This window comes from Chelonia mydas, chromosome 13 (assembly GCF_015237465.2).
Source record: "Chelonia mydas isolate rCheMyd1 chromosome 13, rCheMyd1.pri.v2, whole genome shotgun sequence".
NCBI lineage: Eukaryota > Metazoa > Chordata > Testudines > Cheloniidae > Chelonia > Chelonia mydas.
In genome coordinates this window covers 2,240,766-2,520,762 of record NC_051253.2, presented here as the reverse complement: position 1 = coordinate 2,520,762, position 279,997 = coordinate 2,240,766, and the positions used below count along the sequence as shown (strand labels likewise).

Here is a 279,997-nt window from a genome sequence, read left to right as displayed (position 1 = left end):
GACACAGTGATCTCTAACTAAGGCCAAAGACCAGACAGTCCCTGATCATTTTGCTTTCTGAGCGTATCTTTGGGACTCTTAGATTTGGGGGCTATAGTCACAGGAAGGCTGAAGGAGCAACCCAGTTCCTTTGAGACTGCTGAAGGGTGGGTAGCTATCACTGTGGCTTTTCTTCTTGAGGGAGAAGGAGGATGTTAGGGGCAAGTGGATGAGTAGAAGGCAGAGGGGTGACGTTAGGGATTTAGAAACCTACCTGCAGTAGTGGCTGGGGAGATTCATGGATTGAAATAATGTGGGTGATCTTATTCCTGCTCAGTTGCTCCAAATCTTTGGCATCTGAAAGAAGGAAAAACACAATGAGATTGCAGTATGTACTTAGTTCTTACACGTCCCACGAGCATGCCTGCCGCACCCCTGCAGACAAATAAGCATGCACACACCTTGCTGCATAGAAACACATAGCTGCATTACACACACACACACACAGAGGTGCCAATACACACTGCAGGTGAGCAAATGCTGCCACAGCTGAAAACAACCTATAAATCCCTATATGCATGCACACACATTACACCAAAAGACACCTCCCTAAATGAACACACAGCCTGCCTGCTCACACCTAACTGAATTCAAACGCACCCCAACATGCCACAGTATTATGAACACATGCTTGGAAAAATGTGTGCAAACACACATGCAAATACATTTGCATACCTGCTTGCAGCATGCACACATCCAAATGCTCCCACCTGAAGGAACACACTCTTCCCCAACATGCAAACGTAGCATAAATACTAGCAGCTTGTATTGCTGCATGCACAATTTACCCCATCCATTAACAGCAGCAAAGGAGCTGAACCCACTTACAACATGTCTGAGAGTGGCCCCGTCGGCCTGAACTCTTTAATGTTTGAACTTATCTCAACGAACGATTGTTCCCCAATTCTCCTGACATACGCTCAGCTAGCTTTGTTGCATTTGTCATCTTTCGAATTGTACCTACCTGAATGAGGATTCCTAGATGTCCTCCCCTTTCCTACAGAACAGTGACCTAGCTTCTCTAACAGGTCTCAGTATTTTGTGGTTCTGGTCATTCGTTCAGGACCTAGGGTCAATCTTCTGGAAGGTGAGCGTGCTGTTCTGGCCAACGAAGCATCTTTGCAGCAGGTTTTTCTCTTATGATTTTAGCAACTGTTAGTTTGCAAGCTGCTAGTTAGACACTGCTTTTGCCCATCTCAAAGCTCTGGGATTCTAAATGTTCAAGTGGTATAAAGCATTGGCTTGTAGTTTAAAGCACCGTGTGCTAATGGCACTGTATAAATATTTAATACAATAGAGAATCTAAGAGAGTCGTTCCATGTCAGAATTCAAGGGGGGTGGAGGGGAGAGCAAGAACTACCCATCCCTTTATCTGTTTGTATTACCTTAGTATGGGGGTCTGGCATGATGGTACTTAGACTGACATGATTTTAATGTCCAGTGTTTTGTGACCTACCAGGACAGAGGATGCTTTCAGTTGGAAAACATGTCTCTAGCTCTGGCAGTTCACAAGATATTGAACTTTCAATCTATACCATGACTCCCAGTTTCTTGGTTGAGCAGTGCTCTTGTGGCACCAGTCCAAGACTGAATGTAGCAGGCCTTGGACTTGCTTTAACCCTTCTGGTTAACCTGGAGTCTGAGTATTCTGGATGCTGTCTACTGTAGATATTGGGCTCAGTACAGGATAAATGCGTGAAATACTCTAGTCTGTGATATACAGGGAGTCTCACTGCCTTTCGGGGTCTTCGTCCAAACTACTTTCGAATCCCCTGTGCATTGGACAAAGGCTTCTGAGAAGGCTTTTCAGTCAATGAACTGCCTGTCTTAATGCACAGAAACAAAGTCAATGGCCTTCTTGAGACAACTGAGTGTCCTATCAGATGCATCCTCTATTGAGGAGACTGTATCGTAGAAGATTAGGGTTGGAAGAGACCTCAGGAGGTCATCTAGTCCAACCCCCTGCTCAAAGCAGGACCAACCCCAGCTAAATCATCCCAGCCAGGGCTTTGTCCAGCCAGGGCTTAAAAACCTCTATGGATGGAGATTCCACTGTATCCTCTCCTAGCAAGGGCATGGCCTCGCTCATTGACGAGGCCTCTTCCACCTGTAAATCCAGAGATCCTATGAGTTACTGAGGCCCCTAAGGGGGAACAAGAGGAAGAATTGTCTTGTTTTCCCTTCCCAGATCTCCCGCTCTGAGCCTGTGGAAATAAATGGTTACACTCTGCTGCTCATGTGCCATTGTCATCGTAGAGAATCACAACACCTGCAAACACCACACAGTGAGATTTTGCAGCAGGCGGCCAGCTGGGTTTCTGACACCCTTCACCAGAGGGGAAACAGGTGACCACTGGTACACTGCATGAGCTAACAGGTTTCCCTGTCTACTGCTAGGTGTCTGTAGGGCAGAAGAATTGCCACCCCCAGTGCTGTGATATTTATAGCTGGTATCAAGATGTTGTGTCAGAGTGGGAGAGGCAGAGTCATGGTGTTGGAACGCAAGACACTCGGAGTCACACGTGGGTGGTACGACTTCATGATGCCCAGAGTCAGTATGGCGCTCTTTAACCCTTTGTGTGCTTGTCCTGACTGTCACCTTGCTCCCCGACATCCTCACAGCTGTGGTTCACGTCCCTGAATTGAACAAGAGCCCCTCCTACCTGTCTAGCTTTTTACCCCTCTCTCTGGGCACCACAGTTTCATGTTCCACCCCTGCACCGGGCTGAGAACACTGATCACACTGGGGAATAAAGCAGGTGAGAGGAGAGAGCCTTGAGTGGACAAGGGGGAGAGCGCCTCTCCCAAGCACCGGGGGAAGAGTGACAGATGGAGAAAAGGGAAGAGGGGATAGGAGAGCAGAGGTAGGTAGGAGAGTAGGCAGGGCCTTGCAGGTGAGGAAGTGGCACTTGAGTTAAATGCAAGAATCAGGAAGTGAGAGGAAGGGATTCTTGCAGGGGTGCTGACACCTCTCTGCCTGCCATGATGGAGACAATGCCTATGACAGAGTGACCCAGGAGCACAGGAAGCTTAATGAGATATGATGGTGCTTCTTAATCATGACCAAGCCAGGGAGAAATCTCTCTCCCACATCCATACAGTACAGAACAATCCCTGTCTTCTGTAGGACAAGTTGTGTGGTTGAGCATCTCTAGCTCCTATGGATGTCACCTCTCAGGATATTAATCACTTTGATACCAGTGCTTCTGGTCTAAATAAGCACACACAGTGTTGTCAGGGCCTGGAGAGAACAAGGCTCCCTCGTAATGGGGGACAGTGGGGCAGAGGACTACATACATGTCATGCAACACAGACTATCGGTAACTTTCCAGCTCAGACAGTTCTCTGGGTGCTCTCAGCAGTGCTGCTCACCTATGAAGTTCCCAAGGTAAAGTCCAGGGAGAACCTGCAGGACACAAAAGAGAAGATTCAGCCTGAAAGAGGGCGACTCCTGGTGTGTTGCATCCCTTCCCCACCCCCCCATCCAGCATTCAGACAGAGAGGAAGCATGTAGCATGCTTGCCTCTCAAAACAAGCCAAGAAGAACCAAAACAAACAAAGGAAACCACCACTCTGCACCACCAACCCTCCCCGTTCCTGGACCCCTGCCAGTGAAGTCACTAACAAGCTGCATGGATACTTTTCAAAGACACCATAATAGAAGCTCAACTTAAATGTATACCCCAAATTAAAAAAACACAGTTAAAGAACTAAAAAAGAACCACCGTGGCTTAACAACCATGTAAAAGAAGCAATGAGAGATAAAAAGCCATCTTTTAAAAAGTGGAAGTCAAATCCTAGTGAGGTAAATAGAAAGGAGCATAAACACTGCCAAATTAAGTGTAAAAATGTAATAAGAAAAGCCAAAAAGGAGTTTGAAGAACAGCTAGCCAAAAACTCAAAAGGTAATAACAAAATGTTTTTTAAGTACATCAGAAGCAGGAAGCCTGCTAAACAACCAGTGGGGCCCCTGGACGATCGAGATACAAAAGGAGCACTTAAAGATGATAAAATCATTGTGGAGAAACTAGATGAATTCTTTGCTTCAGTTTTCACGGCTGAGGATGTTAGGGAGATTTCCAAACCTGAGCCGTCTTTTGTAGGTGACAAATCTGAGGAATTGTCACAGATTGAAGTGTCACTAGAGGAGGTTTTGGAATTAATTGAGAAACTTAACAGTAACAAGTCACCAGGACCAGATGGCATTCACCCAAGAGTTCTGAAAGAACTCAAATGTGAAATTGTGGAACTGTTAACTATTGTTTGTAACCTGTCCTTTAAATCAGCTTCTGTACCCAATGACTGGAAGATAGCTAATGTAATGCCAAAATTTAAAAAGGGCTCTAGAGGTGATCCCAGCAATTACAGGCAGGTAAGTCTAACGTCAGTACCGGGCAAATTAGTTGAAACAATACGAAAGAATAAAATTGTCAGACACATAGAAGAACATAAATTGTTGGGCAAAAGTCAACATGGGTTCTGTAAAGGGAGATTGTGTCTTACTGATCTATTAGAGTTCTTTGAGGGGGTCAACAAACATGTGGACAAGGGGGATCCAGTGGCCATAGTGTACTTAGATTTCCAGAAAGCCTTTGAGAAGGTCGCTCACCAAAGGCTCTTACATAAATTAAGTAGTCATGGGATAAGTGGGAAGATCCTTTCATGGATTGAGAACTGGTTAAAAGACAGGGAACAAAGGGTAGGAATAAATGGTAAATTTTCAGAATGGAGAGGGGTAACTAGTGTTGTTCCCCAAGGGTCAGTCCTAGGACCAATCCTATTCCACCTATTCATAAATGATCTGGAGAAAGGGGTAAACAGGGAGGTGGCAGTTTGCAGATGATACTAAACTGCTCAAGATAGTTAAGACCAAATCAGACTGTGAAGAACTTCAGAAAGATCTCAGAAAACTAAGTGACTGGGTAACAAAATGGCAAATGAAATTTAATGTGGATAAATGTAAAGTAATGCACATTGGAAAAAATAACCCCAACTATCCATACAATATGAGGGGGGCTAATTTAGCTACAACCAATCAGGAGAGAGATCTTGGAGTCATCGTGGATAGTTCTCTGATGACATCCACGCAGTGTGCAGCGGCAGTCAAAAAAGCAAACAGGATGTTAGCAATCATTAAAAAAGGGATAGAGAATAAGAAGGAGAATATCTTATTGCCCTTATATAAATCCATGGTACGCCCACATCTTGAATACTGCATACAGATGTGGTCCCTTCATCTCAAAAAAGATATACTGGCATTAGAAAAGGTTCAGAAAATGGCAACTAAAATGATTAGGGGTTTGGAACGGGTCCCATATGAGGAGAGATTAAAGAGGCTAGGACTTTTCAGCTTGGAAAAGAGGAGACTAAGAGGGGATATGCTAGAGGTCTATAAAATCATGAGTGGTGTGGAGAAAGTGAATAAGGAAAAGTTATTTACTTGTTCTCATAATATAAGAACTAGGGGCCACCAAATGAAATTAATGGGCAGCAGGTTTAAAACAAATAAAAGGAAGTTCTTCTTTACACAGGACACAGTCAATCTGTGGAACGCCTTGCCTGAGGAGGTTGTGAAGGCTAGGACTATAACAGGGTTTAAAAGAGAACTGGATAAATTCATGGAGGTTAAGTCCATTAATGGCTATTAGCCAGGATGGGTAAGGAATGGTGTCCCTAGCCTCTGTTTGTCAGAGGGTGGAGATGGATGGCAGGAAAGAGATCACTTGATGACTACCTGTTCTGTTCACTCCCTCTGGGGTACCTGGCATTGGCCACTGTCAGTAGACAGGCTACTGGGCTGGATGGACCTTTGGTCTGACCCAGTATGGCCGTTCTTATGTTCTTTAGGATGTGACTCTGGGAAACTGCTGTTGCTTTTTAAAATAATCATTAATAATTAACAACAATTTGCATGTTGCTAGTGCTTTTCATCCGAGAACCTCAAAAGTCATTTATCAATTAAGTCTCAGACCCCGGGGAATTAGTACATAGTTTCCCCATCTCTAAAACAGGGATATAATAAGGCACAGAAGTTACAGGACTTGCCCGAGGCCAACTATGAAGTCAGTGGCACAATCAGGTACAGAACTCAGTAGTCCCCTGCTCGGACCACTAGATCACACTCCCTCCTCCATTTAGCCAAACAGTGCCAGTCCTGTAAGAAGTCCTTCCTTTTCTTTCTTTTTCTTCTGAAGAAAACTTGTTCCCAACACAAGAATAGCAGGCCAGTTTGTCACAGAATTTAGGACTGCATGTCAGACAATTGCATGTCTGATCTGTGCATGCAATCATGGTAATTGTGCATTCAAATGAGGTGCACATTTTGCACATGTAATTGTGCACCTAAACTGTCTGAAAATCTAAAAAGAAAAGGAGTACTTGTGGCACCTTAGAGACTAACCAATTTATTTGAGCATAAGCTTTCATGAGCTACAGCTCACTTCATCGGATGCATACTGTATTTCCCATAGTGAGAAGACATCTGTTGCAGACTTAATTTTGTTAGGGACAGAATGAACTTCCAAACCGTAGGTTGGAAACAAACACTTCTTTACCTCCCTTACTAATAGCACCTTAGGCTATTAGAAGTGAGACGTTTAAAAATTCAGTGTACTCATAACTTCTTTGTTTACATTTTTACATTTCTCTCAGCCTGGACAATGAAAACTAAAGGAGTCGTTTTCACTTTTCATAGAAATGTAAGGTTGGATAAGACCTTGAAGTCATTGAGTCCAGCCCCCTGTGCTGTGGAAGGACCAAATAAAGCTAGACCATCCCTGACAGGTGTTTGTCCAACTTGTTTTTAAAAGCTTCCAATGATCTTCCATGACCTCCCTTAGAAGCCTGTTCCAGAGCTTAACTACCCTTACAGTTAGAAAGTTTTTCCTAATGTCTAACCTAAAATGTCCCTTTCTGCAGATTAAGCCCATTACTTCTTGTCCTACCTTCAGTGGACGTGGAGAACAGCTGATCCCCGTCCTCTTTAAAATGCCTCTTAACATATGGAAGACTGTGATCAGATTTCAGAGTAACAGCCGTGTTAGTCTGTATTCGCAAAAAGAAAAGGAGTACTTGTGGCACCTTAGAGACATCCAATGAAGTGAGCTGTAGCTCACGAAAGCTTATGCTCAAATAAATTGGTGTCTCTAAGGTGCCACAAGTACTCCTTTTTTTTTTGTGATCAGATTGTCCTTCAGTCGTCTTTTCTCAAGACTAAAGATTCCCAGGTTTTTTAACCTTTTCTCATAGGTCAGGTTTTCTAAACCTTTGATCCTTTTTCATGCTCTCCTCTGGACTCTTTCCAATTTGTCCACATCCTTCCTAAATTGTGGTGCCCCAGAATTGGACACAGTACTCCAGCTGGGGCCTCATCAGTGCCGAGTACAGTGAGACAATTACCTCCTGTGTCTTGCATACAATGCTCCCGTTAACACACCCCAGAATCATATTAGCCTTTTTTTGCAGCTGCATCACATTGACAACATCCGATGAAGTGAGCTGTAGCTCACAAAAGCTTATGCTCAAAAAAATTGGTGAGTCTCTAAGGTGGTGAGTCCTCCTTTTCATTTTGCGAATACAGACTAACACGGCTGGTACTCTGAAACTCCTATTCAGTTTGTGGTCCGCTGTAACCTCCAGATCCTTTTCAGCAGTATGACCACCTAGCCAGTTATTCCCCATTTCGTAGTTGAGCATTTGACTTTTTTTTATCGTCAGTTTAAAGTTCTTGATGCTTCAGTGGTTGGTTTGCAAACACTGCAGGGGAAAGCTTAAAACTACAGTTTCACTTTTAAAAAAAAAAGTAAATTTGGAAATGTTTCTATTGACCTCATTGTTCAGAAGAGTTTTTTTTTTTAATATTTAAAATTTGGATGAAATTTATATAGACAATGTGCCTTTTACAAACTAACTTTCAGCTATCATAGAAATTAGATGCTAAGAGATTGCTGTAGTGAAAGGACACGTCTAAAGGGGAAACTGCAGTAGCTATGTATCCAAGAATGTCCTTATTACACAATAACGTGTCTCATTCAGTCCTACTCCTCCGTGAAATGCAATAGTTTGATATATTGCATCCTTCATCCAAATTATCACAAAACTCTTCGCTGTGCAGTGATAGCGCAGAGAGGGAGACTGCTTTAAAAAAAGAGTTAAGAATGGAGGTTCTTATACAGGCAAATAAAGTCACTTCCTTGCAACTTGGGAAAACTTCACTGAAGGGGAAGCAGTGGCTGCCCTCTCCGATAAGCTATGCCCTAGATATTGTATACAGCAAAGCCCGTGGTGTTAGAGCAGCTGCTACTGGGAATGCTGAGAAGCCGAGTGGCGCAGTACAAAGGTCACACCTTACAGATCTCTTGTCATGTGCTTATCTCATCTAGTTCTCTAAGGTGGTGTAGAACTTTTCTTTCAGCTTCACAGGGTAATGTCCTGGGCCGTGCACTGACCTCCTGGCCTCTCTGGTGGCATTGCTGTAATCTCCTGGGGAGGAATCCCAGGATCACCATTGATCAGCTCTGATGTCTGTCTACTTATTGCTGTCTTCCTAGGGTAATAGCACAGCTGCTTAGAAACCTTACTGACACTCCAGACCTGTACTAAGGACCTTGCCTACTGACTTACATGACTGCTAAAGAATCCCCATGTGGTTTCTTGTCCACCTTTGCTCAACCTGTAGTTAAGACCCATTTCTACTAGAGAAGCTGGTTTTTGCTGGTCCCTTAAAGTAGATTTCACTGTAAAATTAAGCATACACGAGGGTGCCCTGAAATCTAACATGAAGTGGCGCGTGGCTCTTGCTTTCCAAGAAACGGAGTCCAATAAAGAGACCTCGCACCCTAAAAGCTCTGAAAAGCCTGTCTCAGAGGGAACAGAGATCCACAAAACTAGTGTCTCAGAGTGTTTATCTTTACCTTGTTCATGCCATTTCCCATGGTGCAAAGCAATTACTGTGGAAGGCAAGGGGGGCGCAGGTGTTGTCTCTTGATGCTGTGGCACCGGCGTTTCCCCAGTTGAAATCTTAGCTGCCTCTGAAATGTTCAATGACAGGATGTCAGTGCTGGTCATGAAGAGATTTACACCTCCACAGTCACTGGTTTTTGTGGGAGTTTGTTTGTTTGTTTGTTGTAATAGTGGCGGCTTGCTTGTTTTTTCTCTTCACAGGCACCAGAACGGATCTCCTGGCAGCAGCTGTACATCTCAGGGGACAGAATAAATCTTCCCTGAATCCCACAGCCAGCCCCTTCAGAAGCTCTTCTCCCTGGATCTGCCTCCCTCCCAGATGGTGAAGCTACTCTTAAAGTGCCTTGTACCAGTTGTTCTCTTGCCCAGGGCAGAGACAATAGAGGAGAAACCCCACCCCTCAGCACTCATGTGGGAGTGCTAAGGCCATGCTGTCTGCTGACTTAGCGCTGCTGCTTTCCAAGCAGATCTGAACAAAGCCTCAGTGTTGGAGAAATAACAAAACCCTTTGTCCCCCTTGCTCTCCAGAAGGAAGGTCTGTTACGCCATGCAGCTGAATGCTCAAAGGGATGCCCACTCCTGCCTGTACCCCCCGGGGCAGTCAGTACTATGAGACCAGAACTCCTACCTCTCAAGAGAAACTTGCAGCTTGGCAGCAATTCCAGCTCTTGCTACTCACTCACACACAGGCAAAACTTCCCTTCCTCTTGGGTAACTTCTTGCTTTGTACTGCCAGGCGTGATAATGCAGCCACCGTAGAGTGGAATGCAAGGTCAAGGGATCACAGAGAGAAAGTGGCGATCAGGTACTGTCCATCAATGTCAGGGTGTCTGGGAACATACTGCGTTCATGAGTAGACTCCTTATTTACAGGCATACCTCAGACATACCTCCATCAACCCACTCCCCAAGGCATGCCAGCTGACAGCAGTAACCACCTGCCCTGTTTGCTATATGCTCATGCCCAGCAGCCAGAGGCATTCAGGCAAAACTCCTGAGCCAAACATTTCTGAACTTCGGAGGACTTTGGATCTGGTTGGGTGCTAGCCTGGGACTGAGACAATGGCGGTTTGATTTTCGCCACAGGTACTCCCTGTGTGACCTTGGGCAAATCCCTTAGTCTCCCTGTGCCTCCGTTCCCCATCGGGGGGGGGGGCAAATCCCTTAGTCTCCCTGTGCCTCCGTTCCCCATCTGGGGGGGGGGGGGCAAATCCCTTAGTCTCCCTGTGCCTCCGTTCCCCATCTGGGGGGGGGGCAAATCCCTTAGTCTCCCTGTGCCTCCGTTCCCCATCTGGGGGGGGGGGCAAATCCCTTAGTCTCCCTGTGCCTCCGTTCCCCATCTGGGGGGGGCATCCCTTAGTCTCCCTGTGCCTCCGTTCCCCATCTGGGGGGGCAAATCCCTTAGTCTCCCTGTGCCTCCGTTCCCCATCGGGGGGGGGGCAAATCCCTTAGTCTCCCTGTGCCTCCGTTCCCCATCTGGGGGGGGGGCAAATCCCTTAGTCTCCCTGTGCCTCCGTTCCCCATCTGGGGGGGGGGCAAATCCCTTAGTCTCCCTGTGCCTCCGTTCCCCATCTGGGGGGGGCATCCCTTAGTCTCCCTGTGCCTCCGTTCCCCATCTGGGGGGGCAAATCCCTTAGTCTCCCTGTACCTCCGTTCCCCATCTGGGGGGGGGCAAATCCCTTAGTCTCCCTGTGCCTCCGTTCCCCATCTGGGGGGGGCATCCCTTAGTCTCCCTGTGCCTCCGTTCCCCATCTGGGGGGGCAAATCCCTTAGTCTCCCTGTACCTCCGTTCCCCATCTGGGGGGGCAAATCCCTTAGTCTCCCTGTGCCTCCGTTCCCCATCTGGGGGGGCAAATCCCTTAGTCTCCCTGTGCCTCCGTTCCCCATCTGGGGGGGGCATCCCTTAGTCTCCCTGTGCCTCCGTTCCCCATCTGGGGGGGCAAATCCCTTAGTCTCCCTGTGCCTCCGTTCCCCATTGGGGGGGCAAATCCCTTAGTCTCCCTGTACCTCCGTTCCCCATCTGGGGGGGGCAAATCCCTTAGTCTCCCTGTGCCTCCGTTCCCCATCTGGGGGGGGCATCCCTTAGTCTCCCTGTGCCTCCGTTCCCCATCTGGGGGGGCAAATCCCTTAGTCTCCCTGTACCTCCGTTCCCCATCTGGGGGGGGGGGCAAATCCCTTAGTCTCCCTGTGCCTCCGTTCCCCATCTGGGGGGGGGGGCAAATCCCTTAGTCTCCCTGTGCCTCCGTTCCCCATCTGGGGGGGCAAATCCCTTAGTCTCCCTGTACCTCCGTTCCCCATCTGGGGGGGGCAAATCCCTTAGTCTCCCTGTGCCTCCGTTCCCCATCTGGGGGGGGCAAATCCCTTAGTCTCCCTGTGCCTCCGTTCCCCATCTGGGGGGGGCAAATCCCTTAGTCTCCCTGTGCCTCCGTTCCCCATCTGGGGGGGGCAAATCCCTTAGTCTCCCTGTGCCTCCGTTCCCCATCTGGGGGGGGGGAAATCCCTTAGTCTCCCTGTGCCTCCGTTCCCCATCTGGGGGGGGCAAATCCCTTAGTCTCCCTGTACCTCCGTTCCCCATCTGGGGGGGGCAAATCCCTTAGTCTCCCTGTGCCTCCGTTCCCCATCTGGGGGGGGCAAATCCCTTAGTCTCCCTGTGCCTCCGTTCCCCATCTGGGGGGGGCAAATCCCTTAGTCTCCCTGTGCCTCCGTTCCCCATCTGGGGGGGGCAAATCCCTTAGTCTCCCTGTGCCTCCGTTCCCCATCTGGGGGGGGCAAATCCCTTAGTCTCCCTGTGCCTCCGTTCCCCATCTGGGGGGGGCAAATCCCTTAGTCTCCCTGTGCCTCCGTTCCCCATCTGGGGGGGGCAAATCCCTTAGTCTCCCTGTGCCTCCGTTCCCCATCTGGGGGGGGCAAATCCCTTAGTCTCCCTGTGCCTCCGTTCCCCATCTGGGGGGGGGGAAATCCCTTAGTCTCCCTGTACCTCCGTTCCCCATCTGGGGGGGGCAAATCCCTTAGTCTCCCTGTGCCTCCGTTCCCCATCTGGGGGGGGCAAATCCCTTAGTCTCCCTGTGCCTCCGTTCCCCATCTGGGGGGGGCAAATCCCTTAGTCTCCCTGTGCCTCCGTTCCCCATCTGGGGGGGGCAAATCCCTTAGTCTCCCTATGCCTCCGTTCCCCATCTGGGGGGGGGAAAATCCCTTAGTCTCCCTGTGCCTCCGTTCCCCATCTGGGGGGGGCAAATCCCTTAGTCTCCCTGTGCCTCCGTTCCCCATCTGGGGGGGGCAAATCCCTTAGTCTCCCTGTGCCTCCGTTCCCCATCTGGGGGGGGGGGCAAATCCCTTAGTCTCCCTGTGCCTCCGTTCCCCATCTGGGGGGGGGGGCAAATCCCTTAGTCTCCCTGTGCCTCCGTTCCCCATCTGGGGGGGCAAATCCCTTAGTCTCCCTGTACCTCCGTTCCCCATCTGGGGGGGGCAAATCCCTTAGTCTCCCTGTGCCTCCGTTCCCCATCTGGGGGGGGCAAATCCCTTAGTCTCCCTGTGCCTCCGTTCCCCATCTGGGGGGGGCAAATCCCTTAGTCTCCCTGTGCCTCCGTTCCCCATCTGGGGGGGGCAAATCCCTTAGTCTCCCTGTGCCTCCGTTCCCCATCTGGGCAACAGAGATAGTGGCCGTAAGTGACGCTGTGAAGCTGAACCCGTCACGTATTGCGAGGTGCTTGGTAGGACGGTAAGGGGGGGACACGCTTCGGTCCTTGTGACTGGGACTTTATACCGCGCCGCACCCACTGTGCCTTTCGGGCGTTCAGCTCTTTGGGGCAGGGATCCCGCTGGCACGCTGCGGGCTGTACAGCTTCGTGCACCCGGCCCAGGCCAGGGCGGAAGGGCGCGGACGGGGGTGAGCCAGGCTGCAGGCAGGTTGGAATAACGTTGGGTCGCTCTCGCACCCAGCAGCTGAGGCTTTCAAAGCCACGTCCTGACACCACTGTGCCGGGGGTGTGTGTGTGGGGGGAGACACGTGATCTGCCGTTGTGAGGTGGGGAAACTGAGGCCGAAAGAGCCATTGACTGGACAAAGGTCTGACCCTCCACGGCAGCGGCAGGAACAGAACCCGTGACCCTGCAGTTCTTCCTCAGGCAAGGCGCCCAGTGGAGTCCATGGGGATTTGTCCGGACTCAAGGGCAGACAGAGGCTGTGGCGCTCCCGTCCCCCCGCCCCCGCTCGGAGCCCCCGGCCGCCCGGGCACGAGCCGCGGCACCTGGCCCCGCCCCCAGCGCGGTGGGCGGGGGAAGAGGTTGGTTGCTATGGGGACGAGACGCGCAAGATGGCGGCGGCTCGGGGGTGACCCCAACCGCGGGGAGGCGGCGCCATGGCGAAGAATAAGGTGAGGGCCGCGCGGCCCCCCCCTCCCCTCGGGGTCACGCGGCCTGGGGGGGGTCCGGCCCCCCCTTCCCCTCGGGGTCACGCGGCCTGGGGGGGCCCGCCCCCCTCGGGGTCACGCGGCCCGGGGGGGCCCGGCCCCCCTGCAGCTGGGCAGGCCGCCCCACGGGCTGGGTACACGCACTGTGCCCCCCCGGAAGCGCTCTCCAGCCTGGCTTGGCCCCGGACACCCTAATAGCAGCCAGGCCTGTACAAATCTAGGGTCCCCCCCGCCCCCCTTGTGACAGTGTTACTGGCGCTTGTCACTGGGGCCCTGCGCGGATACAGAATGTGTGTCCGCATCCAGCCCGCCATCCTCAAACATGGTCCGCGGGTATAAAGCAGATCTCCACCGATTTGCAGGGCTCTGCTTGTAATAGTTGGTGTGTGCCTTAAAGCCCCATCTCCTGGAGGCAAGTGATTACAGGAAAATCACAGCTTTCCTTTTTATTTTAAGGTAAGTCTCTAGCCCTTGTGGTTGCAGGGAAAAGCCTGAGAATGGGAACCCTAATAGGCTGAAATCCAGAGGGCAAATCAAAAGAACACCAAACGCATTTTTAAAAAATCTCATGAAGTGTTGGCATGGTTGTTATTTAAATGCCAACAGTGTGCTTGAAAACAGTCCCTGCTCTAAAAAGTTTGGGTCAGGTTCAGCCCTGATTGGCAAATGCTGTTTATGCAAGCATCCTAGTGAAAACTGTAAAGATGCTGGTGAAATTGCACAGGACAAAGTGCCCTCCAAGGGGCTGCCCACAACTTATTCTGCACCAGCCTTATTCTCCCCATTTAATTGTTATAAGTTATTTTTCTACTTGTCTTGTTGCAGAATGCAGGCCATAAAGGGTCTTATGGCTACCAGAAGCTGAAAGAACGGTGAGTGATTCTTTTTCTGAAGGGTAGATTGAATGACATGTTTGCATGTGGACACGAAGAGGGTGGGTATATGCTGTGTATTACTTCACATTTGTTTCTCATTGCGAGAACTGGTCAGTAGCCTTTGTGCAATCACTGTTCCCTCCACAACTATTCTGATAAACAGGGTTTTGCCTGCCTTTGATGGTCATGCTTCTTTTCAAATAGGAATTGGTATTGTCACTTCAGTCATAGATCCTCGGGCTTGTATATTCCTTACTAATATATGTTTGTGATAATGATTTGAGTTGGTTGGAAAAATTCTGACAAAACATTTTTTTGTCATAACTTAAATATTTTGTGGAGTCAGTGCAATTTTGACAAAGTTCCTCCGGCAACTAGACAGGTCTCAAAATATTTCCATCAGAAACTTGCCTGTTTTTTTGCCAGCTTGCCTGCCCAGCTCCTTGGCGGGCTGCTGGGAAGGATGGGTTTCCAGCGTCCATGAGTCTGGGGTAGCCCTCTAGGGGGATTATCTCAGAGTCTAGGACTTCAGGGCTCCAGGGTCTGCAGTTCCAAGCAGACTACCCCAGCGCCAGGGCTCCAGAATTTCAAAATGTTGGGGTTTTGTTCCAAATTGGAACAAAACTAAAATTTCAGAATCCCCCTGAAATGAGATCTGTTTCTCTGCCCAGCACTAATCATGATCTTGCATCATCCCAAAGAATCCCAAATGTAATAAACTGATGTTCAGACTGTGTAGGGAATCATTTCATGCACAACTAAAATGCAGCTACATCTGGGGTGAAGTACAGCAAATAGTTAACAGTGCTTGGTAACAGTGCATAACAATTTAGCACAAGAAACAGACAGTATCAGTTGAATCAGCAGGGGGAATTCTAGGTAAGCAAAATAATTACTTGAGATGGAACTTGACCAGGACACTGAAATTAACCCAAAGTTTCTTGGTGTTTTTAATGACTACGGGTGGTCAGTACCTTGTTTTTGTATCATATTTGAAAAATAGTACCTCCAGCACCATAGCACTTCATAACACAATTAGGGGCATTGATTATTTACAGACTTAGAGGAAAGAGTCAGTAGGAACATTTCTTGCAGCACACAGGTGTTCCTTGGTAGCTTACATCCAGTAGTGCATTACTGACCAACCTTTTACTTAATTTGCAGGGTTGGATGGGATCATGATACAAGGTGGTATGGCTGAAATGTAATTTTATCTAATATGTAGGCTATCTTATTGATTAGAGAAGCAGGTGTCAACCAGGGGTCTGAGGCCTTCTGGGGGTCCATAAGTCATTTCAGGGGGTTCCCAAACCACGGCGGGCAGAAGATCCCAGCCCCAGCGCCCTGTGGGGATAAAGCCAGGAGCCCCGAACCCTGGAGTCCTGTGGGGATAAAGCCCCAATCCCCCCCTTTCCACTCCGCAGGGCTAAAGATGGGTGCCCCGGTGGGCAGAAGCCCTGAGCCCCCAGCCCCACAGGGCTAAAGTCCAGCATCCTATGGGGCAGAAGCCCTGAGCCCCCCATCTTCTCCCCCCCCGTACCACCGCAGCTGAAGCCTGGAGCCCCACGCCCTTTCTGGAGTCTGCTGGGCCCTGGAAATTTTAGAGCATGTTGGGGGGAGCCTCAGAAAGAAGAAGGTTGAGAACCCCTGGATTAGAGGATAACTAGAAGGTCTGAACTATCAAAGTAAAAAGGGGAGTGAGATGCTCTGCACTTCAGGAGATTACATTATATTTACATATACTGGTTAAGGCATACATGAAAATGATTTTGGTTGTCTCAACATAGTTCATTTTAAAATTAATTTTCTTTATAGGCTTCCCAATGATGCTCGACACTATAGTATATAAACGCCTTGCCTATATTAATGAATTTATCTTCACAACACTTCTGTGAGATAGGGAAGTATTATTATCATTATAGTACAGATGGGGAGCCTGAGGCACAAGAGATTAGTGAGTTTCCTAAAGTCATACAAGGAGCCTGTGGCAGAACAAGGCACAGAATCCAGATCTCCATTTGTGGCAGGCTTGCTCTTGGACTTCATAGAGCGTATGGTGTCTTTTTTTCCCTCCCCACAGAGAACCAAGAGCTTGCATCCGATTCAAATGTGCGCTCACAAACACCATCTTAGATATCCTGCGCCAGAGACCAGGATGGGTTGAAGTAAAAGAGTAAGCTCCAGATTCTTTCCCTTTGCAACTGGTTAGCCTTCCCTATTCTTTTGTGATATTCAACTCTGGCTCCACTAGAATTTTCAACCAAGTTTGCAAATGTGTGTCTAACATAACTCCTTGTCAGTTCATGCTGAACTTTGTTGTATCGCTGCTGTGGACCAGGTCATATGAGTTCAGCATCCTTTCAACAAAGTGTGGTCAACCCTTTTTAGAACGAAGGCTGGTTGATTGGTTTGTTGAAGCTGAGTGACACTGTGCACATCAGCAGAACATTTGATCTCAATGCTGCTTCAATGAGGGAAGACGAAGCTGTGTTTGACCACTATTGTTAAATGTGGCTGAAAATTACAGTGCAGTACAGTCTCTTTTCTCTGCCAGTCTCTCTCATTCCTGCTTAATTTAGTATTGCGGTCATTTATCCTGTCTCTAGCTTTTTCTTTCTTTCACTGATTTGTTGTGTTTGAAGACTAGGAACTGCTGACTATAGTTTTTCAGTTTTAGTTCTGTTGCTATTGATCTGTCATCCCTTAAATAGGATCTTATAAATACAATTAAATAATGTAGTACTGACTTAGGGGGAAGACTGCCGCACATTGAATTTGTGGGAACTGACTTCAGTGGAGTTGCCTGGTTGTAGATGACTCTATTCTAAGTCCTGCTTCTGCTTTTCTAACTAATTGGATGATTTCAGTTGAACTCCTGGTAGTCAAGAATCAATATGATAACTGTTTTTTTTATACCTAATACGTTGGTATGTTCAGACCAAACCAGGCTTGGTTATAATGGGAACTATTAAAATTCAGAGCCTAAACTTTTAAAGAACAAAATAAACAAAATAATTGATTAATCATGTGTACCAAGGCTTTTTATTAGCCTGAAAAACTGCAAGGAGAGAAGGAAGCTGTGGTGGTGATGACAGGTGGTGGCTGTCAAGAAGGGTGGGTGTGGTGATGACCTAGAACTTAGTGCTTGCCTTACCGGCTGTGTCTCTGCCTCTTTCTATAGGGAGGGTGAGTGGGATTTTTACTGGTGTGATGTCAGCTGGCTTCGGGAGAATTTTGACCATACCTACATGGATGAACATGTTCGTATCTGCCACTTTCGGAACCACTACGAGGTAAGAAACCACTATGAGTGAAATATATGGGTCAGGATGGTTTTGAGGAAATAGTTTTGGAGAAATAGTCGTAAACTTCCATGGGAAAAGCTTGTTGATGGAAAATACCTTGGAATATTCCCTGCCATGAAACCTAATACCCTCCTGACTGCTGTGCTAACTCCTCCTCAGAATTTATCAACCTCTGTCACTCCAGGAAACAGAAGAGTGGCTCTGCCCAGGAACATTACACTAGATTTATTGTATTCCACATCTGATAAATCTCATGAAGGCTGAGCTGGACCATCTCAGGAATCCAGGACCAACTCTACACTACAAGGACAACTGTGTTGTAGCACAGTTCTTCCTTGGGACAGTTCTAGCATAGTTCCAGAATGTAGCATGTTCAGGGCTTTAGCAGAAGCAGAAACGCACGTAAAGTCCCATATGCACTACAAAATGGAACTGTGTTTTAAATATATGTGAGAACAATTGTATTGCAACCAGGTCATCTGAGATGATTGTATTTTCAGTATAGACAGGCCCTAAAACTTGGTGTTTACCTTGGAAATCAGCATAGCAGCTACACCTAAAGGCGTTAGACCAGAAATAATGCACTGGGGATTGTTACAGCTTCCCCTTGCTCCTTCTGAGAACTAAAGAACAAAAACAAAAAACCCAAACCAAAACCCATGCACACACCAACCATGCAGGCTCCTCCACAAAGAAGGAAAGAATCCCTAACTTTATCCATTGGTTTTCTCAGTTAGTTAACCTCCTGTGGCATCACTGCTGAGATCTATTACCAGATATCACCAGAAACATCTCATCTCCTGGGCAATTCAAGTGAAAGAAGAGTGATGATTAATTTGTGTTAACATTTGCAGAGTCTGCTCTTGTATTTCTCTTTCCACTCAGCTGACTCGTAAGAATTACATAGTGAAGAACCTGAAGAGGTTTCGGAAGCAGATAGAAAGAGAGGCAGGAAAGCTGGAGGCAACAAAATGTGACTTTTTCCCCAAGACCTTTGAGATGCCATCAGAGTACCACTTGTTTGTGGAAGAATTTCGCAAGAATCCTGGCATAACCTGGATTATGAAACCAGTAAGTATGGTCCTGTCCCAGGGGACAATTCAGAGGAGACATTGCTCACTTGGGTGTTCTGTGGGGAGAGAAGAGTATGCACACAAATCCATAGCAGGCATTGCTTAGCCAGGTGGTCACAGGCGCCGACTTTTATTTTTCCTGGTGGGTGTTCCACCCCAACTCTGCCCCCAAGGCCCGGCCCCGCCCCACTCCACCCCGTCCCTCGAGGCCCCACCCTCACTCTGCCTCTTCCTGTGCCCTCTCCCCCGAGGCCCCATGCCAGCTGTAGAACAGCTGAACAGCTGTGGCTGGTGGGTGTTGACCACCCCAACTATTTTTTTCCAGGGGTGCTTGAGCCCCGGAGCACTCTGGAGTCTGTGCCTGATTCTCTCCTCACTTGCAGCAGTGTAAATCAGGAGCAACCCCAGTGAAATCCGTGGACTTACACTGGTATAAAATTAATGAGCCACAGGTGGTTCACCAGCCCAGGAAGTAGTCTAATGAGTGGCGCTGTGATTCAGCAGCAGATATAAACCCAGTCTGACAAGCCAGAGAAGGCACGTCAGACTGGCAGTGCCAGCAGCAATCTGAAATGCACTTCTTGAATTGAAGAGGGTACTACGAAGGGGTAAGTCTAGCTGGCATAGCTATACTGGCAAAGGCACTATAAACAAGACCTGCATTAACCATGTTTTGGGGCAGTTAATTTCCCTTGTTTCTTGAGGAACAGGAGTTAGTGAGGGGCATGATTGGAGGGCACCTGTGGGAGGGAAATGATCTACCACTTTAGCTACGAGCTCTGCCCTCCTCCTGGCCCCACCATGCCCCCGGTAGGGCTGAAAGGGCCATGGGAAGAAAGGGGGATGGTAACTGATGGGCTGAGGAGCACATTCACCAGCTGGAGGCAGCAAGAGGAATAGCAGGGAACCCCAAACTTTGTATCTACTTCAGGGAGCTAGTGCAACGGAACAGGCTCTGCAGTACAGGAGTACTGTTGATGTGTGGAATGGCCCATTCACCTCAGTAGGGCGTGCTCAGATGAATTAGGATGCTCCAAAGAGATGAATAATCTGACACAATAACAACAAGGAGTCTGGTGGCACCTTAAAGACTAACAAATTTATCTGGGCATAAGCTTTCAGAGTAGCAGCCGTGTTAGTCTGTATCCGCAAAAAGAAAAGGAGGACTTGTGGCACCTTAGAGACTAACAAATTTATTTGAGCATAAGCTTTCGTGAACTACAGCTCACTTCATCGGATGCATGTAGTGAAAAATACACAAAGAACATGAAACAATGGGTATTACCATACACACTGTAACAAGAGTGATCAGGTAAGGTGAGCTATTACCAGCGGGGGGGCGGGAATGGGGGGGACGGACCGTTTGTAGTGAGAATCAAGGTGGGCCATTTCCAGCAGTTGCGGGGAGGGAATAAACGTGGGGAAATAGTTTTACTTTGTGTAATGACCCATCCACTCCCAGTCTTTATTCAAGCCTAAGTTAATTGTATCCAGTTTGTAAATTAATTCCAATTCAGCAGTCTCTCGTTGGAGTCTGTTTTTGAAGTTTTTTTGTTGAAGAATTGCCACTTTTCGGTCTGTAATCGAGCGACCAGAGAGATTGAAGTGTTCTCCGACTGGTTTTTGAATGTTATAATTCTTGACGTCTGATTTGTGTCCATTCATTCTTTTACGTAGAGACTGTCCAGTTTGGCCAATGTACAAGTACAAACTAACAGCAAAATTTTGTTTAAGTACCTCAGAAGCAGGAAGCCTGCCAAAATATCAGTGGAGCCACCAGATAATCGAGGTGCTAAAGGAGCACTCAAGGAAGCCAAGGCATTTGCAGAGAAGCTAAATGAATCCTTTGCATCAGTCTTCACTGCAGCAGATGTGAGGGAGATTCCCACACCCGAGTCATTCTTTTTAGGTGACAGATCTGAGGAACTGTCCTAGGTGGATGTGTCAATAGAGGAGGTTTTGGAACAAACTGATAAATTAAACAGTAATAAGTCACCAGGCCCAGATGGTATTCACCTAAGAGTTCTGAGGGAACTACTAATTGTGTTACTTAACCTATTGCTTAAATCATCCTCTATACCAGATGACTGGTGGATAGCTAATGTAATGCCAATTTTTAAAATAGGCTCCAGCAGCAATCCTGGCAATTACAGGCCAGTAAGCCTTAAGTACCAGGCAACCTGGTTAAAACTGTAGTAAAGAACAGAATTATCAGACACATAGATGAGCACAATATATTGGGGAAGAGTCAATATGGCTTTTGTTAAGGGAAATCTTGCTTCATCAATCTATTAAAATTATTTGAGGATGTCAATAAACATGGATGAGTAATCCCGTAGACAGAGTACACTTGGACTTTCAGAAAGCCTTTGGCAAGGTCCCTCACCAAAGGCTCTTAAGGAAAGTAGGTAGTCATGGGATCAGAGGGAAGGTCCTCTCATGGCTTAGAAACTGGTTAAAAGATAGGGAAAAAAGGGTAGGAATAAATGATCAGTTTTCACAGTGGAGAGAGGTAAATAGCAGGATCTCCCAAGGTTCTGTACTGGGACCAGTGCTGTTCAATGTATTCATAAATGATCTGGAAAAAGGAGTAAACATTGAGGTAGCAAATTTTGCAGACAATACAAAATTACTCAAGATAGTTAATTCCAAAGCTGACTGCGAAGAGTTACAAAGGGATCTCACTAAACTGGACGACGAGAACTGAGGAGGACGGACGAGGTACCTGAGGACTGGAAAAGGGCAAATATAGTACATAGCTTTAAAACAGGGAATAAGGACAACCAAGGGAATTATAGACGAATCATCTTAACTTCAGCAACTGGAAAGATAATGGAGCAAACAGTCAAACAATTTGTAAGCATCTAGAAGAAAATAAGGTGATAAGTAACATTCAACATGGATTTGTCAAGAACAAATTGTGTCAAACTAACTTAATATGCTTCTTTGACAGGGTAACAAGCTTATGAATAGGAGGAAAGAAGTAGATGTGATATATTTTGACTTTAATAAGGCTTTTGATACTGTCTCACATGACTGTCTCATAAACAAACTAGAGAAATATAGCCTAGATGAACCTAAAGGTGGGTGCACAACTGGTTCGAAAACCATACTCAGAGAATAGGTTTCAGAGTGGTAGCCATGTTAGTCTGTATCAGCAAAAATAATGAGGAGTCCTTGTGGCACCTGAGAGACTAACAAATTTATTTGGGCACAAGCTTTCGTGGGTTAGAACCCACTTCATCAAATGCATGGAGTGAAAATACAGGAGCAGGTATAAATACATGAAAGGATGGGGATTGCCTTACCAAGTGTGAGATCAGTCTAATGAGATAAATCAATTAACAGGATACCAAGGGAGGAAAAATAACTTTTGAAGTGGTAAGAGAGTGGCCCATTACAGACAGTTGACAAGAAGGTATGAGTAACAGTAGGGAGAAATTAGTATGGGGGAAATTAAGTTTAGGTTTTGTAATGACCCAACCACTCCCAGTCTCTATTCAGGCCTAATCTGATGGTATCCAGTTTGCAAATTAATTCCAGTTCTGCAGCTTCACGTTGGAGTCTGTTTTTGAAGTTTTTTTGTTGAAGAATTGCCACTTTTAGGTCTGTTATTGAGTGACCGGCGAGACTGAAGTGTTCTCCTACTGGTTTTTGAATGTTATGATTCGTGATGTCAGATTTGTGTCCATTTATTCTTTTGCTTAGAGACTGTCTGGTTTGGCCAATGTACATGGCAGAGGGGCATTGCTTGCACATGATGGCACATATCACATTGGCAGATGTGCAGGTGAATGAGCCCTTGATGGTGTGGCTGATGTGGTTAGGTCCTATGATGGTGTCCCTTGAATAGATATGTGGACAGAGTTGGCACCAGGGTTTGTAGCAGGGTTTGGTTCCTGGGTTGGTGTTTTTGTTGTGTGGTGTGTAGTTGCTGGTGAGTATTTGCTTCAGGTTGGAGGGCTGTCTATAAGCAAGGACTGGCCTGTCTCCCAAGGTCTGTGAGAGTGAGGGATCGTCCTTTAGGATAGGTTGTAGATCCTTGATGATGCGCTGGAGAGGTTTTAGTTGGGGGCTATAGGGGACGGCTAATGGTGTTCTGTTACTTTCTTTGTTGGGTCTGTCTTGTAGTAGGTGACTTCTTGGTACCCTTCTGGCTATGTCAGTCTGTTTCTTCACTTCACCAGGTGGGTATTGCAGTTTTAAGAACGCTTGATAGAGATCTTGTAGGTGTTTGTCTCTGTCTGAGGGTTTGGAGCAAATGCGGTTGTATCTTAGAGTTTGGCTGTAGTCAGTGGATCGTGTGATGTGGTGTGGATGAAAGCTGGAGGCATGTAGGTAAGTATAGTGGTCAGTAGGTTTCCAGTATAGGGTGGTGTTTATGTGACCATCGCTTATTAGCACTGTAGTGTCTAGGAAGTGGACCTCTTGTGTAGACTGGTCCAGGCTGAGGTTGATGGTAGGGTGGAAATCGTTGACATTTTGGTGGAATTCCTCAAGGGCCTCCTTCCCATGGGTCCAGATGATGAAGATGTCATCAATGTAGCGCAAGTAGAGTAGGGGTGTAAGGGGACGAGAGCTGAGGAAGCGTTATTCTAAGTCAGCCATAAAAATGTTGGCATACTGAGGGGCCATGCGGGTACCTGTAGCAGTCCCGCTGACTTGAAGATATAAATTGTCCCCAAATGTGAAATAGTTGTGGGTGAGGACAAAGTCACAAAGTTCAGCCACAAGGTTTGCCTTGATGGTATCGGGGATGCTATTCTAAGAGAATAGTTATCAATAGTTCTCAGTCAAGCTTGAAGGGCATATCGAGTGGGGTCCTGCAGGGATCTGTCCTGAGTCTGGTTCTATTCAATGTCTTCATAAATGATTTGGATAATGGCATAGAGAGTACACTTACGAAGTTTGCATATGATACCAAGCTGGGAGGGGTTGCAAGTGCTTTGGAGGATAGGATTAGAATTCAAAATGATTTTGACAAACTGGAGAAATTATCTGAATTAAATAGGATGAAATTCAATAAGGACAAATAAAGTACTATGTTTAGGAAGGAATAATCAGTTGCACAAATTCAAAAAGGGAAATGACTGCCTAGGAAGGAGTACTGCAGAAAAGAATGCACTAGTTATAGTGGATCACAAACTAAATGAGTCGTGAATGTCATTCTGGGATGTATTAACAGATGTGTTGTAAGCAAGACATAAGTAGTAATTCTTCCTCTCTACTCAGCACTGATAAGGCCTCAACTAGAGTATTTTGTCCAGTTCTGGGCACCACACTTTGGGAAAGATGTAGACAAATTAGAGAAAGTCCAGAGGAGAGCAACAAAAACTATTAAAGGTGTAGAAAACATGACCGATGAGGAACGGTTGAAAAAATTGGCTTTGTTTAGTCTGGAGAGAGAAGACTGAGGGAGCACATGAGAACAGCTTTCAAGTACATAAAAGGTTGTTACAAGGAGGAGGGTGATAAACTGTTCTCCTTAACCACTGAGGACAGGACAAGAAATAATGGGCTTGAATTACAGCAAGAGAGATTTAGGTTCGCATTAGACGTTAGAAAAAACTTCCTAACTGTAAGGATAGTTAAGCACTGGAACAAATGACCTAAAGAGGTTGTGGAATCTCCATCACTGGAGCTTTTAAGAGCAGGTCAGACAAACACCTGTCAGGGATGGTCTAGATAATACTTAGTCCTGCATCAGTGCAGAGGACTAAAGTAGATGACTTATCGAGGTCCCTTCCAATCCTACATTTCTATGATTCTATGATTGAGCAACAAATTGGCAGATGAAATTCAATGTTGATAAATGCAAAGTACGGCACATTGGAAAACATAATCCCAACTATATATACAAAATGATGGCATCTAAATTAGCTGTTACCACTCACAACAGAGATGTTGGAGTCACTGTGGATAGTTCTCTGAAAACATCAGCTCAATGTGCAGTGGCCATCAAAAGAGCTAATAGAATGTTAGGAACCATTAGGAAAGGGATAGAATTAGGTACGTTCATGGAGGTTAAGGAAGCTGGGACTGGATGACAAGGGATGGGGTCACTAGATAAATTGCCCTGTTCTGATCATTCTCTGAAACATCTGGTACTGGCCACTGTTGGAAGACGGGACACTGGGCTAGGTCTGATGCAGTATGGCCAGTCTTAGGTTCTTAACAGGACAGTCACTTTGCTCTGCACAGCAGGTCTGGTAGGAGGGGACAAGATAGTTTGTCTCACTCTGCAGATCAGGCCTATCAATAAGAGAGGGCTTATCAGTAGTGAATGGGAGGCAATTATGCAAACTAACAGTTTAATTACAGCCATGAGGATAACAGCTAGTGATTATCCAAGTCTACAAATGTTAATTTGGGTTAATCAGCAACAAGAAACCTTATATTAAGCCTATATTTTGTGACCACAAACTCAATTATCATTGGAAATAACCTGAATACAATAAATGAGACTATATTAAAAGATTGTGGTCACAAAAATTATACCAACAACTGGAACGAAGTAGTTTGTGGCTGACCTCAAAACACACAAGTAAAGATAAACTTCGTGTTACTCCTCATGTCACTCTGTGCTCTTGAAAGGACTTAGACCTTGCAGTCTCAGACAGACCCTGCGTGTGTTGCAGTTGTGTTTAGAGGGGGTGTGTGCAATTCTGGTCCCAGGCCACTTTACTTCTTTTCCCACGAATGTGCAGCAGGGAAAATGGGAACTTAAACGTGGAGAGATGATACACTGTCTTGGCTCAGTGGCAGTTTGAAGCTAGAAACACTGGTTTTATCACATTGGAGAACTGGGATTCCAGGATTTCCAATGGTGTAAAGCAGCTTGTTTCTATCCTTGGCCTATCTTCCTAAGGTCTTGAAGGATTGGATCTTAAAATCATGTCACCCTGGATTTATAGAAAATAGCTTCATTTTTAGAGGTTTTTAAAATTTAACTTTACTGTCACTCCAAGGCCTGTAGCTAGTAACTAAGGCAACCTGGCTTTACACATAGACAGATGTGAAAAATAGTCCCAATAAAAACTTTTTAAACTACTTACAAAATCTAAGGTAACTGTTGTCTAAAATGTGGGATAACCAAAACCCATGATGGCATGTGGTGATGTAAAGGTTTTATTGCCTCTCCTTTGGAATGGCTTGTATAACTCATGGCATTCCCACTCATGAATACTGTCACCATCCCATTAAAAGCCTTATATCACCACACACCATAAAATATTTGCTTTTTATAGCTTTACATAAAATAGCATCTTCAGCCTTTTTAAACTCAATATGGAAAAGCACTGACTTATTCTTCTGAACTGAAATTGTGTGGGTTTTTGGCTGACTTTTTATATAATTAATATTAATATTATAGCTCCTTTCATCCAAGGAGCTCAAAGTGCTTTACAAAACTTTAAGCCTCACAGTATGCCTGCATAAATATATGGACCAGTTCACCCACCACTCAAATAGCAGCATTTAAGATCATGATTCTAAGATCCTTGACCTCTCAGGATTAGGTCCAAGCAGCACAACACAATAGTTCAGGACAGGAAGTGAAATAGGATACAATTACCTATGTGAAACTGCAGGAAGAACTTAGTTACCTGAGTAGGAATTTGGCCAAGCCTGGGGTTGACGCTCTTATTCTTACAGATGTTAAATGGCCAGAACCCTGGTTTTGTCTTTTACCCAAAAGACAGCCCTTCAAATAGATCCATGACTAGGGCTCTTAGGTGTTAAGGTAACACAAATTAATAATAATAAATGCTGTACCAGTGCCACAGTATGGTGTTACTGACCAATGCCTCCCGCTGAGTCTCCTGTTTTTAACTTTTTGTACAGCACCCACCATGCCAAATGAGTGCTTAATAAATAAATGATGAATCAGGGTATGCAACAGATGCTTCCATAATCACCTTTTAGAGAACAGCAGCTGTTCCGAAAGGGAATGCTAACTGCTGTGTGTGAGAGTTGCCAACAACTATAAAAAGGGCAGCAACCTGGATCTTCTGTTAGCTGCCATGGTGCTATAGAAATAAGATTTCTTTCAGTAACCACTTGTTCCCAGCTGGAGGCGAGTGAGAAAACTTAAGAATAAAGCGACTAACACTTCCCTTCTCCTTTATGCTGCAGGTTGCCAGGTCACAAGGGAGAGGCATTTTTCTGTTCCGAAAACTCAAGGATGTCATTGACTGGAGGAAGGTGAAACGTGTACTTTCTCTTCTCACACCACCAAATTTTTTTTTGGGAAGGTCCACCTAGAGCAGAGGCCACCAAAGTGTGGGGTGTGCCCCTGGAGGACCATCCAGAGGAGCATGGTGGGGCCCGGGCCAGTCCCCACGGGGGCAGGGAGGGAGTGCAACCAGTCCCTCCCCACCCCCAGCTCTGCTACAGTCCAGCCGCATCCCCAGCTCCTGGCCCCATGTGTGTGTGGCCCCAGCCTTGGCCACGGCTCTGTTCCTGGCCCAGGGTCAAGGCCGGGAGCAGAGCACCTGGTCGTGGGTCCGGCTGCTCGCCCCCACTGCAGCCTGGCTGTGGCTCCACTCCTGCCCCAGACCCACCCCCAGCTGCGGCCCTAGCCGCGGCCCCAGCCCCCTTACCCCTGTTTGCGTACCCCAGCCATGGTCCCGCTCCCGGCCCCGGCTCAGAGGGACACAGACAGGGGTAAGGGGGGCATGACCCTCAAAAGTTTGGGGACCGCTGACCTAGAGCTTTGGTCTTCCAACTGTAATTTTATCTAAATACCTTTACTCTAGTCACTTACTGTCCCCATCTACAGCTTTCACATGTAACACTTATCACCATCCACCAGGATTACAACAGATTTTCTCACTGTGCAACAAAACAAAAGGTGGGATGTTTTGTCGTTGATCTGAAATCTAAAACTGGGACGGATTGACTGGAGAATCCTGTGAGTGCTTGTGATTTGATTTTTCTCCTCGTTCAGTCTTGTCCATGGAGAAGAAATAACTTGTTTTATTTTGCAGGATGGGGTCCGTACAGATGATCAGAAAGATGAAACTCAAGTAGAGAATTATGTAGCTCAGTGCTATATTGAAAATCCATATTTAATAGGAGGTAAGATGCTTGTTTCAGTCTGTATCTGCCTGACATGTGGAGAGAGACACTCCCCCTATGATGTTCCTGTCACAGAGGGAGGGAGATCCCCAGATCACCTGTCTGATGAAGGTTAAGACTTTATATGGTCAGTTCTTGCCTGAAATTAGCTACTTATGGATTTAAATGTGAATCTTAGAATGCTGCACAGTCAGTGCTGCTGGTGTGGTAATTTAGTGGTCCTGCCCCAAAAGATTTTGAGAATACAGAGGTGATCCGATGAACAAAAATTAGACCTAATACAAGCCACACATATTAAAGATAAGCCCAGCCCCATATGGTAGCAGGTTCCTCTCTAAGAGCTTCTCTTCATACAACCAGGACCAAAAGGTTTTAGTGCAAATCTTGTTGTTTTGGTACAAGTCTGTATGTGGCCACTTATTTAGATCAAGAGCATCCTACTGACTTAAATTGTCTTAATCCGAAATTCATGTCCACACGCAGATTTGTACCAAAATAACAAAAGGTGTGACTTAAGACCCATCTAGTTATTTTGATGCATGGCTGTGTGTAGATAAGTTCTAATCTGGGTTTTTGTAACATTAGGTATGACTAGCACTAACTTCACTATGTTATATTGCTATATATTTCTCTTTGATTCACAGGTCGAAAGTTTGACTTGAGAGTTTATGTTCTAGTGATGTCTGTAAGTGCAGAAGTCCATTTTATTTTTATTGCAGTGACTGGGTTGGATTTTCTTGCTATTCACCCTCAGTTTCTCGCTCCCCTTTCTCTCAGTACATTCCACTGAAGGCCTGGTTATACCGGGACGGCTTTGCTCGCTTCTCCAACACACGCTTCACTCTGAGTAGCATAGATGATCATTGTATCCTGACCTGTCCTTGTGGGATACAGGGCAGTTGCTAAGGAATGGAATCTACCATTTTAGTATTTTGGGAGGTGGGGAGTGAAGAAGGGATCCAGAAGAACAAGTACCCTTATATCTTGTCTCCTGACTTCTGGATACTTACAGAATACTCATCCTTTGCGATTGTTTCTCACAGGCTGTTCCGCGGTGATCTTGTTTCACTCTCACCCTCTGTCACTGGAATACTGGTGTCAGTGGATCTCCAGAAGTGTCAGTCAGCTAGGACCAGACGTGGGAGATCAGTCCCACTTTAGCAGTACAGGTGCACTTATTGCAGCCTGCTTTTTTCATGGATTCATGGAGTTTAAGGCCAGAAGGGTCATCTAATCTGGCCTCCTGTAAATCATAGCTAGGGCTCCATGTCTGTCACAGAGATCATGGATTCTGTGACTTTCCGCAACCTCTGTGACTTCTGCAGCAGCCAGTATGGCTGACTCCAGGGCCGACCAAGCAGCTGGCTCCGGGGCTAGCTGCTCTGGTGGCCCCGTGGAAAGCCACACCGGCCGCTGCTGGAACGGCTCTGAAGCCAGCTATTCAGCCCAGGGGCCAGCCGCACCAGCCGGTGCTCGGGCAGCCGCAGGCAGCTGGCCCTGAGAACTGCCTGAGCAGCAGTCCTGGGGGTGGTCGGAGCAGCCGCTTGACAGTCGGCCCTGAGAACTGCCTGAGCAGCAGTCCTGGGGGCGGCCGGAGCAGCCGCTTGGCAGTCCCAGGTGCAGCTGGTGCTGCTGCCCCCCCAGTAACAGCTCCCCGGGGCGCCTGCCCCCAGTAGTGACCCCCACCCCCAAGATTTAGTCAGGGATATTTATAGTATAAGTCATGGACAGGTCATGGGCCGTGAATTTTTATTTATTGCCCATGACCTGTCCATGACTTTTATTAAAAATACCCGTGACTAAATCGTAGCCTTAATCACAGCCCATTAAATGTCATCCAGTTACCCCACTACTAAGCCCAATAACTTGTGTTTAACTAAAGCATAATTTGTATTTGGCTAAAATTAAGCGTATTCTTCCAGAAAGGCATCCAGTCTTAACTTGAAGACATCAAGAGAGAGAATCCACCACTTTCCTTAGTAAAATATTTAGTAACTTGCTCATTCTTGCTCAGTGTGATCAAAAGGTAGGTTGCTTTAATGAGGCAACCCAGAGTGGGTCTACATCCAAGGTTCTTGGGCACCGGTGCTCTGCATGGCGGTTAGGTTGCGTTCCCAGGAGAAGAGCTTCCATGTAAGTCCATCACAAGAGCCAATGAGGGCTAAAACTTGCTCTGGGCTTTGTTACTAGTTGTTCCAGATTTCCATTTTTATCTGTGTTTATTTTCTCTTAATTTTTCACTAAGATGTCTCCCTGCAGTGGTGGGTATAAGCTCCACAATTAGGGAAGGGAGGAGAGATTCATTGGCATAAGGAGCACAGGAGGCTGGTTTAGGACCCAAATTCAATTTCTAATTATTTAGAGTGTCGTTTTCTGTCTCCATGATCCTTACCTCCTCCTCATGCCAGATGTGCATCTCACCAATGTAGCAGTGCAGAAGACTGCACCTGACTATGATCCAGAGAAGGTAAGTGAAAACTTACTGGCTACTTCAGCTGACCCAGCCTGTGTCCAAGCGTGCACACACTATGCTGGGTAGTTCAGGGAATGCAAGCAAGTAGCTGTTCTGGCTTCGTTGTTCCAGCTACTGTGCAGTATATATGGCAGGTTGGTAGTCCCTGAGGATGTGCTATATGGATGCTCTGCCTTGGCTGTCCTCTGATACCCCATGAATGTGTTCATTGATGGATGGTTCAGGAGATCCAGGGAGTGAGAGCTCTGCTCTAACTGTTTCATTACAACTGTGCACTACTTTGTGGTGTTGAGCATTCTGACTCCACAAGTAATTCATTTTTGGATAATGCTTGTCAGAGACCCAGACTTGTAGTTGTTTAGGAAAAGTTAGCACATGTGACTCCATTTTGGTTTGGGGCCCACCATTGTCTAAAAGCAAGCACATCATGCACCAGGAGGAGTGTTCCTTAGATACTGCATTCCTGTGAAAATCCTCCTCCTTGTCTCCAGCCTGCCTTGACTCCCGGTATCTGTTCTTTGTCAGTCCCTAAACTCCCTATCTCCTGGCCTTTGATGTGAGGCCTCCCATCCTGATAATAAACTGGTGTTTTTTGGGAACTCGGCAGTTGTGGACTTTGTTTATGTGCCTCAGCCTAGATTCGAACTGTGCGTGTCCTACCAGGTGTAATTCGTAGCATTTTTGTGCGTGTCCTACCAGGTGTAATTCGTAGCATTTGTGTGCGTGTCCTACCAGGTGTAATTCGTAACATAGTGCTTAGCATTCATTGCTATTACCACAGCTATAAGATGAGCTTAGCATCTTCAGAGGTCATCTGTAATTGCTACCCCCCTTTTCTGAGGGACCTGCAGTTGGAACAAAGAAAAAATCTTAAACAAATGAGATCAGCTTTAAATATTCTTTGTGAATCTGAGATAGTTAAAAGTTCACAGAAACAAAGGTTTGCATTGAACTTTCCATTTTATATGCTTTTCCTCTAAATCTCTAGCCTAATATTTCTTGGTCCTTTGGAAAGGGAAGTCCTAGATGTGTGTCTTGTGAAACTCTGATGGAAAGAGAAAGTGGGATGGTGATCACTATTAGGATACCACTCCCAGTTTTGAGATTAAGTATTGGTTTTACTCCACTTTCCAAGCAGAGACTGCTGTTTCTCTCTAGACTAAGGCTAAATTATTCCTTTCCGAGATGCACTGAGGGGAGGAACATCTGATTCTGGGTGTTTGGCTTCTTATTCAGAATTGTCCTTTGACTGTAGAGAATATTGAGTGATTATTTCAGGTAGGCAAGGAAATGCATGGTCACATATGTAGGAACAGCTTGTTATAGTTGTATTTGTATGTGTTAGGGCTGCAAGTGGACGATTCAGCGATTCCGACAGTACATGACTGCCAAGCATGGGGCAGAAGTGGTGGAGACTCTCTTTGCAGAAATGGACAACATTTTCATCAAGAGCCTACAGAGTGTTCAGAAAGTGATCATCAGCGACAAGCATTGTTTTGAACTGTATGGATACGACATCCTGATAGACCAGGATCTCAAGCCGTAAGGATGTTAGTGAGCATACAGGTGGCATACAGTGAATGGAAGGCTGTCTAAACAGCTATTAGACTGAAAAGGCTAGATATTAAGTACACTTGTCATAAGCTCAAAAGTAATTTATGTGAAGTGTTGGCTAAGAGGCAGCCTTCTTTACAGAGTTTTAGACTGTGGTGGGGTACTTCTCCTGTTGAAGACTATGGGAAACAGACTCCGCAGGAATCTAAGAGATTGTAACAAGAAATCATACATTCAAATTTGGTTCAGCTTAGATTTTTATAAAAACAAACTTTCACACAATGTGACTACTAGAAACAATTCAATTGTTTTTTTAAATATACATCAATTAAAATGTGCCTTTAAACATAAAAACCTTCTTCTGCAGTGTTTGCAACCAAAATATTGCAACATTGGGAACCTGAAAATAAAACAGACTTTCATTGCAAAAGTAAACAAAGAGCAGCAAAAGCAATAAAATTAGATTTTTAAGATTTTCAGTTTTAATCACATAAAGAGCTATTAGTAACATTGATAAGGAAATTTGTATAACATATGATTTAAGTTGACAGTGCCACTTTAAGCGTCCTCTCATTTCTTCCTCTTCCTCCCTCTAACAATGTGTGGTAGCCGGTGTTCCAGTTACAACCCTCAATGGCTTGTCAGCATCAGTCTGATGTCTCTGCAGTGCCACTGGGGACAGCTTTATTTGAAGTGAGCTAATAAACGCTGCTCAACTGTGGTCTTGGGTGACAACCCAAATTTGTACAAGCTAGTCTGCTGTAGTCATAGCTTCAAACCAAACTGCTGCTTCTGCAGTGACAATCTGCACAGAAAGAGCTTGTGTAACTTCTACCGATCAAGAAACAAATCAAGTTGAGGTGAACTGGACTGAATCACTGTGATGTAACTATAATACTATAGCTTGCTGCTGTCATCTGAGCAATGTATTGGGTACTTCCGGAACCACGTAGTCATATTGCGCAGTTTGTTAGGAAACTACTTCCAAGATACATTCACATCCCTGCACCGAGGAAAGGGTTAAAACTTACCCTGTGATGTAATGGGGTGCGGGGGAGGGTGTTTCATCTAGCCTTTAGTTCTACTTGTATACTTTTTAGGGTGCTGGAGGGGCTCTCTCTTTATTACAGTTGAGCTCAGAATGTTCTTTGACTGTGTACAGGAATGATGTCTGGGGTTCGATTCCCTGTCACTTCACTCCCTCCTACCTGCTCTGCAGCAGTGCAATGAGGGTTCCATAGACAGGCATTTCTGTTAGGTGGACAGATTGCTTAGCTGTCTGCTTCCCTCTAATTCACTGCTGTTCTCTCTACAGCTGGCTTCTTGAGGTTAATGCTTCTCCCTCACTCACTGCCAGTAGTCAGGAGGACTATGAGCTCAAATGTTGCCTTCTCAAGGACACATTGCATATTGTGGACATGGAGGGCAGGTGGGTGAAAAAACGAGTTTACTGCTCTCGATGAGTCTTACCAAAGCGTGTGAAATGTATCTGAGCTAGTCCTCCAGCTTCTGTAGACAAAAGATCGGACTCAAGGCTGCAGGTTTGTCATGCTGGCATTTGCTTCTCTCACTTGGTGCCACTGCCCTGTGACATATCTAGAACCTTCCAGTGATCCACTGGTGGGTCAGGATCCACCGTTTGGAAAACAGGTTATATAAATTTTACACATCAGGAAACTTAACCACCGAGAACACTGTCCCAGTGGCCTTTTCTCAGGGCCACAGATGAAGGTGGTGTGAGAGCTGGGTCTTGAACTGGAATTCCTGGCTTCCAGTCTAATGCTCAGACCACATGTCTCTCCTTTCACGCCTCATGTATCCAGCCTCCTGTCCCAGGAAGCTTGCCTTGCATCATTTTATGATTGACGGTGCAATTGTGCTAACCCAAGATATTAATAGTAAATAGCTGCCCATTGCAGCTCTCAGCTGTTTGGTTTTCTCCCTGATCTGCACAGGTTTCCAGCCAATGTGCAGACAGTGAATCAGATAGCTACGCAGCCATTGCACATGTACTTTAACACCTTGTATTTGATATTGCAGGCTGACGGGGAAGGAGAAGCGTATTGGGGGCTTTGACCTGATGTGGAATGATGGTCCAGTCAGTAGAGCAGAAGGGAACGTGGATACACCAGTAAATGGAAGCTTCATGGCAAACACACATTTAGGTACTTCACTCTTACGCAGATGGCAAGGCATCCCACTCATGGTCCTTAACTGTTTAGACATCACCAAAAGTGCAAAACATACTTTTCCCTCAAGAGTAAAAGGACCAGGTGTGAATTATCACATCGTGCTAGCAGAGTGTAGTGCCCCTGTGAGGCTAAGTGTGAGGGGGTGAACATTTTCCAATTGTGGGTGTAAATGATCAAACTATAGGAGTGTTAAAAGCTGATGTGGTGGCAGTAGTTAGATTTTTAGAACTCCTTACCGCATGAGCCAGCACAGGTATTCTTCACCTGCCAGTTCCTTTTAAAAACTAATTCCCAAAGGTCCATAATAAAATTGTGACAGCTGTTTATTGTGCACATTTCTAATCTTGGTTGCATATTCTTGTTTTAGTAGCCCATAATAATGTCCAATTCAATCAGGCAGAAAGTGCCTATTGCAGGTTTTCACATAGCACTAAGTAGTTGAATATGCCTTCAGTATTTTCTCTGGTTGTAGCTTCATGCTAACTGATTGGAGCACAGCTTTGTCTGAAAGCAGGCGATTATCTCTACTCTTCGCTCTTTGGAGGGACTAAGTCATATGTCACTTTGTTAATGCTTTCATTTCAGGCTACAATAATGACAGGAAAAAACAACTGAAACAGCTCTTCAAACCTCTTCATACCCAGCAGAAAGTTTAATGCTGATCCAGAGCATCAGGAAAGAGAAGTCACTGAGGACTGAGCTCTTTCACTCCCTCTTCCTCCTATTGTGGAGCTGCAGTTCTCATTTGTCTCTGGACAGTTTTGCTGCCTCAGCATAGCACTGCTGGCTATTTCTTGGTTCCTTAAGATTTTCCCCGCATGGGAACCTTAGTTAACAAATGAATCCTGTTCATAAGCCAGAGCAACAATAGATGTGGGTAGGCTTTTAACTTGGACATGATGCAATCAGGTATTTTGGTTATGTTCCGTTGTGACTGACCAGTTCTTCAGTAAAGAATTAATCTGTTTTGTTCCACAGCGTAGGCTGTAGCAAGGCTGTCAACTGGCTACTACATATGACTATAGATCAGCGGTACACTCCACATTGCAGACAAAAAGCACTCCTATCCATCACTTTGACTCTGTCTGTGTTGCAATGGGTATGAATAAAATATTTAATGCCTCCGTGCTGTTAGAAATCCAGAAGAAGTGCTGCTTCACTGGTCCTCAATTTGAGGTTGTTGACTTCAGTAGTTTTCCTTTGAAGTGTAAGCTATAAAAGGGGCTATACAGAATCTGCTAAGTAAAATGGAAGCTTTTAAGAAAAGTGGGTATTTGAGCCTCATGCTGCTGCTACTATAGAAACGTGTCACATCGTAAGACCTGTTGCCATGATACAGTAACAATAACCTTACCGGTAGATTTTATGAAGGTCCTGAGAGTGGCTCCACGATGCTGGTTACATGAAGAGGGCTGTTATAATGAAGGGGTTTAGTACCTTTGAGATAGGAAAAGTAACTTTACCACCCTCTTACAGAAGAGATGTAATTTTCTGGGAAGCTACAGGTGAGGCTATTCGCTAATGGGAATTATTTTTAACTTCGAAATGTGGAATTTAAGCCGTAAGCCTAGAGTGCATAGATTTGCGTTTAGCAGTTAGAAGCTTGTGGCTGTAGCTCTAAACCCTACACACTCGCTAGTTAAATACAGCCACCTTCTTAAAAGAGCAATCAAGCAAAGCTGACAGATTTATCAAAACAGCCCCTGTCTTAAGGAGAGTGGAACAGGCCTATTCTGGTGCAAACCCACTCCTCCTGAGCTCCATTTAAATGTTATACTTGTGCAAAACTGAACAGGGCAGTGGATAGTAGTGTGTATGTGTCTGCCTAGCTGGCTGGGAGACTGGCTGAGGAGCTAACAATTACAGTTGTTCTGTTTAAAGTGTAAACACCTAGTGCTCAAAGCTGTTCACCCTATACGGCAGGAGGCTGAGTGCTAGACAAAGATGAAGGGTCAGTTACAGTTCTCTGGGCTGAGTGTACAAAATTTCCCCAAACAGATGCAGTTGTTTCACTGGCTTGCTAGCTATGCCTACTCACCAGCCCTAAAATGTAAACCAGTGTTTTAAACTAAAATTCCACACCCAAAACCACTTTCACTAATTTAGGGCACACTTTCAAGCAATGCAAACGTTAACAGTGGAAAAAAGAGTGAAAGTGATTCTGCTAGGCCCCAAACTCCCTTTGCTGTATTCAGAGTGAACCAAGTTTCAACCTTATCTCTGACTTTTTCAAAATTAAATAGCAATAACAAGACATAACACACCTACCACTGTCTGCACTATTGAAGCGATGGAATATGAAGGAGAGCTGCTCATGGTAGAATCACCTTAATTCTTTTCCTTTAGTTTTTGCATTAACTGAAAAGTTGTGTGTTTTGTAGAGGATATTAATATATGATTAATATTTACTAAAGTTTACCTGAGCTAGTGTGGGGAAGAAAACCTTCATTTCTAGAGAGAGGACAGCAGGCTTTTCTTGTCCCTGTATGTTCCTCTTCCCCAGGCCCGTGCACAAACATAAGCAGTCATATTTACCATTTCATTAGAGCAATTAGGAACAAAGGAATTACTAGACATGGGATTTATCTAGTCCACTATCCTGTTGCCAGTAGCAGCTGCTTCCAACTGCTTCACAGAAAGGTTCAAGAAAAGCTGCTGTAGGCAGTTATGGGATAATCTACCCCCAGGGAAGTTTCCTCCTAATTCCCCATCGTACACACTCCTCCATCTCCACTCCAAATAGTTAGAATTTGTCTAAAACCCTGAAACACGAGGGTGTAATTTTTTAAACACTACTATGGCTCTGGCGAGTCTTGTTATCCACTAGCGTTTAATCCTTTTTTGAATCCTGCAGTTAGCCTCAATGATATATGGTAGCAATGGATTCCATGTGCTAATTGTGTGAAGAAAGTATTTCCTCCTTTTTATCAGTTCTGAATTAATCATTTATCAACATCATTGAATAGCCCTTTATTCTTGTATCGAGACAGGATGAGTAGAGACGCCTAATCTCTCCTCCAGACCATTCATTGGTTTGGATACTTATGTCCCCTTCCCTAATGTAAACAATCCTACTTCTTCCAGATCTCTTCTTACAAGTTTAGACACAGGATCCTAGCTCAGAAGTAGACCCTTCAGATTAACAGGCACTCAAGTATCTATTAAAAAGAACAGGAGTACTTGTGGCACTTTAGAGACTAACAGATTTATTAGAGCATAAGCTTTCGTGGGCTACAGCCCACTTCAAAGCTTATGCTCTAATAAATTTGTTAGTCTCTAAAGTGCCACAAGTACTCCTGTTCTTTTTGCGGATACAGACTAACACGGCTGCTACTCTGAAACCTGTCAAGTATCTATTGTACACTTAAGAAAATTCCTGGATTTTTTTTTAAGTGTACACTTTAATTGATTCACAATTCTCCTACCAGCACAAGCTTACACAACTCAAAGTTTCTTTATTTATTCTTTGAAGACACTATGGATTCACAGTTCTTTCCCTCCTACTCCCTTTCCTGCCAATAGAAAGCACTAGCTGTGGAGCTAAGTTACAGAAGTTCATACATAAAAGAGATGCAGTTAGGAATGTCCTGCTCCGATTCTAATAATCCCACTCCCACCCCAGTGATGGCAGGCTGTCAAATAACTAAAAGGGCCAGTGTTCTAGCAAGTCTCTGCAAACTGCAGTATTTAATCCATGATCAACACTGGACCCAAATGATTCCTACCGTGAAAAGATTTCAGAAGCCAAATACTTCTTAGGAAATGTACCACTCAAGAGAGATACCAGGAGTAAATATGTCTTCACAAGAAATCTGGAGATTGTCCACAGATTTTGTACTGTGAGTGACGGTCTGAATGCACCTTATCAGCAACGTTGAAGTCTCCGTGATGAAGGTCTAGTTTCGTCCTTCCAGTATCTGATTGATTACTCTCATTTCCTCATGAGTCATGGAGTTCAAGTTAAATCCTTTCAACTCAGGTTTACCTGAGGAAGAACAACAAGCAGGAAATAAAGATATTGTTAAAAAGCATGCTCACTGGCGCCTGGTGAAAGAGTTCTCTAAACAACTGCCAGAACAAGTAGTCTGGAGAAGACACTGCTGCATTTGGCTGCAGAATTGTTCCCATAGTCATCACTGACTGAGCTACCAGCAACTAGAAACAATTGATAACATGTTAGTGGTGCACAGTGGGGTCTGCAACAGAACAGTCCCAGGCACATGCCCACAAAACTCGGCAAATATGGGGCTTTTGCTGTAAAGAGAATGGAGGGGAGTTATTCTCGGAATATAATTCATGGATTTTTGGACCTCTTCCCTCCACCCCTCACCTGATTTGTGCTCACAACCAAATGCTTCCTGACCCTTTTCAAATACCTTGAGCTTCAAAGAGACGGTTGACCTTCACTCTCAGCTCTTTCCGAAGTTGGTTTATTTCCTCGTCTAAGTGCTCCTGATCTGAGAAGATAGTGATGATGGTGATAATGAAGCATCCTGGAGTACAGTGAGTTAAGGCAACATCAACTCTGAGTGAGGGGGAACTCTTCTCTGCTGCCTATTCCTTGGATTCTCACTCTCATTAAAACTTGCTGCATTTGTTTTGTCATATAGAAAAAACTAGGTATACAGTTTTCTTTCTACAGAATATACTCATGCCAGGTAATCCCTTCCAGCTAAGTATAAATGAATTGAATGGTAAGAGAAACAAGGTTCTGGAGCCCAAAGAGGCTCATCTGTAACTGCATTACAACCTGTCAGAAAAGATATGCCATGAGAGTACTGGGAGCCAAACCGATGGTTTCTTAAAAGTAACCGTAAGCTATCTGGGACAGGTACTGTCTTTTGTTTGGGTGGGGAGGTGTAGGGGAATGTACAGTAACTAATTATCAGGGCCTCTGGGTACTACCACAATACAAACGTTAATATTTCTAAACCCACCCACTTTCATAGATTTTAAGGACAGAAGGGCCCATTATGATTTTCCAGACTGACCTCCTGCATAGTATACTCCTGGGGGGATTCTGTGCCAAAAAAATTAAAATTCTGCAAAATTTTGCATATTTTGTCAAAATAATGCAATATAATCACACCAGTTTCAATTGTTTTCTTAATTTATTTAAACTAAAATACAGAAAAAAAGTCTCAGTAACTATTCAGCGTTTCCTAAACAAATGAAAGTTAAGTTACAAACACTTGGTAACTAATCCCCTGCATTCCAGTTATAATCCTGGAATTTCATTTAAATTACAGAACACCAAACAAAAACAAAAAAAAAGTAGAGTATCATTTTAAATTGCTCAGACTTTCACACATGAAAGTCATACAGTTTTGCTAATCATTGTCCTGGACCTGGCTAGGTACTTTGGAAAGTGCTTGGTTCTTATTGTCCTGACATTTTTATTGACTGTTTGGAAAATGTTTTATTTGCCCTCAAAGTCTTTTTTCTTCAAGAGGTAAGTAAAATAAATCCTGAGCTGTAATCTAACCCCATTGTGCCACTTTGACACAGGAAAAAAGGGAGAAAACACATAGAGCTTCCTAGCTGAGGATTCCCTTCCTGTCATTTATAAGACTCCTTTACATCACTCTGGCAGTGTAGGGGCCTTAAAACTTTCACAGATTTTCATGCTCCTGGGGGAACTGACTGAGAATGGGAACAGTTAACTAATAATAGGAACAATAGGCATGCTGCTACATTTCTGCCTCAGAGAATGAGATCAATTAACTCAGGCAGGCTGCTTCATTTGTGCCTCTAGCCTGCCTCATCCATAATAAAAAGCCCTACCCTTACACACCAGGGAACTGCAGTCACGAGGGACAAAGTCTCTCTCTCTCGGTGGCATGCAGGTACGTCCAGCCCCGCACCCCTCCTCCCGACAGTGATCACCAGGCACGCACCCCAGCCCCCCCACAATCTCTGAGGCTGCTTCAGGCACGCTGGAACAGATGCGCTGCCTGGGAAGAGACACGTGTACCCCGGCAGATTTTTTTGTGTTTTTCTGCACGGGAGGCACAGAAAAATGCAGACCATATGAATTTTGTGCCGCTGCATGCCGCAGAATCCCCCCCAGGAGTACAGGCCAGACCATTTCACCCAGTTACCCCTGTACTGAGTCCAGTTTTAAAATGTGCCATCTTTCAATTTCATTGAATGCCCCTTTGTTCCTCATATTATAGAGGCAAGTTGAATACAAGTTCCCAATCTACCTTTCTCACCCTTCCTTTTTTTGTATACTTTTATCACATCCCTCTCTACCAAGGTGGAGAACTAACTCATCTTCCTTTCATAGCAGAGATTTTCTTGTCACTCATCTCTGAAGCCCCTCTAATTCTGCTGCATCCCCTTTGATATGGGGTGGCCCATACCGCACACAGTATCAAAGGGAAGGTGCCTCATTGATTTATAGAATGGTATTCAGATATTTTCCATATTATTCTCCAGCCCATTCCTTATGCATCCTAAAATTGTTTGTCTTCCTCACAGTTGCTGCCCAGGACTTATAGAACAATACCCAGTGATGCCCAGGTTTTTTTTCCTAAGCAGTGACAAATAACGTACATCCCAGTGAAATGTACGAGGGGTTCAAATTATCCCCTCTAATGTGTATTTGTCACCACTGAATTCCACCTGCCATTTTGCTGCCCATTTACCTAGCTTGGCTGGGTCTCTCTGAAGTTCCTCATCAGCACTACTCCCTCACTTCTTTGACCTAATTTGTTCCTGTACAATTTATACCCAAGTATTAAAATATTAATTTAGCTTTTTACATTTAATCTCCTAATTCCTTAGTAAAAAGTGTAAAGGCTGCACTGTTAAACACTCAGCACAACCTGGACAGAGGCCACCTCATTTCACAGCCAAATTAAGGGCCTCTTCCTCTGAATTGCACTCAAGGAAAGTTGTGGGGCACTTTGGAAAGTATATGCAGGGTACATGGCTCACAAAGCAGGTTGACGAGGTAAAGCACTGAACTGGGTGTCAGGAAACTCCAGTTCTACTCCTTGCTCTGCCACTGACAAGCTACTCCCCTTCTCAGTGCCTCAGTTTCCCCATGTGTAAAACACAGGTACTGGTACTTAACCTTCTCTGGAAAGCACTCTGAGGCCTAGGGATGAGAAGTGCTATCTAGGAGCTAAGCTTCCAGGCAGTGGTGAGAATAAAAGTTCTGGATATAAAAGCTCTAAGTCAATAAAGACAGACTGGCTCAGCAACCACATTAGTGCAAGTACCATACTTGTGACACAAGACACCTGTGTATATGTCCAAGGGTATGAAAAAAAACTTGTTCAATCCTGGCTGAAGCTTGAGAGTTTACAAGCAGGTTTTAGAAATCTGGCATCTGTCTTACCTTTCTGAATCATTTCCTTCGTTTTTGAATTTGGAAGCTGAATAAACATGTTTCCAAAGCAAACCATTGCTTTCTCTGAAACAGAAAGACAGCCTGTTTAGATATTTTTATATAGAAACATGCTCCTCTGCATCCTGCTGGGTACAAAATAAATGCAAAATCCAACCAGCAGGCTAGTTTTTGTAGACCCTTCTGTGCTCCACAACAGTCTGCAGAATTGTTTAGGTGTGTGTCTAAGAGCAATTAAGCAAGATTCAGTCTCATGGAACCTGTGCAAGAGTGAGTTAGTCACAACAAACACTGTAATTGACCTTTCCCCAAATCCACCTCCACTCTGAGGCACAAACTCGCACAATTACATCCGCAGCTGCAACTGTGTGTTTAATCTGCATGTGCCATTTTGGAAATGTGGCCCTCCATCACTTTGCAGGCAGGGTGTGTCAATTAGAAAGATAACACAGCAACTTTGTGTCGGGCGTGTCAGAGAGCTGAAAATTTCACAGATGTGAATAGCAGCGCTAACACTGGATCCCTCACCAGAAGGGTCCGGGTCCTTCTGCAGAGCCCTGAGAGCTTCTCGATTCTGATTCCGCTTTAGATCCAGGTCCACAATCTGGAAAAGAAACACAAACATTCAGATTTCTCCCGCCTAAGGTGAAATCATAACTGTTATGAGCTGGGTGAAGCCTTGTTTTGGGCTGAGTTAAAATCCCACTGAGAGCCATAGGTCTGGACTTACCCTGCAATTAACATAACTGCAAGGGTAGGCCCCTGCCCAGGACAAAAGGTGAGCGTGAGGCCCCTGGGACTTTCTGGCTGAGCATCGTTTCGGGGAGGAGAGCGGGATGAGCAGGTTACACAAACACCTGTCAGGGATGGTCTAGAGAACACTCAGTCCTGCCACGAGTGCAGGGGATGGACTAGGTGACCGCTCCAGCTCCCTTCCAGTCCTACGAGGGAACACGGGGAAAGGGGGAACGGCCCAGGGCAGAGAAGGAGGCAGAAACAAGCTAGAAAGCCGAGCTGCGGCCGGGCGCCCAGCGGAGCCCTGGGAGAGCCGGGGAGCGAGCCAGCCAGCGAGCTTTGGGCTCTGGCGGCTAAAGCGGCCGGGGGCTGCGGCTTGGTTCCCGGTTCCTCCCGCGCTGGGGCGAGCAGGGGCTTCCTACCGGCCTGTAAATCGCCCCCAGCCGGGGCCCCGCCGCGGGGCAGCCCCAGGGCCGCTCGGCGTGGCTGGCCGGGGGGTCCCCCGGGCCCGGGGAGAGGCCGCCCGCGGTACCTGCCGCCGCCCCGCCAGCACCTCCTCCGCCAGCTCCTCCACCTCGGCCAGGTAGCGCAGCACGAACTCGGGCTCCCGCGCCATGGCGCCCGGCCGGTCCGCCCGCAAACCCGCCCGGCCGGGAACCGCGGCCCGCGGGCGCCAGGGGGCCGGGCGGGCCAGAGCCGCCCCTCGGCCCGGGGCCTGGGCCGGGCCCGCCCGCTCCTGCGGCCTCTGGGGCCCCCGGCCGGAGCCCGCGGAGCCCGGCGCCCCTTCGGCCCCGCCGCCCGCCGCCGCGAGCGGGCCTGCCGGGCCCTTCCCCGGCTCCCCCCGGGGCTGCCGCTGAGGGCGCCTCCCCGGGGCACCCCCCCTCTGCGGGGCTCGCCGGCCGGGGGCTCCCCTCCCGGTGCGGGTCTCTCGTGGAAGGCGCCCCTGTGCTCTGCCCGAGGCGGTGCCATTGCCTCCCCTAGGGTGACCAGACCGCAAGTGTGAAAACCCGGGGCAGGCGGTGAGGGGTAACAGGCCCCTGTATTTACCAGAAGAAAGCCCTGGGTAGCGGGACTCCCCCTGTAAAACCCCTACACCTGGTCACCCCAGGGCACTTGCGCCGACCCCTGGTCCCCAGCCATATTGCCAGGCGCGTCCCGCTCCCCGGGGACCATGGCACCCGCCCCCGCGATGCACCTGCCTCTGGGGTGGGAGGTAGCCGTTGCTTAAGGGCAGGCCCTGGCGCAGAATCCTGACCCGGGTTGGAAAGTCCCGGGGCGTAGAATACCGTTACCCGAATTATAATTGACCTTGGGCATTGGGGCGAAGGGCACAACGCTGAAAAGTGCCGTGGAATGGCTCATGAGCACCAAGTCAGCGTTGGTTCCTGATTTCCTGATCCCTAAAACCCCCTCTGAGACCACAGAGGTGCGCCTGGTTAAAACAGATACCAGGGGTCTGTAGGTTTCAGAGTAACAGCCGTGTCAGTCTGTATCCGCAAAAAGAACAGGAGGAATTGTGGCACCTTAGAGACGAACCAATTTATTTGAGCATAAGCTTTCATGAGCTACAGCTCACTTCATCGGAAGTCTGTAGATTATTGATACCCCTAGATGCTATGCAGCTGCATCATTCTTCCTTCTAATTCTGAATACGGCAGTATTCGGGATAACTTCAGCTTTCAGCCTAGATATGTGAACTGACTTCTTTACCTTTGGTCCTTGTTACAAGAACTGAGTGTTTCTCTGTGGAGAAAGGAGACGTGCTGAATGGAATGGAGGCATTCTGAGTACATTTGCAGGGGGCGTTAGTGTATGTGTGTGCGAGAGAGAGAAGCAAAAAATCTTCGGTCAAGATGAAGTCGTGTTTATATGGCAAAAATCACTTGAAATTAAACAAATATGTTTTAGAGACTTTCCAGTCAAAAAAGAGGACGGCTTAAGTAAATAGCCTCTGAGTTTGAAATAATTGAGAAAGGACAAAGGTATTGTTTGCAGTATAAGAGCAAAAAGTGATGTCAAATACTTGGTGAGGGGTAGGGACTTGGTAGCATCCCCCTCCATGCCTTTTGTGCTGGGTCATTGCCTGAACACTCTTTGTTGCCAAAATACTCTATAAGGGTCTTCTTTACTGGAGAAATGACAGCTGAATATTTAGCAACTCAGGACAGGGAGAGGTTTCTGTGGAAATGAGTCAGCACCACTCTTGATGAAGCAGCAACTCTGCTGCGTGAAAGAGTAAATTACATTAATGTAATTAAACAGGGGCACTCAATTCATGAAGAGCATCTGTTTAATGCACAAAAGCAATAAAAGTGAGGGATCAGGGCTTCTCCAAGACTGGTCCCTGCCAAGTCACTGAGCAGTTGTCATTAAGGTATTGAAGGCTCTTCCTGGCGTTAAGAACCACTTCAGCTGCTGCTGAAGTCCTTGGAATAATGCAACTTCATGTAACTTTGGAGTCCAGTTCTGGATTGCATAAGTGAAAAGATTTTGCCAAAGAAATATGGAGGGAAACCTCACAGAATCTGGATATAAACTAATATTAATGATTGATTTGCATTAAAGGTTTTTTTGGGTTTTTTTGCTGTGCTTGGAAATCGCTTACAATATTAAGTGTCTGCAAGGGTGGGAAATATGTCTGGCTGGGAGGGTGGGAAATGTGTCTGCAAGCTGCATGGAAACTTTTTAAAGGCACCGTAATAGAGGTTCAACTTAAATGTACACCCCAAATTAAAAAAAACATAGTAAGAGAACCAAAAAAAAGAGCCACCGTGACTAAACAACAAAGTAAAAGAAGCAGTGAGAGGCAAAAAGGCCTCCTTTAAAAAGTGGAAGTTAAATCCTAGTGAGGAAAATAGAAAGGAGCATAAACACTGGCAAATGAAGTGTAAAAGTACAATTAGGAAAGCCAAAAAAAGAATTTGAGGAACAGTTAGCCAAAGACTCAAAAAGTAATAACAATTTTTCTTTTAAGTACATCAGAAGCGGGAAGCTGCTAAACAGCCAGTGGGGCCATTGGACGATCGAGGTGCTAAAGGAGCACTCAAAGAGGACAAAGCCGTTGCAGAGAAACTAAATGAATTCTTTGCATTGGTTTTCACGGCTGAGGATGTGAGGGAGATTCCCAAACCTGAGCCATTCTTTTTAGGTGACACATCTGAAGAACTGTCCCAGATTGAGGTATCATTAGAGGAGGTTTTGGAACAAATGGATAAATTAAACAGCAATAAGTCACCAGGACCAGATGGTATTCACCTAAGAGTTCTGAAGGAACTCAAATGTGAAATTGCAGAACTACTAGCTGTAGTCTGTAACCTATCATTTAAATCAGCTTATGTACCAAATGACTGGAGGATAGCTAATGTGATGCCGGTTTTTAAAAAGGGTTCCAGAGGTGATCCCGGCAATTACAGCCTGTAGGCCTGACTTCAGTACTGGGCAAACTGGTTGTAATTATAATGAAGAACAATATGTTCATCTATATGTCTGACAATAATTTGTTGAGGGAGAGTCAACATGGTTTTAGTAAAGGAAAATCATGCCTCACCAATCTACTAGAATTCTTTGAGGGGGTCAGCAAGTATGTGGACCCAGGGGGATCCAGTGGATATAGTGTATTTAGATTTTCAGAAAGCCTTTGACAATGTCCCTCACCAAAGGCTCTTACGCAAAGTAAACTGCCACGGGATAAGAGGGAAGGTGCTCTCATGGATTGGTAACTGGTTGAAAGATAGGAAACAAAGGGTAGGTATAAATGGTCAGTTTTCAGAATGGAGAGAGGTAAATAGTGGTGTCCCCCAGGGGTCTGTACTGGGACCAGTCCTAGTCAACATATTCATAAATTATCTGGAAAAAGAGGTAAACAGTGAGGTGGCAAAATTTGCAAATGATACAAAATTACTCAAGATAGTTAAGACCCAGGCAGACTGCAAAAGGATCTCTCAAAACTGAGTGACTGGGCAAAAAATGGCAGATGAAATTTAATGTTGATAAATGCAAAGTAATGCACATTGGAAAGCATAATCCCAACTATACATATAAAATGATGGGGTCTAAATTAGCTGTTACTACTCAAGAAAGAGATCTTGGAGTCATTGTGGATAATTCTCTGAAAACATCCACTCAATGTGCAGCAGCAGTCAAAAAAGCGAACAGAATGTTGGGAATAATTAAGAAAGGGATAGATAATAGGACAGAAAATATCATGTTGTCTTTATATAAATCCATGGTACGCCCACATCTTGAATTCTGTGTGCAGATGTAGTTGCCCCATCTCAGAAAAGATTTATATTGGAATTGGAAAAGGTTCAGAAAAGGGCAACAAAAATTACTGGGGGGATGGAACAGCTTCCGTATCAGGGGAGATTGATAAGACTTGGACTTTTCAGCTTGGAAAAGAGATGGCTAAGGGGAGATCTGATTATGGTCTATAAAATCATGACTGGTATAGAGAAAGTATATAAGGAAGTGTTGTTTACTCCTTCTCATAACACAAGAACTAGGAGTCACCAAATGAAATTAATAGGCAGCAGGTTTAAAACAAATAAAAGGAAGTATGTCTTCATACAATGCACAGTCAACCTGTGGAACTCCTTGCCAGAGGATGTTGTGAAGGCCAAGACCATAACAGGGTTCAAAAAATAACTAGATAAATTCATGGAGGATAGGTCCCTCAATGGCTATTAGCCAGGATGGACAGGGATGGTGTCCCTACCTCTGTTTGCCAGAAGCGGGGAATGAGTGACAGGGGATGGATCACTTGATGACTCCCTGTTCTGTTCCTTCCCTCTGGGGCACCTGGCATTGGCCACTGTCGGAAGATAGGATACTGGGCTAGATGGACCTTTGGTCTAACCCAATATGGCAGTTCTTATTAAATAAACTGAGGTGAAAGGGCACAAAGCAGACAAACAGTGGTACCCCTGTGTCCACAAGCCCTCTATAACATCAAGGAGTTAGTAAGGTAATTAAAGGAGATGAAGCAGTTGGAGAGAAGGTAAATGAATTCCTTGCAGCAGCCTTCCTAAAGCAGATGATGAGGAAATTCCTGTCTCAAGGGCATTCTTTACAGGAAATCATAGTATGGCATGAACAGAGCAAGAAGTCTCTGAGGAAGAGATTATGGAACAGCTCAAGTAACTTGAGTGCAGGGAGTCCCTAGAACCAGATGGCATTCACACAAGAGTTCTTAAGGAACTAAAACGTGAGGCTGCCCTAAGGTTCTGTGACAGATCCCTAACCATGCTCCTGAACCTGAAGAATGGAAATTCACCACTGTGATTATCTTCTTCCAAAGAGGAGCCAGGGTGACAATGAGAATTACAGATTAACAAGCCTCCTGTCAGTGTGGGAAAAACTGACTGAGTGTAATTTCCAAATAATACACCATGTAGAAAAATGTTAAATGAATACAGGTGAACCAGCACAGGTGCTGCAAGGGTAAATATTGCTGCTCTGACCTGCTAGAAATTTTTGGCAGAGCTATTAAAATAATGGAGGAAGGGGGAATCGGGCAGATATAGTTTACTTGGATTTTCCAAAGCATTTGCCAAGGTCGTTCCAAGATGCTGTTAGAGAAAATAAATAGCCATGGAGTAAAGGGGCAAAATCCTGTAGGGATTTGAAAAGTAGCTAAATGATAGGAAATAGTGTCATAATTAACAGCTGCTTTTCATAGAGATAAAATGTTTAATAGTGGGAAACCATGGTGATCAGTGTTGGAATCAGTCTTAAATGTGTATGAAAGAGTTGGTGGAAAGTGGGAAATGTGGAGTGATATTTTCTGATGACTGAAACCTATGTAGATCATTAACAATTATCAAGGATTGTGAGACTCTTCAGAAGGAGTAACATTGGGGTTTGGTCATCACAGTGGCAATGACATTTACTCATCTCCCCTCTCTTTAATTCAGATAAAGGGAGGACTTTTTAATTGAGGTGTATGAAATACCAAAGGGTCTATTGAAATCCTTCTGGTTTCAGACACTCATTTTCCCACTGAACACTGGATGTGAGAACACAATGGCACTCAGAGCTGAAAGGCAGTACATCTAAAATAATGGGGTTTTTCTTCTTAACTCATTGTGCAATCAACCTACAGAACTCCTTGCAGCAAGAAGTGACAGTTGGTTACACCTAGTGACAGTTGTGGAAAGAATAGACTAATTTCCTTGGAGGATTTCAACAAATCCATCCCAAACTGAGTCTGACTAAACAGAATGAATGAATGAATGGAGTTTCATATCTGGGAGCATCTTGCAAGAGAATGGCTTCCATGCAAATTTTTGGAGAGGAGGGAACTCTCTAGGAAGCAATTTTTGACTGGGCTTTCAGTAACAGAGCTGAAATGAGTGGACGTGTACAGGTGTAGTAGCAATCACGGGCCAGATTCTGCTGTTGGTCATGCTGGAGTAAATGTAGAGTAATTCCACAAAAATCAATGGATTTAGGCCACATCAACACCATTGTAACAGAGCGTAATCTGACCCAGGAAGACAAGAATCTAGACAGACTGGTAGTAAGGTCTGAAATGAGTGCCAAAGACAGGAGAATAACTGTTTAATTTCAGTAGGATACATTCTGAGAGACTCCATTAAGATGTGGGCAAAATTGAGAAGAAAAAGCAATGGAGGAAAAGGACACAAAGAGGAATGGAAAGAATTGAAGATAAATTACTGTATCCCCAAGTGTTCTCCATGCACCATACAGCTCAATAACTACCCTCGGAGCAGAAAAAGGCAATGAGAATGATCAAGGAAGTACAGAAAGTAGAGAGAGAAGTGCCCTCAAGGTCTAAAACATCAGGTTTTGGAGGAGGATGGGAGGGGTGTCAGCAAAGATAAGAGTAAATCCATGGTAGGAAAAGAGAGGATGACGGATGAAGGGAAAGCTGCAGTGTTTTAGTGTAAAAGGTAAAGGTGACTATAACAAGGAAATGAATCCTTGGTTATAGATTTCACAAAGCAGGGTGAAGAGGGAGCATTTCTGGCTTGTTCATGTTCCCATCCGGAATGCAGGGTGCAGCTGGGTTGATGCTGAAATTACAAGGGAATCAGATTTCAGAGTAGCAGCCGTATTAGTCTGTATCCGCAAAAAGAAAAGGAGGACTTGTGGCACCTTAGAGACTAACAAATTTATTTGAGCATAATCTTTCGTGAGCTACAGCTCACTTCATGCTCACTTCATTGGGTGCATCCGATGAAGTGAGCTGTAGCTCACAAAAGTTTATGCTCAAATAAATTTGTTAGTCTCTAAGGTGCCACAAGTCTTTTTTTTTTTTAAGGGAATCAGAGACATTGAGGGGGGAATGAGCAGCTTGTATAAGAGACCAGTGCTGCAAGCAACTACTCAAGTAAGTAATCCTATTGAAGGCAATGCCACTGCTCACGTCGGTAAGGTCTGCTCCTATGAAAGTGGATTTGCAGATTGAGATGCTTATCTTGGAGCACAGCTATTTGGCCCTTTGGTGTTGCTTCAGGCTTTCCAAAACCAGAGCTGGGTAAGTGAATTTAACACAACCAGAGTCAATAGGCTTGTGCTTGTTCACATCAAAGCTGAATTTTGCTCTTTATTTTTAGGAATAAGATCCCTCCTCTCCCCCCCCCCCCCCATGGAGGCTATAGATCTGAAATAATTAGACAGGAGGGATGAGGTATGTGAGTAAGAGGGAGGAAGCCGGGGGCAGGTGAATGTAATATAGGAAGGGATACACCAGTGAGGTTAAGCTGAACTTCTGTGACTAGTCATTGTATGGAAATGTTTACCAGGAAGAACCACTTGTGTATTTAGAACAAAAAGAAATTGTAGGGTACAGCTTGCTTCCGTGAGACAAGAGCACACCCGAAAATGGACTTTCTAGCATCTTATGGAAACATAGCGTTGTGTGGCCGAACAATCATCTCACCGAAATCCTCTGTAGTATAGGCAAAAACCTGCCCTCATGTATAACCATGCACCCCCAGTTAGGTCATGGGTGCATGTAAATTTGATCCATGATTTTGAACACCGTGAAGACCCCACTAGGACCTTAGAAGGAGGACCCTGCTCCCACGGCATTCAGATTCACTGTGCAAACATGCACAGCCAAGACTCGGCGCTTACCTTTAAAGGACCCTCTTTCTGTTGAGCAGAGGGACAAGAATACTCTCTCCAGAGCTGAGCCAATCTGTTGCACCATCACCTCTGCCACAGAGCTGTTATCAGTGGCTACACACACCAGTCACTGGTCATTTGCAGCTGATCTGTGAGGACATGAAGAGGAGGGACTGATCCGTGCTCATGATTTGCCCCTGCTTCCCCCCCACATCAGGCCTTAGTTTCTGCTCGTGCTCACACACACACAGAGTAACTTTTTAGATGAAAGCCAATTGCTTTTCCACATGTCTCTGCAGCTGTAAATAATTCATGCTTTGTCATAAATAATCCCCCTTTCTCCCCACCCCAAGCAGTGCTCACTGGGCTTTGCTTATTCTTGCTGCTTTCTAACAATACATCCATGTCAGGCAGATGGGCTCATTAATAGCAGAGGGTTGGCTGTTGTGGTTTTTTTTTAACAATACGTAATAAAGCGAGCATTAGAAGACACAGTCGATGAGATCAAATTTCATTCACTGCAGCTAGGCTGCTCTTTCAGAGCTCAGTCGGTTATCTGCTCCTGACAGTTCCCTGGGGAAGGGGATCTATCTGTGAAACAGGGCAGCGCCTACCAATAATACAGAACCCACATTAATGAAAGATGCAGTGATCTGCACTAGGAACTAGGCTTCATTCACTGTAAAACCTGCCTGATTACAGACATTTAGTGAGTCAGTGGCAACAAATCTAGCAATGAGCAGAGAAGTCCGAGGTGGGTGCCCAACCATTGCACCTATGGACCACACTGGTAGCTTGCCAGGACCTTGAGAACATTATATAGGACATGTATTTAAATCTTCAGACATTTTGAAATGAGAACTACATTCACATGCTCGTACTGTTCCTTTGTACTGGTGTTTGAAACATCACTAGCAATTGCTGCTTGTTTGAGTTCACTGAGATTAAAATTCCACTGATGATCAATTTTGTGTTCATCCTTCTCTTACAAGCGGAGCGCGACTAGGGGCTAGATTCAGGACGCTACAGCCCTTCAAGCTGCTCTTTCTGTGCCGTCATTCTAAGGCATCCCATTTGTGGGAATTGGGAGGGATCTCAGAAAGCAGAAGCATTTTGGTTCCCATTTTTCCTAGTCCACCTGATGTATGACAACGTGGTTATCTCCACTCTGTTGGGCTCCTATGATTGTAATTAGTTGTGCATGGACTGCACTTAGAACTGTACAGAATGTGCAGCATGCAGGGCCTCTGCCACGCAGATCTCTGTAGGCTAATAAAATGAACGAAAAGCAATAAATCCATCGCACAGCATTTCTTCTGTATATGACTGAGAACTATCCATGCTAGGTGTTTGGATAGTGTGATGATGGGCATGGGGTAAATATGACAGATTAGAGGGATGGGTTATCCCAGGTAGGTAGCATGGTAGAAATTTATTTTGAAGGAGAGATTGGGGGCATCATGTAAGAATGCACAAAGAAGAGAAGAATACAGAGGGAGGGAAGTGTTGCTGGAAGAGGGGGAGTGGTATGACAGGAAACCAGAGATGATGGCCAGAATAGAGCCACTTTCATAGAAACATTAAAAATAGAGAGAAATTCCCATAAACATGCATCCCACTTCAGACAGTGCAGGATTGATGTTAAATGCCACAAATGATGGTGCTTTTTATTTTGGAAGACTATTCCACCACTTAATAGTTTGCAAAGTTAACAAATTGTCCTCCATGTTCATCCCAAATATCTTCCTTGTTTTCATACCAATTACTATTTATTGATAACAAAACTTAACGTCTAAATAGTGTTTTTCAAACATGAACTCATTGATCTTTAACCAGTTTAGTGCTTGAACCATCCTTCAGAGTACCTTTCTCCCTAACCCTGATCTGTTCTCCAGGTTAGGATTCATCTTAATCCCTAATAGTTATGGGTTCTTGTCACCCCTGAAGCGTTTCTTCCAAGTTTCCTTAGCATTAACCATAATTGTGAATATTCTCGTTATCCATGTCGGTGTCCACACTTTAATTCCTTTTCCTTTCGGTAGAATACTGTTCAGTCTTGGCTTCTTAGGTACAGTCTTTCCAGTTGAAGGCCAGGGATTCATTACAGCTACCCCACCCCCAGCTCAGTGGAAATAAAATCATTTCAGTTTATTTTAATTTCATTTTTATTCCTTGCAGTGAGTTTGATGCTGGTGCCACATTGACAGCTGTGGAGACTGTGGCCCTCTCTTCAGAGACTAAGGGAGGGAGTAGCAAGACCAGTGCAAGCTTCCCCACACCACCCAGCCAATGACTTGGAAGACAACTCTAGGGATGAGGGGGAAGGTCACCCTCCATGGCCCATTCAGTCCTTGGCCCTTCTGCTGAAACTGCCAGTAAGGAGGCCAATTAATGCCAGTTGTAATGGTAGTTTTAATTATGTAGGTATCTGTCCCGGTCTCAGGACAAGCAACTCCATTCACATACATCATCAGCTAAGTGTCAAGAAATACCAAGTGTAGGCTGGACCATTTCTAGCAATGACAGGCTCCGTCCCCAGTGAGCCACCCAGTCCCCCTTCTATTTGTTTTTAGGAGCTGCTGGCTGCTCTGCAATTCAGCAAGTACATTTTAAAATTCAAAAAGCGCCTTGTGAGTCTTTAAACATTAAAATGCTCCAGAGTGGTCATTATACCCTCCCCTTGCAATTCCGGCTCAGTGTCTCATGATTACAGTCATCCCATTCTGTCACCCACAGATTGCTGAGGGTCAGGGGGAGAGAGTGGGGAGAAGCCAGGAGGATAAACAGGTGCATTCCAAGAATACTCTCTCCAATCATCAGTCCTCTTTGGTATGATAAGTACAGGAAATGGGAAACAAAACAAGGCACGTCCCAGCTGCTGTTGATCTGTGAGGTTTGTTTGGCAGAAAACATTTGAATCCTAAACTCTCAGAAATGGGATCCTTTCCAGAGAGCGTTAGCATTTTATGTCAGGAAACGAAACAGCTCCTCTGGTCTTGGAGCAAAACACCTCTCTCTTCCTCCATGGAGCTAGCAAGCCGTCCGACCCTGAACGTGTCCTAAATGGAGTCAAGAAGGTCCGTTATTTGCATTCTGTCAGTAGAAGCTGCCAGTGTTGTTGCCCTTTGAAGAGCTGGCGTCTGAGATGCTATAGGAAGGCCTAAGAAAAATGGGAGTGATTGTGAATGTGCAAGATTAGCACTTTATATTGGGGGGGAAACTGAGACTCCAGCAGCAGGGATCACACCAAGCCAGAGTTGTCCTCGGGGCCTTGAGGAATGGTTCCAGAAGGGTGTGATAGCTACTCAGAAAGGGATGGGCATATTCACACCTGAATTAATTCCAGGGGTTACAGTGGGGTTAAATGTGTAGGGAACTGTTAGAGAGCTTATTCCTTCACTCTGCCACTTCCCTGGTCCTTCTCACATGAACAGAGAGCAACAATACCTGAAGTCCGAAGGTGCAAACAATTCGATGTTTATTGGGGTGAACTTCCAGCAAGCTTAAATCCAAGTTCCTTTTTCCTTATTTTTGAATCCTAACTTACTTCCTGTTTGCCCCTAATTTATATAGTAATATTCTTAGCTATACCTTAACCAATCATTCTACTGAAATTTAACTAACCAATCCTAACATATTGTAACATGATTAGCTAACCAATTATATCCCACCACCTTAATTAGTTTACACCCAGCAAAATTAATTATACAGCAGACAGAAACAATCACAGAACCAGACAGAGACCATGCCAATAAACAATAGCAAAGTGGGAACTATAATGACAAAACAATACAGAAGTGAGGATTTCACAAGGACATCTATAAAGACATAAGGGTTTCCCAGCTGTGAATATTGATAAGTGAGTTCTTACCAGACAGAAGACTATCAACCTAAATTTCCTTTTACATCTTCTAGGCTCTTCCCTTTCTCTGGAGGTGATAGATCGGATCACCTTCCTAACAGCCCCAGATTGACTAGTTTGGGATGTGAGGATGTGACCAGTCGCTTCCCAGCTTATGGCTGCCTCTGCTGCTTAGCCAAAGGCCTTGGCCTAAGAACAGGGCCCCAGACTGTCACAGTGAGAGAAGGCCCTTACACAGATTCTTTCTTGTATACCTCTATTACTAGCGAAATGATAAACATATACCTACATTCTTAGAGTCTAGGCCTTTACAGACAGGCCTGAATGTCTATACCCTAACAGGAACCTGGCAAGCTCAGAGCCCAGCGGGAGTTGAGGGAAAGTTTCAGAAGTGTGCGATCGGTGGAAGCGATGGGCAGGGGAGTCAAGAGCAGACTGTTCTTCCTGGGTTCAGCAGGCTTCTGACATGGTGCGTTTATATGACTGACCGCTCGCTTTTAACTGAACAAGAATCCCAGGCGCCGAGTTCCCTGAGTGGAAGCCGGGAGAGTTCGCATTTCTCCTCGTGTCTCTTTCTGATTCTTTTATGAAGCTAAAGTTGAGAACTGTGACGCTAACCATTGTAGGTGCTTATCTGGCCTCTGTTGCCTCAGTGCTTCACAGGCTTTACTGTATTTACCCTCACAACGCCCCTATGCGGTAGGGCAGAGCTGTTATCCCCAACCCTCCTTACAGCTGGGGAACAGACCTGAGAGACTATGCATATGTCTACACTGCACACTAAGCCCAGGCTGTGACTCAGGTTTGAACCCAAGCCCCACTTCTGTCCACACACAATCAGTCTGAGCTGGGTCCACAAGCATTAAGGACCCATGAACCTGTTAGGGGGGAGGGTCAGAGCCCGAGTCCTGCTGTGACTTGGGGCCAAGCCCTGTAATTTTGCAGTGTGGACGTAGCTCAAGCTGCAGAGCTAAGTCAGATGTCCTGTGTAGTGCAGCATGGATGCGTTCAGAGGTGCTGACTTTCTAATTTCCCTGGGGGTGCTCAACCTCCACTCTGCCCCAGGCCTCCCCCACTCCACCCCTTCCCCCAAGGCATCATCCTGCCCTGCCTCTTCCTGCCCCATTCCTCCCCCTCCCCACAGCGCACCCCATCCTTGCTCCACCTCTTCCTGCCCCCGCTCCTCCCAGCGTCTCCTGCACGCCTCTGAACAGCTGATCACCGGCGGGAGGGAGGTGCTGGCGGGGCGGGGAAGAGCTGATCAGCAGGGCTACCAGTGGGTGCTAAGCACCCACTTTTTTTTTCCCATGGGTGCTCCAGCCCCAGAGCACCCGCGGAGTTGTCGCCTGTGTATGCATTAGCATGGCAGTGAGACCTGTTCTAGCAATTGTAAAACCCAGTGTTGTATGGACACTTAAGCACAGACCTGGAAACACAGATTCCACAAGCATGGGGTTCCACGGACCTGGGTTTATAGTGCAGTGTAGACATACCTGAAGTGACTCATCCAGGATGGATGCCACACAGCAGAGAAGGGAAATAAACCTGGGTCTCCTGAGTCCCAGGCTATTGTCCTAACCACTGGGCCATCCTTTTCTCAAGCAGTGTCATAAAACCTCCCACTCTATACTCTGTCCTACGAATGTGGATATTAGGCATGAAGTCAGCCCAGTGTAGTGCAAGAAACAAGATGGGAAAAGGCAACAAGAGGACTGGCTTGCTGGTAATCATCATACTTTTGTTTGCAGATAATCTCTTAAAAAAGATTACCTACAGATTGGAAGATTACTGATCTTAATCACATAAGGCCATTTGCTCTAGTTAACTTGAGATGTATTTCTGGCCTGCAGCAGTGTGTGCTAAAGCAAGAATGGTTCAAGTGAACATAATATTAATTAAAATGTGCACTTACCCACAGTGATGTTGGCCAGAATAGGACTGAATCTAACTTCTTAGATTTTTTTTTAATGCTGGCTAAAAAGAACCAGAAGATTGAAATGAAATCTTCTCCTTTTCCCAACGGGGGTCATGCCATTGGACCAATCTTTTCCAGGCTTGCTGGTCCGACACTCACTCTATATCCACTCCGGCCTTCCATACACATTCTAGCCATTGTTTTCTTGGCTCTCCTCTTGTTCTCCTCCTGTGAACGCTAGTCTCAAGTGCTTCCCTGACAGGATTCCCTTCATCCATCCTTCATCCATGCCCACACCGTGTCAGCCTCCTCTCTAGCCACTTCTCTCTGGTACTGCAGACATTGGTCTCACTCCTGATAACATCATTCCACATGTGGTCCAGCAATGGCTCCCCTCTTGCTGCCCTGAAGCGTCTAATTTCAATGGCTGCAAGTCTTCTCAAGTGGCTCTCTTTGGTCGCCCATGTCTCTGATCCACACAGGAGAGTTGGTCTTACCCAGGGCAGTCCTTACCCATACACAAAGTACGCAGCTGCATAGGGCACCAGGGAATTTGGGGCATCAGATTTCCTGGGGCCCTATGCAGCTGCATGCTGCTCCAGTCCATGCTCCGCCTCTTCCCCATGCCCCCACCCCTGCTCTGCCCCAGCCCTGCCTCTGCCCCACCCCAGCCCCGCCCCCACTCCACCCCTTCCCCTGAGGACTGCAGCAGGGGTCGGGCGCCCTGCACTCAGGGGGTGGCGGTAAGTGGAGCAACCTGGCCCCAGCCCACTCTGCACCTCTGGCTCACAGCCGCACCACTGGTAAGTGCTGGGGGGCAGTTCCCCTCCCTGCCCCCCAAGCCCCAAGGCTGGGAGCCAGGGGAGCAGAACGGAGTGGGCTGGGGCCGGGTCACTCCACTTCCCGCTGCCCAGTAAGTGCGGGGTCGAGCCCACCCTGCACTCAGCGAGCAGCAGGAAGTGGAGCAACCCGGCCCCAACCCACTCCGCTCCGCCGGTGAGTGCTGGGGGGTGGTTTCCCCCCTGCCCCCCCAAGCCTCCCCCCCAATGGAGGCCTGGGCCAGCCTCCCCCCCGCAAAGGCCTGGAGCCACACGCACACGCCCCCCGCAGGGGGGCTGCATAGGGCACTAAAATGGCTAGGAACAGTCCTGGTCTTACCATACTTTTGTAGAGTTGTCCCTTAAGTATCCCGGGCATCTGTTTATCATAAATCATTCCACTTATCTTGTGCCATGCAGTTTTCTGTCAACTTCTCCATTTGCCACTAACCACCCCCCAAAGTACTTAAAGCAGGAACCTAATTTAGTTGCTGGCTCTCAGTTTTGATATTAATCTGTTTTGCTTCTGCTTGAGTCACCCACCTGGCTTTAGACTTTTCTTTACTCATTTTGAGAATATAGTTTGTTAATTCCCTGTTCCAGGGATCAGTTGTCTGGCCCAAATTTCCTCTCTAGCTCGGAACAAAATACCGAGGATAAACTTAGTCTGAAAAATACTTCCATTTTTGTCTGAGGAGAGCTGACTAAATCCAAACTCTGAATTGAGCCTGATGCTTCCACTCTGGAACACTGTTTTTGACTTCATTAGAGTTACTCTGGCATAAAAGTGGTACAATAGAGTGAAGAATCAGGACCCAAGGCCTGTCCCACTTGACTGGACATGGTAAATCCTGTCAACAGTTGCACTCTTGATGCCTGAGAGTGCCAGATTTTGACAGACATGACCTGACTTCAGCTTTCATTCTGGCTTTACAGCACTCCTCGATCCTATTGCTTAGAGGCGCTCAGAAGATAGAACCCCTTATTGTAAAAATACACACTAGGATCAGTATCAAACCTGGAAACTATATGGACCTTTGCTTACGAGGACACTAATTGTTCATTTTAGTTTTCAAATCAATGACAAAAAGCCTTAGGGGTAATAAAATCCTTGGATGTCTGGCCTTTTCCAACAGACATGAATGCAGAGCTTGAAATAGCCTTTTAAATAATGGCTCAGCAGTGAAGAGGAGAGAATCCAACAACAGCTTTACCATCGATGGGATAGAATCAGAGAATATAGGGGCCTCCTGGCTCTTCTAGTCCAGCTCTTACCTCTGTTATCCAGGCTCCTTTTGAACACCTCTTATGATGGTGCTTCAGTTAGTTCCCTTCTCAAATGATTCCATTGTCTAAGTGGCCTCATGGTTAGACGTCTTTCCCTGAGGTCTAACTTCATAAGAACATCAGAACGGCCATACTGGGTCAGACCAAAGGTCCATCTAGCCCACTATCCTGTCTACCGACAGTGGCCAATGCCAGGTGCCCCAGAGGGAATGAACAGAACAGGTAACCATCAAGTGATCCATCCCCTGTCGCCCATTCCCAGCCTCTGGCAAACAGAGGCTAGGGACACCACCCCTGCCCATCCTGACTAATAGTCATTGATGGGTCTATCCTCCATGAACTTATCTAGTTCTTTTTGAATACTGTTATACTCTTGGCCTTCACAACGTCCTCTGGCAAGGAGTTCCACAGGTTGACTGTGTGTTGTGTGAAAAAATACTTCCTTTTGTTTGTTTTAAACCTGCTGCCTATTAATTTCATTGGGTGGCCCCTAGTTCTTGTGTTATGAGAAGGAGTAAATAACACTTCCTTATTTACTTTCTCCACACCAGTCATGATTTTATAGACCTCTATCATATCTCCCTTTAGTCATCTCTTTTCGAAGCTGAAAAGTCCCAGTCTTATTCATCACTTCTCATATGGAAGCCGTTCCATCCCCCTAATCTGTTTTTATTGCCCTTTTCTGAACCTTGTCCAATTCCAATATATCTGTTTTGAGATGGGGTGACCACATCTACACACAGTATTCAAGATTCACTGTCCCTTTCTCTGATTTGAAGCCATTACCTGCCCATGATCTACATGTTACCTACTTTGGATAATCCCTTCCTCTTTTATGCTGTTACCTCATAAGTGCTTGTAGACATGCATAGGCTCCCTTTGTCCTTGCTTCTCTGAGCAGCACATATTAAGACCCCCTAACTCTATCATCCTGACTGAAATTGGCACTCTGTTTTAAAAGAAGCTAGATGATAAGAGAGTTTTTTCTAGAGATAGTAATACCGATCATGAGCTTTGCCTTATGTACGGGGATAAATTTATGTTGCCCATTTTAACACCACTTCTACAAGCCAGGCATCTACCATGTCAGCCAGAGTTCTGACAGTTTTGATGGGGTTTGAGAGCTATGCTGCAGTAGCTGTATAAGAGAACATTACAGCAGGAATTTGTGCTGTGCTGTGTCTATTTAAATCCTGATAATCAAACTTGGCAGTGTGTCTGAAACGAAAGGTTCAGAGAATTTTTTTTGCACAGGGTCTCAGTGTGGCCAGAGCTGGCATCATTAGTTTAAGCCCAGGCCTGCCTGCAGCATTAGAAATGCCTAAAAGGAGCAATCATTTCCTCTGCTTGTAAGCAATGCTCAGAGAATAAGGTGCAAATCTCTGCCTCTGCCTTTCCACCATCTCCAAGGGAACGATGAGCCTGGTAGGGCTGGGAGCCCAAATTGCACAGGTGCACCTCCGAGTGCCTCTGACTGGCTGCATCAGAGAGCGCTTCTCTCAGCATGTCAATGAGGTTCTCAAGGAGGGTCAGAGCAAGTGGAGCCATTCCTCTGAAGGAGCCAACGCTCTTGAAAAGACCAGCTGGTGCAAAGGCTCCTTTCTTTTGGCTGAGGAATGATTTTCAGTCCGAGAAGAGTCCCCTCCCCCAGTCAGTAGTTTGTCGAAAGGATCTGTCAGGAGCTTCTCAAGGTTAGGGATTAAAGTCACATTATCCATGCTAATGTATGCAGCACTCAAAGCCTCACACCGGGCCTGATTCCGCCACTCTTACTCACACTGAGTAGCATGTTACTCCACAAATCGTTTCATTGATTTCATGGAGTAGGAGTCTGATCCAGAGACAGTAATGGTTTAAACTGATCTCATTCTGTGCAAGAAAGAGTTTTAAAAGTTAATCAGAATGTCTGGTCCACTCCCATTAAGGGCACTCCCACTCCCCATGTCCCTCAACACCCACTCAGGGCCAGCAGGCGTTTGCACATTCAGCTTCTCAGCAGACAGAGACACCAGGACAAATCTCACAGGTAAGGTGCAGCGAGAACAGTGCATTTTTGCTGTTAAATCCACACAGCAGCTGCTCAGAGTGAGTGATGTCACTCGCAAACAGGGCTGCGGCCTGTGGATCTATGCCCAACATAGATCAGGAGGGCCTAAAACCCATGCCAAGGAGCAGCAGCAGGCCTTATTTACTAGCAGTAGTGCTAGCTATGTGGGTGACTTGACCCTGTTCTGTACCGGGGACGGGAGTGAGGATTCCTTCTCTGTGCACCTCCCTGTGCATGCAACTTCTTCATGAGAGCAAAGCCCTTTTGCTAGAGCTTTGTTCTAATAAACCCGTTGTGGGTATTCACTCACACTGATGATACATACACGGCCAGTGCATTCGTACCTCTGGTGAGCACCCTCTGGAATGCCTGTCCTCCTCCATTTACATCTAACAAACTCCCTGCACACCCCCGGGCACTTCCCATGGATGCATGCGTGTCCGTCCATGGCGTGTTGACTATTAATCTAACAGCGATATCGTATGTATATAGACCCTTTTATTCTACAGGATCCCAAAGCGAGTATTAAACGACATACCTTGGGATCATTCTCACATCCCTAAAACGCAGCCACCTATGCGATGGGGAATGGGGCAACTAGTCTGTGTGAGAATCCCTGTGTAACAGCTTGTGTGGAGGGGAAATGGAGAATGGGCTCTGTCGTAGACTCGTCACACCGAGCGTCATACGCCTGACACGCAGTATGAGCACTTTCACACTGAGGACATTGATAGCCTCCTGACCCTCCCGGGAAATACCCTCCATCTCCTCACCAGCTACTGACACGAACTCCTCGGCTTGGCGCTGCCACTCCTGTTGGAAAGGCACTCCTGTGACACACACATCCCCAGGCTTACCCAGTCAGGTGTGTTACCCCTGTGTCCTGCCATCCTGAAGGGGGTTGTCAGATGGTCTCTGCCGAAAGCTACGAACTAGCTGATGGGGTGGTTATTGCATGATGTTTGTATGGGAAATCATTTTCGAGTTATGTAACATAGTGGATACTGGCTTTCAAAGTTGTTGGTGTGAAACTTGTCACCTTGAGGTCTCAAGGCTAACTCAATCACCACTGAGAACAATGGACATGCATGGAGCCAGTCCTGCATTTGCTCTCTGGACCTGGTGCAGAGTTGTGGATTTACAAAGACAAATGAACCCCAAGAAAAGTCTCTGAATAGGGGACCCCCTGGGTAAGAGACAGAGTCTGTGACTGTATAAAAGAAGAGGAAAAGACCCAACACTTTATCCATTACAGAGAAGAGATTCTACCAGCTGTGTTCTCTCATGACAGGCGGATCTCAGCTTTCTGGACCGGAGAAGAACTGACCATGGTTGAGAAAGACCTTATTAGACAGGAAAGGAAGGATAGGCTATAGGGTGCAGTTTATGTTTTCCTTTACTTGTGACCTTATGTTTCCAAACTTACACTATCTTTTATTTGAAAATCGATCTCAAGCTCTGTTGAATAAACTTCAAATTGGTTTTGCTGTAGACACGTCTCCGTGCCTTGCACTGAGGAGAGTGCTGCACCTCAGTTCCCTGGTTTCACCTCCGTTCACTGCTTCCCTGGAAGCAGCGGATAGGTGTGCATGGCAGGTATCAGGAAGGTAGGGGACTGGGCACTTGAGTGTAACCAAGTGGGGTGTGTAAATTCCTAGCTTGCACTGGGAATGAGCAGGGCCTGCGGAGAGTGCTTGTCTTGCCACCAGCTGGGAGGGCAGGCGGGCTTCCCCAGGTGGGCACAGACAAGGCTCTCTCCTTGTAAGCTGGTGGTCGTGATTCACCCTGGACACCTTGGGGTAACCCTAAAAAGTGCCACAACTACCTCAAAGGCTCCTGCCTGCAGGCGACAGCTAAGTTTTGAGCATGTCCACCTTTGACAGCAATGAGTCAGGCGCTCCTTGAATTGTGGGAGGATTGTAAAACATTGCTGTTGAGTGGCAGACAAGCCATGGAAAATTGTGGAAAAGTAATAATGGACCTTATGGTAATAAAGTCCATTCGTACTTTTCCACGATGTTCTGCTGTCGGCTGCCTGGGGATGACAACCGGAACAGGGGGCTGACAGCGGGGGCTCCCTCTCAGCCCCAGGGTGGCTGGGGCTTCCACCGTCAGCCCTGCACACAGTGGGGCTCTTGTTGTGAAACCTGCGGTGACAGTCTAATATTGCAGAACCTGCAGTTTCTGCAATATGGCCCATTAAGTGGGGCACATTAAGTGCGGCCTTATCAAGGAGGTATTTTCATTTAAAACCCCACCCCCAGGCAGCCCTGCTGCTTCTGCTGTCTCCTCCCCACCTAACTTTCCTCGTGCATGAACCAACAGCTTCGTTCCAACCCAAAATATCAGGTCACCTGAGCCCCTCACCGTTTCCTTTCATCTACTGTCTCCTCCCTCCCCTGCCAAAAGGCCGGTGCCTGGCTCCAGATAAAACCCCTGTGCAGAGGGGAAATGGTCTACAGCGATCCTGTCACATCCCTCCCTGTGGCTTTAAACTGGGGAAGAAATGAGGAGGTGGAGTATAGTCGTGGTGAGCTTTCTGTTCTCAGTCCAGGAAAGCTCCTGGCTGTGGTGCAGGAGGGAAATGAACATAGAAGGTGTGTGTCCAGCTGGATTCTTGTATTTTTAGGGGTGTTAACTAACCATTGTAAATTCCAGTACAGACATGTATACCCCACACTGGTTCTCAGCCAAGGGTTGAACAAAAATTGAAAGGAACATCCATGTTTTGTCTACAGTCATATTTAGCACATTAAAACATGACAAAGAATTTGAGCGTGGACCTCCCCATAGGAGACTTGGGGTAAGGCTGGCCATGGGCCCAGTGTGAGATTCCTGGAAAGGTTTCCCATCTTGACTTGCTGCCTCTGGGAGGGGGCACCTAGCTGGCCAGTGCACTAACCCTCATGAGAGATGGCTCCTCACCAGGCCCCCTCAGTCGACCTTTCCCCCAATGCTGGAGAGGTGCACATGGACCAGCAGAACCTGGTTCATGACTAGCCCCTCTGACTCTAGGGGGAGTAAAGTATTATTTGAGGGGAGTAAAGCTTTCAGAATCCGGACCTTCTTTCTAGAAGGGATCCCACCACCCTCTGCGCTGGAGGGGAGCTTGGAGCTACATCCCAGTTTGGCAGCTTGGGACGTCTCCAAACAGGCCTAATGGCCCCTCTGAGGAGCGGGCCCTTTACAGCAGCGGGGTGAGAGGACAGGGAACGTTGCTGCGTCCCGACGCCCCGTGAAGTGTGAGCTTGTGGCTGAGGAGGGAAGGAGAAGGCAGGCGCGCAGAGCTCCTGGCAGGACCTGGAGCAGAGCCAGCCACGGCCCCGCCAGCAGCCCAGCGGAGGTTCCGCCGGCGGCCGGCCTCGCAGGCCAGAACTCTGCGTCCCGAGAGGAGCCGGCCTCCCACGGGAGGGAAGCAAGAGAAGGAGCGAGCTGGGTGTGGAGCGGAGACCCGTGCGCCCTAGGCGCACACCGCGGGGAGGCGGTGGATTCCTTGGGGAGACGACAGGAAGGCGCAAGGGAGTCTGCCCCCGGAGATGCTCCGCACACCCCTGCCAGGTGGGGCCCATTTCTCTTGGCCCCCTGCTCCCGAAGGGGAAAGCAGATGTGGCCGCCTTCAGCCTCGCTTCCCCGCTGAAGGGCAGAAATGGGGCATGGGGCTGCTCTTCCTTCTTCCCTGGCCTCTGGCGTCGCTTCAGTCCTTCCCTTGGAGAACAGCGGGCCTGGCCCCTTCCCCTGCTCCTCCCAGAGCAGCCTGTACCAGCCCAGCGCCCCTTTCCTGACAGCGCAGGAGGGGCAATGTCCCCCCACCCCGACCCCGGGGTTTCCCAAGCGGTTCTTTCCCTTCAGGACCTGGGAGCAGCCTGGCTCAGACCTGCCCGGCTCCCCAGAGCCAAGGCCGACTCCTCGCAGTCCGCAGCGGGGACGCCCCCAGTAGCTCGCAGACTGAGCCGGGGCTGGCCTGGGGGGAACGCGTAGAGTCTAGCGGGGCGCAGCGCGCCCTGCCCCGGCTGCAGGGGGTCGGGGCGGGACCCGAGCGCCCAAGGAGCTGGAGCTGCGAACGGAGTAATCCGAGGACGCATCAACAAGTATGCGGGAGACGCAGAGAGCCGGGCAGGGGCTTCGAGCCCCGGACTCCTGGCAGCCTGGACCAGAGGGGCCCGCGGCCTCGGAGCGTCGGCTCCCCTTAGCAGCGCCCTGCTCCCTGCGCGCCGGGGAGGGATGGAGACGATCTGCGGTCGATAGGAGCAGGCGGTGGGGAAGCGTTCGTGCAAATGCAGCGTCCGTGGGGTGAGGCTTAAAAGCCATGACAACCGGGCCTGAACACGCGTGTGAGCCTGGGTGGGGTCAGGGCAGGCCTCGGGGCGCTCTGGTCCGCTGATGGGCGAAGCCCCCAAACTGGGAGAGCGCCCCCAGCCTCCAGCCTGCCACAGCGTGTGCCCCTCGGCCCCGGGACCGGTGGGGCGAGGGGAAGCGGGCGGACGAAGGAGCGGGGAAGGGGGGATGCAGGAGGAATGAATGAATAACCGCCCGCCCGAGTGGGGCGGGACCCCAGCTCTTCCCCGCCCGCCTCTGCCTCCTCCTCGCCCGGCGGCCCCATCCGGACAGGCTCCGGCTGCTGCTGCCGTGGGGGCGGGGGGGTAACTCGAAGAGGGGAGGTGGGTTTGCAGAGGGGGCGTCCAGCACGGGGTCCTCCCCTCCTCTAGCCCCCTCCCTTCCACCCCCGCCCCTCCTCTAGCCCCTCTCCAGCCCCCTCCCCTCCCCCCCCCTCCATCGCTCCCCCCTCCCCGCCCCAGCCCGCCCTCCCTCCGGAAGTCTCTCCCTCTCCCTCCTTTCTCCTCCTCTCCCCCAACATGGCCGCGAAGTCGGATGGAGCCGGGGCCGCCGCGGCCGTGCGCATGGAGCCGGGCGCGGAGGGCGGCGGCGGGGGCAGCCTGCCTGGCGGGGCGGGCCGCGGGGGCGCGGGGCCCGGGCCGGCGCCCCGCGCCTACAGCCTGCTGGACTGCTGCTGGGTGCTGGGCGCCCTGCTCGTCTTCTTCTCGGACGGGGCCAGCGACCTGTGGCTGGCGGCCGATTACTACCTGCGGCGCCAGCGCTGGTGGTTCGGCCTCACGCTGCTCTTCGCGCTGCTGCCCTCGCTGGTGGTGCAGCTGCTCAGCTTCCGCTGGTTCGTGTACGACCACACGGCGCCCCGAGCCCCCGGGGCCGCCCCGGCCGCCGCCCCGCCGGCGCCGGCCGCCAGCACCAAGGACAGCGGCGGCCCCAAGGACGGCGGCCGGCCCGGCTCCGCGCGCCTCTCGCCGGCCCCGGCCCCGGCCCCCGGCGCCCCCCGGACCCGGGGCTGCTGCCGCCTCTGCATCTGGATCCTGCAGTCCCTCATCCACCTCCTGCAGCTGGGACAGGTCTGGAGGTAGGGGCGGGCCCGGGGGGGGCGGAGGGGGGGCTGGCTCCGGGCCCGTGGGGGCGTGAGGGGCCTGGCTCCGGGCCTGCGGAGAGCGGTGGGGGCCTGGCTCCGGGGGGCGGAGGGGGGCCTGGCTCCGGGCCTCGGGGGAGCTGGGGGGCGGGGGCTGGCTCCGGGCCCCGCTCCCCTGCAGAGCCAGGGGAATTCCGCTGGGGCAGGGCCGGAGCGGGCTGGGGAGCTGGGGGGTGGAAGGGGAGCCTGGGCTCCCGCCCCCTTCCAGCGGCAGCTCGGCCAGTTCAACCGGGAGCGGGGAGTCCGGGGGAGCATGGATGGATCTGCCCCTTGGCCCGGCGAATTCACCTAGGACAACCCCGGAGCCGTGTCTAGAGCTGCAGCGCAGACGGGGTCTGCCCAGCCCAACCCAGGCCTGGGGCTTTAGCGAGTCTCTTTCTCCACCCTGCCTCTGAAAATGGCAGGGGAAGGGGGTCCAGGACCCAGGGATCTCTCCCAGCCTTGCTCCCCACACGCCTTGCACTGCCCCTGGAACTCAGCAGCCAGGCCTGGGGGTAGGAGCCCTCCAGAGGCTCTGGGGAGCAGTGGAAGGGAGCTGGGTGTAGCCTGAATTTCCCTGAGGATCCCCGGGGGGGATCTGCCCCCACCACCTGCTGTGTCCAGATGGGGAGTTTGCAGCCTGCCTTTGGACTTGTCCTTTGAACAGTTCTGCAGCTGGACATCAGCCAGCAACTGGGGTGAGGGACCCTCCCTGCTCCTCAGGCCCAGGAGCCCATCACCCACCTTCCCCTAGGACCTGCCTACTCCAGGCCCTCACCCCCAGATCTCATGCTTCTAATTTCCAAAGCTTTAGAGGCAGTCCTGTCCTCAGCTACACCCATCTCCCCCCCGGGGTGGGACATGGCCCCAGCTGCGTGTCTGGAACAGATGCGCTCGAGCAGGAAAAAGAAAAGGAGGACTTGTGGCACCTTAGAGACTAACCAATTTATTTCAGCATAAGCATAAGCTTTCGTGATGCATCCGATGAAGTGAGCTGTAGCTCACGAAAGCTTATGCTCAAATAAATTGGTTAGTCTCTAAGGTGCTGCAAGTCCTCCTGTTCTTTTTGCGAATACAGACTAACACGGCTGCTGCTCTGAAACCTGTCCTAGAGCAGGAAAGGGTCTCTTCTGTAATCAGATCCCTGAGATCAACAGTTCATGAGCTGGGCGTAGGGGGCATCTGGTCCCCTGAGGCTGAAGCACTCGACCAGCGTGAAGTGGGGAAGGTGATGGAGGCTGGGGCTGCTTCCCCTTGGGTGTGTGTCTTGGGGTTATTATATAAGCTCCCTCCGGTGAGCCCCATCCATTCAGGAAGAGAGGAGAGTCCTGGGCAAACTGGAGCCGGGAGGAAGGGAAAGCCCTGGGCCGAGACAGGCTTTGAGGGCTAAATATAACTGATGTGCCATGGGGGTGCTTTACCTAAACCCCAGGGATGGGGAAGGCAGCACTGGGCTGGGGGCTGTTTTGAAATATTACATTTATGGAGCCTTTTCATGGCATGAGGAAACAGGTACCAGATAAAAAGGCACCGGACAGCTGACAGCATCACCCCTACCCAGCAACCCCCCCCGGTTTATAATGCATGTGTGTGGACGCCAGCCAAGCTGCTAGCCCCTCGTTAAGGGGTGAACGTGGTGTCCTTCTGGTCCCTGTAACAAGGGACCACAGCGAGCAGTCCGCGGCTAAAGGGCTGCACCATTCTAATCCACTCACCCCTTCAGTTAGAAACTGAACAGCTCAGCCTTGGTTCCCTGCAGGGCCTGATCCTGTGAGGTGCTGAGAGCATCTGGCAGGGTGCTGGATGCCTTTGGCTCAGATCAGGGTCCCATTCTGTGCCCGCACCCATAGAAGTCAGTGGTGTCACATAGAACGTGCAGGAGTGGGGTACCATTGGAGCCATCGCACATCCAGCCTCTCCCCTTCCTTTGTCCCTGTCCTCTGGCATTTCATTCCTCTGCTCCCCACCGAAACAGCTGGGACAGGTCCATGTGAGCAGGATGAGAGACAGCACAGACAGGCACTCACCAGAGGTCAGCTCCACTGCCTGCAGCTCCACGGGCTCTCCAGGGCTCTGAGCTGATCATTTACTGGCATGCCTCTTTCCCAGGGCCAGGCTATTGAGCTTCCCTTTCTCTTCTCCACCCCAGACAGCCTGCAACACTCTTTCAGAGTCACACAGCTACAGGCAGACAGTGCGAAGGAGCTAGGCCTCTGCAACAGAGCGGATTTGTAGAGACGTTAATGCTGGGAGAGAAAGGGGAGACCGTGGCAAATTTCTGAAAAAAATGCAACTAGCAACTGAGGACTTTGGATCGGGTTTTGACGCAATTCCCACCTTGTATTTCTGTGTTCTGTGGCCTTGTTTGTCCCAGCATATCTGTGTGGAGGCATTTGTCTGTTACTCTTCCCATGATCAGGTAGCATAAGGGTTCTCAAACTTTTCCGCAGTATAGAACGCATCTTAATAGTGAGATTGTCTGTCCCTTCTCATTCATGACTGCACAGACCGGCTGCTACTCTGAAACCTGCCTTCCTGCCCATTCTGATCCCAGCCCCGTGGCATCTGCAGCAAGTGCTTACAAGGAAAAGCGATATTAGGGAAATCTGTTGTGTAAAAACTGTCTTTAATGTGCTGTAGCAGCTGGAGATGTGGAGGAGAGCCAGCACCTTGGGACCAGCCAGCTGTCTATAGACTGTTAGCAAGCGGACCATGGCCCACCAGTGCTCCATGGGTCACAGTTTGAGAATGGCTCAGCTACAATTACATTGTAGTCATTGGTTAATTTTTATTTATTTATTTATTTTTGCTCCTGGTTCTATAAATAATCTGACCCCCTGATCTGTTATGGTGTGGTAGGGTTTTAAGCCAATTAAAATGGTAGCTCTCAGAACTGATCTCCTGGATATGTTGGGCTCAAATTGCAGATCAGCCTCTTTCTAAGCTTAGGATTTGTTACTTGCGCCCATTACCAGTTACATGCAGTTTACTAAACTCATTAGTGAGGCTGGATTCGGTGCAGGTGGATGTGACAGTTTCTAGGGGTTGAATTATTGCTGTGTTAACTGTGCATGTGAAGAGAAGACTTTTCCTTGAGCTTCTTTGTCAGTGGGGGCCTGGCCCTGGCCCTGGCCCTGGCCCTATTGGACTGGGGCCTTTTGCGTATCACAACTTACATTCAGTCAATGTATTTACAAGCCTGAGGCCCAGCTTCACTTTTGTGAGAACAATTTGCACCTGCAGAATTTGCCCCTGCATTTTTGGCACCTGCAAAATGAATTTCAGCACAAGCCTAGATCCGCAGTTGGGTACTTTCAGCTGCTAATGCTGCACTTTGTCCTGCAGCTGAACTGTCGGCGTAAAAGTGAAGGCGCAAGTTTTGTGGGTGCAAACTGTATCTGCCCATGTGCCTAATAATGTGTCCTTGCTATAGAGCACTCGTGTTTCTGTTACCTTGATTTAAAGCTACTGTAGCAATCCATTAAAGTCCACTGTAATCAGCCCATTCACAATAAACATGCAAAATCATTCTTGTGGTATCCCCTAGAGACGGTATCAGTTGCATGAGAGTGAACATGTGCAATCTATTCTGACTACCCGCAGGCGAGGGTACAAATGCTGGGAAATGTGCCTTAACATTGGACCAGTTCCGGGCTTCCATAATTATGAATGGTCAGAAGAGGGATAGTTCCTTGCATGCAGATTTCCAGCCCAGTCTTAAATGCTCTTCCTAGCCAGTAAAGCACAGCCATGCTCAGTTTGGGGATAGTCAGATGCAATCAGCACACCATTAGCAGCCTGGATCAGGCTGTGTTTCATCCTGTGTCTCATGCTGATGAGATTTCTCAGTTTACAAATTCCTACCCACTTTGCTTGCAAAAGGTCAAAACTATCTTCTCTAAATGGAGAAATATCAAAGAGAAAGAAAGTCCTTTGGGGACTGTTCTCCCCTTGACACGCTTGCCTGCCTCCCATTAGCGTTAATAGGAGCATGTGCACATGCCAAGGGGACAGCCTTCTCCAGTCTGTGCACATCACGCAATGTATTTGCATTTGGTATTCATTCCTCTCTGTCTTGTAATGTCTTTGCTCAGAAAAGCTCGGCTTGGATGTGGCATCTGTTTGCCCAGTCATGTTCTGCTTCCACCCAGTTTCACATCTGGTTTGGTCGAGGCACAGCGGGGCCACATGATTTCCCAGAGGTCACACAATAGCTCAGAGGTCATTCTCTGGCTCTGCCCGAATGATTAATATTAACTCTACTTGGCATTTCTATATCACCTTCCATCCAAAGATCTCAGTGCGCTTTGGAGACATTTCATTAGGCCTCCATGTGCATCTGATCTTATCATTATCCCCATTTAAATTGGGGGAGAGCAAGGAGAAATGACTTGCTGTGATAATACAGAAAAGCAAGGCCCCTATTCCTGAAACTGGATTCACGTGGCCCCCAGCAGGGCCCCATTGACTTCTACGGACTCCTGTTTGGGTGCAAGAGTCTGCCTGGGTGGATCCAGCTGCATAGTTATGGCCTGGGTTTGTGGCAGAGCTGGATACGGAATGGAGATTGGCTGATTTCTAATCCTGTGTCTTTAGCCACAGGATTCCCCTGGGAACACAGGGCCCTCCTGTTTGCCAGGCCTTTGCTCTAACCACTCAAACAAGCAGGGATTCCTTTGATTCCCTAATTACACCATTTTCTTGGATATAAACTGGGCCTATTAAAGAACAACTTGTATTGAAATCAGCCAATTCCCCTGTTGTCTCTTTTGGGTCCCACCTGTTTCTCCTTGGCAGTGCACTGGGCTTTTCAGGGTATGATCCAGCGTTTTTCAGAGCATGAGCTGGAACACCCAGTGGCTGTGGGTCCTCACCTGGGGTTTGAAGAAGTGTTGGGGGTGGGTGGGAAAGGAAGGCCTTCAAGCCTTTAATCAATGCATTGATGTGACATCATTCAGACTGTGCCACATGGAGATCTTTCTAATTATTTCACTTTGCAAGATGTATAATGGATTAAAATGGCTGCAACTGAAAAGCAATTTCCTCCTTGTTTAAATAAAGGATTAAGGAATAATATCCCAAATTACCTTTTAGGAAAATTGTACTCTGTATCAATTACTTTTAGATCAGTGGGTCTCTCTTGTTTTTTCATCTCAGGATAATGATTAATGAATTTAGTTACAACTGGGGCTAGGCTGGTTTTTTTTTTTTTTTGGTTTCAACACTTGAAAATTGGAGTCAGTAATTGGAACAAGTTAAGGACAGAGGTGGCTGGCAAAGGAGCGGAGGAGATGCTGGTATTGTTTTGGATTATTTATATCACTCTGAACAAGATTAATAATGAGGGTCTTTAGCTGGCTACTTGCTGTGTGGCTTGTCTCTGGGTGATGCTTGCAAATGAGAATGTGCATTTCAACAGGTTTATTCTGGAGGCGCGAAGTTTAACGTGACACACCAACAATTGAAGGGCTAACTGTGCTTGTGACAATAAACCAAGCCTTTCAACACACTCTTCAGAGAAGAGCTGCTGTCCAAACCCTTTCTATTAATTTTTACACTAGTGTTCCTTGGATTTTTTTTAATCTGAAGAAGGCAGTAATTAGCTCTAATAGCCTTCTCTGTAGATTTCTGCTTGATCATCAGTTTTTGAAAATTAAATGATTTTTTGTAATTGATTTCTTATTTCTCAGGAAGCTGCCACTGTGTTTGGTTCATAAAAACCTAGCCATGCCCTGTCAGTGCAAGAGAGAATATTTTTCTGAGTTGAAACATAAACTGTATGATCAAATGCATAACAAATAAGAATCAGCATTTCATTCTCGCAAGTTGATGGGAGATGAAATCTTGTTTTAATGAGATCCATGGAACTGACAGAATGATGGGAGAATAATTGTGCCCTGCAATGAAAACAGAGGGCGGGGGAGGGAGGGAGGCAGGGTCACTTGTTGAATCCTTGAAGAGTTGGAGATTGTATTAGCAGATGTGCATATTTTGTGCTTCCTTATCCCTCCCCTTTCCCTTTGTTCCAGTAATGAACTGTGCACAGCAGCTGCTGGCTGCACGGAGGGGAAGACACTGCCATAGGGTTTGTGTGCATGTCAGGCCATTGTGCATTGCAGACAGCAGTGTCATTGCAATGACAAGCCCAATTAGTGAGTTTGATTACATCAAGAGGATAAGGTCACTGGTGTCTGGGCTCCCTTGCACAGACCTGGGAGGGGGACTCCCTGTGGATCCAGACTGCCTATGCCCTAAGGACAAGGGGAGCAGAGAGCTCTGAAATGCTTCAGCTGAGTGGGCTTCTGGAAGCCTGTGGCTCGCATCACTGCAATTGTGGGCTGTGCTTTCGCTGCCTTGTGTGTAGTCCCTCAGTTGGGGGCTTTGCTTTGTTCACCCCTCCTCCTAGTACTTGACAGCTACCTCTCCTCCCTGCTGGGATCCTCCCACCTGAGGGCTCAGCCCTCCGTAGCCCCACAAAGGCAAGCACCCCAGTGCAAGGGATTATGAATTTACTATGTTTGTACAGCTCCTACCACAGCAGGCCCTGGGCTCTGACTAACAAGGCTGGTGGACACTACGGTAATCCCACACCCCCTGCAGCTGCTCACACCTCTTCCCTATGCCCCTCTCGCCCCAAAGCACAGAGGACAAAGCACACGCTGTTCCAGCACTTGTCCCTTCACACAGGCCAGCTCTGAGGGCAGCCTCGGAGGCTGAGAGTCTGTCTGTGTATCTGTCCATCCCATCCACTCCTCTCGCTCCTTAGTGTGCAGGGACTGATAGCAGGGTGCCCTGCTGCACTGGACAGACAAATGGGCGTGGTCCCTGCCCCGAAGAGATGAGTCTGTCTGGGGAGCGTAGAGAGCATCTGCCCTGGATGGGTTATGACCTGCTAGGTCCTTTTCATCGCTAGCCTCTGTGATGCCGTGAGAGCTGGGGCTAATTAGGCATGGTCTACGCTACGCAGGTCGACATAAGTCTCCTTCCATCAACGTACTTGTGCCCGTGTCTACACCGTGTCACCCGCTGTCCTACGCGCTCCATTAGGGCCACGCAGCAAACCCCGACCAACCTGCTGAGGTCCTCGCAGTGCGCGTGTAGACACTGCTTGACCTGTGTCGACCTAGCAGTCCTCCAACAGCTGACCCACAATGCCCCGTTCCCTGCATCAGTGACCGCTCTGGTCACAATGGTGAACGCCACTGCTCAGCGGTCACAGAGAGTAGCCGCCACCCCCAGAACTCCCCCAAGTATTTTTGAAATGCCGTTTCCTGATTGTCCAGCGTGGTGAGCACACTTAGCAGGTCTCCCTGGCCATGTGCAACTGCCCGTGCCAGCTCCGCGCCCCAGCCGCACTCCTGCCTGGCCTAGACAGGAGGTATTGGATCTCCCGGCCCCGGGGTGCAGGGGAGAAGAGGCTGAGCGACGGACCAGCCGCAGAAACATGGACATCTATGAACAGCTCGCACCAGCGATGCAGGCAAAAGGGGTCCGACAAGGATCAGCAGCAGTGCCACAGGACAGCAAAGGAACTGAGGCAGGCATACCACCGGGCCAGGGCGGCCAACAACCGATCTGATGCTGAGCCTCAGACCTGCCACTCTTACAGCGAGCTGCAGGCCATACTTGGCAGAGACCCCACCAGCACCTGGCAGGCCATTGTGGATACCTCTCGAGACCCTGAGACACAGACCCCTGCCTGGAACAGCGAGGAGCAGGAGGAGGGAGACGTGGCAGGCGGTCCAGCCATGCCACGAGCCAAGACCTGTTCGAGACTCCACCAGTCTCCAGCCATTCCCGCCAGCCGAGGACGGATGAGACTGATGAAGGGGAAGAGACCCGGGTAAATGACTGCATGCATTTTTCCTTACAGTGTTTAAATTTAAAGATGGTGCCTGGCCTGTTCCCAAGCTAACAAGACCCAGGAATCAACTTCTCACGGTTTTACTCATGTGTGAGAAGAGACAGAAGCACAACAAACAGAGGCCGAGCTGCCATGTGCTTTTCATTCACCTGCGGGGTTAGGCTAGGGGGCCACGTGGAGCAGTTCGTTTGTGCACATATGGCCCTTGTATCCTCCCGAGAGATCTCAATGAAACTTTCCTGGAGATATTCTGCAATCATAACGCGAAGGCTTCTAGGGACAGCTGCCTTATTTCTTCCTCTGCGGTAGCCAGTAGGACACTTTCCCATGCCACTCTGCCATGAGTTTGGCTAGCACGATTGCAGTAAATGGCAGTGGCCTCTAGGTCCGGCCGGCTTCGGGACGCAAGTAGCAGCTGAGCTCTCTGGGCTTTTGTTATCCTTCAGAGTGAGATATCAGCTAAAATCCCCACCACCTGTGGAAAATAGCGCCAGTGTTCAGTGCCAGGGCCCTGTACTCCTACCCATGGAATAGGGGCTGAAATTTGATTGTTTCATGCAACTGAAGTTCCTTTCCCCCACCCAAAGCTGAAGTGGCGATAAGTGGCATGTCTTATTGCAAGCTTGTCTGAGAACAAGGGAAGGGAGTTTTAAAACTTCTCTTTCCCTTTCCGTTGTGACTGTAAATCCTGTGAGGCATCTGTCAGTTTTTATCAGCCGCTGCAGGCTTGAGGGGTGCCCCTTCCACACCCGCAGAACGCCTGGCCCTAAAGAGGAGGAGCAAGAAGACGACTAAGGAGGATGTGTTCAGCGAGATCCTGCATCAGACCACAAACAAAGGGCCTGGAGGGCCACCATGGCAGACGTTATGGAGAAGAAAAGAGCAGACAGGAGAAAGGCCCAGGAATCCCAGCAGTGAAAGGAGATGCAGGTGCACCAGGACATCAGAGGTCTTCTCGGGCAGCAAACCCAAATGCTGAAGACCCTGGCTGGCCTACAGGTCCAGCCATCCCCGACTCCCCACCCTTTGCAGTCCTTGGAGAACTCCCTGGTAGCAGGTCCTTACACCCCCCGACATTCCATGTGGCATCACGGGTTGCATCCTTATTCTGACCGCTCCACATGGTGGGACAGCAAAGAAAACCCCGGTGTCACATACGCTGGCCTGTGGGAACCACAGCTGGGATATGCCTGGCCACAATGGGCTACATGTGTGCACTGAAATGGACAGAAATGTTTGTTTGCTGCCTTTCCAAGTGTAAAGTTCCAGTCCCCCAGTTTACATGAGAGGTTTCTAGTGCATCGCCTGTGGGGTTTGGTCTTTTTCTTTCGTTCGTTCGTTTGTTCTTGACGTTTGACCACTCAGTAAAGTTCCATTGTTGAAGAAAGTGATGGAGTCTACAGACGGTGCTAACCCAGGGCAAGGCAGGGGGGGCCTGTCCCTGAGCAGCTGCAGGACATGCTCCAGGTGGAGGAACAGATTGAAAGGGCCCTGGCAGGCCAGGGGAAGGAGCTACAGGCTGCACCAGGAGGTGAGGCTGACACCTGGAGCTGTGAGAGGAGGGATTACAGTTTTGTTAAGCCTACAGTGGACACCGTGATCCAGATCTCCCCGCTGCTCCTCCCGTTTGGGAGTTGGAAACTCACAAGAGCCTGTGAAGAATGGGACATTGTCCTACAGGCAGATGAAGTGGATACACCTAAATCTCTGTCCAGGCCCTAAATGAGGGAGCCACAGCCTGGTAGAAAGCGACCCGGGGGGAGTATAATTTGCAGGGCTGGGCAAAAACTGGTCCAGACACTGTAAGGCCCCACTAGCGCCCTGGTTCAGGACCTGGTGAGGTGGGTGGTCCTGGGTCCCCTTACCTTGCTCTGCTGCACCTACCCCATGACAGACCCCTCAGGGGAGTGGAAGGGACACTCAGGGAGATTGAGGCCCACCACATACTACCCAGCCAGGACCCCCTCTAGAAGCACCAGGCCGAAAAGATCTGTGCAGCCACTGCTTGACCACTAGGCCAGCTGGCTATCAGACTGACACCCCTTCCCCCTCCGGAGAACAGAATTATCTTTATTCATTCCCAGTCCGTATTGCAGGCTGCCCGGCAGCACGCGAAGCGCCCAGTGCTTGCAAATACACAGCAAGCACCACGCGCCAGCTGGTATAAATGCACAGCAAGCTCTGCAAGGTGCCTAGCAGCCCCCGGAGCTTCAGCCCCAGACAACGCTCCAGCACAGAACACGGCCGAGGCTGACCGTCCAAATGCTTCTTCAGAGCCTCCCGCGCCCAGAGAGCCCATGCATGAGCCTGGGCACCTGTCCCCATTGCAGTCAGTGGGAGTCTTGCCATGGACTGTAATAGGGTCAGTTGGCTCAGAGGCTGCAGCAGACACCATCACCTCTGTGCGTGGTCTGGTCACTAGGCGTGACTAAGCGTATGGATTATGTTCAGCCCCCGGCAGCTCTGAGCCCGTCTGGCCCGCTCACCCTTAGGCCGGACATGCGGGTCAGTTGTTCAGTCCCAAAGCAGTAACGTTATAGAGTGACTTTCTTTCCTGGCCATTTATTTGGTGGTGGAAGGCAAAGGGCCAGACCCTCAGGCCCTGATGGAGCCACAGAATAGAGCAGAGCTGGGGCGGCTCTGCGGCCCGCTGGGCTACGAATGGAGGGATCTCCGCCACAGAGCTGCGTTCCAGGGGGTCTCCCCGTATCTGAGCAGGGAGCATGCCTGGGGGCATGGCACTGGCAGAGCAGGGGAGGGGCAAGGACACCAGTTTTGTCCGTCTATGTATTTATACCATGTCCCTCACAATGAGAGCTGAACTCCTGCGGAATGGCTGTTAGATCTGTGGCTCCGTGGATCTCCTGGGAAACACCCCCACCTCTCCCTGGGGGAGAAGAGGAGGGAGGAATCACAAAGTACGAAGTGAGCCATTCCTCCAGGCCCCCCTCGTACGAGCCCCGAGGGTCGGGCAGCATGCTGGGCAGATGCGGATGCGGCTCGCAGCCGTGACAAACTGCAGCCACAGGCAGTGCGTGATTGATACACCGTGGTGGTCGCACCGTTCGTCTCCAAGCAGCAGCTGCAGCAGCCTCTCCCTCTGCTCTTAACAAGGTGGTGAGTGACGTGGACAATGGATGCAGAGGGGATTTCACCCTGATCCAGAGAAGGAAGTACTCAGCTCCCTCCTGTCTGCTGGATTGCAGCGTGGCGTGCTCTGCCCAGTGCTCGGTGAGCGGCTTTTAAAAGATTTATTTGGGACCCCCAAACCTGATCCTGCTTTGGAGACCCGGGATCAAGACACTGGCTCCTCCAGCCACACCATCCTTCCAGCCCTTGCCTCTGTCACCAGCGCGCGGAATAACGCCCGACGCAGAACTGCAACAAGCAGTTTTGGTGCAAGGTGACAAATAACACAACAGAGCTGGAGTGCTGGGGCTTGGGCTGGCGGCTCTACCTGGAAAGCCGAGGGCCTGAGTCTGGTCTCATGTCAGCTGCTTTTACCCCAGCATCACTTCATTGCTTTCCGTGCAGTTACTCCTGACTTATACCTGAGCGAGTGAGACTAGAGGACAGTCCTGAGTCTTCTCAGGAGGCTGGGTGCCGTTGTTCTGACTGAAGATTGGGGGGAAAGGAGCGGGCACAGGAAGCGGGAGCTGGGAACGGTGCAGCCTGGTAGCCAGTGTTCACGGTTGTCCTTCGCATTACAATGGGCTGAGTAGATTTGGAACAGATGTTATCCAGCTCCTTGTCCTTGCCAGAGCCCAGAGCAGTGAGCTGAGCTCATGCCCTGTCAGCCCTCTCCTACTCTGCCAGCCGCCCCAGGCTTCCCTCTTCACTCCTCAGATTGTGCAGGAGAGAGCTGGGCAATGGGAGGCAAAAGAGCAGTGGGGCTTCCCTGTGCTGAGCTTTCAGATCCTGAAACAGCAGATTGTGTAGCTGGCACTCGCAGAGAGAGAGGTGTGGGCTGAACCAGGAACTCCTGGCACGGTCTCCCTCTGTGGCCTTGGGCAAGGCCGGACAGTGCTTTGTGCCTCAGTTTCCCCAGCTGCAGAACAGGGGTAATCCTACCTTGGGGCAGGGGGGGACTTAGGGTTTGTAAAGTGCTGTGAAGAGGAAAAATGCTAAATGCAGTTAAAGGTGGGTTGAGAGTTATGTTATTTGTATTTTATGGTTAGAACCCCCCAGTTCTCCATCAGGACAGGAGGGTCAGGGATTTTCAGAAGCATGCAGCAAACATATTCACACTTGGCTCGAAAATGGGCCCTTGCTTTTCCTCAGAGGAAAAGCCACCGTTGTGGCTGGGTGTTCAAATCCCTTTGGTGCTGTGAGCTGAACTTGGACTCCTCACTAGAGAGGGGATCCCAGGAAATACAAGAGGACTTTGCTCTGTTTTCTCCCTTGCCCAGACACACTGTGGGCCCTGAGATCCCAGGACTTGCACATGTGCTTAACTACTGCAGGTGGCTAAGGCTTTGCCAGGTTGGGGCCTGGTGGAGGCAGCATCTCCTGTCTGCGAGGGAGCAGTGAGTTGTGAGTGGCACGAAATGCTAGAATTAGCAGCTCCTTCAGCGCTGCATATTAAAGCCTCCTTTTTACACTAATGCAAACAAACAAATTGGTGCCGGGGAGCCTGGCTGCAGGGTCCCAGGCCGGCACACAGCAGTAATTGGCACATAATGAAACTGGAATTGAACTATTAAAATCACATTATTTGCTGACACTAATGTTTTGTTCGGTTGCCAATGCTCTGAAGGTCCTTTTGTGACTCTCAGCAGGAGAGACTCGTAACTATCTCACAAAGAGAGGGGGGCTGGGAAATAAGAAAATTAGGCCATTAAAGCAACTCCTAAGGGCTCTATCCCGAGCCACCACTTGAGAATGAGACTGAGCCGGAAAAATGGCCTTTTGTCCTCGCACTCCGTTGAGAGGCTTCACTGACTGCAGGAGTCGCTGCTAAGAGCTTTTCTCCACCGGCCACGGGGCTGGGAGCTCGGAGTCCAACACGCTAGCGAGCGAGCAATTTTGGCATCTTTTCAGGACCTTCTGCAGGGCACTGCGTAACCGTCTATGCGTCGCACTGGGAATTAACCCTTTCACCCAGGAGATGCCAGCCACTGGTGGAGACCAAGAATTGTTCATCTCCCCTGGCTGATGCTTAAGCTTTTCCTTCGCCACCTCAGGGCCTGATCCTGCCAGGTGCTGAATGTCCTGGGGGCCTAATGACTTCAGGGAGAGATGAGAACATTCAGCCCCACATGGGGACACAGCCTTTATGCCGAGCCTCTCTGATGGCACCTAGCCTGTCGCTGCTCATCAGGTCCTGGCCCTCTGTGCCAGCTTTAGCTTCCTGGCCCAGGGTGACTGGCCCCTTTAAGGGTAGATGGGGCTAGCCCCACTTGTGCCATAATTAATTAGCCTCAGAGGGTGGGGCTAAAGGGGGTCAGCTGGTGCTTTAATAAACACTTGGTTCTTATAAAAGGACTGAGCGTGAACTCAATGTGGGGTGGAGCCACAGGAAGTGGGCAGCAGGCTGGGCTGCTCGCTCGCTCGCTCGCTCCTGTAAGAGGCCCTGAGCCAGGGCTCAGGAGAAGGTGATCCAGGGGAACCAGCCTGTAGACTGAGTCCTCAGTAGTCCTGAGAGGTGGCCCAGAAGGGAGCTGGGAATGCTGCCCAGAGGGTGGGCTGAAGAAAAGCCCAGGCAGGGCAGTAGAATGTTTTGTTTGTTGGGACATTTTAAGTGGACTCCTGTTACCCTGGAAGGGGTTAACTTCATTCTGTGACTTTCTTGGAGCGCCAAGCCATGTGTCCAGCACTGACCTGGCTGTGTGGAGTTTCTTTATCAGGGCTGCTTAATAGGGAAACTGAGGCAGTGCTGCAGAGCCATCCCTGGTCATGAGGGGTGCTTGGGAAGCAGCTGACCTTGTTGCAGACTGGGATGCTGGGGTGGGCTGGGGTTGGGCTGGGTTGGGAGGGGCCTGCGCTCCTGAGGAGGCTAGGGCAAGCACAGTTGAATGGAAGGAGGCAAATGCTGGCTGGTGCTGATGAAATCTTCATGGGGTAGCTGACCTGCAAAGACTGGGGCCATTAATGTAAAGCCCAAGACACCACGATCTCAAGGCCAGTCCTGCATCTCCTTACCTGCCTCCTCCTTTACCTTGGCAGGGAGTCCTGCTGCTTTCTCTTCAGCTTGTGCATCCACTTAGTGCTGGCTGCGGCCACTTGTCTCAGAGCCCAGGCTCCCTGTGCCCCCTGCTGCCATGCGGGAGGAAGGCACCTGTCTGGAGAGCCTGGCCGCTCTCTCCCCAGGTCTCCTTGTCGCTCTCCTTTCCCAGCCATGGGCAAAGCCTCTCTCAGGTGAGGAGCTGCGTGGGCAGGCTGTTCTCTGCAGCAGAGCGAGAGGGGCGGAAAGGCCTTGAGATAAACCCCTCTCTGCTCTTCTGCTTTCATTCACTCCCAGGAGCTGCCTGCTGCAGTCCCGCCTCTCCAGCAGCCTCCACAGGTGCCTCTGACTCTGGGGGTGCTGTTGGGGAGCTAGTGAGCAGGATTAGCAATAAGGACTCCAAGGGACCAGTTCTCCCCCTGCAAAATGCAAGTTAATCCCAGTGAAGTCAGCAGGCAGTTTGTATCCTGCAGGGCGCTGATCAGACCCTGCGGTTCTGTATGACCTTGGGCAAGGCCATCCCCCCACTTTCTGGACCTCCATTTCCCCACCTGTAAAATGGGGCCATTATCTTTGTAAACTCATGGTGATCGGGGGAGGTCCCGGACGAATGGAAAAAGGCTAATGTAGTGCCCATCTTTAAAAAAGGGAAGAAGGAGGATCCTGGGAACTACAGGACAGTCAGCCTCACCTCAGTCCCTGGAAAAATCATGGAGCAGGTCCTCAAGGAATCAATTCTGAAGCACTTAGAGGAGAGGAAAGTGATCAGGAACAGTCAGCATGGATTCACCAAGGGCAAGTCATGCCTGACTAATCCAATTGCCTTCTATGATGAGATAAAACTGGCTCTGTAGATGAGGGGAAAGCAGTGAACATGTTGTTCCTTGACTTTAGCAAAGCTTTTGACACGGTCTCCCACAGTATTCTTGCCAGCAAGTTAAATGGATGAATGGACTATGAGGTAGATAGAAAGCTGGCTAGATTGTCGGGCTCAACGGGCAGTGGTCAATGGCTCCATGTCTAGTTGGCAGCCGGTATCAAGCGGAGTGCCCCAAGGGTCTGTCCTTGGGCTGGTTTTCTTCAGTATCTTCATTAATGATCTGGAGGATGGTGTGGATTGCACCCTCAGCAAGTTTGCAGATGACACTAAACTGGGAGGAGAGGTAGATATGTTGGAGGGTAGGGATGGGATACAGAGGGACCTAGACAAATTGAAGGATTGGGCCAAAAGAAATCTGATGAGGTTCAACAAGGACAAGTGCAGAGTCCTGCTCTTAGGACGGAAGAATCCCATGCACCACTACAGACTAGGGACCGAATGGCTAGGCAGCAGTTCTGCAGAAAAGGACCGAGGGGTTACAGTGGACGAGAAGCTGGATATGAGTCAACAGTGTGCCCTTGTTGCCAAGAAGGCCAATGGCATTTTGGGATGTATAAGTAGGGGCATTGCCAGCAGATCGAGGGACGTGATTGTTCCCCTCTATTCGACATTGGTGAGGCCTCATCTGGAGTACTGTGTCCAGTTTTGGGCCCCACACTACAAGAAGGATGTGAAAAAATTGGAAAGTGTCCAGCAGAGGGCAACAAAAATGATTAGGGGACTGGAACACATGATTTATGAGGAGAGGCTGAGGGAACTGGGATTGTTTAGTTTGCGGAAGAGAAGAATGAGGGGGGATTTGATAGCTGCTTTCAACTACCTGAAAGGGGGTTCCAGAGAGGATGGATCTAGACTGTTCTCAGTGGTAGCAGATGACAGAACAAGGAGTAATGGTCTCAAGTTGCAGTGGGGGAGATTTAGGTTGGATATTAGGAAAAACTTTTTCACTAAGAGGGTGGTGAAGCATTGGAATGGGTTCCCTAGGGAGGTGGTGGAATCTCCTTCCTTAGAAGTTTTTAAGGTCAGGCTTGACTAAGCCCTGGCTGGGATGATTTAGTTGAGGATTGGTCCTGCTTTGAGCAGGGGGTTGGACTAGATGACCTCCTGAGGTCCCTTCCAGCCCTCATATTCTATGATTCTATGACAGTGATACTGGCTTTGTCGGGGTGTACTGAGGCTCGGTTAATCTCTCGAGTGCTTGGAGATCCCCAGATGGAAGGGGTGCAGAGCTGATGGTGTGAATAGGCTAAATACTGCTGTCCTCTTACTCAAGCCCCTTTTGACTCTGGCAGAGCTCCCCTGACTGCGATGAGAGTTGTGCCAAGTAAAAACTCAGTCAGGGCCTCAGGCTGTGGCTGGTTCTTACGAGCTGGTACATGGGGTGGGGAAGTGGAGCAGGTACTCGGCTATGTTCTTTCACCAGGCGCACACGTGCTCTCCTGCGTATCATGGGGGATCTCACTAGCAGCTCCCATTGCTTAATACGTGACTGGCGGGTGCTCAGCTGAGCATGGTGTAAGAACCAGTGCAGAGCCGAGCCGAGTTACTGGGCAGCCCCTAGGTTTCCCCGGTGCAGAGCAGTCCCAAAGAGCAGGGACACCCGAGGGGTCAGAGTGGGGACGACTCCTCCTGACTTTGTGAGCTCCCTCACATGGCTTGCCAAGAGCAGCGCTAGCTCTTCTGTGCAAACCCCCACAATCACTTTCCAGGTGCCCAAAGGGGCTGATCTTTGAGGAAAAGCCGGGGTGCAGCCTCAAGGACTCACTGGGGTAGCCTGTGGGTCTCCCCACTCCAGCGAGACAGGGCCCCCTGATGCCCAAGGTTGAAGTTCCTAGTGGGCAGTGTTGGGGGATGGGGGGAGGCAGGCCTGTGCCTGCCCCTCACCTCTGGACCCTGAGAGTATAAGGGGTGGGATAGCCTCTAGCACCTGTGGCGAGTCTGTTGGGGTTCTGCTGCAATCCCCCCGCTCCCTTGACTTGGCCTCTGGCTCTGCTGCTCAGTGTGGGGGAGCTACCCCCAGTCACTTTTCAGCCAGTGCCCCCCAGGGCTGGACGCAGTGCGGGTGCTCAGGGTGACTGCCAGGAACGAGACCCTGGGCCGAGGTGCACAGGTTTGAGGGTTAGTTACTTACGCAGCTTCTATGAGCCTGCCTGTAAACAGAAAGCCGGCGTGGCGCGAGGCTGGGCGGGCGCAGGGGTGGCTTGCTGGGTGGCAGGGTTTCTCCCCCCGGGGATATGGCTCTCCTGTCATCCCTGTCCTTCCCAAGGTGATTGATGAAGGTTTCCGCCATTAAGAGCCATTGCCAGGTATCCTGGCCCTTCCGAGTGGCTGGAAAATTGTCAAGAGCCCAGTAAATTCCCCGCCCTGCTGAATATTGAAAGCGCAGGATTAACAATCACTGTCACATGTCAGTGTCCTTGGTAACGCAGCCAGCCAGGGAGCTGTCAGCTCAGTGACAGCAGAAGGGCTCCTCTCTGTCTGCGCTGATACACCCCTAGCCCCGGCTCTCCTCCCTCCGGGCTCCACTGCCCGGCCCAGCCTTGCCCGGCTCTGCCTCTCCCCTCCCGGTCCCTCGGCTGGCTGGCTCACTCAGGCTGCTTTACTTCCCCTCGGCTCCCACCCCCCCGTTTTTCATTCAGCTCCCTGGTGTCTGCTGTCCCACAGACCAGATGCCCCTTTCCAGTGCACCAGCTGCAGGGGGCTTCACCCACCACTGAGGGGATTTCCAGCAGGGCTCCCGTTCTGCAGGGTCCCAGGCTTTCATGGGCAGGTGTCTCTGCCGTGCTTCAGCTCTGCAAGCCGCAGAGGCGCTGCATAGTTGGTTAAATCCAGCAGGGGCACATATTCCCACCAGAGACTATTGGCAGGGAAGGTGGGCATCTGTCTGGCGTGGGCAGCCAGGCTCTGGCGCAGCAAGGCAGTCGGCTGGCGGTGCTCTGGCACTGCGGGATGGGGCTCCCTTGGGCAGTGCGGCATTCCATCGCATCCGCATCCCCGGCGGAGCAGCCTGGCAGGCTCTCGGGGAGGGAGGGGCAAGGCCTCCGTCCCTTGCGGGCTCTGGATTTACTCCCAAGTGGCCGCGCCTGCATACACAGGGCCCAGTGCTCTGCGGCTCTCCTGGGCAGCCCTGCTGATTTCTGGCCCTGTCTCTCCTCTCTGGGCCCAGCTGCCACACGCTCTTTCTGGCTCATTATCCATCTCTCCTTTATCTCTAGGGGTGTCTCTCCCTCCTCTGCTGCTCCCTGGTTCCAGGGCCCACGCGCACGCCCGCCCACCCACCCCTGCCCACGCGCCCCTCCACATTACCCCACGTTGCTGTTTCTTCTGTCAAACCAATTGTCACTTTTCAGCTGCTCTGGAACCTTCAGGCTCCAAGAGTCCATCTGCCTCTCCCAGCAAATTTCTCTCCCGCTGTCTCCTGAGCATCCTTCGGGGCCGGGCTCCCTTCCCTGCGGGTTTCCATTGCCAGTGTGTGCAAGAGGCGAAGGAAAGTCTCCTTCACAGGAGGCTGAGGGAAGCCGCTGTGCCGGTTCTGCCATCCAGCTCCTCCTCCCCGCACAGAGCAGCAGCCGCGAGGGTGCCCCAGTGCCCGGGACAGTCACGGCCTGCAGCACCCAGCTCAGTGCGTGGATAAGGAAAAGGTGGTTTCAGGGGCGAGTGGTGCATGTTTCACTGCAGAAGCGTTGTGCAGTTTGTTTGCCAAGAAGGCTTGGCTATTGGGCTGCAGTGAGAGAGACACAGAAAGACCCAAGATCTCTAGGAGCTTCCCCCTACCTGAGCACCGGTGCCACCGGCTCTCCCGCATCTTCCCACCCTCTGGGGTAAATTCATTTGACTGCTTTGGTATACAAATGACTGCCCCTATTAGAGCTCTTGCCTGAGCAAAAAGCAGCCACTATTCCCAGGGCAGGATCAAATATCTTCCTCCTGCCCCTGGCTTCCTGCTCCTTTACTCCCAGTTCCTGGTGGGGGTCTGAGAATGAGATCTCTTTCAGGTCCCAGCGGCCCTGCCCTGGCCCCCCAGATGCCAGCTGCTACCTGCTCTCATCTGCTCTCCTTCCCTCGCTGCGTCTTGCACTTTCCCCCTCTCTTCTTCCTCCTTCACAAAGCCCTGCCGCCGTGCTCTGGGAGCAGGGGGTCTCTGCAGATCGCTGCATGCCTGGTGGGCTGCATGATGAGTGGGGGTACCTGTGGCACCCCAGGTCTTGCCTGAGGGGCAGTCTGGAAGGGGGCTGGTCCCGTGGGTCTGGACTTGGATGTGGAGTGCTGCTGCGACGGTACGTCCCTGTGGGGAACCGAGCGGCAGCTTTCAGGGGGCTGTTAACCTGCCCTAGGGAGCGGGTGTGGCAGAAGTTTGGGCTGGAGGAGACCGAGGTGGAGCGCTGTCGGGGCCGGAGGGTGAGGTGGAATGTGTGGGTCTGAGCTGGGGAGAGCCGCCTGAGGGAGCACTACCTGGCAGTGATGCCTTTCTCTTTGCACACTCTGAACAGAGTGTTTCTCCATAAGCCAGGGACTGAGAAACCACGGGACCAAGTCCAGGGCTGGTGTAATCAGGCAGAACGCCACTGAAACCAATGGTGAGGCACCAGTTTGCACCAGGCTTGAATTTGGCCCAGTAAGAGGAACGATCCCCCTCTGGGTGTGTTCACAGGCGCGCGCCTGTGGCTATTGCACAACGATAGGAATTGCTCCACTGCTCCCTCTTGTCTGGCCCGTGTGTCCTAGCTGCAGCTTTGCACCTTGCTCTCTCTCCTTTATCCCCCTGGGCGATTCTGTCCTGCAGAACGGTGCTTGGCCTCAAGACTGACACAGACGTTCCTTGGATCCCTGCATTCTGCATGGTCTAGATACTCCACACCCCGATGAACCTGCTGCTGGCCACCTGCCGCCGCTGGATGACCCTCAGCCTGTCGCGGATACAACCCTAACCCTAAAGCTTATGCTCAAATAAATTTGTTAGTCTCTAAGGTGCCACAAGTCCTCCTTTTCTTTTTCCTAACCCTAAAGTTACTCCTAGCACAGGAGTGAGCGCTAGCTAGCTCTGGCTGGTAAATAGACCCTGCCTTGTTCACTCCTGTTTGCCCACTAGCCCAGAGTCGCCCCCAGGCTCCCTGTTATGGGCTCCCTCTCTTCATACCCCCTGAGCAGAGCTGGGTGAAATATTTTTGGCACATAGGAAATTTGGTGAGAAATGCATTTTTCAGGACCCCTACACTGTCCATGAATTCAGAGTGAATTCGGCAAATGCCTTTGACTGACAACTAAAATATCAAAAATCTGGAAGCGTTTTGCTTTTAAAAAAATTGAAACGAACCATTTTAAAATGTCTGGTTTGATTTGACATTTGAACATAAGAGTGGCCATACTGGGTCAGACCAAAGGTCCATGTAGTCCAGAATCCTGTCTTCCAACAGTGGCCAACGCCAGGTGCCCCAGAGGGAATGAACAGAACAGGGAATCATCAAGTGATCCATCCCCTGTTGCCATTCTCAGCTTCTGGCAAACAGAGGCTAGGGCTAGGTGTAATTGGAAATATTTCATGTTGACCTCCACGTATTTTCTTCTGTATTTTATTCCACCAAGACACCCAAAAGTCAGTTTGGCTCGAAACAAACCAGTTTTCCCCTGGGATTTTTCAGTTCAGCCACCAAACTGTCAAATCAGGTATTTCTTCAGCTCTGCTCCTGAGCGCTGGTTTCTCAGCTCTGGCCTAGCATTAGCTTCTCTCCCTGGGAATTATAGCAGGGCCATGGAAATAGAAACTTTGATTCCTAATCCCTGGAGTGCCAGCAGACTCCGATATCTGAGAGCTCCCTCACAGCCAGGGACTCCAAAAGAATCCAAGCAGAAAGCCAACCCCACACCCGAGAGCAGATGCCTGGGCCATTCCATACCAAACTTCTGGCTTTGCAAAGTTGATCTTTTCAAGAGCAGAACTTTCTAGCACTGGTGCCCCACCCCTTTGAGAGCATTCGCTGGGCAATTCACCCCCTCTGGTCCCACAGCCTCCCGTAGCCCCAATCTGGGTAAAGAGGGCTCCTAGCACAAGGCAGCCAGAAGGAGCTGGGACTGAGTGTGAGAAGCTGTTATGGAAAAGGACTCTAGACCCGTCCTCTGCCATCCTTCCCCAGCACCTCGCCCCTGCCCAGGATTTCCGCTGCAGCACGTTCTTCCTTTCTTTCCCTGCTCGAAGATCACTGGGGCTTTTCACAGGCTGGGAGGTAGCCCAGCTTGGGAACACCAGCCCCTGTTGCTTGACATCCACATGGCCTTGCTTGGAGCTGCGTTATTCAGGGGAGATCACACCCAGAGACTCCTGCTGCAAGTCCCGCGGGGCTCGGTGGGACCATTCTTCCCTTCCCTTCTCCATGCACTGAAATCTTCCAAGAGATCTGCTCCTTATGTGTTGGGCCAACACTTCCTGCACTAAGAATGGGGAGGAGGCAAGCACTGAACCAGGAGGAACTCTCAGCTGGAACAGATGGCAGCTGCAGCTGAGTGCCTGCGCGGGCTGTGTGTTGGGGGGCTTTGCTCCTTGGGAAAGACGTATGTGTTGAAGGTGCCAGCGGAGTGTAATTTGTCTGTTCGCTGGCTAAATATGGCCCTGTCTCCGCTCTGCCTTTTATCACATGCCCCACAGCAAGGAGCCCATTTCCCAGGAATAGTCGCTCAGGAGCAGTGACTTATTGCAGCTGAGAAAATGAACTTTGCTCAGGCTCTCCCGAGGCGGCCAGCACGTTCCTGGCTGCACCACAGGGGGGGCGCCAGGCCTTGGTGTCTTCCAGCAGCCAGAGCGGGGCCAGCCCCACCTCCTTGGAGCTGATATATGGGCTTAAAGTGCTGGGATACGGCTTTCTCCTGGCACTCACCAGCTAATGGAGTCGACTGACAGCATTTTATGGATCTGATACAAAGGCCATCAGTTTGCGTGACAGTTTTACTAGGTTGGGAGGGAGCTTTATAGTCCCACTTCCTTTTGCTTAATCTTTCTGTTTTCCCAGTCATTTGTCTCCCGCCTTCCAACACCTACGTGAGGTGGTTTGAGTAGCAGAGCAGCGTGGAGCACAGACCAGCAACCAGCTCCTCAGCCCTGCTCCACCACTGGGGCTCAGCCGTGCTCTCTCGGGACGCCCTTTCCCCAGGGATCCAGCTCCCCAGCTGGCACAGTTCTCCTCCTTCCCGGGGCGAGGAGAGAGAGAGGAATTGGATGTCTAGTGTATAGTTCAGAGGATGTAATTGACTGTGAGCACCGAGGCTGTTTGTCCCCAGTGCCCTGGGGAGAGCCACAGGCAGCTGGGGAGAGCCTCTGGCCCTTGAGCTGGGTAAGGCAGGAGCTCCAGCACTGACCGGCTGTGAATCAAGCTGCATTGCAGCTGCCCTCACTTGTGGTCAGTTTTCCTTGAGCACCTGTGAATGTGAGATAATGAACAGCAAGGGTGAGACCACAAGATGCCAGGGCACTGCTGTAGGGAACCTCAGATCTCTGGGGACCGTATGGCCTGGGTCAGGCAGGGCACCCTGCAGGGAATCATAGGATCATAGAATAATAGAAGATTAGGGTTGGAAGAGACCTCAGGATGTTATGCAGATAAAACTACACAGGATCGTTTCAGGGGACAAGACAATATGTCACGCTTATTATAACACAATTTGATTTATGACCAATAACTAATATCTAATACCTATGTATAAATACACACACACACACGCACCCCAAATGTTCTGCAGCTGCTGTATAATTACCAGTCCTGAATGTAGCTTGAGTTCATGGCTTGGATTCGTAGCTTATGGCGGCTAACTGGCCAGGAAAGCCGGGCACAAGGAAGAGCTGGGTTTCTGTTGGGCATGCACCGATGCCCTTCCATGCTGGCAGCAGAATGTGACCCTCCAAAGTCTTCCATCGCATCCATCCTTTTTGTAGGCTTTAGTTTGAATCCAGAGTCTATAGGTCCTGCTGTGTCAGGCTGCCTCTGGGTCCGGTGTGACTGATCACCCGTCAATTGCAGACATGTGTCTTTCAGCCTGGGACCTGGCTTTGAAGTTTCTTCAGTTGTACTTTTGTTCTTTTCTTTTGAGGGTGGACTCTTCTTGCTTTGTCAGGGCTGTTGTCTGCATCTTCAGCCGTTGGCGTTTACACTTTATTTCATCAGGACAGGCTGGGGCTGGAGGTTGATTCCATCATCCATCCATACCTCATTCCCACATCTAAACTACACTCATCAGATTATAGCAGGGTTTTGCAAAATGAAGGTTGCAGCAGGGTTTACAAAATGGAGTGAGCATTTTAAAATGGAGTTTGGGACAAGCTGAAATGGAGTTTGAGTTACAATATGGACAGGTGTAAGGAATGACAAATAGTGAACAGAAGTTACAATATAGACAAGTATAATGAATGACAAACAGTGAGCAGAAGTTACAATGTTGAAACTGTGTAAGTTTCAGCGATTTAAGCAGCAATTGGATTGAAAGTGAAACTCAATTAGCCAGTTATTGGGGTAACCGATTTAATGAATGAATGTTGTTTCATTCAAAAAACTTTGCTTATAAAGTTATATTAATAAAGTGAACAATTAAAAACTATTTCATTGATCAGTTCTACAAGGAGGTCATCTAGGCCAGTGGTTCTCAAACTTGTGCACTGGCGACGCCTTTCACATAGCAAGCTGCTGAGTGCAACCCCCCTTATAAATTAAAAACACTTTTTTATATATTTAACACCATTATAAATGCTGGAGGCAAAGAGGGGTTTGGAGTGGAGGCTGACAGCTCGCGACCCCCCATGTAATAACCTCATGACCCCCTGAGGGGTCCTGACCCCCAGTTTGAGAACCCCTAATCTAGTCCAACCCCCTGCTCAAAGCAGGACCAACCCCAACTAAATTATCCCAGCCAGGGCTCTGTCAAGCCTGACCTTAAAAACCTCTAAGGATGGAAATTTCACCACCTCCCTAGAGAACCCATTCCAGTGCTTCACCACCCTCCGCGTGAAATAGTGTTTCCTGATATCCTACCTAGACCTCCCCCACTGCAACTTCAGACCATTGCTCCTTGTTCTATCATCTGCCACCACTGAGGACAGCCAAGCTCCATCCTTTTTGGAACCCCCCTTCAGGTAGTTGAAGGCGGCTATCAAATCTCTCCCCACACCCCTTCTCTTCTGTCGACGAAATAAGCCCAGTTCCCTGAGCCTTTTCTCGTAAGTCATGTGCCCCAGCCCCCTGATCATTTTCGATGCCCTCCGCTGGACTCTCTCCAATTTGTCCACATCCTTTCCGTAGTGAGGGTCCCAAAACTGGACGCAATACTCCAGATGTGGCCTCACCAGTGCCGAATAGAGGGGAATAATCACTGCCCTCGATCTGCTTGCAATGCTCCTACTAATTCAGCCCAATATGCCGTTAGTCTTCTTGGCAACAAGGATACACTGTTGACTCATATCCAGCTTCTCGTCCACTGTATTCCCCAGCTCCTTTTCTGCAGAACTGCTGCTTAACCAGTCGGTCCCCAGTCTGTAGCGGTACATGGGATTCTTCCGTCCTAAGTGCAGGACTCTGCACTTGTCCTTGTTAAACTTCATCAGATTTCTTTTAGCCCAATCCTCCAATTTATCTAGGTCACTCTGGACCCTATCCCTACCCTCCATAGTATCTACCTCTGCCTCCAGCTTAGTGTCATCCACGAATTTGCTGAAGGTGCAATCCATCCCATCCTCTAGATCATTAATGAAGATGTTGAACAAAACCGGCCCTAGGACCAACTTCTGGGGCACTCTGCTTGATACTGGCTGCCAACTAGACATGGAGCCATTGATCACTACCCGTTGAGCCCGACAATCTAGCCAGCTTTCTATCCACCTTATAGTCCATTCATCCAGCCCATACTTCTTTAACTTGCTGGCAAGTAGATTGTGGGAGACTGTATCAAAAGCTTTGCTAAAGTCAAGCTATATCACGTCCATTGCTTTCCCCATATCCACAGAGCCAGTTATCTCCTCACAGAAGACAATCAGGTTGGTCAGGCACGACTTGCCCTTGGTGAATCTATGTTGACTGTTCTCGATCACCTTCGTCTCCTCCGAGTGCTTCACAGTGGATTCCTTGGGGACCTGCTCCATGGTTTTCCAGGGACTGAGGTGAGGCTGATGGGTCTGTAGTTCCCCGGATTCTCCTTCTTCCCATTTTTAAAGAGGAGCATGATATTTGCCTCGTTCCAGTCGTCCAGGACCTCCCCCCATCGCCACGAGTTTTCAAAGATAATGGCCAATGGCTCTGCAATCACATCCGCCAACTCCCTCAGCACCCTCGGCTGCATTAGATCTGGCCCCATGGACTTGTGCACGTCCAGCTTTTCTAAATAGTCCTGAACCTGTTCTTTCACCACTGAGGGCTGCTCGTCTCCTCCCCATGCTGTGCTGCCCAGTGCAGCAGTCCGGGAGCTGACCTCTGTGAAGACAGAGGCAAAAAAAGCGTTGAGTACTCCAGCTTTTTCCACATCATCTGTCCCTAGGTTGCCTCCCTCATTCAGTAAGGGTCCCACACTTTCCCTGACCTCCTTGTTGCCAACATACCTGTAGAAGCCCTACTTGTTACCCTTCACATCTCTTGCTAGCTGCAACTCCAGTTGTGCTTTGGGTTTCCTGATTACTCTACCCCTGCATGCTTGAGCAATATTTTTATACTCCTCCCTAGTCATCTGTCCAAGTTTCCAATTCTTGTAAGCTTCCTTTTTGTGTTTAAGCTCACACGGCTGGAGCCATTGCTCACTGATGTGCATGGCTGTGGGTAATTCCCACAGACTAGTCACCCCGCATAAGACCTGGGGGCAGGGCTATAAGACAGAAGGGAATTTGCAGCTTGAATTGTGCTCACCCTAAGGCTCTGTCTACACTGGAGTCAGGGGGGTGACCGTAGACGTACCCAGGTTAGCTCCGGTGCCAATAGCAGGGAAGCCGTGATAGCAGAGACAACAGCAGGGTTGCACGCACTGGCCTTGGGGGTGTACTTGAGGGCTAGCTTCCCTGCTGCTGTTACTGGAGATGGGGAGATCAAAGCCAGGCTGGGGGTGTGTACCCATGCCGCAGTCACACCTCAGATTGTCATGTAGACAGGATTCCTGCGGCCCCGTGCTGCATAGGAGCTGCCTGCTTCACTGGAGCAGAGGGCAGTGTAAAAGCACAAAAGCCTCTTCCTCGGCCTCTGGCAATGGCTCACCACAGACCCAGCGCAGCTGGTCAGTCCCGGGCTTGTTGCTGGGGAGGGGGAAGGGAGTCCAGTCCCTGTTTGCAAGGTAAGAGACGGCCTGTTTGTAAATCACAAGCATGAGTCCACACAAACACCTCCGCTGACCCCACACTGGCTACCATATGGCAGGCACAAGCCATGTGATGGCAGCAGCCAGAGCCAGGGAAGGCTCCGTCATCAAAACCCTGTGAGTTTCCTGCATACAGCTCCCGAGGTCTCAGTCAGAGCAGCTGTTCCCTTTATCCTGTCTGATCAGCACGGCAGGGGAAGAGGGGCAGGCCTCAGTCGGGTTAGGGAAAAAATAGATACCACTTCCGAAAGCCAAGGTGCCACGTTCTCCCTCTGAGATCAGTGCTGCCAAACTGCACCCCCCAGGTCAGCGTGCAAGCCAGCGAGATAGACCAGGGATCTCAGGCTGGAGGGGAGAGTGGGTGTGATCCCAGTGAAATAGACCAGAACTCCGTGTTCACAAGGCGAAAGGTACGGTGATATCCCAGGGAAAGATACTGGGACTCAGTATACAAAGAGGCCAGGCTCTGTGGCATGAGCAACCGTGGGGATGTACAGCCTAGCCAGACTCCGTACCCACTGATATCCTGCGAGGGGATCCCCCTTAGGGGCAGCTGGGTATGCCCTGTTCCCTGTCCCGGCCCGAGCCCAGCATGCCCAGTCTCTCCTGGATCCCTGTCAGGGTGGGTTTGGGTTACTCTCTTGCTGATTGGCAGTCAGGCTGACCAGTCCTCTACCTCTCCCACATTCCCCCCAGCCACAAAAGCCTCCTGTACAAGGCTGCAGGGCGTCTGCACAGGGCTCTGTTTCATGGCACACAACACGGGATCCCTGCATGGACCCCGGCATCCTCCTACCCCACCAGGCACCAATCTGGCTGCCTTTGGGGCCCTGTGCGCCCAGGAGGAAGAGCTCAGCACTTGCCCCATGGCCAGTAACAGCTATTAACATGCAGAGCCAGAGGGGAAAATGTTATACTTATAAGAAGTACACGGGATCTTTATAGGGGAGAAGGCAGCACGCCGCATTTATTGAGAATACAACAGTTAGCGTGTGCTTTTCAATCACACACCCCATGCACACAGTCCTGCCAGTCGATGTTTATAGTTACTAGTCTAGTGGCCAGCCAGATTGGTCGCAAAGGGGAGCAGGTCTCTGTTGGTTGTGATCCAATGCTCCCGGAGCGTGGCAAGATGAACCCAAAGTCCCATGGCCAAGCACCCTTTTCTTATAGTCTTTTTTCTCTGTTGAAGTCTATGGATTTTGCTGTGTCATTTTGTGACCAGTTACTTCTTAATTCGTGTATCTTTTGATGTAAACATTCCAATACACCTCCGAGAGGGTCAACCTGTCCTGATTCCAATTTAATCAATTGTCCTGTCTTTAGGGGTGTCAGCCTTCACCTCAGGGTCGTCAATCTGCCCTTCCTTCATTATGGATGCACGTTGATGGTTCTCTGGTGTCCTTAAGTCTCTTCACTCCTTCTTCCTTGACCATCTGGCTATAACAACGGCCTTCACACCTTATCTTTTCCTGATGCAAACATTCCTCATTCACACAAACCGTCTTTTTACAGAGACCTTTGAGAATACAAAGTGTCAGTTTATTTTGAGTGAAAGACATTGTAAATTAAGCCTTCCTCTAATCTCCTTAACATAGATCCTGTTATCATAGACAAGATCCTGTCTCTTACTTACTAAACCTTAAAACAAAGAAATGTATATTTAACTAGAGTGCCTAATTTGTAATACATATAGGAAACCGTAGTAGACATTATAACTTATCCTAGAACAAAAGGGTGACCATAATCAGACATAAGGATTGTGCTGGTCTGTCCCTGCCTTAACATCAGTACAGACACTGGCAGTCTGTCAGAGGGTCATTCCTTTCTGCTATTCAAAAAGGGTGGCTGGCAGGATGAAATCAAATCATACATTAATTCTCATAGTACAGTTATAAAATCCTGCTCCTACAGAGACTTCAAGCAGGCGGAGCACAGGAAAGCATCTGCTAGTGGACTCACTTGTCCTGTCACGCGTCTCCTTGCCCAGCGAAGGTGTTGGCAGAACGGGGTCAGCCTCAGGGGGGAGCATGGGACATTAGACCCGAGTGGGAGTTTTACCGAGTTCCTTTGGCACCCCAGGGATCTCAAAGGGCATCACAAAGCAGTGAGTTAAACACTCAGGGCAGGCAAGAGCTCAAGGAGGAAGATCCTGAGCCCCATGCATTAGCAGCTGCTTCACTGAGAGGGGACACTGGCCTGGACGCGGTTGTTCTCCCCTGCCGTCGGGATACCTCGTTACCCCGAGGCAGCCACCGAGGAGAGCGAGAAAGGATCTCGCTTCAAAGTCTCTTCCCAAAGGCGGGGTATCCAACCGGGCAGCCCCCTGCCCCTCTGCTCCACTGCAGGGCCAGAGGGGAGCGCGATGCCAGCTGGCCTATTCGCTGCGAGGGGAAGGAGGATACTCATCTCCCCCATCCCGGGTTTCTGTGGCCAGCTATGAACGTGCTCGGGATGAATCTGAACATACTTGGAAGGATCCTTGAGTTTCCCAAACTTCGGTGCCTTACCCTGGCCCCACAATGCAGGATTCTGTGGCCTAGACTGCATGGCTGGGCCGGGCAGCAGGGCCGCGTGCCAGTCTCTGACATTCAGGGGTCGAGCAAGTGGGGAGCACGGGCTCACTCCGGTCTCACCCGCTGTCTTCCCTGCCTCCTGCACAGGTACCTCCGGACCCTGTACCTCGGCCTCCAGAGCCGCTGGCAGTCAGAGCACAGACAGAGCCACTTCTACTGGAGGATGATGTTCGAGAGCGCGGACATCAGCATGCTGCGGCTGCTGGAGACCTTCCTGAAGAGCGCCCCCCAGCTGGTGCTGCAGCTGAGCATCATGGTGCAACAGAACAACATCGAGCCCCTGCAGGGTAAGGGACGCCCCCCGCCGACCCAGCCCCCATCCCGGCCCTCCATCTGCCTTCCTGCCCCCTCTCATCACCTGTCACTGCAGGGGACGTGCCACGAAATTAAAAGGTGGCAAATTCAAAACTGAGAGACAGAAAGGGTTTCTCACGCAATGGGGGAGGAGACTGTGGAACTCTCTGCCACCGGGAGTTGTTGAGGCCAAGAATTTAGCAAGAGTCGAAAAAAGATTGGACACTTGTACGGATAACAAAAACAACCAGAACTGTCAATAGTTAATGGTCAAATTCTGGAAGGGACATAAAACCTCCTGCTTTGGAGCTGAAGCCAGAGTCTCTAACTGAGGGACCGGGAGGAGACCTAATGTGGTGGCAGATTACCGCATATCTGCTCCTGCGGATTCTTACCCCTTCCCCTGCAGGATCTGGTGTTGGGCCCTGGCACAGACAGGACTCTGGGCTAGAGGGAGCTGGGATCTGATCCAGCCTGGCCACACCCATGTTCCATCTTCTGTCTTCCCTTCCTCTTCCTCCCATCTCATACCATCCCCTCCTAGTGTTCCTCTCCTTCCTCTCCCCTCCAACTCCCTGACTCATTCTGTGTCTCCGCAGGTCTCTCGGCCTCGGCCTCCCTGGTGTCCCTGGCGTGGATGATCGCCTCCTACCAGAAGGTGCTGCGGGACTCGCGTGAGGACAAGATGCCCATGTCCTACAAGGGGGCAGTGGTGCAGATCCTCTGGCACCTGTTCACCATCGCTGCCCGCGCCATTGCCTTCGCCCTCTTTGCCTCCGTGTTCCAGCTCTACTTTGGCATCTTCATCGTCACGCATTGGTGCATCATGACCTTCTGGATCATCCAGGGGGAGACGGACTTCTGCATGTCCAAGTGGGAGGAGATCATCTACAACATGGTGGTGGGCATCATCTACATCTTCTGCTGGTTCAACGTGAAGGAGGGCCGGAGCCGCTGCCGCATGGCCATCTACTACACCATTACGCTGGCGGAGAACGCGGCCCTCACCGGGCTCTGGTACATGTACTATGACCGCCAGGCCACCGCCGACTTCGACGCCTTAATCATCGTCTGCGTGGTCTCCTCCAGCTTCGCCCTGGGCATCTTCTTCATGTTCATTTACTACTGCCTCTTGCACCCCAACGGGCCAGTGTTCGGCCCCCAGACCGGCGGCTGCATTTTCAAAAAGGCGCCGGCCGCCTGCGTGGGACCCCCGGAGGACGTAATCACCAGCCCCCCACGCTCCTTGCCACGGACTACAGGGGGGGAGAGGGAAGGGGTGCCAGGGGACAGGGACAGCTGCGTGCCTGTTTTTCAGGTCAGGCCAAGCGTCCCCCCAACCCCTGTTGCCCGCGCCCCCCGGACAGAAGGGCCCGTCATCCGAATAGATCTGCCCAGGAAGAAGTACCCTGCCTGGGACGCCCATTTCATTGACAGGCGGCTCCGTAAGACGATCCTAGCGCTGGAGTATTCTTCTCCGGCTACCCCCCGCCTGCAGTACCGCAGCATGGGGGCCTCGCAGGAGGTGCTGGAGTATGAGACCACGGTGTAGGCCACCGCGGGAGCCATGTAACTGCCTAGCATGCCCCCCACCCCCACCGTGGGGCTGACACAATGGTGCATTTCCAGAACCCAAGGGGGTCGCTGGTCAGAGCCCACTGGCCGCCAGCCAAGCCCGGCCTTCCGCTGCCCCGGAAAGTGGCTGTCCAGTATCTTCTTAGCATTTTGCCTTTGTGTTCATTCGCACTGATGGCCCCCCACCTCCCCGCTCTACCCCCCATCCCAGACGGGTTGGCGAGGTCAGCTGGTGCTACCCGCCCCGCTCTGCCTTGACGAGCTCCCCCTCTAGGCAATGCCATGGCAAAGTTTTCCTCCCCCACAGATGGGCCCAGAGGAGTCCATCCTCCCCTCCAGGCGGGAGTCTTTGTTGGTGCTGAAATACCTCACCTGTACCTGAGCTCAAACAGCCTGGAGCCGCCCCATGGTATGGCCTCTAGCCACCGGCAAAGGGGCAGGGCACCTGGTGCAGGAGGGCTTGCACAGAGCCCAGCTGGAGAGGGTGGGGAGCAGCTTCCTTGTGGGTGTGAGGACTGGCCGGAGCTGGGGAGTGTGTGAGGGGCTATGGAGTGGGGGGTGGGGGAATCAGGGCAGGCTGAGCACCCTGGGTACAGAAGTGCACCACAACCCCCCAGTTACTCTGGGCACTGGGGGGCCCTGGGAAGTGGGGCTGAAGCATGCGGAGCTCTGGGGGAAAGGTGGGGCCCTGGTTGCTGGAACACACACTGGGTGCTGGGGCGTGCCGTGGGTGCTGGGGTAAGGTGGAGCATGGCAAGATCACAGGCGCAATCCTTTATCATTCCTGTGTGAAGTCTGTTCCCGCCATTCCCTGGGCCTTGGAATTAAGGGAATGATCTTGGGCCCCCTCCCCGTTGTCCCCCCCCACACACACACACACCCCCTGAGATGCCTGCCACAGCTGTGCCAATCCATGGGGGCAGATGCACTTCGGCCTCTGAGCAAAGGGGACATAGGAAGGTTAATAATCCCAGCGTCCCATGGGGTGAGCGTGGCGGGGGATTCTCCCCAGAGTGTTGGGGTCATGATGGAGAGAGCTCCTGGGATCCCAAGGAGCCCGTCGGCGAAGCTGGGCCGGCAGGAGCTGGAGACAACAGGGAGAAAGCTGGAGCAGAATGAGGTGTTTGCTTGAGGCCAGGCCAAGCCAATGGCAACAGCCCTGGCAGGGTAAACGCCAGATTCGTACCAGTGCCAAGGGCCAAACTCCCTGGGACTTCAGTGTCGTCAGGATGCAAGAGCCCCAGGGCTGCAGCAATGCCAGGCACCAGCACACACCCAGCGTTTGCCACTCTGCAGAGCCTGCTGTGCCATTCCATCTCCTGTGCGAGGAACGCAGCGGGGCCGCGCTTGGTTCTAGGACCTCGGGTGGTAAATACTGAGTCTGCAGGGGCTGGGTGGGCCCTGTTGGTGCAGGGATCGGTGTCCCGTCACAGCTCTGCAGGCATGCCCCGAACCCAGGCCAGAGGCTGGGGGCAGTGATCTCTCACTGGGGTGGCTGTTTCAGTTTTTTTGTGAACCAGCTGGTGTGTGGGGAGGGGCTTTATCACCAGCATGCCATGAAATTAACAAAGGCTCCCTCACTGTGCAGGCCAGGCCAGCAGGCAGGACAAACCCCGTTTGTCAGATCCATGGCCCAGATACTCCCACCACTGAAGGACAATGATCTGAACAAGGCCTTTTCAAGCCAGACTCATGCAGCTTTGCAGAGGGTTGTGGCAGGTTTGCCACGGGAAGCTGGGGGTGTTTTGGTTGCTACTTCATATATTTTCCTGCTTGTGTGTTTCCACATCTGGAAAACCTGCAGCCTTTCAAATGATTGTAGGGGAAGGTCAGGGAGAGGGGTGTCTTTCACCAAGAAGATTAACAGGTCACAAAGAAAGCCGCGTGCGCATACCCCTGGCCCCGCAGAGGGCCAGCCCCACCTCTGTTCTGACCTGACTTCAGCGCGCACACAGGTGTGAGGGAGGGCAGGGTGAGGCCTGGGCATGCGTAGATGCACACACGGATCTCAAGGGATAGATTTAAAAAACGTGTGAAGTGCCCAGGTGCTCCCAGATGCCTGCGGTTATGTGCGCAAACCGGTTCATTGCACATGCAAAAGGCTGATCAGGCGCATTTATCGATTGGCCTGGGCAGATGCATTAATCAAGAGCAGAAATTAACTGCCCCTTTTTCACCTGCAATGAAGAGCTGAAGCTTGCTGAATCCCTGGCCCACAGAGGGGAGGCAGCTGGATCTCACAGTGACACCTCGCTGATCCCAAATGCCCTTCAGTCTCACACACAGAGCTCCAGCTCCTACTATGAGCCCCATGATCCCAAGGAGGGGTTGCAACCACAGGAAGGGAGATGATGCCCTGAGAGCTAACAGCCTTCCCTCAGGGCTATGCCGGAAACCCCAGACCTGCTTCAGCTGTGGGGGGAGCCCAGTCTGGCCAGGCCCAAGGTCACCTTCCAGGCTGAAATGGAGGAAACTCAAGAGTTACCTGGCATGCAGAAAGAAAGCAGGAGCATGTGGAGCTGGGAGGAAGGCAAAGCCCTCCCCACATTTTCAGCCTAGCTGTAAGGTTTCAGGGGGACGCTCTCTATACAGCCTCCCCTTCCCCCACCACATACAGGCTGCTCACGCTTGCCATGGTCAAAGCCCCACCAGCTCTCTGAGTCCCTCCGTCTACATGAGCAAAGGGCTGTAGCCGCGCTGGACCCTGCCCTGGTGCTCACCTCTCTGCCTGGCTGGGGTTGGGGTTGGGGTGGGAGAAGGGGGGTAGCTCCCTGCTGTCTGAGTTGGGCACCTTACGGGAGAGTCTGAAATATCCAATTTCCTGTTTCTTTTTGCCCTCACCCTTGGATTTAACCCTTTGGCCCCTGCAGCTCTTGGCTCTCCCGACGGGTCCCTGTGTTCATTCCGGTGGTTCTGCAGCCTGCTTACCCTGTGTCCTCTTACACAGCTGAGCACCCTGTGACTGGCACCTGACTGGGGCACCGGGAGAACGGGGGCACTGCTCACACAGGGGGATACCCGAGTCTCCTCTCCCGCAGCTAGGCTGGGCTGCGCTGCCTCTGGGCAGGAAGGGTTAAAATGTAACTGAGCCAGAGAACAAACCAGCTGCCTCTGCGTCTCCTCCTGGGACTTAAACGCACTGGGCTAGGTCTGCCCAGGGCAGCCTCCGCTCCTCTTGGGGGTCAGTCAGGACAGGGAGCGAGGGGGAAGGTGTCTGGTGCCCAAGGCTGGTAGCGCTGCTGGGCCATTGCCCCGGCCCGTGGGTGCGCCTGCCAGGCTGAGTTTGCCTGAGCCAGGCACCATTGGTTTGTCTGATTTGCGAGAACTGCTTTTTCTGATTTGTTTGATGTGAAGTGAAATGACCTACCTCAGCAATGCGGGCTGGAGTCCATTGCTACAGCTGGCTCTGCCGGCAGGGGTTGCTGGGGGGTGGGCGGGGTGGCATCCCGGGTGCTGGGGTGCTTGTCACCAGGCCAGAAAACCACAGGTTCATTGCGCCAAACGTCACCCAGGCCAGTGAGATTTGGGTGGGGAGCTTCCCGGGCAGTACAGGCCCAGGTGCGACTCTCAGGGCTCCATGAGGAGGCACCCACGCAGCGGAGAGCAGAATCTGTCCTTTGTCATCTGTGGCCAGGTCCTGAGGGCCCTTGCTAAGTTCTTATCCAGTCCTCACTCAGACTAGCTCCTGATGTCAGCCTCTGGCTAAGGATTTATCCCACACTTAGCACTGGTGTGTGCAGGTCAGCAGGGTGGAGCTGAGCAGGGCCTCGTGATCTGGCCCGCTCTTTCCCATTTCCACCTGCCTCTACAGCCACCGGGGTGATGGTAAAACTCGCGTTTCCCTGGGGCCTTGCGATGTATTCCCCCAGGGCGCCGCTTCTGCGCTGACCGTCCCATGCAGCGAGCGGAGCAGCGTGCGCCTTGGACAGGGCTTGGACGTGCTGTGCAGTCCTGGCTGGCTGGCCCACATGCACCGTGAGCTGAGTCGCCTGCAGGCACCCAGCACGGGGCATCCCACCTGCCGCATGCACGGAATGCGCCCCCTCCCTGTGCACTGATGTGTTGACGCACGTGGCTACAGCAGGTGCTGTGTATCCCCTGACTGCCCCGCGGGCTGGGCACGCTGACTGCCCGGCGTGCACCGGCACCCACACGAAGCACCGTGTTCACCCGCTGGTGCACTGATCTCTGCCAGGGACAGAGTGTCCCGTGCACACTGATTACACCTCCCTGTACACCAGAAACTGAGCATCGCGTCTCCCGTGCACTGTCTGGCACGAGTCCCACAAGCAGGACTTACAGGGCAGGGAGTCACGGGGACACCCTCAAGTCTCACTCGTGACTCCACAGTCCCTTGTGGTCACACGCCCAGTGCCAGTGAGAACAAGCTGTGCATGGCTCTGGCGAAACTACGGGGCAGAGCAGGGGCAGTCCAGCTCCCCCTCCTCAGCTGGTGCAGTGAGAGGCTCTCCCCCCCCCCCTTGTTTCAATCTATTTTAACCCCAGTGCTTGATTGTCAGTGCACTGACTGTGCCATGTGTTGTACCTCATTATACCCCTGGCATCTACCACACACTGACTGCGATATGTGCCTTTTACACACCATGCTCTCACTCACCCTGGCTCCTTGTACTGTGTGGTAATAGTGAGCTCCATACAGCTGTGCAGACCTCACACTGTAACTGCACCATCACTACTGACTACACCAGGTGTATTACACCTCGCAATCTGACTATTTTGCACACTTACTACCACACTCTTGTCCCATACACCACACTACCCATTGATAGTAGCATACTATATAGCAATTGTCCCTTTGCACCATACGTCCATTGTCCTTTTCCGGCAACTATGGTCCTGTTGTACCATGGACTGGCCCAGATTATGATCTCAGGTCAGTGGCATCAATCCAGAGTAATGCCACAGTCAGCCGAGTCACTCTGGATTTCTGTCAGTGTAAAGTGAGAGCAAACGCTGACCCACCACCTGACGAAGACCCTGCCCACATGGTGCTGCTACACGGCATGCTGATCATCCCGCCACCTCCGCCCCGGCGCAGCCTGCCCCAGGACGCTGCCTGCGTTCTGCACCAGTGCGGCACAGAGTGTGCGGTAACACCAAGCACTGCCTGCGGCATGGCCAGTTAGCACAATTAGCAGAATGTTCTTCACATCTTCCGAGGCAGATTGTAACCGCGGCCATCTGAGGCCTGCCTGATGGCAAGCAGATTGCAGCTGGAGGCTGGCTCCTGAAGGCGGGTTTGAAATAGATTGCAGAGAGAGAAATAGACACAGCTGGACAGAAGCTGTCTGTGCATGCAAATGACTGTCCACATGGGTGTCAGGGTTATTCCCACCTGGATGCTGCAATCTGAAGAAACAGGGCTAAGCCCACAGCAAGGGCATAGAGGCAGCCAAAGAGCTAGTCACTGCCTCAGCGGCTATAACCTGGGCTTCAGATTTAGCCCCTTGCTTATTTTGGTCGCTGTTTTGGAAGCGGCCTGTTGACGAAACGCCCTTGAGCCTTAACTGGTGTTTCTCAAGGTGTCAGCCAGTAGCAAGAGCTAGTGCCCCCCCGCAGTACCCCCAGGTGTCGCTGTTCTGTGCAATGTATCGAAGTGGACACATTGCCTTGCGTGTTGTATTCTTTGTAATCTGAAGAGTTGGGCCAAAGCTGGTGGCTGGGGTGTTTTTATACCTTTCCGTATTGAATGGCAGCCGCAGAAATCCTTGCTGTATGCATTTCCCCTGGGTCCCGGTTACGGCTGGAGCATGGAGTCCAGACCTACACACCCATATGCATGGAGCAAATTTACACTAATGAAAGGGCAGAGAAGTGTTTTGCTTTAGTAGGTCCTCTGGACGCCCAGGTCTGACAGGAACTCCAGCCCCTCCGAGTTCGGCATTAACCGGCCTGGCATTGGCACAGCATCTGGGTGTGAATTAGGGCCCTGTGGGACGATCTGAGCTTGGGGGTCGGGTTTGGGTTTCTCTTTCGCCTCAGGGAACCATTTATGGGTCAGGAATGCTATGACAGCTGGTCCACTTGGGTCAACTGAAAGGACAATGAGGAGTATTGTGTCGTGGCCAGAACATGGGACTGGCAGTGGGGAGTTGAGTTCTGGCCATGGCTCTGATTCTGAGTGACTGCGTGACCCTCGGCAAGCTCACTTAATCTTTCCTGGGCCTCGTTCCGTGCCTCAGTGTCCCATTCTGTAAGACTGGGGTAGTGAGTTTGCAATCAATGTTTGTCAGGGGTTTTGAGATGCTCAGAAGAAAGGTGCTAGAGAAGTGAGAACTGATTAATATTATTAGCTCCCCTGTCCGTGGTCTGCCATACCATGAGGTCATTTTTTTGGCCCTATAAATGGCTACTGGAGAGACAAGGTGGCTGAGATAATGCCTTTTATTGGACCCCTTCTGACGATGGCTGACAGTTACAAACACTGGAGCCTGCCTTCCCCACTGTTTGGGCTCTAATCTGGCTCTAGTGGTTAGTCCTAGGGGACTGTGATGGCTGCGGGCACGCTGTTACTTTATACACATAAGGAAAGAGTTTCTTAGTGAGTTTGGAAGTGTCGTGTTCATGTCACTCGGGCTCCAGAGAGACAGGCTGTTGTTTGGCCAGCCCCAGCTGTTATGAAGGGGTAAATACGTGCTTAAGCCTCACAGTCTGGGGCCTGCTACTGTGGGGTGGCCAGGGGGACAGTTAAAGGGGCAGGAACTGCGAGGTGGTGGGAGGGTCCCAGAGTTTGGGCTGCTGCCCCAGTGGGAACGTCTACATGGTACCCGGCAATGGAACTGCCTGGCGGCCTGAGCCCTGCGAGGGAGTCAGCTGGCACAGGCCAGCCGCCGGTGTCTGATGGCGAACTTTCCAAGCCCACACTGTGTAGTAATCCTGGGTTTGCAACGCTGGACCTGGGTGTCACAGTCCTGCTAATGTGGCCGTACCTCGCCATGCAGACTGTCCAACTTGGGTCTGCAGTTTGAGCTGTGTCCACACTGCAAAGTGACAGGGCTTGGACCACAGTCGCAGCGGGACTCGGTCTCTGTCTCAGCTCCCTAGCAGGGTCCTAGGATCTAGGTCCCGAGTGTTTGCTCACCCAAGTCAGACTGATTTGTTTGTGGACGGAAGGGGGGCTTGGGCAAACCTAAGTCAGAACCTGGGCCTTGTGTGTGGTGTAGACACAATCACAGAGCTTTAAAGCTCATAACCCACCCCTTAAACTTCACCAGGAACCAGCTGGCAGCCAGTTCAGACCCCAGAGCTCCAGGGCCACGCACCCCTGGGGGACATTCTGCTTGTTGTCTGGCAGCAGCACTGAGGAAGAGTCTGAAGCAGGGTAAGTGAATCACTGGTTGGATCCACAGGCCAGCAGGATGCTCAGTGACCCCATTGCTGCTAGAGCCCCTGGGGCTGGGATAGCAGCCAAGCAGCATCATGCCACCAGAGTGGGGGGAAGCGGCTTCTTCCACACCCCTACTCCAGTCTCCTGCACAGATCCCGTTGGCCTGGGTTTTGTAGGAGAGGCGAGGAGAGCGGCATGTGCCCCTTAGACTACAGAAGCTTGTCAGGTCCTGGGTTTGCTTCAGTTTTGGTTGGTATTCAGCATTGTTAGCCAGAGGGTGCCTGTCAGCATTCAGCGTATCACCATCCTCATGGTCCTCCACTGATACCCATGCTGGGGACCTCTGCAGGAAGAGTGACGGCTTCCTCTAGGGCAGTGATGCCCCAGCTCTTCTGGGCTACCTAGCTGGGCTTGTCACAGGATCCTCGCTGCAGCCCTAGGGAGGAGCAGCGAATCTGCATCACCTCCTCCTTAGAGCCCCTGTCCCGCCCCAGCCCCATGGCATGAGCGCAGAGAGGGCAGTTGTTGGAGAGCGGGTTCTTTAGTGGCTCCAGAGGACTCCGTGGGATATTCCCTTTCGGTTTGCTCAGCAGTTTGCTCCTAGGTATAAAGAAGCTGGACCCTCAGCTGCCATCGTCTGCGTCAGACGATTACCCCAATCCTGTGTAGCATAAACTCAGCTGCCTCCACAGTTATTTTCAGCCACTTGCTGGGACCCAGTAAAAAGACTTTCCGGGGGCCTGGCTGGCAGGCGGATGCCAGGAGGATGTTGTGGGCGAAGGGAGGACTCTGGAGCTCTGCATGGTGTTTATACTGTTCGTATAGATGTGTAGATCAGCTAGAGTGCTCCTGACTGTGTCCAGGATCTCATTTGGGGGACGGCGGTGTGGGGGGATGGGTTTTCCTGTGTTCTGCTCTGTGTCGCTGTGTCTACGTGTGTTTGTGGGCACTCCGTGACGTGATCTTGTCCAGCACACGTGACCTGAGACCTCCAGCCTGTCTTTCCAGCCCAGCACTTGGGGTCAGGTGGGAAGGAGGGGGTCAGGGGGGTCTCTGGGCTCCTGCTGCAGGGACTGGACATGGACCGGCCACACTCCCCTGTGAGATGGGCGTGGGCCTTGCCAGCAGGTAGAAGGGTGTTGCCTGAGGTGGCCACAGCTTGCTACAGACACGCAAGAATCCCCCATTCTGTGGGCTGGGCTGTGAAATATGCACCTCCTCCCACAGGGCTGTAGTCATCTGGGAAGGGCTTGGAGGCCAGCGTGTTGCCATGTGGGAAACCGACTTTGGTTCAGCAGTGACCTAGAGGTGGTCGCTGGCTCCTTGGGCTGGTGGGAGGCTGGGAGCCCTGCAGGGAGGGCTGTGAGGAAAGGGCAGGTTTTTCTGTGCACCGAGCCATGGGCGTTGGACCCTCTGGAGGAACCTTCCCAGAGCAAGCGCTGGGAGCGGGAAGCCCACTGATAAAAGGGCCAGTTTTCTATGCACTCCAGCCACGGTATCCCCACCGTCTCCGCTGCTCTCGGGAGAGGGGGAACGCTCCCTAGCCCCTGCAATAACCTCAGAGCAGATCAGCAGCTGGGCTCCTGCAGCCAGCGCACCATGTGGCGTGCCAGTGGGGATGGGGAGGCAGACCCAGGAAGGATGGCTGGGCCTGGGAGAAGGGCCCTGCAGCAGAGGAACGAACGGAGCCCCTGCGAGTCTCGTCTCTCGTCTCCTGGTGGATGATCCCGCCAATGCAGCCTCTTGCCCTTCTGCCTCTCGCTGCTCATTCCTGCTGGGCAGGTGCAAGGCCATGTGTGGGCAGGGAGGGCAGAGGAAGCCTGGCCCACCTGCGCCGTCTCTAAGGCAGGGCTCCCAATAGGAAGTCCCTGAGCGTTCTCTGGCTAGCGCCTGAGGAGCCTTGGTAGTCCGGTCGCCTCCCCACCCACCCAGAAACAAGTCCGTTCCCTGCAACGTCACGACTATCATGACATTCTCAATAGGGCTGAAAAAAGACCCAAACCAAGCGGAAAAACTGACCTCAGCCGCTGGGAAATGGGCTTTCCGACATTCTCCTCGCTAGGTCCCGTGCAAGGCCGGCACAGGACTGCACCCCAACAACACCGTAACCATGGCAACTCCCGGAACGGGCCCTTCCGTGAGCGGAGAGGTGGGTGCCAGCATGAAATCTGGAGCCAGAGGTGGATTTTGAACACCCCCGCCCCTTCCCCTCAAAATTCCAAACCAAGATTTTGGTCCAGCCAAAAGGACACCTGCAAAATGTGGATCTAGGGTCAGGTTTGGATTCCGCCTCCTGCTTTAAGGGCGGGGGGAGCTTGGTTCAGATTAGGGACTGGGTTCTGCCCACTAAATGACACAGACCCCACTGGTGCCGGGGGGTCAGAGCAGGGAGGGGGGGTGCAGAATCCTAGCCCTCTCCCCCCAGAATTCAGGGAGCTGGAGCTGGGGTTTACCTGGGTCCAGCTCTAGTTTTAAACAGCCAGTGGGAACAAAGCGCCCACTCTGGTTACGGATTTGTTGGGAGCACTAGCCACATGGCTGGTTGGTTTGCTGGCTAGTTCCCCATGCCCAGCACAGATCTCTCAGAGCGGTTTGTTTCTCCCTTCTCCTTCTCATCCAGCATCTGGAAAAACTTCCATCATGTACTGTAAATACTCTGTGTGCCACCTTCTTCTTACTTCCCTTGGGAGGCGGGCAGGGCCAGGGGTGGGGGGGGAAGGAGACCGAGGTTCTGTACTAAGACTTTTTTGTATACCACAAACTTTTTGTATATTTTTAATTTTGCTGCAACATGAGATATTAAATTCCTTTCAATACACCTGGCCTGCGGGCCTTTCTTTGCTCCGTCCTCATTCCCCTCTAGGGGTGCCAATTCCCGCAGCAGCCTGATATGTGCAATGCAGTGGGCTCAGGGGGACTGTGCTTCTGCTGAGCTGGGAGAACCAGACGTGGAGCCCACCAGGGACCTCCTAGCAATGCACCTCGGCAGCCCTGTGGCAGGGCAGAGGCCAGGTTACTGACACCACAGCTAGGAGCAGGTCTCCCACAGGGCAGGGCAGCAGAGGCTGGCAGCAGAGTTGGTCCTGAGACTTTGCATCGCTTGGTTGTGGCTGAGTTGGGATTGTCTGTTGGCCAGAGCACGAGGACGGGGAGCCAGGACTCCTGGGTTCTGTTTCCAGCTCTGCCACTAACTTGGGGGAGTTGCCTCAATTTCCCCAGTTGTAAAATGGAGATAATGACTCTGCCGTCCCTCTCGAGGGGTGGCACTAATTCACTGGTGCGGGTGACGCACTTTGAGACCATCAGGGAGGGAACTGTGTAAGAGCGGAGTGTTATTCTGAGTGGGTTGGTGGGACAGGGCAGCAAGGAGGCTGTGATCCCCTCCCACATATCTCATAGACCAGCCGGGAGAGGGAGGGATCCATGCTCTGCCATGCAGTAGTGTAGCCAATGCAGAGCTGGACTGTTGTGTAGCCTGCATTCATATTTCCATAGCCTGTCTCCTGGGGGCAGGCTGTGCTGGGTCCAGACACACAGGCTTGGGGGGTGGGATTCAGTAAAAGGAATCCAGGAGGCAGGAGCCCCCCCCGGAAGGGAGGTTACGATACCCACAGCAGGTGCTGATCAGCTCCCGCAAGAGGCTCCTGCATGATGCCAGCTCCCTTCTGCTCCTGCCACTCGCTATGTGGCTGGGTATTTGGCATCAGGGACATTGCAGGAAATAGCAGCCCGGGTGGGGCTTGGTAACTATGTGAGGCACATGGGAGCATCCCTGGAGACACTCCACTGCCTGAATGCACCACGCAGGAAATGGAACACACCCATCCCGGGGCAAACCCAACCAGGCTGACGGGAACGCATTGCACGTGTTAGCACACTGGGAGGGTCAGGGTCATCCCTGACTTCAGTGGACCTGCCCCAGGGAGGAGATTGGCCAGGGAGAGCGGTGGTGGCTCTTTGGAGAAAACCCCCATCATGGCACCAAGTGACCGTCACCCTGGGGCTCGGGGGCTCACGCAGGAGAAAAAATGGAGTTTAGCAGCCCCCGGGAGACTCCTGACTCCAGAGATTTACAAGCTCCTGCAGGCATCAGCTCCTGAGTGTCTGTCCCCTTCCTGTCCATCCCTCGCTGCTCGGGAAGAGGAAGTCTCTGCAGCTGCTGGGGCAGGATGCAGTGCACAGGAGGGAAGGAACATCCCTTTTAGCCTGGAATTTCTCTTCCCACCGGCTCTCCCCCACTCTAGAGCGGGGCCCAAGCCGCAGTCTGAGCTCCCCACAGGCCCCGGGGGGTTGAGGTTTGTGCCTCACGTGCGCTTCTCAAGAGCTGGGGCTCCTTAGCGATGATGATTTGGTTCCCTACTGATAGTTTATGAAGCCCCAGAGCCTTGGTGCCTCTGAGGCTTTCAGCCCCCACCATGGCTAGCATTTCAGGTCCCCTGCTCTAGTCACTGTCCCAGGGCCAGCTCTGGTTCCTGCCTAGCCCTACAACTGCATTGCATGCCCCACGTTTGCACCCAGCTGATCCTCCATCTATGCCCCAGGCCTTCTACTCTGGCACGGGAGTGAGTCAGGGACAGGGGAGCCCCCCGAGGAGCTGCCAGGAGCTCCTACTGTGGAGGAGATCCAGAAGCGCCTTGGAGAACGTCCCTTTGAAGACAGCACTCGCAGAACCACCGAGATCTCCCTGCTGGGTTATTAGCGCCAAGAGAGAGACGGGGTGTGTGTGACAGAGAGACAGACGGACGGAGTGTGTGAGAGAGACAGACAGACGGCAACAGTGCCCAAAGACAATGTGTGCTAGGCGCGGGGCAGCGGGCAAGGGGGTGGGCGTGAGTGCGTTGGGAACGAGCGTTTCCCCTTGGGGTGTGAGCCGAGCCCAGCAGCCCCAGAGCCCCGTCTGCTCGGCCAGAGCTCAACTCCATGCACTTCTCCCTCCCCGGAGGGGCAGGAACTCAGCGAGTTCACATCAGAGCCGTCGCTGGTGGAGTTTCCGACACAGGAAAAAAACAAAGGAATAGCACGTAGCGGAAAGAGCTGCCTTTGCCGTGACAGGAGCAGAGCAGGGACATGGAGTACGAGGCCAAGAAGGGGAAGAAGGTACGTACAGGCCGAGCTGGCTTTGCGGGGTGCAGGTGCGTGTGTGTGGGGTGGTTCCCAAGGGTGTCACTGCACGGGGCACTGAGTACTGCATGGGTGTGAGACAAAGGCCAAGCGCTCCCTTCCCTGAGGCAGCATGCAGGGTAGCAGGTGAGTGGAATTCATGGGGAGCAGGTCCTACAGGGGAGAATGGCAGCCCATGATTCCTCCCCCCACCCCCAAACCGGGGCTGAAAAGCGGGACGTGGCCTAGCAGAAAGGGGCGGAGTCACCAAACAGCCTGCGCCCCACCCAGAGCAGCGTAAATTGCACTGAGCCCTTAGGCTATTCTGTGTGCCAGGTGACCCCTTGGGGGTGGGGAATCAATGGTAGCATAGCCCCAGAGCCAGCCGTGCTACTGGGGTGCGGGGAGCCCCAGAGCCAGCCGTGCTGCTTGGGTGTGGGGAGCTGCATGCCGGATCCATAGGGGACTGGGCCATTTCTCCATATGCACCCAGCTGGCTATGCTCTCTGTCCTGCGTGGCCCATGGGACAAGATGGTGCACGTGTGGCTCTCAGAGGCCAGCAAGGTGCTTTCCCTTCAGGGACTCTGTACAGAGGAGAATCCACAGCCTGACCCTTGGGTCTTTTATTCCCCTCTCCCCCCTGTGACTGACCCAGCACAGTTAAAGGCCCCAGGGCAGAGGCCCGGCAGAGACCAGCTGGTGGCCCAGAGTCCTGGCTGGGTTTTCTGCAAGGAAGGGACTGGCTGTCCATCAGTTCTGCACCCAGAACATAACTCAGCTGCGATTGTGCACATGGCATTCTGATCTGCTCGGCCTGCCACCTTGGCTTGGCCCAATCTCGGGGTCTGTGGGGAGAGACGCTTGGCTCCATTCTTTCTGGCTGGAAATTCCAGCTCTGATTCATCCATTTCTCTCCCACTAGGGTATTTCTGGTTCATTTGTCATGTCCTCGCTTCCCAGGGGTTGTACACGGCTTGTTTGCTCCATCCCCTGCCCTCCCCCCAATAATGGCATCCCCAAACTCCTCCATGTGCTCTTTATCCAAACCCCTCTGCCTGTCCTGTTCTGTGCAGGACAGCCGCCTTAGGCCAGGGCCTGTGTTCACTGGATTTATTTACATTGCGCAGTTAGAGCCAACCCCGGAGGGAGCTCACTCTCTGTGTCTCTAGGAATAGAGTCTCTCTCTCTCTCTCTCTCATAGCATTTCTAACGCACCCTTTACTGCACATGGTCTGGGACTCCCCTGGGGGATGCTGGCTTCCTCTCATTGTGGGATTGCTCATATCACTCTTGAGGGGCATATTCATGCACATATGATCCTACCAGGGTGCACAGCAAACACAAGCCCCTCTGCGGTTGAAGCGGATGAGAGATGCCGGCTTCTCAGCTCTCCTGTTTGTTCTCAGGGGTTTGTGTCTCCCATCAAGCGGCTGGTTTTCCCCAAGGCGGCTCGCAGGCAGGCGCTCAGGAGCAGTGTCTACCGGAGGCCTCTGCATTCTGTCCCTCTCTACCCCCCTGATTATCTCATAGATCCCCAAATACTGCTGCACGACTACGTGGAGAAGGAGGTGAAGGTAAGGAGGGGTGGCCGGGAGGGCCAGGCGCTATCCCAGAAGCTCAGATCTTCTTGGTCGCTGGCAGGAGCGGAGGTCACAGGCTTGGCATCCTTAACCCTGTGAGAGTTCCCCATTGCTGTGCTCCAGGGAAGGTGGATCACCTCTCACTGTAATGCACCGGCCAGGTAAACCCCAGCCGTGTGAGAATCACCACCTGGTGGTTTGGAGTGAGCTCTCCCAGGGAAACAGGCTGCCACCAGATCAAACTGAATAGCTGAGCTGACTGTTTGCCCAGAAGAAGACCTGGACCCTGTTTCTTCCATCCGCCACTGGCCTCTAACTCCGGCAGGAAAACGCTCATTTGGCCTTTGGTAACTGTGGGCCCAGCGAAAACCCAGGGGAAGGACGTGCTGGGGAGTTCTTCAAACTGTAAAGTGACCAAGGATTGTAGCTTCAGAGCTACATGCATGGCAGGGCCCTTTTGCATGTGCAGGGTGCAGAGGTGAAAGTAAGCTGGTATGGTACGGTACGGTACGGTGTACCGGCAAAAGCCAGTACACAGCCGACCATGCTGGCAGGGGGCAGCTTCCCCAGGCAAGCAATTTAAAAGGGCCCTGAGCTCCCAGCAGTGGCCGGAGGCCCTGGCCCTTTAAATTACCACCAGACCCCCAGGGCTCCCGGCTGCCATTGCAGCTACAGCTACCATGAAGATCTGGTGGTAATTTAAAGGTCCCCGGGCTCCCGGCTGCCACTACCACAGCTGGAGCCCCTGGCCCTTTAAATCGCTGCCGGAGCCCTGGGTTAGTGGGCGGCAATTTAAAGGGCCTAGGGATTTAAAGGCCCCGCCCCTTCTACCTGAGGGCCCGCCCCCCCGCTCAGGACCCCGGCCCTGAGTACCAGTAAGTCCTTTAAGTTACTTTTACCCCTGGCAGGGTGGGCCCCAGGCAGCTGGGAACCCTTTACTCAGAGCCTGGCCCCGAGTCTCAAGGGTTCCCGTGGACACAGGGTTTAAAGTGAAAAGAAAAGGAGGACTTGTGGCACCTTAGAGACTAACCAATTTATTTGAGCATAAGCTTTCGTGAGCTACAGCTCACTTCATCGGATGCATACTGTGGAAAGTGTAGAAGATCTTTTTATACACACAAAGCATGAAAAAATACCTCCCCCCACCCCACTGTCCTGCTGGTAATAGCTTATCTAAAGTGATCACTCTCCTTACAATGTGTATGATAATCAAAGTGGGCCATTTCCAGCACAAATCCAGGGTTTAACAAGAACATTTGGGGGTGGGGGGGTAGGAAAAAACAAGGGGAAATAGGTTACCTTGCATAATGACTTAGCCAGTCCTTGCCTACAGACAGCCCCCCAACCTGAAGCAAATACTCACCAGCAACCACATACCACACAACAGAACCACTAACCCAGGAACCTATCCTTGCAACAAAGCCCGTTGCCAACTGTGCCCACATATCTATTCAGGGGACACCATCACAGGGCCTAATCACATCAGCCACACTATCAGAGGCTCGTTCACCTGCACATCCACCAATGTGATATATGCCATCATGTGCCAGCAATGCCCCTCTGCCATGTACATTGGCCAAACCGGACAGTCTCTACATAAAAGAATAAATGGACACAAATCAGATGTCAAGAATTATAACATTCATAAACCAGTCGGAGAACACTTCAATCTCTCTGGTCACGCGATTGCAGACATGAAAGTTGCGATATTACAACAAAAAAACTTCAAATCCAGACTTCAGCCAGAAACTGTTGAATTGGAATTCATTTGCAAATTGGATACAATTAACTTAGGCTTGAATAGAGACTGGGAGTGGCTAAGTCATTATGCAAGGTAACCTATTTCCCCTTGTTTTTTCCTAACTCCCCCCCCCAGCCCCAGACATTCTTGTTAAACCCTGGATTTGTGCTGGAAATGGCCCACCTTGATTATCATACACATTGTAAGGAGAGTGGTCACTTTAGATAAGCTATTACCAGCAGGAGAGTGGGTTTGTGTGTGTGTTGGGGGCGGGGGGTGAGAAAACCTGGATTTGTGCTGGAAATGGCCCACTTGATTATCATACACATTGTAAGGAGAGTGATCACTTTAGATAAGCTATTACCATCAGGAGAGTGGGGTGGGAGGAGGTATTTTTTCATGCTTTGTGTGTATATAAAAAGATCTTCTACACTTTCCACAGCATGCATCCGATGAAGTGAGCTGTAGCTCACGAAAGCTCATGCTCAAATAAATTGGTTAGTCTCTAAGGTGCCACAAGTCCTCCTTTTCTTTTTGCGAATACAGACTAACACGGCTGCTACTCTGAAACTGGTTTAAAGTGAGTTTCTTTTCCTCAGTTCAGGCAGGTCTCCATCCCACAGTTTGCAGGGTGCTCCGGTGTCTTCGGGCCAGGCCCATGGAGATGGGCATCACCAGGTGCCCGAATACACACTGCCCTTGGCCAGGATCAGCACCCACCCCTTGTCCTTGTTTCAGGACGAAGCTAATTGCTTCCGCTCCAGTGTTGCTGCTGCAGGTTCCCTTAGCCAGGCGGGTGACAGAGAGGAGACCCCTTCCCCTTGTGTCCTGCAGGGATATAGAAATACACTGTGCGCTGTGGTGTGCAGCCCACACAGGCCCTGAACGGCTTCATGTGGGCCTAAGAGGTCATGTATGCGCTCTGGCTGCACCTGCAGGGAGGGCCAGGCAGGAGTCCCAGCTGGGGAAGCAGCCAGGTGGTTACTCTAAACAGAGGATGTGCAGGGCAGAAGGGGGCTCCAGGTAAGGAAAAACTCTGGGGTCCCTCTCTGGGAAGAGATGGCAGAGAGTCCAGCAGGGTCAAGGAACAAAGCCCCCCGAGGCGAGGAGGTGGGGAGAAGAGCAGGCAGGGGGCGAGCTGGGGCCTGCCGGACCCCTGAGGAAGGGGGGAGTGGGCCAGCCCTAGGCTGTGGGATAGGTTAGGCACCGAAGGACAGTGTGACCCAGCAGAGGCAGAAGGTTTGGTTTCTGTATCGCTCCTGAAGGACTTTGGTAACGGCTCTGGAGCCCCTCCCTTGTCCCAGACACGGCGTCTACGGCTACTGGGCGCCAGCCTGTCACCCCCGAGGCTGATCAATGCCCCTGCGCAGCAAGGGAGCAAGCGGACCCGCCAACAGAGGCCGACCAGCGAGACCCTGAGACTTGCCAAGGCCACCCGGGATGTCTGCGGCAGGGAATTGAACCCAAGTCTCCAGCTAGCGCCCTACCCACTGGGCCATCCATCCTCTCTGAAGGCACATCCCTGGGAACAGAGATCCCTGCAGGGCTTTCCAGACAGCAGGAATCTCCACCACCTGTCACACTCACACGAGTCACCTGCAGGATTTTTCTCTCTAGTTTTTAGGCCACCTGACCTGGGTGACGTCCTCCTTGAACCCCTCCAGCCGGGATGAGCTGCTGCAGCTCCTGGACACAGCCCGGGTAAGAGAGGGAGTCCACAGCCCGGGGAGGGAGCTGCCACCCCAACGCGCCTCCACTCAGCACCTGGGTTAGAAGGGAAGCCATGCGTAGTGTTCAGTGCCAGCATGCTGCGGGGGGGCGGACAGGGAGCCCAGCTCAGGCTGCTTCCATTTTGGATAGGGCTGGCTTCCTGTGGAGAGAAGGGCCAGGGTGACCTTCCTCGCAGTCGCAGCAGTGTCCCGGCAATGCCCATCCTGACTCAGAAACTGTTCTCTATGCTGCGGCCCTGCCCAGATGAGGAGAGCTGGGACTGCAGCAGGGTGGGCTCCCGCAGAGCAGAGCCCCAGCACCGCCCGCTGGGCTGCCTCCGTTCTGCCTCTGACCATGTTCCTTTGCCCATCTGCAGCAGCTGAAGGAACTGCCCCTCCAGACAACCCCGGAGCAGGACAGCATCCTGAGCCTGTCGGCCCGCTGCCTCCTTCTCACCTGGAGAGACAATGAGGAGCTCATCCTGAGGATCCCCACCCATGAGATCGCTGCCGCCTCCTACCTGCGGGATGATGCCCTGCACCTCCTGGTGCTGAAAACAGGTGCGGAGACTCACCTGGGCCCAGCACCTGAGTGGGTTTTTCCCTGCAAACCTGTCTGCCCCACACTGTGCATACGGGACTCCACCAGCCCGATTCCCTGCTGCTTGGGACTGCGTGTCATCACTTGCACCCATGCCGGCAGGATGCCCGGGTGATTGTGACGAATAAGCGAGGCACGTGGTTGGTTATATCCCTAGTGAGGCAAGCACAGGGAAGGGGCGTGTTGGCTGGGTGCAGCTCCCTGCAGCACCCTTGGGCTCCAGGGTGATACAGAGGCATGCAGTGTCACCAGGTCCAGCCACATCCTTAGAGAGCTCTCCTGCCTCAGGGGGTCTCCAGAGTCAGGCTCACTGGCGCCATAGATGAGCAGCCCAGCAGGGCTCTGCTTGGCCTGGCCGTTGACCCCAGACCCCCTCTGCCTTACAGCACTTCCCCATGGCCAAGGTGGAAAGAAGAATCGGAGAGCAGCGACAGGCCATGCTCTGCAGTGCTCTGATGCTCCCCGCCCTCCATTTCCTGGCTGCAGTGGAGGGGCTGGTTTCTTTCCCCTCACCTGCCATATGCCAGGACCCAGTCTAAGGAGAAGAGGGTCTGGACGCTTCTACCAAAAAACCCCAGCCTCAGTCAGTAACTGCAGCCGGGATCTCCAGGGGCAGGGGTGTCATGAACGGCTTGTCCACAGTCAGTGGCAGGGCTGCTCCTAGCTGGTCAGGCGTTTGTCCCAGATGTGACCTGACTACAGAGCTCCCACCCCGATGTAGGCACAAGAAATGGGGTCTGGCGACCCCATACTTTAATGCCCCGCTGGGCTGACTCCAGCTGTTAGCAGCTAAGGGAAGATGTGTGACCCGTGGCGCCACCTGGTGGCTGTACATTGTAATGGTTTTAAGGTTCCATCACAGGGGCAGCCCTGCACCCTACCCTGACTTGCAGGCACCGGGGCGAATGGGGAGGCAGGAGACTCACCTCGTAAACCCCAGCGGAGGGTGTGAGGCAGGGGCAGGGAGCAGCATCCGGGTGGGTACCAATCCCCCCACAGGGTGGGAGGCGGCACCTCCTCATGCCAGCTGGGGTTGGAGCTTTCTGAGCACAGATCTCTTCTCTCGTCTATTCCAGGCCTAGGAGTTGACCCCGTTCCTGCAGGGGGCAACCTGGACATGTACCCAGCGGGCAGTCTGGAGAAAAAGCTCCCTGGAGGGGCAGCTGAGAAGAGGCAGGCTGGGATCTGCCTGGAGCCCAAGCAGCTGGGGGGCACCATGGAGCGCCGGCACACCATCTGCAGCCTGGACTGGAAGATGGCCCGGGGCGGGCAGGAGGGCAGACAGGGCGGGGGAGGCAGCCTGGAGAGGAAGCAGGCCAGTGGCAGCTGGGAGAAGAGGCACAGCAGCCGGGCGGGTGGGAGCTGGGAGCGGAGACAGACCTATAGTGGCAGCTGGGAGCGGAGGCAGCTGGGCAAGGCTGGGGGCAGCTGGGAGCGGAGACAGACCTACAGTGGCAGCTGGGAGAGGGGTAAGACCTATGGCAGCTGGGAGAGGAGGCACACAGGGAATAACCCACTGGATCCCAAGGAGCCCAGCCCTGAGGCGTATTGCAACCTCATCATCCTGGCCGTGGCCAACAGGGTAAGTAGCCAAGTGTGCTGTCCCATTGCCAACCCACCCAGCGTTTGACCCGCTCCAGATCACCATGACAGCTGTTTTCTCTCACTGGGTGCAGGATGCAGCTGAAGAATCCTGTGCCCTCATCTGCCAGGTCTTCCAGATCATCTATGGGGACCAGACCATCGAGTGCGTAGACCGGGCTGGCTTCCACTACACCTCCACCCCCGAGCGCCCCTGGCTCTCCAGCAGGAGTGAGTGCCAGGCGTGCCAGGCTTAGTGGGATGACAGGACATGGGTCCCTCCCACTGCAGGGTGTTTATCCTGGAGCTCTGAGGTGGGGAGGCCCACCCGTGATGTCAAGATGGTGAGGTCCGGCAGTGTGGGGAGCTGGCATTTGGGCTGGCAAAGCCCTGAGGCAAGATTCCCTGTCTCCTCCGACAGAGGGCAGAGTCTCCTCGGTTCGTGGGACAGTGTGTGGCGTTGGGGATAGTGGGAGTCTAGCCTGTGGTGCCTTGAATTCTGGGGTGGTGCTTTGGGAGTCATTGCTGGGGCTGCGCATAGTGGATGGGAGCGGGAGGGGGTGTCCCTGGCTCCTGGGGGTGGCTAAAGAAGCAGCGGGACTGTGACATGGGGTGAGGCGAGCACCGTTGGACAGTTCCCTCATCTTGCCCCCGGGGTTTCCTTTTCCCAGGTGAGAGCTGCCGCACTGATGGGACGTATGGATACGATGCTGATTTCAGCTGCTGCAGCTCATTGTATGTCCTGCTCCCCGAATATCTGAATGACCCTCCCCCCTTATTCCTGTGTATGCTCTGTGTAGCCCTACACAGCCGCTTCGCCCCTTGTGCGAGGGACCCGGGCCCAGTGAGGGGGACTCACAGCAGACAGAGTTAGAGATAGGAGGATATATTTATCTGCCTGCATCTGTGCAAGGGGCTGGGAGCTGACAGCCAGGGCCCATAAAACAGGGAACATAAAACAAAATCTCCCCGTTCCAGAGAAAAACTGGGAAAATACAGACAAGAAACAGGAACAAGCTCAGCCTGGTCCCAGGAGTTATCCTTTCTCCCGGCGGGCGAGGGGCAGCCAGGCTCCACCTGCAGCCAGCAGGGCCTGAACCCTGCCGAGAAACATCCCAGCTGGTTGTTCGTCCGGCCGATGGCGTTAGGTCCCGGTCTAGTGGCTGGTCCCTCCGGAGATACCAGCCACAAGAAGCAATCCCACCACCGCCTGGAAAATGGGGTGGCAGGTGTGGGATGAGCAGGGCCAACGTTTAGAGTAGGGCTCAGACTATGCTCTGAATGAGGCTGTCTGGACAGCCCCGCTGATCGCCTTCCCCTCTGCCTGCAGCAATGGCTCCCACGAGACCTTTGAAGCGTATTACAGTGGGACGTCGTCCCCTTCCTTTCGGGAGTCGCGTGACAGCCTGGCCAGTGACCAGAGCAGCGTGGGACTGGAGCAGCTGCAGGACTACATGATTACAGTACTCTCCTTGCTACTGCATCACGGGGGAGTCTTCATTTCCCCTGGCCTCATTCCATCCTTCCAACCCTGAGTTCTACTGCATCACTGCCAGGGACCTGCGGGAGGCTGGAGCTGGTCTGACCTTGCTCTCTCTCTCTCTGCTCTGCAGCTGAGGAACAAGCTTTCCCCCCAGGAGATCCAGCAGTTTGCGTTGCTGCTCAGGGAGTACCGGATGGGAAGGTCAGTCCAGGAATACTGTTCTGATCTCCTGCAGCTCTATGGGGACAAGAGGAAGTTTCTCCTTCTGGGTAAATGGCTTGTTACTGAATGCTATCCTCACTCTGGCTTAGCTGGCTAGTGAACACGGCGTCTGGGGTGGGAGACCTGGTGGTGTCGACGGCAATTAATTTGACCTTTTCTAAGATGTGCAGAGACAGGCATCTCTCTTCAGGGAGTTGAGGTTTTGTTCATCAGACCAGCGCTGTCCGATGAGAGATGGAGCCCAACCCGAAAAGTCCAGGTCCAGACTCTGAACACTGTGATGCAGGCACTCCTGAATGCTGGATTCAGATTCTGCAAACTTGGTTTTGCTCATAACCAACCCTCCACCGCGAAAAAAGTAGGGTCCAGAAGGATGCAACGTTCTGGTTTGGGCCTATGTGTAAAGAAGAAAAGGAGTTCTTGTGGCACCTTAGAGACTAACCAATTTATTTGAGCATGAGCTTTCGTGAGCTACAGCTCACTTGATCGGATGAAGCTCACGAAAGCTCATGCTCAAATAAATTGGTTAGTCTCTAAGGTGCCACAAGTACTCCTTTTCTTTTTGCGAATACAGACTAACATGGCTGTTACTCTGAAACCTGTGTAAAGAAGGGATGGGAAAGCGAAGGTTTCAGGATTTAGAGGTTCTGATCTGACGGGGGTGACTCTGCCAGCTTCAGTGGCCATCTCCTTGATCTACACTGATGTGAGATCAGGATCAGGCCTTTGATTCTGAGAATACGACCCAGAATGAGGGACTGAAGGAACTACGTGTGTGGGAGGCGGCATCTCTAAAGGTGGGTGGGGGTGGGGGTGAGTCAGTGTCTACAAGCGTGGGGGGGGGGGGCGGGTGAGTAGGTTTTCCAGCTGTCTAATCACACAAACAGCCCCTATCCTGCCCCTTCTCCGAGGCCCAACCCCACTCACTCCATCCCCCCTCCCTCTGTTGCTCGCTCTCCCCCACCCTCACTTACTTTCACCAGGCTGGGGCATTTGATTGGAGTGTGGGAGGGGGTGCGGCTCTAGGCTGGGGCTGAGGGGTTCGGTGTGTGGGAGGAGGCTCTGGGCTGAGCTTGGGGCAGGGTGTTGGGGTGAAGGAGGGGATACTGGGTGCAAGCTCTGGGAGGGAGTTTGAGTGCTGGATGGGGGCTCAGGGTTGGGGCAGGGGATTGGAGTGTGGGAGGGGGTGAAGGATGCAGGCTCTCGTAGGGAGTTTGTGTGCAGGAGGTGGCTGTGGGCTGGGGCAGGGACTTGGGGTGTAGGAGGGGATGCGGGCTCTCAGAGGGAGTTTGGGTGCAGGAGGGGACTCAGGGCAGGGGTTTGAGGTGTAGGAGGGGGTTTGGAGTGCTGGCTCCAGGAGGGGGGTCAGGGCTGAGGCAGAGGGTTTGGAGTGCTGGCTCCAGGAGGTGGTGCAGGGTGCAGGCTCTGGGAGGAAGTTTGGGTGGGACGAGGTGCAGGGCGCTGGCTTGGAAGGGGGCTGAGGGCTGGGGCAGGGGTTTGTGGTGTGAGAGGTGGTGAGGGGTGCAGGCTCCGGCCAGGTGGCACTCACCTCGGGCAGCTCCCGTTTGGTGGTGCAGTGGGGCTAAGGCAGGCTCCCTACCTGCCCTGGCCCCGCACCGCTCCTGTAAGAGGCCGGCACATCCCTGAGGCCCCTGTGGGGGGCAGGGGGACTCTGTGCACTGCCCCTGCCTGCAGCTCCCATTGGCCGCAATTCCCAGCCAATGGAAGCTGCGGAGTCAGCGCTCTTGGAAGGGGTCAGTGTACAGAGTCCCCCTGGCCCTCCTCCCCAGGGGCCGCAGGTATGTGCCAGCCACTTACAGCAGCAGTGCGGGGCCGGGGCAGGTAGGGAGCCTGCCTTAGCCCCACTGCGCCGCCGGACTTTTAGCACCTAAAATCGCCCGGATTGGCTTCAGTAGCCTCCGGGAGATAGAGCCTGATTCCGGGAGACTCCCGGGGAAATTGGGATGGTTACCAACCCTAGGTGTGAGGCGGTGTCTATAAGGGCGGGGGAGGCAGCATCTATAAGGGCAGGGCATGTCTTTGTTAGATCTTATTTTGTGTAAGGGGCCTGGTGTGTGGAAGATGCTGTCAAGCAGTGACAGGGCCCCGGGCTTTCTACAGCTGGTGTGACTTTGGGAAGTCTATGGGTTTCCGTTCCTGCTCTGTACGACGGAGGGGACAGCCCTGCCCTCCCAGATGGGGTGTGAGGATAAATCCGTTAAGGAGTGCTAGGTGCGTGGATGCTGTGGTAAGGAGGGCCCAGGTCAGCCCTAGCGATGGACACGTGCCCAGGTCCCGCAGGGAGTCTAGCGCAGATCAGGGAATAGCAGCTGGATTTCCTGACAGCCCTTCCCCTCCTGTACCTGCTAGGCCAGCCTGTTGGTCGGGAGCTGCTTTTGGACATGCAGACCAAGGGGGTGGCCTGTGGGCTCCCCCGACCCCTCTGGCCCCCGGGAACATGAGCACTTCCCAGGGCAGTAAGCGCCTACCGGCTCCTGGCCGATACCTCATGGCTGTGTGTCCCCTCAGGGATGCGGCCCTTCATCCCAGATCAGGACATCGGCTACTTCGAGAGCTTCCTGGAGAGCATCGGCATCCGGGAAGGGGGGATCCTGACCGACAGCTTCGGGCGGATAAAGCGCAGCATGAGCAACACCTCCGCCTCCGCCGTGCGCAGCTACGACAGCTGGTCCCTCCGCTCCGAGTCGGAATCCTTCAACCGCATGATCACGGACATCACCCATGACATCGAGGCGCTGGCTCGCGAGGAGGAGGAGGAGGAGGAAGACAACTATCTGTGAGGGACTCCCACCTCCTCCCCCAAAGGGTGCTCAGTGATTCACTCTGCGGCCGGGAGACTCCTTGAGACCCTGAAACCTCTTGGCTGAACTCAAAAGGTGCCAGCCCCACCACGTTTCAGCTGAGCTGGGGCTGGTGCCAGCCTGCTGGCTTTTTAACCCTCACCGCTCCAGCTCTGCCTCCTCCTCTCCTCAGCGGTCTTGGACTCTGCAAGGGGCCTGACGGAGGGGGAGACTGGGCTGCTGCCACGCGCTGGACCTTGGCTTCACACACCCCAGTGAGGCTCTGTATGCACCTTGCCACCTCTTTGAGTGGCTTGGACTGTAGCGCCACGAATGGCAGGAGGGGACTGAGACCTGCCTTGCCTGGCCGTGGATTTCTGGAGCAGCAATTTACTGTTAAACATTTGGGATCAAATTCTTCTCTCGGTGAGGCCAGTCCCCCCGTCCAGGTCTGGGGAGGCTCCACGGGGGGAACTGCGAGCCGAACTTGTCTCCCCTTCATTAACAATCACCCAGCAGGAAGAGGGCAGCCGCTGCCCTCCACATGAACTAGCGATTCGTCAGCCTTCATGGGATTCCCGCATCGGCACCCAGGGGAGCAGAGACCCTGTGGGGCAGGCGCGGGCCTGTGTTCTGAGTAATTTGGAACGGAATTAAACTCCGGGGCTGGCGCTTGTTGTGTGTTATTGCCCAAGGCACCAGTCACGCTAGGCCATCAGGGCAATCCAGTGACCCCAAGCCTGGGAAGGGAATGGCTGAGTCCCAAGCTGGGCATGCGAGGGTGAGGAAGAGAGCCAGGGCTCCAGGGTGACACCCCTTCCAGCGAGAGGGGCGGGGTCCGGTTTTCTGTGCAGAGCACGGATGTGACAGGCCAAATCCAACACGGGGCGGGCTGTAATGAACATGCTCCAGTTCATGAGGTAAGGGGGTGAGACGCTCCTGAGATCGGGGTTGCTCCCAGTTACACCAGGGCTGAGCTGGCCCCTGGAATCACTCTCTAAGGACTGAGCTCCGGCCCTGCTCAGGGCCGTGGGTGAGGGCTGCCCCACAGAGGTGTCTTTAGAGGAGGGAGGGGTTTAAAGAAGAGCCGCAGAAAGGCGATTGACCAGTTAATGAGGGCCCAGGGCGGCCCACGTGGAGCCCAGCTCTGGGTGCTGAGGGCAGCTGGGATTAGTGCTTCTCCTCTCAAACAGCAGCCACCTGACGGGAATGCTCCACTGCGGGCCAAGGAGGGGGTGGGGGAGTGTCTCTGTCATGGGGCCTGGGGACTCCTTCCCCCCAACTGCCCTGCTGGGATCTGCACAGCCTGACCTGACAGAATTAAACCCGCTGAGAGCCAGCCCAGGCCCCGAGGGGCGAGAGAGCAGAGCACTTGCTCCGTGAGGAGGAGCAAAGGAGCAGTTTTTGCACGGCAGTCTGCAGGTAAGCCACAAATGGGACAGGCGATGGGAGAGCAGCGTATCCTGGCATGGACCGTGGCCATTCCCTCGCACGCCTTTGCACTCTGCCTGCCTGGGGCCGGGCCTGGTCCCTTGTGTCAGGGCATCGGCTCAATGGCAGAAGTGACGTCGGCGATGCCAGTTCAGGGGTGGGCTGGGGGAAGGGCTTGCTGCTCAGGCCCCGACGGGGTTCTTCCTTTCAATAGTCGCCGCACTGAAGGCTTCCAGGTTAACAAGCCCTCGGCTGGTGGGACAGAGCCCACCCACAGGGCCCTGCCTGCACAGGGCCCACAGCCACAGCAGTAAATGGCATCTAAAGCAAATATTCCTGTCCCAGGCCATCTGGGGAGATGGGCATGGTCTGCACTAGGGGTGGAAGCCCTGACACTGGGGCTTCTCTTTACCGCCATGAGAGAGGAATTGGTTTGTCCCTCGAGAGAGAATCTGCCAGGATAGCGACCCAGCTGTAGCAGACTCAAGCTGGCAGGTTGAAATGGTGCATACTTGCCACCTGCTGGCCTCCTGGAGACTAGCCAGAGGCCTGGTTGCAGGGAGCCCACAGACCTGGTGCTGGGAGGCAATGCTGTGCAGGGAGCCCACAGAGCAGGTGCTGGGAGGCAATGCTGTGCAGCCCCTTGCTGTGTGGGCAGTTAGCTGTGTGCTAACCACGCTCTCCCTTTCCAAGGAACCCAGCAGCATGAGAGAGCATGTGGTTGGGGTGGGGGGAAATGCAAAGATGGGCTCAAGCAGCAAAGCCCAGAGCCAGTTTTTGAACAGTCCCTTCCCGAGCTCTGGTTCTGGTCCCACAGCATCTGCTCACCCGCTCTGCCAGTGCAGGGCTTAATCTGTCGACCTGAACTCTTACTGCTTTGGCAGGAAGAGAAGCAAAGGAGGGTTTGCTGCTCAGCATCGTGACTCCTGGGCGTCTGAATCCAGGAGTCATTCAGGAGAGAAATGTGGCTATTCCAATAAGCTGCTGTGGCTTCTGTTGTTAATGGTTCAGAAAGCCGCTTGAGGGCACTGTTCCCTCTCTTGGCTTGTCTGCATAAGAGCATTGCACGGGCGTCACCTGAATGGATCTCTGAAGGAATAGTTACACCAGTGTCAAAGGCTGTGGGCATGTTTGTATTGTGGTGTGGGAGTGAAGTAATTTGTTATAGCTCCATCTCTTACAAGCAGGCTGAACTAAACCACAATAAGCCACTCATAGGCTTGTCCCCGGGGACTTTGGTGTTGGCTTAACTCCATTGATTTAAATTAACACCTAGTTCTACCCCGTAGCTATCATGGAGACAAGTTCTCAGCCAGCCACCCTCCCACACACCCCATTTTTTGTATTGGCAAGTGTCCCTTTGTGGGCTGGCCATGCTGAGCAGCCATGGGGAAGACCTGGATAGCTAGCCTTGGGACCCATGGCCTACACATGCTCTGAGTGCCCTATGTCACTCCAGAGTGGTCCTAGCTGGCCAGCGCCCAGTGCAATGTGGGTGAGTTCTGGAGGGAGTCTCAGCCAAAGGGAGGGTCTCTGTAACATGGGGCCTTTGAGGTGGTGGTGGGGGAAGTAAAGGGGATTCTCCCATGTGAGTGAGTAACTTTCCAGTGCTGGAGCCAACACTCCAGTAACAGCTCTCATTACTCATGGTCAGTGTGCGGTGAAGACATCCTCTTTCCCATTTCACCCCAAAGCACATGGAGGGTGGCAGGGATAGAATCATAGGACTGGAAGGGACCTCAAGAGGTCATCTAGTCCAGTCCCCTGCCCTCATGGCAGGACTAAGTATTATCTAGACCATCCCTGACAGGTGTTTGTCCAACCTGCTCTTAAAAATCCCCAATGATGGAGATTCCACAACCTCCCTAGGCAATTTATTCCAGTGCTTAACCACCCTTATGTCCAACCTAAACCTCCCTTGCTGCAATTTAAGCCCATTGCTTTTTGTCCTAGCCTCAGAGGTTAAGAAGAACAATTTTTCTCCCTCCTCCTTGTAAAAACCTTTTATGTACTTGAAAATTTTTATCATGTCCACGCTCAGTCGTCTCTTTTCCAGACTAAACAAACCCAGTTTTTTCAATCTTCCTTCAAAGGTATGTTTTCTAGACCTTGAATCATTTTTGTTGCTCTTCTCTGGACTTTCTTCAATTTGTCCACATCTTTCCTGAAATGTGGCACCCAGACCTGGACACAGTACTCCAGTTGAGGCCTAATCAGCGCAGAGTAGAGCTGAAGAATTACTTCTCGTGTGTTGCTTATAACACTCCTGCTCATACATCCCAGAATGACATTCAGTTTTTTTGCAACAGCGTTATACTGTTGACTCATATTTAGCTTGTGATCCACTATGACCCCCAGATCCCTTTCCGCAGTACTCCTTCCTGGGCAGTCATTTCCCATTTTGTATCTGTGCAACTGGTTGTTCCTTCCTAAGTGGAGTACTTTGCATTTGTCCTTATTTAATTTCATCCTGTTGACTTCAGACCATTTCTCCAGTTTGTCCAGTTCATTTTGAATTTTAATCCTATCCTCCAAAGCACTTGCAACCCCTCCCAGCTAGGTATCGTCTGCAAACTTTATAAGTGTACTCTGTATGCCATTATCGAAATCATTGATGAAGATATTGAACAGAACCGGACCCAGAACTGATCCCTGCAGGACCCCACTTGTTATGCCCTTCCAGCATGACTGTGAACCACTGGTAACTACTCTCTGGGAACGGTTTTCCAACCAGTTTTGTACCCACCTTACACTAGCTCTATCTAGGTTGCATTTCCCTACTTTGTTTATGAGAAGGTCATGCAAGACAGTATCAAAAGCTTTACTAAAGTTAAGATATACCACATCTACTGCTACCCACCATCCACAAGACTTGTTACCCTGTCAAAGAAAGCTATCAGGTTGTCAGGGATAGTGGTTTCTGCTGCTCTGGGCCTGGTGGGAATCAGGGACTCTACTGATCTGAAATGAGTTATTGCTGTGCCAGAGGGACCCTCCCACTCAAGGTAACAAGTCAGGGGGGTAAGCAGCTGGCCATCTCCTCTCCCCCCCGGCTGAGGTCTCCGATGGTGGCTGATAAGCAAAGAGCTCATTACATCAGAGCCAAGATGTGGAGCAATTTGCATTTCACAAAAGGAAGTTCCCACCCTGCAAATCAACTTCCTGCTCAGCAAAGAGCCAGAGCTGTCACCCAGTTGCAGAGGGGTTTCTCACACCAGGCCCTACAGGCCTGCTCCTGCTTCCACTGAATTCAGTGGCAAAAGCTCCTGTGGGAACAGCGTTGGGCACTTCATCAGCAGAGCTCACTCACTCTTGGCCAATGGAATCTGTGTGAGGCAGCATGGTCCAGTGGTTGGATCTGGGAGGTTGGGCCCAAGCAGCTGTCAGCATTTCCAGCACAGCGTGGGCTCCGCGGGGGCATAGACCACACCATTACTAAAACGCCTGGGGCCTATACGCTCACGCTCCCACTGTTGGGGCTCCCCTGGCACTAGTGCAGGGCTGAAAAACTTTCAGCCCAAGCTCCATGCAGCCCTGGCGTGACCCTGCAGTTCTCCCACGCTTTGGGTGCAGAGTGGGGCTGCTGGTTATCCCTGGCTCTCGCACCCCTCGGACCAGCCTCCTGGTAGCTCTTGCGCTCTGCTTCCACGCGTGAGCAAAGGGAAACCAGGGCAACTGCAATCAGCCATGGGCCATTCTGCTTCCCCTTCCTCCCCCTCCCCTACAACAGAGCCGGCACATCACAGCTGCCTCCCCCAAGTTACGCTCCAGTCTGCAAGTGCAATGTTCACTCACATCGCAGCTGACCAGGATGTGGTCTGTTTGGTGTTATTGGCTGTGCGTCTTGCTGGAGCACCTTGAGGCCCCCGTCAGGGATCGGGGCCCCACTGGGCCAGGTGCTGGACACACACGTAACAAAAATGTGGGCCTTGCTGCAAGGAGCTTCCAATCGGCATCTCTGTCCCTTTGTGCCTTTAGCTGCTTTAGTTCTTACAGTCCTGCCTGTCAGTGCACAGAGCCCTGCCCCGGGGCATGGGGTTCCCCTGGCCAGGTGAACACGGGAGGGGCATTCATGTTTCAGCTCTCCTGTTTGCACCATTTCCTCCAGCAGCCCAAGGGCTTAATCTGGAGCATGGCTCAGACAGTTCCCTTTTCTAATCTTGGTGCATTTACAAAAACCATGTGTGAGAATAACAGGAAAATTGTCTCCCTAGCTGCCCCAGCACCCACAGCCTGGAGCTCAGCATGGCAGAGGGGAAGTCCTTGATGTTGACTTGATCCCTTCTTTGCCACTGTGCTAAAAGTCCCTGGCTTGCCCCTGCCTGTTCGCTGGAGACCAGTTCTGTTACCAACATCCAGGGCAGGAAGAGATGGCTGGGCTAGTCTAAGAACTCCTACAGCTGCAGTTAACTCACTCAAACACTGTAAAGCTGAAAATATGACTTGAGCGTGGCTGCTCTTGGGTTCATGTCCCACACAGGAGAGAGTTTAGCGACAAGGCGGAGCGGGGGTAGAGAGAGAAATCCTAATGAAAGCAAAAGCCAGCTCCCAGACCATACACCAGGAACCCCGTGAAGCAGTCTAGGTTAGAGGGGCTTCTCTCTCCCTCAGACAGAGCTCAGGCTGTCTAGCAGCTAGGAGATAGGGTTGTTTTTATTGCAATCATGGCTGGGAACATAAAAACACATGGGTTTCAATTACAAGGTGAAGAAAGGATTTGTAAATACACAGGAACCTTAAAAAGCTCCGGAGGAGGTTGCTGACCCACCGAGGGTCACCCATTCCCTGAACAGCATCATATTAGCTCTCAGTGGGTCAGATCAGTGACACAAGCACAACGGTCCAAATAATCTGAAGAAGTGGGTTTTTTTGCATCTGAAGAAGTGGGGTTTTTACCCACAAAAGCTTATGCCCAAATAAATCTGTTAGTCTCTAAGGTGCCACCGGACTCCTCGTTGTTTTTGTGGCTACAGACTAACACGGCTGCCCCCGATACTCGGTCCAAATAATTGTGCACCTAGGAAAGATGTGCCCAGCGTGTCTGCCCTGGGCAAATGTGGACACTGGAGCCCTGAAAGCCTCTTAGCCACACTTTCCCTGAGGACTGCTGGATGAGCCTGCAGCTTTGTGCTCCTGTTGAGTGCTAACAGTCAGCGATTTGGGTCACCAGCAAGGCACAGGAACATACAAGGAAACGCCTGCTGGCATCTAGTTATTTATTTAAAACAAAAAAGAAATATGCAAATTTATATGCAAATGAGGTGTCATTCTCAGGACTCCTAGGAAGCTTCCAGTAAAGCCCGCAGCATCATGACTTTGAGCAAGCCCCAATCTAAGATAAGTGTGTGTCCCTCCCTACTTGTCTGTCCTGGAGGTTGTGCTCTCACTTCTGGCTTCTGCAAATTGTATTACACTAGAGCTGCTCCACACCCCCGGCCAGCGTCCCACACACTAGACCAGTGACACTCAGACCTCAATGGCTCAGGAGCCAAATTAGTGATCAACAGTACCCAAAAGAGCCACAGGAGTGTGAATTCATTATTTCATTTACTCTCTCTCTATATATATATTCTCACAGCAAAATGGCTGACCAAGTATTATTTTATCAGCTACAACTGATTAATAACATAGTAGAAGCACCCTGATTGGTTAATAATTAAATCAGTCACTGTTTTAAGATCATGTGTGGCAAAGCGCTGCAGCAGACACATTCAAGAGCCACTTGTGGATTGCAGCCTCAGGCTGAGTATGGCTGCACCAGACGACGCTGCTCCCTGGTCAGAGGGTTCCGATTCTGGTTTTACTGCTAAAAGATCATCTTCCTTCTGCATGACGCCGCAGCCGGTGCTGCCGAAGGGCACAGACATACATTGTCAGCAGCTCAGGCTGCAAACCAGCTGCTTCTGGTTCCAAGCGTTTGAGCACCAAGCCTGGCATGGTTCTAGCTTTCTAAAGCCTAGACATGAAAATTGCCTTCAGGGCAAGAAGCCAAGAGATGGGAGTGGAGTGAGAAGCTTGGTCGTTTGACTGGCTGGGAAGCGGGCGGGGGGACCATCCTGCCTGCCAGTGCCAAAGAAAACCAAAACCAAGAGAGGCCCACTGGCCCTAGCAATAGGCAGAGGGGAAATGACCCTTTCTGACTTGCAGCTTCCTGCTCTGCTGAACTCAGATATCCTCCTCCAGTGGCTGCCCCTCCTACCACTTCCTCCTCAGCTGCTGCCTCCACGGCACTGAGTTAGCCACCTGCTCTGAGATGCTGCCCCTTCAGCTTTTACTCAAGGTAGCTCAGAATGAAGGTCCTTTATCCATCAAATTACGCTTCCTGGTGAAAAACCACACCCGCAAGGCCACCAGGATATTCTGAGAGGGGTCTTCCCGCCAGCAGGATCCTGACCTTGCCCATTCCCTGCAGACACGAGCAGGTTGATACTCAGCAGTCTGAAAGGAAGAGTGAGGAATTCAGATGGGAGAGAGGTGGCCCGTCAGAATTTTCTGCCTGTTGTTCTAAGGAAGGGAATGAGGATGGAGAATGCTGGCGATGGGCAAACACTTCCCAGATCTGCTGCCGGCTAACAAGGAGGAGGAAGGAGGTGCTGAGAGTTCATTAAGGGCTTGATCCAGTCTGGCTCTCATGGAGCAGCTCCCATACTGCTACGGGAAATGCTGCTTAGCCATTTCCAAGCAGGGAACAGATCCTAAGGAGGCACAGACTAGGATGGGAAGCCATTTCAGGAGACAGCGCCTCATGGCAGTGACACCATCAGAACTTCTGAACTTTCTCCTGCCCACTCTCTGAATGCTATAAGGACTGACAAATGCTGATCTGGACCACTTTTTCCAGGTCCAGCACTTCACCCCTGTGCTGGTACGGCAGCCCCAAGTCTGAGCGTCTCTACTCACCTTACCTTTAACCAGGGGAACTGTGGAACTGGTCCCTGTGGATACTGGTGAAGGAAGGCTCCAACCACTGTTTGCTATGTAAATATCAGACAGAGAAGAAAAACAGCCAAAACCCTGCACCCCAAGCCCCCAGCACCTGAGCAACATCTGGGCTGTATGGCCTAATGCAGGCGTCATGGCTTGGAGAGCAGGGAGGGGAAGTTGAGGGGTATTTCCTCTTTTCTCCTCCCCAGAGACTGAGAGCTAGTTTGTGCTTTAGACGAGTGACCTCCCCTTGTCCCCACCTCTTCCACCCCTGTGTCTGCCCCGGTGATGGGAAGGGAGCCAGCTGGGCATTCCAGTGCAGCTAAGCAAGAAAAAACAGTCTATGAGCAGTTCCTGTGGCCTTTCTGTCCGTTTCAGGACATCCTCCGCAGGGCTGTGTGCTTCTCTTGTTGCTCTTCTGATTCCTTCACCCAGACTCTCCGCGCTCTGCCTCGCCAGGGGATGGGGAGCCACGGGGGCGCAAATTAACAGATGGAAAGGAATATTTTTATGTCCTGTGATAAAAAGTGAATATTGTGCCCTAAGTCTGCCGGGGACCTCGTCAACCCGCTAGGAGTCTGCTAAAATCCCAGAACATGGCCTAGCAGCTTCACCTAACCTCTGGAGGGAGCTTGACCACAAAACACTGGATTGTACTAATAATACTTAGCACCTGCCATCAGAGGATCTCAGAGCACTTTCTAAGGTGAGTAATGTCATTATCCCCATCTTACTGAAGCCAAGGTACCGGGGCGAAACGACGGGGCTGAGCCTCTACAGAGAGTCACTAACAGAACAGAGGCCAGTGCCCTGTTCTCAGACCCAGCAGGGCATAGATGCTGGAGCTGGCAAAGACAGGTCAGGGAATTCATTGACCTACCCATGCAGGATGCAGCCCCCCTGTTAGAGGACGCATGGGATATTACATTCATGCTGCCCTTGATTTGAGGACAAGCCCAGACTGGCTTATGAAACTTGATCTGGTCTGAGGTCCTTTCATAAAACTGGGATTCTTTAGACAAAGTTTACTTCCATTTAATATGTAAATCAACTATCATGTTATTCATATTACAGTGTACTTGCTAGTGTATATGTGTGCCATTTGCCTCTTCTGGAGAGAATCACAACTGCTCAGTTGTGTGTCATATCACCTATAGTGCTAATGGAGAGTCTTCTGTGGCTAAGGTAGCAGGGATCTGTGATGTTGGAGCAGAAGCAGCTGAGTTCTTTCCATATCATTGCTGGGATACTCCAAAGGGTTGGGGTGTGCAGTACAGTGACAGCTGTGAAGTCCCAGCTGGCTACAGCGGGGATGCAATGTGCAGTGAGATAAAGAAAGTTGGTAGGTGGGCCTGGACCCAGCTTCTGGGATGGAGAGAAATCAATCATTGCACTTACCATCTGGTGTCATTCTCCCTATGGGGATTTTATTCCTCAGCATCTCTTCCTATTATCTCTGCCCATTCATAATTCACCCCCTCTCCTCTCATGAACCAGGTTTATCCCCTGGACCCACTGGGAGGAAGGAGGTGAGGCTGGGGATTTATACACTACAGGATCCAAACCAGCACATTGCAACATGTCTGATGTGTCACAAATACCTGACCCCAATTTGTGTGGCTAATTACCAGCTAGAAATACATGGAGGAGTCTGGAAATAGCAATGGGATGTCAGCTACACATGTTTGTATAACAAAACCCAGAACTGCGTGTGATTTATATAGACCCTGATCATAAAAAGGGGAGTGTGTGATGGTCTTCAAAGGCTCAGGATGCTGGAATGCCACAACTCCAATGTCTATATTAGATCTCACACACACACAAATTAAGCTTGCAAAATCAAGCCCTCAAAATTTAGGAAATGCCAGAATTAAGGATAGGAGTACTTGTGGCACCTTAGAGACTAACCAATTTATTTGAGCATGAGCTTTCGTGAGCTACAGCTCACTTCATCGAAAGCTCATGCTCAAATAAATTGGTTAGTCTCTAAGGTGCCACAAGTACTCCTTTTCTTTTTGCGAATACAGACTAACACGGCTGTTACTCTGAAACCTAGAATTAAGGATGCCAGTGCAACCTTAATTTGCCCCCCCCTTGTGCGTATGCAATACAATACAGTCTTTAATTATGTGATGACATGCTATTTTTTTCTACAGGCCCTCTGCTTCCTTCAATGCCCAGGCCAGTTAATGAGCAACAGTTCAAAATTTTATTTTATTGTCATTGTTCAGTGTGTGCTCCAGCCCTTATCTACCACACCCTATTCAAACCCTGCTCTGAAGATGGAATTATTAATTTCCTCATAGACCTTTTCTATGGTGCTCATCACTATAGTGTGTGAGTGCTTCACAAATACCAGTTTATCATCACATGAGATGAAGGGGTGGTGTGACTCCCCTTTTTCCAGATGGAGAACTGAGGCACAGAGAGATTGTGAAAAGTTTCCACTAATTTTGGATGCCCAAATTCAGAGGCCTCGGATCTGATTTCGCAGCGTATTTATCATTGCAGAGCACTGTGTATGTTCAAAGCCCAGCTCCCATTGACTTCAGTGCAGCTGTGAGTGCTCAGCTCTTTTGCAAATCAGACGCCAGGGTCTCAAGTGGTGCACCGAGAAAATGAGGAACACACAATTAGTGACTGCCTGGGAAATTCTTGGTTTAAGTAAGCATCACAGTTTCAGGATAACTCCATTCCCCTTCTGCAGTCCCTTGAGAGCACCCATTTAAAGGTTTCTGTTTCCCATCCATCACTTCTCTGGGGCAGAGACCCACGTCTCTCTCTCCCTTCTGGCTAAAGATTTTAAGGCTGCACAGCTCCCTGCCTTCACTGTGCTATCCCCAGCAAGCCAGGCTGCCCGAACAGGCCAGTGTCAGTGCTTTGCTTTCTCTCTGAGGGCTACGAATGAAGTCACAGCTGTCACTGTGCTGCATGCCACAATCATTTAGAGCTTTACAGAAATTATGGGGAGAAAACTCAGCTGTTTCTGCTCCAACATCACAGATTCCTGCTCCCTTAGCCACAGAAGACTCTCCATTAGCACTATAGGTGATATGACATGCAGCTGAGCAGTTGTGATTCTCTCCAGAAGAGCCAAGTGGCACACACATACCCTAGCCAGTGCATTGTAATTTGAATAACATGATAATAGATTTACATATTAAATTCAAGTGCCCCAGTGAACTGCCTGCAGTTATGTCACCACATAGCTCCTTCTAGGCAAGCACAATTATTCTTACGATAAAAGTGTTACAGAGAAAACATATTAAACAATAAAAGAATCTACATGCATGCTAAAAATCTTACCAGAGGTCACCCATCAGTCTTATGGGGCACTAGTAGGTAAAATCCTTCCAACCCTTCCCCAAGGATTGGGACTCCCCTTGGACAGAAGGTCCTGTCCATTTGCTGGATCAGAAAGCAGGCCATGAGCCAGTTTACACGCAGGCTATTTATCCAAAAGTCATTTCTTTGTCTAGCGGTGTCTGGAGAATCCAGTTTGAACTAGTATATGCAAGCATCCCCAAGAAGCAGTACCTGGTGTGTGTGTGTGGGCGGGGGGGTTACTACCTGGCTGATTTGCCTTAGTCACCACCCACAGTGCTTAGTTCCTGAGGAGTTGTGGCAGCCCGTCCCCATGGAGAAGGACACAACTGGCCATCATCCATTCGCTTAAAACAATGGATACTGCAGGAAGTTGTTCTATCTGTCACCCAGCATCACATAGCAACTCTGGGGCAGCGTCGGGGATAAACTCCAGTTCTCCAAGGCAGCAGTCATCTGCCTTAGCCATGAGACCAGCCTTTCCCTTCCTTCAAACCCCTGCCTCATTCACTGCACCGCCCTGATTAAACCCTGAAGCAGGTTCATGTTGTGCACCAAACGAGACAGTGGTTCTGTCAAAAAATAGGATGTGATCATCTAATTAAAGGCTGTATCGTCATGCAGATACTTCAGCCCCGTGTGTGTAAGGTTGCATGGGCAACCTGAATTCCAGCATTTCCTTACTTTTGAGTGCTTGACTTTGGCACCTTAATACTGTTCTTTTAACATAGTTACCAGGAGTAATTTCCTAGATTTCTAATAGCAAAGCAAAAAAAAAAACCAAACAAACAAACCAAACCAAACCAAACCACTTCAGAAATTCCATCATGTAGCATCATAATGACACCAGCATGGATCATTGGGAGGGTTGGAATCTTTAGATCCAACCACTCAGACCTCTGCCCCTTGACGTAATGGAGCAACTGTTAGCAGTAGTAGGCTGTATCCTCTAGGTGAACCAGCACTAGAGGGGAATAAGCCACACATTTTGCCAGGGGCGTTTCACAGATATTTGCTGACAGCCGAGGAATGGGCTCTGGAATCTTGGGCTCCATTCCAGGTTCTGGAGCTGGTTGTGCTCGAGTGCACACAGATGCTTCTGTCCATTCTCCCAGGCTTGATCCCTTCTGCCTCATCCCTCCAACATGTGTCTCTCCCAATCCTGTCTCTTCTCCTGGGCTTAGGCTTCTCATCCAAGTCTCTTTGCCCAGCAAGTCCCGACCCAGTTCACCCCTCCTGGTTCCTTGTCCAACCCATCTCTCCCCTCCCAGCCCCATCTCCCAGTCCTAGTCTCCCCCCCTAGACTCCTCACCCAAGCTCAGTCTCCGCCCTCCTTCCCTGGCTCTTTGCTCCAGTCTCCCCGTTCCATGACTCCTTGTCTGAGCCTCAGCCCCAGCTCTCTCCCCTGACCCACAACTCCTTGTCAGATCTGACTCCTGCGGCCTGCCCCATTCCCCCTGTACTAGTTCCTGGTCCTAGTCTTCTTGTCCAGCCAGTCCCAGTTTCCCCCACCCTCCAGCTCCTTCTCAAAAGTCAGTGTATCCCCTCCCATACAACTCGATCCCAGTCTCCCATCTTTCCCTCACTGGCTCCAAGTCCCCAGCACCCAGCCTCCTGGCCCAACCAGTTGCACCTTCCCCACCGGAGTCCCCATCCCAGTCTCTTTACTCAGCTAGTACAAGCCTTCCAACCCACCCCTGGCTCCCAGCCCCACCCTTTTTGCTCAGCTTGTCCCTGTCCCAATTTCCAGTCCCAGTCTCCCCAGACTCCACATCCCAATCCACTCCTTTCCCTCCCCTGTAGTCTGGTTTTTGTCCCCTCTGCATTCGAATCAGACAGTTTCCTCTCCATGCTGCCTGGGCGCCCTCAGTGTGGTTACTGAGAGCACGGAGGAGGCACGTTCCCTGCTCTGAGTACCGGTGCCCAGCCCTGCCCCAGCAGGCAGCAGCCATTACAGGGAAAGACCAGCTTCTCCCCTGTCGCCCTGGGCTCTAGAAACCATGTTCTGTGGGGACAGTGCATACACAGTCTGGTCACCCCAGGAGCTGTGAGAGGATGGCGTGTGCTCAGTGAGGATGGACTCTTCCAAGCTTTTAGTTGCTACAACTGAACACGGCTTTACCAAACATGTACAAACTGCAGTTTTTCCAAGGCTTATAGCTTGGCCAAATTTGGGCAGATTTTCATGGGGATGGTAAAAGGGACATCCCTGACACAAAATCTACCCCTGCCAAATTTCAAGTCCATGCTCCAATGCATGGAGGTGCTAGGGCCGTTCAAAGAAAAACTCACCAGAATTTTTTAACAAGCATTTTCCCCTTAGCCAGCCTCATTCTCAGAAATGGCCAAACTGTTTTGGCAGAAATTTAAAAAAAAAAAAAAAAAAGTCAGACATCCAGAATGGAAAATTTCAGCCTGGCCAGTTAAAGTTTGGCAAAGTTGTAAGCAACTGAAAACAGGGTTTTGTAGTGGGAAGTGTCAGGCAGCCTTATAATAGGCAGTGCTATCAGCTGCTGCTAGGAACCCCAAAGAGAGAGAGAGCTTTCAGAGTAGCAGCCGTGTTAGTCTGTATTTGCAAAAAGAAAAGGAGTACTTGTGGCACCTTAGAGACTAACAAATTTATTTGAGCTGTTAACAGAAAGCTGTTACACTTAGAGAGGCAGGGGGCTTGTCTCTTTCACTAAAAGTTCATCCAATGAAAGACATTACCTCACCCAACTTGTCTCGCTTGTATTTAGAGAGACAGAAATGGAGAAAGCAAAAGAGATGCTTAGAGAGAGATGCTGGGGTTCTCAGAAACATAGAATAGCCTGTTTCTGTTCCTTCTTCCTTGCATGTTAATTGCATTCCGGGTCAGTTCCAATAACTAAAGAAGGAACTTGAAGTGTTGTCATACAACAAGTTCCTTAATTTTGCTCAGAAGAACCAATCTACAGGCAGCCATCATTGGTCTATCTCTAGAAACAGCCCCAGTGAAATGCTGCTGACCTTTGATGTTAAGAAATAATGTTTTTTTCTGATAATGCAAAAGGGGTTTTCATCAAAGTGGACTTTAGGTCAGATTCTGATCTCCGTTGCACTGGTGTAAATCCAGAGTAACTCCACGGACAGTGCACATATTGGGGAGTCTGATGCCCCACTGCCAGAGCAGAATGGTAACATTTTAAATCCACTTTCACAGATATTGGTGACAACACAGGGAGAAAGGCAATGGAGAGTCAAGCCCTGGATGATGGTCTTGCACAAAATGAACACCTTTGCCCAAGACTCTGGTGATAGTGGACTGACACAACAGTTTTGGGGTCGATATGGTGACACCCAGGAGCTTGGGCTCACCATGAGATTCACATCTGATGTGGCCGCGAGAGTTGTGTGGACATTCTGATCAGAGTCAGAGTTGGGAAGAGGGGCCAAATCAGCTTAATTAAGTTAACAAAGGGACAGTGAGCAGGGGGGAGGAGACCCCTGCAGGAGTGAACAGAGATATTTCTCTCCATTGTGTTTGCTTTGTGCAGTTACAATCCAAGGAAGCCCATGAGAATTCCTAGTATATCCATGCAAATTATATTGTGACTATGTCATAAATATGAAAATACGTTCTCTGAAGAACTGGTTACGGGGACAGCTTCTGCAATGTGCTGATCCTGGCTAACTTCCAGGTCCAATTCACACCATAGGGCTTGGCTCCCTTTAGCTAGATGGGAGCTCAGGTTGGGAGCAGGACGTTATGACGTTCCCCAAGAAATCAGACAGGGACAGATGGGAAGGAGTTTCTCTTGTTCTGCATTTATTATTCTCTGATTCTGTGATTAGGAGTGCCTCCAGCTCCAAACAAGCTCCCTGAGTGTGGGCCTGGAGATGGTTTCTTCTTGGAATGGTTTGAGTGTGTGTGTGTTGAGTTAATAGCCAAAGCGAAGGCCACACGGAGCTGCCAAGTGTCATTCACTTGGGATTCATTTTTAAGGTAATTTTTAAAGCCGCCCACTGAACTCATTGAGGTTTGTAGAGCACGCAAGCTCCCGAGATGATGGAAGCTAGAGAAGGGCAAAGTCTTGCCGGAACAGCTGGTGGTGTCATTGCTAGGGTGCTGGGTGCTGCAGTATTTTCTTAAATCTCACTCAGGAGTTTTTTGTCTGAAATTTCTCTTACCAAAATCATCACAGCGTGAGAGGCCTGCAGAGTCTGACACTGTGCCCTCCGCCTCCTCCCGCCAGCCTACCGTGCACCATGCCCTTTTCCCAGCATGACACAAATTCTCCTGCGGCTGCTCAGCCCTAGACATGAAGCTGTTACACTGGTTCTACCCCGAGGTCCTTCTATTGACTTCAGTGGCATTATACTGGCATAACTCTTGTATCAGGGAGCTGGGAGCCTGGCCCAGTGTCTTTGAGGGCTAGTGGCAACCAGCTCCCCGAGGGGAAGGGGCCAAAGTCCACCGGAGAAGAACGAGAATCTTTGCTGGTAAGAGATGCTGGCTGTAGGAACAGGGGCCCAGAGGCAGAGACCGGTGGCTGGAATGGAATCGGAGTAGGCGGGTAGGGTCCGGTAGAACCGTACAGGTGCCGAACTGACAGTGAGCAGGGTTAGAAGTCTGTGGGCGGGGCCTGTGGTGGTGGTGGGCGGGGCCTCAGTCGTGTGGGCGGGGCATGTGCTGGAGGGCTCAGAACCGGCTCCTGAGGGCGGGGGTATGGTTTGCGGTCCAGTTAGCAGCCGGTTCAGGGCAGAGCGGCCCCGGCCTGGCCGGGGACCCAGAGCCGGGCAGCAGGAAAGTGGCAGCTGCACCCCGGGGAGCGGGGAGACATGCAGCCAAGACAAGGGGGCTGAGCCCCAGGCGGACCCGCGGCTGCAAGCGCCGGTGAGATCGCGCGGCCGTCGGGGCCGGGGGGGGAGAGCTGGGGAGCCCGGGAGCCCGCCCCGGCGGGCGGCCAGCAGCGCTCGCTGGGGCCCCGGGGAAGGAGCAGGGGGCTGGCCCCAGTGGGGAGGGGCCGGGGTCTGGGTTCGTCCCGGCCCCAGAGCCCGGGTACCACGCTCCGGAGTTGCCGTGGGGGGGACCCGGACAGGGCGCCCCGGCTGCGGTGCACGATCCCCGGCTCTACCAGCGAGCCCCCGGCTGGGCTGGGAGGTGCGTCCCGGTCCCACGCGCCGCGTGGGCAGGCGGCTCGCTCTGCTGGGCGAGCTTGGCACGGCGTCCGGGGAGCCGGGTGCACCGCGGTGCGCTGCCCTGTGGGCTGCAGGGGCTCCCCGGGCAGGCGGGGGTCCGCGCGCTGCACTGCTTAGCCCAGGGAACGTGGCTGCCAAAGCCACCCGAGTGTCTGGCCAGGCCGCGGTGCAGAGTCATCGCTGAATGTTTGGAAAGCGCTGTGGAGACGAAACGCAGCTCTGTGCGTGCCAAGCGGTTGAGTGGGAAGCTGTGGCGGGCTCCCAGCGCGCGTGTTTGCAAAGGTTAGTGGGTTAGGGACCGAGGGATTGCCAGATCGGAGCAGGGAACGGCTGGTCTAACTTTAGCCTGTCTCCACTCTTGACTAGTACCAGCTTCTTCAACGTAAGGTGCAAGCAATGGTTCAGGGCAATGATGGGATAACCTGTCCTCAGGGCAAGCTCCCATCTCATTCCCTTTAATCCGTTTAAGTAAAGATTGTGGCCGGGAATGTGCAGACCCAGACACTGTATATTTGGATGCCTGCAAATAGACCACCTGGAGTGTGTTGGAAGGTTATTTATGAATTCAAGAACTGAAGGTTGACTTTTCATACCCTGTGGTCTTTTATTCAGGAACTGAAGGTAATTGCCAGGTTGCAGAGAAGGAACTGAAGTTATCAGCATTGAGGTATGGGGTTTTTTTTTCCATGTGTGAAATAAAATAGCTGAAATGTTGACACATGGGTTTAGGTCCCCTTAAAAATTGCTGATGTGTGTGCAACCCCTGAGAGTTAGGTACTGGGAACTCTTAATCATCTCCCCCCCCCCCCCCCCCCCCCCCCCCCCCGTCGCTTACAACCAGCTACACTCCTCCAGTGTGCAGTGCCCCAAATCTACAACTGGAGTTTGGCTTCCCACACTCTGAGGCGGACAGTGTCGTTACATCACACGGGGTTTCTGTTATTGCTACAGGTCTGGGAATAATTTCGTCCTTGCTGGTGGAACTCCTGACTTCAGTTCAGTGATGCGACAATGAATTTGGCTCCAGCATTTCACACGTTGTGGTGACTTTGAAAAATAAAAGTTTTCCTTCCCTCTCCTCCTCCAGAAAGAAATGTAATTAGAACGTATCTTCTATCCTCTCCCTCTCAGACCCTTGCTCATGGTGAAGGCAGCATCTCAGGCTGGAGCCAGAGCTGGACTTCCAGTACAATGACTATCAATTCCAGCAGTGATAGCTGTCCCAGACCCCGGCCTCTTCTTCACGTAACCGTACAAAATTAAGCCCCAAATTTACAGCAGGGGTTCAGCCTGGACTCCCTATTTGGAGGTGGAATTTGCATCTGAAAAACTGCACTCCAATTTTCCCCCCAGGTTAGTGACTGTCATGTGCAGAAGTTAGCAGCTGGACAGCTAACTACAGGATCTGCGAGCCATCCATCTCCAAATATTTGCTCTCTCAGTTTTGAGCCTGCAGAAAGTGGAGGCTGAGCTTTGGAAAATATAATGCTAAATCATAGTACTGAGTCATAACATCCCTGCTTCTAGATAGCAATATGGAGAATGGGCACCTTTAAATACCCCTCATTTATTGTGAAAATGGACACAGAGAAAAGTCACACCATGGTAAAATGAAGGGAAGGAAGCTCTCAGTCCAGTTCCTAATAGTTATATCTCGTCACAGAAGTGTTGTACTGAACAGGCCTGTGACCTGCTGGCGGAGCAGTGTATGGGGGAAGCTTGCATGGTACCTCCTCGCATGCTGGACCTGTCCTATGGGTAGAGGACTCCTTCCATCTCCAGGCCTGTTAATCTGGACCCTTTTGCTGACACTAAATGCACCCAAACAAGTTGAGAGTGGAGACGAAAGAAAACAGTAAAGTAAAAATAGAGTCTCTAGTAAGCAGATTCCTAGCCCAGGGGTTTTCAATCTTTTCTCATTTGCTGACCCCTAATACATTTCAAAGGCAGATGCGGAAGCCGTTGGAAATCTTAGACATAGTCTGTGGACCTGTGGACCACAGGTTGAAAACCACTGTCCTTGGGCTATCAGGAAGATGACATCCATGCTACTACTGAGAGTTACAAAGCAAACATTTAGTACTTTCTAACTGCATAAAACTCACAGGGCCAAGCCCACCGGTTGGGGTATCCCAAAAAGCTCTCACTGACTCCTTGAGTAAGGACTTCAGAAGCTGGCTTGCAGACACGCAGTCAGAATGAGCCATCGAGGCCGGGACTCTGCCCTGTGTTCTAAGTCCCTCTGCTGGGACTTTATTTTCCCTTTATAGAAGGCTGTTGCTGCTCAGGGCTTTGCCCCCAGCCCAATGTAGGGGGCCCAAAGGGGTCTTCATAAAGTTTGTGCCAAGTGTCTATCAGTCTGGTAGCTCCATCTGAGAAATGAGGTGCATGACAGCTCATTGGAGGGGGTCTTTGCAGCTCCTTGGTAGGAGACCTGTGTTACAAGGGAGCAGTGTAGAGCAGTGGAGGGGAGCATCTATTGCGGACGGGGGGCTGGAACAATTTTTATAGTGGGGGGTGCTGGTGATGGAAACCATGTATTTGGTGTTTGTTATTCCACCTACAAGGTTCCAGCACCACTGACTGGAGAGGGGCACATCCTCCTGGATTCTGAGGAGGTTGGTACTGGCAGAGTAGAGGAGCCCTAGAACAGATTTTGGGGGGGAGTGAGGAAGGGCTTGATTCTCTCTGCTGTTTGGAGAAATGCAGTTATATCTTTGGGCAGGCTACAAGGTTCCTTCCAAAATGAAGAACTGGTTTCAAACGTCTCTTAGTTTGCTGTTCACTGCCTCGCCTGCGGCTCAGGTGCCGGCCCCATCCTGAGAGGTGCGGGGTGTCCTCAGCTCCTGCTGGGAGCCAAGGGAGTTCTTGCAGGATGGGGCCCAAGCTGTACTTCTCTCTTGGTGAAAGAACCCCCTGTCGCTTTGCTCACCACCTCCTGGTCTCCATCCTGGTGGGAGGAGTGCAGTGTGTGCTGTCAGTTACATGGCATCTCTTGCTTATGCTGTGGTTCTCTTCCCTTTCTGTCTGCAGCACCAAGCACTTCCTTTCTCTCGTTCTGAGTGAAATCTCCACAGGACACCAGGAAGCTGCTCCTTCCCCTGTCTCTGCTTCTTGTGGCCCGTTCACTGCTGACACTTTAAAGATTCACTGACCTTTCACAGGGAACTTTGAAAAGCCCAGCGTTTACAAAAGCTGGGTGAGGGATGGCAGCTGCCAAACGTAACTCAGTATGTAAGAGGATGATGAGGAACCCAGAAACTGGGTTGGAGAGGGTGCCGTGGGGCAGAGCAAGAGACTAGAATGAGGAGTAATGGGGTGAGATTTAGAGAGGTTAAGTTAAGGTGAATGTTAAGAATTGCTCCCTGGGGCAGTGGAATAGTCTCCCAAGGAAGGTGGCGGACGCGTACTACAGACAGGGACAAAGCCCTAGAGAATGTGCAAATGGGGACAATCCCACATTGGCACCAGGAGGGACTGGATGATCTCATGCATCTTTTCCATCTTGCTTCTGTGATTTTTCTCCAGAAGTCCTTCACCTCTGGCAAATTCAGATCAGGTGATGGGCTCCCCCAATCTGCATCTCCCATCAACCTCACACTCAACTCCCTCAGCCCTGGGAGTACTCCATGTACCCTTCCCCCACCCCCCCACCCCAGTTCACTCATTCCTTTTTTCTTTTAATTCCTTGTATGGTGTTTCACAGGTTGCGGGAGGGAGGGGGAGGAGGGTCTGCACAGAGGAGCAGATACTACATGTGCCAGTGTAAGGGATTTCTGTGTCTACGTTATCATTTGCCCTTAGTTCCACCCCTTAGGCCAGGTGGCTGCTGTTCCTGTAATTCTCAGGGCCTCAGTCACCAACGTGCCCGTATTGTTTTGTGTCGCTCTGGCAGTGCCATGGGCAGGGGTACGCTGAGAATCTTGTTCTGGGTGCATACGACATCTCCCAACAGAAGGAACTGCAATGGGCAGATATCGCCAGAGTAGCTGGCTGTTGGAGTGACTTTCTCCCTTCTGGTGTCTGTTTTTTTTTCCAAAGCAATTGTCTACTGTTGTACTAATTTTGATGGAATAAATGGGCCCAGAGTGTCAAAGGTGTTTACATGATCCCGTCGCTGTACAATGCTACACAGTTAAACATGGCTTGAGTGACCTCAGGCTGCTTAGCCCCAAGACAAACACACCGTTAAAAATCTTTATAATCTTTTATTAAGGATACAGAAAAGCAGGGAAAACAAAGCATTTGACATGTAAAGTATTCAGTAATGTTTCATTTTAACAATATCCCTTGTTTCCATTAGCTGTAGAGAGTTTTCATAAGGAAACCCCCATCTGACAGCTGGTTTTTTGTTTAGCGATGGTGTTAAAGATGGTAATAACAGTCCTTTCTGGAAAAACAACAAGGGGTCCTTGTGGCACCTTAGAGACTAACACATTTATTTGGGCACAAGTCTCTAAGGTTCCACAAGGACTCCTCCTTGTTTTTGCTGATACAGACTAACATGGCTACCACTGAGTCCTTTCTGGGGAAAAGAGCAACAGAGAGTTGAACTGGTCTGGAGCTGCTGCTGCTGTTAAAGTCCGGCCCTGTTTCCTGCAAGATAAAACAAGACACACACACAAGAGTGGAGAGAACAGAACAGCAAAGAGAGAAAATGCAACGTCTGTCTCCGGTGCAGACTCTTACTTGCACTCTCATGGCTAGAGAACGCTGGCCCAGCACATGGTCTTAACAGCCACTTGGAGACCTGGCAAACTTGTACCAATGCCAGGCTGTTGAAGGCACTGCTTTTAGCTCTACTGGTCCCATGCTCACAGCAGTGTTGCAAAAGATGCAGTTGTCTTGGCTGGACTGAGCCAGACTCCCATTAAACAGAAGGCAAAAGGAGAGAGAGAGAGAGAGAGAGAGAGAGGAAGGAGAAGAAATAAAGTGGGGAAGGAAAAGGCCACAGGAGGGAGGGGTGGTAGCAGGAACCCAAGTCTCACATTCCGTGCTACAGTCCTAAAACAATAAATAAGTGCTCCGATACAGGGCAGCAGGAGGCCCTGGGAGGGAGCAGAGAGGATCTGGGGATGGTGTGCTGCTCTCGGAGTGGCCCTGCTACCTGGCTCCCAACATGCCCGGGCTCCTGGTGGCTCCAGCCCCCTTGCTCCCCTGCTGGGGAGGGGAAAGGAGCTACCTGGCCGAGGACCAGCAGAAGTACCAGAACGCCATTCTGGCTCTTAAAGAAAAAAAACAGTGCTGGAACAGCCTCTGGCCTGACGCGAGCGGTGCTCGCGTTCCAAGTGGTGGATGGGATTTAGTGGGAGCTGGGGGAGGTGGCAATGTCGTTGGAGGATTCTGGGGTCCCAGGAGATTGTGAGGGTAGTAGCCAGGATGGTGCATTCAGTCAGTCTACCCTTCTCATTTTGGTTCTCCCCAAAGTGTCTTTTTACAGCCCCCATGTTAGCCGATGGCCAAGGATGTTTGGTGAGGTGCCAGCTATGCCCGTTTTATACCATCCGTGACTTTAACCGCTAGGACGCACTGTCCCTTCGCGGCGGGCAGCCCGGGCTAGGCTGATGGATGCCCCAAGGTCCTAAACACCCGTGACTTTAACTGCTAGAGCTCAGAGCTCCTTCGCAGTGGGCAGTCAACACTGACTGACAGGTGCCCCAATGGCAGCACCAGAGCTCCTTCGCAGCGGGCAGTCAGGATTGACTGACAGGCGCCCCAAGAGTTTGCCCCGTGGAGGCGGCACAACTCAACGCTAGGCTCTTAGTACTCTCACCTAATGGCCAGGCTTTGTAGCCAAAACGGCTGAGGTTCTTTAATTGTGTTGGCTGCTTTACAGTAAACCAGAGAAACACAGTCAGGCTTACGCACAAATGGTTACCAAAATTTATTAAACTAGATTCTAATCTTGTGGTTACAAAATTGCTAGTGCCTACTTATTTAAATGTAGAGATGTTACAGACACAAACAAGTTACAAAACTGAAGCCACAATCCCAAAGAAAGAAAACAAAGTATAGAGCTCTATTTCAAAATATGTGTACACTAAAGATAGGAGATCAGGTGCGGGTGCTTCTTACCCTCCTTGCATCTCTCGATTCCAGCGGTGCCAAGCCAGGATCGGTCACTCAATTCCGCGGAAAGACGAATAAGGGACAAGGCTTAGGGACCCTCTTAGCTGCAGAAGCCTTGGGAGGCTGTCACTTATCTGACCAGCAGATAGATAGTGAAAAGCACTCAAAAATCATGGTGCTGTAGGTCCCATACTTATACCTCTGTACTCCTTTATTCTCTTTCTCCTTTCTTATGCCAAATTGGGGCTGGTCTGTCTGGGTGACGCCAGCTCTCGCAAGAGTAGTTTACACTTGCAAGGGAGAGAAACAATAAGTTTCGACTACTGGACATTCCTTTTATTAGGGTAAATATTTTCCCACCTAGGATGTTGGGGTGTGTGCATCATGCTATTTAGTAGGGGCTAAGAGCCATGTCTGTCACAGCTTCTCTGTCTGCTGTGAGCCTAATCGTTGTATATGTTCCCAGAGGCACATTGTAGCAGCACACCTGTGCTTCTAAAGGCTGTGCTGGAATTTATGTTAAGTGCCCTGTTGTTTTGGCTCCCGTGTGTTCCCAGCAATGCTGGTCTGAGGGGGAGGGGCTGGCTGTCTGGCTACACCCCACAAGAGAGTGATTGGTGGAATAGCCCATCCCCTTGTTGCTTTGTCCCCCAGTTAGGACTAATGTCTGATGCACTAGTTTTGGACCATTGATGTCCTGTTCCGTTCTTCTCTTTACCAGTCATGACGTCAACACGGTGCTTGCATGGTGTCAGGAGACCTTTTTGTTAGAACTAATCTCCTGTTTGCACCCCTTCTGTTTACAGTCATTGTGACAGCTTAGAAACCTTCACCCACTTTCCAACTATTGAGCTCACAGTTGGGGTAGACTTTAAGGCCAGAACAGACCATCATGATCATCTAGTCTGACCTCCTGCACATCGCAGGCCACAGAACCTCACCTCCCCACTCCTGTCACAGACCCCTGACCTCTGGCTGAGTCACTGAAGGCCTCAAATCATGGTTTAAAGACTTCAAGTTACAGAGAATCCACCATTTACTCTAGTTTAGTTTAAACCTGCAAGTGACCCGGGCCCCATGCTGCAGAGGAAAGGTCTCCGCCAATCTGAACTGGGGGGAAATTCCTTCCTCACCCCAAATATGGCCATCAGTTGGACCCTGAGCCTGTCAGCCAAGATCCAGCAGTCAGACACCTGGGAAAGAATTCTCTGTGGTAACTACGAGCCCTCCCCATCTAGTGCCCCATCTCCAGCCGTTGGGGGTATTTGCTACTAGCAGTCACAGATTGCCTGCAATGGCATGTGGCCCATCTCATCTTACCATCCCCACCATCATCTTATCAAGCTCAGTCTTATCACAAGTCAGGTTTTATGCCCCCACTGCTTCCCTGGGAAGGCTGTTCCAGAACGTCACTCCTGTGGTGATAGCCCTGCTGGACCCCAGTTATTACAGCACGACGCCTGGAAATCCTGACTTGTGGAAAGACCTTGCAGGTGGGGGCAGGAGGGACATGAAACCTTAATGACATTTTTACATTGAGGTTTTCTTTTTAAGCAAGCCCCCAGCCATTGGTTTTGATGCAAATTTTAGATCCAACACCATTGCACAAATAGACCAACACTGAGCCCTTGGCGTGAAAGTCCTTGAACTGTGGGGACATCTTGGCCTGCGTCTGAATTCTGTGGCTCAGGCCCTATGTCTATTTAAAACACAGTTAATCAGCTACTCTACTGCCTCAGGCCTGTGGCCGCAGCCACAACGCGGCTGTCTTTGATGAAATATGATTCAAAATAGCATGCAGTTCAACTGAGATGAAGACTCTGAGCATACAGCAGTGAGCCTGGAGTAAGGCCGTACAGTCACGGGGATAGCTTGGACGAACAAGAGACAGGGAATACAGTTTTGACTTCCCCGGACTCTGAGGCCCAGAAAGTCCCATGCAGTTTGCTGAGCTGTGGAGTGGGAGAAGCAGGGTCGAGCCCAGGCACTGCTGCAAGGGGGATGCGTGTGGCAGAGCAGGTGACTTGCAGACTAATTTCCAGAGTGCTGAGGACCTGTTACTCTCGTGAGCGCTGGAGTGTTCACGAGATCAACCGTGTGCGTATCCTTCCCTCCCACACAGGGGTGCAGATTAACTAGTGTTTGGAGGATACTTTTGGCCACCACAAAGACTTTTTTTTTTTCTTAACAAGGATTATCATTATCTGGCCAAGTCCTACCACCCTCACTGAGGGGAACTCGCACTGAATTCAAAGGGCTGCATCCGCAGCGGTGCTGTGCGATTGCGATTCCCACTGAAAGCTGATAGGCACTGCGGCTGCTCAGCATCGCTCAGGATCTGGGCCGGTGGGGGTCTTGTCTGAGTAGAAGCCCTGGTGTTTGGCTTGTTGGTATCTCGGTCCCCAAAGGTCCTCCCAAGTGGGCAGTGCCAGTGGCCATGTCCGGGAGCACGCTGCTAGGGCTGTGATTGTGGCTGTTTGAGGAGTTGTCTCTCCACCCTGCGAGCCAGGGTGTCCTCACTCCCTGCCTCCCCCACACAGCCAGTGGTGCTGGCCTCCATATGCCATTTGTCACTTCTCCCCCAGCTGTCTCCGGGTGCCTCCTGTGCTCCCTAGGCATGGCACGCTCGGGCTGCAAGGCCCCCAATTCTCCTCCATCATGTCCTTCCTTCAGGCCCCTCTTCGCTGTGATGCCCTCGTGAGATTCACCAACTCAGACCTCTCTTTTCTCTGAATAAAACAAATTTAAAAACATCTCCTTGTTTCACCATGATGTTCTAGCCCTTCCTGAGTAACCACAATATCCTCCTGCTCAGACCCCGCACGCCTCCCCCTTCCTCTCTTTGAGTCCTGTCTAATGTTATTTTGTAAGCTCCTTGGGGTCAAGATTCCTTCCTTTTGGGGAAGTTTCTACCATGTCTTTGGGCTCCTTTGGAAGTAGTCATGATAATAATCCTGCTGTATTATGTAAGCCAACCGCGAACTGCCTGGGGTTAGGGAGGGATTTTCCTCTGGGCTGGTTTTTCTGTCATTGTTCATTTTGGGGTTCCAGCACTTGGTACTGGCTGCTGCTGGTGACCAAGCAGGCTAGATGAGTGGGGGCCTAATAGGGTGTGCTGATGGCTATGTACGTGTGAACATGGGTTTGTCAGTGTTAAAGTTATTTCCTTTCTGTGCAGCATTGAGCCAGAGAAACTATCTTTCTTTCTCTTCTTTCCACTGCAGGATGGGCTGTGTGAAATCCAAGGATGCCAGAGTGCATGGCAAGGACTTCAAAGCTGATTCTAGCCCTAATTTCCTGCAGCCCCACTATGTGAAAGACCCCACATCCACTAACAAGAAAGTAAGTGGGAATGTCAGTGGAAATGCCTTTCTGAGCGCTAGGGAAGGTCCTGCTGCTGTTGTATTTACTGATGGGTCAAGACCAGGGGTAAAGGGAAATGAGGTGCAAGATCCAGCCATTAAAGGAGAGAAAAGGGAGCTATGGAACCTCTTTCCCCACCACCAGCCAATGTTTCTGTTTGGATTTGACCTAGGCAGTAGGATAACCTGCTCTTGGGGCATCTGGGACCAGCACACCAGAAGGAGTCTACTTGTCACGGGTCACTGTGCCTGTGACTTGGGGGGTAATGCTGGTTTATTCTGGGTTGGGAATGCAAATGTATTGCAATCCTTCCTGGGGTCAGGCAAGAGGGTAAGCTGATGGAAATGAAGAAGCTAATGGAGAATGAAAAAGAGAGGAAGGGGTCAGAGAAGGAGGAAGACACTTGAGAGGGAGGAGGAGGAGGAGATGAAGGTCATGGTTCCACTAGAGGTCAGCAGTGAATGGGTTAAAGAGAGAATATAAATATTGCAGGAGTTCGTCATCCATAATGGGCTGCCCTGCTGGGGGTGACGGCTGTGGCACCCCACAGGAGCGTGTGCTCCATCCCGCTGTCCATCCAGACTTTCATGGTGCAACTCCCAGCTCTGCTGAGCCCAGTCTCCCTGAGTATGTCCTCTCCACGTGGTCTCCAGTGCCGTCCATGGCCCATCTCCATTCCGCAGGGGAGCGATTGGTCTGTGTGACGTCTGGGGGCTTCATACTCTAACCGTTCCCCTCCCCGTCTTGCTTTCCAGAGCAATAACGCCTCCAGCACGACTCAGCCCCACACAGCGGATGGTATGTATAAAATATGATCTGCAGGCAGCTGTGTTAGAGTGAGCGTAGGAGATGAATGTGAGCTGCAGGCTTCAGATCTGGTTCAAACTCCCCGAGAGCAGAGGATCTGTTCCGGTGCCCTGGTTGGACCCCTCCCTGATACGAGCTGTCTGAGTGTTGCGTGTAATACACCGGCCTTTCACCTTTGAGAACTTGGGTTCGGATTCCGCTTGGGTCCTGGGTGCCAGCGACTGTAATAGTCTCAGTGTTGTGCCTCTGGATGCTCAGGCATATCCCAAGCTCATCAAAAACTTGAAAACAGACAGGTACATAAATCCTTATCCCCCCATGGGACCTCCCCCAGGTCTGCAGTCCCTGCCCCTGCTGTGCACGAGTGTGTTTGTGCGTGGGGAGGGAAGGCGTGAGTGTGTACGTTACTGTGAGGGAGACGAGCGCTTTGCTGTTGGCTTTGTGTTTTCTATTCGAGTGGAGGGGACTCTGCTGTTATAATGGGGTTGGCTGGGTGAATACGGAAGGACCCACCAGAGGGGCCTGATCCTGGCTAGTCAGGGTTGGAATCCATCAGGGGAAACAGTGTGGGGTCAGCCAGGACTGAATGTGCATGGAAGCTGAATTCCCGGGGCCACAGCCAGTCGCCCCTCCAGGTGAAGGATCCACTGGAATAATGGAAGGGTCCCTGTGACCTGTGGACAGAGAGGGGTGAGGGTGTCTTGTGTCTGAGTCAACTGCTTCCCCTCACCCCACTACCTGTGCCCAGGAGAAGCTCTTCTGCCTTTCTGAGGGACGGGGTGTGTGTTCCTCCCTGCAGGCTCCGATGACTACATCGTCCTGGCCCTGTATGACTATGAAGCGATACACAGTGACGACCTGAGCTTCCAAAAAGGAGACCAGCTGAAGGTCCTGGAGAAGTAAGTGCAGCCCCGGCTCCCTGGCTGCGGGAGTGGAAGGCATTGAGGCTCAATGAGTGACGGCGTAAGACTAGCCTGTTTTTCTTGAGCGCCTGGCAGCTGGCTCTGTGGGTCCTAGGGAGCCTTGAAGGCTCATTCCCTGTGATTACTCTTCTCTAGGCTTATGAGCCTGTAGAGTTCCTCTGCTACAAGGCTGCCTGGCCTGGAGTGAAGCATCAGAGATGCCTTAGAAGTGCTGCCTTTGGGGGGTAGGGAGGACGGAAATGCACTTCAGACTCCCATTGCAATGTCGGGTGATGGGAGCAATGTCATGTCTGTCTCTCCTCAGGTCAGGAGAGTGGTGGAGAGCAAAGGCGCTGACTGGGCAAGAAGGCTACATCCCTAGTAACTATGTTGCCCGGGTAAACTCCCTGGAGACAGAAGAGTGAGTCTGCCATTCATTTGGGTGGGGCAGGATCTCTGTGCAGGGATAACCTCAGAGATCCCTCTTTAGCTGAATAACCTGCACTCCGCTGCCCATCGTGTCTGCCGTTCGCTGCCTTTTCGGGCGTAACCTTCCCATTTCTGTTCTGCTGATCTACTGCTTCTGCTTGCTGCATCTCCAGGAAGGTTAAACTCTTCTCCTTCCTAGAGACAGACCTGCGGCTGGCCACCAGAGTCTCTGCTTCCCACTTCCCCACAGACTCCTTCTCCTCCTTCATGGGAACCATAAGCTTTCCCTGCCCTTCCCCATACACCCCAGAGAATGGGTTGCCCTAATTCTGCCCTGGTCTCTCTCCACCACGCACTCCTTCAGGGGGCTGGGAATGCCCGGAGTGCCGAAGGGATGGTTAAATGTGGGCTCCAGCCCCACAACCCTTTGTGGCCCTGACCTGGCTGTTCAGAGTCCAGAGGAGAAAGTGAGGCCAGGGGGAGAGATCACCCAGGAAGCCTCCTTCCTGTTCCTGTGTGCCAGGGAGATCCATTTGAAAGGCATGACATAGACACCATGGTGAGTCCCCAAAGCATAGGTAATGGGGCGTTGGGTCTTTGCAGCCCAGTGATGGAGACATGGGAGCTGTAACTGCCATGTCACATGAATGACCCTGACAAAGCAGTGCTGTGTTGTAGAAACACCATGGCAAAGCAGGCTGCTTGTCCAACAGTCTCCCCTGACTCACCGACACCCTCAGCTTGAGTCTGTCCTGGAAAGGCTTAAGTGGGCAGAGTTTCAGGAATGTCTGAGAAGCAGAAAGCCTGGGAACCCACCTGCGTGCTCAGTGCGGGGGGCAGGGGTCAGCTCTGGTTTCACCCTACAGGTGGTTTTTCAAAGGAGTCAGTCGGAAAGATGCAGAGCGTCACCTCCTCTCTCCGGGGAATATGATTGGGTCCTTCATGATCCGGGACAGCGAGACAACCCGAGGTAATGAAGGGGGCAGCGGAGGGGGTGCTGCCCCTTGTGGAATTGAAGGCCTCTGCTGTTTGGGACAGGGCAGGAGGAGGTTGGGTGGGGGTGGGTGATCCTGATCCAGACAAAGCAGCAGTTATCAGGCAGGGAATGAACAACGGTCTGAAAGTTTCCCCCTTGCCAGTCCCTCTCTGCGCTGGGTGTCTAACTCAATTCCTCTTGCTACCAGAACATAAGGTTAGTTCTGCTAATGTATCGCTGTCACCCACAATGTTGCAAAATAACCTAATCCATGTGGGAGGGGTAGGCTTGCAGGAAATGACCCCATTTGACACGCCCCTTGAGGAAGAGCAGATGATCGGGGAGGGCAGAGTTTATCCGCTTCTCAGCTCAGTGCTTCAATAAACAAGCCCATTGCAAACTCTTCCTTGTGTAAGGGGTTGAGTGTCAGCCTAGAAATCCCACCGCCATGCTTCTGGAAATCCCTACAACAGACAAAGGGATGCGGGCACTTAGGGGAGAAGGGAGGAGCGGTTAGCAGAGCTGCTTTCCCTGGGGCACGGCTTCAGGCTGTTGAGCTAGCTGCCCTTGGTAGCAATGAGCTGGGTTGCATGGTGAGGAGGTCGCTGTGGCATGGGCAGTCCACACTAGGAGGCAGTGGTGTCGTGGAGGGGAGCTCAGGCTGGCATTACGGGGGTAACCTGTGCAAGTGTGGAAGCGCTACAGAACAAGGAGCCTGTAGCTACCCGCTTTCAGCAGGGCCTGCCAATACCCCTGGAGTCTCCATTTGCATGTCTGTCTCTTGAATCAGGGAGCTACTCCTTGTCTGTGAGAGACTTTGATCCCCAAAATGGAGACACAGTGAAGCACTATAAGATCCGGACGTTGGACAGCGGTGGCTTCTACATCTCCCCTCGGAACAGCTTTGTCACGCTCCAGGATCTGGTCAGCCACTATCAGAGTGAGTCCTATGTCACCCGTGCTGGGTCCTTCACAGAGAAAGTGCTGCTCGTACACACTGCCGCCCCCGGGCTGCCTTGCTATTGCCATGGGTGGGCGGCTTCCCTGGAGCCTTGTCTCTCTGCAGCATCTCCTCGCTCCTGCTACCTCTGTCCCTCTCTCTGCCCGTCAGGGCTCCGTTCCTGGTTTCTTTCCTTCGTTTTAGGGGCTGTCTATCCGTTACAGATTCTTCTACCTCTAGGTTACTGCTTTGAATCCAGCCTTGGTCATTGGTGCCTGCAAATTGTTCATGCTTGACAGCCGGTTGGATGCTCTAGGACATAAGTTTACTGGCTGCACTCCAGTTCTTAGCAGCAGGTGTCCACATCCCCAAACTACCCCCATACCTAGCAATCTGCACGCAGGAGCAGAGGCTTGGAGAGTGGCACCGTCGGAAACTTTCCCACACTCCAGAAGTGGCTTGTGCTCCCCGGACTCCAAAATCCCAGGATGCCGGGCACTGTGGGGAAGCTTCCTGACCTGTTCCTACTTAGTGCATAGGGGGGACTTTGCACTGGAGGTCACATGCCATGCGGATGAACGTTTATCCCATTAAAGCAAAACCAGTCCTTAGGGCTGGACTGAATGGCATTATTTATGTGGCCGGCTGCTATGTGAGTCGTGAAATCCTGCGTGTGGTGAAATCCTGCATCTACACTGGCCCTTATGCTATTACTAGCCTGAGAGGAGCCGCTCACCTGTTGAAACGCTGGCACAGAGCTTTGTAGCCTGGACTCATCCTGCCTGGCAGGACAGACTGATCCTGATTGGTAGATCTTGTTCCTCTTTTTTCAGACCAAAGTGATGGGTTGTGCCAGAAGCTCACTTTCCCCTGCGCTGCGCCAAAGCCACAGAAACCCTGGGAGAAAGATGCCTGGGAAATCCCCCGGGAATCCCTGAAGCTGGAGAAGAAGCTGGGAGCTGGGCAATTTGGAGAAGTCTGGATGGGTAAGAGCAAGGATTGGGGGTCAAGGGGAAAGGGAAGACAGAAGAGGTAATGATGAAGGGGCTCTGAAGGCAAGAGGTGAGGGATATAGTAGGCAATGAGGAAGGGAGGCCACTGAAAGGAGGCAGGTAAATAAATGATCTCTCTAGCTGCAGAGAAGGGAGGATTTGAATAATTGGATATATGAAACCAAATTTTGCTTTTCTTTCTCCTATGATTTGCCTCTCAGGGCTGGGCCAGGTGCAGGTGGAAGAGCACTGAAGGATATGTCTAGCCACCAGCCTTCATGTAGCAACTGTGTCCATACAAACCAGGGTCACGCCTGTGAAATCTAATGATCTCCCAGGGCAGAGAAGCCTCGGTGCGAATTGAGAGGGGTTGAGTCACTGTGGGTGGAGGAAGAGAGATGAGCAGCCTCAGGGGTGCTAGCACCCGCATCAGGTTCCTGAGCTGTAACTAGAACAGGACTGATCTGTGACTGTGCAGAGTGGGATAGGGCCATGGCCACTGGGAGAGAGGAAGCCCTGTACAGTTTTGCTCTCAAAGCAGCTAGTGATGTCAGCAGCCCCAGGCTGGTTGGGAATGGCCTTGAAGCATCCTAGTGTCCTCCTATCCCTTCCAGCCACCTACAACAAACACACCAAAGTAGCGGTGAAGACCATGAAGCCAGGGAGCATGTCAGTGGAAGCTTTCCTGGCAGAAGCAAACCTAATGAAGAGCCTGCAGCATGACAAGCTGGTGAAGTTGCACGCGGTGGTGACCAAGGAAGAGCCTATCTACATCATCACTGAATTCATGGAGAAAGGTAACTTCCCCCCCAGCTGACCTGCCTCTGGGGCAGAAGGAGAGGTGAGCCCCGAGTACACTAATACCAGGTGGTAACGCTGTTCAGGGCCCTCCTGGGGGTAGGCAAGGTATGCTCCTTGGCAGCTCCAGGCAGACACGGTTTGCCCGTACCCCTCCACACATGCTGTCCCTCGGTCTGGGAGGAGTGCATCGCCCACGTGCAGTTGGCCAGGATACGGTTCATGGCTGGAAGTATGTGATAACAGTTGTTGCCAGGAAAGAGGGAAGGAGCATGGGAAATGACAGGAAGAGAACAAAGGAAAAGGCAAGAAGCATGAGAAACCCATGGAGTCGAGCTAGCGCTCCTCCTCCCCCCAGACTAACCCCACTCCACGGGCATGCAGAAAGGAGGCAGGAGACACAACTCACGGATCAGAGCATGAGATGTCCCATCTTCTGCCTGAATCCTTCTGGCTGCAGCACTGGGGATGTGCAGGATTGAGAAATCGCTCCTGGGAGGCTGGTTCTATAGTGGTCCCCTCTGCGTTTCCCTGAGCAGACGTGGGCAGTGCGCTAAGTTTGCAGGCCGTGACCCAGGGGCTTGGTGACAGACAGAACATGCTGGCCAGGCCCTGACCACTTTCCTGTCATGCCCTTTGCAGGCAGTTTGCTGGATTTCCTGAAAAGCGATGAAGGCAACAAGCAGCCTCTCCCAAAGCTGATTGATTTCTCTGCCCAGGTGAGGAGAGAGCATGGTGAGGGCATAAAGGGGGCCAGAGAAACTTCTGCTCCTACTTTGGGCATGAGCCACGGAGGAGGAATGGAGTTGTGCTCAGTGGCCAGTGGTGAGACAGAAGCCAGGCCAGCTTGAGCTGAAGGTCTTTGTGCTAAGGCCTCAAGTTCCTGCAGCAATTGACCTTTTGGGGTCAAAACAACTGGTCTCTTGGCATGTTCGTGAGCCCTGTGTGAGCTGAAGAGGCCAGATTGCAGACTGGGGTGGTTACAGAGCAGAAGGGCCCTTGACCTCAAAGGCAATGTGGTCTAGAGTACTGAGCATGGGACTGAGTACCAGGAACCCTGGAGTGCCACTTATCTCAGTGTGACCTTGAGAAAGTCCCTGAACTCAAGGCCTGCCTCTTCTCTTGCTGAGAGCAGTGTAAAGTACTGAAGTGTAAGTGAGATGAGGGCCAGGCTGCCTGTCTAGCTGAGTTTCCCTGTCTTTAAAAGGCAAAGAGCAATACTTCCTTACCTCCATCGGGGGTGTGAGTTGGAACAGCTGAGTGTTTGGGAAGCGATTGGGAGGCATAAAAGGCCAAATTGTGTTACTGGAAGGAAGAGTGTTGACTCAAAAGCTGAAACGATCAGGAGAAATATTTGGCCTGTAGGTCGCTACCTGCTGGGAGCAAACCCCTGCCTGGGATGTTCCTTCCTGGTAAAAGCTGATGATGAGGGAGGGGGTAGAGACCAGCTAGGTTCTGTGAAGAATCCAACTCTTCAGGATCTAACAATGGAGAGTTGTGAGCCTGATTTGAATATGCAAATAGGCCTCGTACGCCCCAGGAAAACATGCAGGTGTTGGGGAGGACCTGGTGCTTTTTCTGCTTTGGGAGAGGAAACATGGAAATAATCCAGTGAGTTTCCTTTCCCTGCGCCGTCTCTGATGCGTTAGTGTTCTCACTTTGCTCTCTGGAACAACTGGTCACTTGTTCACAACTGTCCCTGGGCCCCACAGTACAGCTGTGCGAAGCTTAGGAGAAGCAGGTGTGTGGTGGTGGCTGAAGGGGAAGTTGTTTGTTCTCTGATGATTAAACCCTTAACTAGAGAATTTGGCAGTGGCAGTTAGAGGTCTGGGGACTGTGCAGCTGGTTAGTGTTGTAAAGGATCTGGTTGGTCAGCTATCTGGCAGAGAACCAGTCCCAGCCTTTCTCATGTCATGGTCTGGAGGAGTCTGTGTCTATTAAAAAAAAAAAAAAGGAGGACTTGTGGCACCTTAGAGACTAACAAATTAGTCCTCCTTTTCTTTTTGCAGATACAGACTAACATGGCTGCTACTCTGAAATGTGTCTATTAAGGCCCTTGGTTTTATGCTCTAGTGGCCACAGAATTTACTACAGATTCTGGTGACTTTTCTTTGTGGGAGTCTAGATGGGGAAAAAGAAAAGGACTAGTGGCACCTTAGAGACTAACCAATTTATTTGAGCATAAGCTTTTGTGAGCTACAGCTCACTTCATCGGATGCATAAAAGTGGAAAATGCAGTGAGGATGTTTTTATACACACAGAACATGAAAAAAATGGGTGTTATCATACACACTGTAAGGAGAGCAATCACTTAAGATGAGCTATTACCAGCAGGAGAGCGGGAGGGGGGAGAAAGTTTTCATTTTATTTCTGGTCACCCAGACTTGCTCTCTCCTGTCTCCAGGATACAACAGTTATGGCTGAAGTCAGCTAATTGCCAGGTGTGTAACTCAAAGAGGAGCAGCAGAAATAACTCTGTGTATTGGTGATCTGGTTTACAAGCCACAGGCCACCTGGTGGCTCCATCTCTGACACCTTTCTGCCAGACACCACAGTACTCAGGCAGGGCGATGCAGCTTTCCAGTCAGGGCATTCTTTACTCAGTCAAAAATTCATGCTTTGAACCACCAGGCACTTTCTCCAGCTCCCCAAGGCTCCAACTGTTTTCCACTTTACCCCATGTTGGGAAACCATTTTAAACATGAGACTAGTGTAGTCTTGGGCAAGGCTCCTGGAAAGGGGCATAATGAACATTTGCTCCATACACCCTGCCTGGCACAAGTGTGTTAGCAGAAGCCATGTCTAAAAGTAGTTTCCTAGCAGAGGGGAAAGTGGGTTGACGATAAGGCTAAGGAAAGTAAAAGATTTCACAGGAGTTCAGAGTGCTCCCTGAAAATAGCTTTTGAAATAACATTTTCAGTACCAGATCTTCAGAGAAGTTGGATGTGCAGTTGTGCATCTAATCTGTGTGTGAAGTTATCTGATTGTGTATCCAAATGTATTATTATTTCTCTTTCAATAGCAGCTAGAAGCGCCAGCCAAGGTCACGGTCCCAGGGTCGTAGGCACAGTACATATACACAGGCCAGGTTTACACTGCTAAATTTTGCCAGCATAGCTATGTCAGTCAGGTGTGTTAAAAAGCCACACCCCTTCTCCAGCATAGCTGTCAGTAAAACCCGCATGTAAACACAGCTATGCTGACAGAAGGGTGGTTCTCTCGGCATAGCTAATGTGCTTCAGGGGGGTGGTGGTGTTATGCTGGAAGAAAAACCACCTTCTGTCAGCATGCACTGTGTCTACGCAAGGAAGCTCTGCCGTGCAGCTATGCTGGTATAGCTGTATCAGCAAAGTCTCTGAAGTGCAGACTCGCCCCTGGTAAGGACTTGTCTGCACTTCAGATGATACAGTGACACAGCTGCGCTGCTGTAACACTTCAGTGTAGACACTAACTATACTGACGGAAGGATTATCTAGTTAGTATAGGGACTCCACCTCCCTGAGAGGTGATAGTAGATTGGTCGATGGAGGAATTCTTCCATAGACCTAGTACTGTCTATAGAGGGACTTAGGTCAGCATAACTACACTGGGCAGGAGATTTTTCACACCCTTGACTGACTTAGTTAAACAGACCTAATTTTCTAGTGCAGACCAGGGCTTTTGGACTGTGTCTGAGGCCTGGAAAGATTACCCTCGAAATGACAAGCTAAAGGAGGGAGGGGCAGAAATATGACATAGCTTGCACAAGGTCATGCCCAAGCTGATGGCAAAGCTGGGAATAGAACCCAGGTCTCCTAGTTCAGTCCCTATCCACTAGGACTAGCGCAGTGATTCTCAAACTTTTCTTTTCGCGGACCACTTGAAAATTGCTGAGGGTCTCAGCGGACCACTTAATGATCTTTCCAAATGTTGTTTGTACTGTTAGCTAACTATTGGAAAGCGTTTTGGATAAAAGCGTTATATAAAAAAAGTCATAATAATTAAAAAAATTTTGTTCTACAAATAAAAGCACACAACTCATATTTTAATATCCGTAGTCTTACCTTTCTAATGCGATGGATGTGCCCTCTCTCCCCCGCCACGGCAGCCCCCGAGCTGGGGCTGGGAAGGAGGAGGGGTCTCTCCCCCGCCACAGAGCGGAGGCTGGGAAGGAGGACCGTGTCCCTGGAAGCCGCAGCCCTGGAGCTGGAGAAAGTCACTTCTTTCTCTGGCCACCGCCCTGCACATCCCAAATTCCCCCCATCCCCTCTTCTCATACCACTGCCCCCTCCCACCTACTCCGAAGGCCACCACCTCACCTTACATGTGCATCTTCTCCAGGGTCCAGGCACCCAATTAGTGGAGCCACGCCTGTGCAGCTCCACTAATTAGGTGGGTGGCCCTTCATGCTCTCGTGTGTGGCCGCCCAGGCGCGCACCTTAGAGGGAACTATCCGTGGACCACCTGAATGGAGCTTGCGGACCACTGGTGGTCTGCGGACCACAGTTTGAGAACCTCTGCACTAGAGCACGCTGCCTCAGGTAAATGCCTCTGCAAATTAGATATGCACTTGTGCATGTCATTTTTCTGGCCCTCAGAGCCTTCACAAAGGGCCTAGCTAGAACCTTTAATGTATTAAATGTATTTAATGTAATAACCTTTAGTATTTCCTCCAGCTTTCCCAGAGACAGGCAGCAATACATGCAAATAGCTCCTGGGCAGCTGGGTGAGCAGCACGTTTGCACATTCAGAATGAGTAATTGTGGGTGCAAATAGGTTCCTGAGTGTGAAATTACCTCTTGTGTCTGTGGCACTTGTTTTTTGCATAGACAGCACAGGTGCAAGTATTTGAAAGTTTAGGCCCCCAAATTCTATGGGCCAGATTCTCCACAGGGGTAAGCAAGTGCAGTATGCATACTTCATCCCCATGGATTCTTTCCTTTCCAGCTCCATGGTCTATTCCTAGTGTCCCATTCTCTGTTGCCGCCTGCTCCCATTGCTCTGTCTGAGTGCCTCTTGATGAGCGTTCTGTGTTGTTTGAGGCGAGTGCCATCTACTGGGCTCTCCCACATATGAGCCTGGTCAGATAACAAGGAAGTGTTATTTAGATGTAATATTCAGTGCTACTATGGACAAGTCTGAATTTAAAATTCCCACTCTCCAGTCAGACATCTCGGGCACCACATCCACTGAACTCCATGAGAGAGATGTCTGAGGGAGAACAGTGCTCATATATGTTTAGGCTCTGGGAAAGTTGCTCTCAGTTCTGTGGAGTTTCTCCATCCTAATGGGAAATCTGTATATGTTCTCACTTACATTCTTCTTCATGTACTGGGGTAGGGGGGTCAGCAGAGATGGTTCCACGTGTGCAGTTATAGCGAGATTTGGAAAAAGATTATCGCTGAGGCAGCTTAAAAGCTGACATGAGCCTAGTATAGTCCCACAGGTCTTGATAGTAGAGTTGAGGGCCTGTAGCAGCAGATTTGGGTTATGATGATGTGCGCACTAGCTCGTATGTGAGTGCTGGCAAATTCATGGGTGTTTGTGTGAGTCCATGTGCATGACGGTTGGTGAACAGGTTAGATCCCAGCTTCCAGTTCATGGAAATTTGCAAAGTCTGGTTCTGATACTTCAATTCATCAGCCACTGTCCTCTGCCATCTCCCCACAACGCGTATAAGTGGTGCATAAGCCTCGTGTTGACCCTTTGCAGAGGGCTGAATGCCACCCAGAATCCTGGACTTTGCCTTCATTGATCCCCTGTCTTGAAGCTCAATGAACAACCCTTTCCTTAGGGGACAGGGATTTAGTCTGTCACCGCAGTTCTTCCCAGAGAGAGAGGATTCACTGTGCACTCATTGTTCTAGTCCTTGATTTCCAGGTGCTTGTTAATGATCAGCTAATGCCTTTCATGGTGCCCATGGACAGGTCTGCTTCTGTGGCTCACAAACACTTTCTCCCCTTTCTAAAGATTGCGGAAGGAATGGCTTTCATCGAGCAGAGAAACTACATCCACAGGGACTTGAGAGCTGCCAATATCCTGGTGTCAGCCACCCTGGTGTGCAAGATTGCAGATTTTGGACTGGCCAGAATCATTGAGGATAACGAGTACACGGCCCGGGAAGGTAGAGAGAGCTGCTGTGGATGGCATGCACAAATGCAGCTTGCATAACCTAATAGGCATGACAAAATGCACATGGACGGCCAAATTCAGAGGTGATGTGTAAGATGGTGTAACTTGGACTCCCTTAGGCCTTCTTACACCTACCTACCCATGTACACGGGAGTCTGAGTTGGCGTAGTTTGCATGTCGAGGACATGTGGAAGAAGTTACCACATAGGTTAATGTAACATGGAGGCTACTTAACTTGCATCTCCATACATCCTTCTGTTAGTTACTTATCTTGCTATGTGCCTCACTCCTGACCACTTGGCATGTGAGTTACACCTGACAATTTTGATCTATTTGCCAGGTGCCAAGTTTCCCATTAAATGGACTTCACCAGAAGCCATCAATTTTGGATCTTTCACCATAAAATCAGACGTCTGGTCCTTTGGAATCCTCCTGATGGAGATAGTTACTTATGGGCGGACCCCATACCCAGGTAGGAAGTTGAAATGTCTCCATATGCTATTCTTGGCTTGTCCATATAATCTACTTCTAGCTGAAGTTAGAACGGTATCAGGGATGGAAGGGTGCATTGAGAACTTTGAACCACAAAAGCTGGGGCGCAGCGTCTGAAGACAGGATTGTGAGCACAGAGTTCCAGGTGACAAAGCCTTGGAACAAGAAGTAAAAGGCAGAGTACCCTGGGCATGGTGTGGTCACATCTCTGACCAACATGTATTATTCATTCATCCACGTTTGCTGTTTGGGCAGGTACCAGCCCAGACTGGATGGTGTGAAAGATTGAAACCCAGCTGGTGCTCTTAATTTAACCTTGATTACTCACTGTCTATAGCCTAAAAATACACTCCAGTTGAAATTGGCAGACATCAGAGTGCACAGAGCCCAAAGCAGCAGCCCCAGTTTTAGAGACTGAGAAAGGGCCATGAAATTAAGGTCTGTAGTTTCAAAGGTGTCCACTAAACTTAGGTGATTCCACTTCTGGGTACCCAGCTTGAGACACGGCTTGATTTCAGAGATGCTTAGCACCACTGACTGTGGACGGTCAGCACCTTTGAAACTCAGGGCCAACGCCAGGTGTTTCAGAGGGAATGAACAGAACATGTGATCCTCAAGTGATCCATCCCCAGTTGCCCATTCTCAGCTTCTGGCAAACAGAGGCTAGGGACACCATGGATGGACCTGTCCTTCATGAACTTATCTGGTTCTTTTTTGAACCCTGTTATAGTTTTGGCTTTCACAACATCCCCTGGCAACAAGTTCCAAAAGTTGACTGTGTGTTGTATTAAGAAATATTACCTTTTGTTTGTTTTTAAACCTGCTGCCTATTAAATGAAGAGTATGGTATATATTTTTGGAGTGTTATGCAGAACTGGACTTCATAATTGATCTCTCTTATTGGGATAAAAAATGATTATGTTAATACTGCTTTGAATGTCATTGTCTCTGATTGCTGTACCTTTCCCAGGTAGTGGTATAGGGGCTCATCCCCACCCCCTCTTCCTGTGTTTTCTTCCTGTCCCTGTGTCTGGGGATCACACTTCCTAAAGGGGTTGTTAAAAATCGAAATGAAAACACCTCTTTTAATACTCGGTTTCCCTCCTGTCTATTGTTTTGTTATAGGGATGTCTAACCCAGAAGTGATCCGTGCCCTGGAGCGTGGATACCGAATGCCGCGCACAGAAAACTGCCCAGAAGAGCTGTATGATATAATGATGAGATGCTGGAAGACCAAACCAGAAGATCGTCCTACCTTTGAGTACACACAGAGTGTTCTGGAGGATTTCTTTACTGCAACAGAGAGCCAGTACCAGCATCAGCCTTAATGTAGAAAATCCAGTGACAACAATGAATATCCATAACTGTGCATACTATAGTACCTGTAATATACACACCCAGTCTGTTCTTCTCCTGTCCCATCCCTCCCTTAGTATTCCTTTATACATATTGCCCACTTCCATCAGCCTCTTCTTAGACACCAAAGACTTCCTGACACTGACTTGATTGAAGTTGAGAGGCAGAATGCAGTAGCATTACATTTCAGCCTCCTTGGGCTGTGAACTCCCTGGATAAGCTAAACACTGTTAGGCCTTGTTTGTACTTAGGTGTGAGACTGCTATGGAAAGTACATTGCTGCAGAAAGTCTTCAGCAGGTGGCTCCATTACCTTTAAATCCATATAGAACTATTGCCCTAGCATAGTTCAAGAAGGGACTGTGATGTAGAAGGTGCCATCTTTCCAACAAGAGAGAAAACTGTGGGCTTGACTCTATAAAGATCCCATGATGCTTGTTTGCTTTATGCAGATAGGATAACAGAGCAAATTACATTATGAATAACCACATTCTGACTAAAATCTCCCCATGCAGTTTCAAATGAATATAGTTTTCACTCCTCATCACAGTCATGTGTTGGAGTTGTGTACTGTTAAGCAGCTGCTGGATTTCACCCTAGAAGTGGTCGCTTGTAAAGTGATTTGTAAAAGGCTTTAGGATCTCTGGATGAAAGGTGCCATGTAAAGCCTCTTTCAAACCCATTTCTCTTTTGTGATGGTTTCCTGCATGGATCTGATCTGCATCTTCTTGTGGGTGAACTATTGGCAAGTGCATTAACTAAACTAGATATTGAGCTCCTTGGAGCAGGAACCTCATCTTTTTACAAGACACGTAAAGTGCCTTGCACGTATATGGTAGTTTGTAAATAACAGACATTGGCCTGATTTCCCCTCCACCCCCCAGTTGCTCTGGCATAACAACAGCAGAATTTTGATTTTTCAACTCTTTTCTTGAGCTGTTTCTGCAGGTTTTATAGTAGCACCTTTGTGATTGTCTGAGAATTACAGGAGTGTTTCCTAAAAAACCTGTTAGGAACACCATGCTCGGGACTGATATATTCTCAAGCATTTTACAATGTAGAGTAGGTGGCACTGGAAATCTGAAGAGAAAGTAGTTAACTTCAGTGATTCCATCCACTTTGTTTCTCTGGGCAGGGGAGGATAGCACAATTTGCAGTTTAATAACTTGCATTTCTATGAAGGAACCCTGCATTTCTTGCACACTTATTTCAGGTTTTTTAGTATTTAAAGATAGATTATGCGGGGGGGGGGAGTGGGGGGGTGGCAGGAGTGAGGATAAAGATTTTTGACATGTTTAAGTCTCTCTTTTTCCTAATGAATTTTTGAGATAGTTAGGTGACTTTCCCCGTAACAGGAGAGAGACAGTGGAGGATGTGCTTCTATCTCAGCTTTGATTTTCAGTCAATAATTATTAAAACATTTTGCATTGTTTGTGGCTTTCTTTTAACATTGTATATGTGGAGCAGGTCCTCAAGGAATCCATTCTGAAGCACTTAGAGGAGAGGAAAGTGATCAGGAACAGTCAGCATGGATTCACCAAGGGCAAGTCATGCCTCACTAATCTAATTGCCTTCTATGACGAGATAACTGGTTCTGTGGATGACGGGAAAGCAGTGGACATGTTATTCCTTGACTTTAGCAAAGCTTTTGACACTGTCTCCCACAGTATTCTTGCCAGAAAGTTAAAGTAGTATGGGCTGGATGAATGGACTATAAGGTGGCTAGAAAGCTGGCTAGATTGTCGGGCTCAACGGGTAGTGATCAATGGCTCCATGTCTAGTTGGCAGCCAGTATCAAGCGGAGTGCCCCAAGGGTCGGTCCTGGGGCCGGTTTTGTTCAATATCTTCATAAATGATCTGGAGGATGGTGTGGATTGCACCCTCAGCAAGTTTGCAGATGACACTAAACTGGGAAGAGAGGTAGATACGCCGGAGGGTAGGGATAGGATACAGAGGTACACAGACAAATTAAAGGATTAGGCCAAAAGAAATCTGATGAGTTTCAACAAGGACAAGTGCAGAGTCCTGCACTTAGGACGGAAGAATCCCATGCACCGCCACAGACTAGGGACTGAATGGCTAGGCAGCAGTTCTGCAGAAAAGGACCGAGGGCTTACAGTGGATGAGAAGCTGGATATGAGTCAACAGTGTGCCCTTGTTGCCAAGAAGGCCAATGGCATTTTGGGATGTATAAGTAGGGGCATTGCCAGCAGATCGAGGGACGTGATTGTTCCCCTCTATTCGACATTGGTGAGGCCTCATCTGGAATACTGTGTCCAGTTTTGGGCCCCACACTACAAGAAAGATGTGAAAAAATTGGAAAACGTCCAGCAGAGGGCAACAAAAATGATTAGGGGACTGGAACACATGACTTATGAGGAGAGGCTGAGGGAATTGGGATTATTTTGTCTGCGGAAGAGAAGAATGAGGGGGGATTTGATAGCTGCTTTCAACTACCTGAAAGGGGGTTCCAAAGAGGATGGCTCTAGACTGTTCTCAGTGGTAGCAGATGACAGAACAAGGAGTAATGGTCTCAAGTTGCAGTGGGGGAGGTTTAGGTTGGATACTAGGAAAAACTTTTTCACGAGGAGGGTGGTGAAGCAGTGGAATGGGTTTCCTAGGGAGGTGGTGGAATCTCCTTCCTAGATGTTTTTAAGGTCAGGCTTAACAAAGCCCAGCCTGGGATGATTTAGTTGGAGATTGGTCCTGCTTTGAGCAGGGGGTTGGACTAAATGGCCTCCAGAGGTCCCTTCCAACCCTACTATTCAATGAAAGAAGGCCTGGTATTACCTGTTTCTAGCTACTGGTACGTACCCTGTCCTCCCTTGGCTAATAGAGGGAGAGACCTCAGGTTTCAGGGCAGGGTCTCTTCCTTCTCGGATTTACCCCAACAGAGGTATCCAGTATTGCCGATGCCCACTGGTGCGGCTACCACCTCTCTGTCCAGCTGGGGGCCCATCAACCAGCGTAACAACGGGGACAGATTGCCATCATTACGCTCCAGGGTTAACCACACAGGGCCGCGAACGGGAATATGTCACACTGGGCTCCCTGTACCCTCTGCTGCCCTCAGTAAAGATGGCGCCGAGTGTTACACACCCGCCCGCCGGGCCTGAGGCTGAGCCCTGCTGCCCTCAGTAAAGATGGCGCCGAGTGTTACACACCCGCCCGCCGGGCCTGAGGCTGAGTCCTGCTGCCCTCAGTAAAGATGGCGCCGCAGGCAGTCCTGTCCCCGGAGCTGGGCCCGCTGTCGGTAGCTAGGGCATGGGGCGAGGGAGCGTAGCCCCGCGGAGGCAGTGCCTATGCTCGGCCGGGGACCGGCCTCGGTCTTTCTTCGCTCCGCCTGGAGGGCCCGGCCCAGATCCCAGCTGCCCGGAACCGGCTTCCTCCGCCCGTCGCCGTCTCCATGGTGATAAACTTCCCCAACCAACCACGAACTACTTCCGCTTACGTCTGTCCCGACACGTGGATCCAAGATGGCGGCATCGGGGGCCACGGTAAGCGGAGCGGCGCGGACGGTCCCTGTCAGGGCTCGGTACCAGCCTCCCCGGGGCGTCAGCGGCGCCCGGCGGGCCCGAGCTCCGGGCCCGACCACCCTGCCCCGCCCCGGGGCTTGTCCCGGCCTCTAGCTCCGGGGCCTGAGCTGGGCGGGGGCCGGGGCGCCGGGACGGCTGTGGCGGGGCGAGGGGGGAGTTTCGAGCCCTGGCTGGGGGGCAGGCGGGCGCCGGAGGCTCGGCGGGGGCGGGTCTTTCGCCGCCCGCGTGGGGCCTGAGGCTGCGGGGAGCCTGGGACCGGGCTGGCTGCTGGGCTCGGTACTGCCGGGGCGGGGGGCCCGTTGAGGCCCCGAGCTGAGTGGTGGTCGCGGGGGGGGGGGGAGTATGCTGAGTTTCGAGACTTTGGGGGTGGCTTTGAGGACCCGGGCAGGGCGTTGCTGAAGGAGAGAAGGGGCGGGCGCTGGGGCCCCGGGCTTGGTCGGGGCACCGCTTTAATTCTGCGGCGTAACCCGGCTGCTTGCTGGGGGACAGTCACCGCTTCAGCAGCTCCCAGAACACTCCTCTCTCACGAGCGTCTCCTGAAATGAGCCTAGCTGTCCGTGGGATTTGTCCCCTGAGTTGATCACGCAGAGCAAGCGGCTCTAGCCCGAAATAACTGTTCTCCCTTGAATTCTGCTTCCTCTGAACTGTGTGAAATAAACACCCTTCGCATGTGACACTGACTTGAGCCCTGTGCCGATGCAAACTCTGCACAGGCCAGGCTTTAACTCAGGAAAGCCTGAAACGCGTTAGGCCTTTTATGCTAGTTGGTAGCAGCACTTTCTCTAGCCCTCTTAGCTCTGTGGTTCCTGTTACAAGGAATAATCCTGAGTTTAGTAGAATCACAGAAGTTGTAGGTGGGATAAACTCATTACTTTGTCTTGACTAGGAACAGTGGTCGTGTTCAGGTTGAGCTTAGTTAATAAGCGTTAGAGCCCAGCCTTGGGTCGGGCATTTGACTGGTCCAAAAATAATGACCAAATATTGTCAAAAACAATCAAATATTTTAAAGCACTAAGTTGTTAGAACAATAAAACAGAAAAAATAAGATTGTATGGTCTCCAACAGGCTTAGCCTTAATTAAATACTTATGACTAATTACAAAAAACAAGTTTCAGAGTAACAGCCGTGTTAGTCTGTATTCGCAAAAAGAAAAGGAGTACTTGTGGCACCTTAGAGACTAACCAATTTATTTGAGCATGAGCTTTCGTGAACTACAGCTCACTTCATTGGAACAAGTTAGTTAACTGAGTTATTTTAACTCAAAAATGCAGAACACAGTGAAATGAAGTCCTAAACAAAATGAAGGAATGGCATCGTAGTGCAATCAAAGACATAGGTAGGCCGGCAAGCAGGCTGCTGCCTGCATCCAGGCATTCTTTTTGGAATAGTTGACAGTATTTGATTATGGTCAAATAGGCGGTCAGTTGATCGGCTTGCTAAGCCTAATCCAACCTAAACTTTTCCTAGTCAGGACAAACTTTAAAGTTTAAGAGTAGCAGCCGTGTTAGCCACAAGTCCTCCTTTTCTTAAAGTTTAAATCATCGTATCTTCCCTACCCCTGCATGAGAGGGAGATGGGTGTGTTATGTTAAACAGGAAAGTTAGCATGGCTGTTGATGTCCTTATCACTTCCATTCACTAGCAGACTGCTTTGTGGAATGATTTCTCTGCTGCCCTGTTATTTTACATTTTATGCAAAAAGATTAGATTGTTGCTGTAAACATATTTCACAAAGGTGGCTTGTAGTTAAGAATTCTTGACCAAACATCCTTTTGTGTTTGTTTTTTCCCCGTTCTAAGACAGTGGTTCTCATATTTACTCTGCAGAGCTGCTTCTTTCTTAGTGATGAACTGTCACAGTCTTCAAGGAGTCTTCCTGCTTTTGTAATCCAGTCTGAGACCTTGTTTATTCTTTATGCATTAGACATGCATCTGATGAAGTGGGCTTTAGCCCATGAAAGCTTATGCTCAAATAAATTTGCTAGTCTCTAAGGTGCCACAAGTACTCCTTGTTCTTCTTGTTTATTCTGCACTTCAAAAAATACATAAACCTCCCACTGTTCCACCCCTACCAGTAGAGCTCCACAGTTGATAGGAACAATTACAGAGCTAAGGTAGGCAAGGCTCCTGTGTCTCTTACCACTGTGGTGTCTAAACCTGCCCAGTGCAGATCTAGATGGCATAGTGGTAAAATGCTGATGCCCTGTCTACACGAGCATTACCACTGGCAGTAGTGAATTGGAGATTTCCCCCCAAAAGCTAATACAGATACAGGTTTCTAATTACGGTTTCTAGAGCGGTTTTTGACCAATACATCTTTTTTTGAAGCCCCTCTTTGCCTTTCCTACTTTGTGTCTTAAGTGGTGCAGGCTGATACTAACATTGGAGGGGGTAATAAATACACTGGAGAACAAATCAAAAACACAAAGTAACTTGGAGACAATAGAGCAGTGTGGACAATTCCTAATTATTAGCTGTATAACTAACTTCCAGAGCTTCTAATCAGGTCAGGGTCCCATTGTATTGGGTGTTGTGCAAATATAAGACAGTCCCTGCCCAAAAGAACTTGCAAGCTAAAGCCCTGTATCTACGGACAGGAAATAAATAGATCAGCGTTAAGACAGGAGGTGTGAGGATTGAGCCAACCAGCTATATGCATCACAAAGCAAAACTATTTTCATGTGTCCTCTAATACTCTTAATACTATTTTGTATGGAACCAAGCATTTTAGCCGACTCAAGTCCGATTGGGAGGGAAGTGTCCATCAGACCAGGTGGCCCACAATGTGAAAAGGTTGAACTGTTCTCGGTAATGGCAAAATTGAGAGTAGGACTCTTTTATGTAATCCACTTAACAGAAACATGGACTTAGGCCGAACATTTAGTGCCAGGTTTAACGGGGGATTATATTTGTGTGTCAAATATTAGTGCAAGTTGTAGTAATAAAACTAGATATGTATAGCCACCTTCCCTCCTTGGGTCCTGGAGGTCTTCATGAGCATTAGTTTATTACACCTCACAAAACATCCCATGGATGTAGGCCAGTATTACAGATGTGGGAAAAAGAAGTCCGTGAGAAATCAGGTGACCTGCCTGAGGTGTCACCGTAAGTCAGTGGCCGTGCTTTTTTCTATCACTTAACGTTCTTTTGTGGAAGGATGCTCATACCGGTTCGGATATAGATCTATAGTGTGTATGTGTGTGTGTGGCTTATACATGAGTGACATCAACATACTTTGTGGATACGAGTGTTGGGGCACTGATAGCTGGGAAGGGATGTGTGACGTGTTCTGTGTCGTGTTAGGGCCAGAGGATGCTATGGGAGATTGTTTAAAGATTCTTTGCATGGAAGTACTGGAATTTTCATCTATTTTGCTTCAGAAATCTATATTACCCTGTTTGTTCTTTCGCTGTGGAATTGTTCCTTTGCCCATTTAGAAGGCTGAGGCCTCTGGGCTCTTTCTTCGGTGTAACTTAAGTTGCTCAGAGGTGTGGAAAAGCCACCCCCCGGAGCGATGTAAGTTACACCGGCCTAAGCACCAGTGTGGACAGTGCCGTGTTGGTGGGAGGAGCTCTTCTTCTTCCGCAGCTCAGGGAGGTGGAGTAATTATGCCGACGACGGGAGAGCGCACAGAGCGTCTGCACTAGCAGCAGTGCAGCTGTGCCACTGTAGCTATTCTAGTGTAGACTAGCCCTCTGTTTTGTGGAGAGCTGAGAGCACAGGCGGCTGTTAACAGCTCTCCAAGTGTCAGAGGGACAGTCTGCAACCAGCGTGAATACAGCATTTGTCTCCTTGCCAAAGGCTTTCAGTGGCTCCACTGAGTGCATGTGAAAGCTGGTCAGAAATGTAATAAAGATGAGCTTGTCCACACAATTGCCAAGAATCTAACAAGACTGCTTTAAAAACACTGGGACACACTACATAGGTTTCTCTTCTCTATTTTGCTGGCTTTTCTTCCAAACATGGCTTTATGTGAGTTAAAAGGGGCCTGGCACTGCCCCTAGTATAGAGGCCGGAAAGATGCACACTAACTGAAAGAGCAGATCACACTGATGTTTTTCCCTTTTGTTGTGTGTATGGTGTCAGTCACCACTGAGCTCCCCTCCCCCTCCATTTCCACCCTTTGAGTACACCTATGATATTATCACTGGGTTTGCAAGTGAACTTCGAAACTGTGGTCAGAAGGAAGTCCCAAAGCAAGCCCTGTGTAGTGCCTGTGACACGACTAATGTTACTGCCATCTGAGGTTAGCCTGTGTGAAATATGGTCCTGGTCTTGGTGCTGTCCCCAGTAGACGCTGCTTGCTGGCAGTCTTGGCAGAGAGGCCACTGCTTTGAAAGGGCTTTGAGACTGGCTTTTTCACCCCCCTGGAGATAGTCCCTCCAGATTAGGTTTGAGGCATGTTGGCAGACAGGCATGGAGAGAAGCTTGCAGTGTATTTGTTCTGTAGATAAACTGTGGAACTCAGTCTCTTGTGTTGGCATCTTCAGTGGCTGTAAATTCTCTCACACTGTGTGCATGCGCTTTTTAAAATATAATAACATCTAGTAAGCTCCTGTCTAGCCAAGACACAGGCAGGGGGCTCAGCTATAGACAAGTGTCTGTTTTGGAAAGCACTAACAGATTCACAGATTAACTGGTGGCTGTTCTTAATGACTTCATAAATTAGATTCATAACCGTCGCTGGAACTTCCTGCTGGAATTGTTTGCTCATGTTAAGTCTGGTGATTATTCAGAAGGAACTTCTTGGAGAGGATTTGGCATGTGACTCTGCCTGATGCCATTCAGTGCTGAGTTTCACACTTGGAAGAACGTCACTTGTCTGGTGGGATGATTATTGCATTGTGTAGTTGGGAGGACCTTGTTGACACACATCAGGAATTCCTGGTGGTGATGGGTTCATTTAGCCTCACAGGAATAAGGGAGTTCTCTCTCTGGTCTCTCTCCGTGAGATTTAACTTCCAGAATTCCTGTGCAGCTCTCTGCTTGTGGAGAGATCTTAGAAGTAGCCTTGTTTGAAAGAAAGTGCTGTTGCTTTTTCTGTGCTTTCCTCTCCATCAGATTTTGTCGTGCCTGTCCCTTTGATGAGTTTATCACAATGGAACGGGGACAGTCGTTCTTGTCTGGCTATCCAACTTCAGAGTGTATACTGCTGCTCTAGCTGCTTGTTTTCTCTCTCATTTGCGGCTTAGCGGTTTTGTGAGAAACTAAATAATGAAACTTAGGGCTTGTTTATACTACCGCCCAGGATCGATCTAAGATATGCAACTTCAGCTACATGAATAGTGTAGATGAAGTCATCGTGCTTAGATATACATACCGCAGTGTCTTCACTGTGGTTAAGTCGACAGCTGACACTCTCCCGTCGACTCTGCTTGCGCTTCTTGTTCTGGTGGAGTACCAGAGTTGACGGGAGAGTGCTCAACGGTCGATTTATCGTGTCTGTACCAGATACGATAAATCAACCTCCGCTGGATCGATCGCTGCCCGCCAATCCAGCGGGTAGGGTAGACAAGCCCTGCGTCAATTATGACTCTCGTGCTTAAAGGTTTTCTATTGGGATCTGGAATTGTGTAACTCCATGGTACCACTTGTTGCCACATGGTGCAACTTCCCGGTACACCAATGGGATTTTCCATCACTAGAGTGATTTTTCTTTTTGAAATATACAATGGAGGTCTACTTTGATGTATCAATCAGAATGTCATGCAGATGTTTTAAGGCTCCTTTACATTGCCAAATTGGTGTAAAGGACAGTATGGCCTTATAAATGCTTACATTGCTTTAGTGATTAGAACTGGTCTAAATTTCCTATCAAAATGTGCTCCGTGAACTGTTTGCTACTGACTTTTCTGGTCAGTAGCCAATATAAATTGTGAGTTTGATTCCCCAGCCTTCACTTGCTTTTCTGTTGCCTGTGATGTAACACTGAGCATATGGCTGCATATATTTGTTGACTAATAACTAGAAATAAAGAGTCAAACCTAGCTACATTACTATTAGGCAAGGGGGTTTGGGGATTTCCTCCAATGCTCTCTACTCCCATTGTATTGTAGTTTAAATAAATTACCAAAATAATTGAAACCAGAGTGATTATATTGCGTTATTTTGACAAAATATGCAGAATTTTAAAATATCTTGTACAGAATTTTAATTTTTTTTGGCGCAGAATTCCCCCAGGAGTAAAGTAAGCAGAGTTGTTTTTTTAAGGAGGCAGGACACAGTCCTACAACCTTTTACTCATTTAGCTTCCAAAGAAACCTAAAGGAGTCTCACATGTGGAAGAACTGCTGGGCTAGGCCTTGGAGTTGAGCAAATCAGTTGGCACATGTCCATATTGTTGCAGCTATGTTTCTTTTTTGTCTCAAAACAAGGAAGCAGACCTGCAAATGTGAAAGCAAAGGTCCTGATACCAGCATTAACTCCTTCCATTGTACATGCTGCATGTTGTTGTTCATTGGACAGCTATGCCAGGAATCTAAACTGGAGAATTCCGTAAAACCCCACCTGTCTCCCTCCTCCTCTTTGTCCTCTCGGCTTCACCTTCAAGGCCTTGCACAATCTCATCTCTGCCTGTTCTGTACCTTTGCTCTTGTTCTCGCCTCCCAATCCTCTCTCAGCTTCACACCACCTTTCTGGCTGGCCCTTGCACCTGGAACACTCTCCTTCTGTCAAATGTCCACTGAAGACCTGCTGCTTCCTCAAATCCTTCCTGTCATGCCTCCAGGCCTGCTCATTTCCTGAGCCACACCCTTGTTTTATCCAAGTACATTGTAAGCTCCTCAGGGCAAGGTTTGCACCTTCCTCTGTTTTGTAAAGTGCAGGGTACGTTTCTGACACTATATAAACGTTAAGTGCAGTGGCTGTGACAGAGCTGGCAGCTGTGTGATGCAGAGCAAGGGTGATTTCTCCTCTTAGCGTTTTATCCACCTATGAGACCTTTTTCATCTTAATGGCATCAAACCAGGGTTCATGCAGAGTCTTACATTATAAAGCATCTATTCTCTAGATTAGATTATTGGATTTGGGGAATATTAGTAAAGCGGTAATCTTGTGTTGCAGTTGAATGAATATGGGAAATCAGAGAACACCCCTGTATTTATTTGTTGTTGTGACAGGGTGTCTGTCCATTGCTTTGCTGTGCATCTCTGTTCAAGGTCCTTTCTGTTGACTCATGCTGGCAGCCAGAGCAGGTGGGGCCTATTAGCTCCAAGGGTACAGAAGGCAGAGGGGAAATAGAGCCGGGTACAGAGGGGCTCTGTAGGGGAACATAGGAATAGCTAATTTCAGGAGGAAGCTTAGCCTGAGGTTTGTTACTTAAACTAATGATGAAGAAAACTCTGGGAAGGGGTAAGTATTTAGAGTGTGCTTACAGATATTGTAGTGCTTTATCAGAGACTCACAGTTTGGGACAGATGTCCTCACTCGTCCTCCTTATTGTGAGGCTGTGCTTTGTCATGGTTGATGGGCAGTTGTGAATTTCCAGAGGCCAGCATCTTCTCCTCACTGCTCTGCACGGTGTCCACTGCCTCTGGCCAAAGAGGTCTGACTTGCATTAGTTTCCTCGAGCCTGCCAATACAGCTTTTGTTGGACAGAGGCGGTGCGTAGCCTCTGCAAGATACTCCATCCTCAGAAGCAGGCGTGTCCTTCCTCCACAGTACTCCCAGAACCTACTCGCCCACCCCAGCAGCTAAACTCTGTCCCAGACTGTGATCCACCAGTGCAGCTTCTTCCCCTTTTCCTCGTCTAGCTCCATGTCATTTGGCCAGCCTATTCCCTCTCTTTTCTATTTTTTCCGCTCTCTTCCTGTTCTCTCTTGTGCTTCCTTTCACCGCTTCCCCCTAGCCTCTGCCTATAGACATCGTGACCCCAGCAGAGTGACATGGACTTTGCTGCTTCTATAGGGAAACTGCATGGGAAAGTGTTGACCATAGATTTGTCTTCACTGCACTGTTAGCTCGAGGTATAACTTGAGTGTTGCCCCAAACCTGACCCCATCCCTACACAAATCTCTAGCTTGAGTTAAGTGGTGCTTTAAACTCCAGCTAGTGGACCCATCAAGAGGCATGGGTTGATGCTTGAGTTTGCAATGTAGGGGGGGATGCAGCTACAGGTTATTCTCCTGAGGGCATTCTGTGAAGAAAAAAAAATTCTGCACCAAAAAAGTAAAAATTTTGCACACAGTATTTTAAAATTCTGCAAAATTTTATTTGCCAAACAGCGTGGCATTGGGGAGCACAAGCCATGGGCTGCACAGAGGTGGGAGATCACTGTGTAGCTCCTCCCTGGGACACGGACTCAGTGGTGAGGCTGCACCCAACCCAGACATCGCGCAAGGACCGGGCCTGCCCCAGAAATACTCCAGGGCCATGCCAGATGTGAGCAGGCAGGCTCAGCAAGGCAGGATCCATGTGTGGAGGGACGTAGTGTGGGGGTGATCCAGGTGTGGGTTGAGACTGTCCTGTGTGTGGGGCAGTCTGGGTGTGGGCAGCTCACTGGGGGATCTGGGTACAGGGGGGATCTGGATGCACAGGGGCTTGTTGGGGGGTTCTGGGTGCAACAGTAATAGGACTCTGCAGGGGGGGTCCAGGTGAAGATGGTTGGGGCTCAGTGCGGAGGAGGTCTGGGTGTGTGGGGATAGAGCTTGGCAGGGGGGTCGGGGCATGGAGGGTTCAGTGGGGGGGGTCCAGGTGCTGGGTTAGTGGGCTCAGTGGGGTGGGGATCCAGGTGCAGCTGGTTGGGGCTCGGTGGGGGTGGGGATCCAAGCACAGGTGACTCATTGGGGTGGTCTAGGTGCAGGGGGATTGGGGCTCATCGAGGGGTTCTGAGTGCGGGGGCGGGAACTGAAGCTTGGTGGGAGGGTCTGTGTAGAGGGGGTCTGGATGCACAGGAGTTGGGCAGATGGGGGAGCAGCTCCCTGTACAGCGATTTTTTTCCTCCTCCCCTGCAGCTGAGGAGCGGTGGGTAAAGGAAGCCTGGGGGGGAGGGAGTTTGCAGAACTTCCTGCAGCTGGGGGAGAAATCTGTGGGTGGGTCTGACCTGGCCCTGGATGCCGTGCAGGAGAAGAGGAAGTCCAATCAGACTAGCAGTTGAGCCCAGCTCTGGGTAGGAGTCACCTCCCGGGTTTTACCCTGTCCTGCCCCATAGCAATTTACCTCTCTGCCAGCTGCCCTGGGCACCTGAAACTGTAGGTGCTGACTTCCCTTCTGCCCGATGGGTGCTCGACCCCCGCCTCTTCCTGCCCATGCACTGCCCTCGCCCCACCCCCATTCCACCCCCTCCCCAAAGTCCCTGCCCCACCCCGCCTTTTCCCACCCCAGTCCTGCCCCTGCCCTGCCTCTTCGCCTCCTTCCCTGAGTGTGCCACGTCCCTGCTCCTCCCTCTCCCTCCTGGAAAGTCCTAAGCACTCGCAAACAGCTGTTAGGCGCCGGGGAGGCGGGCAGTGCTGGGAGGAGCGGGGACGCGGCGTGCTCGGGGGCGGTGGTGGTGGTGGAGAAGGAGGTGAGAAGGGGGGAGCTTGGCTGCCGATCGGTGCAGAGCACCCGCTAATTTTTCCCTGTGGGTGCCCCAGCCCTGGAGCACCCACAGAGTCAGCGCCTATGCCTGAAACATACTGCTGGGGAGGGTCACATGACCACTGTTGTGGCTTCCCTTTGCTTCCCCCATCAGAAAGTCATTTTTCTGTGGGGAAGCAAAGAAATCTGCAGGGGACACACATTCTGTGCATGCGCAGTGGTGCAGAATTCCCCCAGGAGTAAGGTTACAGCTGGAGTTAGCACCATTCATGAGCTGCTAATCAAATTGCTGTGTGCAACTCACGTGTTGAATGAGAATGCTGTTTTGCAGTGTGGCTGCTCTTATTTGAGCTAATTGTTGCAGGGAAGATAAGTCCTGTGAACAGCAGCCCAGAGGTTGCTGCTGGAGAATTGCTGCTGGAGAATTACTGAAGTGCAGTCCTGGCTAGTGCCGGGTCTAATATCCTGCTCTATAGCGAAACATGGAGTTACCAGGGTGAAGAATAATGTGTATTGTACTTGTATCAGCCTGGGGATTGTTACACACCTATCAGATTATGTAGTGTGCAGCAAAAATGTAAAGGTGGGGGGAGGTTTCAGATACAGCATGCCATGGAAAGGCGTCTTTGTCGGGAGTGGAATGAGAAAAATGGTGATGAGATCATCAAGAGTCCATGGTCAACTGCTTCAGAGCTCTTGTTGTCCCAGATCTGTAGCACTTTGCAGTTCTGGGCTATAGTGTATTCCACCTAAGAAATTTGAAGCACTTTATGAATATTAATTGAGCTTCACAACAGGCGCCTGAGGTAGGTAGACAGGCAAATATTATCCCTATTTTAAAGATGGAAAAACAGAGGTGGGAAGTGATTTGCCAAGAGTCACAAAGTCAGGAATAGAACCCAGTTCTTCTGACTCAGTTGTACTTGAATTGCTAGACCATGCAGCCTTTATAAATGTCATTAGCAGACTGGGGATTTCTTGTCCACCATATCACCTTTCTTCCATCGGGTTTTGCTCTGATGTGTGTCCCCCAGGTGGTGCAGCCGTGATATCTCTTTTCTTTTTCAGGAAAGGCCGATGTGTTTGCTGATGCTGCTTGCACTCTTTCATGAGACAAGCTCCTTCTATGTACCAGGTGTAGCACCAATCAACTTCCACCAGAAGGATCCCGTAGAAATCAAGGTAGGATGGATTTCACAGGAACAAAAATGGCAAGAGGGAACACATTTATTTATAGCACAGTAGCCAAGTGGGACTACCAAAGTCAAGCTTTGGAATCTTGCCTCTAAAATTCAGTGCTCATGTAAAATGTCAGTAAAAAGGGGCTTCTGAACCATACCTGTCCTCCTCCTCCTCCCCCCTCAAAGTCCCAACTTATTTTTTTATTCTCTTCAGTTTCTCTCTTTGGCCACCCATTTCTTCTCTCAAGTATCTCTTTGAACCATGCAAACAGCTGCACCAGAATCCCTGCAGACGTCGCTCTGCTTGGCACAAGAGTTTTCCCAGCAGCATTGGTTACAAAGTGAAAGTAATCAAAACTTCTCTGTCTCCAATATTGCGCATGATATATGCATGAGGTAACTGAGTGAAACTGCCATCAGGGCAGTACTTGGGCTACAAGCAAAGCGTGAAGTGGCTGTGTCCTGAAGATGATGGGATAAAGCCAAGGATAGAACGAAACACTTTCAAGTTGTTAGTTCAAGTCAGTTCTCACGAGCTCTCTCCCCATGCCAGGAATAAACTGAAATCCACAATATGCCCCCACATCCTTCCTCCAGACCTCAAACGCCCACGAAGATGGCAAAGGTTGCCGACACTCCCACACAATGTTATTAATACCCAACTCTGGAACTGCGTCTATCCTGCTGGGAGAGAGTTCAGACTTGCTTTCTAGACAGAAACAGTCCTAAAGCCATTTATTTATTTATTCTAAAGCTGTGGGCTAAATTGCTTACAGGGCATCCAGAAAAGTAGATGTCTGTGGGGATGTTGGGGTTGTCTAGTCGTATACCAAGCACAGTGCAACTCACTTTCTGGTCACAAATCCCCTGACCCAAGCTATTTTAAGCGAACAAGGCTAGCTCGGGGCTACAGTAAAATCACAAAGTAGCCTCAGGAGGAATTGGATTGGAATAGCAACTCTCAAAAGGATTTCAAAAGCTACATGTGTCCTCCAGCAATGAGACCAGTTGGCAAATCTTCCTGTACATTTCCATAAGTGAGGTTGGCTTCAGTTACAAACAGCTCCTGTTTGTCAGAACAGATGTGCCCTTTATACTGGATCTCTGCACCTCAGTTGTGCCCTACATTTTTGTGGGTGCCCACCAGCAGTATTCAGTTTTGTCAGTATCTGTTGTCTTCAGAAGCAGCTTCTGCTCAACTCTTCATATAGGATTGAGGACATGACTAGGGCCTGGTCTATACTACAAACTTTTGTCAGCACAACTGTGTTGGTCAGGTGCACAGAGGGTGATCTCTGACCACAACTGTGAGTAAAAGCATCCACTGTAGAAACAGTTATTCCCGCAAAAGTGCAATTTTGCTTGGATGAGCTTCCTCCACCCTGGGAGTGCTCTGCCAGGATAGTTATACTGGCAAAGCACACCTTGTGTAGAGCTGGCCTAGGATTTTTCCAAAGGCAACGACAGTGGTCACACCAAACCATTTTCACAAACTTGTGACCCATTCATGTGCTTCAGAAAATAGGCGTGGGAGAGATTCAGGAGGACTGTAGTTATAGGGGAGTGACACCCAAACTATATTGGGCACATCTGCATCAGGTATTTCTTTGCTACTTAAAGATGGGGCTGCTGCAGCAGGTACGGCACATAGAACTATTAATAGGCTGCAGAGGTGAAGAAGTCTGGACTTAACCATAACTTCCATGTCCCCTTTCCTAGAACAGGGCTCCAAATAAAGGCTTGGAACTAATGTATCTGGGTATCTGCGTGTCTTGTGAAGAAGACAGTTGCATAGTAAAATTTGAGAGGGATACCCTTCTATTATGCACAGTGGAGTTCACTCCCCCACTGCTGCCCAACCAGCCCCTTACCAACATTTCATACTCAATTCTGGCTCTCTGGTGCCCTAGTTAACTTCGTGATCGTTCCTGTGCTTAAGAGAATTGCTCCACTAAGCCTGATGTAGCTGGTGGAGTTGGTAACCTTACAGACTTCAGTTACTGGAGCAGGTATTTCCTACGCTTAGTGGATTAATTGTTTGGTGGTGGTGGGAAGGGCAGTTCAGATTGGCTTTTCCCCCACTGAGACTATCTTACAAAGTGTGTTTCCCTTTGAAATTGGTCTTCTGAATGAGACTTCAACTTCCAACTGATGTAGGGAGCATAGGAAATGGTCAGAGTTTTTAGCGGGTCACAGAGGGGAAGATAACAGCTGCTTCTTTCTTCAGGCTGTGAAGCTCACCAGTTCACGAACCCAGCTGCCATATGAGTACTATTCATTGCCTTTCTGCCAACCCAACAAGATAACGTACAAGGCTGAGAATCTGGGTACGTACCCATCATACAGCATGCTCTCTGTCTGTAAATATGTTGCTGTCTAGGCCCGTGCAGTCTCATAGGCTGAGCAATAGCAGCACCTGTACTTGGAACACAGTAATATTTGCAGCGCTACCTCTTGCATGGTATGGGTGTGAGTGACTCCAGTGTGTGCGTTTTAAGTGGGAGAAATAATTGCAAATGCAGCCTATGATAACCTGTGACTGAAAAGAGGAGAGGCGCTCTCCAGTGTACCATGCTCTTCTGGCTAGTTGATTAGAGGCAGCAGCAGGAAGCTGGAATTCCCAGTTAGCCAAGAAGTGATGGGAAATGCTTCTTTGGCGGGTTCTTATTTCTGTGGGTCCATCAATGTACTTGGTGCTTCAGACAAACAAGACAAGATCCTTGCTCCAAATTATCCTTTCGCATCTCTTTCCATACAGTCAGCATCTGCTGTAACCTCTCCAGCTTCCGTAAGGCTCTGCTGTCCACACTGTAACTCACTAAAGCTGCCCTCATTGCTCCATGATAAACAGCATGCTAGAAACCCGATGGCAGAATCAGTGTTGCTTGATAATGGTATCCCTCACTCCTTCCATTGTGTCTCTGTTTCCCAGGTGAGGTTCTGCGGGGGGACCGGATAGTAAACACGCCATTCCAGGTCTTCATGAACATAGAGAAGAAATGTGAGGTTCTGTGCAACTTTCCCAACAAGCCAGTCACCCTGACAGTGGAACAGAGCAAGCTGATTGCAGAGCGTATCCGGGAGGATTACTATATCCATCTGTGAGTTGCCACCGAATCTCACTGTGACAGGGGTGGGTTGGAATCGCTGCGCTGTGGGCTGGTTTGATTTGAAAATGTTGTGTATTTTCAGTATTGCTGATAACTTGCCTGTGGCCACACGGCTGGAGTTCTATTCGAATCGTGAGGAGGAGGAGAAGAAGGAAAAAGACGTGCAGTTTGAGCATGGATACAGGCTTGGTTTCATGGACAGTAATAAGGTAACCTGTGCTTGAAGCTTCCTGTATAAAGCCTCTGTGGGATCCCTGAAAAAGCCTGACCTGGAGAACCTTGTGGGCCTCCTTCAAAAAGTATAAAGTGCACCATGATGTTAGATGCTGCCACCAGGTGCGAGGGCTGGAACTGCTGCTGAATGGCCGTATGCGGACGGAAATATGGTATTTTAGATCCTCAGGCCTAGGCGATGTCTTCACTTAAACCACTACAGCAGCATAGCTGCCATGCCGCTGGAGCGCTTCAGGGTAGACACTCACCACAGGGATGGGAGGGTTTCTCCTGTCGCTGGAGTTAATCCACCTCCCAAAGAGGCAGTAGCTAGGTCGACGGAAGAATTGTTCTGTCAACCTAGCGCTGTCTACACTGTCAGCTTCGGTACGTCACTCGGGGATGTGGATTTTTCACACCCCAGAGCAAAGTAGCTGAATCAGACTAATTTTCTAATGTAGACCGGCCCTGAGGGAATGGAAAAAGGAGTTAGAGAAATGGTGTGGCCTATTGATTAGGGGACAGGGAGCCAGGGCTCCTGGGATTCATACGTAGCTCTGCCACTGATTCACCAGATGACTGTGAGAATGCTTTGGGTGTCAGCGTCCACCTCTGTAAAGTAGTGGTAGTTACTTCCCAGGAGTGCTGTGAGGATTATCTAACGCTTGTAACTTGCTTTGAGCTCCTTGTATAAATGCCACTGAGTATTTCTCACAGTATTTTTATTAACAAAAGGAACTGGCTGGAATACAATCATGGAGAGTGTATTAATTCAGTTTAGAGAGCAAAAATCAGAATTCACTTGAGTAAAATCCAATTGTTTAAGTGTGACGCAAACAAATATGCTTAAGGAGGTGGGTAAAGGGCATATAATAGTAGGGAAAATAAAAAGACATTGGTCAAGTTATAAGAACAGCCACCTGGCTACTTTGTGGAGATTTCAGACTTGTGTGCAGTTGTATGTGTAGTTTGCAAGCACAGTTACCATTATTGCATTGCATTTGCAGTGATTGCATGTGCCAATAGCCAGCTATGTGCCTGACTCATCATTTGTTCGTGCGCGTGGTGTAATTGTGTGTGCAGTTGCACATGCACTTCTGATCACTGGGAACCTATAAGCTCTTATGGATGAGGGAAGCCTTCTGTACTTTTATGGAGCTGCTGTGCTTTGCCCATGTATGATCGGGGATGCAGTTGCCTTGAAGAAGCATGTGACAGCGAGGACCCCCTGCAGTATGTGTATTTGGTGTACTACAGAAACATTGTAGAGCAGTAAGTTCAAAGGAGCACCTCTTGCTAGTGGAGTCGTACCATGCAAAATGCTGTTGAACGGTTGGCTGGATTCTGCCCCTTAGAAGATCGCTGGTCGCCTGATCTGAAATGGAGTGAAACATAGAATCATAGAATCATAGAAAATCAGGGGTGGAAGGGACCTCAGGAGGTCATCTAGTCCAACCCCCTGCTCAAAGCAGGACCAATCCCCAATTTTTGCCCTGCTCCCTAAATGGCCCCCTAAAGGATTGAACTCACAACCCTGGGTTTAGCAGGCCAATGCTCAAACCACTGAGCTATCCCAACATGGTCGTTCCTATTCTGATCAAAAGCCTGAGATAGTTACTGAGAAGAGAGATCCTGTTCCTTCTCTCTGAGAGCTCAGAGAGAAATAGAGTGCAGCCTTGCTGTGTAGCCCAGATTATCTGAGGCTGTTGGAGTCCTTAACCTTCTGGGGAATGTGCAGCTGTTGCCCCAGGTGTTGTCCATTTCTCCCTTGGGCCACTAACACTTTTTTTTTTTTAATGTCAATCTGTTTTAGTTCTACCTGCACAACCACCTCTCCTTCATCCTTTACTACCACAGAGAGGAGGTGGAGGAGAATCAGGAGCCCACCTACAGGGTTGTGCGGTTTGAAGTGATTCCCCAGAGCATTAAACTTGAAGGTAAATTATGTAGTCTATCCTGGCCTGTAAGGGTGGCAGCAGAGCTCCCTACAGTCACTGCCACCTGCATTGCAGGTCCAAAAAGGAACCTAAATCCCAGGTGGCAAGTTCCAGTTAAAAAGCAGACTTGGACATTGGACTGAGGGATTTTGAAATATGCCCCAGTAAATAAAAGCACCTGCTCTGATACAAAAGCAGTGGGACATGTGCTTGAAACTGAAATGAACCACATGAGAAAACTGATGAAAGGAAATATAATTTTTGCATAATTAACCTGTGCAACTCATTGCCATCAGCTTTCACTGAGGCTAACAAGGTTCAAAAAGACAGCAGACATAGACATTTATATGGATAAGGAGAACGTCCACGGCTACACTGGATGGAATTTTAAAAAATTTCTTAGATGGTATATAAGTCCACCTGTTTCAGGGCATGAGCAACTTCTTGCTGTTGGGGGTTGGAATGAAACTCTATGGGTTCTGTTATCCTATGCACCTTCCTAAGCAGTGTCAGATATCGGACCCTGTTGGAGACAGGGGATGGAAGTAAATGGACCTTGGTCTGATCTAGTATGCTAATTCTTATGATCCTGCTACCTCCCTGGGCATGGGAGGAGGTGGGGGGTTGATGGGTCTTCAGTGTTTCTGGTGGAGCTGAGGATCCACCTGCTTATTTCTCTTCCAAATGCCTGTCTTACGAGGCTCTGTCTCTATAGCCTCCATCTTTCCAGCTAAGGAGGGGCCTAGCCAGGGTTCCTTTCAGGGTGTGTGAATGCTGGTCGTTTATTGGCTGGAAGGATAGCTTTTGAACAATGCAGAGCTGCGCTCAGCCACCAAGGGAGGGAACTTGCTGTCCCCTCAGTGCATTCTGCTCTCTTCGGTAAGAACAAGACTGTGCCTTAGATGTCTGGGGGAAGCTTGATTGCCCTTCCCTTTGTGTGGCGGAGGGAAATGCTAATGTGGTACGTACAATGTGTGGATGTTTTCTCCTGTAGATCTGAAGGCAGATGAGAAGGGCACTTGTATACTGCCTGAAGCTGCAGGCTCAGCCCCTCAGGAGATAGATCCCACTAAGAAGAACCAGCTGCTCTTCACCTATTCTGTCCACTGGGAGGTGAGGGAGTAAGGAGGGACTTGGCTGACCTGTACCCTGGGATGAGGGAGGACCATGTGCTGGGCTCCAGAAAGAAAAGTGTCGTGGGTGTCCGTGTTGCAGACAGGGGAGTAATGAATGGTGCACGGGTACAGTGTGATGAGCAAGTAGGGGGAGCTGATGGCTTTTGGGGTGTCTTACCAGTTTCCGAACATGCTGTTCTGTTCCTCCAGGAGAGTGACATTAAATGGGCTTCTCGCTGGGACACCTACCTGACCATGAGTGATGTGCAGATCCACTGGTTTTCCATCATTAATTCAGTCGTGGTTGTCTTTTTCCTTTCAGGTGAGTGAGATCTTGGGGTGGGGGGTTAATCTCCCCATTGCTAGCCACTGGGGGTCAGGAACTTGTTTTAAACGTCAGGGCAGGTCTGAATTCCCAAATAGGAGCAGTAAACAAAAAGTATTGCCAAGGGTCAGTTTGTGTAAAACTCCCACCCCAGGCAGCACCTTTTGGAGTCAGCCCTTAGCTCTTGTTTCTTGTATGGTCCAACTGGACTTTGTGGTGGAGGAGTCCATTCATGCTTTGACTTCTGCCACGCACCGTGCTCACGAGTATTGGTGTGCAACTGTCTCTGCCCCTTTGAGTTCCACAGCTTAGTAGGGAGACTGGGAACAAACCTGGAAAGACAACATGGCCTTGTTTGTGCATCAGTACTATTCTTTGCCCTGAGGGTTTGATCCTGTGCTCGCTAAAGGCAATGGCAAAGCTCCAGTTGACAGTGGTGCAGGAGTAGGCTCTGGGAGAGCAGCTGAGTTGCCTAAGTCATGTCGCTTGGGACCACGCACAGAAGGAATGAGCCAAGGAACTATGAGTCTGAGTTGTGCTTCTGTAGCATCTGGGAGAGTAGCATGGCAGGGTTACTTGGGAGCCTTATAACAATGTCTCATTCACTCTGGGTTTGTGTGTTTTAGGTATTCTCAGCATGATCATTATCCGCACTCTCAGGAAGGACATTGCCAACTACAACAAGGAAGATGACATTGTATGAAATGTATCTATTCTCCTGGGGGGGAGCTGTGTAAAACCAGAACATGTGGGAAGGGGCCCTTCTCTGAAGACTCGATGCACTTCCCCCACCCCCACTTTGTTAGAAGCACTATTGAAGGTGGGAGGGGCAGCTCTGTAATAAACTGATGGGGAGGATAGGATGGTTAGGTGAGCTACTGATGCATTCAGCAGCTGAGCTGCTCAGCCAAGCTGCTGGGGGATCGCTACCACTGACTTGATTAAACTCTTCCAGACTTACTGAGTAAGTAATTAGCTCATTAAACACATGTCCTCGTATGTGACAGTCCAGATCTAAAGCTGTGTTTAGAGACCTTCAGTTTAAAACCCAAAAAGAATGCAGGATCTCTTGTCAGAATGATGGAATCCCTGAAAGGGAATTGGTGTTGGGAGAGTGTGACATCCTGAAGGAGCCTGTGTTTCCATTTGGGTGATAAAATCTTAATGCCCCTTTTCTGGTTTTGCTACAGGAAGATACAATGGAGGAATCTGGTTGGAAACTTGTGCATGGAGATGTCTTCAGGCCTCCACAATATCCCATGATTCTCAGCTCGCTACTGGGCTCTGGAATTCAACTCTTTTGCATGATCCTGATAGTTATCTGTGAGTATCACCACTGGGTTTGAGCAGCCTTAACAGGAGGGGAAAGAGAATTATCTGACTTATATAGGCGTGATCACCAGCAGAGTTTCAGCAGCTGGTGGTACTTGCCCTTGTCTTGGTTTGAGCCTCTTCATTTGCTGGCTATGTCCTGTTTCAGGGCAGATTCAGACTACAGAGCCATACTCAGTAGTTCCAGGTTTGTAGGTGCCTTTCCCTAAGGAAAGAACCCATATTTTTCTATGTAGTGTCAGCTGGTTTTGAGTGGTTTGGATGCTGGGGTCCACCTGTAATCTGAGAGCTCCGTGTTGGGCTGGCTGGTGGGGTTGTGGGCAGACTCTAAAAGGTAAAGCACACACTGTCTTCCTGAGCTGCACCTGTTAACGTGGTTAGAAACACTAAGAGGTTTGACATGTATTGCTCCTATTTGAGACCAAAGCCTTGGCGCTACTTGGAAGGGTCTTAACTCCCTCCTTGTCTCTGGTCACCAGAGGCTGTTGGTCTCAGGAATGACCTGAGAAAACAAGTTCTGTGTGGGAGGTGAAGCGATCCCAGGCTGCTGAATCTCCATGGTGCGAACCGGGGCTCCTCTAGTTAGTGTTCGCTGGAGCACGTCCATCGGTTGCCACCTTTCTCTTGTGTTTTGCTTTGCAGTTGTTGCCATGCTGGGGATGCTGTCACCTTCTAGCCGGGGCGCCCTGATGACTACAGCCTGCTTTCTCTTCATGTTCATGGGGTAGGTGTGTCTCCTGCCCTTATGCTGGGATGCTGTTGCCTGTCAGGTAATGGGAGATAACCTAGCTTCTCTCCTGTTTTCCATCCCAGGGTTTTTGGTGGGTTCTCCGCTGGCCGTCTTTATCGGACGCTGAAAGGCCACAGATGGAAGAAAGGGGCCTTCTGTGTAAGTGACTCTTGGAGTCTCTTTGCCATGTTTTCCTAAGGCAGAATACACTTGTTGCTTTTGGTAGCTGTTAAGCATCCTGCTGTAGGCATTGCTGGGCAGGTGGGCATTGGCCAGCTGTATCCTATAGAGAGAAGCTGGGTATGAGGTTGGGGTCCTGGCAGCTCTGTGCGGGTAAATCCTGGCAAGAAAGAGGTCTTTTGGGTATGGATCACAATAAAGCAGAAGGGCATGGGGGTAGGATCTCAGGCATGCGTGAAGCAGAGGGGTATTTTTTCTGCACCTAATTTACCCCAGTGATGGGCGCATTAAGATCACCTGGGGCAGTGATGACCAAACTTTTTGTCTTGTGCTCATGCCCCCGCCCCCTTTTACTGGTAATGGAATGTGTCCACACACACCCAGGCCAGGAGGGGTAGGAGGATGCCTCTGGGGGGGCATGCCCCACAGATTGGGGACCAGTGACCTGGAGGATAACGAGCTCCCACTCTCTTTTAACATGTGCTCTTTCCCACAGACGGCAACCCTGTACCCTGGTGTAGTCTTCGGTATCTGCTTTGTCCTGAACTGTTTCATATGGGGGAAGCACTCCTCTGGAGCGGTATGTACCCACTTCTCCTTGCAAACCTAGCTGGGTAGGGTGCTCATAGGGTTCCTGGGAGGGCACTGAATCTCTGGGTTCCTCTAGTTTATGGAGGTGTCTGCAGTCAAGAGCTGGGCCTGTAATGGTGAGTGTTTCAAAGCAGGTTTAGGCTGGTGGGGTCTGGAATGCTGTTTAAGGGAAGTGTTCCAGCTGCAAATGCCCTGGTGAAGGGACTCCCCTTGGCTGTGCACGTTGGGAGAGCGACAGTCTGACAAGCAAACACACAAAGGCAGGAACAGTTTAAAAAAGCAAATAAGTGCATGTTGAAAAGGATCTGCCTGCACACCCTGAGGTGTTTTGAAGCTGTCCCTGGACACAGGTGGGATGTGAGGAGGGCTCCAGGGAGAGGTAAAAGAATACCTGAACCTCAGGCAGGGTGGAGCCCAGACCAGCTGCATTTCCAGCTGTAGCTAAGATGCTGCAGGGGAGGTTGTTACCTGTGGGAAGATGAGAGAATGATAGATTAGATAAAACTGGCTGCTGTGGGACACAGCCTCTTGGATTTAGGTTCTAATTGCTCTGTCCTGTATGGTCAGTACTGAGTTGCTGTCTAAAAATGGCCAGAGCCGGAGTTCCTCCAGGATTCAGAGGGACTGGGGGTATCAGGATCTTCAGTTGTGGGGGAATCCATGCTCCCAGAAACAGAGCTAATTTAAAGCCAGAGTGAATGGTGGAATCTAAAGCATTCCCAGGATGTGACAAGGAGCCACCTCTGGTCCCTCACTGACATCCCGTGGTTGGTTGGTGAGCTGGACTTTGAAAAGCCTCATCTGATTGTTGGCACTGGTGAATTTAGTGGGTAGAATTGCTAGGACCCTAGTGGTGATGCTTGCTATGGTTCCAGGTTCCTTTCCCCACCATGCTGGCCCTGCTCTGCATGTGGTTCGGTATCTCCTTGCCCTTGGTCTACCTGGGATACTATTTTGGATTTCGCAAACAGCCATATGATAATCCTGTGCGGACCAATCAGATTCCAAGGCAGATCCCGGAGCAGAGGTGGTACATGAACAGATTCGTTGGGTGAGTTGCAAATGTGTAGTAAATCTGGTAGTTTATTAGACTCCAAGTCCCTCTGCCCACTGTACAAGGCAGCCATCTGGTGGTCTCTGGACATCACAGGTGAATTGTAGGTGTGTGGGCTGCCCCTCCCACTGCACTCCACTTTACTCATTGAAACATTGTGCTGCTTAGAGAAATAGTAAATGTACCGTGGTCTGTAGCTTAGTACCTCCTAACCGCCTACCTAATGAGATTTATGAAGGCCAAGAAAGCAGGAATTGCTCATTTTAATTAATTGTGAGAGACTTATTCCAGCAGTATCCTTTGACCCTAAGTGTATCTGGGTTTGGGTGGTGGTTTTCTAATCTTTGAGTAAAGACAGTCATGTTTTGGTGGTAACAGAATTTCTCCCTCACTCATAGGATTCTTATGGCTGGCATTCTCCCTTTTGGAGCCATGTTCATTGAACTGTTCTTCATCTTCAGTGTAAGCACCAAATCCACCTCTTTTTGAAATAAGAATCCTACCACTGCTGCATTGTGCCTTTAAGGAGAGAGGGGTTATCCACCTGGAGTAGACCTGTCTTGGTGTGTGCATGCCAGGAGTGGGTAACTGCTTTGCTGCCCCTCTGGGGCCCTGTGAATGGGAAGCACTGGAACGTAGGTCTTCCAGGCTGTTTTCTTGCTGGGACTCTTGGAAGATGTCGTGGGTTAGATTTGATCCTATAGAATCTTCTTGGGTTATTCTTGGCTAAGGACAGCCAGGGTGAAGGGATGCCTCACAGTTGCTACAAAAATTAGAAACCACAGGTGTGAAGCTTTTCAGAGGAGACCATTGCAGTTCCTTCCCATTTCTCACCTTCACATGGAAGTGACCAGAAGAAACTACAGGGGTCTTGTTACTGTGGAGAACAAAGACCTGCCCCATGAGCAAGAACCCTTATCTTGGGAAGGAAGGTGTCACCATGGTGGCTCTTCCCACCTCATACTGTGTCCCTGCGATTGCTTGGCCCCTTTCCCTCGACTTTTCAGAGTCCAGGCAGCTATTTCTTGCCTAGCTTTGTGAATTTGCTCTTCCAGCCTAACGCCTTTCAAGGCATGTTGTAAAGTATACCAGGCTTCATGTATCTGCTAGACCCACCCTAGCAGTGAGCAAACCACTTACTGTTGCTTGGGTCAGCTGCTATGAAAAGTTAGATTGTCTATTGATTTGCACCAGCGTCTTCTGGTGCAGTGTTGTGTGAGGAACTTATACTGTCTTTGTTTCAGGCGATCTGGGAGAACCAGTTCTATTACCTCTTTGGCTTTCTCTTCCTGGTTTTTATAATCCTGGTGGTATCCTGCTCCCAAATCAGCATTGTCATGGTATATTTCCAGCTCTGTGCTGAGGTGAGACATACCCCGTTGCAGTTTCAGTAGCGATCTGTGAACAGACCTTGTGTCTTTCAAGAAGTGCTATTACTTGATTGTTACATCACTGCAGAAGCCTAGTCTGCTGATGTGAGGCCCAAGCTTATAAGGTGCTGAATGCCCTCAACTCCCACAGACTTCAGGGGGTGTGAGGTTGCTGAGCACCTTGCAGGATGGGGCCCAGACTCTTCCTCAAAGGAAGCTGCAAAGGAGAGGTTCAGGGAGACTCGTTTCAAGTATAATTTGTTCCTGGAGAAATACCTCCAATCTGCAGATATTTGTGGGAGAACTCTGTCTTGTTTCCCATGGCATATGCCACAACAGGGGCCTGGCAAGGGGCTGGCTTTCTGTTTCATTGTTCATTATTTGTTCTCTGAAATACTTAAGACAATTTGGGAATGATTCATAGTAGTTTCTTCTTTGTAAGATGAATGAATCCCCAAACGGTGGTAACCTGCCTGCCTCGGGGGATAATTCCTACCCCATCTGGACCAAGGAGGCACTGTGGGTCATGTGTACCTAGGAGCCCAAGAGGGAAATGAAGTCCTTGAAATAATGCAGTCTCTGTCTTCTATCCCTGTCAGGATTATCGCTGGTGGTGGAGGACCTTCTTGGTGTCTGGAGGATCTGCCTTCTATGTACTGATTTATGCCATCTTTTACTTCGTGAATAAGGTATTGTCAGTCCCCGCTGTGTAAAAGCTCTATCTTCCCTAAGGGCATAGTAGACTTTGAAGAGAGAATACTTATTTGGTCATCTGGTTCTAGTCCATCCCCCCTGCCAGTGCATGGCTGTTCTCTGCAGTATCGTTTTTCGTTCATTGTCTAGTGCTCTTTTTTGTGCCTCTAGAGATGATTCTGTTAATTACACTATTCAAGTTCAAGAAGGTTCAGGTACTTGGAGACTCCGGTCTGTGCTCCATCCATCTGTGGGGAATAACATTTGCTTAATGTTCTCAAACCCTGCCTTGGGGGGATCATCCCCAGCTGGGGTGAAAATCCCAGCTATGACTTGGAGGGAGCTCCATCCTCTAAGGGGGGAGGAATTTAGCTTCCATGTCCAACTTATCCAGTGCTTTCTTTTCTCACTCTGCTTCCCCCGACCATCCTCTTTTGGAAGAGGAATAGGCCATTGACTGAGCTGGGAAGTTGACTCTTAACATCACTTTGTATTAAGGCTCACTTTGCTTTTTCTCATCTATTCTAGCTGGATATCGTTGAGTTCATTCCCTCCTTACTCTATTTTGGCTACACTGCTCTCATGGTCCTGTCTTTCTGGCTCCTCACTGGCACCATTGGCTTCTACGCAGCCTACATGTTTGTCCGTAAGATCTATGCTGCGGTGAAAATAGACTGAAGATGCACAGACTCAGCACAAAGCAGACACCTCTGTGTGCATTTCCTCCTGGAAAGGAAGAGGGGGATCCTTTCCCAGTTCTTTTAAGCAAACAAAACCCAATGGGGGAGTGACAAGAGAAATAAATAACTCCTACTCATTTTGGAATGTAACTTTTGGCACAGCGTACATGGATTCTGGGGCTACTTCTGGGGGGAGGGGTGTGTAGATACCTTGCATTTTAACTTTATTATTTTATTCCAGTTTTGAGGGATTTTTAGCAGAAAAATACCCCTCTATGTAAGTAAGCCCCTTTTTTGCTCATTCATTCTTTTGTTTGTTGAATAACGAATGGATTTGAGACAGCAATGGAAACATTTGTGAAACTTTTTTTTTCAGCCCTTATGGCACTTGGGTTCAGGGAGAGTCTTCAGACCAATAACACACAGGGTTTGTCTCCTGCTTTGGTTCTGCTTGGAAGAGGTGGAGGGTGCTTCAGTCCATGGTGAGCTAGGAGGATCTCAAAGGCTTCCCCTGCATGATTGCGTCTGGCATGCTTTGACTACAGTGATTTCAGTTCCAACTGGTTTACAGTTCCATGGAGGTGCCATTCAGAATCCGGCAAGTGCAATTTCACTCTGAGAGGGCTTGAGAACCGTAACCCTCTGCATCATTTCTCCCTCCCCCTACTTTTGGACAGCGTATAACATCCCAGATGCATAAACTGGAGGGGCTCAGAGGAGGGCAGGAGTGCTTCTCTTCTGGAATAGCTGAGTCACCTTTCCTGGCAGCATGAAGAAGCAGAACATGGGAGTTATACCAGAGCAGCGTAAATACTTGTTGATTCTAGAGCACAAGGCCCCGTACCCTGGAGAACATTTATGAGATTGCCACATGGTTTTGTTCCATTAATTTCTTTGGCCATCTAAGGAAATGGGACAGCCCTACTAATTAGGAGAGGCCTCTGAGGTTAGATAAAGCCCTATGTAGCGAAACTCATTACTGTGTTGCTTTAGTGCCAAGAAATCTCTGCTTCATTTTGGGGACATGTCTACTACAAAGTGCATAATGGCCAGGGGGAGATGGAGTGAGTGGTTCCTGAGGATTTCCTCCCACTTCTGTTTCTTAAAGGGGAGGTATACATCCCACTTATTCTGTCTCTTGGCTGGTCCTGCTCTCCATTCCTGTCTCCTGTTCTCAGACACTGCCTCCTGGGAGCAGGGAAGATTCACACCTCAGTAACCTGTATTCCGCTCTTCGCTACCAAATGTGATGAGCCCTCAGGAATAGCCCAGGAGTGCTACCTTATAGGGGATTCCTCCTTTCCCATATCTGGATGCCTGGCTCTGGCCATGGGAGGCGCTTTTAAAAATACATTTGAATTTTTATTTGACTCATTTAAAACAAAACTATGGCCGCTGGCAAATCTAGGCCCAAATTGTAGTGAAGCCTTTCTCCATCCCCAGATCTATGGGGTGACTTTAGTCAGAGCTATAAGAATTCTTTTTATTTCTTCAACAGGACAGGGGAAAAAAATCTCCAAATATTCTGCTCTGTCACAGGCGACAGTGATACGATTTAGACAGAACAGACGTGACTCCAAACAAAACCTCTCTCTGTGCTAACAGAGAGTCACACATATTGGAGGCTTTCTGTACCGTGGGTATCACCTTAACAGTCTGCACTGGGGCTGTGTAAATGGTTCTGACTTTTAATGGTGACCTTTTGCTCCCCAAGCAGGAAGAATGGAGAACTAGAATCCCAAACCATTCAACTTCTTCTCTGCATTGCTTCTCACCTAATAATCTTCAGTTACCCAGCCCGGAATCAAGGATGAAAAGGGGGCGGGGGGTATGGGATACACTAGTTGTGTGGGATCCTTAGTAATCTCTAATTTGAAATATCTTTCTCTCTCAGATTCTGGTTGATTTCCTAGTGGAGAGTTTCAGCCCGCATTAATTTCTCTCCCCTCCCTCCCTCCTGTTTTTTTCTGTATTCTACTTTGTATTTTTAATTAATGTATGTATTCTGTGTCCTATTGTAAATAAATATTCCATCGTCCTGTTGTCCTAGTGTCCTGTGTAAGCAGCCTTTCATGGTCTTCTCTCCCATAACATCTGTTTTGACCCGATCTTTTGTTCTTAAGACAATAAAGCTTGTTGTGTAATTGCAATAGGAAGTACAATGCAAATCTACTTAGGGAGAAAACCTCACTTTATTACTCCAGCAAACTTCACGGTAATGTTTAGGCTCTTCCTGGTGCAGCATGTTCTTCATACTGAGGGGAACTGAGGCACAATCCTGTCTCTAAAACATGAGTTGGGGTTCTTGGCTATGGTACTGACTTCCTGTGTGATGTTAGTCAAATCACTTAACCTCTCTCTGCCAGTTTTGTCAGCTGTACAATGGAGAGGATACTCCTCTGCCTCCTATGGTTGGGGTTAAGGAATTAGGCATCGCATTTGTAAAGTGAATGAAGATTTGATGGAAGAGCTGTTTGAGTTCAGAAATATTGTGGCAGCATGGTGCAGGCATGTGAAATTATTAAAGCAGCAATTTCACCCTAAATCTCAGTGCCTGGCTAGGCAGGGGCTGTCTTTTCACTCTTTGGCCAAGTCTCCCAAGAGTATCCGTCCCCAAAAGAGGAGAGCTGGATCTCCATCTTTAGCTCTGATTACTGTGGTGGTGATGTACAGACCCTACAGGGCTCACCACAGACTGACTTAGGAAGTGGTTAGGAAGTGACAATTTGTCTATACAATGAACCTGGGCTGGGCTGAGCTGTACAACATAATACGTGAAACTTTGCAGGAAGAAAGGAATGTCGAGCTAAGAAATTAGATCTGCACCTGAATTCCTGCATAGATCAATTAATGGTTTGCTTGGATGGTAGTGTGTCAGTAAGTGGCAATCTGACTCTTCTGTTGGGGTTTCGGCAACATTGTTTAGCCTGGAAAACAGCAATTTGAAGTCTAGGAAGTGACTAACCCAGGTTTTAGGTTCATGAAGAGAAATTTCTGAGAGGATGCATGGTTCCTCCCACATTCCCAGTTATTTTGTCTGGATCTGGGCACAGTTGTTGGGCTAGTGAAGCTTTTAAGAAATGCAGACCACTTTAGAAGTCTCTGGAGAGGAAAGGTGCTGGATTCTTCACTTCCATGGAAATCCATGGTTCATTTGTAGAGCTCTTAGCTTCTGCTGAGGGAGGACTGTGTAGGGTTTAAAGCAGAATTAGTTCCAGGCTTGTAGGATCTATTCCTGGCTCTACCAATGAGTTGCTGTGTGTGGCTGTGCAAGTTACTTAGGTGAGACCAGTGACCCAGGGAAGCTATGTAAAATGGAGATGACACCCAACATGGGTACTGTGAATCGTTCGTGTTTGAAGTGCTCTTAATAGTGCCTTACATGTAAAGTATTATTTATGATACCATAGCTGTTTAACTTGGTGCTTAAGGGATTGCCCTCTAGTAACTTCTGATTCCTGACTTAAAAGCTTCAGAAGAACCTATCCGTTTGTCGCCATATCAGTTTATCGCGTTACCAACAAACTGTCAAAACGAGGTTGTCGCTAGTACTTTTAACAGGGATTTTTTCTGAGAAGCGTTACAGGTTCTGTCTACACTACAAAGTCAAGCAGGCTGTGGACACCAGCTGCTGTGGTTTAGTGTGGCTGTATGACCTAAGCGTATTTTAATCTCATTCAGTACTTGAGTACAATTCCAGCCTACACTACAAGTTGATACTGCATTGATAACGGTGTTATAAACAGGTTCCTGCTCTGACTGATTTTGTATAGTATAGATGGGGGAATTAGCTAGCATGCTTCCTTGAAAGTAAACAAAAGTTTTGTTCACTCTGGTCAGGAAAATGGTGCTAAAACCTTAATAGCAGCAACAGTCATGTTTCAACACTGCTGGTAGCTATAGCTTTAATCAAGTGGCCAGGGTGTTTAAATGTAAGCCTCCAAAATACTGTATTCTTTTCCCTTCATTGATACAAGATAAACAGAACCAGCCCCATAGAGACACACACAAGAGAACAGCCTTTTTATCCATTTGCTCAGACATACTCCATATATGTGAAGGCAGAAATTAAAAGTACATCCAGATCCATGTTGAGAATTGGAGCTTTGTGATCTACCCTGGGCTTCAGCCTCTGAGGGAAAAAGTGCAAGTTCAAGGCAGACAGTTCAAACGTTTTTAATAAACTTCATTATAAAAAAACCCTTTCATCTTGGACTTAATTCTGTAAGACAGTGGAAAAGCTAATTTAACAGAGATGAGCTGTACATTTCCTAATGGCACTTGATATTTTACAATTTAAAACCTTGTTTTATATAAAGCCCAAAAATACTCCTATAAAAAGAGGTTATTCACTGTGTGTAAAAAAAAAAAAAAAAAAAAAAAAAAAGTGCTAGAAAGTTTCTTTAAAAAAATAATCCAGCTGTAAGGAGGGGAAGCTGCTGGCCTTGACAGCTGTGGCTGTAGGAATGGAAGTTGGGAACTTGTGCTCTAAAAGTGCAGCATGGAAAAGGTTGAGTTGCATCCCTGGAAAAAGAAAAAAGATGCTGACTCCCTTCCACCCCAGCTACAGTAGAAGAGAAATTCCAAGTTGCTGCTTTCGGAAAGGGGTGCTCCCAGCCTTTGGACCAAATACTGCCCTCGGAGGTCCCACTCCTGTGTATTGGAACCCGAGGGCAGAATTTGTTCCACTGGTGACAAAGTTCACCCTGACTTGAAGAGGATCCTCAGCCTGACTTTGCCATAGCTGTGAAGGCCACTGTAGCTTTTCCTCCAGCCGCAGGTTCAGAGCTTGAATACTTCGAGGGGTGAATCTGGGTGGCTTCCAGAAGTTCCCTGCACTCTCCCTTTTGTCACCACCCAGTTTTTGAACCTACACTAAGGCAAATTTCATTTTTTTTAGTTAAATATCCTTGTTAAAGTAAAATATTGATATAAATGTTACAAAAACTTTCTAAAACAGCTCCTAGTTATTAGGGAAAACTACAAAAAAAAATCAAGAACTTAATGAGGCACTAAAAAGGGGGTGGGGAGAACTCATAAGCTCAAGACATGAGGCTTCCAGCATAAGCAATCGAATCTGCTATGCAGACTTCAACATTCAGAAAGAACCTGAATTTCAACTCTTTCTCCAAACTTGCCAAAGGCTACATCTCTCAGCAGGATGTGCTGGTGAATTCCACAAGTGGAAACCTTAATGGTACATTACCTTGAAAAGGAACAACAAAATGCAGAAAGAAATTGGGTTTGCTGGTGCAGATGCCAAATGTGAACTGGTCTTTTCAACTGGATATTTAATTTAACTGGGACCCATTCTCTGAGTGACATGTTGTGGTATTCCTGTACTGCAGAAATTGTTTCACACAGAGCTTTCCCTTTATCATCTCAGCATATCCTATGCAATAGACCTGTTCTGATTTTATAGCTTTTTCAGGGTAAGATGCAGTGCCTGTGCTAATCATTAAGAATACAGCAATGGAGTGGAAGAATTTGTTAAAATATGCTTGTCTTAAAAAATAAGGAAGTTCAGATGCTTTCACTTTGAGGGTTGTGCAACTGCCCTGTTTAATAAATGAAAATAAAATCCCAAATTCTCTAAGTTTTCTTCTGTCAGGCTTTACGTTTCCTGCTCACTTCCACTGGTTTCTCTTGCTGCATGTTGTGAGAACATAATTTAAAATGATTTCCATGTTTTCCAAGTTTTGTGTTCACTTTGTAAATGCGGCTGGTGGGAAGCAAGATTGCATGGGTGGGAGAGGGACATATACAGCATACAAAAGAACTGAGCACCTGCTGTCATGTATGAGGAGATACGGCTCAGATTTTTTTCTTAAGACTGTACATATAGTTTCAAGTACCCTATTAGTAACATAGGAAGCAAAATGTACTTTCAGTTAGAAAACTAAAAAAATCCCAAGTAGTAAATTCTTGTGTGTTCTCCATTTTGAAGGTCTAATATCCTTGGTGATCAACTCAAAGGGTTTTGCTGAACCTGCCTTTATAGAGAGGCGAGGAAGTGAATAGTAAGAAGCAGTCTATGCAAGTGTGGGGAAGAGATGGCTCTGGGTATTTAGATGGGATGGTTGTACATTAACAAACTGCTGTGGTAGGTAAGAGCTCTCGCCTTTGCTGAGGCTGATGGAATGAGAATCATGCCAAAACAGTGTGACTCAGAGCACAGCTGGATTCTAAACAAAGGTACTGGTTTGCAATCTGCTGGCATCCTCAAAGAATAAAGCAAGCCCAAAACAAGATGAGGAAATGAAAGTCAATCTATAGATTTAAGGTAGACAAACACAAAATCATTATTGGGCAGTATAGTGAGAACCTGGGACAGATCTAATAACATTGGAAAAACAGGTCCAGGACTGGAAACGAGGGTGTCCTGTGAAAGGAAAGAACGCTTAGGTATTATTACTGACATATGTCTTACCTAGTGCTTTTTCATCTATTGATTTCAAAGCACTTTACAAAGGAGGGAAGTATCCTCATTATACCCATTTTACAGATAAGGAAACTGAGAAAGAGAGAAGTGATTTGCTTGTGGTCACCCAGCAAGTCAGTGGTAGATCTGCAAACAACTCAGGTCTCCAGAGTCCTAATCCAGTGCTCTATCCACTAGGCAACACTGCCTCTCAGCACAGCATAAAAATCAAATGAGCCGTATTCAGAATCCCAGGTATCAGCCTTCTCAGTGCAGAGATTAAAATATACGTCAGAGGGGATTAAAATGATGCAAGTGGCTGTAGGAGCAGAGATGAAGAAATATTGACCAGCTAGGATGGAAAGACCTTTTTAATGAAACAGTCCTGTGCAAACCATTTCACTATAAGCAGGTTCCACTCTGTTTTGTGGGAGAAGTGCATTTATAGTGTGTTAGGGAGATTAATCAATTTGTACAGTAATCTGTTTCCAGGATAGAGCATTCTGGATACTAGGCGCCTGATTGGTGCAGGATTTGTGTATGCAAGCCCAATAAGTCTAATAACTGTTGTAATTTAAAGAGACTTGGGGTGACAATGTTGGACTATGGGCATAATTACTGAGATCATTACGGAGAAGAAAACCACCTACAATCTGGGTCAACTGAAAATTATTATCAAAATGTGGTTAAGGGGGAACCTGAAGAGCAATTAACTACTAAGAGTCAGCCCATGAGAGAATCAGTGGGTCTGGAAGGGAGTAAAAGGGATGACCAGAGTGTAGGAAGACTGGGAAAGCATCTTAAATGATTTTTTTGCACCAGTCATCTTCACAGAAAACAATGGGAAATGCCTTCTGCAGGATTTTATTTTTCCAGGAAGTGAAGCTGAAGAAGCAATGTCAGAAAGGAGTGATGGGGAAACTCCAGAATGAATTACACCAAGTCACCTAGAGAGCTGCTGTTCACCTGTCAGTGCTGAAGGAATTAAAAGAACAAAGAGCTGTTTCCAAACAGAAGTAATCAAATCTACCATCTACTTAACCTGGAAAAGAGGATGAACAGTGAGGTGATTTTCCAACATTATTCAGGTTAAAGAGCAGGCCCTATTATGAGGCACCCAAGAAGGACCTAGCAAAACCAGGTAAGTCACTAACATAGTGGGAGATGAAATTCAGCATAGACAAATGCAAAGTAATGGACATTTTCTTCCTATTTACACTACCTGCACACAGAAGGGTTCTTGAACCAGCTGTAACCCCTCAGGAAAAAGATCTAGGTGAGTGACATTCTCCCAGTTCTAGAAATCTGAGCCTGGGGAGGACTAGGAAGCCCACCTCCTTGGCAGTGCAGGGTTATTCCTTACTGTATGTGTACTAAAATTGAGCCAGTTTGGTCTGAAACATCTTAACTTCCATTGGGAGACTGACGTCCTTCCTGCTATTCAACCAAAACTTTCCCTTTTATTTATTTAACCTTATTTCCCCCCGTGTACTATCCTCAGTAATTCCTCTCTCTCTCTCTCTCCTAGGTCTTTTAAATTTGAGGGTCATTACATGGTGTCTATTTCTATTAATTTCTCTTTTAAAATGAACCCCTCCAGCCACTTTCCCATTTTAATTGCTTTCCTCTGAAACTCAATTTGTCTATGCCCTTCTGGTATACAGTGGTGTCCATAAACCATACAGTATTCTAGGACACAGCATGATCAGACATGGTGCAGGGCTGAAGTCAAGAAATTGATTCATGGGTTCTATCACTGAGCAAGCCAAATGTAGATTCTTAAAAGGCACTTCTGAACTTTTGATGTTGACTTTAACCTCTGTCTCATTATCCCTATTTTATATACGGAGCAAATGATATTCAGTTGTAAGTGGTAGGAGACATACGGATGTAAACCACTACATACATGCCAGTATAATTATTACAGATGAGGTCTTCCCAGTTATAGATATTGATTCCTCTTATGAATTGATGCTTTGCTTTATCCAGTCTAAAATCCCACAGTTTTTCTGTCACATTTCTTTGTAAACATACATCTAACTTGCCGTCCTCTATCACCCCTTTAGTCTTTTTCACAATATTGCTTTCCAAATATCTCCTCTCCAATTTATTTCCCCCAAGATGTTTTAACTTGCATTTGTCCTGCATGAATCTCATTTAGCTATTTCCCATCTATTTAGATCTTTTGCATTATTTCTGTGTGCGCAATGTTGGCATTTTAATCTTATCTGCATACTTAGTGTCTGATCCTATATCCATTGAACTCAATAGGACCTGTTATGGGTCAGGATGAATCTTTGCATCAAGTTCCCAATGTAAACAGTTGGTTTGAGTTCCAGACTTGCTTTCCATTAATATATTCCCTAATGTTGGTTAATCATTTTATATATGAACATGCTTGTAAACTTGCTTGCTAGAATAGCCATGGAAAGCAAACCAAGTGGTGCAAAAACTAGTTAAATGAATTCCATTGATTCTTTGAGAGAGTATTTGTAGAAAATGGAGGCATTTGCCTGGCTGTAGACTTGGCTACCCCTGAAGATATTTCAGTGAAAACCTCTTCTCAAAGTACAATGAAGACAAAAAAACACCAAAAGAGAATCCAAATGTTAAAAATATAGAGATGAGGAAAAATTATGGCTGCACTGCATAAATCAAAATAACGCTTTCCGTTTTGATCACCAAGTTTTTTCCCATTTTTGCTTTTGTTTTAAAAAATATATATATGTTAAAAAAAAGACAGGAATCAGACTTAAAGTGAAAGTGTGAAACTAATTTGGAAAGAGAAAAATAGGAGACATGACTGAGGTATTTAAAAATAATGAATGGTTAAGAGAAGACCAGCTGAGATCCCCCTATTTACTGTTTCAAATAAAAAGAAGGCACTTGCTGAAATTTGAAAGGCAACATTTGAAAATGGATAAAAGGAAGTACTACTTTTAATCCATGGAAACTCATTTCACAGGATATTGCCTGAGGTAAAAACTTACACTGATATGAACGAAAGTAGCATTTGCAGTTTCACTGGCTAAATTTTAAATGACAAGGTCTATCACTCCTTATGTTTCAAGGTTTAGCTGGTTCACCAGTTGGGGTTAGGAAGACATTACTAAAAACTTATAGGAAATCCTTGAGTAAAGTGGAGGAAGAGCCAGGCCGATGAGCAAATGAAACAGAACTAATTGTGCGCTGTGGGTTTGAGACAAATGGCTGAAGATAAAAGGAAAAACTGTGTCAGCTGAAGTGAAGAGGGAAAGAAGAGAATGCAGGGGGACAGTAACTGACTTCATTTACGGAGTTACGATAACAGGACAGAGGTAGGTCTCTATTTTGGGGGGTTTGTAAAGAGAGATGTTGGTAAACTCCCTGGGTTATCTTAGCCTGTTATGCTCCTACATGCTGAGGTACGAAAAGCTGCATGTCTGTGTTCATAGATGTGCATTAAAATATAGCTGGATTTAAAATACCCAAGATTATGGGCTACTGAGCATGATGTGAACAGGAGACTATGCGGAGCCGATCAGACTAGGAGTCCACTGACCCTTAAAAGTCTAACCTTTTTGCTATCAGTAGGTGGAGATCCCACAAAGGAGAACTCAAAGTCTGTAGATGATGGGTAGCAAGGGAAGTGGAACCCAGGGTTCAGGGGGTATGGCAGGAGAAAGGAGGAATAAAAAAGGCCCACAACTCCAGGCTGGAGGAGAGGAAGGGGGACTGTAATCCCAGAGACCTCAGCTATTGTTAGGACAATTAGTGTTGGGGAAACAGTTCAAATACAGTGACTAAGTGTAAACAAAACTAGGGCCAGTTTTGTTTTCTCCTGACTCCTGCATGCTATCACCCCACTGTGGAGGTCAAAATGTGTCTCCTGACGCTGCTTTGTGGATCAGCCAGGAGGGCACTGACCCTGGCAAATGGTGGCAGAAAAGATGTCAGCTCATACACTGTCCTTCATCTCCATGCCTAACCTATGGAACAGAAGCCCAGAGATCACTCCCAAACCTGGGTCTCCTGTAAGACAGCACTTGATGCTGCCAGCTACTAGCTCTAACCCTTGCTTTTTTGTGTGCTTTGGTTTCCAATATAGAGGCAGGATCTGTGTGGTTGTGGTGTTTTTAAAAGGGCTCACTTCATACACCACGAAAGTGAGCCAGATGTCTAAGTTGCTCCATCCCCCTCTGACACATATGGGAAGTCAAAGGGAATGTGCAAAGAACTACCATTTAAAATGGCAGAGGCTGAAGTAGTCCAAGTCAGTTTATTTTCCCCATGGGGGAAAAATGTGACAAGTGAAGAAGAGAAATCAGTGCAACCTGACTTCATTGTGTAAACAGTATTCTAGCTACACCAGATGTACACTGGTGTGTCCTATTTTTGTAATGACGGAAAGAGACTCATGTTGTGTTTTTAAAAAAAAATTCACTGGAATGAGTCTAATCTGATGGCTCTGCAAAAAGAAATGAGGTGCTCTGCATCCATCGTGTTGATACTATCATTATCGCTTAACACTGATGCAAAATGGCATGAGCTGTGTAGGTGATGAGATGGGGGTAACGGGGAAGGACAGCTCTTCTCCTGTCTGTTCCAAATGGGATAGGTCTCTGGACTTGCCCCTCCTCTTGATTCACCTGCAGGTACTGGCTGTAATGCCAGGATTGCAATGTGGTAACACAAAATGGAAGTTGGACTCTTCAAAAGGTTACTCCAAGTCTGCCCAAGCTGAAACAGCCCCAACTCCTCAGATTCAATCCCTTCCCAAAGAGGAACAAGGCTCCAAAACCTCAGGGAAGGTCAGTGCTAAGTGTGGCTCCCGATTCACAGATTAAAAATTAGAAAAAAAAAAATACAGCTGAAACCTTTTCACTCTAGAGGACTGGGACATGCACAGGGATATCTGCTGTTCCAGTCCACAAGTGCTCCCTCCAGACACCAGAATCGTCCTGTCTGAAACAGCTTTCAAAAGCTTTCACATCCCAGCAGAGAAGTACAAGAGTTGTGCATTTTTAGGGCTCTCCGAGCAAGTATTAGCGGAAGACCCGCTAACCAGTGCCACAGTCACCTTATTGGAATGCCTGGTGGAAACGTGGCAGGGTGGTTGTGCTCAAGCTGGAGGTGAAGACGGGGGGTAATGAATGAAGGGGACCAAAGTTCAGGGAGCCTCCAGCTCCGGGAGATTCTTGAGGTTGAGGTTGCAAAGTGGTAAGCAATGGCTGGGTTTCCCCCTGTGAGTAGCCCATGACCAGCCCCCCTGATGACACAGGTGGGTTACATGGAGGAAGATTCAGGGGGAGGAAGCCCAGAAGATGAGAAAAATCCATGTTAGCAGCACAGAGAGCCTCTGAAAGGTTAGCAGGGCTCTTGGAAAGCAGAGTCTCGTCCAGAGTTACTGGCTGAGGTGAGGAGGACTGAGGCTCACCAGATGAGAGAGACAGACTGCCAGGAAGCTCTGACAGAAAGCTCTCCACCTCTGCTTTGGGTAGTTTCTCAGGTAAATATGAGGTAGATCCGAGCTGGTACTTCGGAGGAGGTTGTGGTGGGGAGGAGATAGGAGAAGAAGATTCCAGAGGATAACTCATTCCCATTGGAAGAGAGTTGGGAACCAAAGAATGGGGCATCCCTGAACTTGGCATAGCTTGGAGGTGTGTACTGTACATGCCCATAGGCAGCATGCCAGGAAAGCTCTTACCACTCATCATGTCTCTGGATGCCATACATAAAACTGGACTCAACTCTTCTTTCACTGCTACAGCTGAGCTGCAGCTTAGGAGACCCAACATGTCAACTGGCTCTGTCTTGATCTTCAGCAATTCTTGGGAGTGGCTCTTCTTCATGTGCCTGGTCAGGTGGTCCTTCCGCCCAAACCTCTGAGCACAATACTGGCACAGGAAGTCCTTCCGCCCTGTGTGCACCACAAGGTGTCTCCGCACATCTTTACGTGTGTAGAAGCGTCTGTCACAGTGATCACACGAGTGCTTCTTTTCCTTTGCTCCACCAGATGCCCTCCTGGAATGAGCCTTGAGGTGTTCCAGGAGGACCTGAGTGTTCTCAAAGGTCTGCAGGCACACTTTGCAGCTCAGATCACCACTGGCAGCTGCATGCATAGCCAGGTGTCGCCTGAAGCCTAGTTTGGTGTTGTAGTTCTTCCCACACTCAGGGCAGTGGAGGGCTTCCTTGTTGGGGTCATGAGTCTGCAGGTGATTGCGGAGATGGTCCTTCCGGTGGAACATTTTCTCACAGTACATACACTGGTGAGGTTTCTGGGCAGAGTGTGTGGCCATGTGCCTTGTGTGAGGAAAACAGAGAAGGAAAGTTAGGATAGTGTTCAACCCACAGCACAGTAAGTGCTGCTTTTGCAAGCTCTCCCCCTGCTCCCTCCAAAACTTTTTTGTTTAAAATCTCGTGTGAAATTTTAGCTTTTTAAAGGGGTTGCATTGACAGCACTAGAAGCACAAGTCCTCCATCCACAAAACCAGTAAAGGATCATGGGCAATAGCATTTCAAACTTCCCTCACAATGCCCTTTAAGTTGCTTCAGTCCTGACAGAAGGCATCACATCTACACAAGTATACTTTAGTCTTCCATTCAGTTCTTGCCTTCTCTACTGAGCCTGCCAACCAGGGTAACTAGCTAGGGCCAACTTTGGTAGTTTTTGTGTTGGACACTTGTCTGTTGGGGACTGGAGTGAGACCAGCAGTGCATTTCAGCAGCAGCCAGCAGAGGGTGGTAACCTTTTGTCACTACCAATTTGGGTTGAATTCTTACTTGAAACTCAGATGGATTTTCTTTACCCTCTCAAACCTTAATCCATCCAGCCTATCTTCACAGTGAACTTATTTAGCAAATTTAATGATCCCATCCCATTCTTCAGCATGAAGTCTGGCTCTTCATGGCTGACTACTAAGTGGGAGAGAAATGGTCTTTGTGATTAAAGCACCAGACAAGGATTTGAGACCTGAATGCTATTCTTGGCCTTCTACTGTTTGCTTTGTAAGATTAACTTGTGTGCCTCAATATCCTCATCAATAAAACAGAAAATACTTATCCTGGGCCTTAAATTTTAAAGTAATGTGAGGTCTTCAGATGGAAGAGGCTAAAGAAATTTGGTAACGCCGGCACTTTACTTGCAAGGTAACAAAGATTTTCCCTCCTCCACCCTGTCACTAGATATGACAAATCCCCAGTGTAGTGGGATTCTCTCTGTCCTATGAGGGGAGAGAACTGTTAATTAGAGGCACTGAGCATAGTCACCTACCTATAGAGCTTGTACTTGGATGCAAAGGCCTTCCCACAGTGCAGCTGAGGGCAGTTGTAAGGTCTCTGCTCCGTATGAGTGAACGTGTGAGTTCTCAGCTTGTCCACATTGGTAAAGGAGGTCCCAGAAATTTCACATTGGCACTTGCCTTGACTTTCAGCCTCTCGACCCCTTTGCCTGGGGACTAATTTCCAGCCTGTCTCCTCCTCCTCCTGCTTTGCATCTTGAATCCAGGTAGGAACACTGGTAAAAAATGCCGTCATGGCAGGCCTAGTAGAACAGGGCCATGTTAAGCAGAACTCGTACCTGTTGGTGACTTGCTGTTACACTGTCCCAGTATAGCTGGAACCTTTGCAATGATATGACTTTAACAGCAAGAAATCTTCATCTGAAACAACAGAACAGGCGGGGTGAGGGTACTGCATCGTTCTAGCTGCGCACCCAAATGGGTACAAACATACCTTAGCAACAGCCTGCATGAAGCCACTCATATTATGCTGGTCCACTGACATAAGAAATTCTCCTATGTTTCTCTTGATTACATTTTGTTCTGAATAAACACAATACAACATGGCCTGGTACAAGGGATTGGTTTGAGAGTGCTTCCACTCTGGTAAAATCTGGATGGGAGATTCACCCTGCTAGCCAATCATCCACTCTGTGAGGAGAAATGTTCCTAATAGGCTGGAGCATTCTTAGCACAGAGGGCTACCAAGGAGAGAGAGAGAAAGTTATTCTCCAGTCTCAGGTCACCTTCTCACCAGTCCTCTTCCTCCCTTAATCTCATGGGGGTCCTAAAGGCACTTGTACTAATTTTTTATGAATAAAATGAGGTGAGGGTTAGAACTTTCCCACGTAACAACCATTATCTGATCACATAACTTAAACTACTGTATTAAAAGTCGTCATTGCTGCCTGGTGAATTCATTTCCTCTGAACATAGTGGCTGGCCATGCCTCTACTCCTGTAAGCTTGTCATCTTTTTCTCATCTGCTTCTTCAAGCTAACATCCCCTCATCATCCTAGTCCCTTTCTTCATATATTTCACTCTTTTGATTTGCTCTTGGGCTTTGCTGGGCTTCCCTTCTTGCATCATCTGTCGCAGAAATTCCACAATTCAATTATTTATTATTTTTGGTATTCTACAGCTGCCTAGCAGTTGGGTGAGCTGACAAAAGCAGCTCCCGTGGAGCAAATATGTGTTTCTCTAAGTGGTTCAATAAGACAAGCACATATGACTCTCTGAGGGAGGCTGCCTCTGTTTCAGAGTTTGACTAGTCTTAGAATTTTCTTTCCACCATACATGGAATTGTTCCTGGCTATCTGGATCAACAAGCCTGCTGTAATGACAGACAGCCCCCCTTTTATAGTCTGACCTGATCTTATACATCATCATGGGCAGTCAAAACATCTGCTTTTCAGCAAAACTACACATTTGACAGTATTCTTATGGATCTATGGATTTTCTGGTTCCTCTTGGAGGGTTTCTGCTAGTAGATTAAAACTCTCATGGATTTCTCACTACAGCTCTAATAGGAGATTTGTCTCCAATCTGTCCCCTCTTTTAACTTCACACTGTTGCCTGTACATCTCCACAACCTCATGTGGCAGGGAAGGGTTAACTTGAATGGCTGTTTTTACCAAAGTCACAGTGGAGTATATCCTCCTCCTTTAAATTTAGCAACATGAGAAACTCTTCTTAAAATAGCATCAAACTCTCTAACCCCTTCTCAATGATTGCATATGAGGGAGGAACTTTGTACCCACACATCAACAGCAGTGCCAGATGTGGGCCAGATCTGCAGCCAGGAAGGGAAAGATCCAGTCCTTCTGTTAAGACAGAGCCCCAGTGAACATTATAAATAGATGAGACAAGAACTGGCCCTGGATACAGGATGAAGCCATGACACTACAAGTAGTTCCCTCAGACAGGATGGAAAATAGTAGGAATGGGAGGACTCCAGGAGAATTAGTATCTATAAGCATGTTTTGAAGTCATACTAAGAAAATTAGTTTTTATATAGCTTGAAAACTTTACCAGACACCTATTAGACAGACAGAGAATACAAAAGAAGCTTAGGTACCCCAATTCTAAAATCCAGTAGCAATGTGCTGTTCCCCCCTCCTCTTTCCCAATGTGTTCAGGAATCCCACATTTCATGTCAGCTACTGGTTGGCAGGTGTCCCATTATTTTATCTTCATGAAGATATTTATACACTATAATTGTCATCTTTCAACCTTCTTTTTGACAAACTAAACAGACTGAGCTCTTTAAATCCCTCACAAAAGCATTTTCTCCAGCTCTTGAATAATTTTGTGCTCTTTTCTGCACCCTCTCATTCTTAAACATCCTTTTTAAAATATGCACAACAGAATTGTCTGCAGTGTTCTAGTATCTGTCTCACTAATGCTGTATACAGAGGTCAAATAGCGTCCCCTTACTCCTAGTCATTATACCTTGTTTATACATCAAAGGAATGCATTAGCCCTTTTTACCACAGTATCACAGCAGGGCTTATGTTGTTTGCTTGTCCACTCTCGACCCTGAATCCTTTTCAGAGTCACTGCTTTCCAGGACACAGTTCCCCACCATCCTGTAGGTATGACCTGCATTCCTCGTTCTTAAATGTACACTTTACTCTGGCTGTATTAAAAAACACAGTTTATTGAAATGGGGCCAGTTTACCAACCAATCCATATTGCATTGTGTGGCAGCCGTGTCTTCCTCCGGATTTACCACTCCACCAATTTGGGTGTCATTAGAAAATTTTATCAGTAATTTAGTAGTCACTTCCACATCATAGATGAAAATGTTGAACAGCATCGGACCTAGAACCGATCGCTACAGAACACCATTTAAAACACCTCCAGCCGATGATGATTCCTCGCTGACAAATACCATGAAGCTATCAGTTCTTAATCCATTCAACATGTGGTTTACTGATCTTGTATACTGCTTTTTTTTTAAAACTGAAATGCCACGCAGTTATAAGTTAAATGCCTCACAAAACTGCATATATTACATCTTTATTAATAAATACTACCTCCCTCACCGTGCCTATCTAGTTACCTTCATCAACTCAACTCCTTCCTCCCTTCTCCCAAAGAACGGAATCAAATCTGACAAGGCCCGTGTCCCATAAAACCATGTTGAACGTTGGCTGGCATTTAATTATATTCCTGTTCTTTAACGTTTACACGGCCGAGCCCATGCCCAGTGTCCCGGACTGGTGGCCGGCTGACCAGCCCCTCCGTTACCACCTGCTCCTCTTACACAGCGGGCACAACGCCTGGGAGAGGCCAGAGGGCAGAACTGAAGCGGGGGCTGCGTGGCCGGAGATCCGACAGGCAGCCGGCGCTGGAGCGGAAGAACGGACCCCGGGGCGAGCGGGACGTGAAGGCTGGCCACGGCGGCGGGGGGCCGGGGCCGTCCGCCGAGCCGCGGGGCCGGGGCCATGGTCGGGCTCCGGCGAGCCACGAGCTCTCTGCGCCCCCGGCCCCGCCGCAGCCCGGAGTCCAGGCCCACCCCGGGCGGAGCGGGACCAGGGCAGCGGCGTGGAGGCGGATTCCCCGGCCCGGGCTCGCCGCAGGCCGGCGGGGCTCTCGCGCCGCCCAGGGAAGGGCTCGGGGCTCCACGGCCCGGGCTCGGGGGCAGGAGGCGGCACCGGCTCCGCGCGCGGGGCTCCCCGTCCGCCACAGCCCCGCGCCGGGGGGGGTCCGGGCTGGCCCCGGCTGCCGCGGGGAGCCGCCCGCTGGCGGGGGGCGTGGCTTGGCAGGCTCCTCCCCTGCCCCCGGTCCCCGCACTCACCCCGTTCCCCCGGGCCCCGCCAGGCTCGGCTCCGGCTCAGGCCCCGGCGGCCCCATTGTGCGGGGCATTGTGGGAGTGACGCCGCGCTCGCTCGCTCGCGCTCCTTCCGCCTCTATGGTGCCTTTCCCCCCCCCAGCCTAGAGCGCCCCTTCCGTTCCGGAGCCCGGTGCATGCCGGGGTAGGCCTCCCGCCCCGCTGGTTGCGCGGCGATGGTGGGGGCTCTCGGGCTCCGGCTCCTGCTCCTGCTGCTGCCGGCGAGCGGCGCGGCGGCGCCCGCCTGGGACCCCGCCGGTTACCTGCTCTATTGCCCCTGCATGGGTGAGACCTTCTCTGCGGGGCCCCCCGTGCGTCCCCCTCCCCGGGCCCCTGCCCCCAGAGCCGCCGCCCCCCCGTGCGTCCCCCCCCCCGGGCCCCTGCCCCTAGAGCCGCCGCCGCCTCCCGGGCGTCCCCCTTTCCCGGGCCCCTGCCCCCAGAGCGGCCCCCCCCCCGTGCGACTCCCTCCCCGGGCCCCTGCCCCCAGAGCCGTCCCCCTTCCCGGGCCCCTCCCCCCCCGTGCGTCCCCTTTCTTGGGCCCCTGCCCCCAGAGCCTCCCCCCCGCCCCGTGTGTCCCCTTTCCTGGGCCCCTGTCCCCCCAGACCGCTCCTGTGTCCCCAGTCCTGGATCCTGCCCCTCCCCCCGCGATTTCCCCCTTTTCCAGCTTCCAGCCCCTTCGGAGCTTCCCCAGTGTCCCTCTCCCACTGGGGGCATTCTTTTCTCTTGCAATCAGACTTTCAGCCCCAGGGACTCAACTCCCCACATCCACTCTTCCTTCCTCCCTTCTCCCACCCCAACAGTCCCTCCTTGCATCACCCTTCACCCCTGTCCCTTTCCCACCTGGGCCTTCCCTCATCCCATCCTCAACCTGCCATGGTTCCAGATCTCCCCCAGATCCCTGTAATTCCTGAAAACCTTCACTTTTTTGATGACCCAGAGATGGGGGAGGGCATGGAGTTGTAGTGAGTCTTTGTGGCAACATGGGCATCCCTGATTTGGCCAATAAATCCAGATCTTGACACTTTTTTAGGGAGATTTGGGAATCAGGCGGATCATTTCCTGGGCTCCTTGGCGTTTGCCAAGACTCTGAATCGTACCTTGGCTGTGCCTCCCTGGATTGAGTACCGACACCACAGGCCTCCCTATACTAATGTAAGTCCTGATTAGCCCATCAATACTTGGATGTTGAAACCATGAAAACATGTCCCTCTCGCTGCTGGTGTGGTGCCATGTATGTTTGTAGTGCTACATACATGTTCCTGATAAATACATTCAGCACAACTTAATATAACAACTGGGGCCAAACATGCTAAATGCTATACAGGCATAAAGGAAAAAATACCCTCTGCCCCAAATAATCTAATATTCTAGGGAGACAGGCTTCTGCATAGCTATTTGTATATTTACATAATGGCTCTGGTTCTTGGCTTTGAAATGTGTGCTCCATGATGTACAAGACACAAAATAAAGACAGTCTCAGCTGCAGAGAGCTTGTCTTCTGGAAGAGAGAGGATGTGCTGGTGCACAGTATATAAAGGGACTCCTGAGGTTGGTGATTTCAGACTAGCTCCCACTGCACAGATGTTGCATGACTCCGCTGGCACTAACTGACCCCATTATCGCCAGATTCAGCAGAGGGGCCAAGATTTGAATGGATTGTGGGGACTGAATTTCCATCGTGCTGGTAGAAATGGTCCCTCCAGCTAAGGCACATTGCCAGGGCAATGTGGGGATTCTTGCCCTGTTGTTTGCATGCACCGAACCTGTTCTGTGGATACCCAGAGGATTTTAGACTTTGGGGCTATTAAGTTAGCTCCTTTCACCACCAGTACGCTCTCTTGCACCAAAGATACTGAATGTGAATAAAAACATGGCATCTCACGGGTTGTTTTTTTAAAAATCCCATGTGTCCTAGTTAACATAGTCAGTGTTCTCATGGGAAAACGTTATTACTGAGGGGTTTGTATCAGCTGCTGAACTCTGCATCCTTGTAACAGGGGCCCAGTGCTACTTTTTATATAAGTATCACTCTGTTGTAAATGGGGTATAAAAGTCAAGATCATAACTAGTGATCACAGGGGTGCCTCTCACAAGCCAACCTGGACGTTGATGCTGCATTTGGTGATTCCATTAGTTGATGTTAAGGATACACACTGGTTATTTTCTCTTTATAGTAGCTTTGCCTTTATATAGTCCATTTCATCTGAACATGTCAAAGCACATTATAAACATTGAGCCACATAAATTACATTATAACTTTACACAGCTTTCCCATCTGTAAAATAGGGATAATACTTACGTGCTATACAAGGTTTAATCAGGTACTGTTTGTAAGGGGCATTGGGGAAAAATGTAAGTGCCTATTCTTTATGTCTCTAGGTCTCAGCATGCCAGTGGTGGAGCTGGGAACCCAGGAGTCCTGACTTAAAGTCCCCTCTTCTAATCTCTAGATTAAAACTTTTTAAAACATAGTAAGAAAACTCAAAAAGTGCCTTAAAAAACAGAGAACCAAAAAAGTGTCACTATGGCTAATCAACAAAGTAAAAGAAGCGGAGAGAGGCAAAAAGGCACCCTTTAAAAAGTAGAAGTTAAATCCTAATGAGGAAAATAGAAAGGAGCATAAACTCTGGCAAGTGAAGTGTAAAAATACAATGAGGAGGCCAAAGACTCAAAAAGTAATAGCAACGTTTTTTTAAAGTATATCAGAAGCGGGAAGCCTGGTAAGCCACCCATGGGGCCACTGGACGATCGAGATGCTAAAGGAGCCCTCAAGGATGATCGGGCCATTGCGGAGAAACTAAATGAATTCTTTGTATCGGTCTTCACGGCTGAGGCTATGAGGGAAATTTCCAAACCTGAGCCATTTTTTTTAGGTGACAAATCTGAGGAACTGTCCCAGATTGAGATATCATTAGAGGAGGTTTCAGAACAAATTGATAAACTAAATGGTAATAAGTCACCAGGACCAGAGGGTATTTACCCAAGAGTTCTGAAGGAACTCAAATGTGAAATTGCAGAGCTACTAACTGTAGTTTGTAACCTATCATTTAAATCAGCTTCTGTACCAAATGACTGGAGCATAGCTAATGTGATGCCAATTTTTAAAAAGGGCTCCAGAGGTGATCCCGAAAATTACAGGCCAGTAAGCCTGACTTCAGTACCAGGCAAACTGGTTGAAACTACAGTAAAGAACAAAATTGTCAGACACATAGATGAACATAATTTGTTGAGGAAGAGTCAACTTGGTTTTTGTAAAGGGAAATCATGCCTCACCAATCTACTAGAATCTACTAGTAGAATCTGCTCCTTTTTTGAGGGGGGTTAACAAGCATGTGGACAAGGGGGATCCAGTGTATATAGTGTACTTAAATTTTCAGAAAGCCTTTGACAAAGTCCCTCACCAAAGGCTCTTAAGCAAAGTAAGCTGTCATGGGATAAGAGGGAAGGTCCTCTCATGGATTGGTAACTCGTTAAAAGATAGGAAACAAAGGGTAGGAATAAATGGTCGGTTTTCAGAATGGAGAGAGGTAAATAGTGATGTCCCCCAGGAGTCTCCACTGGAACCAGTCCTATTCAACATATTCATAAATGATCTGGAAAAAGGGGTAAACAGTGAGGTGGCAAAATTTGCAGATGATACAAGACTACTCAAGATAGTTGAGTCCCAAGCAGACTGCGAAGAGCTACAAAAGGATCTCACAAAACTGGGTGACTGGGCAACAAAATGGCAGATGAAACTCACCGTTGATAAATGCAAAGTAATACACATTGGAAAACATAATCCAAACTATACATATAAAATGATGGGGTCTAAAGTAGCTGTTACTACTTAAGAAAGAGATCTTGCAGTCATTTTGGATAGTTCTCTGAAAACATCTACTCAATGTGCAGTGGCAGTCAAAAAAGTGAACAGAATGTTCAGAATCATTAAGAAAGGGATAGATAAAAAGACAGAAAATGATGTTGCCTCTCTATAAATCCATGGGACACTCACATCTTGAATACTGTGTGCAGACATGGTCGCACCATCTCAAAAAATATGTATTGGAATTGGACAAGGTTCAGAAAAGGGCAACAAAAACAATTAGGGGTATGGAATGGCTTCCATATGAGGAGAGATTAATAAGACTTGGACTTTTCAGCTTGGAGAAGAGATGACTAAGGGGGGCTATGGCAAAGGTCTATAAATTCATGACTGGTGTGGAGAAAGTAAATAAGGAAGTGTTGTTTACTCCTCGTAACACAAGAACTAGGGGCTACCCAATGAAATTAATAGGCAGCAGGTTTAAAACAAACAAAAGGAAGTATGTCTTCACACAACGCACACTCAACATGTGGAACTTGTTACCAGAGAATTTTGTGAAGGCCAAGACTATAACAGAGTTCAAAAAAGAACTAGATAAGTTCATGAAGGATAGGTCCATCAGTGGCTATTACCCAGGATGGACAGGGATGGTGTGCCTAGCCTCTGTTTGCTAGAAGCTGGGAATGGGCGACAAGGGACGGATCACTTGATGATTACCTGTTCTGTTCATTCCCTCTGGGGCATCTGGCATTGGCCACTGTTGGAAGACAGGATACTGGGCTAGATGGACCTTTGGTCTGACCCAGTATGGCCGTTCTTAGGTAGGTAGCCATGTTTCCCCCCATCAAATTCTATAGAGTTGTGGATTCTAAAGCATTTGTTTACTTGGATCATAAGATGTCCTGAGCTGTTCATCCTGCCATTACTGAATGAGTAAAAGCGTACAGACCGCAGTGTTTTCTATTGATTTGAGTAGAGATTTAGCTGGAACTGACTTCGAATTGCACTATGGGTAGATCTAATTTCTCTCATTCACAGGTGCATGTTTCCTACAAGGAATACTTCAAGCTGGAACCTCTCTTAGAATATCACCGGGTTATCAGCTTGGAGGACTTCATGAAGCAATTAGCACCCATTCACTGGCCCCCTGGCAAGCGAGTGGCTTACTGCTTTGAAGTAGCAGCTCAGAGAAGCAGTGACAAAAGGACTTGTCCCATGAAGGTAATTGTCTCACTCCTGTTTTGCTAGCTTAGGTCAGAGGAATGATTGAGTCTGAGACTGGTATTTATTTGCTATTCTGGGACCTTCCTAAGGCTTGGTGTCCTAGATCACTTTACAGGGCCCTTCTTCCCCTGCCTATCCCTTTGGGCATTGCATTCCAGATTATTCACTCTCCCGAGCATTTCAGGCACTCCATCCATCTGCTGCTTTTCCACTAGAACCCATCTGTGAGGTACTTACATTCAGGTCTGGTGGTGACAGTGAAGGGTTGGGAGTCAATAGGGTTGTATGTTTAAGTGTGTATTTATCATATTCACAGTAACTATAATTTTAGGTAAAAACAAGACCTTAACCAAAAAAAGCAGGTATTCCACTGGCCTTTTACCCAGATATCACATCCACACAGCAATTATCCCCAACTGATTTTAAAAGTCTGGCTCCTTCAGGACAAACGGTCACTGGGCACCAGACCCCTGTTACTTGATATATTTTAGGACAGCTTTTGGAATAGTCTTTTATTTTAATACAGGGGTCTCCTCAGTTTATCTGCTCCTTCCCAGCAAGTTGTTAGATGGTAAGCATACCAGACTGCCATCAGCCCCCTGGTAAGCTTGTCTTTCTGCTGCAGAATTCTGGCTGCAGACCTCTCCAGGTCCTCCACTTTTTAGATTCCAGCTCTAAGGGCAGGTATCCTGTTAATTGCACATGCCCAGGGCTCCATGTGCTGTGGTGAATGAGCAGCTATCTTTGTTTTGCAGGATGGAAATCCCTTTGGTCCATTTTGGGATCAATTCAACGTGGACTTCAATAGGTCGGAGCTCTTCGGGGGCATTTCCTTCAGTCTGTCTTACAAGGACCACTGGATCCAAAGGTAGCAAGAGCCTGGGGAAGCTGTGCACCATGGTGGAGTCGCGATGCCAATAGCTGAACTTGTGTAGGCAGTTGGAGTGGCCCTCTCAGGGACACGCTCGCTCTAGTCACACCATAGAGCCCTGATGTCATTTGGGATGGCTTGAAGTGATAGTTTAACCTTGAGACAAAAACCTTGAAGCCGTTTCCATGGTCAGTTGGCCCAACACTGTGTTCCTGTTCACAGTATTAGGTGTGAAGTATGTAAGGCTGAGCGACTTGCCAGCCTGTAAGTGATAACATTTAATTACCGTGTTTATTGGCTGAGTCTTTAGTTGCTCTTCAGAAGTAAATCAGAAATAATTCAGGTCTCAGCTGATGAACAAAGATCACACTACACTAAACTTCTGTCCAATATCTTCCTGTTATCAGAGCCACAAGTGGCCTAATATTTATTACTGCAGTGGGCCTGTGCATCAGAACTACTTTAACTTGGAGTGAGAAACACTTAACTAAAGAGTACTTATAACTGATCCACTGCCATGAATGTCAAGGCTGTCTTATCATTGTTCTGTCCCTCAAATTGCATTAATTCACTTCTGGTTTACTGTTGAGTCTGAGGTAAAAAGCAGTGTCTTGACACTATGAGTTGTGAAAAATTCATATGCTGAAATGGTGAAGATTCATTTTTTCTGACAGCAAGAGTGATAGGCACTGTTATATTTCAGTTTGCATGATGGTTTCCATTCTAATCCACTGTTTTCAGTACTTTTTATACCAAGCTCATAAAGTGCACAGCTAAGGATGGCTACACCGTGGATGTAGGGCTAACTAGCTATGCACTGAAACTTGTAGTGCAGGAGTGGAGGCTAGGGTTCAGTTCCTACATCTCTCGTGTGGTTGTTCTAAGGTGCACACAGGCTAGACTCCTCCTTGCACCTCTGAAGCCCACAAGATGGGAAGAGTAGGAATTTCTCTAGGGATAGCTGGCCAGAGCTTGCAAGGGCAATGGATGGGGATGAGGTATGGAGACACCCAAGGACAAGTGAGAGAACTGCAAGGATGGTGAGGGTGAGAAGGCATTTTGTCTGTTCTTGAGAATGTCAGTGATCATGTAATTAACAACTGAATCCTAATGCATGTACCCAAAGGGGTGGAGTTAAAATCATTCAGGCAGCTCTAATTTTGGCAATTCTTGATTGAGTGGCTATCCATGTAATCTCTTCATAGTTTTTAGTCTGGAATTACACCTACTGCTTGAACTTCTTCTTTGGTTGTTGGTTCACTGGACTTCTATAATGCAGGATTGCTCAGTTCTTTCCATTCCATGGAGTAACTGTCTTTTCTGATTTACCCTGGCACTCTGACAAGGCCAAAAGATTTCCTGCATACCTGTTTCTTTTTCCTTCTCTTTCCCAGAGATGCTGAAAACATATGGAGCTCCTGTCTTGTTTCTCTTTCCAGGTTTCCACCATCAGAGCACCCTGTTCTTGCCCTACCTGGAGCTCCAGCCCAGTTTCCAGTCTTAGAGGAGCATCGGCCTCTGCACAAGTATGTTGTGTGGTCTGATGAGATGGTGCAGAAGGGAGAGGCCTATATTCATTCTCTCCTGGTTAGACCCTATGTAGGAATTCATCTGCGGATCGGCTCTGACTGGGTATGACTCTTATGCTCTTACGTAGATTTCAGTGGGTCTGGTGCAGGCAGTCAGTGTCATCACCACACAACTGGACTGGCAGCCACCATCCCTATAGAAAGTATACTAAAAGAGAAACAGAGTAGCACTGATATGGTCAGTCATTCTGAGATGAGTCTAAACCTAGTTTGCACTCAATAACTGGCTGTGTTTATATACTAGAAATGCTGGCTGTGTTGGAGTCAGTTCTTTTTTCTTAGCTGTTGTCGTTCACATATGGCATTCTCTCTTTTTGTCCCCTAATAGAAGAATGCATGTAATATGCTGAAGGACGGGACGGCTGGATCACACTTCATGGCTTCGCCACAGTGTGTGGGCTATGACCGAAACAATGCTGTGCCTCTCACAATGGACATGTGCCTGCCAGACCTGAAGGAGATCAAGCGTGCACTCAAGCTCTGGGTGAAGACTGTGGAAGCTATGTCTGTCTACATTGCCACTGATTCTGAGCCCTACACTACAGAAATACAGCAGCTTTTCAAAGGAAAGGTAAGTCTTTCAGACTCTCAGACTGACAGGACTGCTCTATCACAGAATCATAGAATATCAGGGTTGGAAGGGACCTCAGGAGGTCATCTAGTCCAACCCCCCACTCAAAGCAGGACCAATCCCTAATTTTTTCCCCAGATCCCTAAATGGCCTCCTCAAGGATTGAACTTACAACCCTGGGGTTAGCAGGCCAATGCTCAAACCACTGAGCTATCCCTCCCCCCCAATACCAGGGTTGGAAGGGACCTGAGGAGGTCATCTAGTCTAACCCCCTGCTCAGAGCAGGACCAGTCCCCAATTTTTGCCCCAGATCCCAAATGGCCCCCTCAAGGGTTGAACTCACAACCCTGGGTTTAGCAGGCCAATGCTCAAACCACTGAGCTATCCCCTCCAGCTAGTGCAACACCTGCTGCTGCTGCAGCATGCTCTGGACATTTGATTGTCTCGTGTGTGTTCAGTGAAATTAAGACTGACTGATTAACAGATGTCAGGAAATAGTTTGTGCCCTGGTGCTGCACTAAAATTGAGGTAGATAGTTTAGTGAGTGTCAAAGGATTGGATGTTTATTGGCTTGATCCTTTGAGGTTCTGAGTGTCATAAGAATTTGGACGCTCAGAACCTTGCAGGATTGGGTCCTATATAAATAACCCTAACATTTTAACAATCCAGCACTCTCCCTTTTCCCATCAGTTGGGGTGGGGTACATCAGTTTTCACCCAGGCATTGTCCCTGGGCAGTGGAGCCCTAGCCCACATCTTAATGTAGTGGGAGAAATTGATGAGATATATTAGAAAAAAGACGTTTGGGAGGAACAGAAAATATGGTAGCACAGATATTTTCCACCCTGGCTAGTAGGTTTACTACTTGGGCTAATAAGTGTCAGGTAAAATTTCCAAGTCCTAGTTTAGATCAGTGTGAACTTCAGGGACTGCTAACCTTCATATTAGGAAAGTTAATTACTGGTACATGGAATGAGAAGTGGGCTTTACCCACAGCAACAAGATAAAAGTACTAAGGGTCCTTTGAAGAATTCAGCTTCCTCCAGAACTAAAAGATCCAGTCCTGTGTGTTGGCAAGGACTTGAGCTGAATTGAGATGCCTATGTAATAGCAAAAAGAATGAGGAGTACTTGTGGCACCTTAGAGACTAACAAATTTATTTGAGCATAAGCTTTCATGGGCTAAAACCCACTTCATCGGATGCACGCAGTGGAAAATACAGTAGGAAGATATATATTGTGACAGGGTCGGGCCAGATGGCTACAGGAAAGTAATAGAAGGCAGATATATTAGCCCCAGGTTAAGTAGGTCCCTTTTCCCTGGGTAAGGTAACAGGGAAGGTTCCAGAACAATCAGGAACCTTCTGGAGACAATTAAGACAGAGAGGCTGATTAGAACACCTGCAGCCAATCAAGAAGCTGTTAGAATCAATTAAGGCAGGCTAATCAGGGCACCCGGGTTTAAAAAGGAGCTCACTTCAGTTTGTGGTGCACGTGTGAGGGGCCGGGAGCGAGAACGTGGACTGTTGGAAGACTGAGGAGTACAAGCATTATCAGACACCAGGAGGAAGGACCTATGGTGAGAATAAAGAAGGTGTTGGGAGGAGGCCATGGGGAAGTAGCCCAGAGAGTTGTAGCTGTCGCACAGCTGTTCCAAAAAGAAAAGGAGGACTTGTGGCACCTTAGAGACTAACCAATTTATTTGAGCATGAGCTTTCGTGAGCTACAGCTCACTTCATCGGATGCACAGTATGCATCCGATGAAGTGAGCTGTAGCTCACGAAAGCTCATGCTCAAATAAATTGGTTAGTCTCTAAGGTGCCACAAGTCCTCCTTTTCTTTTTGCGAATACAGACTAACACGGCTGTTACTCTGACAGCTGTTCCAGGGGGCACTCTAGACAGCTGCATTCCACAGGGCCCTGGGCTGGAACCCGGAGTAGAGGGCGGGCCCGGGTTCCCCCCAAACCTCCCAACTCCTGGTCAGACACAGGAGGAGTCGACCTGGACTGTGGGTTCAGAAAAACGGCCAAGCTGAGGGCTGCTGTGAAGCTCCAAGGTGAGCAAATCCGCCAGTAAGCGCAAGACCCACCAAGGTAGAGGAGGAACTTTGTCACAATTTACACACACACACACATACCTGAAGCAAATACTCACCAGCAACCACACACCAAAAACACTAACCCAGGAACCTATCCTTGCAACAAAGCCCGTTGCCAACTCTGTCCACATATCTATACAGGGGACACCATCATAGGACCTAATCACATCAGCCACGCTATCAGAGGCTCGTTCACCTGCACATCTACCAATGTGATATATGGCATCATGTGCCAGCAATGCCCCTCTGCCATGTACGTTGGCCAAACCGGACAGTCTCTACATAAAAGAATAAATGGACACAAATCAGACGTCAAGAATTATAACATTCAAAAACCAGTCGGAGAACACTTCCATCTCTCTGGTCACTCGATTACAGATCTAAAAATGGCAATACCACAACAAAAAAAACTTCAAAAACAGACTCTGAGAGACTGCTGAATTGGAATTAATTTGCAAACCTGGACACCATTAAATTAGGCTTGAATAAAGACTGGGAGTTGATGGGTCATTACACAAAGTTAAAATTATTTCCCCATGCTTATTTTTCCCCCGACTGTTACTCACACCTTCTTGTCAACTGTTGGAAATGGGCCATCCTGATTATCACTACAAAAGGTTTTTTATCTCCTGTTGATAATAGCCCCCCTTAACTGATCACTCTTGTTATAGTGGGTATGGCAACATCCATTTTTTCATGTTGACTCTGTGTGTGTATGTGTATATCTTCCTACTGTATTTTCCACTGCATGCATCCAGTGAAGTGGGTTTCAGCCCACGAAAGCTTATGCTCAAATAAATTTGTTAGTCTCTAAGGTGCCACAAGTCCTCCTCGTTCTTTTTGCTGATACAGACCAACACAGCTCCCACTCTGAAACCTGTCACTATGTAATACCAGTACTTGCTGGAGCCTTTGAAAGGGGAAGTTTAGATTGATTCCAGTTTGTACCCATTTGCTATGTTATGGCCAGGACTCTTCTGCTCTGGGACTATCTATTCTGTACAGTGATGTCTGGATTAACTTGTTCTTCCCCTTTCACTTTGCAGATCAAAGTGGTGAATTTGCAGCCCGAAGTGGCCCAGTTAGACTTGTATGTCCTTGGCCAGTCTGACCATTTTATTGGGAACTGTGTCTCTTCATTTACTGCCTTTGTGAAACGAGAACGTGATGTGCATGGGCAGTCCTCCTCATTTTTTGGCATGGACCACCCCCCAAGGCTGCGGGATGAATTCTGATCAGGAGAGGAAGAGGCAGATTTTGATTGTTCTTGTAGCTCTGAACACTAGTGCACTGTCAGCAGACACACCATGATAAAAATGTCATCTTAGGACATTCAGTTCCACTATGACAGGCCTGTCCCCAGTAATTCCATGATGCCAGCATAAGATTAGAAATAGAAAGTGAATTTTAAACCATGGGGTAACCTCTTGTAGGAAACCTTCCATTTTCATTATTTGGGATTTATCAGCCATCACAATCTGATCACGGGTCATATTCCCCTCTCTTCATTTCCCATATCTTATTGTTTCTCCTGCAAGTGCTGGGAAACATCTTGTGATGCACCTTGGATGACAGGTGCTCGAGAAGTGCAAACTAGTATTACAAGGGAGCATGGTCCATGAAAAGGAACGTTGCCTAAAGCTGAGAACTGAGCATCAGAAGATCTGAGTTTTATTTCGAGGACTGCTGCTGTCTGATATGGGCAAGTCACCTCTGTGCCTCAGTTTCCCATCTGTAAAATGGGTTTAATACTTCTACCTCACCAGAGTGTTGAGACCAAATTTAATAATGTCTGTAAATTACTTTGAGATCTCCAAAGGGTGCTGCAGAAGTATGGCAATGTTATATCATAATGACGCAGTTGTCTGTTTAGTACCTGCGCTGACCAGGGCATACAGAACACTGATGGGGGCAATCTCCTTTAGCTTGTCATGGGCTGGTGTTTTATGATTTCATAGCTGTTCTCTCTTGCTCTGAGAGGGGGATTATGATATTCAGTCACAGGGACCTGTGGAGATCAGTAAATATTAGAAGCTAATATTTTTAAATGAAACTGAAATTTTAAAATAACCTCAATAAAGCATTAGGAGGCGGTATGGTGGGCTTTTATGCCAGGTAGATTTGTGATAAGGGTTTTTCTGCATTTTCGCACAAAGGGCCCTCTCCACTGACAGCAAAATCTGGTCCACAGTGATGGTTCCCATTAAATTGATTAGGGACATTGTCCCTTTGCAGTGAGATGCTAACAGAAACCTGGATTAAGACTTTTGACCAGTTCAGTTTAATTTTGCATGGGTGACTGTGATGATCCACATCACTATGTCTGCATGTAACAGCCTTGATTGGACTAAGGCCTCTTGTTACTCCTGTGGCTGTTTGTAAATGATTGAGTTTTGGCACTCACTTCCTTTTCGATACTGATTAGTTGTATAGCTAGGGCTTGCATCTGAGGAACTCTCTCATATCTGAGCATTTTTCTTTGGTTTAATTCTCTATCTCCCCTTATTTGTGTTCCTGTGGCTTATAGTGAATGTCAGAGGAGTTGAGGCCCATGTTAAATTGGCTAACAAAGGTGTTGTGTCAATATACACTAGCCTCATGCTTTTCAGTGCTAACTTTCAAAAATGTGTCCGATTTGGTCACTTCAGTGGTGCTAACTGTGAGCAGGTTTTAGGCTAGCTGGGGATTTATGTAACTTTGGAAGCTCATAAACCTAAGCGGTTTAGATCCGTCAGTATTTTCCTCCAATTTATGGTGGTATCGAAAGATGCGATCAAAGGCTGCATTGATTAGGAATGGCGAATGATTGAGACTGATTACTGAGATTTGAAAAATATCATGGTTTAGAAGATGTATTTTGACTTAAGGAGCATTGAAAAGAAAATATTTTTTTGTATTTTTTTTCATAATAAAAAACACTGTGAAATTTATCTTTGTCTTGAGTGTTTCAAAGCTTACCGATTCCCCTTCTCCATAGTTCGGATTAACATTTGGCTGTAGTTCTGCCCAGATCAATTTAAGGCTGTCAAATCTTTTTTAAAAATATAAATACAAATCCCTACAAAGGTCAATCAGTACTGTCATCTCACTTCAGTTAGGAATATCCAAGAATATAAGAACAGCCTTATTGGGTCAGACCATGGTCCATCTAGCCCAGTATCCTGTGCCTGACAGTGGTCCATATCTGAGTTTCAGGGGGAGTTTACAGAACAGGGCAATTCTGGAGTTATCTACCCCTGGCTTCTGGCATTCAGAGGTTTAGGGTTGCCCCAAGCTTGGGGTTGTGTCCCTGACCATCTTGGCTAATAGCCAGTGATGGACCTATCCTCCATGAACTTATCCAGTTATTTTTTGAACCCAGTTATGCTTTTGGCCATCAGAACATCCTATGGCACTGAGTTCCATGGGAGTTGTGCTTTGTGTGAAAAAGTACATCCTCTTGTTTGTATTAAACCTGATGCCTATTCATTTAAGAGTGTTACCCGTTTTTTGTATTGGGTGAAAGGGTAAATAACACTTCTCTATTCACTTTTTCCACACCATTCATGATTTTATAGCCCTTAATCAAATTCTCCCTTAGTCGTCTCTTTTCTAAAATGAACAGCCCTAATCTTTTGTTGTAGCTGCACTTTAGGGGGTCAGATGTTAATATAACAGTGCTACCGCCGTCACTTGGTGTAATGGTTCAGTCCAGTCAGAAGGACGATGCTACACTGCTTTTGGAGTTTCAGAGTAGCAGCCGTGTTAGTCTGTATCCGCAAAAGAACAGGAGGACTTGTGGCACCTTAGAGACTAACAAATTTAATTGAGCATAAGCTTTCGTGAGCTACAGCTCACTTCATCGGATGCATTCAGTGGAAAATACAGTGGGGAGATTTATATACACAGAGAACATGAAACAATGGGTGTTACCCTCCACACTGTAACCAGAGTGATCAGGTAAGGTGAGCTATTACCAGCAGGAGAGCGGGGGGGGACACACACCTTTTCTAGTGATATTCAAGGTGGGCCATTTCCAGCAGTTGACAAGAACGTGTGAGGAATGGGGGTGGGGGGAATAAGTATGGGGAAGTCATTTTACTTTGTGTAATGACCCATCCACTCTCAGTCTTTATTCAAGCCTAATTTAAATGTATCCAGTTTGCAAATTAATTCCAATTCAGCAGTCTCTCGGAGTCTGTTTTTGAAGTTTTTTTGTTGAATTGCCACTTTTAGGTCTGTAATTGAGTGACCAGAGAGATTGAAGTGTTCTCCGACTGGTTTTTGAATGTTATAATTCTTGACGTTTGATTTGTGTCCGTTTATTCTTTTACGTAGAGACTGTCCGGTTTGGCCAATGTACATGGCCGAGGGGCATTGCTGGCACATGATGCCATATATCACATTGGTAGATGTGCAAGTGAACGAGCCTCTGATAGTGTGGCTGATGTGATTAGGTCCTATGATGGTGTCCCCTGAATAGATATGTGGACACAGTTGGCAACGGGCTTTGTTGCAAGGATAGGTTCCTGGGTTAGTGGTTCTGTTGTGTGGTGTGTGGTTGTTGGTGAGTATTTGCTTCAGGTTGAGGAGCTGTCTGTAAGCAAGGACTGGCCTGTCTCCCAAGATCTGTGAGAGTGATGGGTCGTCCTTCAGGATAGGTTGTAGATCCTTGATGATGCATTGGAGAGGTTTTAGTTGGGGGCTGAAAGTGATGGCTGGTGGCGTTCTGTTACTTTCTTTGTTGGGCCTGTCCTGGAGTAGGTGACTTCTGGGTACTCTCCTGGCTCTGTCAATTTGTTTCTTCACTTCAGCAGGTGGGTACTGCAGTTTTAAGAATGCTTGATAGAGATCTTGTAGCTGTTTGTCTCTGTCTGAGGGGTTGGAGCAAATGCGGTTGTATTGTAGAGCTTGGCTGTAGACAATGGATCGTGTGGTGTGGTCTGGATGAAAGCTGGAGGCATGTAGGTAGGCATAGTGGCGTGATCATTAGTTAAAACACACAAGTTGATGGAACCTTATAAACTAACTTCAGTCAAATATCTTATAATTCCAAACCGCAACCTTTAAATTATTTTTTTGAGAATAGTACCAGGGGGTAGCCGTGTTAGTCTGTGGACTCCTTGTTGTTTTTTTGAGAATGAATACTTCTGCCCATATTTGTATTTCCATAACTGCCTACAATGCAAAGGGTTTTTTTTAATTATTTCTATAGTATGTGGTACTGTCCATATTTGGATAGAGCACACTGGACCAAATGGACTTCTGGTCTGATCTAGTATGGTAATTCTGGTGTCTACTCCAGTATTTGTTCTGCAGCAGACTGCAACAGAGAACAATTTGCTTCTCAAATATAAATTACAAAACAAAAATGAAAAAAATAGTATCTGGCTAGCAAATTTGATTTGTAGGGAAGATTTTACAAAATAAAAAATGGCTTGCTGTACTACTAATATACACAGCTGGGGCTTGATTTGTCTGGATAGTAATAAACTCACGTTTGTTCTAAAACACGGGTTAATTTGCACAAATTCAGAATTCTCCCCTTCCTCACATACATGCTCACTATTTCTCCTATAGAAACTAAGTTGGAAAATTATAGAAGAGCTGAAGTTAAAAGAATGTATTTCTCTTCTTGGGACCAGGAAACTATCCTTTACCCTTGAAACTCTCAACTAGACAAATCTGTATTGTGTACACACACAGATACTGCTGCCCAACATTTATCACACAACCATCTAAGGAATGCAAAAACAGTAACATAAGAAAATAAAGAGAATCTAAACCAAATTTTCTAGAGCCATTACACAGCAATAAAAGACATTTGGCTAGTCAACCAGTGAGCCCTTAAACCAGGGGTGGGCAAACTTTTTGGCCCGAGGACCACATCTGGAAATAGAAGTTGTATGGTGGGCTATGAATGCTCAGAAAATTGGGGTTGGGGTGCAGGAGGGGGTGAGGCCTGTTAGGATATAGATATTCAGGCCTGTCGGTAAAGGCCTGTACTCAAAGAATTTAGGTGTATTCTTATCACTTGGCTAGTTATAGAGGTATAAAAGAAAGAATCAAAATCACTGTCTGCCGGTGTAAGGTCCTTCTCTTACTGTGACAGTCTGAGGCCCTGTTCTTAGGCTAAGGCCTTTGGCTAAGCAGCAGAGGCAGCCATAAGCTGGGAAGCCAAAGATCACATCCTTACATTCCAAACTAGTCCCACTGAAAGAAGGTGCTATTGGGCTGTTAGGAATACAATCCTGTCCTGATAATGCCTATCGCCTCCAGAGAAAGGGAAGTGCCTAGAAGATGTAAAAGGAAACTTAGTTTGATAGCATCCTGTCTGGCAAGAACGCACTTATCAATAGCTGGGATGTGAAATCCTCACTTCTGTATTGTTTTCTCATTATAGTTCCCACTTTGCTATTGTTTGTCTGTATAATCTCTGTCTGGTTCTGTGATTGTTCCTGTCTGCTGTATAATTAATTTTGCTGGGTGTAAACTAATTAAGGTGGTGGGATATAATTGGTTACATAATCATCTTACAATATGTTAGGATTGGTTAGTTAAATTTCAGGAAAATGATTGGGTAAGGTATAGCTAAGCAGAACTCAAGTTTTACTATACAGTCTGCAGTCAATCAGGAAGTGAGAGGGTGGGGGGGAAATGGGAACAGGGAATGGGGGTAAGGAAATTGGAATCATGTTTTGCTAAAGGGGGAAATAGGAACAGGGAATGGGAGTGGGGAAATTGGAATCATGTTTTGCTAAGGGCAGGAATGGGAACAGGGACACAGGTGTAAGGCTCTGTGGTGTCAGAGCTGGGAAGGAGGATACTAAGGAAGGAAACTGGAATCATGCTTGCTGGAAGTTCACCCCAATAAACATCAAATTGTTTGCACCTTTGGACTTCGGGTATTGTTGCTCTCTGTTCATGCAAGAAGGACCAGGGAAGTAAGTGGATGAAGGAATAAGCCCCATAACAAGGCCTCCAGGGTGGGGCCAGAAATTATGAGTTCAGGATGAGGGAGGGGGCTCCAGGCTGGGATGGGGGAGTAGGGTGCAGGCTCTGGGTTGGGGATGAGGAGTTTGGGGTATAGGAGGGTGCTCTGGGCTGGGACCAAGGGGTTCGGAGTGTGGAAGGGGGATCAGGGCTGAAGCAGGGTGTTGGGGCGTGGGGAGAGGCTCAGGGGTGCAGGCTGCGGGCGGCACTTACCTCAAGCAGCTCTTGGAAGCAGTGGCCATGTCCCCACTCCGGCTCCTACACAGAGCCACGCCCAGGTGGCTCTGCATGCTGCCCCGTCCGCAGGCACCACCCCTGCAGCTCCCACTGGCCACAGTTCCCAGCCAATGGGAGCTGTGGGGGCGGCGCTTGGGGTGAGGGAAGCATGCAGAGCAGCACCCCCTGGCTGCCCCTACACGTAGAAGTTGGAGTGGGGCCATGCTGCTGCTTCTGGAAGCAGCATGGAGCAGCCCCCAACCCTACTTCCCGGCTGGAGCGCAGCAAGCCCCAGACCCTGCTCCCCAGCGGGAGCTCAAGGGCCAGATTAAAATGGCTGGTGGGCCAGATCCAGCCCATGGGCCATAGTTTACCTACCCCTGCCTTAAACTAAGGATGTATCTTCATTTTAAAAAGAGCGTGACCTGCTGATCAAGAAAAGATTGAAAGGATAAGTTGGAATTTCCTGTCATCATTTCTTAAAAAATCATCAGACACTTGAGAATGGAAACCATTAACATCTTAAAACACATTGGAGTGTAAATTAGAGCTGCCACCTTTTTGAAAATGGAATGCTGGACAGTTACAGAAAACTTGCAAAGGGCTGTGGGCAGCAGCCCAAGCTCCAGAAACCTGAGGGGTTTAGAGCCTGAGATGCAATTTCCTTTATCTCTTACAAAATCCTTTAAAATGTCAACAACCCCCAAGGCTGAGATATGCCCCAATTTAAGTTTATACAGTCTTTCAGCTCGATTCTGTGTCCTGCTATATGCAGCTTGTGTCAAAACTCAAGAAGCATGGCAAATGGAATATAAAGTTCAGAGGGCAAGCTGCCTATGCATGGATTTATTCCTGTGAAATTACAGAGCTCAGGAATGTATATGCTACTGGGCATGCAGTATGGTTGGACCAGTGTGCCTACCTCCCATAAGACTCTCTCTTTCCTGCCTCTAAGCATGTAGTAATTACCTAGCTAAGGACAATGGTTGTCCCCTCATCTCCACCAAAGACCTGTGGGCTTGGCCCCAAATTCTTCAGTGATCTTTGCGACAGGCTGCTACCCCTACACATACTCATGACCAGTGCTCCCCATCCCCAGCCATCTTGCATTCCTCCCCCTCCACCACACATCCATTCCCTCCCACCCTCATCCTGCATTCCATCCTCTGCAACCCCATATAGATCCATAGCAATGTACGGCTGGAAGGGACCTCAAAAGGTCATCAAATCCACCCCTCTGTGCTGGGTCAGGATCAAGTAAACCTAGACCATCCCTGACAGGTGCTTGTTCAACATGTTCTTAAAAACCTCCAACAATGAGGATTTAACAACCTCCCTTGGAAGCCTAGTCCAGAACTACCCTTAAAGTTAAGACATTTTTCCTAACATCTAACCTAAATTTCACTTGCTGCAGATTAAGCCAATTACTTCTTGTCCTACCTTCAGTGGACATGGAGAACAATGATCACCATCCTCTTTATAACAGCCCTTAACATATAGTCAGACTTATCAGATCCCCCCTCAGTTGTCTTTTCTGAACACTAAACATGCCCATAGTTTTTTATAACTTTTCCTCATAGGTCAGGTTTTCTAAACTTTTTATCATTTTTGACAGGTTTCAGAGTAGCAGCCATGTTAGTCTGTATCCACAAAAAGAACAGGAGGACTTGTGGCACCTTAGAGACTAACAAATTTATTAGAGCATAAACTTTCGTGGGCTACAGCCCACTTCATCGGATGCATAGAATGGAACATATAGTAAGAAGAAATATATATATATATATACAGATAAGTTGGAAGTTGCCATACAAACTGTGAGGGGCTAATTAGTTAAGATGAGCTATTATCAGCAGGAGAAAAAACTTTTGTTGTGATACTCAAGATGGCCCATTTAGACAGTTGACAAGAAGGGGTGAAGATACTTAACTTTATGGAAATAGATTCAATATGTGTAATGACCCAGTCACTCCCAGTCTCTATTCAAACCCAAGTTAATGGTATCTAGTTTGCATATTAATTCAAGCTCAGTTTCTATTTTCCTAAAGTTAAGTAATTTCATTTTATTTCAGACCAATTCTCTAATTTGTCAAGGTCATTTTGAATTCTAATCCTGTCCTCCAAAGTGCTTGTAAGCGCACCCAGCATAGTGTCATCTGCAAATTTTATAAGCATACTTTCCATTCACTTATCCAAGTCATTAATGAAAATATTGCATAGTACCGGACCCAGGGGTGACCTTAGTGGGACCCTACTAGAGAAACCCTCCCAATTTGACAGCGAACCATTGGTACCTACTTTTTGAGTAAGTCTTTCAACCAGCTGTGTACCCACCTAATAGTAATTTGCTCTAAACCACATTTCCCTGTGAGACTGTCAAAAGCCTTACTAAAATCAAGATATAGCACATCTCCTATTTCCCCCTATCCACTAGTATCTTAACAGGAATCAAAGTTAGGCTGATTGGTCTAGAATTCCCCGAGTCATCTTTGTTCCCTTTTTTAAACATAGGTACTATGTTTGCCCTTTTCCAGTCTTCTGGGACCTCACCTGTTGTTCGTGAGTTCTTGAAAATACTTGCTAACGGTTCTGAGATTGCTTCAGCTATTTCCTAAACTACCCTATGATGAATTTCATCCAGCTCTGCCAACTTGAATACATCTAACTTAGCTAAATATTCTTTAGCCTGTTCTTCCCCTATTTTGGCTTGTGTTCCTTCCCCCTTGTTAATATTAATTGTGTTGAGTCTCTGGTCACCATTAACCTTTTTAGTAAGATTGAAGCAAAACTGGCATTAAACGTCTCAGCCTTCTTGATGTCACCCATTATTAGCTCTCCTTCCAGAGGACCTATGGTTTCCTTTGTCTTTCTGTAGCTCCTAATGTATTTTGAAACCTCTTATTTCCTTTTATGTCCCTTGCTAGGTGCAACTCATTTTGTGCTTTAGCTTTTCTGATTTTGTCCCTACATGCTTGTGGTATTCTTTTGTACTCTTCCTTATCAATTCATCCATGTTTCCACATTCCGTAGAATTCCTTCTTGATTTTAAAGATCGCCTTATGGAGCCATATTGCCCTCATACTATTCTTCCTATCTTTTCTTCACATTGGGATAGTTTGTTGTTGCACCTTGAAGACTGAAACTTCCAGCTCTCCTGAACTCCTTTTTCCCTTAGATTTTCTTCTTACTTGTGAGGTTTTTTTCAATTGGTTAAAGTCTGTGGGTGTTTTGTTTTTTAAATTCCACTGTTTTTATTCTGATACTCTCACTCCTTCCCTTCATTAGAATCATGAACTCTATCATTTCTTGTTTCAGAGTAGCAGCCATGTTAGTCTTTCTATCATTTCTTGACCACTTTCACCCAAATTGCCCTCAACCTTCAGATTTGCATCTTCCTGTTGGTCAGAATCAAGTCAAGAATGGCTGCCCCCAGTTACATCCTTGACTTTCTGAAATAAAAAGTTGTCCCCAATATGTTCCAAGAACTTATCGGAAATATGGTTTTGCCATCTTACTTTTCCAACAGCTGTCTGGCTAGTTAAAGTCCCCCATTACTACCACTCCCTCCCACCCCCATCTTGCATGTCTCCCCCTGGCCCCACACATCCAATCCCTCCCACCCCCGTCTTGCATGTCTCCCCCTGGCCCCACACGTCCAATCCCTCCCACCCCCCATCCCGCATGTCTCCCCTCGGCCCCGCACGTCCAATCCCTCCCATCCCGCATGTCTCCCCCCGGCCCCGCACGTCCAATCCCTCCCACCCCCCGTCCCGCATGTCTCCCCTTGGCCCCATCCCCGTCCTGCATGTCTCCCCCTGGCCCCACACGTCCAATCCCTCCCACCCCCCGTCCTGCATGTCTCCCCTTGGCCCCCCACGTCCAATCCCTCCCACCCCCGTCCCGCATGTCTCCCCCCGGCCCCACACGTCCAATCCCTCCCACCCCCCGTCCCGCATGTCTCCCCCCGGCCCCGCACGTCCAATCCCTCCCACCCCCCGTCCCGCATGTCTCCCCCCGGCCCCGCACGTCCAATCCCTCCCACCCCCCGTCCCGCATGTCTCCCCCCGGCCCCGCACGTCCAATCCCTCCCACCCCCCGTCCCGCATGTCTCCCCCCGGCCCCGCACGTCCAATCCCTCCCACCCCCCGTCCCGCATGTCTCCCCCCGGCCCCGCACGTCCAATCCCTCCCACCCCCCGTCCCGCATGTCTCCCCCCGGCCCCGCACGTCCAATCCCTCCCACCCCCCGTCCCGCATGTCTCCCCCCGGCCCCGCACGTCCAATCCCTCCCACCCCCCTTCCCGCATGTCTCCCCCCGGCCCCGCACGTCCAATCCCTCCCACCCCCCGTCCTGCATGTCTCCCCCCGGCCCCCCACGTCCAATCCCTCCCACCCCACGTCCCGCATGTCTCCCCCTGGCCCCCCACGTCCAATCCCTCCCACCCCCCGTCCCGCATGTCTCCCCCTGGCCCCGCACGTCCAATCCCTCCCACCCCCCGTCCCGCATGTCTCCCCCCGGCCCCGCACATCCAATCCCTCCCACCCCCCATCCCGCATGTCTCCCCTCGGCCCCGCACGTCCAATCCCTCCCACCCCTCGTCCCGCATGTCTCCCCGTGGCCCCGCACGTCCAATCCCTCCCACCCCCCATCCCGCATGTCTCCTCCTGGCCCCGCACGTCCAATCCCTCCCACCCCCCGTCCCGCATGTCTCCCCTCGGCCCCGCACGTCCAATCCCTCCCACCCCCCGTCCCGCATGTCTCCCCTCGGCCCCGCACGTCCAATCCCTCCCACCCCCCGTCCCGCATGTCTCCCCCCGGCCCCGCACGTCCAATCCCTCCCACCCCCCGTCCCGCATGTCTCCCCCCGTCCCCACACGTCCAATCCCTCCCACCCCCCGTCCCGCATGTCTCCCCCCGGCCCCACACGTCCAATCCTTCCCACCCCCCGTCCCGCATGTCTCCCCCCGGCCCCGCACGTCCAATCCCTCCCACCACCCGTCCCGCATGTCTCCCCCCGGCCCCGCACGTCCAATCCCTCCCACCCCTCGTCCCGCATGTCTCCCCTTGGCCCCGCACGTCCAATCCCTCCCACCCCCCGTCCCGCATGTCTCCCCCCGGCCCCGCACGTCCAATCCCTCCCACCCCCCGTCCCGCATGTCTCCCCTCGGCCCCGCACGTCCAATCCTTCCCACCCCCCGTCCCGCATGTCTCCCCCCGGCCCCGCACGTCCAATCCCTCCCACCCCCGTCCTGCATGTCTCCCCCTGGCCCAACCCCCATCCTGCACTCCTCCCCTATTGTCTGGGGTCCCCACCCTGCATGCCTCCCCCGACAGCCGCTCCCAAGGCACTTCCTCTCCTCCCCCCCGGGGCTCCTTTATCTGCCCTCCGGTTCCCCCCTCCCCCAGGGGCACCCAGGTCCCCGGATGGAGCTCGCCGTGGTCGGGCGGGGCTCGTTGCTAGGGAAGCGAAGGCGCCTCGTCTCTGTCCGGTCGCCAAGGAAGTGAGACCGGTTGCCAAGGCGGCCTGTGGGGCCGGTTGCTAAGGAAGTGATGGCGTGGGGGCGGGCGCGCGGGTTGCCAAGGAAGTGAGCGGCGGTCGATCCCCCCGTTTCCGGTGCAGCGGGAGTGGCGGCGGCGGGGGCTCCATGGTGACAGCGCAGGTGAGTCCCGCACTGACCCCCCCCCCCCGCCTCCCATTCACAGGATCCGAACCGGGCCTGAAAGGGCCCCAGCGGGGGGATGCGCTGCGGGGGTGGGGGGCTTCGTAGCGACCGGCAGGGAGCCCCCTCCCCATCATAGGGGCGAGCAAAGGAGGGGCGGCAGCGCTGTTGCACACGCCTGTCCGCGTCGGGGCGTGAAAAGGAGAGATGGCAGCCGTGTCGTGCACGTGTGTGCGCAAAGGAGGACCGGCAGTCCCTGTGGCACATGCGTGTGTGCACCTGGGTGTGCAAAGGAAGGCTGGCAGCCCCGATTGCACACGTGCGTGCGTGCCTGGGTGTGCAAAGGCGGGACGCCACCCCCGTTGCACGCGCGTGTGCGTGCCTGGGTGTGCAAAGGTAGGACGGCACTCCCTGTTGCACGCGCGTGTGCGCACCTGGGCATACAAAGGTGGGGCGGCAGTCCCTGTCACATATGCGTGTGCATATCTGGGCGTGCAAAGCAGGGATGGCAGCCCTGTCATGCATGGGTGTGTGTATCTGTATGCAAAGGGGGCATGGCAGCCCCTGTCATGCATGCGTGTATACACCTGGGCATGCAAAGGAGGGAGTGTTTCTACCCAGATGAGCATGTGAAGGAGGAACCAATTCCATGAGTATAGAAAGGAAGAAGTCTCTCCTGTGGGCATGTAAACGGGTACTCTTCCTTCCCCCACCACTTTCCTATGCATGTGTCAACCTCCTAATCGGCTTGCTATGTGTTTTCAGAATGATTTCTGTGGAGTTACAGGCTGTTGATGATCTCATAACCCACTGCAATAGCTCTGAGTTCTCTCCACCACAAAGTTCACTATTGCTCAGCTGCATTTATTGTGTGTTATCATGACATTTAATGTCATATCCGAGATCTAATGTGTCACAGTACCTACAGTATAGGATTGTTAGTCTGTACAGTGTGGTTCTCGTGTTGGTTTGAAGCTGAAAGCGGACACTCAGAAACTTTGTGATCTCATAACCAGAGATGAAGTTACAGCCTCAAATGTTCATGTAGCTTGGGGTTTACATAACTCTCTGTAAGCTCTGGTGGGAGGAAGGCATCTGGGAAGTAATAATGCCCAAACAGTGTTGGGATTGTAATGGGCAGCAGATTAAACATGGGTTTGCATTGTCATATGGCAGCAAAAAAGGAGCAAAGGGGTGATGGTCCCTTTCTGTGGTATGATCACACCTGGGATAATCTGTTCAATTCTGGGCACTTCTTTAGCAGAGAGTGAGAGAGAAAAAATTAGTGGGAAAGACCAACAGAGAGGGGGTAGAAGGTACTGGGTTCTGAGAAAATATTAAAAGAACTAAATGCAGTTAAGTGAGTACATAAGTCTACAAATATCTGAAGACCGTACACAGCAAGAAGGGAATGCAGTTATTTAGGATGATGCTTGGCGGTATAACCAAAGTACAGAGATGAGATTAAGAAAAGTAAGAATTAGGCTGCATATTAAGAAAGTCTTCCTGACAGGGAGACCTGTTAAGTTTTTCAGATATAGCTGCTCCTTTGCTTGGGAGTATTAAAAATAGAGAGGTTAAAGCACACTAGCAGATGTTCAGTATGGTATCAGTTCTGCATTGGCCCCATGGACTGTTCACTACCATCTCTGATTTCTAAAATTCTTTGTTGATTAAATGTGACAATTTGTGACATCACTTATTTTTTTTCCGGGTATGACTTCATAGTGTAGTAAAAGAGAATAGGGCTTAAAATTCTTCCTGCAATCATTCAGGGCAAAATTTAAAATACACTAATCTCAGTCTTGAAGTCTAACGGATTAGAGGCCATTTGGGATTTTATCCAGATCTCTTTAGATTTACTGGTTTCATGACGAACAACTGTTAATCATAGCATACAAATGGTGCTGTGACGCAAAGCAAGTGATAGTTTACAAGCTGTTCTATCCCCTCTATCTCCAGCTGTTTCTTGTAGTGCAAATTTTGCAGTATAATTTTTCGTGACTATAAAATATGCAGTATAAATTGCCCTTTAATTTTTAGGTGAGACAGATTTCTGTTCAGATTCCCTAGAATAATTTATAATGCTTTCACTAGGAAGAAGAGTTCAACTAATTAATACACAAGTAACTGTTAACAACAGCAACCAGCAGCAATGGAAATGAATCATGATGAGTTAGCATGACAATAGTGCAAATCAGGGGTGAGATGAGATGAAGGAACTGGCTTGTTTGTGGCAAAAGTAGATCTGAGATGTGCATTTGAGCAAAGGCAGTCCTAGGTGACTGACAAATAGACAACATAATTCTCACTAAATATATATAGGATACCAAACTGAGAGTGTGAGTGGTTGATTCCTCTGCTGTTATGTGTATTTTCTCTTACATTCAAGATGGCCACATGTGAATAGCAATATGCTCTTGTACTGAAAAAAAAATCTACCAGAAGATTAAATGAACCTAGGATCACATAATCCTAGTCAATATCTCTTGCGGAAGGTGCCAGAGATAGAGGCAAGAGGATAACATTAAAAATAAAACACACCTCTGGTTCTGGCTGCTGAATGAATTTCATTTGTGAATAAAAAGTTAGTCTGTTGTTGATAAGGTACATCCCCAGCAGTATTAATTATTGTGTTGTTTTTGTTTTATTTTTCATAAACTTTTTGGCCCAAGAAGATTCTGGAGAATACGTCTTGTATATAGTTTTGATTAAAAGAGTCTGCTTCAAAGAATCCTGTAGGACAGTTTGGCTGCTACAAACGTTAGTTTAATTTGTTTGACAGAAGAGTGCTACCGAAGCAGTCGGAGATGGTCCTATTCAGAGATTAACCACATTGATTAGAGGTGGCATTTCTGTAACAGATCATAGCCCATGCTTTCAGAATCTCATGAACATTTCCATGCCTAATTTGAATGTACATATGGTGGTAAAGGTGCAAACAGATGCACATTCATTTTTGTCCATGCGGTTCTGAGGTATTTTCGGTTGCAGGAACTCTGCATGCCAGGGCAGAAGTGGAGGGAGAAGCATATATGTGGGTGACATTCACAAGTTTATCAGCAAAGAAGGAGGGTATGCTTTGTGTGCTTTTACAAGTCTTCAATCTGACTTTCATATTTTCTCTAGACTGGCATTTTTAAATATGTATTCCTTTCTGTCCAGTTAGTGAGCCTATCCTTATTGGAGTTGTGAATCAGGAGGGAAAAGATCACTGTATTTTAGTCAGTAGCATCTGGAGACTCATTGGCTATACACTGTGTTGAATTCTTTGTGCAAGTTTATAAAGCACTGCAGATGCTTAGCCACTTTGGTCAACTCGATGCACGTTCCGGATCATCTACTTTGAGTTCCAAGTGTCTTCACATGGCATACCTTCTCCATGCAGGGACACAAGCAGTTTCCATTAAGGCATTGAGATAATTTTAAAGGTCTTACTGAAATTTCAGTAAATATTATTACATGTGTTTCTTCGGTGCTCTAAGATTACCTCCTGTTCTTATAAATGCCTTGTTCCCAGCATGGGCATTGGGATAGAAAATGTTGCTGGTCCTTTAGCTCTACACCTGAACTTCTCAGGAGGTCCCCTCAAGGACAGAGACAAGATGCAATTACAGAATCAAAAATGTAGTCCTCAAATGTGGTATTTTTGCTACAGATCCAGCTAGCATTAGAATAGAGGGAACCAAACAAATTGACTTTGAAATCTTTCCAACAGCTGGACCTAAGTATAAAGCAAGTTCAGAAAAGCCCATCTAGGATTTAAACAGGCATCCTTCTTAGAGGGTTCATTTTTTAAAAATTGGTTTGTCTGAAACCTTTCAGTTGCGTTTTATGAGCTATGCAGTCACATACTTTTGGTGGCAGCCCATTGATGAATGGCTGCACATTTTCTTTTAAAGGGAAGCTCAATGTGCTAATGACTGGGGATGGATGAGCATGTTTCACCATCTCCAGGTGTCTCCTCATTACAGAACCCATAAACTGCGGGGCTTTGTGAATCAAATTGTTATGTAGCATGAGTTTTGTCTAATGCAGAACCTTGTAAAACTAGATGGCATTCGATCACTTAGTACTTTAGAACTCGGTTGTGGAATATATTCCATCATTTTTGGGTTCTGGAGCAGAGCTGGCCTAGACAAAGAATCCAAATAAAGGTATATTGGGACGAGAATAATTATGCCATAGATCTGTTGACCCCGTGACATCTAGAGTACATATGGCTATCTTCAGCTTAAGATATATGAGTTGAAGCTGGGGGAAACTGGTGTTACTTTGCAAGCCCCAACGCTAAAGTAGCAGTTACACTAGAAGAAGGTGGAGTATGATCAAAGACCCATGTACTTTTTGCTTGTGTTATTTATTTTGATATTAAGTTCAATTTATTTTATTCTTTTCTCTAATTTTTAAGGACAGGGTCCTCAGCCTCTCATAACAAGTGGTGCAAACGGGCCTTAAACCAGCCTTAGGAGGGAGGAATGTCAGGCTGATGTAAATCTGGTATCCTGAGTCTCCCATTCTCCATCTCTCAGCTCCATGCAGAATATGTATTGGGGCTGGCTACGAGGGGATAGGGGCATGATGGGAGTTGGAGGATGAAGATCCAGGACCAGACTCAGTGCACTTCGCTGATCCCTTGTCAGCTTAGTTGTCCCAGGTCGTATAAGTTATAATAGCCTATGGCTGCTCTAACTTGCACTAGGGGCTGGTTCAGGACCAGAGAGTTATAAACATAACCTAGAGCCATCTTTATGGCTTCTTCCTACCCACTCCCCTCTGCTAATTGTGAATTGGGACCTGCATCCTCTATTTTTAACATGCTACAGATGTTTGTATTGCAAATGCATAACTACACCATAGATGTTGGTAGGGAGGAACCTGAAGGTTTTGGCAACGATCGGGAAGGGAAGCTGAGTTTTACAGCTTTTAATACTGTATGGGAATACTCCTTCCACCCACCTTATGAGCGTAGTTGGTGGTGACTTGAAAGTTTGTCATAACCAGCAATGCAATCCTTAACAGCAAAAAGCTGTCTGACTGCGCCTGCCTCAGCATCATCCACTATCTCTAACATCCACAACAAGCACAGTAGTTAAATTATGTGTTGATATTTAATTGCCAGTTGGTTTCAGAGTTAACACACCATTAAGATGAATGGGGATGGTTTACTCTGCTTTCCTAAGTGTGCAGACAACTCTGCCTTGGTTTGTGCCAATTCACATTGAAGGTTTTCTTTGCAATGTTAAGGACTACAAATGCATTTGTGTGCGTGTGTGTGTGTGAGAGAGAGAGACTGTTTAGCCCTGGTATACACTACAAATTTATATCAGTATAACTACATCTCTCAGGGGTGTGGAAAAACCACACTCCTGAGTGACGTAGTTATACAAACCGAACTCCTGGTGTAGACAGTGTTATGTCAACGGGAGGGCTTCTGTCGACATAGCTACAGCCTCTTGGGGAGGTGGAGTTACTTATGCCAATGGGAGAAGATTTCCTGTTGTTGTAGGTAGCATCTTCACGAAGCGCTACAGTGGCAGAGCTGCACCAGTGCAACTGCGACACTGCAGTGCTGTAAGTGGGGACAAGCCCTTAGATTCTGCCACATGTTTATATCACAGACAGTCGATTCTGCATCAAATTCCAGGGCTCTGGAAACACAGACCATGCTAGGTATAATAGTTGAAAGGTGAAAATAAAGCTTTATGGGTTTCTCTTGAATCCTTGCAGCTATGGCAGTTCCATTAAAGATTTATTATGCTGTAATTAGACCTACAAAAGGTGACTTAAAATGTAACAAAGAAAAGGAAAAAGCATCCGTGGTACTTTTCCAGGCAATATCTTTCCTTTAAGAGATCCTAGAGATGAGTTTTAAACTTGTGGCCAGAAACTGAAGCACTGCATCTTTCTGATGACATAACATATAAATAACATAGGACTAATTAAATCTGAATCCTGACCCTGAAGTGCCAGAACCCAAATTTGACTCCCTCCAGAATCCAGTGTATTTATATTTGATTTCCAAAGAACCTCACAGTCTGTCAGGTGCTGCTGCAGTAAAAACAATCAAGGACAATTTTTAGGCAACTAAAAATGCAGGCAGTTAAAGCTGGTAGTGCATAAGAGGCTGCACAAAGGCTGCTGTTCACCAGTTCCTTTTTGTCCTGTGATGGTGCTCTGTGACCTTCCATTTCTCTGCAGTATAAGGGCAGCTGAAGAGGGGGAGGCAGCAGCATTAGGTTAATGTAACTGTTTGATGCCCTTTCCCTGAAATTAAATGTGCTGCCAGGAAGGGTTTTGGCAGTGGCTACTCTAAGCTCTTCATTATGAAATGAAAATGTTTAGTACCAGCAGGTAGTTTTAATCAGAGGCATCTTTCTAAATATATGTATAAGTTCTTCAGATGTGTCCTGAATTTATAATTTTGCTGGATGAGTTGAGGCTCTTGATCTCAACACTGATATGGTTCCTTGCAAGAACCTCTAAACAGCATCTTTAATGCAGTAGGCAGCAGCATAAGCATCAGATAAAGTGACTCAAAAGTCATGTGTACGTTAGATTGATAAGGGCTGTGGTTTGAACCTGAAGCTAATGCTTTTAATTGACTATTCCAAACCAGAATGTAGAAGAAGTTGATTGCAACGGGTTTAACTAATAAAAAAAAGTGTTAAACAGCATTTCTAACTTTTTTTTAAAGGGAAGGGAAAGGGGTAAATTGACCAACTATAGTGATTTTATTTCATGAAGATTCTTTGCAACGTTTCTTTACGTAACAAAATATTAATCCATATGTAAGATTTTGAGAGATTGTTTCAAATAGATGAAGGCTTTTAAAAATGTTTACCTGAACTGTTATTTTTGTGCTTCAGAATCCATCACAGGTCAGGTGACCCAAAGCCTGCAGAATTAAATGAGTTGAATCTGTGCCTTTGCCCAAAAAATGACTGAAAGCTGTAGTCACGTGGCCTTCCTTTGTTTATTTCTAGGTTTTCAGCGCTCCTGGCCTTCCTGGATCACCTGTCTGTCAAATCTCCCCTGCCACCGTCCTGTCATCATGTCCAAGTTAAAGAGTTCTGAATCCGTCAGAGTGGTGGTGCGGTGCCGGCCAATGAATGGGAAAGAAAAGGCAGCTTCATATGATAAAGTTGTTGATGTGGATGTCCAGTTAGGGCAGGTATCAGTGAAGAATCCCAGGGGAACATCTCATGAGCTGCCTAAAACTTTCACCTTTGATGCTGTCTATGACTGGAATTCCAAGCAGTTTGAACTTTATGATGAGACCTTTAGACCTCTGGTGGATTCTGTCCTGCAAGGGTTCAATGGGACTATCTTTGCCTATGGGCAGACTGGGACAGGGAAAACATATACAATGGAAGGAGTGCGTGGTGACCCTGAAAAAAGAGGTGTCATCCCCAATTCGTTTGACCACATCTTCACCCACATCTCTCGATCTCAGAACCAGCAGTATTTGGTTAGAGCTTCTTATCTGGAAATATACCAAGAAGAAATCAGAGATTTGCTATCAAAGGATCAGTCCAAGAGGCTGGAGCTGAAAGAGAGACCAGACACTGGTGTGTATGTGAAGGACTTGTCATCTTTTGTCACAAAGAGTGTCAAAGAGATCGAGCATGTCATGAACGTGGGGAACCAAAACCGCTCAGTTGGTGCTACCAACATGAATGAGCATAGCTCCCGTTCCCATGCCATTTTTGTGATCACCATTGAGTGCAGCCAGGTGGGACTCGATGGGGAGAATCACATCCGTGTAGGAAAACTCAACCTAGTGGACCTTGCAGGCAGTGAACGCCAGGCCAAGACTGGAGCACAGGGGGAAAGGCTGAAGGAAGCTACCAAGATTAACCTCTCCCTTTCAGCTTTGGGCAATGTTATATCTGCCCTAGTAGATGGTAAAAGCACTCACATTCCATACCGGGACTCAAAACTAACTAGGCTACTTCAGGACTCACTAGGTGGCAATGCTAAGACTGTGATGGTGGCCAATATAGGCCCTGCCTCTTACAATGTAGAAGAAACTCTTACTACCCTGCGATATGCCAACCGTGCCAAAAACATCAAGAACAAACCAAGAGTTAATGAGGATCCTAAGGATGCACTGCTACGAGAATTCCAGGAAGAAATCGCTCGGCTCAAGGCACAATTGGAAAAACGGTCTGTTGGTAAAAGAAAGAGGAGAGAAAGGAGAAGAGATGGTGGGGAAGAGGAAGAGGAGGATGGAGAAGAGGGTGACGAAGGGGATGACAAAGATGACTACTGGAAGGAGCAGCAGGAAAAGCTGGAAATTGAGAAGAAAGCTATTGTAGAGGATCACAGCTTGGTGGCAGAAGAAAAGATGAGGCTGCTAAAGGAGAAGGAGAAGAAGATGGAGGATCTCAAGCGAGAGAAGGAAGCAGCAGAAATGCTGGGTGCCAAAATCAAGGTAGAGTAGTTGTTGGACTCCTTGAAGGGAATGTTCTCTGCGTTTAAGGAAGGATGGCAGTTCATCAAATTGGGACGATAACCTTGTAGAGAAAGTTTCAGAGTAATGGTGAGAGGATGTGCCTGGGTCAGAAGTTTTAAAAATCAACTTTATGTAGACAGAGGTGGGAATTCCTTTAAAAATTGAATTTAGAATTAGTGGTTCACATTTGTAAGATGTTTTATATAATTTATAAACTGTGGTTATAGAACCTACTTGTAGGACCCTGGGAAGTCAATACAAGAGATTAAATGTGATATACACACTTCTTATTGTGCTGTAACTTCTAAGTAACAAGCTTCATTCTGTTACTGATTATTATGTGTGAAAGCCTCCATCTCAACCTCTCAGACAAAATATGGGACAGATTGCAACAATGGAGAACACAAGACAAATTACTAGTGCATTAACCTTACAATTATGTAGGATTTGACAGAGAGAACAATTTCCATAACAACAGGTTTAAATTTGGCTGTTCAGTCAGTGACACCCGTTATAAAGGAGAGTTCAGTGGTAACTATGTAAGGAATTGTTTTTTTTTAAAAGGATGGGTTGCATGGCTGCTTGAGAGGTTAACCTCTCGGTATATTTTTTCTTTCAGGCAATGGAAAGCAAGCTCCTTGTTGGAGGGAAAAACATTGTGGATCACACAAATGAACAGCAGAAAATCTTGGAGCAGAAACGTCAGGAAATTGCAGAACAGGTAAGAGGCGGAAAACAGTTTATTATTTTGTGGCAAAGAGCTGCTATTCTAGACCTTTCAGAAAACATGAAGGTAAGAGAAACTATAAACTAGTGTTCTTGAGATTAATGATTGATCCCTAGCCCTAGTTTAATGATTACTGGCAAAAGAGAGATAAAAAGGGCTTGTGTCCTTCTTACTGCTTTATGATGTATAGAGAAGGCCTGTAATCTTTTTTTTTTCCTCATTGTTTTTTACATTAGAGACTCTGGTCCTGTCTTGGTTAGAAATTTCTGTGGTGGAGGACTAATGAAATGATATCCTCATAAGACCTTAGAGGGTAAAAGCTTCAGCAGTTAAATGAGGGGAGGGATATTTAGTCAGACTATTTACAACTTTTTCTATTTTGTGTTTTTGTTGGTGCATATTTAACTGCAATGACTAATTAAGATTTTGGAGAAAGAAAGTCCTTGCTGCTGTTTCAACACTCCCACTCCTTTAACTGAGTTTATTCACAATAAATATCCTATGAGGCGCCCAACAAACCCTTCAAAGTCAAATAAACACAGGTTGATGTTCCTGATATTTCTAAGGTAAAAAACAACTTGAAATTGGAATCTAAATCAAGAATCCTGGATCCCAGGCAAAAGGGATGCCTTGGATGTGGCTTTCATGTATGCAGGCACCGAAAGCAACAATATGACAGCGTTGATCTAATCTTGTTTGTGGTATTCCTTAGAAACGTCGGGAGCGAGAAATCCAGCAACAGATGGAAAGTCGGGATGAGGAAACACTGGAGCTAAAAGAGACCTATAGTTCCCTACAGCAAGAGGTGGACATTAAAACCAAAAAACTCAAAAAGGTAAAAAGTAAATAATGCTAGATCAGATGGATTAGAAACTGAATGGCACTGCATGTGAAGGTGATAACAACATTGCACAGTCATTGCTCTGGTTCTTCTCACCTGTTCCAGCTTTTTTCCAAGCTGCAAGCTGTGAAGGCAGAGATCCATGATCTCCAGGAGGAGCACATCAAGGAGCGGCAAGAACTGGAACAGACCCAGAATGAGCTTACCAGGGAGTTAAAGCTAAAGTAGGTCCCATTGCTCCATATGCTGCCCTTAACTCTTGCTAAAGGTATTTTCTTCTTGGGAATGGATTGCAAACCAACTGCTTACAGAACAAGAGACAGAACTAGAAATTCCTTTTCTTTTTCTAGGGTTGTGTTGGAGAGATGGTGGGATGTTAATTCTCCTATTTGCATATGTCCCATTTTTGTTCTTGCCTGTTATCTACAGGCACCTGATTATTGAAAACTTTATTCCCCTGGAGGAAAAGAACAAGATCATGAACAGATCTTTCTTTGATGAAGAGGAAGACCAGTGGAAACTGCATCCCATAACTCGGCTGGAGTGAGTTTACCCCCTAACCTTTCTTTAAAAGTGGGTCACATGAAGACTTCAAGCTGGCCAAAGCAAGATTCTCCATACAGTTTTAGCCTCATCCAGTAAGAGTTCTTAAAGTCAGAATGAAGTTTTAGCCAAACTGTAACCTGAGTACAATAAAGGTGAAGGCAAAGTTAGGAAAGGAAGTTCTACTGGCACACACACACACACACACACACGAGCGAGCGAGCATCTTTCTTCCAAAGGATTGCAAATTGCTTTGCAAACTACATATAGTACTGTGTTCGCGATTTAAAAAGTCAACAGATTCAACATATCTACTACCATAGTTATTTTTAAATATAAGCTTTTTTAAATATAAGCTATCTCAGAGGCCAGTGTATAGGAACTGTTGACAAATCCTGACGCTCTCTATATATGAGGTTCCAAAGAGCAAATGTAGAATGAAAGGGCCAGAGGAATGTACATCATCCTATGGTTTGTACTATAGGAATGTGTAGGAATCCCACAGTAAGCACAAACCAACAACTTGTAGAGGCTGACTTGTGAAGCACTGTATCTAATACCACTTGCTTGGGTTTTTACTGTTCACTTGGAGCACGTTCCCAGGTGCCTGTAGCAATCTTCTTTTCCCAAATAGATACACTGGATTGCCTCAGGGCGTTGCCGATATTTTGATTTATTCAAATAATGAGAAATCTTTTTAGTTTTTGGCATGTGAAAGATTCCGTACTCATCTCCTTTTCAGTAACCAGCAGATGATGAAAAGGCCAGTGTCAGCAGTGGGATACAAGAGGCCTTTGAGTCAGCATGCCAGGATGTCCATGATGATTCGTCCAGAGGCCCGGTACAGGGTAAGCCCAAACATGGATGCAGCCTGCATCTGTTTACCTCTTGTATTCAGAGGAGTATGAATTTCTGAGGATATATAGTTGTCCTACATAAACTGTGTGACAGATGCAGAAGACTGTGGAGAGGAAGCTTCCCTCTTGACATATTAAAAATGTGTCTTAAACCCAGCGGTCTGGTGTTGCTCAAGAAGAGTTTATGACCTTCATGCTGCTGCTAAGTTACCTTCACCTAGTGTTGATCAGAAGTGATAAAGTAAAAGCTTAAGCAGGGTGATAGGAAAGTCACAAGCCAGAGAGAATGCAGTGGCCTGAGAACAGTCTTTTTGACAAGGGTAATGTGACCACGAGCACAAGGGAAATATATGCTTCCAATAAATCTAGGAGTTCTGATAACAATCCTTATTAAAGTGTGGAATGCGTCAGTACAGTGAGTGGAAAGTATGAGTACGTGTGGACATTGATGGTTCCGGTTCTGCTTCCACTTTCTTAGGCAGAAAATATTGTGTTACTGGAGCTAGATATGCCTAGCCGAACAACCAGAGACTACGAGGGCCCAGCCATTGCTCCTAAAGTGCAGGCTGCTCTAGAAGCAGCTCTGCAGGATGAAGATGAGATACAGGTGGATGCCTCCACTTTTGAGAGCATGTCAAATAAAAAATCGAAATCCAGGTGAGTCAAGTTGTAGAAAGTAGGTTATATCCACCTCCGTCCATTGGACCCCAGTCAGCAATGTATGCATGCATAGGGTCACTGTCCGTCTGCAGGACTGGTCAGTGAGATGAAAACTAAATTAGCCCTGAGGTAGGTGGAGAGAGATGGGTAAACAGGGCGGAGGAGCAAGCTGAGATTGATAGAGAATTATATCCAGTCAAACTCATTCAGCTTTTGGGAGATTCGTTTTGATGTGTAACAGGCAACTTTCTTTGTTTTTACTTCTTCAGGCCTAAAACTGGAAGGAAATCGGGGGGATCCTCTTCCTCAGGCACCTCTGGGTCTCAGCTCTACCCACAGTCCCGGGGGCTGGTTCCTAAGTAAAAACAGCAATTCCTCTCCAGGGCGTGAACAGCATTTACCTTCTGAGAGCAAAGACAAGTAAAAACCTGCAGAGAGGACTCTCAGCCAGACTCCAAGCCCTTTCCTTTGGGGAATAGCAATGGCCTCTTTGCAGTTTAACTGACTTGTGTCAAAATGTGCCAGTCCCAGGTGTGCTGAACCTTGCAGGAAAAGATTTGCTCACAATCTAGCAATCAGCCCCTATTGGGAACAGATTTTAGTTAGGAAATCAGAAATGCATGAGGTACGTTAAAGTGTGTTAGAAGCAATGGGAAGCATGAGGATCACCTCACAGCATCGCCCTCTCTCCTTCTGTTCCAGCCCCCTTGCTGTACTGGGCTCTCTTGCTGTTGGGCAACAGGAAAGAGTTGAAAGTCATCTCAACAGAATCAACTCTCAGAACCTCAGAATGAAAACTTAGTGAGGTTAAAAAGTGGAGGGTATATCCAAGCTTGACTAGGTGCATTGTTTTCCTCTTTCTATTGAAAGAATGGCATCTTCATTTGGGGTTAGAGTTGGGTTGAACAACCCTGAGAAGGGCAGGATTGGAGATCTGTTTCCATGCACTTCACAGCTAGACCTTTCCACTTCCCTTTAGAAAAGTAGAATAAGAGAGGATCTTGGAAGTATATTTTGCTCCTGTAGAATGGAAGCAATAGAAACTGAAGTTCTCTATCTGTTTACAGACATCAGTAAGAACTCTTCTAAACTGACCTGCTAAAGACTCAACCCCTCCTGCAGGAACCACCTTGTCAAAGAATAAGTCTGCATACCACTGGCAGATCCATACTAGCTCTCTTCCTCTCTCTTCTCCATCCCACACCTGGCTTTTTAGACCAGTTTCCATACTGAATATCTAAACCCCAGAGCTTGTATGGCCATTTTCTCAGATCTTCCACCATTTGTAGGAAATGTAGATCTAGCTTGGTGCTAGGTCTCTGCCAGGAGGCACACGTGGCCGGTTCTGCCATTCCCTGTGACATGGATGGAATCTGGAGCACTATGAGGCAAAGCCATATTAGACTTCACTTTTCTGATAAGTATGCAACCTTTCCCTTGATGTTGTGAGGAGCTTCAGTGCAGGAGCTTCCTTTTGTGTCTCATCCTGCTCCAAGTTAAGAACATTCCCTTTTCAGTCTTAAGCTTCCCTGAATACAGTGAGGCTAGGTGGGAATGAGGGCCATGTGTAATCACCAGTCTGGGGGTGCAAGGAAATCCGATATAAATCCCAAGGATGGTACACTGAAATTGAAAGGGGAAGAACTCCTGCTTTAGATGGTCTCTTTTCAAAGTTTGCCCTATGACTAATATCACAGGCCTGCATGGTCCAGTGGGGAGAGGGGAGCTGCTGTATTGGATGGGCTCAGAAGGCAGAGTAAGGTGTTCCTGTCTTGCGTCTCACTGTTCAGCTTGTAACTTTTAGTTCCTTGTATATTGAGAGTTGAGCTATTTTTTTCTTGATTGTTGTCAACTGTTGTCCTGTGATTGTTTTTTACCCATTACCTCTCCCTCGCAGATGACCTCTCACTAGACCGACCAGTGTATGAGAACTTGCCTGTTTTTAGAAATACTCTAATGTAGGGACTCTACTTTGTATTCTTGTTAAGTATCCATTGACTGACTCTGTCCAGTCTGGAACAACTCCATTGTATCTGACCGCCATGAGCAGAAGGAACACAACACTTCTGGCATAAAGCTCTCCTCTGCATCTTGCTGGCATGGTGCCTTGGTGAGTCAGCTGCTCAAGCCTTTTGTCCTTTCTGCTTAACTTGGGTTAAATTCTAACTCAGCTGCTTTGATTCAAGGAGTATATTTCTGGATGAGAACCAGATTAATATTTTTTTAAATTTTGATGGCGGGGGTAGGAGAGTTTTGCCTATGGGTGAGGGAGGAGCCATCTGCTCATTTTCTGCTAACCTAATAATGGAAGCCTAACATAACTTTCTTTTTTGTAAACCACTGTTTCTGTACAAAAAGCCTTGTGATGGTCTCTTGTGGTATAAAACAGAGTGTCAACGTCCCATCCCCCCCCAGATATATAATCTTGTTTACTTCATAATTGAAAAAGAGGATTGTATGGTTTAAGTATTCAGAGAATTGAAATGAGACAAAGTGACTGTATAGCCTGCGATGGTAATATATACATCTATGCCTCTTCACTCACTACTATTCCATTGGGTTTCTGTATGAAATTTTGTAGTATTTCCCATGTGGCAGGAATAAGTACATTGGAAATCACAGCCCAAACCCAGACTGTTCTGCTTTTACTCTTAATATGCTAGAACGGCTGATACCTCAGAAAGCCCTGTTTATAAATGCGTATAAGTGAGAGTGAGAGAAAGGGAATGGGGTAAGCAAAGTATAAAATTGACTTTTAGTTAGCTTTACCCACAGCTCCATTTTAAACAGTATGTCCAGCGAATAAGAGATAATAAGCAAATCTCAGGGCAACAGCAGCTTTCAGCTTCTCACTCTGATTACCTACCCCTTGAGTAGATCCATAGGGTACGTCTACACTGCAATTAAAAATTTGTGGCTGGCCTGGGACAACCAACCTGGGCTTGTGGGGCTCAGGCTAAGGGGCTATTTAATTGCAGGGTAGACAATCGGGCTCAGGCTGGAGCCTGGGCTCCAGGACCCTGCAAGGTCCCAGAGCTCAAGCTGGAGTTCAAGCCCGAACTTCTACGCCACAATTAAACAGCGCCTGAGCCCTGTGGGCCCAAATCAGCTGGCACAGGCCAGCCACGAGTATCTAATTGCCGTGAGGACATACATTTTGTGGGGCAGCGATATTAGGATGAAATGAATGCATGTGTCTTAAATTGTACAACATTAGTGAAGTTCTGGATTGACACGTCTAAAAAGTTATCCTGCCAGGCTTGTCTCTCTCTGCTGCATGTGGGTATGATCTGAACCATCTGGGCTTCCTGCAGGTTAACAGCCAAAGAAGACAGGAAATCCACCAAGTTCCTGGAAGAGACCCTGGGAGAGTGTACACAATCAGTTTCTTCAGAGGACTGTTTAAAATTCTCCTCCTCTTTGCTCTGTTCTGTATAATTGGATACGATTTTATTTTTCAAGTTACATGCAGTAAAGGTAGCTTTTCTGTTCCAGAGTCAATTCCCACATGAAACCGAACACATAGGAATTACAGCACTTAACATTCTTAATATAGGTCTGATAGCCCTTTGTTGAAAGGTTTGCATGCTGCTTGAATCTTATAGAACATATACCTCTGTGATGACCTTTTGAACTGTAATGATGCAATATACAGACTTTTGGTTTAATACAGAACTCTCTAGCTGTAGTACTTCCTCACTGTGTCTAGATTCATTGCCAAGTTTCAGAGAAGCACTGATTCCTGTAAATCTGGATATTTTATCTGTCCTGTCTTTTAATTTCTGATATCTGACCATACAACCAGGCCTTAAAAGGGGAAGAAGTGATTCTTGTGGCTTTCTTTCTACACATAGACAAATGAGAAGAACATATGTGCACAATGCAAAAGCCATAATCAGATGCTCAGCTGGAACTGAACAAGAACAGTGGTGCCTGGCTGCTCTGCACCGTGCAGTGGTCATTTAGCTCCCTATGATCTAGGCACTTAATACCTTACCCTCCTCAGCCCAGTTTCTCTAGTTTCTGGAATGAAATGCCCAAGGATGCTTGTGGGCACAACTGTCTTTGTGAGATTTCACACCTTGGTCTTACACTGATCTTGACCTTTTCTTTGGCGACCTGTAGACAATGAACGTCCCTAGTTCTGTCAATAGGTTTTACAACTTATATTTATTTGTATCATCTCTTTTGGCTAGGAATGTAAAAGTGATCCTAAAGTAAGATATGTAATAAAATCAATCAGATTTATTGTATCTACCAAAACGTGTCCTTTCTTCATTCTTAAATGAATTTATAAATCATTGCAATGTTCACAAATCCTTAGGTGGCTGTAAAACACCAGGCCCTCATTCTATTAGAAAGTGTCTGCAGAAGCTAGCCTGTTATAACAATGGAATGTAAATGTCATTGTGACAGGTAGCCCCAGAGAATAGCATACTCTTGTTATTAACAGAATATGTATAGTTCAAGCCATAGCAGCACAAACGTCCTCATTCCCCTCCCCGCAAATGTGGCTCACCTCTGCCTTGGAGAGACCACTTGTGGGGCTGAAAGGGTAGGTTAGTCCTTTTGTCCTTTCTGCTGAGTGACAAAAAGGGATCCAGTTAGTGGTAATTATGGTGGAGGTTTTTGTGATCTAAACATCTGGAAAATGGAGTGAGACCACTAAGCTCATTTCATATAAGTCACTATATGGTCTCTAATGAAAGTTTAGTATTTTGGTTGGGAAAAAACCACTGTCATTCTATTTATTTAATTTATTACATGAAGCCTGGTGTTCTGTTCCTCAGGTATTTTATGACATGGCATGGTGAGGGACCTGTGTCCAAAAAAAAACAAAACGCTCCAACGGAAAAACCCTAAGCACCCTAAGCATTCATTTTCTTCAAGCCTCTCTCACTACACACGCTCAGCAGTAAGACCCAGCTCTACAAAGGTATTTAGGCTCCTAACTTATATTGATATAAACAGAAGTTAGAAGCATAAAAAGGGGGAGGGTGTTCACACAGGGGTGAATGGCTCTGGGTGGGGGGGGAGGGTGTTCACACAGGGGTGAATGGCTCTGGGTGGGGGGGGAGGGTGTTCACACAGGGGTGAATGGCTCTGGGTGGGGGGGGTTGTTCACACGGGGATGAATGGCCCTGGGTCAGGGGGGAGGGTGTTCACACAGGGGTGAATGGCTCTGAGTGGGGGGAGGTGTATGGCTCGGGGGTGGGGGTGGTTACACGGGGGTGAATGGCCTTGGGGAGGGGGGGTGTTCTGACGGGGGTGTATGGCTCTGGGTGGGGGGGGTTCACACGGGGGTGAATGGCTCTGGGTGCGGGGGGGGCTGTTCACACGGGGGTGAATGGCCAGGGGCGGGGGGCTGTTCACACGGGGGTGAATGGCCAGGGGCGGGGGGCTGTTCACACAGGGGTGAATGGCCCGGGGGGGGGGCTGTTCACACGGGGGTGAATAGCTCTGAGTGGGGGGAGGTGTATGGCTCTGGGGGGGGTTCACACGGGGGTGAATGGCTCTGGGTGGAGGGGGCTGTTCAGACGGGGGTGTATCGCTCTGGGTGGGGGGGGTTCACACGGGGGTGAATGGCTCTGGGTGGAGGGGGCTGTTCAGACGGAGGTGTATGGCTCTGGGTGGGGGGGGGTTCACACGGGGGTGAATGGCTCTGAGTGGGGGGAGGTGTATGGCCCTGGGGGGGGGGGGCTGTTCAGACGGGGGTGAATGGCTCTGAGTGGGGGGAAGTGTATGGCTCTGGGGGGGGTGGTTACACAGGGGTGAATGGCTCTGGGTGCGGGGGGGGTTGTTCACACGGGGGTGAATGGCTCTGAGTGGGGGGAGGTGTATGGCTCGGGGGGGGTTCACACGGGGGTGAATGGCTCTGGGTGGGGGGAGGTGTATGGCTCTGGGGGGGTTTCACAGGGGGGTGAATGGCTCTGGGTGGAGGGGGCTGTTCAGACGGGGGTGTATGGCTCTGGGTGGGGGGAGGTGTATGGCTCTGGGGGGGGTTCACACGGGGGTGAATGGCTCTGGGTGGAGGGGGCTGTTCAGACGGGGGTGTATGGCTCTGGGGGGGGTTCACACGGTGGTGAATGGCCCTGGGGGGGGGGGGGGGCTGTTCAGACGGGGGTGAATGGCTCTGAGTGGGGGGAGGTGTATGGCTCTGGGGGGGGTTCACACGGGGGTGAATGGCTCTGGGTGGGGGGAGGTGTATGGCTCTGGGGGGGGTTCACACGGTGGTGAATGGCCCTGGGGGGGGGGGCTGTTCAGACGGGGGTGAAGGGCTCTGAGTGGGGGGAGGTGTATGGCTCTGGGGGGGGGGTCACACGGGGGTGAATGGCTCTGGGTGGAGGGGGCTGTTCAGACGGGGGTGTATCGCTCTGGGTGGGGGGGGTTCACACGGGGGTGAATGGCTCTGGGTGGAGGGGGCTGTTCAGACGGAGGTGTATGGCTCTGGGTGGGGGGGGTTCACACGGGGGTGAATGGCTCTGAGTGGGGGGAGGTGTATGGCCCTGGGGGGGGTGGTTACACAGGGGTGAATGGCTCTGGGTGCGGGGGGGGTTGTTCACACGGGGGTGAATGGCTCTGAGTGGGGGGAGGTGTATGGCTCGGGGGGGGTTCACACGGGGGTGAATGGCTCTGGGTGGGGGGAGGTGTATGGCTCTGGGGGGGTTTCACACGGGGGTGAATGGCTCTGGGTGGAGGGGGCTGTTCAGACGGGGGTGTATGGCTCTGGGTGGGGGGAGGTGTATGGCTCTGGGGGGGGTTCACACGGGGGTGAATGGCTCTGGGTGGAGGGGGCTGTTCAGACGGGGGTGTATGGCTCTGGGGGGGGGAGGTGTATGGCTCTGGGGGGGGTTCACACGGTGGTGAATGGCCCTGGGGGGGGGGGGCTGTTCAGACGGGGGTGAATGGCTCTGAGTGGGGGGAGGTGTATGGCTCTGGGGGGGGGTCACACGGGGGTGAATGGCTCTGGGTGGGGGGAGGTGTATGGCTCTGGGGGGGGTTCACACGGTGGTGAATGGCCCTGGGGGGGGGGGCTGTTCAGACGGGGGTGAAGGGCTCTGAGTGGGGGGAGGTGTATGGCTCTGGGGGGGGTCACACGGGGGTGAATGGCTCTGGGTGGGGGGAGGTGTATGGCTCTGGGGGGGGGGTTCACACGGGGGTGAATGGCCCGGGGGGGGGCTGTTCACACGGGGGTGAATAGCTCTGAGTGGGGGGAGGTGTATGGCTCTGGGGGGGGTTCACACGGGGGTGAATGGCTCTGGGTGCGGGGGGGTTGTTCACACGGTGGTGAATGGCCCTGGGGGGGGGCTGTTCAGACGGGGGTGAATGGCTCTGAGTGGGGGGAGGTGTATGGCTCTGGGGGGGGGTCACACGGGGGTGAATGGCTCTGGGTGGGGGGAGGGTGTCGGTACTGAGGCCTGGGGTGGCTCCTACGAGATCCCGGGGTCAGGGGAGGCAGCGGCTGGAGAAGGGGCCTGCGGGGCTGCCGGACCCCACATCGGCGTGTGGGGACAATGGCCGCCCCCGGGCCCGGAAGCCGGGCCCGGCGGGGCCCTGTCAGCCAGCGTGGGCAGGGCAACCACGGCTCAAGCCCAGCGTGCTTCCGTCACCGGCACGCCGGCCCTCGGCGGCCTGGGGCGGGAGAGCCTGCTGGGAGGTGTAGTCTCGGGGCTGGAGCGGCCCGTTCGCCGTTCGCGCCGGGCCGCGGTGGGACTACAATTCCCATCAGACCCTGCGGGTTGTTTTCCTTCAAACGGAAAAGCTCCCCGCCTCTTCCCCCCGCCAGAGCCGAGCGCGGGGGTTGGATTGTCCTGCCGAGGCCACCGTTGAGGAGGTCCCTCCCCCTCCACCTCGGAGCCCTTTGACCCCGTTGTTATGTCGGGCCTGAGCCGCCACTGCTGCTGCATTCCATAGCGCCCGGGAGCTACCCCTCCCCTTGCCTCGCGCCCTCCCTGCCCGCCGGCCGCGCGCCAGCCCCGCCCCCCGGCTAACGGTCCGCACCCGCACCGCGCGCTCCCGCCTCCGAACCCCGGCCCGCGTGCCCGCGCCCCGGCCCCCCCCACCTCTCCCCTCAGCCCGGAGCAGGAGGAAGATGAAGGAGATGAAGCAGCGGAGGAAGAAGGAGCGCACGTGGGCTGAGGCCGCCCGCCTGGTGAGGGGGAGATCCCCCCAGGAAGGGGGGCGGGGAGGCCCCGCGGTGGCAGGGGCTGGGGAAACACCCTGCCCCCGTGACTAGCGGGGCCCGTGCTGGGCAGGGAGGGGCCCTGCGGGGGGGTTGTGAGGAGACGGACCCCGGTGTACAATGGGGAGAGGGCGGAGATCGCCTTCCCTCGGGGCGAGGTGACCCCCCCCCCCCCGGAGGGAAGATGGGCTGTCTCTCAGAGAGGGGCCCGGGCACGCTGGGGGGCTCCCCAGTGCAGCCAGGGCAGTGGCCGCTCCAGGGGGGTTGGGCGCAGGGGGGGACACCCCACCCTGTGAGTAGAAGGGGCCTGGCTCCAAGGGAGCTGAGAGACACCTCCTGAGGCTGCTTAGCGTTATCTGTGTTGCTGTCGTGCCTAGGAGTCCCCATCCTGGACCAGGACCCCTTTGTGCATGCTGGGTGCTGTGCAAACAAAATAAAGAGCTGGTCCCTGCGCCAAGGATCCTGCAGAGAGGCCAGCATCCCCCTCCCACCCAATCTGGACATTGCTTCTCCCATACAAGAAAACAAAGAGAGAGCAACCTTCTCCCCATCTTCAGTATGAGATGGGAAAGAGAGGAGGCTGCTTCTAGAGCACAGCACCCCCCCCCCCCCACATCCAGCCCAACATAATCACAGCATGACTTCCTCTGTAGAAAGGTGGAGAGTCACAGCTCCCACCATTACAACTCTGCCCGCTCCTTTTTCCACCTCCATCCCTCAAGAGAAAGAGATAAATTACTAGTCTCTTTTCTCTGTATATTACTGGGAGGAAGAAAGGGAATGATTCTAGTCCTAACACATGCACACTCTGTACTGCCAGCAGGGTCTTCATTCCAAACTACAGGAGTGCTTCCAGAAACACTACCTCTATAGTTGCAAAGAGTCCTGTGGCACCTTATAGACTAACAAATGTATTGGAGCATAAGCTTTTGTGGGCAAATACCCCCTTCGTCGGATGCATGCATGACTACATGCATCCGACGAAGTGGGTATTCACCCACGAAAGCTTATGCTCCAATACGTCTGTTAGTCTATAAGGTGCCACAGCACTCTTAGTCTGGATCTGTAAAAGTGGCAAACATGTCTACCTCTCTGATACTTTACCTCGACAGTATCATCTTGAGAGACTGTCATATTACATGGGGGAAGGGTCTACTGTCAGATATTTCTCCCTTCCAGATTGCCAGGTTTGTGGGGGCTTCTTTCAGACAGGGTGAGAAACAGGTCCTTTCACATGCTCTCTCACATATTACCAAGGGGAGGGAATGGGTCTTCTAGAAAAAGATTCTCCTTTAACCATGGAAAGAGGAGGATTTTCTCTTTTAGAAAGGTGTGACCACACACCCCATTTATGGTGGTTGGATAAGGCATTTTTCTGGAGAGGCCTTCATCAGTTTGTAAGCATTGCTTAGATTTCTCAGTATCTGTCTTACAGTATCTTCTCAAATGGTATGAATAGATAGTCTGACGAGGCATTGACAAGGTCTGAGGTGATTTCTTCACTGTAGAAAATGGTACTGTTTGTTAGAGAGCCTTTAATTTTTCTGCTTGGTTCAATTTTACTTACAGGTTAGCAAAGTCCGGGCAGTAGTATAATAATCATTCTCAGTTTTGTCAGGTCCTACTTCTTATTCTGCTTTCCCTTCTTAGATTTATTTAAACCTCCTTGGAAGGGATCATAGCTTGAGGTCCAGAAAACGTTACTGTCAGGAATTTCCTTCATGGCAACAAGCTTCTCCCTGACACCACTAGTATGGGGAAACTAGGTATTGTAAAGGCTATGGTGTTCAAGCATACATGAAAACATAAATATCCCTCCTGTCTACCAAAGGGCTTTACTTGTTTAGTGTCTTCATGGTCAACATTTTCATTTGGTCATAAGCATGTTCTTGGTAACAAATCTGGTATGTATGTGGTTAATTTTGTGGCATGTATTTTCATCAGTTTTTTAAAAATTCCATTCATTCAAGCGGCAGATTTCTAGAATAAATACCTGCTTTGGTTATAAGAACATAACAGCCATACTGGGGTCAGACCAAAGGTCGATCTAGCCCAGTATCCTGTCTTCCTACAGTGGCCAATGCTGTGTGCCACAGAGGGAATGAACAGAACAGGTAATCATCAAGCAATCCATCCCCTGTCACCCATTCCCAGCTTCTGGTAAACAGAGGCTAGGAACACCATTAATTATGTCCATTAATACCATCCTACTGGAGCCCTGCTGTACAGGCAAGTCTCATCTTAAGCTGGGGTTACGTTCTGCAGTCAGTGCGTAAAGCGAAAATTGCGTATAGTCAAAATTACATTGAATGTAAGGGTGGGCGGAATCGCCCACACTACAGGTACAGTATTTAAATTATTTGAGCATGAGCTTTCGTGAGCTACAGCTCACTTCATCGGATGCATCCGATGAAGTGAGCTGTAGCTCACGAAAGCTCATGCTCAAATAAACTGGTTAGTCTCTAAGGTGCCACAAGTACTCCTTTTCTTTTTACGAATACAGACTAACACGGCTGTTACTCTGAAACCAGTATTTAAATTGTTATTTTTCTCTTTTTTGTTTGTTTATTTTTGCCAACCGTGCAAAGCTGAATTCATGCATGTTAAATGCACGTAAGATGAGACTCGCCTGTATTCTGTTGCCTATCACCATGTGGGACAAACCTGTCTTTTATAAAAGAACTAAAGCCAGATCTTAATCTGGAATCCAGAGGTCAACTGTAAAATCTAAAATGGAAACAAACTTTTAAAAAGTCTGTACCAAATAAGAAAATATAAACCCACCAAGAAACTAGAATCAAACTAAAATTTTTAAAAGAGGAGGAAAAGACGGGAATATGGGCCAGTTGATCCAAGTGGAGATTGAACTCTTCAACTGTTGTCTGAACAGTTGGTGCCTTTAATACCCAGCCCCTTAACTCAGTTCATAACACTCTCCATTTCAACTCTGTTGGAGTGGGAGAATAGTCACGTTGCAAATGGCACACTCAGCTTTTTGCATGCTTTATTGTGCTGATTGTTGCTGCTATCTACTTTTAATGCTGATTGGAAAAAGTTTGTTTTGTTTTGTTTTTTCCTCCAGGAACCAAAATTTCTTCACAATAAACTTTTAAAAAATAAAATCCGTGGATGTAAGTGACTAGGGGAGGCACAGTGATCCTGCCATCTCCATATGGATACTAGTGGGTTAGATAGTTTTTCTTCTCAGCTCTGTTTGGGCCAAAGGCACTTGATCATTGATTTACTGGCACAAGAGCATACTTTGTGTGTAGTATATTGGCATCTATATAAATAATAAATAAATGCATCTTGGGGTTTTTTGTTATGTATTTTATGAATCAAGGTTGTGTACCAGATCATGTAGACATTTAATAAGAGCTGGGGTCCAATTGTCTTGGGTCCATCCGATTTTGCTTAGCGTCCAGTGGATTCTAGTAGTTATTCTAGCTTTTTCTGAATAGGACTTGCTTGCATGCAAGAGGAGATTCCCAGGGCTGACCAACAAAGAAAACATGAGAATGTTCTGACGCAGTATGGCCAATGGTCCATTTAGCCCTATATCCTGGCTTTTGATAGTGGCCAATGCCATATGTTTCAGAGGGAAAGAACAGGACAGGGCAGTTATTGCATGATCTATCCCCGGTTGTCCAGTCCCAGCCTCTGGCCGTCGGAGTCTTAGGGACACTCAGAGCATGGGGTTGCATCCATGACCATCTTGGCTAATAGGCATTGATGGATCTTTCCTCCATGAATTTACCTAAATCTTTTTGGAACCCAGTTATAATTTTGGCCTTCATAACGTCCCTTTGCAACGAATTCCACAGGTTCGCTGTGTGTAGTATGAAGAAGTACTTCGCTATATAACCTATTCAGACTAGAATGTCTGCCTTCTGGTAGCTTGCATTGTCCTTTGTGTGAAGATTATTATTTTTGAGCTCACTTGACTTTGACTTTCGCTCTTCTCCTGCTCTTCAAGCTAAAAGTTGCAGCTGGAAAAAAACTAGTGCCAGGTTCATGCTCAGAAGTGCTTCAGCCTGCAGCTCCTGTGTGGGTCCTAGTCTTGTGGGTGGAATACTTGAATGTAGGCACTTGGGGTCACCAGCCAGCAGAGCAGCCCCAGTGTGGGGAAAAGACTAAGGTTATATGTGCACTAGAAATGCTACAGCTGTGCCACTGTAGTGTAGACACTTATTATAGCGAAGGAAAGGGTTCTTCCATCGCTGTAGTAAATCCACCTCTCTGAGAGGAGATATCTAGGTTGAAGGAAAAATTCTTCCATTGACCTAGCACTGTCTACATTGGGGCTTAGGTCAGCTTAATTTACATTTCTTGGGGGAGTGTGTGAATTTTTCACACCCTCTGAGTAATGTAGCTAGATCAACTTAACTTTCTAGTGTAGACCAGTGCTAAGTCTGCTTGCATAATTTTTCTCGCCACCCAACACACTAAACTCTGTGGTAACTCACTGCTTATTGGCTGTCCAAAAAGTAAGTCTGCAACTCATCTACTTTGGCAACTCATCAGTAGTAATTTAATGGCATAGCACCCATGTTAGTTAATCCTCACTGGCATCTGGTCTACCAGTGAATCTCTTCATGGATGTCATTTGTTACCTTCCTCATGGTTGGGGCCTCTCCCTATGTGCATTAAGTGTATGAGGTCTCTAAACCCCAGCTTCATCTTTGTTCTATTTCTGGTTTGTCATTGGCTCAACCTCATACCAGATTATCCTCTTAGGGAGACCAAGCCTTTCCTAGCTGTTCTGGGTTGTGGGGCTCCTTTCAAGCTGATCTTAAATCCATTAAAAATAGATGTTTGTTTAGTACTAGGCTTTACCACACCCCTGTCAAAGTGCTTTTAATTTGACTCTGTTACATTTTTTATTCTGTTAGATGCCTCCATGGATGGGAAGGAAAAGAACTTTTTGCAGCTTCTCGTCCTGTGGAGTGAATTCTTTGCACATACTTTTTTTTTTTAAACAGAATTTTGAGATTCAGTGTAGTAAATCGAGCCACAGGGAATATTGAACAGGTGTTCTGAGGATTATATTACTAGTCTGGTAGCAGGGTAATTGGACGAGTAGCATAAAGGTTCACAGTTAGGGTCTTTGGGAAGGCAGGAAATGGAAATATTACAAACAACACATTCAATTTCTGTGGTAAGTGTTGTCTTATCCCAGTGGTACTCAAACTTTTGTGCTGGTGACCCCTTTCACATAGGAAGCCTCTGAGTGCGACCCCCTTTATAAATTAAAAACACTTTAAAATATATTTAACACCATTATAAATGCTGGAGGCGAAGTGGGTTTGGGGTGGAGCCTGACACCTCGCGATCCCCCATGTAATAACCTTGCGACCCCCTGAGGGGTGCTGCCCCCCAGTTTGAGAACCCCCAAGATATTCCTTCTGACCAGTGCTCAATACTGCATTAATAGGTTCCTAATGGAGCCACGATATCCTGCCATAATCAGCCAGAGGAGGCGTTGCTTCAGTGCATGCAGGGCCTTTCGGGGTAGGTGAAGGAATGAGAGAGAATCTTGTTGGATGCTTTCTCTTCCAGCTCTAACACTTAAAAGTAGTCATACATCTGATACAGTTGGGGGCTAGGAACTGTTCTGAGCAGGGCTTTTTGTTTCTGGCAGTAAGTATTCACTCATTGTCCATTGTGGGCTGTGTTTTATTTGGTTGTCATTGAGTTCAGTGTTTTCCAGATGCATTATGGGCCGTGAAGGTTTTTCTTGATTTGGGAAACATGAATGTTCCATTTCGTGCCTCTCACATTTGACTGTTGAGTGATGTGTTGTCCACATCAGATGCCCATTTCATTTGGGTGATGAAGGGTGACAGTGTCTGATGATGGCACTGAATTATTGTACCCCAAAGAAAACTTGATCAGTGCAGGAGATTGTAGTAGAGCTGTACTGCCTCCAAATAAAAATGGTTTATTCCATTTAAATATAGGTTATCATACTGCTTGAGGTTCTGGCCGTCCCATCTCAAAAATATATTAGAATTGGAAAAGGTGCAGAGAAGGGCAACAAAACTGTTTAGGGGTATGGAACAACTTCCATATGAAGAGAGATTAAAAAGACTGGGACTGTTGCGCTTAGAGAAGAGACAGCTAAGGGGGGATATGACAGAGGTCTACAAAGTGATGAATAGTGTGGAGAAAGTGAATAAGGAAGTGTTATTTGCCCCTTCACAGAACACAAAACCTAGGGTCACTCAATGAAATTCATAGGCAACAGGTTTAGAACAAACATAAGGAAGTACTTTTTCACACAGCACACATTCAACCTGTGGAACTCATTGCCAGGGAATTTGGGAAGGCGAAAACTAGAAATGAGTTCAAAAAAGAAGTAGAAAAATTCATGGGGGATAGGTACATCAATGGCTGTTAGCCAAAAAGGCCAAGGATACAACCCCATACCCTGGGTGTCCCTAAACCTGTAACTGCCCCAAGCTGAGACTGGATGACCAGGGGTGGATCGCTTGAAAATTGCCTTGTTTTCCATCTGAAGCTTCTGACGCTGGCCACTGTCGGAAGACAGGATACTGGGCTATAGATGGACCATTGGTCTGACCCAGTATGGCCATTCTTATGTTCTTATTTCTTGGGCTTTCATTACATTTAACCATGGCTTTCACAATTCCAAACTTCCAGTCCCCTGGCAGGCTAATGCTATAGTGCTTTGTGTATTATTTTCAGATACTTAAATGTGACATAGTGGATATAATTTAGTTTTGCTTTTCTTGAGAAGTGTAGGTAGACTTTTAATTGCAGTACAACACTGGAGTGTGTCATTCAGTTTGGACTTTTTCTTTCCTTTAGGAGGCTGGGAAGTGGGGGTGATAGAGATGGTGACCTGCACTGTTTTCTTGCAAAAAGAAAAGGAGTACTTGTGGCACCTTAGAGACTAACCAATTTATTTGAGCATAAGCTTTCGTGAGCTGTTTTCTTGCAGACAGTCCTGTTACTATACCGTTCAAATGGAGACTTCAGTCATTGGTCCCTGACATGATGCTGCAGTGACTCAGTTCTAGACGTTGCGGACATAAAAAGGGCATTCATTTTCTTTGCTCACTACTTGTACTAGTTGAATTGGAAGACAAAATTGCATTGCCAACTTGTATAAAGTACTGTCCCTCCTAAAATCAGAATTGCATGTCATTGTGGCCATTAGGTTAGGGGAATTTATTAAATTATTACTAGCAGAATATCCCAGACTGAATATCTGTTGCCTCTTCTCTCAGGTACTTTAGGCTATATAGTGAAACGTATTTTTACATTGGAGTTGCTATACTGGATCAGACTAGTGGTCCATGTAGGCCAGTATTCTGTCTCTGACAGTGCCCAGTATAAGTTGCTTCAGAGAAAGGTGCAAGAACTCCTGCAGAGCAGGCAGTTATGGAGTAACCTGCCCCTAGGGAAACTTTCCTCTTAAATCTGAATAATTTAAAGGTTGGCTTCAGCTCTGAAACACTACGGTTTACATCTCTTCTGAAGCTTTGTTATTTTTAATATTTACAATTATAATTCTGGTTATTCTTGTTATCCATATAAATGCCCAATTCTTTTTTGAATCTTGCTAAGTTGTTGGCTTCAATGATATTTTGTGGCAGAGAGTTCCACAGGCTTATTCAGCATTGTGTAAAGAAATATTTTATTTTGTCACTTTGAATTTGTCATCTTTCAGCTTAATTAAATGTCCCTTTGTTCTTGTACTATGAGACAGATGAAGAGAAGCTCCTCATCTACATTCTTTAGACCATTCATTACTTTATACCTTTGTCATATCCTCTCTTACTCATCTTCTTTCTGAGACAAACAGTTCCAATTGTTTAAATCTTTCCATGCAAAAAATGTTTCCATGTCCCTAATCATTCTTATTACCAGTCTCTGAAACCCCTCTGTTTCTTCTGTATTCTTCTTGAGATGGGATGATCAGAACTGAATACAGTGTTCCAGCTGAGTTTGTACTATTGATTTATGTAATGACATTATTATTTGTAACTCCAACATGATAGATGCTTAACAGATAGGTATGAAGAGAAAGTCTCTGCCCCAAAGAGCAAACAGTCTATATCTACTATGTTAATGTCTATTTCAGTGGAAGCCTTTGATTCTTATATATATTTTAAAGGTTGTGTGCAGTAAGGGCTTTGACTGATGTTTACGAAAGTCAGTGGGAAAGCATCCATTAACTTTAATGGTGCGGGATCAGTGCCTAATTCCCCAGCTCTCCCCTTCTCCCCATACTTGCACAATTGTATACTTAGAGACCTGATGACAAAACAGGGCAAGCCATTTGTCGCCCTAGAAAAAGTGCAGGGATCATGCATATATACCGTAGTCTGCTCTTGGGTTAACCTGAATTTTGTAGCAGGTTTTCTTGTGGAGATATTAAGTTTTAGCAGACATATTCCTATATTTGAATCCCAACCCAGGAAACAATTCAGCGAATAAGAATAGAAAATGTTGAATGAAACTTTGGTATTTATATCTCTTCAGGTGTTGGAAAACTACTCTGATGCTCCTATGACCCCGAAACAGATTCTGCAGGTCATAGAGGCTGAGGGACTAAAGGAAATGAGGTCAGTATTGATCTTCTTGTTTATAATGAAGTGTGTGGAGTGTGGGGGAAGGTGGATAAAAAGGGCTGGATTACTTAGTGGAGTTCGCTGTCCTTTCTCTAATCCACCTTTCTTTTCTCTCTCTCTCTGTAGCCCAATAATTTGGGGTAAGAATATACTAGCTGTTTTTCTTTAACTATTGCTACTGGAGGATTTCCAGTTTCTTGTAAACATGGAGTGAACATCTCTGCCTTTCAGTGGAGTTGTAGGATTTTTGTAAAATATTCTAAATGCCAACCACGTGTCTGTCTCTGATATAAATGCTTCTCCTTTGTGTGTTTCTTCTACAAATAAATAACTACTACTGGTCTTCCAGTGTTGGGCCTGTGTTTATGTAATGAGTCAAACTCAGTCCTCTGTAGAGCTTCACCTCTAGAGCAGAGACTCCTCCTTTTTCTGGGGTCAAGTAAGAAGCTTCCCTTATATACGCAAGTATACTGCTCTTTCTACATATTCTACCATACCACAGTGTTAATTCTGCTGTATTTTTTGTGGCCCTTGATACGGATCTCAGAACGTATATCACCTGAAGAAGAGCCTGCACAGGAATGTAGGAAACTACAGGGTTGGATGGAACCCCAGGTGTTGTCTTAAATTAATTTCCTGGAATTTCCATCTGCTGTTGTTGAATCTAGGAGAAAGGAGATACAAAATACCTTGTAGGTCAAAGGAAGTAGATGTTTGCTAGCCATCATGCTGCAAACTCCTTAACTTGGGTTACAAGATGAAAGTTCCCAAGTTTGACTGCACACAGTAAATCAAGCTATCTTTGGCAGTTCAGCATTCATTGATTCCCATGTGTGATCTTAACTCTGTGCTGTTCTAACTATGGTCTGTTTTTCTTTTTGGTTTATGAACTGTCTTCCACCATGTTGCCTGCATCACTGGTGAACTGCTGTATAACTATAGAAGGTAAATGAATCCCTTTGGGACTGAAGCAATTCAGACTGTTAACTTGTTTCTCATCTCACTATCCCTGAAATTAGGAAACAATCATGATGGTTTGAGTAGCGAACAGCTTCATATTTCACAGGCAGAGGTGTAATGTGTAGGAGTTACCATTGTTCAGAGAGGGAACGTGCCAGCATGCTTTGTTCCCTTGATAGCAGAGCGGTTAGAACACCACTCGATACTCAGGGTTCCTCACAACTAGGTTTATAGTGGGAATGGACTTGGGTGATGGTTTCACAGCGTGGTATGTAGAGAATGGAATAAGGATGGGCTTATAGTGGAAAGCTCCATATTCCTTCTCTTTTAATCAGATATTCACTCTGCACTGACCTACTTTCTTTGATCAGTCCTTTTACCTAGAGAGGTAGCTGCACTATTTGAGGGTCTGTGAGCACTATGCTGTCTTTACTAATGGCAATAACAGGGTGTCTTTTCACTAGTGCAGATTTTCTTGCTGTCTTCCAAGCTTTCACTGGTAACTTATCAAAATGGGTATCTAAAACCAGGCTTCTCTGCGTGTGTGAAGTTAAATCGTTCAGAGCTAAATCATTTTTCTAGAAATTGGTATTTCCCTCCAGGTATATCTGCTTCCCTTCACCCAATTGTTAATTTTCTGCTTTGGGGGAAAGATGGCTTTCTTTCTTTATCGTATAGCTGAAAGGATCAAGTATTGTTCATAGACCCAGTGTTAAAATACAAACTGCCCACCAAGGCTGTGATCTTGCGTAGCTAAATAGCATTGAACGTTTTCAATATTTACATGGGGTGCTTGCAAAGAAAACCTAAGTTCTGAAAGAGGTAGCATGATGACTCAAGGGACACTCTGAACTAATGCACCCTGATTCTACGAAACACTCAGTAGTTGGAGTGCTGCCTTCCTGAAGAAGTGCAAAATAGTGATCCCCTGTGGTTTATGCAAGAGCAGAGATGTTGGGGCCAGTCTCATGGCTAAATTGTAGCTCCAATGAATGTTTTGACATCTCTTCTGTCTACTGTTTCAATTAGGGAAGTTAATCTTTTCCTTTCCTAAAACTTGTCCTGTGGCTGGTAATTTACTTGCAGCATTCTGCTCAGTGCAGAGGGGGAAAAGATGTGTAATTTACAGGAGAGCGAGTTGGGATTTCTCTGTGGTGTATAAAATGACACATGGTAACTTTGGCTACTTCCAAGGCTTGCAAAGAAATGCCAAAAAGCAAACCAGCAGAAAAACAAACTCAATCAAGATTAACCGAGAAGTTGTTCTAAACCCAGTTTTCGGTTTGAGAAGTTGAGACTTAATAGTTTGAGCTTTTGAGACTGAAACATTTCAATTAGACCAGTTTTCAGTTTCACTTTTAGTAATAGTGAACTCTTACATTGCTTTAATAACGTCCCTTGCAGGCTCTAGAGGTAATGTTTTATATGTGCATGTGTGATTATGTGGAAAATCTGATGATGTGATGTGTCACAAAGGTTTCATTAGCATGAGTGTGGGTTGAATGGTTTACTTACAAATGACAAACAACCACTGAGTTATGAGGGCCATCCAAAAAGAGTGCCGTTAAACCCTTTCTGTTACACTATGCTAACATGTATTCTCTTTGTGTTATGTATATTGAAAGAAAACTATTTCAGAAATACTTGATTTTATAAACATTTTATTGATAGGGTTTTTTTGAGGTTCTCCATCTATAAAGTAAGGCTTCCTTAGTACCATGAATCCAGCTACAAAGAATTCAGAGAGAGAGCGAGAAAAATATCTCAAGTGATAAACCTCTAAAAATGACCTAGAATGGCTTGAACATTAGTATAATGTGCTGCTTTCCTATTATCTGAGACTTATCTCACTATGATGTGCCTTAGTGGTAAGCAGCTCAGATAGGAAAGCTATAATAGCGTTCAGACTTGTTGAGATCCTGTACCTTAAATCTCATCACCGTCCCTTCTGCTACCTGCCTTTGATTTAAAAAGAAGAAAAAAATGCTGTAGGGTTTTGTGTATTATTTAAAAATTGGCAATTAGATACTCTAATCCTCATCTCCCTTTTTCTCTCTGGTTTCAGTGGCACTTCGCCCCTGGCCTGCCTCAATGCCATGCTACATTCCAATTCAAGGGGAGGTGATGGACTCTTTTACAAATTGCCTGGACGTATCAGCCTTTTCACACTCAAGGTGAATTGTGAACTCCTGTCTTCCAGGCTGGGGACAGAGTGCGAGGTCAACTTGTTACGTATTGCTGTTATTGTTAATCCATCACTGGTGATCACTGTATGAGTTTAGCGTACTGCCCTTGGTAACATCATGCGAAACAGAGGCTCTGGGATCCATAATTCTATACATGATGGTTCTTGTGCCTATAAGCTATATGTAATACATTTGTTTTTTAAATTTTATAATTCTTAAATTACACAAGCAAGATAAACTCTCTTCTTCCAGGACATGGAATGTCAGAATTTAGTTCATGCAGTCATAAAGGGTAGAGCATCATCAAAATAATGAAACCTGTATGTTTCCCTTATACAGTATACTCCCGTTCATCCAAAATCCCATTACCCGAACCTCTGCATTATCCGAATCTCTTTCTTGTCCCCCGTGTATCTCATGCTGGGAGACAAGAAAGGGATTTGACCAATGTGGAGGTTTGTATAATAGAGTAGATACTCCTGGTCAGGACCTCAAGGAGGAGGAAGACAAGCCCCTGGCTGTGGGGGAGGTCACTCTGCTGCTTAATGGATCCTGTAGCAGTGCAGGGAGGCCTGTTCAGCCCTGCTGTCATGAAAGTGAGTGAACAGGGCCATGGCAGTGGAGCTGCAGAGGCCTCCCTGCACTGCCGCAGGTGCAAGGAAGACTGCAGTCATCTGGCAGAGCAGAGTCCTGGCTGTGGGGTCTGTGCTTTGTCCTGCACCTTGCACCTGCAGGGATCAGGTTTCACTGGCAGGGAACCCTCTGCAGCCCCACTGTGAAGAGAGTAAGTGGGGAAGAGCAGATTTCCCCTTCCTCCCCCGGGCCAGGACTGTAAGGAAGATGAGAAGGTTGAGTCCCTGACTGCAAGGGAGGCCACCTTGCTGCTGAATGGCTCCTGTTCCCTCCATTATCTGAACTCCCAGTTATCTGAATAAAATCCATGTACCCATTGCTTTTCGGGTAATCGGGAGCTTATTGGATACCAATCTCAAAGGGATGCAGTCAGCTTACAGATAACATTTGTCTGAAAGTTTTGTACGGACAATAGTTACAAGTAACACCTAATATTACTATAATTAAAAAGTTAATCAAAAATCATTTTTCAGTTTGTTTACTCTGTGTTTGACAGCAATCTGCATAGTTCATTCTCTCCTCCATATTGTCTGTCTTTGTGCTGAAAAGACCCTTAAAAACATCAACCAAGAAAAAGGAAAAAATATATCAATTTTTTGTTTAAGGAATTTTTTTTTAAAAGTCAAGACATGCTGTTTAAAGAGGCTTTACCTAACATAGGTTTTTTAGTACAAGTTGACAGTCCCTTTAATTTGAAATATAGAAAAATATGCTTCTGCTCCTATATTTTTTTAGTGTCTCAGAGATGTCCTCCTCTCCCACCCCACCTCCTCAAATGCACCTTTGAACCTCTCTCTTCCCCCAAAAGATGCCTTACGTTAATGTGTCATTCTGTGTTTGAAAATAGACTGAATTCCAAAATACTTTAATTTGCCATTTGTATAATCAATGAACATCACAAGTTTGGCATCTCTGCAGCTGTTTGACACTGTTGTCTCTTTATCTCTAGGAATAAAAAGTGGCTAAATATTGTCACACAGTTTCTCAGCCCAAGAAAGAATAATTTTTCTGAATATTAAAAAAAATACCCTCAGTAGTTATGCATGGACAGATATGAGCAAACTGTTTTATTTTTTTCAAGTGTGTTTGAGTTACACATCTGAAAAGGGTCCACAGAGCATGCCAGTAATACAGTTCTACTATTTGAAAAGATGGTGTGCGAGTTAATTTAATTAAAATGAACTGTGCTGACTTCTGTTCTATTAGGAGCTTGAATGTATTGAAGTCCCAGGGGATTAAAATATGGAGGTGAAAAAATCAAGTAAAAGCTGAAAGTCTGCACTGCTGCTGTCTGTGTTGGCAAAATGGTATGAGATCAGAATAAAACCAGTGGATACTGCCAGGAAGTGGTGGGACAGTGGGCCCACAGTTAGGCAAAGGCAAGGGCAGTAATGACAGCAGAAAGTAAAACTGCCTGCTAACACAGAAACGGAAGAGTAGTTATTCCTCCCACTGCTTACATTTGTGTGCTCACACACACTGCTGCTTTGCAAATTTAACTCTGGAACACTGGATTTTAGACCTTAATGTGCATATGAAATGTTATATCAATGCATGAGTTTTTCTCTCTTTGCAGAGCAAGCGTTATCTCATACAGCTCTTGAGTTCTAGCTCCATAATTCTTGCACACGCACATTGTGCAATGCATCATAGTTGGACTGTTAAAAGATATTGGGGCACTTATATGATTATGAATTCTTTAAGTTAATTCTTGCTTGAAATTTTTGATGGTTTATAATTAGGGCTGTCAAGTGATTAAAAAAATTGCGCGATTAATCGCACTGTTAATAATAGAATACCGTTTAAATATTTTCGGATGTTTTCTACATTTTCAAATATATTGATTTCAGCTACTACACAGAATACAAAGTGTACAGTGCTCACTTTATATTTATTTTTGATTACAAATATTTGCACTGTAAAAACCAAAAGAAATAGTATATTTCAATTCACCTAATACAAGTACCGTAGTGCAATCTCTCTGTCATGAAAGTTGAACTTACAAATGTAGAATTATGTACAAAAATAACTGCATGCAAAACTAAAACAATATAAAACTTTAGAACCTACAAGTTCACTCAGTCCTACTTCAACCAAACAAGTTTGGTTACAATTTGCAGGAGATAATGCTGCCCACGTCTTGTTTACAGTGTCACCTGAAAACAAGACCAGGTGTTTGCATGGCACTGTTGTAGCTGGCATTGCAAGATATTTACGTGCCAGATGCACTAAAGATTCATATGTCCCTTCATGCTTCAACCACCATTCCAGAAGACATGCGTCCATGCTGATGATAGGTTCTGTTTGATAACAATCCAAAACAGCGGACCGACGCATGTTCATTTTCATCGTCTGAGTCAGATGCCACCAGCAGAAGGTTGATTTTCTTTTTTGGTGGTTCGGGTTCTGTAGTTTCCACATCAGAGTGTTGCTCTTTTAAGACTTCTGAAAGCATGCTCCACACCTCGTCCCTCTCAGATTTTGGAAGGCACTTCAGATTCTTAAACCTTGGGTCAAGTGCTGTATCTATCCTTAGAAATCTCACATTGGTACCTTCTTTGCATTTTGTCAAATCTGTAGCGAAAATGTTCTTAAAACAAACGTGCTGGATCATCATTAGAGAATGCTATAACGTGAAATACAGCAGAATGTGGGTAAAACAGAACAGGAGACGTACAATTCTCCCCCAAGGAGTTCAGTCACAAATTTAATTAATACGTTATTTTTTTAACGAGCATCATCAGCATGGAAGCATGTCCTCTGGAATGGTGGCCGAAGCATGAAGGGGCATATGAATCTTTAGCGCATCTGACACGTAAATATCTTGCAATGCCAGCTACAACAGTGCCATGCGAACACCTGTTCTCGGTTTCAGATGACATTGTAAACAAGACATGGGCAGCATTATCTCCTGCAAATTGTAACCAAATTTGTTTGTCTGAGAGATTGGCTGAAGTAGGACTGAGTGGACTTGTAGGTTGTAAAGTTTTACATTGTTTTATTTTTGAACGCAGTTATTTTTGTACATAATTCTACATTTGTAAGTTCAACTTTCATGACAGAGAGATTGCACTACAGTACTTGTATTAGGTGAATTGAAATGAATGTTTAACATTGGCACATAAATACCTTGCAATGCTGGCTACAAAAGTGCCATGCGAATGCCTGTTCTCTCTTTCAGGTGACATTGTAAATAAGAAGTAGTCAGTAGTATCTCCTGTAAATGTAAACAAACTGGTTTGTCTTAGCAATTGGCTGAACAAGAAATAGGACTGAGTGGGCTTGTAGGCTCTAAAGCAGGGATGGGCAAACTTTTTGGCCTGAGGGCCACATCGGGGTTCCGAAACTGTATGGAGGGCCAGGTAGGGAAGGCTGTGCCTCCCTAAACAACCTGGCCCACACCCCCTATCCGCTCTCTTCCACTTCCCACCCCCTGACTGCCCCCCTCAGAACCCCCGACCCATCCACACACACCCCATCCTTGTCCCCTGACCATCCCCACCCCCCCGGGACCCCACCCCTTATCAAACACTCCCTGTCCCCTGACTGCCCTGACCCTTGTCCACACCCCCAACCCCACCCGCTGACAGGCCCCCTGGGACTCCCACGCCTATCCAACTGCTCCCTGACCTCTTAGCATGCCGCTCAGAGCACCAGGACTGGCAGCCGCGCTGCCCAGCTGGAGCCAGCCACACCGCTGCACAGTCTAGAGCACCGGGTCAGGCCGGCGGCTCTCGCAGCTGCGCTGCCCGGCAGGAGCTTGCAGCCATGCTACCCAGAGTGCTGGCGGCATGGCGAGCTGAGGTTGCGAGGGAGGGGGGACAGCAGGGGAGGGGCCCGGGGGCTAGACTCCCTGGCCGGGAGCTCAAGCACCGGGCAGGACGGTCCCGCGGGCTGCAGTTTGCCCACCTCTGCTCTAAAGTTTTACTTTGTTTAATTTTTTGAGTGCAGTTATGTAACAAAAAAAAATTCTAATTTGTAATTATGCTTTCAGGATAAAGAGATTGCACTACAGTACTTGTATGAGGTGAACTGAAAAATACTATTTCTTTTGTTTATCATTTTTACCGTGCAAATATTTGTAATAAAAAATAATATAAAGTAAGCACTACACTTTGTATTCTGCGTTTGTAATAAAAATCAATATATTTGAAAATGTAGATAAACATCCAAAAATATTTAATAAATTTCAATTGGTATTCTATTAACAGTGCGATTAATCGCGATTAATTTTTTTAATCACAGTTAATTTTTTTTTGAGTTAATCGCGTGAGTTAACTGCAATTAATCGACAGCCCTATTTATAATTATTGTGAACATAGTCAGGATTAGTGATTGGATTAATAAAAACAAGATCCTATGACCCAGTGTCATAATTTGGTTACGTTATATTCAAGAGTTTCTTCCTGAGGAAGTGTAACTGTAGCCATGATTATGTATATTCCTGTCAGTCCAGCTCATAAAGCTGCAGAGGTAAGGACTCTAATCACTCATGTTCTGTTTGGCCTTTCTAGAAGGATGCCTTGCAGTGGTCTCGGAACCTATCTGTGGCAGAGGGAGAGGAGCTGGATGATGCAGAAAGCTGTGGGTCCAATGAAGCCAGCACTGTGAGTGGTGATAATGATGGTAAGTGTCAAATAATATTAATATTAGACCAGGGTTCTCAAACTTCATTGCACCGCGACCCCGTTCTGACAGCAAAAATTACTACCTGACCTCAGGAGGGAGGACCAAAGCCTGAGCCGACTCGAGCCCCGCTGCCCTGTGGGGGGCAGGGGCAAAGCCAAAGCCCGAGCCCCACCGGCCCAGGCAGGGAGCCAAAGCGCAAAGGCTTCAGCCCCAGGCTTTGGGGCTTGGGCTTCACCTTCAGCCCAGGGTGGTGGGGCTTGGGCTTCAGCCACAGGTCCCAGCAAGTCTAATGCCAGCACTGGCAACCCCATTAAAACAGGCTCGCGACCCACTTTGGGGTCCCGACCTACAGTTTGAGCACCGCTGTATTAGACTATAAGCATCTTCCTCAGGGTCTGATCATGTGTTATTTTCTTCCAGTGTCTCTTGATGAAACCTCTTCTAATGCGTCCTGTTCCACTGAATCTCAGAGTAAGAGTCTCTCCACTTCCAGAGAAAGCTGCAGAGCAGCCTCACAGGTAGGGATGAGTGTGGGGTTAATGTCAAGGGGCAAAGCCAGGAGTGTTTATTCTTGAGGAGAGATCTCAGAGCCACATGAAGTCTGGGTGGTAGGGAGAGGGATTAGACACACATCAAGGTCGTCTCCTCAAGCAGGGGCAGAATTATAGAGCCACCTCATGGAGTTGAAATGAGTGTGAGTGAAAGCTGCAGCAAAGGTAGATCTATTATATAAGGCCTTGATTCCAGGATGGGTGGGTACGTGGCGGTGGTGCAGGATTCTCTGCTGTTAAAGATAAGTTTAATCAGTGAGTGACACTTGAATACTTGGCTGGTAGTTCATTTGTGGCCAGGTGGAGCTATGTGTCTGAATTCAGCTAGGAAGAGGTGCAGTTTAGGTGACCTACATGTACTTTAGCACCCTAAATAGTTTGTATCTTGTTTTTCTCTGGAACACAGACAAGCAAACAAAAGAAAAAGACTGGTGTGATGTTGCCCCGAGTTGTCCTGACTCCACTGAAAGTAAATGGGGCACATATGGAGTCAGCCTCAGGTGAGCATTTGTTGCACCTTGACTGTTTTCAGCCAGTTGCATGGCATGGCCCTTCAGCACTGGTTCTATACAGCTATCCCCATAAGCTCTTCCTAGGCCAGGACAGGAGAGAGATTTATTTAGTGCTCACTAAACCTACAAGTGATTCTAATTAATTTGTGCAATGCTGCCTTATTGGATAAAATTTGTATTATCAGTCACCCACTCAGAACTGTCAGTGATGGAGCAATGACCTAATTTTGTCTGTCTAAAAATGGGTCTGTTGTAAGCAGATCGTTGTCATGTGCTAAGACCTCTCCTCCAGTGGAGCTTCTGCTACTCGTCTATGAATCTGTGACAAATGGCTTTGCCTTTAGGTTTCACAGGAAGGCATGCTGATGGAGAGAGCAGCAGCACTTCCAGCAGCAGCCGCTCCTCTTTGGCCCTGTGTAGTGCCACGATGCGCAGTAGGACAGAAATCACCAGGGATACTCCACAGCTGCTGAGAGGTATCCGGAAGCCAGCTGCTGGTACGTGCTTCTGAATAAAGTTGTAAGAACTGGCCATAAAAACTGAAGCAACTATCAGGTGTGTCCAAGTCTGTCCCCTTCTTGTGGAAGAACTCCAAGACTTTTATCCTTCTGAGTGTCTCTTCCAATGTTAAGGCTCCTCACTATCAAACAACTTCTCCTCACCCTCAGTGAGGAGGCAGGGAACTCCTAGATGCTATTTGCTTAATCTGAAATGGAGCATCCGGAGCCTTGATGGTGTGTTCGTGAGAGCATGCGTACGCGATGTGGAGTTCCAGAGACGTACTTTCCAAGTCTTTGGGAACAAATGGTTTTTATAAAAACCATTGTGATTGAAGCTTAGTTTTTATCATCAGTTATCTTGTGCATGTTCTGCTATGCTGCACGTTTTTATCCATGTAATAATTCATAAGACACATTGGATTCAGTGACGTGATGCATCCAGAAATAGTGCAAGTCCCTCACCTCTATAAATGGTCTAGCCAGGTGAACTGGAGAGTGATCCTTTGGAAACTCCTTAGTCCCATCCTTTGACTCTATCACAAAGATACAGGAGTAGAGAAGCGTTGCCTCTTTAATGCCATTGGCCACATGAGCACAGAAGGTGCTGGCTGGGATCACTAGCCTCCTATATATTAGTCCAAAAGTGCTCTGACTGCAGGAACCCTGGAAAGGATGGTTCTGAAACATACAAGAGGATTGTGTTTGTATGCTGTGATTAAGGTATTCAGGGAACTAGTCTCTGAGGCCACAGTGGGGTAGTGCCTTAAAAAGCAGCTCATTTATGGTGTTTGAAATCAAGTTATCTAAGAAGGGCACTCTTATGTCAAAACAATAGCCATCTGCTTTCTCTATTAAATATGCTACCTAGTAATGTAGTAGAATATGAATTACTTGTTTACAGGTGTTTGAGAGATCCTTCCTTTGTACTGGAGTGCCACAGCCTGGTCTCTTGTAATTTGCTCATTTGCAGCAGCAGGTTCGTGTATGAAATGTTGTCATAAATAGTTTTGATTTTATTTTTTATTTGGTTTTCTGAAAACTACAGGGCAAATGAAGCGAAACAGAGGTGAGGATATAGATTTTGAGACACCTGGTTCCATTCTCGTCAACACAAATCTCCGGGCACTGATAAACTCCAGAACCTTCAATGTGCTCCCCCAACACTTCCAACAGCAGCTCCTCTTCCTCTTGCCAGAAGTTGACAGACAGGTACAGGCATACAACAATCACTGTGCATCTTGTGGCTTGTTATGTTGTGTCACCCCTGTTCCCAAGGAGCTGATGCGTGTGCTTTCCAACTATTATACTTTTGTCCTCCATAGATGGGGGCAGATGGGCTGATGCGTCTCAGTGGCAGTGCTCTCAATAACGAGTTCTTCACCCATGCTGCTCAGAGCTGGAGAGAGCGACTGGCTGATGGTGGGTAGATTTGCTGTTTTGAATGATTGGGAGAAGCCTGCTGTGTACCTTATTTGGTAGAAGAAAAATAAACTGTGGAGTTTGATTCTGTACCAGCTTTGGAGCCTGTTTGGCTACATTGCCTTTTTTTAAGATTTTACCTTACACTTTTTTTTTTTTAGATGCCCAGAGGCCTTAAAAACAAAGTGCCAGCTAGATTTGTGTGGTCTCTCTCATACTGCCTCTATTGGGTGGAATATGACTCTCAGACCTGTTCAAGTGTGTATGGTCATGTTGCCCTTTAGTGGCTGCAGTGTGCAGAAGCTGTAATCCCTAAGGTAGAGGGAGGACAGATGACAAGGAGGGGAATCTACCTCTAAACTATTTACAGGTCCTAGCTACCATTAACTTATTTTTTAAATGTTGTTTTGGGGGGTTTTTTTGTTATGGCACTTTCAAGATGTCTTTTTATTAATATTTATTTATTTATTTATTTATTTACCTACTCAACCTTACTGTATTAAGTTGGGCTTCAGTTATTCTAAATTGAAAGAAAAATAAACAATAAAGAAACTTAACTGGGTGCTTTTTTTCTCACATTTTCTCTCTGGTAGTTAATGTATAAACTGAACACTGACCTCCTTATTGTGTGGCACATACAAGTTGCTTATTAATCCCGTGGGTCCTCAGGCTTTTCCAGATAATGGGCTCATGTTACAACAAAGCAAAATGTTGGGGCCCTTTCCCCTATCTAGTCATAAAGAAAGGGAGGGTGATCAGGACCTCCCTGGGCTGTTTGTGACTCAGTTGGAAACCCATGCTCTAATTGATGCATCTTTACTGTGTTCATCTCTGTGGTATGTGAGCACTTACCCTTTTTTCCCTTCCTCGCTCCCCCCAATCTTCCCATCACAAATAGTTACAGTAAATGCCCCTAGGAAGGGAGAATGCATATCCATTGGTGGTAATATCCCAGTCCAACTCCCTGTGTGCTCTGTGGCAAACTGGACACCAGTTTTGTAGTAAGCTCCCTGGTTTCTGTGATATGGATGTAAATTGTGTGGCAGCTTCTGGTAAATTTCAAAATGGAAACTTACTGAGTTAAGTATAAACATGAATAATACATGCAATACAGTATCCCTGCTGCTGTTTTTTATATTTAATGTAATTAACATTGCTTGCACATTTTCAATGTCAGAATTCATCTCTAATATAATGAGTGCGAGAATTTCACACCGCTCACAGCTATTGTTTCACGCTGTCTGAATTCTCTGGGAGAGAGACATCCCTGCATTGGTTGTACTCATTTTACATTTTGAAGGTTTCTGTACAACTCTGAGAGCTAGAAACCTTTTTTTAAAGGAATGAAAGATTTAGAATTTCTTGCACAAGTACAGGGGAGGATTCTGTGGCTGAGTCTACACTGCACTTCAGGGGACTACAGGGTCACGAATAACTGAGCGCCAAAGCGCTGCGCTGTAACTCCCCCATGTGGACCATGAGGGCATGAACTAAATGGTTCCTAGTTTGCATTAATGCAGTTCTGTTAGCGAGGACTACATTAATGTGAACTGGGAAATTTTTAGTTCATGTCCTCACTGTCCACAGAGGGGAGTTACAGAATAGCACTTTGGTGTGCACTGCTATTCACACCCCTGTTGTCTGAATGGGATAATGTACACGCCCTGTGACAACTTCTATGGCCCCTGAATCACCAAGTTTTCTTTTGGTTTTTGATATTACTTAATACAGTTAGATGAGAGTCATTTCTTGCAATATAGTTTATCTCTAGGGGTGAAATCCTGACTCCATGGGAGTCAGTGGGAATTATGCCATTGACTTGAGGCCAGAGTTTCACCATAGGGGTGGGGACACTTGCTGTCAGTTGCATAAGTGTTTGGTCACAGCTGAGTATTGCTCTGGAGAAGACAGAGAGGCCTGCTTTTTTCCCCCCTAAATAAGTGATTTGGTGCTTTGACCATTAGCAATATTTCAACATGCCAGACTATCCCATCAGGATATCGAGAATTTCAAAGGGTAGAAAATGTCTATATACTGGAAGGATACTCTTTGGCAAGCACAGAATGTGTACTATGCATGCTCTGAGTGCTATGGATAGTAATGAAACTTGCACTTGCTTGTCTCTCTGCAGGTGAATTCACTCATGAGATGCAGGTTAGAATACGCCAGGAAATGGAGAAAGAGAAGAGGGTGGAGCAGTGGAAAGAGAAGTTCTTTGAAGACTACTATGGACAAAAGTAAGGAATGCTACCTCGTTGGTCTTGTTTCATTCAAGTCGGGCGGATGGGGAACTTCCCTTTGGTAGCTAGCTGCTCTCTGAGAAGAAGCAACTCCATAATTATCTACTCCTTTTGGGATGCTAGTTACGGAGTGAATCATTCAGATTATCACTGCAAGGGAATACCTACCTAGTAGAATCCTAGAATCATAGAACTGGAGGGGAGCTCGAGTGGTCATCTAGTCCAGTCCCCTACGCTCATGGCAGGACTGAGTATTATCTAGACCACCCCTGACGGGTGCTTGTCTAACCTGCTCTTAAAAATCTCCAATGATGGAGATTCCACAGCCTCCCTAGGCAATTTATTCCAGCGCTTAACTTCCTAACCGTCAGAGTAGCTTTTCCTAATGTCCAACCTAAATTGCCCTTGCTGCAATTTAAGCCCGTTGCTTCTTGTCCTAGCCTCAGAGGTTAAGAAGAACAATTTTTCTCCCTCTTCCTTGTAACAACCTGTACTTGAAAACTGTTATCATGTCCCCTCTCAGTCTTCTCTTTTCCAGATTAAACAAACCCAGTTTTTTCAATCTTCCCTCATAGGTCATGTTTTCTAGACCTTGAATCATTTTTGTTGCTCTTCTCTGGACTTTCTCCAAATTGTCTACATCCTTCCTGAAATGTGGTGCCCAGAACTGGACACAATACTGCAGCTGAGGACTAATCAGTGTGGAGTAGAGCGGAAGAATTACTTCTCGTGTCTTGCTTATAACATCCCAGAATTATGTTTGCTTTTTTTGCAACAGTGTTACACTGTTGACTCATATTTAGCTTGTGGTCCACTATAACCCCCAGATCCCTTTCTGCAGTACTCCTTCTTAGGTAGTCATTTCCCATTTTGTATCTGTGCAGCTGGTTGTTCCTTCCTAAGTGGAGTACTTTGCATTTGTCCTTATTGAATTTCATCCTGTTTACTTCAGACCATTTCTCCAGTTTGTCTAGATCATTTTGATTATAATCCTGTTCTCCAAAGCACTTGCAACCCCTTCCAGTTTGGTATTGTCTGCAAACTTCATAAGTGTACTCTCTATGCCAGATTAGTTTTAGATTGTATTCTATTGTAATCTATTACAGATTAGTTTTAGATTGTAAATCCTGACATCATTTAATCGTTCTCCTTATTCCCCATGACAGTTACCAGGAGTAGTGAATACATAATATATTTCTTTGTAGATTGATTGAGTGAGATGAGTGACTGCTTTGTAATCTGTAATGCACCAGGTACTGCTCTGGTAGTACATACTGTAAATAATAAACAATTTACATCCTTCCCAGGAGATGAAATCGGACCTAACAAGCGTGCTCTGGGCTTTAAATAATTCTGTGGTTGCTTTGCAGGTTGGGTTTGACTAGAGAAGAATCACAACAGCAGAATTCAGTACAAGAAGATGCTGAGAACAGGACGGGATTGTCTGTTCAGGGAGAAGCAGCAAAGCCACAGCATGGTCCTTCCACACGTCAGCGAGATGGACACTTCAAGAAACGCTCTCGGCCAGACCTGCGATGCAGAGCAAGGAGGAGCCTGTACAAAATACGTGAGCCCGACCAGTCTGAGACCCCCAAAGAGACTGCGTCTGTGGGACCAGATTCCTCCTTCCATAAAGAGACTAAAGCTGAGGTGGATTTGGGAGGAGATGATCTGACAGGCTCTTCATCTGCATCGTTGAAGCCAGAAAGTTCAGAATTGCTGTTTTCTCCAGAGGCTTCCAGACTGCACAGTAAAATGGAAGATCTGTCATTTGCAGCTGCATCTGTAAACAGAATTCCCAGTTTGCCCCAGGAAAACTTAGATCGGGAGTCAAAGGACCAGAAAAGGAAATGCTTTGAGGAGGCTGCCTCTACCTCCTTCCCCGAAAAGAAGCCCCGGCTTGAAGATCGTCAGTCCTTTCGTAACACAATTGAAAGTGTTCACCCAGAAAAGCCACAGCCTACTAAAGAGGAACCAAAAGTCCCACCCATCCGGGTAGGAGAGACACTTATACCTGATTATTGCTTTAGGGACTTTGTGCCCAGTAGCACCAAAGTAATATGAAAATGTCATGTCATGTCATTTTCTTCAAAGAGGGGAATGGAAGAGTCTTTCATTGATAGCTCTGGCTAAGATCTAATTACTGCAGTGTGTTGTCTTGTTTAGACAGCCAGAGAGTAGAATGGAAAATTATTCCAAGGTCTCCTGTACAAGAATGCAGAGTAGCCTCTTTTATTATACAGCTCATTTGTAGTTTTGTGAGTGCAGAGATGGCTTTTCCTGAAATGGGCTGATTTAATGCAGTCAAGATTTTCAAACCTTCTCATTGTAACCTTGTAGACTCCCCACCTACCTCCATGTGGGATGGAATCCTCTTGTCTCCAGCTTATACTCCCCTGTAGGTGCAATTGCAGCTGTGTCCTTTTTGGCAGCAGGAGGCCATCCTACTAATTTCAGTGCGAATGGATTATGCTTGACAGAAATCAAAACTCTCTCTTCTCAAGAGTCCAGATTCAGCTAGTGTTTAAGCCATCAGTTTAGTACTTGTCTGGTAGCTAATGACATAGATGATCTCACTATAAAGTGGATTTTAAAAGATACCATGATATGGAGCCTGAGTAGAAACCTCTTGAGGACCTCATCAAGAGGCCAAGAGCAGCAGCACTGCCAAGTGCCAAAAATTACTTCCTCTAGGAATCTTAACTAAATATACTGAATTTCAATGAACCGATTTAAAGGTTTTTGCTCTCTGAGAATATCAAGTGTTAGTTTAACATCTTCTCCTCTGATTCTTTTTCAGATTCAACTTTCACGTATCAAACCACCCTGGGTGGTTAAGGGTCAGCCCGCTTACCAGATATGCCCCAGGATCATCCCCAACACGGAGTCCTCTGGTCGGGGCAGAACTGGTGCCAGAACACTCGCAGACATTAAAGCTCGTGCTCTGCAAGCCCGAGCCCAGCGAGAGGCCGCTACAGCTGCCATTGGAGGTGGGGGTGGGCCAGGAGGAGGAGGGAACAGCACCGATAAAGGAGGTGGTGGAGGAGACTCCAGTAGCCATACAGAGTACAGGAGATCAAAGAGAACTCATGGAAGGTGTGCGTCAGATCTACAACGAACACAATTACTGCCGCCTCTCCATCTAGATGGAGAAAAGACTAACTTTGCTGAGGTAGCTGTACAGGTAGCTAAAATAAATGTATGTGAACCTGCAAAACAGGACCCCCACACTCCTAATGGTGTGGGAGCCTTCATTCTTGAACATGCTGCAGATGTTGTCTCAGGTGGAACAGAAGATGTTGCTCAACATGCTGACGGTTTAGCTAACAGCCAGCTTGGTGATGCTTTGACTGGATCATCTTTTGACACTGCAGCTTCTCTGGGGCAGGAGGAGAACTTTGAGCAGTGCCTCCATGACGTAAGAACTGAAAACGCACCGCATATTGCCTCTCAGGAAGGGCAGAGTAATAAGCAAGAATGCAGTGTTCCTCCTGAGAATGATCTGTTTTGTTCTCAGGTACAGGGGTCTGCAGTTTATCTCATAGATGATATCAATGTTGTACCAAGAATTGAAGATGTTGGCACTCCCGTAGAGTTGAATTGTAGTTCTCCTATGAAGGAAACTTTCTCCAATAATTCTAGCCTTACCCCAGAATTCTCATCAGATGGTAAAGAACAACATGAGCCAGAAATTGAAGCTAGATTTAATGGATCAAAGCCACCCACGGGAAAATGTGTAACTGATCATGATGATTCAAAAATGAATACTATTGGAATGGAGAACATGGGCTCAGAGTTACATGCCTTTACACACCTACAGACAGGAAAACAGCATGAAAGTGAACTACAGAACGGAGAACAGTATAAAGGGTCTTTGGTGAAACCCTTTTCACTTGGTGGTTTAACTGTTCAGAATGGAATAGGTACCTCTGAAAAGCTTCCACAGCTGTGGGAGAGGCCATCAGGAGCAAACACAGAAAATGTATGTCAACACATGAGAGAGACACAAGGATTTAAGACAAATGGAGATGATGAAATCCAGAGTACGCATAGCGAAACAACAGATACTGCTTCAGATTTTGAAGCTGACCTAACTGATGAGAATGTGGAGGTGGATATATACTTCAGGAATGTCCACCTTAAGGAGGCTACAGGAAAAGGAAATGCCAGCCATAAGCGCAACACTGAGAGAGATGAAGGGATTAGATCGGACTCTTCTGTGAAAACTGAGAGTCTCCCATACATGGTGGACTTGCCATCAGTAACAATGGTGAGCAACGTGTCTCAGCCTCAGAGATGGGCACCACATACGCCTCTTCCTCAAAAACCTTCTGAGAGTCAGAAAAAGCCACCAGGCTCCACTCGGCCCATATCCTCTATTGAAGCCAACAACCCTCTGGTGATGCAGTTACTTAAGGGGAACCTTTCTTTGGAAAAGGTTCTTCCAGTATCACATGCCAGCATCAAGTTGGAAATTACGGAGTCGTTTCTGGACAGGCCATCAGAAAACCACTCATTACAAGTGGAGAGAAGTAGCAATTGCTGCTTTGGCCAAGAGTCTTCCCAAGATGTGGGAATAAATACAAGTAACCTAAGCAGAAGTGATGATTTCCACTCTCCAAGTGCTTTAAGAGATCCTCAGAAAAAACACTGCAACTCTGGGACGGTACTGCCCAAAACAGAAAGCATGGAGAACCAGCCTGATGTTCCAGACAAGCATTCCAAAGTTGGCCCTAACTTGAGCTCTCCAGACCAACTGGCAAGTATGGTGAGTGGCTCTCAGAAACCTAAAGAGTTGGGCCCTAGAGAAAGAACATCATCTTCCTGTAGCTTTGAAGATCAAAAAGAGCTGCCCCTGGTCCATGGTGTCCCACAGCACAGTCCACTAACAAATACTATTACAAGTGAAAGCCCTGAAAAATTAAACCCACCTGCAGCACCTAGATTTTTATCTCCAAATGTAACCTCTCTTGGTCCAAATCGGATCGGTGGAACCTCAATTAATAAAAGTTGTGTTGGCGTCCAGGGCAAAAAGCTCTTTGGTTCTGGTTTTGCTTGCAACACTGCTGCTAGATTGCATCATCCAAGAGCTTTGGAGCACATTGCAACCATGGGAACCGCATCCCCCAGCAAGCAGATTTCACTAAATAAGAGCTCTGCATCTGGAGAAGGAGCACCAACTGTAAGGGAAGACTGGCCTTCGAAGCAACATGCAAACACTCTAGGAGGAATAAAAAATGAGAACGTACTGGCCTGTGGAGGCCCAACCAAGGGTAGTGTCATGAAGAACAGGAAGGATGTTGCACGCAACCCAGTGGAACTGATGGAGCATTTGCAGAGTGTTCCCTTTGTTATGGACTTGCCCTTTTTCAAGTTACCAAGAGAACCGGGAAAAGGACTCAATCAGCCCTTGGAGCCTTCTTCCATCCCCTCTCAGCTCAATATCAAACAAGCATTTTATGGGAAGCTTTCTAAGCTGCAGCTTCATTCCACCAGCTTTAATTATTCATCCAACACAACTCCAGCTTTTCCCAGAAGCCTTGCTGGAAGCGTGATGCAGCTAAGCCACAAAGCGAACTTTGCTGCAAACCATAATACTTCCCTTTCTGTGCAGATGTTTGCTGATAGCAGCAGTGTTGAAGAAATATCACTCAAATGTTCCTGCAGCCTTAAAGCCATGATTATGTGTAAAGGATGTGGGGCATTTTGTCACGATGACTGTATAGGACCCTCGAAGCTTTGTGTATTGTGCCTTGTGGTGAGATAATAAATTATGGCCATCGGGAAAATTGTATATTTAGTGTGTGTATTTTGATAACTGACCCTAAAACCTGTACACAAAATATTATTCTGTTTATAATAGACACAATATTACACTTTAAGTTTTGGTGAGAGAGTTGATTTGCCTTCCCACTAAAATTCACAGTGCAAAACCTGTTGTTCTTACTCACAGTTACACTCCCCCATCTGTGGGTTGTGCCCTACTGGAGCAATCTTCTGCTTAACGCCATCATGGAAATGTTGATTTGTGCTCTGGGCACACATGCTGAGGCTACCACCTGACTGAGAGGCAGTTTGCTCTGGAAATCCATGGACCTTTTCTAAAGGAAACATTTACATCCAAAGGAACTGGAACAGAGTGCTGTCTGTTTTTAAGGGCTGAGCTAGGTTAGTCCCAGCCATGCCTTAGTAGAGCAGAATACAGTCTTCCACTCTCCGTTCCCTGTCTGTGTGGAAAAAGTACTACTGTACAATAAATGTGGACATGAAGCTTCTCTGTAGGTGGTGGCTGTGCAGTACTTTGAATGCTACAGCAGAATCAAGTAACTAGTAAAACACTCGGCAGGTGGCTGAAGAGCCATATGTGGGTGATTGCATATTGGATGGAGCCAGTTAAGGGAATGAAAGAAGCCAATGGTAGTGGCTGCCAGCTTCAATGCCTTCTGCTGGACTGAACAAGATGTGTAGTCTGTGGAACTGTGCACCTGATTGAACTGTTGGACCAGGCTGCCTCTTCTGGCCAAATGTTGCTACAGACTTGTATGAAAAGCCAAGGAGTTCATTAGTGTGGCCGGTAACCTCCCCATATTACAGCCCTACAATGAGAACCTTGCCATGCCAGCATCTGACCACCTGTAAGTGTCTGGCTGTGCATCTGTGTGTGATGGTCATTTTACATTCTAAGCGGTGTTTCCTTTTTTTTTTTATATTTTAACTTTTCATTCTTGGATGTATAAAGTGAATTATTTGATTCTTGTAAGTATCCTCTATGCATCTGTTTGATCATGTATTTATATGTTGTACACAGTACTGGCCAATTCTGTAAATGGATGTAATGTACATAGAACATAAAGGGGTTTTTTTGTTTCTTTATTTTCAGGCTCTACAGCAGTATTACATTAAAGTGGTGTTAGTTCTTAATCTACATCTGTAGTCAAAGCCACTGTATTCTGTGCTGCCTAATGTGAGGCTGAACATGCAAAGGGGTCACTCTTGGTTCAGATTGCCTCCCTCTGGCCTCCGTGGCTTTGCTGTGGGCAGATAGACTGCAACGTGCAATCTCAAGGATGCTTGCCCTGATTTGCTGAGCTGGATGTATTTTGCTCCTCGCTCTTCTAAAAATATTTCTATAGCAGTTACTGGTCATTGTCAGAACTGGTGAGTCTCCATGGACAGCTTGTGTGAAAGCCCGTACGTATCCAGAATTGATGCGAGCAGAAAAAGTGACCAACCCTCCTTTGAGTGTTTGCCTCTCGGGAATGGGTTGCTCTAAGTGGGGAAGAAGCAAACCTACCATTTAATTTACCAGCTTTCTCCCACCCCTTTCCTAGCTCCTACCTACCTCTTTCTTGACTGTGCTTTTTTTTTTTTTTTAATTGTAGACCTCCCTGTTTGAGAGCTGTAGAAAGTGTAAAATCTGTGGGCTGCAGAAAGCTTCTTCGTCTCTGAAATGGTTTACCCATAACCCAGGTGGCAGCTTGATATTGTGAAATGGGAGAAAGAGAGACGGGGGTGAATTGAAATGCAGTATTAGTGAAGTCTTGAGGGGATGGTGTGAAAACCTGCTTACCAAAGATAGGGAGTAGAGCTGGGGCAGTCTGGCTCTGTATCCTTTGGGGCCACTGTAGGGTACAGATTGAAGCTGGTCTGGTCTGCAGAGCTCCCCAGCAGGGCCCTGCTCTTGTATGTCCCTTGTGGTATTGGAAAAATAAACATTCTGTAAAACCTGCATGTGTGGTTTCAATCCTCTTCTTCTGAAATGGGCTTGGTGTTCTGGGCTCGGGAACTTACTGGTTTGCTGTTGTCTTGCCATAGCCAGGCTCAGGGGGAAAACACTTGTTTTTTTCAGGCAAAGTTTTTCATTTTTGCCTTGGCAGTGTCCTCACAAGCTTTTAAACTGAGCTGATCAAAAGGGGACTGTCATTCTTGTCTGAACTTCAGCATGTCATTTTTATATACTAACATAATTGAAGACACTGCATCAACTGCAAGTAATGTATATGAGCCAAGTGAAGTTAAAAGTACTTACGGCACAAAACAAGTAGATTGGGTTGTTGGACTTCTTGCCAGAGCGAAGTTCACTGCTGTACAAGCCCTTCTGCAATGGTATTGCTCCCGGATAGTCACCTTATTGGTGGTAATGCACTACACACAGTACAACCTACCTAGGGAATTCCTTAAGTATTCCTAAACAAGTATTTGGTCTCTGCTATTGTATGGCATTTTCTTCTGATGTCTGGTTAAATTGTTGGGTTAATGGGATTTTAATGCTGATTTCAAAGCAATGCAATGGTTTGATACCAATTACAACACTTGAAACTAGCTGTAAGCTTAGATTGTCAATAAATTTGTTTCTCTTCCAGGCAGTGATGGTTTGTAGGGGATGGGGTGGAGGGAAGGTTAGTAAGACACTGACACCGCGGTCAGCTGTTGCATCACACGCCTCTATTCAGTAGATCCAGCTTTCACTGTAGTGGAATTTCAACAAGGCAAATGATCTGATAACTCATCTAATGCCACATCTGGAATATATAGATATACTACAGTATGGAAGCTAACTAGAATGGTTTACATTCCACAGTGCTGCTGTTACAGTAGCACCCAGTGCTGTCGTCTTCTAGTGGCTCCTGCACCTAGGTGACTGCATATGTTAGTTTAGCAGGAGTGGATTCATTCTTGCCTGTAGCTTCTTTAGTTTGCTTGTTAGAAAAAATTAATACCAGCCATAGAATCATAGAATATCAGGGTTGGAAGGGACCTCAGGAGGTCATCTAGTCCAACCCCCTGCTCAAAGCAGGACCAATCCCCAATCAAATCATCCCAGCCAGGGCTTTGTCAAGCCTGACCTTAAAAGCTTCTAAGGAAGGAGATTCCACCACCTCCCTAGGTAACGCATTCCAGTGTTTCACCACCCTCATAGTGAAAAGGTTTTTCCTAATATCCAACCTAAACCTTCCCCACTGCAACTTGAGACCATTACTCCTTGTTCTGTCATCT

At 48.6% G+C, this 279,997-nt stretch overlaps 11 protein-coding genes across 35 annotated transcripts in view; 8 read left to right on the top strand and 3 right to left on the bottom strand.

Moving 5' to 3' along the window:
• DUSP15 (dual specificity phosphatase 15) overlaps positions 1 to 9,707 on the bottom strand; it is a 17,145-nt gene extending 7,438 nt beyond the window's left edge. For 2 of the 4 annotated variants that reach the window (XM_007062488.3, XM_043526795.1), the window contains exons 1-3: positions 8,952 to 9,211; positions 3,412 to 3,445; positions 254 to 336 (exon numbers count right to left, since the gene is read on the bottom strand). In XM_007062488.3, coding sequence (XP_007062550.1) covers positions 254 to 336; positions 3,412 to 3,445; positions 8,952 to 8,972 — 138 coding nt within the window. In that variant the 5' untranslated portion in view covers positions 8,973 to 9,211. Of the gene's footprint in view, positions 1 to 253; positions 337 to 3,336; positions 3,446 to 8,951; positions 9,212 to 9,628 lie in introns of those variants that run through there. The other 2 variants (XM_043526794.1, XM_037915833.2) reach the window with 2 other exon arrangements.
• An 11-nt stretch (positions 9,708 to 9,718) lies between these two features.
• TTLL9 (tubulin tyrosine ligase like 9) lies at positions 9,719 to 36,764 on the top strand. Of its 9 annotated transcripts, XM_037915588.2 has the most exons (14): positions 13,271 to 13,371; positions 14,233 to 14,279; positions 16,363 to 16,455; positions 17,464 to 17,575; positions 18,473 to 18,658; positions 26,794 to 26,862; positions 27,648 to 27,738; positions 28,383 to 28,423; positions 28,516 to 28,603; positions 30,147 to 30,205; positions 31,557 to 31,753; positions 33,081 to 33,194; positions 33,806 to 33,930; positions 34,543 to 36,764. In XM_037915588.2, exons 1-14 carry the CDS (start codon positions 13,357 to 13,359, stop codon positions 34,611 to 34,613), a joined length of 1,308 nt encoding a protein of 435 aa, XP_037771516.1. In that variant the 5' UTR covers positions 13,271 to 13,356; the 3' UTR covers positions 34,614 to 36,764. The 9 variants fall into 9 exon arrangements, with proteins under 9 accessions (XP_043382728.1, XP_043382727.1, XP_043382725.1 ...); XM_043526793.1 differs by lacking the exon at positions 13,271 to 13,371 and adding an exon at positions 9,719 to 9,805 and having other exon boundaries at positions 33,806 to 36,764; XM_043526792.1 differs by lacking the exon at positions 13,271 to 13,371 and adding an exon at positions 10,002 to 10,085 and having other exon boundaries at positions 33,806 to 36,764.
• Positions 36,765 to 37,392: 628 nt separating this feature from the next.
• PDRG1 (p53 and DNA damage regulated 1) lies at positions 37,393 to 42,731 on the bottom strand. Of its 4 annotated transcripts, none has more exons than XM_043526796.1 (5): positions 42,582 to 42,731; positions 41,843 to 41,918; positions 41,306 to 41,380; positions 38,334 to 38,450; positions 37,393 to 37,942 (listed from the first exon to the last, which is right to left on the bottom strand). In XM_043526796.1, exons 1-5 carry the CDS (start codon positions 42,663 to 42,665, stop codon positions 37,854 to 37,856), a joined length of 441 nt encoding a protein of 146 aa, XP_043382731.1. In that variant the 5' UTR covers positions 42,666 to 42,731; the 3' UTR covers positions 37,393 to 37,853. The 4 variants fall into 4 exon arrangements, with proteins under 4 accessions (XP_043382731.1, XP_037771518.1, XP_043382732.1 ...); XM_037915590.2 differs by having other exon boundaries at positions 38,334 to 38,414; XM_043526797.1 differs by having other exon boundaries at positions 42,603 to 42,714.
• A 22,191-nt stretch (positions 42,732 to 64,922) lies between these two features.
• XKR7 (XK related 7) lies at positions 64,923 to 96,345 on the top strand. Its single transcript, XM_037915340.2, has 3 exons — positions 64,923 to 65,479; positions 94,402 to 94,601; positions 95,208 to 96,345. The coding sequence occupies exons 1-3, from the start codon at positions 64,923 to 64,925 to the stop codon at positions 96,158 to 96,160; spliced, it is 1,710 nt and encodes a 569-aa protein (XP_037771268.1). The 3' UTR covers positions 96,161 to 96,345.
• Positions 96,346 to 108,081: 11,736 nt separating this feature from the next.
• On the top strand, positions 108,082 to 121,175 carry CCM2L (CCM2 like scaffold protein). Of its 2 annotated transcripts, none has more exons than XM_037877190.2 (10): positions 108,082 to 108,628; positions 110,039 to 110,206; positions 113,571 to 113,654; positions 114,043 to 114,223; positions 115,340 to 115,845; positions 115,940 to 116,075; positions 116,516 to 116,579; positions 117,175 to 117,307; positions 117,458 to 117,596; positions 120,079 to 121,175. In XM_037877190.2, the coding sequence occupies exons 1-10, from the start codon at positions 108,599 to 108,601 to the stop codon at positions 120,348 to 120,350; spliced, it is 1,713 nt and encodes a 570-aa protein (XP_037733118.1). In that variant the 5' UTR covers positions 108,082 to 108,598; the 3' UTR covers positions 120,351 to 121,175. The 2 variants fall into 2 exon arrangements, with proteins under 2 accessions (XP_037733118.1, XP_037733117.1); XM_037877189.2 differs by having other exon boundaries at positions 108,086 to 108,628; positions 114,040 to 114,223; positions 120,079 to 121,168.
• A 7,038-nt stretch (positions 121,176 to 128,213) lies between these two features.
• Positions 128,214 to 161,855, top strand: HCK (HCK proto-oncogene, Src family tyrosine kinase). 5 transcript variants are annotated; one of them, XM_043527388.1, is made up of 15 exons: positions 128,214 to 129,411; positions 137,802 to 137,856; positions 141,688 to 141,864; positions 146,483 to 146,600; positions 147,377 to 147,419; positions 148,228 to 148,327; positions 148,656 to 148,751; positions 149,626 to 149,729; positions 150,526 to 150,675; positions 151,509 to 151,661; positions 152,282 to 152,464; positions 153,108 to 153,184; positions 158,415 to 158,568; positions 158,917 to 159,048; positions 160,194 to 161,855. In XM_043527388.1, exons 4-15 carry the CDS (start codon positions 146,484 to 146,486, stop codon positions 160,394 to 160,396), a joined length of 1,512 nt encoding a protein of 503 aa, XP_043383323.1. In that variant the 5' UTR covers positions 128,214 to 129,411; positions 137,802 to 137,856; positions 141,688 to 141,864; position 146,483; the 3' UTR covers positions 160,397 to 161,855. The 5 variants fall into 5 exon arrangements, with proteins under 5 accessions (XP_043383323.1, XP_007062548.2, XP_037771636.1 ...); XM_007062486.4 differs by lacking the exon at positions 141,688 to 141,864; XM_037915707.2 differs by lacking the exons at positions 128,214 to 129,411; positions 141,688 to 141,864 and adding an exon at positions 136,665 to 136,884.
• Positions 161,856 to 161,862: 7 nt separating this feature from the next.
• Positions 161,863 to 190,027, top strand: TM9SF4 (transmembrane 9 superfamily member 4). 2 transcript variants are annotated; one of them, XM_037915959.2, is made up of 18 exons: positions 161,863 to 163,920; positions 174,542 to 174,655; positions 176,882 to 176,981; positions 177,587 to 177,755; positions 177,847 to 177,973; positions 179,791 to 179,914; positions 180,909 to 181,027; positions 181,240 to 181,351; positions 181,981 to 182,051; positions 182,545 to 182,677; positions 183,329 to 183,410; positions 183,500 to 183,575; positions 184,093 to 184,176; positions 185,063 to 185,238; positions 185,640 to 185,703; positions 186,486 to 186,605; positions 187,211 to 187,300; positions 187,833 to 190,027. In XM_037915959.2, exons 1-18 carry the CDS (start codon positions 163,900 to 163,902, stop codon positions 187,980 to 187,982), a joined length of 1,932 nt encoding a protein of 643 aa, XP_037771887.1. In that variant the 5' UTR covers positions 161,863 to 163,899; the 3' UTR covers positions 187,983 to 190,027. The 2 variants fall into 2 exon arrangements, with proteins under 2 accessions (XP_037771887.1, XP_037771888.1); XM_037915960.2 differs by lacking the exons at positions 179,791 to 179,914; positions 180,909 to 181,027 and having other exon boundaries at positions 163,686 to 163,920.
• PLAGL2 (PLAG1 like zinc finger 2) lies at positions 177,970 to 205,603 on the bottom strand. 2 transcript variants are annotated; one of them, XM_037915963.2, is made up of 5 exons: positions 205,467 to 205,603; positions 201,658 to 202,045; positions 200,092 to 200,687; positions 184,579 to 184,655; positions 177,970 to 179,352 (listed from the first exon to the last, which is right to left on the bottom strand). In XM_037915963.2, the coding sequence occupies exons 2-5, from the start codon at positions 201,918 to 201,920 to the stop codon at positions 179,329 to 179,331; spliced, it is 960 nt and encodes a 319-aa protein (XP_037771891.1). In that variant the 5' UTR covers positions 201,921 to 202,045; positions 205,467 to 205,603; the 3' UTR covers positions 177,970 to 179,328. The 2 variants fall into 2 exon arrangements, with proteins under 2 accessions (XP_037771891.1, XP_037771889.1); XM_037915961.2 differs by lacking the exons at positions 177,970 to 179,352; positions 184,579 to 184,655 and having other exon boundaries at positions 192,145 to 200,687; positions 205,467 to 205,600.
• A 5-nt stretch (positions 205,604 to 205,608) lies between these two features.
• Positions 205,609 to 218,587, top strand: POFUT1 (protein O-fucosyltransferase 1). 2 transcript variants are annotated; one of them, XM_037915964.2, is made up of 7 exons: positions 205,656 to 205,784; positions 206,530 to 206,651; positions 210,343 to 210,525; positions 211,284 to 211,396; positions 212,839 to 213,031; positions 213,317 to 213,559; positions 216,704 to 218,587. In XM_037915964.2, the coding sequence occupies exons 1-7, from the start codon at positions 205,676 to 205,678 to the stop codon at positions 216,890 to 216,892; spliced, it is 1,152 nt and encodes a 383-aa protein (XP_037771892.1). In that variant the 5' UTR covers positions 205,656 to 205,675; the 3' UTR covers positions 216,893 to 218,587. The 2 variants fall into 2 exon arrangements, with proteins under 2 accessions (XP_037771894.1, XP_037771892.1); XM_037915966.2 differs by lacking the exon at positions 216,704 to 218,587 and having other exon boundaries at positions 205,609 to 205,784; positions 212,839 to 212,925; positions 213,317 to 213,479.
• Positions 218,588 to 228,397: 9,810 nt separating this feature from the next.
• Positions 228,398 to 244,846, top strand: KIF3B (kinesin family member 3B). Of its 3 annotated transcripts, XM_043526993.1 has the most exons (10): positions 228,425 to 228,502; positions 235,489 to 236,939; positions 237,580 to 237,681; positions 238,400 to 238,522; positions 238,634 to 238,752; positions 238,958 to 239,071; positions 239,814 to 239,919; positions 240,407 to 240,585; positions 240,858 to 242,698; positions 243,903 to 244,846. In XM_043526993.1, the coding sequence occupies exons 2-9, from the start codon at positions 235,557 to 235,559 to the stop codon at positions 240,949 to 240,951; spliced, it is 2,220 nt and encodes a 739-aa protein (XP_043382928.1). In that variant the 5' UTR covers positions 228,425 to 228,502; positions 235,489 to 235,556; the 3' UTR covers positions 240,952 to 242,698; positions 243,903 to 244,846. The 3 variants fall into 3 exon arrangements, with proteins under 3 accessions (XP_037771597.1, XP_043382928.1, XP_043382927.1); XM_037915669.2 differs by having other exon boundaries at positions 228,398 to 228,502; positions 240,858 to 244,846; XM_043526992.1 differs by lacking the exon at positions 228,425 to 228,502 and adding an exon at positions 228,581 to 228,898 and having other exon boundaries at positions 240,858 to 244,846.
• Positions 244,847 to 248,356: 3,510 nt separating this feature from the next.
• ASXL1 (ASXL transcriptional regulator 1) lies at positions 248,357 to 278,729 on the top strand. Its single transcript, XM_027824960.3, has 13 exons — positions 248,357 to 248,740; positions 257,282 to 257,364; positions 258,313 to 258,315; positions 260,396 to 260,504; positions 265,664 to 265,775; positions 266,199 to 266,296; positions 266,736 to 266,829; positions 267,186 to 267,338; positions 268,387 to 268,550; positions 268,664 to 268,760; positions 270,892 to 270,997; positions 272,371 to 272,995; positions 273,801 to 278,729. The coding sequence occupies exons 1-13, from the start codon at positions 248,681 to 248,683 to the stop codon at positions 276,765 to 276,767; spliced, it is 4,671 nt and encodes a 1,556-aa protein (XP_027680761.2). The 5' UTR covers positions 248,357 to 248,680; the 3' UTR covers positions 276,768 to 278,729.
• Positions 278,730 to 279,997: the final 1,268 nt, after the last annotated feature.

What these genes read in the sequence shown, in the direction of transcription:
- TTLL9 (XM_037915587.2), top strand. An exon ending in TACCAGAAGCTGAAAGAACG is followed by an intron (nt 14,280 to 16,362) that starts GTGAGTGATTCT and finishes CCCTCCCCACAG; the next exon opens with AGAACCAAGAGCTTGCATCC. An exon ending in TTTATGTTCTAGTGATGTCT is followed by an intron (nt 28,424 to 28,515) that starts GTAAGTGCAGAA and finishes CCTTTCTCTCAG; the next exon opens with TACATTCCACTGAAGGCCTG.
- PDRG1 (XM_043526796.1), bottom strand. Translation starts at nt 42,665, where the DNA reads ATGGCGCGGGAGCCCGAGTTCGTGCTGCGCTACCTGGCCGAGGTGGAG. An exon ending in TGCTGGCGGGGCGGCGGCAG is followed by an intron (nt 41,919 to 42,581) that starts GTACCGCGGGCG and finishes TTTCTTTTCCAG; the next exon opens with ATTGTGGACCTGGATCTAAA. An exon ending in CCGTCTCTTTGAAGCTCAAG is followed by an intron (nt 37,943 to 38,333) that starts GTATTTGAAAAG and finishes GTTCTTCCTCAG; the next exon opens with GTAAACCTGAGTTGAAAGGA.
- XKR7 (XM_037915340.2), top strand. Translation starts at nt 64,923, where the DNA reads ATGGCCGCGAAGTCGGATGGAGCCGGGGCCGCCGCGGCCGTGCGCATG. An exon ending in CAGCTGGGACAGGTCTGGAG is followed by an intron (nt 65,480 to 94,401) that starts GTAGGGGCGGGC and finishes CCTCCTGCACAG; the next exon opens with GTACCTCCGGACCCTGTACC. An exon ending in CAACATCGAGCCCCTGCAGG is followed by an intron (nt 94,602 to 95,207) that starts GTAAGGGACGCC and finishes GTGTCTCCGCAG; the next exon opens with GTCTCTCGGCCTCGGCCTCC.
- CCM2L (XM_037877189.2), top strand. Translation starts at nt 108,599, where the DNA reads ATGGAGTACGAGGCCAAGAAGGGGAAGAAG. An exon ending in ACGTGGAGAAGGAGGTGAAG is followed by an intron (nt 110,207 to 113,570) that starts GTAAGGAGGGGT and finishes TTTTCTCTCTAG; the next exon opens with TTTTTAGGCCACCTGACCTG. An exon ending in TCCTGGCCGTGGCCAACAGG is followed by an intron (nt 115,846 to 115,939) that starts GTAAGTAGCCAA and finishes CACTGGGTGCAG; the next exon opens with GATGCAGCTGAAGAATCCTG.
- HCK (XM_037915708.2), top strand. Translation starts at nt 146,484, where the DNA reads ATGGGCTGTGTGAAATCCAAGGATGCCAGAGTGCATGGCAAGGACTTC. An exon ending in TCAGCCCCACACAGCGGATG is followed by an intron (nt 147,420 to 148,227) that starts GTATGTATAAAA and finishes TCCTCCCTGCAG; the next exon opens with GCTCCGATGACTACATCGTC. An exon ending in AACTCCCTGGAGACAGAAGA is followed by an intron (nt 148,752 to 149,625) that starts GTGAGTCTGCCA and finishes TTCACCCTACAG; the next exon opens with GTGGTTTTTCAAAGGAGTCA.
- TM9SF4 (XM_037915959.2), top strand. Translation starts at nt 163,900, where the DNA reads ATGGCGGCATCGGGGGCCACG. An exon ending in CCTATTCTGTCCACTGGGAG is followed by an intron (nt 181,028 to 181,239) that starts GTGAGGGAGTAA and finishes CTGTTCCTCCAG; the next exon opens with GAGAGTGACATTAAATGGGC. An exon ending in GGTTGTCTTTTTCCTTTCAG is followed by an intron (nt 181,352 to 181,980) that starts GTGAGTGAGATC and finishes TGTGTGTTTTAG; the next exon opens with GTATTCTCAGCATGATCATT.
- PLAGL2 (XM_037915961.2), bottom strand. Translation starts at nt 201,920, where the DNA reads ATGACGGCATTTTTTACCAGTGTTCCTACCTGGATTCAAGATGCAAAG. An exon ending in TCCAAGTACAAGCTCTATAG is followed by an intron (nt 200,688 to 201,657) that starts GTAGGTGACTAT and finishes TCCTCACACAAG; the next exon opens with GCACATGGCCACACACTCTG.
- POFUT1 (XM_037915964.2), top strand. Translation starts at nt 205,676, where the DNA reads ATGGTGGGGGCTCTCGGGCTCCGGCTCCTGCTCCTGCTGCTGCCGGCG. An exon ending in GCTCTATTGCCCCTGCATGG is followed by an intron (nt 205,785 to 206,529) that starts GTGAGACCTTCT and finishes ACACTTTTTTAG; the next exon opens with GGAGATTTGGGAATCAGGCG. An exon ending in ACAGGCCTCCCTATACTAAT is followed by an intron (nt 206,652 to 210,342) that starts GTAAGTCCTGAT and finishes TCTCATTCACAG; the next exon opens with GTGCATGTTTCCTACAAGGA.
- KIF3B (XM_037915669.2), top strand. Translation starts at nt 235,557, where the DNA reads ATGTCCAAGTTAAAGAGTTCTGAATCCGTCAGAGTGGTGGTGCGGTGC. An exon ending in AAACCAAAAAACTCAAAAAG is followed by an intron (nt 238,523 to 238,633) that starts GTAAAAAGTAAA and finishes CACCTGTTCCAG; the next exon opens with CTTTTTTCCAAGCTGCAAGC. An exon ending in ACCAGGGAGTTAAAGCTAAA is followed by an intron (nt 238,753 to 238,957) that starts GTAGGTCCCATT and finishes TGTTATCTACAG; the next exon opens with GCACCTGATTATTGAAAACT.
- ASXL1 (XM_027824960.3), top strand. Translation starts at nt 248,681, where the DNA reads ATGAAGGAGATGAAGCAGCGGAGGAAGAAGGAGCGCACGTGGGCTGAG. An exon ending in GGGCTGAGGCCGCCCGCCTG is followed by an intron (nt 248,741 to 257,281) that starts GTGAGGGGGAGA and finishes ATATCTCTTCAG; the next exon opens with GTGTTGGAAAACTACTCTGA. An exon ending in GAAGACTACTATGGACAAAA is followed by an intron (nt 270,998 to 272,370) that starts GTAAGGAATGCT and finishes GTTGCTTTGCAG; the next exon opens with GTTGGGTTTGACTAGAGAAG.